A 288,358-nucleotide genomic window follows, 5' to 3' on the forward strand; every position below is an offset into this window, starting at 1 on the left:
TTTCTTTGAACATTCTAAACATTGTTATATAAATCTGAGTCTGAAAACTTCACTATCTTCCACTCCCAACAGATCTCTTTTTTTCTTGATTTTCAGCACATGGTTTCATTTTCCTGCAGGGTTAGTTTTGTGTGTACATGTGCTGGATGCTGAGCATGAAATAATTAAGAGATGAAGTGACAACTAGAATACTGTTTTCTTCTTCTTTGGGTGATGCACTTTTACTCCTTTAATTCAACTAGGGACATTATTTCATGTAGCCTAATTGGACTGAGAAATTTCAAACACATGACTCAGGCCCTGGAAGCACAGGTGTACATTTGGTTTTGGCTTATTCTTAGGGTAAAGACATTTTGGGATCAATCTTAAGGTCTAAATCTTGAAGACCAGTGTTTTTTCCACAAGCTCTCAGTGTCTCCTCAAATGCTTGCCTAGATACTCTGCACCTCCATTCCCAGTTCTGAAGAATCAGATGCTTGGGGGGAAAGCTTCCATTTCCTGACACATTTTCCTCAATGTCCCAACCCCAAATCTGTTTCCCAATTGTTTCCAATGGAATTTTTTGCTCTGAGGTTTTCAAGAGCATTTTTCATATTTTGTCCAATTTTTCTCTTTGTTTGAAATGGAGCACTTGTCTCCATCATCTATATAACCATTATTGGAAGGACATTTACCCAGGATCATTTTCTTTTTCTGGTATATTGGCTGCAACTTTCCTGAGTCTCTTGACCAGCCCTTATCCTTCCTAGTCCCTGCTCTATATTTCAGTGCCTCTGACATCTCTTTATCTTCAATACTCTCAGCTAGTGCATTTTGCTTTAGCACACTGATTTTAAGATTATATCTAATGTGATTCCAAGTGGTACCTTGAATTCCTGTCTTGATTCCCAACATTTCTTATATATATATATATATATATTTTTTTTTTTTTTTTTTTTTCTACAGAGAAATATAACTTTAGGAAAGAGTTGAGGACAATGGCAGTCTCCACTCGAGGTTCTGATACTCCTTCTGGGAGCAGGACATTGTGACCAGAGGTGATGGACAGGAGATTTGAAGACCCAGTATCCTCCACCTTCCAAGGAGAGGAGAGGAAGGCATGGCCGAGTATCTCAGATCAAGAGTCTTCCCTCTCCTGGAACCTGCAGTGGGTACAGGTGTAGAGGACAGTCCACCCTTCATCCGCTGGGCCATCTCTCTGGTGTGCTCCGCCATTCCTTCAGCACCACATCGAGGGTAGCGTCAGTCAACCATGGGCCGCTGGGACTGGGGTCCCTATCCCACCCCCACAAGCACGGCTGTTCCCAGTTTGTGGAACACAAAGGAGGGCTTTACCACCTTCCCTTCTTAGTCCCGCACGTTCATGGAGAAGCCACAGAGACTAGATGCCCGAATCCTGTACTGCAGAGGCAGGACCGGCCACAGTCCGGGCAGGAGTCTGGGTCCGAGTGGAGGCTGAGCAGGTCTCCCCGAGGTCCACGGCGGACGGGTGGGCCAAGGTGGGCAAGGGCCCCAAAGAAGAGAGGGGTCTCTTAAAACCAACCTCCCCATCAGGGGTCCTTCCGACCAAGTCTTGGACCGGGGCAAAATGGCCCGGCTCTCCGCTCTGCGCCTGCGCCCCCGCCGCAGCGCCAGCGCTTCCAGGGAGACAGGCCTCCCCAGGGGCTAGAGCGCCGCCTCCGCGCAAACGCAGTGCGGCCTGGAGCCTCAGCACACCCTTTCTGTTAGAAGGCAGCGTCTTTCTGACATGCAATTCATTCTCTTAAAGTCTTTCACCTTACTTCTCACGAAACGAAACAAAATCTGAAATCAGAGCCTGTAAGAGCATTTGTGTTTCATTTGCTCTGCAGCCTCTACAGCCTGGCCTCTTCCTTTTTCCTTCTTTCCACCTTGCTTTCATTTATTCGTGAAATAAATTCATTTATTACTTACGTTTATTACATGTTCTGCCTTTCTGCCTGAATAAAATTCTCTCTTGAGTACCTGCATTCTCATTTTCTCTAAGTCTCTACTCAAATATTTCTGTCTCAGAGAAACTTTCCTTGACTATTTTATCAATATTGGTATTTTGGGTTATTCTTCATTTTATTCTGCCTTATTTTATTTTATAGAACTTATCATTTCATGGTATTATAATTATGATAATGCATTTATGAGATTTATTTGTGACTGTGAGTGTGATTCATGAGTACTTTGGTGACTGTTTTAATTACTTTACCCAGAGTCCCTATACCTAAAATATAAGATTTTAGATTCTCAAAATCCTGTGCAGAAAAGCAATGGATTAAAACACTCTCATGTATTTATTTACTTTAATTTATAAATGACTAAATCAGCTCTTCTAAGAGGCCACTCAAATTAATTAAAACAATTGTTAATAGAGGCCCAAACTCAAACTTATTGTTTAATAAATTCTCTAAGCTCTCTAAGGACCAATGTAGTCTCTGGGATATATTACTTACAGTCCCATGTGCACATTTTCAGAAATAATCAACACTTGCTATCCAATAACCTTAATTTTGGAGGGCCCTGTTAACAATGAACTACCATTTCAACTATTACATATATCTGATGACAATGGAATGACCCATACTTAGTAGTGCATATTGATATAAATCATAGAAAACATGCCCACTACTTCCTCTGTAGTAATTCCAAAACAACTAAGAGCATGGTCTATACTTCTGACTGAAAAATCCATAAATATCATATTTCAAAATGAAGACCTATACTCTAGTAACACTCCCAAGATGTAAATATGTGAATGAAACACACTGATAGTCTTCACTTTACCAGTATCAATTTTTATTAGTCATCTACATTGATTTTCTATATGTCTATTAGAATTTTAAAAAAATTATTAGAGAAGTATATTTATAGAGGAATTATTCATAAAACACAGAGTTCCCATATATCACCCTACTATTATTAACACATTGCCTTACTGTGGTACATTTGTTCCTATTGACTTATAGTTGCACTATTAACTGTATTCCATAGTTTATATTAGGGTTCACTGTTTGTGTTGTACAGGGCTATATTTTTTATTTTTATTTTAACAATATATACAATGCAAAATTTCTCCTTTTAACCACATTCAAATATGTAATTCAGTCTTGTTAATTATATTCACAATACTTTGTTTCCATTTCCACCATTCATTACTGAAACTTTTCCATCAATCCAAACAGAAATTCAGAGTGTAATGATTAACTCCTCATTTCCTACCCTTACCAAAACCCTGGGAACTTATATTGTAATTTATGACTAAGAATTTGTTTATTCTATGTATTTCATATCAGAGATATAATACAATATTTGTCCAATACACATACATTTGACATCACTTGCCTTTATAATATCAGAATAAAAATGGTATTTTCTAATGGTGTGAAGTATAATGACACAACTTGGAAAGCCATAGCTTAATTTATCTTTTTTTTTTTTTTTTTTACCAAATTTCAGTTAATAAATTTGTACTTAAACTATATACAATGGTACAATAATAAAAAGAGTATTGGCTTCCAACCTGGGGAATTGTGCTACATTCTGTAATAAAGTGCAAGAATCCTAGAGTACATAGGCAGTGCCTAGGTAAAGAGGAGAGAACAATGTGCCAGACCCTTGATAATGATATTTGTTCTTATGAACCTTGTTCTTGACATTTAGCCTAGTATTATATATTGCCTAAGCGTTATCTCCTGAAAGCCTCCTTGTTGCTCAAATGGGACCACTCTAAGTCAAACTCAGCATATAAATGCAATACAGTCTTCCCAGCATACAGGAGTGGTATATGGAAAAATAGGATGGTATATGAAAAACTACAGCAAATGTAAACTATAGATGATAATTAATAGTACCATTTTAATAATTTTTAATCATTGGCAATAATGTAATTACCATTTAAAAGCTTATAATTATTAAAAAGTGCTATCATCAATTATAAAAAATGTTGCATACCAATCAAGAAGTTGGTAGTGGGTGGTGTATAGGTGGTGTATAGTATTTTATGCATGATGGATCTATAAACTCATAAAGTCTCTAGCAACAAAAAAGAAATAAAAATGATATTAAGAAAGCAATGTGTCAGCATACCGAAGAAACTGAAAGTATAAAAAGAAACAAATTATGGGCATGAATGCCACAATAGTAGAGATTATCCATGAACATGAAATATTCTTTAGCAATGGACTGTAGTTTTCTGTGTGCAAGTCTTTTACATTCTCAGGTATATTCCTGAATAATTGATTCTTAAGTTTGCTGTTGTAAATGGAATTTGTTTCTTGATTTCCTGCTCAGAGTGCTCTGTATTGCCTCAGTATTTTGGGGCACTCTGCTTAGGTGCATAAATATTTGATTGTTCTTTCTTCTTGGTATACTATCCCTTTTATTTATAATGACTTTCTTTGTCTCAGTTTTGCATTTAAAGTCATTTTTGTTTGATATTTACATAGTTACATCTGCCCATTTTGGTTACTGTTTGCATGTAAAATAGTTTCCCAGCCATTTACCTGCAACCTGTTTGTGTCCCTTTGCTAAGGTGAGTTTCTTCCTAATAGAATATGCATGGATCATATTTTCTTATCCATTCTGAAAATCTATGTCTTTTTTTTTTTTAAGATTTTTTTTTTTTTTTGCCCTTCACCTTGTCACGCCCTGTTTTTGCTGTCTGTGTTGTTTTCTCTTCTCAATTTCTCTCCTCTAAGATTCACTGGAATTCGATCCTGGAGACCTCTGATGGGGAGAGAGGCTCCCTGTCAATTGTGCCACCTCAGTTCCTGGTTTCTACTGCCCTTCACCTTGACTCTCCCCTTGTCCCTCTCTGGATGTGTCATAATCGGCTGTGTGACTCACTTGCATGGGGCACTGGCTCACTATGCAGGCACTTGCGTGGGCACTGACTTGCCATGCAGGCACGCTTTCTCTTCTTTTCACCAGGGGGCCCCAGGGATTGAACCCAGGTCCTCCCATATGGTAGGTGGAAGCTCTATCACTTGAGTCACATCTGCTTCCCAAACCTGTGTCTTTCGATTGGAGAGTTTATTCCATTAAAATTCAAGTTATTACTGTAAAGGCAATACTTATTTTAGTCATTTTTTACATGTCATATTTTATTTTTATTTCTTTCCTATCCTTTTAGTTATCTAACCAATCATCTTCCTTTCTACACTTTGCTCCAACCCTGTAGCTCTTGTTTCCTCCTTTTGACCTGCAGAAGTGCCTTCAGTATTTCTTCTCCCTCCCCTCAAGATGACTCTCTTGACTCTTTGCTCATGTTTTTGCTTGTTGTCTATTTTTTCTGGAAACTGAACCCAGGACCTCCCATGTGGGAGGCAGGAGCTCAACTGCTTGAGCCAAATCAGCTCCCCCACTTTAGTATTTCTTGAAGGGCATGACTCTCGTTGACAAATTCTCTGAAAAAAAGGAGGAAATATGCAATGTTGAACAACTAATCAAGGATGTCCAAAGAAAATACCCTTCATCAACTCAGTAAAATGAAGGAACAGATAAAGGATAACAAGAAGAGGCTTGGGGAACATAAAGAAGAAATTGTAAACATATGTAAAAAGATAACAGATCTCATAGTGATGAAAGACATAGTGCAAGAAGTTAAAAATACACTAGAGGGGGCGGCAGACTTTACCCAGTGGTTAGGGCATCCGCCTACCACACGGGAGGTCCGCGGTTCAAATTCTGGGCCTCTTTGACCCATGTGGAGCTGGCCCATGCGCAGTGCTGATGCACACAAGGACTGCCCTGCCACACAGGGGTGTCCCCCGCGTACAGGAGCCCCACGCGCAAGGAATGTGCCCCATAAGGAGAGCCGCCCAGCACAAAAGTGCAGCCTGCCCCAAAATGGTGCCACACACCCGGAGAACTGACACAACAAGATGACACAACAGGGAAATGGACTTGGCCCAGTGGTTGGGGCGTCCGTCTACCACATGGGAGGTCCATGGTTCAAACCCCAGGCCTCCTTGACCCGTGTGGAGCTCGCCCATGCGCAGTACTGATGCGCGCAAGGAGTGCCCTGCCATGCAGGGGTGTCCCCCGCATAGGGGAGCCCCACGCGCAAGGAGTGTGCCCCATAAAGAGAGCCGCCCAGCGTGAAAGAAAGTGCAGCCTGCCCAGGAATGGCACCGCCCACACTTCCCGTGCCGCTGACGACAACAGAAGCGGACAAAGAAACAAGACTCAGCAAATAGACACAGAGAACAGACAACCGGGGAAGGGGGGGAAATTAAATAAATAAATCTTTAAAAAAAAAAAAAAAGATGACACAACAAAAAGAAACACAGATTCCCATGCCGCTGACAACAACAGAAGCAGACAAAGAAGACGCAGCAAATAGACACAGAGAACAGACAACCAGGATGGGGTGTGGGAAGGGGAGAGAAATAAATAAATAAATAAATCTTAAAGAAAAAATACACTAGAGGGAAACGGATTTGGCTCAACTGATAGAGCGTCCACCTACCATATACAAGGTCCAGGGTTCAAACCTAGGGCCTCCTGGCCCATCTTGTGAGTGGCCAATGCACAGTGCTGCTGCACACAAGGAGTCCTGTGCCATGAAGGGGTATCCCCCATGTAGGGGAGCCACACACACAAGGAGTGCACCCCACAAGGAGAGCCGTTCCACATGAATAAAACCCAGCCTGTCCACAGAGAGCTGACACAGCAAGATGTGCAACATAAAGAGACATAGATTCCCAGTGCTGCTGACCATGCAAGCAGACACAGAAGAACACACAGCAAATGGACACAAGAGACCAGATGATGGTGGGGGGGGGGGGGGGGATGGAGAAGGAAATAAATAAAAACAATAAATAAATAAATATTTTAAAAAATACACTAGAAGCACATAACAGCAGATTTGAACAGGCAAAGAAAAGAATTAGTGACATCAAAAATAGGACATCTGGAATTGTGTAGATAGAAAAGACCAATAAAAAATGGAAAAAATTCAGCAGGGACTCAAGGAATTGAATGACAAAATGAAACCATAAAATGCATTATGGGCAGTCCAGAGGGAGAAGAGAAGGCAGAGTGGGGCAGGAGGACTGTTTGAGGAAACAGAAAGCACAGTATACTCTAAGCCCAATAAATCCTGGCAGACCTACTCTGAGACACATATTTATCAACTTGTCAAAAGATCAAGACAAACAATCATAAAAACACATGAGAAAAGAGATCCACCACATATAAGGGTAGCTCCATAAGATTAAGAGTTGATTTCTCATCTGAAACCAGGACTCAGATGACTTCACATCTGGAAGAATGGAGGCAAGAAGGTAATGGTATGACCACTGATTTTGTAAAAGACTGTCAAGTCCATTTAATTGGGAAAAAAATAGATTCATCAACAGATAGAAACAGGAGAATTGGCAATCCACGTGAAAAGAATGAAAGAGGGCCCCATCTCATACCATATAAAAAAGCAATATATAAATAACTAAATGTAAAAACCAGGACTATAAAACTCCTAGAAGAAAACAGAGCAGAGTAGCTGTGGGATCTTGCATTGAACAATGGTTTCTTGGCCTTTAAAGCCACAGCTCATGCAAGAAAAGGAAAAAGAAAAAAATGGGGCCTCCTGAAAATTAAAAACTTTTGTGTATCAAAAGACTTTGTTATGAAATTGAAAAAACAAACTCAATAGAGAGAATATTTGGAAACCACTTATCCATTAAGGTTTTAATATCAAGCATATATAAGGAAATCCTACAACTCAACACTAAAAAGACAAAAAAAATAACTAAAAATGGGCAAAGAGTTAAATAGACATTTCTCTGAAGAGGATATATATTTCACTAGAAAGCACATGAAAAAATGCTCAACCTCACTAGCTATTAGGGAAATGAAATTAAAAGCCCTAGTGAGATATCATCTCTCATCTCCTAGAATGGCTATTATGAAAATAAAAAGGGAAACTACAAGTTTTGGAGAACTTGTGGGGAAACAGAACACTCATTCGTTGTTGCTGGCAATGTAAAATGGTGTGGCCGCTGTGAAACAGGGTTGATAATTCCTCAGCATGGGAAATAGAGAATTACCATAGACCTGATAATCTCACTTCTAGGAATATACTCAGAAGAATTGAAAGTGGGAATTCAAACAGATATTTGCACAGTAATGTTCGTAGAGGCATTTTTCACAATTGTAGAATTTCCAAAAGATGGACGCAAACTCAGTGTCCATCAACAGATGAATGGATAAACAAAAAATGCTGTTAAGTACATATAATGGATTCTTTTTCAGCCAAATTAAGGAACGAAGTCCTAATGCATGCTAAACTTGCATGAATCTTGAGGACATTACGCTAACTGAAACAAGCCAGAAAGAAAAGGACAACTATTGTGTTATCTCTCTTGTTATGAATGAATTATAATCAGCAAACTCATAGAGTTAGAATGTAGTATATAGGTTATAAGGGGATAGATTGTGGTTAAAGAATGGGGGGTTGATGCTTAATCTTTAAAAAAATTTGTATTTATGTTTAAGTGTTTGGAAATGGATGGTGGTATTGGTAGCCCATTATCTTGAGAGTAATTAACAGCACCAAATTACATAGGTGAATATTGTTAAAAGGGAAAACCTTAGGTCATATATGTCACTAGAATATTACTTTAAAGATAAACCATAAGACTGTAACACAGTGAACCCTTTTATAGAGATGGATTATAATAAATAGCACAAGTATAAGACTTGTTCTTTCATGAATTATAGCAAAGATATTATGCTAATACAATATGTTAATAACAGGTAGAATATGGAGAAATTAATTGAATCTAATTCATACCATCTTTTAGTAAACAGTTAAGCCATACCCAAAGAAAAGCCTGAGTTTTACCCTTGGCTACTGAGAGGTATTATCTAGGCCCTTGGTATGTCATAGCAAATAGACGTATCCTTGCTGACGTGTGGACTTTGGTAAGAAAGGTGATAAAAATGTGATTTAGGTTAGTGGCTTGGGTTATACAGTATTAGCCTCCAGAGGGGTTGGTGAATATAAATTGAGATCAGTCATGCTTATGTGATGGAACCCCACAAACTATGGACCCCAAGGCTCACATGAACTTCCATTTGTTTGCAATATGTGTTCTCACACATTCATGCATGGAAATAACACTCTCTTCACTCCTTGGGGAGAGGATAACAGGAAGCTCTGTATCTGCTTCTTTTTCTCAACTCTGCCCTATGTGTGTCTTCCCTTGACTGACTTTAATCTGTGTCCTATTCCAGTTAATAGACTGTAACTGTGAATATAACAGCTCTCAGTGGGTTCTCAGAGTCCTTCTAGCAAGTCATGAAACCTTGACGGTGGTCCCGGGGACTCTCAAATTCGCAATTTATTTTTAAAAAATGAGATATCATATGGACTGTTCCCACTATGCAGTTGACTCACTTTCTCATAGTCCATCCCACTTCATTTGTAAGTTATGCCAATAGAAGATACACGACAATCTAGAATTATATTTCTGACTTCTAGGAAAATATGTTTTACTCTATCAACTTCTTTGTTGAGTCAATATTGTGAAAGTTACACTATTAAATCTTGAGCCCCAATTGGACTCAAACACCTACTGAGTGATGAAAATTCAGTAACTCAAAATAATAAGAGAAATTAAATAAAATGTATAACTTACATTCCAGATGTTATGTGTCATACTAATGTGTTAATTAAAATTTTGCAAGAAAAGGGATGAGAAGGGAAACTGATGCTTAACATATGTAGAACTTTTAACTAACTTGACTGTAAAAGTGTGGAAATGGATAAAGTTCATGGTAATATATTATAGTGACTAATGCAGCTAGATCATAAATGAGATTGTGGCTGAAAAGGGTAGTCTAGGGATGTAAATGTCAATTGAAAGAAAGCTAGAGAATAATCTGGTGAGTCGATAACATAGTGAATCCAGAGGTGGATGAGAATTGAGGTTAATAGTACAAACACAAGAATGTCCTTCCATCAACTAGAACAAATGTACAGCCCAATCGCAAGGTGGTAAGAATGTGAAGAAGCATGGGAATGTAACCTACCACTCATAGTTAACAGCAATACTGTAATATTCTTGCATCAATGCCAAAGATGTACTGTGATAATAATAGGGGTGTGTGGAGAAATATACTGAATGCATGCTATAGGCCATAGTTAGTGGTAATAGTACGATGATATTATCTTATAATCTGTAACAAGTGTTTTGCAAAAATGTAGTGTTGGTGGAGGGCGGTTGTATGGGAATTCCACACATGTGCATGACTGTTCTGTAAATTCACAATTCTAACAAAAACATATTTTAAAAAAATTTGTGCAAACTTACCCAATTCCCACACCTGTAAAGAAGGCATGGAGACTGAATTAGATAAGTATATTTTCTGGTGAATAAGTAAACAATCCAAACTACTAAAATAGTCTTTGAATATAACGTCAGACTTCCTTGCCAAAACCTAGACAATGCCAATTCAGAGCCTGTGTTATCCACCCACTCACTTCAATAGATCTCTGCTAAGGATGAATTGACAGCATAATTATGTCATGAATGGATATATTAAGAAACTATTTGTTATCAGACCTCCAGAATTAGAAATCATTTTTATGCCCTGGCTCGGCCATATTTCAGCTGGGAAACTTTTTTTATTCTTTTCTATGATTCTGGAAAGGCTGTATCTTGTATCCAACCAGGTAGGACCTGTTTTTTGTGCACATTCTGCAAGGAAAAGATGACATTCAGCACATTTGGTTGACTCAGGTGTTGAAACTAGCTTCCACTGAAAGGATAATGGGAGAGACTTCCTGAAAAATTGTACCCTGAAACTATTTGGGGACTGACTTAAGTTCCATTTATATGCCTCCTTCTCCTGCTCATAAGCTGTTTCTTTTCATAAGTGCCACTAAACTGCCCAAGTCTAAATTAATGTCTTTGATTTCAAGCTAATTTTCTTTTTTAAAAGCCATTTCCCAGTATCCTGTCCTGTGAGAGAGTGGTGAGGAGTAATGGAAAAGCTGGTATTAAGGAAAGAGAGGGAGGATCATGTTTGGGCTGTGTTTTGCTGACCTCCACCCACCCATCCCTCTTCTGTGTTTTGGGAGGTCTTCTCAGATGCTGTCAACAATTTCCTGCTAAAATGGCAGGGGAGAGATCAAATAGTTCATGCTTAATCCTCTCACCTTTATAAATGCACTTCTCTTTTGGAAATTACTGTCATAGTATTAAAACTCTTCATGCCACTTGCATTGAGTTTATTAAAATTCTAAAATATGTTCTCATTAAAATGATAACTTCATGAATTTTTGCAAATCAAGAACACTTGTGTAACTGGCACCCAGATTAAGAAATGTTCTAGAACCCCAGAGGTCCGCTCATGCCCCACTCTAGTCAACACCATATCAAATGATAAAGATTTTCCTGATGTCCATCAGAAAATATTATTTTCACATTTTCGTAATTCATATAAATGAAATTGTCTGTGTTACTTCTTTTTGTCTCTCCTATTACAGAATATTGGTGCTATTTATCTCTTTTATTATCATAACTATATTTAGTTTATGCTACTTCCTGTATTTTGTTTCACTGTGTGAACATTCCAAAATGTATTTGTCAATGTTAGGTTTGGTGATGCTCAGGTAGTTTCTTTTTTGTTTGTTTGCTTGTTTGTTTTAAATTGTGCACATATAAATGAGTATGGATCTTTTGGTAATGCATATCTAAATTTGCAGAATATAAATTGTTGGTGTGGGGGGATTGCTGGTTATAAACTGAAAATAAGTTCAGTCTTTATTGGAACTGCCCCCAAACTTCCAAGGAGCTTGCAAAAATGTCTCCAAACACTTTGCTTTGCAAGGTAGTCATTGGTTGTTGCTTTACATTTTAACCAAAAATTTTGATGATATAGGTCAGATAAACATTAGCCAGTTTTGTAAGTGGTAATGTCTCATAATGGACTTGTTTGCATTTCTCTGATGCTTGGATATATAGAGCATCCTCTTGTATATTTATTAGCCTAATGTACATCCCCTTTTGTGAATTATGTGTTCAAGCTTTTGAGTAATTTTTAGGTTGGTCACCTATCCTGTTCTCATTTTTTTGGTAGGAGACTTTATACATTCTTCCACATTATGGACTATGACTTCTCACCTTACTTTTTCTTTTTCTTATGAAGAAAAATAATTCTTAATCTTGATATAGTCCCATTTAATAATTTTTTAACTGCAAATTCTGTTTATTTTTTAAAAGAATGAACTATACGAAAGAAAAAGATGGGATCCCTGGGTGTGAAGTCAATTATGACACATTCTCCCCACACCGCAATGCTTCAGTGCTGAAGACCAAACAAAGCAACACAAAGCAATTCTTCAAGAACTCAGAGGGCTGGGCTCTAAGGATTGAAAAGAAGGACAAGGAGTCTTCCTTAGCTCATGACTACATATCCTAGTGATTTGGGAATTTATTTTGCAGTCAAAATAACCCCTGAGGGCTGCATATCAAGCTCAAATAATGACCTGGCCTAGTAGATGAATTGAGTGGAAATAACTGGGGGGGATAGTTTTTAAAAGAAGACCTCCAAACCCTGCCTGCCCATCCTTAAACTTGCCCTGTCAAGGCAAATCCTGCTGGACAAATTAGGTTGTCAGGCTTCTGGGCAGGTTTCAATGGCTAATTTATCTCTCAAATTGAGATGCACAACTGTACCTGATGGGAAGTTGTTCCCTACACCAAAAGCTCAAATCCTGAGCTTGGAATGTATATGCCAGGCACTCTTGTTTTGACCAACTTGACTTTTATGCTGTGAGCATGCTAAAAAGCATTGCACAGCAAATGGAGCACACTGAATCACACTGGCCAAGGAGGGTAGGCAAACACCAAGAAATGAAACAACTTGCTTAAAAATAATGTCTGACAACAGCCTTAAGACTAACACTGCAGGAAAAATACATAGTTTTGAGAATTCCAAGTCCTTCTACATTTTTCCCTTTTCCATTTACTTTGTTACTCAGAACAACATCTTTAATGGAAAGTTTATATATACAGCACAAGAACACAAGCTGTAAATGAACTAAACTGGTGACATTAACCAGTAAAGTAATTTGCAGTTGGTAATTATGTAAGGAAATTGAAATGGTACTTAATGCAGTTTTGATTTTTACCATGTTTAAGCCTTTTTAAAAACCAATTAATATTGATGCTATAGGAATATTTGAAGACAAACATACTTAATTTAAGGAATAAAGCACCTGAGTAGTTTAAGTATAGTTTTGTGAAGTAGCAGTCCAAAAATGAAGTAGCTATTTAACTTTTAGGGAAACTTTGATCATTGAAATTTTGTGTGCTTGCTTTACGTTATATCAACAAAATTCAGTCTATTTTTGCTTAAATGCTTTCTTTCCTTGATATTATTGGTATTGGATTTTAGATGGATTTCCTCCAAACAGATAGTTTTTGTGATAGAAAGTACCTTTAATTCTTATTAATGTCAGGAATAGTGCACAGAAATCTCTCTAAAGCAGGTTATTTTTTTACATTAAAATATTTTAGAATTTATGAATTCTGTTATTTTAATCCATAATTGTAAACGTTTTTCCTATTTAGTTCGTTTTTTAGTAAAAGATAATGCTCACACAAAAAAGAGTGAAAATTACACTACCCCATGCCACTTTGATTTCAAAGTCTTTTGGAAACTCAAGTGATTAAATTGGAATAAAAGAGTGGCATATTTCTCAGGTTTACAACTGCAATTTTTTCGTAACCAGTTGGAAAACAGCTCTCTCCCCTGCACCCATTTAAAAAGTATCTCCTGAAGTGCAAGATTGGAGTTGACTGGAGATCAATTTAAAGGATTTATAATCCAAAATAACTGCATGCTTGGCAAGGAGGCCTGACTCCCAGGTAACTGGCCTGAGAGGTCACAAACTTCCAGTTAAAATGGGAGTTCTTTAGTTTTTTTCTTCCAGCGGGCAAAAATGGGAAGGGGCGAATCTTTCAGTTAGGAAACTTTGTACCCGCCCTTTCTCTTGAGAATGCCATTCTCGGCCTGAAGATCTGTCTCTGCCGCGTTGACACCGAGACTTAAGGGAAGATGCCTAGTTTTAAACGCCATCTACAGTTTTACTTCCCACTCGACTTCCACACAGCAGAGTGTTAGGGTCTGAGGGGACGAAGGGAAAAGGGCTTTGGAGGTCTCTGCCAGCTGCGTCACCCGGGGAAACCGCGGCCCCGGGAGCCACAAATCCCCTCCGGCGAAGCTTCTCCAACGTGGAAGACGTTTCCAGACTCGCCTTATCTCCATCCCCGCAGGAGAGACGGCCTTCACTCTCCCCAACGAGAGGGGGCGTCCCGTCCCCCGCTTCCCGGGAAGGTTTCCAGCGAGCTAGGAGCGGGCTGGGCCGCAGGTGCCGAAAGCGGGGCCGAGGGGAGCGCGGGCTCCGGGGGTGCCGAGTGCCGGGGGTGCGCGGGCGCCCCGTGTACTGCGAACCCAGCCGTGGCTGGGGGTCTTCCTGCCCCTCCCCAGCGTCCCCTCGGCCTCCCCCTCTCTGTCCCCTCCCTCCCTCCCTCCCACTCGCTCTCTCTGTCCTTAGTTCCGACTCCGGGTGCGGAGTGACGCGAAGTCACAGAGACGCCCCGTAACTCCTCTGCACGCGGCGGGGGTCGTGGAAGCCGAGCGGGGCTGAGCTGCGCGGGGGCGAGCAGGGGGCGAGCGCGGGGGCGCCCGGGGACCACGAGGAGGGGGTCGGGAGGGAGGCCAAGGCCGAGGGCGAAGAGTCGGAACCCGAGAAAGAGCCTGAGCGAGCAAAGGAGGAGCGGGAGCTGGGCGGGGCGCTGAGGCAGGAGCCGTCCCGCAGCAGGCGCAGCCCGCCCCCTGGGGGAGGGAGGGCGAGAGGGAGGATGGGGGGGAAGACAAAAGCCTGCTTATTAATTTTTAATAATAAAGCTTAATTTGGCTTGTTTACAAAATTCTTACCATTCTGAAACACAAATTACGTTTTATCTTTTTTTAAAAATCTGTAGTTTTAATTAATTCCTCTATTTTTACCTATAACTTTTATACCTTCGATCTATTTGGAATTGATGTTGGTTTATTTTGTGAGACTGGAATCCTGATTTTTTTTTTTCATCATGGGTAACCTCTTCACAAATTACTATTTATTAAAAAGGCCATCATTTGACCCACTGCACCACATGTCTGCTTTTTTTGTCAGTCAGATGGTTGCATAATTTGGATATGCTTTCAAACTCCTTAACCTGTTATGCTAATTATTTCATTTACCCTTGAGCTACTAACATATTCTCTAAAAAATAGATCCCATAAGAGGTCTTCATACTTGGTGACTTAAGTCCTCCCACTTGGTTCTTCTTGGTTCTTGACTTTCACCCTCCTTGGGTCCTTGCTTATGAGCTTAGAATTTGTTTGTGAATTACTCACATTAATAAACCCTACAATCTTAAGAGGAATTATGTTTAATACTTGGAAAAATTCGGAGTTAATGGAATTTTAACAATTATATTCTATATGATATGTGCCACCATTTGTTAAGGTTTATTTCACTTCTTTCAAGAATGCTTTGTAGTTGCCAATGTAAGGGTTTTAAACATATTTTATAACTGTTATTTGATAGTTTCATTGGTGTTATAAATTGTACCTTCTTTAAATTTTATCTTTGTTTACAGAATATGGAGATGCAAATTATGTTATTGACCTTCCAGCCAATTTGTAATGAGTTATTAAATCTAATAGACTATAGATTACTTTGAAATTTCTAGACATACGATTATTTGGTAATAATGACAATTTTATGTCTTCCTTTTTATATGCCATTTATTACTTGTGTTAAGTTCTTGTGCAGTTGAACAAATTAAATAGCAATGATGGTAGCAGTCATTCCTATATAGGATATCAGGTGGAAAGTTTTCAAAATTCCAACATTGCTTATAATGTTGTTAACAAGTTCTATTATAGGTATTGAAGCAGGCTAGTAAGATAGGGAACTAATAAATTAATAGACTGACCCGGAACCTGGCAGAGAGTCCATGTGGACAATAATAACCCCCAAGATGGCTGCTGGAGGGCCCCCACCCCAGGATTCTGCTGTCCAGAACAAAGACTTCTCTTGGGTGCACAGAAAAGCCCAGGATGTTCCCTGGGGACTTTATCATTGGGTGCTCACTAAGGGATTGATGGGTGGGGTAATCAAGCAAAGCAGCCAACAGCTGGAACCCCTGCCTCCATTAGCAAAGGGGTGGAATAATTAATAGTTTATAAAGCAAACCACAGGGCTGAGCTCTCTCCTCCTGCTCTCTGCAATGCTCTCACCATTTTTCCTCTGCCATGTGGCCACGCAAGTAAACCTGGGGATTTATCATCTATAATGGGGAATTACAGCTTGTAAATCAGTCCTGTTTATCCCTTTTCACTCCCTTCCTCTCTATGTGGGACCCCTGCTCTGTTATTTTCTCCCATTCTCTTCCCTCCCCACCTGTATAAATTACTGACCTAACTCACCCTTCCTACTCTTGAAATTCATTTTCGCAGCATAGCCAAGAACCTGGATAAAATCTTTGTATTCCTTGTGAGTAACAGTATTCTTTGTGAGAAACCGAGTTTATTTCTAGGTTTTTAAAATGGTTTTTCATTGATTGGGCTGGATTTTGTCAAGTGCTTTTCCACATCTATTGAGGTAACAGGTTTTTCTCTTTCATTTCTGTTAATGTAGTGAGCTACACTGAATGCTTTTACAAAAGTAAAACATCATGTACATGATTGATTCTACTTTTTACGAAGTAGTATCCATTTAATATTTCTCTAGGTTCCAGTCACATTTTGTTGTGGTTTTTGCTTCCATGTCCATTTCAAAGAATGTTCCCTTAGTTTCCCTTCAGGGAGTTAGTTTTCTCTTTTACTATTCTATAGAGAATTCTGTCCAAATTGATAGGGAATACTCATGAAGCTGGAGTTCTGTAACTATCACATGTTATAGACATCTAGCTTCATTTAATTGTAATTTATAGATACACTGAACTTTTGAATATTTTGAAATTTGTAGGTGATTTCTTTAACCTCCAGCAAAAGTATTGTTGGAGAAAAACAGTGTTCACTGGGAAACCTTTAACAGGCATACTTTTCATAAATCTTCCAAGTGATTTTGAAAAAGTGACAATTACAACATTATTAGGTGCAGTGTTATATTTATGCCAAGTAGATAAAATACATATTTGCATACCTTTCACACCTTCCATATACTCAATTTTTGTGTGTTCCACATGCTACGAATGAAAGTAGGTTTAAGGTTTCTTGTAAGTATTGTGTATTTCTGGTCTTTTAGTTTTGACTTAATTTACGCTTTGTATATTTTGAAGCTATGATGCTGGCTATGAATGTATATGCCTATATAAAATACATCCTGAAAGAGCCTAAAACGATTGGCATTCCAACTGCAACAATATTCTTGAAAGCTAAATCTTGGTTTCTAAGGAACTTTACCCACAGAAAGATTACGGGATTCTTTGGAGAATCAGCTGATTCAGGCCTGAAGTAGGGAAAATAGAAGATAAACTTGGATATAAGCTAGCATTGATACTTTATTACATGAACTTTACCTTTTCAAACGCAGTAAGATAGATTTTTAAAAAATCTATAAATTTTATTTCAAAAAAGATGCAATTTCATTTTTATATACAACATAGAAACTATAGTAGTGGACAGGTCATCAAAATTAAGAAAGTACTGTTTATATTTTGAAAACAAACTTTTTAAAGTTGAGGTTTTCACAAACTGGAATAAATTATAAATATTTTTTTAAAAGTCACCAAATCTAGATCCGCATTTGTTCCCGGCGGCGGCGGAGGGGTGAGCCGCACCCGCAGCCTCCCCTCTTCAAGCCGCCTGGGGCTGCAGCGCTTCTGGGTTTCGTCCCAGCCCCGCAGCGCGACCCGCCGGAGGTGGGGGGTCCCTGGCTAGGCCCGGAGGCGCGGGGAGGGCGCCCGCACCCCTTCTCCTGCGCCGCGGGCGCCTCGCGGGAGGCGGGGGCCCGGGAAGGGCGCGCGGTGGGGAGGACGCGCGGCTGCAGCGAGTGCGGGTCTTGCCCCCGCGGAGCTCCTGCTCCTCCCGCGGCGGCCCCTCCGCCCGGCCCGGGCTGGGGGTGGGAGGCGGGAGAGCAGCAGCTGCAGCGCAGGCCAGGGCGCAGGGCCCGGCTCCCCCGCAGACTGGGGGAGCCCAGGAGTGAGCGGCTGGGCTGGAACCCGCCCTCGGTCCCGATCCCGCAGCGCCCGCAGCCGAGGCCGGATCGCGGCTCTGGGTTTGGGTCTCCCCCCGCCCCCACCTCCTGCCCGGCCCGCGCCTCTCCAGCCCCCAGGGCGGGGCTGCCCTCCGCCCCCCAAAGGGGCTGCTCAGCTTTGCGGGGCGCTGCTGACCTAGTCCCCTTGGCTCCCCGTTTCTATTATTTCCTGGGGTTTTATTCTGCCGGGAGGGCGGGGAGGGAGGCGGCTTTCTTCCTCTTACCCGCGGGCCCCGTTTCCCGCCCCAAGACGAGCTTGGGTGCCCCCTGGCAGGAAGCGGGGCGGGGTGCACCCGCGTGGCGGTGCAGGCGGTCCGGGTGCCCGGGTTTCTGGCCCCGCGGGAGCGGCCTGCGCCCCTGCCCCGCGCCCTGGCCCTTAGCCCCCTGCGGGCCTGCAGCTGCCCAGGGCACGCGCTTGAGGCGCCACCCTCGGGCGGGCCTGGGGTGGGGGCTGCAGGGACTAAGCCAGGGTGGCCTCGCCCCTGCAGCCAGGTCTGTGCGCTGCCTGCGCCCCTGGGGGGCAGCCCTGGGGCAGGACAAGGAGCCTTCAGAACAGGAGACCAGGAGCTGAATAGCGCCAAGGGGCTTGAAAAAATAAATCAACAGATCTGGTTGACCATAGCTGCGAAATACGTTTTTAAAAACTGCAAAGGTACATCTTCACAGAAATATAATGCCACATATACTGAACTCGATATGAATGTGTGTCATAAATATACTTAAACGCCATCAGCCAGATATCATACATAAATTAATGAATTCCGTACGTATAAATTGGGTTATTTGTGAAATATGCACAGGAAAATAGAAAAGACCGGGGAATTTTAATGTTGAGGATTGGGTTTATATTTTCCTGATGACCACAATGATATTGTCCAGATATACTCACAGTATTGATTTGATATCACACTATAATCAAAATAAGCACATTAAAATATATAATTTAATTAATGAAATCTAGATTTTCCTGTGTTCGTGTTTAAAATCTAGATTTTAAACTGTTTGGCATGTAGGAAATATTTAGAAAGGGCAAATGTAAAATTCAGGAATAAGATACATGAAAGATAATACAAAATAAAATAATCCCATTTCACTTGTTATCAAATATTTTTAATTCAAAATTTTATAGCAGTACTTAACATTTAAATTTGATAAAAATCGATTAAAACGATCATAAATAACTGATGATATTATCAGTAATTTGTCCTAATTTGTTTTTTTTCTGACTTTCTGTAGTTATCCTGACCAACACATTTCCAAAAGCAAGAAGATTTTATTAAGCAATTCTCAGTTCCGGAATATAGCATAATGATTGCTTCACATATCTTAAGTGCATAACTAATTTGGAATACATGAGCACCAGAATTCTAATTTTGTATTAGCATGCTTTCTGATAAGAACTCTTAAAACTCTCATAAACCTGTCAAATCTTAATCAACACTGAACATGACAAATAAAATTCCTTTTCCACACACATTCTACAAGTTTCTATACTATACCCGACTTTGTCCTACACTTTGCAGTTTCTCACTCTGCCACAACCAATCATTTTACTTTAGGAGAAAACTTCTCTTTTCCCTTAACAAAACACATCCTTCATAACCTACATATTTAAATTACCAAAAATATATTGGAAATTTCTTCAGACCAATAGCTTACGAAAAATACTCAAAAAAAAGTTTGTCGGAATAATAATTCAATTTGTATAAATATAGATTTACATTTTTCATCATAATAAAGAGCTCATAGATATAATGTTAGCTTATTTGATCAGTAAACCTACAAAAAATTGAGAACATACCCCCCCAAAAATGTACGCTTATATTGTACATGCCATTACAGAAGACATAGCTAATCTTTTTTTTTTTCCCACTAAGCTCATTAATCCCATTTGTGAAATGTTTATCTGAATTCTGTAGATTTATTTTATTTTTAAATTTTGGTATAATTTGCAAATATTCTTTTTTTCTTTGGAAATATTAGAAGTTTGGTTTACTTAATTTCTAAGACTATAAGATTAATTTATATATAAGCATTTATTTGTCTAATAGCAAATTAAAATTTTAGGGTGTTTTATAAGTTAATTTGGTATTACCATCCAGAGGAAGGAAAATCTCATATCTCAAACGTATAGACAAATGCAAATAGAGTTTAGAGCTTCAGTTTTAAATTTTCCAGCCATGAGTCAGAAATAAAAACATAGAAACAGAAAACAGAAACCTCATGAGCTTTTCTCGTTTACCTTTTATTAGGAATCCATTTATTTTAGTATGCCAAGGCTTCCTATACAATATACCAAAAGTTTCTTGGCATTTAAAATGAGGATCTACTAGGGTAAAAGCTTACAGTTCCGAAGCTGCTAAAATGTACAAATCCAGGTATCATGGATGTGGGCTATGGGTGGGAGGCTGTTCATCTCTTCGTAGATAACCTGAGCTGTCTGTATCCTGAGCAGAGTGTGGGGGACAGTGAGAGGCTGCAGTCGTGCCCTTGGTGACCGTGGCAAAGACTCCAGTCCTGGGAAGCAATTTAACAATGCAAACTCTATATACACACCAGTCAGTCCAGACAGACTCTGATAATAGTGATGCCGAAGCTTAAATAAACTTAAACTTGGCCTTGAATGGGGAAATATAATATAGCTTGTTCATGAATTCAAAATTATCTAATTCTGTGTCCAAGTGTGCCTAGAAATTCAATTAAGTACTAGAGACCCTTCAGACTTTGAATGTTCAGAAAGGATGTGTACTCGAGGTTGCATCCAGACGGAATGTGGACAATATGTTGATTCAAACCTATATGGTACTCACACAAACACTTAACCAACAAAGAAAGTAATTTTCTTTGATAAAAACACCATTTGACTCCCAACCCTGTATAAAAGGAACTTGAAAATCTTGTTCTGGGCTCGTGTTGTGAACAGAAGGCTCCTGAGTCTGGCCGGCAGTAAATAAATCTTCTTCCTTCCCAAATTATTGCTGAGTCCTGGCCTTTCTAATGTGCAAATAATTGAACCTCTCTTGACTTCTACAACATCATCACAGATGCTTTCTCATCAAGGGTCATCTGCTGGTCAATCCTGGGTTCCTGCCACATGGGAAAGCAACATTGTAGCTTTCCCTCAGTTTAGGCCTGCTCCACTGAGTCCAGCCTCTGGCATTTCTCTCAGCCCCCAGGGGTTTCTCTTGGCCTCTCTGTCAGCTGTAGCTGGTCCTGGAGTCCTCTTTCACATGACAGTGCAAAAATGGCATCCAAATTTTTCTGTGTTCTCTTTCCAGTTCTCTATTTATGTAAGACCCAGGCAAGAGGGTGGAGACCCAACCTGGGTCACACCTCACTAACTAGTGGAAGCAAAGGCCCTGAAGTGACCTAATCAAGTAACCTAATCAAAGGTTCCCATAATGCACTCAAATTCCCCCCAAGCTATCAGCACCATAGAGAAAGTGCCCTCTCAGGTTTTGCTCCCCATCTCCAGGCTGTAACATGGTAGACCCCTGGAAGGCATAAGGAAATGAGGGAATGATGAATGAGTTATTTAGCCATAACTTCATTTACTGATATAAATCCTGCCCAAGCAACCAATAGACAGGGGTTCAGGAGCACTGGGTTCTGGTCTGATCCCTGCCACTAACTTGCATCTCAGTTTCCCTAAACAAGAGCTAGGGCTACCACTGCCACCAATTCTCCTCGGTTGTACTCAGCAAGAGATAACTGAGCTTCTGCTTCATGCAGGCTCCTCTGCAACAATGCAGGATGGCCGTCAAGGCCTGGTCCTGCCCCAGCATGTGGCAGAGACCTCACTCAGAACCTTGCTGTAATCTTCCATCAGCATCTCCCCCAAATGGCTTCTAAGCTCTGCAAGAACAGGATCCAGTCCCATTCAGCTCTGAGTCCAAGAGCACAGCTGGTGCCTGGTGCACAGAAGGGCTAGGAGGGGCTTAAATGGATAAAACTTGAGTACCCTTGGAAATCCACAGGAAGGAGGGACAATAGGAAAAGAACTATCTGTGACTCAAGCTCATGAGTGTAGAAATGGGCCTGACAAGTTCTCTGTGAACTTGGGGAACACCGGAGTAGACTTCCTAGAAGAGGTGACATGAGAGCTGTGCTCAGTAGGATGCTCTGAACAACACTCCTTACCCCACATGGATGAAGGACAAGACAAAATTCCAGTGCTGGCAATCAGTGATTCTGGGTGTGTGAGGATCATATTAGGGTACACTCACCAAGGAGGAAGCTCATCTCAGTGCCAACAGCCTCACTGTTTTCCAGGGATCCAGACAAGTGCAGACATGTAGTGGATAAGGACAAGCATGATGACATTTCAAACAACTGTCTAAATCTCAGGAAGTGGAGAGCCAGGAGTAGCTGTTCTTCTGTGCCCCAAGCTCATGCCTCTTGCATCCAGGTTCAGACATGGCACTAGGGCTGTTGTGGAGGCCCTGGGTTCCTCCAGGATGCAGGCCTCCCTTGGATCACTACTCCTGAGCCTCAGAAGCCACTGTAGCCTTATTGTCAGCAATGGCTTTCCAGACACTCAGAGATAAAATCACCTGAAAGTCCATGCACCTTTTATTTCTCTCCCCTTCCCTCCAAACCCTGGTTGTCTGTTCTCTGTGTCTATTTGCTGGGTGTTCTTTGTCTGCTTCTGTTGTTGTCAGCAGCATGGGAATCTGTGTTTCTTTTTGTTGCATCATCTTGTTGTGTCAGCTCTCCCTGTGTGCGGCACCATTCCTGGGCAGGCTGCACTTTCTTTTGCGCTGGGTGGCTCTCCTTATGGGGTACACTCCTTGCGTGTGGGGCTCCCCTACACGGGGGACACCCCTGCATGGCAGGGCACTCCTTGCACGCATCAGCACTGCACATGGGCCAGCTCCACACGGGTCAAGGAGGCCCGGGGTTTGAACCGCAGACCTCCCGTGTGGTAGATGGATGCCCTAACCAGTGGGCCAAGTCCGCTGCCCAAGCATAGGTTTTAACAGTCCCTGGGTCCCTGCTCTTGGCCAGTTCTGTGTTTTTCAGTAATTGGGTTGCAAGAAGCAGTGGCCCAGGCAGACTAGTTCTCAGACAGTGGGACAAGGGGACTGGTTGCCTGGCAGTTCTCTCTTTCGCCCTCTCCCATGGTCCCCAGCTCACCTCCTCTCTCCTCACTCCCAGTCATAACCTTCTCCTCCCTATCTCTCTCTCTGGGCCTCAGCTCTGCTCTCTCTGTGTTGTCTGATTTTCTCAGCTTACTACTCAGTTCTGCTCCCTCATCACTTCAACTAGCAGGCCATGTTGACTTGACATGCCCTTCCTTTACATGTTTAAAATGTTACATTTAAACATTCTTACAGTGGAAGTGGTCATTGTTTCTTCCCACACCCCTTCAAAAGTCTCGGGGCATCTGTCGTGGACCCCAGCCCATACACCACTGAATCCATCTCCAACGCACATACAGCTGCTTTTTCTTCCACCTGCTCATGGAAAGCTCCTCTCCTATGTTACCTCTTTCCTTTCCTGGATATAGGGCTCTTCTGGGTCATTAAAAAAAACCACCCATCAACCCCAGGGGGCCTTGGTGGCTCCTAGACAAGGAGTAGGAAAAGGCTGTTCTGCTTTGGCCAGCAGAGGGGGCTCAAGGGCCATGTGGGCAGGCTCTTCCCGGACAGCCAAGGGGCTGTGATGAGGCCACCTGGAGTTCTGGAAGGCTGGAGGAGAGGAAGAGGCAGAGAAGGAGCTGCCTGGTGAGGGGCCTTTCAGCCCCAGGGCAGCCCAAAGGCTTGAGTGAGGGGGAGCTGGGAGGGGAAGGTTGGGGGTGAGAGTGAGATTTAGGATTGTTAGGGTCTGAGAGTGTCATTTTTCCATTGTTTTTCTGCATTCTGAGAGGCTTTTCTCTGCAGTCCCACAACTACAAGATTAGTTTTGAGGTAGTCGAGATGGGGGAGAGAGTGGGAGGGCACCTGAGGAGCGAGGCTGGCAGTTTGGTGGAGAGAAAGAAAACCAGTCTTGGTCGGGGTCGTGAGGCCTCTGCCATGAGGCAAGAACCCTTTAGGTGCCAGATCATGGGGAGGTCCTGGGGCCCAAAGAAAGGGCCAGGGTGGAGCCTGGGGGACTCAAGGCCATGGCAGGTTACCAGCCAGCACAGCAGCGCTTGAGCAGTGTAGCACCTGCACCTGCTGTTTTACAAGTTCCCACAGAGACGTTTTCTTACCTGTGGCAGACTCAGGACATCAAGCAGGTTGCATAGAAGCTCAGGGTAAGGAGAAGACACTCTCTGAGCTCCCCCCAAAAAACAAGAGGGGAGATGCCTTTCCCAGGGGGCACGGCAGGGTGGGGTGGGGGATAGGGACAGATTTGGACAAGGGGAAAGGCCACAGCCAGGGACACAACAACTCACCTGACCACCCCCAAATTCCTCTAATCTCTGAAAACCACTGAGCTTTCTAAGGCCATCAGTGAATGTGCAGGAGTTTGTCTATTTCACAAGCTGTCCCGGCCCCACTAAAGGCAAACAATACTATGGACTTCCAGTATCAACAACTTATTTTTGATTGAGCTATAATTAGCATGGTATAACTTCAGCCTGTGAAAGTGCCTTATTCAGTGCTTTTTAGTATATTCATAAGTTTGTAAAACAATAACCACTAGCTAATCCCAGAATATTTTCATTAATTCCAAATGAAATCCTGCACTCAGTAGCAGTCACATTCCCCCAAAGACCCTCCACACATCACTTACCAGCCACTAATCTATCTTCTGTCTGGATTTGCTGAGTGTGGACCCTTTGTATGAATGGAGTTCTGTAAGTGCCTCTAGTGTCCAGCTTCTCTCACGCAGCATAATGCTCTTCAGGTCCCTCACCTTCTAGCATATATCTGTACTTCATCATGTCTTATGACTGCTAACATCTCATTTTCTTTTTCCCTTCATCATTTGATGGGCATTTGTGTTGAGTTGCTTGTGCTTTTTAGCTATTATGATAATAAACTTGCCCCAGAGGTGGCCAGAAGGCCTTCCAGTTGGCTCCTGTCATGTGTTGACTCGACCCCTGTGGACTTTGGTGCCTTCCCTGCTCTCCACAATGCCATGGTCATTAGGTTCCTCTCACATTTCCTGGCCAAGACCTGGACTCACACATACCTCCTAGGTGCCCTCTTCTCTTTTCATGGAAAATAGGATTTTGGGACCAGAATCTGGGCATCAGCTACCAGATTTTCCTTACTTATAGGTCTGCTCAATAAAGAGAGCTAGAAACTCTGTTATTTACAGAGAACATGGATTAGTTCAGACATATATTTGCTAATTAAAATGTAAGGTTACAGTGTTTTCATTCCCTGATAAACCTTCTGAAGTGGCCCCAAAGCCCACAGCTGGGGCAGGCAGGAGGCTGGGGCAGGGTCCTGGGGCTTTGTATTGTCAGGGTTAAACCTTTACCTCCTGAACATTGGGGAAACCAGGGGAGGGCTCAGGACAGGGCCTGTCCCACCCAGAGAGGAAGCCATTGAGTACTTTACTTTGTGAGGAGGTGTGTCTCTTCAGGACTGTGGTCCTCAATTCTGGTGGCATTCCCTCCCCCTCAGACCCTCTCAACCCCTCCCCCTAGGAATTGTCCACACTCCAATGACCAAAGCAAAGCACAAATTTTGGACAATGGGTGCAGTCATCCCAGGGGACGTGAGCAGTGTCAGCACCTGCACCTGCTGTTTGACAAGTTCTAAGGGCTCAGCGCCGACTCCTCTTGAGGACCATCAGTAGCAACACAACAGAGTGTTAACTGGAGATCCCCAGATGGTGGACCTCCAACCACACCATCCAAGCCCTCACCTTGACCCACAGAAAAGACTGTGGGGTTTCTCTAGCTTACAATGGGTAAGTATTCTTCTCTTGGCATTCAGAGCCCATGGCTGATGTCTCAGGCCCCAGCCAGGCAGCAGAGGCCACCAGGTACCAATCACAGAGGCCAGGGTCTGCCAGGGATTTTCCAGGTTAAGAAATTGCACAATGAATGGCAAGGCAGTGGGAAGCACTAGTTCTGAGGAAGCAGCAGTGTTTATGAAAAAAGGCCCAGCTGGGGCTGAAAAGCTGCATCTTAATCCCCCCAGTCCCCTCAAAAGGAGAGAATTCTTGTATATCAGGGATAGGGATCCCAAAGCATGAAATCTAATGTAAAGATTTGACCACTGGGCATAGAGGGAAACTGAGGATGCAAAGTTCTGCCTGCCCTTGGACCATGTGCTAATCTTCCTCTGTCCTTTTCCTTTCCACATTGTTAGAATTGTTCTATTTTTTTCTGTATCTAGTGCTCATGTAAATCTAGAGTTTGCTCTTGAAAATGACAAGTTCTTATTTGGGGCTCAAACAAAGCCTTAGTCAAGAAGGAGAAAATGTTCTTCCTCCAAAGTGGTAGAAAGGCAGCCACTTCCCTGCCCAGGGTCAGAAATGGTCCTGGCAAATGGAAGTACCTCCAACTTCTGAATCCAGTAGTCCCCATGGGTGGGCTCTGCTCCTTCTAGGTGTATTGATACTGAAGTGCACTTTGCTCTGTGAAAGGGGATTTCTGTGTTTGCTTCAATAAGCCAGGGAAGGGTGGCTGGCTCTTTTTGCTTTTCCCTTCTAAAATAAACTGATGACTGCAAGATTTCTTATTTGAATGAACAATGCGAGAGGCTGCACCTCGTTCAATTAACACTGTAAATGAAAGAACCAGTCGCCAACTCTGAGGCTGTAGTTGAAACAAGATTTTAATAATAAAATATTCACATCTAACATTTACTATTTACAATAATAAACAGCCCAGACTGTCTGGTGGGGAGGGAGGCGACTGCCTGGCCTGCCCACTGTGGTTGGGGTCATAAGAACAGCTTGGCCAGGCAGACCTGGGCAGCGGAACCCTGAGGCTGACAGGTACCAGGGCCCAGTTAGATTTTCCCCTTTCAGAACTTGGGTCCCTTCAGCTTCTTCCCCAGAAAGGCTGAGATAGCGCTCTTCTTGAGCTTGGTGTCCATGGGTGAGGTCCGCTTCATAAGCATTAATTCATACTTGGGCGAGGGATGCATCGCGTAATACACTTTAGCGCTGTCTGGGATCTGCAGCACTGGAGAGTGGGGCAGAGGGGTGGTCAGCTGTGCTCTGAGGGACCACAGGATACCCCAACCCTTTGTGCCCCCAGGAGAGCAGGCCTCTGCCAGGGACCTGGATCCCCAACCCAACTCCAGGACCAAGAAGGAGCCTCTGAATGATGCCTGCCTGCAGGAAAGACTCTGCAGAGGCACAGCTGAAAATGAGGAACTCTTGTTTTTAAAGTGACTCTGACTCATCCCTGCAACCTCAGAATGGAGCTGATAAGATTTCATCTATTTCCCCACTCACTGCACCCCCTGCTGCCTTCACTACTCAGGACCTCAGAGCTGGATTGGATTTCTGGAACACAGTGCAGGGCCCCCAAATCCAGCACTACCCAGGACAAGACACTGGGGCCCAGGGAAGGGCAGCGCTGGCCCAGGCCTCCCGAGCAGAGTCCCTGAAGGCCTCCAGGACCACGCAGTGCCTGCCACCCAGCAAGGATTTACACTGATCCCATCTTCTCCTGTCTTCCTGGCCTAGAGCCAGCTAGACAGGAACACTGGGCTGAACTCCTGCTCCAGCCTCAGTGGTGCGGCTGCTCATCTCCTTTCTTACCCTCTCCAGGCCTTGGTCTTCCTGTTCTGTAGGACAAGTCGTTCTGCCTATTTCACACCCCACAGCTCCCATTTCCATTCAAAAGACAAGGGAGGATTTAGAACCAACTTCTAGGAGTTGTGGGAGTCATTTTAATATGGTTAGGTTAGTGGCTGGGAGAGGGGACCAGCTCACCGACAAGAATCCAGTTAACTTTATTGTGCACAGACACACCATGTGTGCAGACACTGGTTGATTTTCTCCCCCCTTTGGGAATGAGAAGCCACCCCAGGTGCTTAGGAAACCTATCTAAGGGTTCAGGGTCCAGGACACCTGGCTCTGGGTCTGTGTTGTGAAGATCTTTCATTTTTCCATTTTCTAAAGTAATGAGTCAGTTCCCGAGAGTCTCCAAAGGGGATCAAGGAGATTTGGTCCAGTTTTCCCTATCATAAAGGCATGGCCTGTAGCATGTTTGGTGCTTGTGTCCACCAGTCATGGTGCAGTCACGCCCTGCTGTCCAGAAGACTTCCTTCAAGTTGAGCCCCTCTGCTTGGCCATCTTTCTCTTGATCCAAGGTGAAAAGCATTTTCTCTGGGTACCTCAATGTTGTTAGCTTTCAACTGGGTTTCCCAATGCCTGGTCATGTCCAGGAAAAGGGACACAAGGGAGAAGGAGCAGGTAGGGAGAAGAGGCTGTGGGCACTGAGGGCTGCTCTGGGAAGCCTGGTTTGTGGGCAGGGTGCCTACCCGCACTGCTGTCAGGTACACTGGGGTGAGAGGGCCTTGGAACTTCAGGCTGGGGACATGGTGCTTCTTCCAACCACCGCCCTCTCCTTCTTGGTCCCTGACTTACTTTGATCCTCTGAAATGATTTGCACCAGCTTGTAATCCTCTGGGTTTTCCCCATCCATGTTGAGTTCTTCCATGGCCTTGTGGATCACAGCTGGAGCCATTTCCTGGTTGGACACCTGTGGTGGATCACAGGACAGGCACTCAGGGCATGGATCCTGGAGACAGTTCCCCCACAGTGCAGCTTCCAGAGACCCTATGGAGCCACCTCTGGTCAGGACTGGGTCTACGGGGCCTCACCATCTTCTCTTGCTCTTCTGGGGAGAACTCCATGGAATGAAGGGGTTCTTTCCATTCATCCAGAACCCCATCTCCTACAAGAACCTTCACCTTTGTCTTGTGGCTATTTCTCAGGGTGGGTCCAAACCCCTGCCCTGTAGGCTGAACCCTGTCCCCTGGGTCCTCAGTCTGCACAACTGCTACGGACTTCCAGGGCCCTGGGTACAAAGGATGACCGTGCAGTAAAGGGTGGGAAATGAGAAGTAAAATCTGGGCCTCACTCTATTTCCTCATGCCTCCCAATCACAGGAGGTGGCTTGCCCTCAAGGAGTGCCACTGCTCCAGCCCTGGCCCTCCAGGACACCCCCAGGGCAGAGCACACATCATCTAGTTCAAGCTCAGATATCAGAGAGGAGGAGGGGCTGATGACAACCCACAGCACACCAGAACTGCCCCAGGCTCCAGGATGCAGCTGTGATCAGCAAGTCCAGGCACAGTTACCTTGACCATGAGGGCCCAGCAATAGGCAGGGTTTAGGACAAGGATCAATCAAATGACAGCTTAGTAAAACCACACCTGCTCCTAGCCAAAAGAGAAGTACAACCTGGGGCAGGTGTGCAACATGGTAACTCAGCCAGCCTCTCCATTGCGGGCTGGGATGGCTCCAACTGCACATGCCATCCAGAATCTGACTCCTGCTCACATCTTTTGGCCACCATCCTGGGACAGACTCCATAATCCCTCCAGGGTCATGGCATCAGCCCCTCATTGGCCTGTGTCTCCACACACAGGTCCAACCTCCATTCTGAAGCCAAATGCCACCTGCTGTCCCTGTTCTGCTCTAATCCTCCAGTGTCTCCCATCTCCCCCATGAGAAAGTCAAGCTCCATTCAGCAGCTCACAGGGCCTGATGTCACCCAGCTCCCACAACCTCTCTGACCTCAACTCTTCCCCTTGACCCCTGCTCCTTCACCCTGGCCCCAGGCTGTTCCTCAGACTGGCCAAGTAAATGTCCCCCCATGGGTCTGGCAGGCTGTACCCTCCATCCTTCTCTTTGGGGCTGCCTTAGAGGGCCTTTGCTATGGCTTCCTCAGCATGTCAGACTCAGCCCCTATGTCCACTCTCTGAGCCCTGACTGCCATCAAACTCACACTCTTCCTGTCTCTTGAGGTAGCTGTCTAACCACTGACACCAACTGAGAAGTCTACTCCAGCATGGCAAAGAGGGAACATGCCATTTATTATGTGTCTACTGCCTGAACCAGTGATGGGCTCCAGGGGAGAGTTACACATCTGGCTCACCTTGATGCTTTTGTAATGCTGGCCATTGTCCTCCTCCAGGCTGACACGGACAATGCAGTAGTCAATCACATGCCACTTATAGCGTGGTTGTGGGTTGCGGCGCCTGGGGATGAACCATCTGACCCAGCGTTTGATGGAGGAGGAGGAAGAGGATGTTTTTCTGGATGCCGATGTGACAACAGAGTTCCGTGTTGATTCAGAGGTTGACTGTCCCAACTGTGCGTGACAGCAAGATTAGCAGAAGGCCTGGAGCCTTGGGGCTCCCTAGGACTGCTCTAGAATCTCTAGGAGGGTCTAGAAATTCTGTAGGAGTCAACAATTCTTGGCCTCTTTCTGGACCCAGACAAGGCCAAGCAGGCAAAGGAGAAGAGTGAGGACAAGGGCTGACATGGGAAGAGGTGGTCACTCACCTTCATTTCATGGTCATCTTGGGACTCTAGGACATGGTCCAGGTGGATATTCACCTTTGAGCTGGAGGAGCCAGCCTCGTGTGTGTGGGGTGAATCAGCTGCATCCCCACTGCTGAAGACAGGGCCACACTGGAGCTGGAAACTCGAGTAGGGGTTGCTATTGCCACTGGATTCAGTGTCGGGGGCCTGGCAGCTAGAAGGATAGGTCGGCTTACGTTGGGGGCCTCCCCTGGAATGCAACCAAGTTTGTCCCCTGCTACCACTGCACCTTGCTAAGGGGTCACTCCATTAATAGTAGACAGGGACTCTGATTCACTTGGAGATCATGCAGCATCACCCCATTTCACAGAAGAGGAAACTGGCCAGGGATGGGGCAACTCACCCAACTCACAGGCTTGGATGGGAGTAGAGCTGGGATCCCTAGGCTAAACTGTCAGGCTCCCCAAACCCACACTTAGCCTGAAGCTTCCATGAGTCCTGAGCCAGCCCATACTAGCCCACCCTTGATGGGGAACTCACTCTTCACTCCAAGGCTTGATGCCTTCCAGGTCGTGTTTGTCCTGAAAGTTCTTACTGGCCAACTGGGATGGGGGCTCCAGCTCACAAGACAGGTGGTAGCTGCAGGGCAGAATGGTGGCTGTAAGGTCCCAGGAGCCACACCTCAGGTCTCCCTCCCAGTGTCTGGACAGCAGTTGGCATTTGGGTACCCAGCTGTCCTCAGGCAACAGGTCCTATGCTGACCCAGGATCCTCCGCGGTGATCTCACAGCTATAGTGGCCTGATGCTGTCTTGGCCTCACCTCTCTTTCTTGCTGAGTTGCTTCATGTCTCCAAACCAGGCCCCAAATTTCTCACTGGGCATAAGGGAGTCATAGCAGCAGCCTGCCTGGAGCTGCTGGAGCTCAACAATCATCTGGTATTCCTAGGGCCAGAGGGAAGGAGCAGTCACTGCCGAGGCCTGGGTGGTCTTCCTGGGTGGGAGAGGGGCCAGCGGCTGTTTTGCTCCTGTGGCTTCCCCAATCCCTCCACTCCCTTCCAGTCTCTAACTGCCCTCAGAGCTGAGTTCACACAGCTGATCCTCCATGAAGTTGTCCTTCATCCAACTATATCCTTCGCCCTTGAGAAGGAGACCTTGGTCCTGTCTTTTCTCCTCAAAATCTCCCCATTACACTAAGAGGAAGCTGCATGCAGTTTGGGGGTGTCTTGCCCAGGAGGGTCTCTGTGTTCCATCCCACACCCCACCCCAGCCCACCCCAGCAGTGATGGCCACAGCTACTCACCTTCCTCCTTTTTTCAAAATTGACCATCCTTCCCTGGAAGACAGAGTTGCATCCATCATGAAGGGCCCCCATTCATTGCCATGCTCATCACCACACCTGAGCCCCTGTCTCTCTGCATCACTGCAGGGTTGAACATGAACAGGGCAGTCCAGACAAGGGATGGAACCAGGCAGACTCTGGGCACCAGGAGTGGAGACAGAGAGAACTTCTAGTCCCACGCTCTGATGACAGTGGAGAGATGGGCTCTTGGACCAGCCTCCTTTTACTTATCTGCAAGAAGGCCATGGCACTCCAGCCCCAGGGAGGCTGGGAGGGTTCAGGGGACCCTGTATGCCCACTGGTGAGAACTCAGGGCTCAGGGAATGGCCTCTCCTTCCAAGGCTCAGGGTCCCTTTCCCACCCTGCCCCTGCCCCCAGGCTCACTTACTTCTAAATACTCCTGCATTGCATTGTCCACCATCAAAAATTGGGTGAGAAATGTCCCCAGGCATGGGACAACGCCCTCGATGACACCCTGTGGCATTGGGTAGGGTGGGGATGAACACAGGCTCTGAGGTGTGCCCCAGACCATGTCCTAAACACTACTTAGTCTCAGACTTCTAGGACCACACAACGTTCCCTGGACAGTGTTGGACACTTAACTCACACCCCCTAATTTCACTTCCAGACTCCAAGGACCCCAAACTCCCTTGCAATCCCTTCCCAGCACAGGCTTTTCTTAAGTCCCCACCACCACCCAATCCCCACCACCACCCAATCCACTCTGTGTCAGGTCTTACAGGTCCTTATCCTGACTGGCTGCAACTAGTCCCCCAGGATTCCCACTGCTCACACTCCTAAAGGTTCCAGGGACATTGAAGGGAGGCTTTCCAGGTGTAGGGGTCCAGAGGGAAGGACTCGAGGAGAGACCCCATGCTGACTTTGAGGCCACCCCTCCCTGGCCATCCCAGCCTCATGCATGCTCACCATCTCTCCCTGCTGCTCCTTCTTCTGGGTTCTTTCGGGTTTCACCTCCAGGGTTGAAAACTTGGAGACCTCCTCCTGCCAGGATTGAGGACTAGGTCAGTGAGGCCCGCCATCCCTCAACTATTGTCCCTGGGGTCTTGGACACCCGAATCCAGTGGGAAAGTGGACATCTGCTGCCATCATATGCCTGATATCCCCTGCATGACCTTGTATAAGAGGACTGGCCTCCCTGGGCCTCTATCTCTGTTGTAAGGACAGAGACCTGAACGCCCTCAGCAGGAGTCCAGAGGGCTTAGAGTTGCATGCTAGCAGCAAGGATGCTCTGGCCATCATGCTTTACCCCTCAGAGTCTTGAGAATGCTCAACCACGTTCCTTTTCTCCCTTGAGCTTCACCACCTCACTGTGAGGGTGGCAACACTAAATGGTCATGCCTCATTTCCACATGAGGACAGAGAGCCCCATGCGGGTGTAAACTTGGACTGATTCACTCAGGGCATCAGAGGACACCATCTGTTCCCTAGACGGAGGCCACGTCTGAGCTGACCTCTTCCCACCACCAACCACCACTAACCAGTGTCTGGTTCTCCCAGCCTCTGAGTGTGAGTTTTGGTCTCATAACATCCCAGCCTTGGAGCTTGAGGATGGAATATCTCCAGAGGCTGAGTTGAGCAGCACCTACCTGCTCCAGCCAAGAGAAGTGGAGACCCCAAAGTCTACCTGAAGCCATACCAAAGGCATCCCTTCTCCAGAGGTCCACTCAGGACATTCTGTGTGCAGACAAGTCTGGCATCTACTCAGGAATGGGTCTCCATGGTTCCAGGTCTGATTATCCAGGTAGGGTGGATGCTGCCAGTAGTACTTAGCATTGAAATTTTGCTTCCTCTTTAATGTGGAAGCTTCTAGTTACGCTCAGGAAGGATGGCCATGGTTCCCAGTCTCCTAAATATTTCTCTTAGATCTCTGGCACACATGTCATTCATCATAAGGCAGTTATGAAACCCTCCCACTGAGATGGAGTCTTCTCATCCTGCCAGCTCATCATCTCCTCCTGGAACGTCCCAGCCACCTCCACTGAACAACAGCCTACTGCACTACAATGGCCTCTCACCAGCCCACAGAGCAGGCATATTCCTCTACATCTTCAGAATAGGCCAGACTGGATTTGTTCAAAGAAACTTTTAATGAAAAACTAACATCCCCACCACCTGAGCCCTGGCCCTCCAGCCTCCTCTTTACCTTGGTGATGAACTCACAGCTCTGTGAGAGGTTGTTCTCATTGGAGACAATCTCAGATAGCATCTGAAAGAGGTGGAAGCTGTCCCTGGGGGAGGGCAAGAAGGAAGCAGAAAGATAGGAGTGGGTAGGAGGCTTTAAAGGCTAATCCATTTTAGTTTAGCCAGCTGGGATTCAGACTGCCTGGGTGGGTGGTGCTGAACCTGGACAGCTCTGAGTGCCACAGGACATCATGGGACTTGGGAGCTGGGCTCGGAGGTGGGCACAATGGGACCCCCCATCCCATTTCATGAGCATCTGGTTCTGATATGTGTAAATGTCAATGGTAGAGGGTGGTGCTGACAAGCAAGCATTTAACATGCTCCCATTTGGTTCAACTGTGTAACCAGCAGAGGAAGCAACCAGTGCTGAGGTAGAACAGTTGATCTCCTCAACCTAGAGCCTCAACCCACCTGGCCATTGCCCAGGAGCCACTGCCTCCCAAGCCCCCTGAAGGGCAGTGTGCAGCCCCCACAAGGTCCCTGGTCCAATCTGGTGTCCCACAAGTGGCCTGCCCACCTGGAAACTTCCTCCCATGTCTTCTTAAGACGGTGAATTGATTGGCTTTCAAGAGCAGAGAGGATAGCACAGAGTGAGGAGAAGTTCTTGAGGATTTGGCACTCCTGGGAAGGGAGAAAGAATGAGCAGTGAGATGTGGTATGGGCGCCCCCCAGCTCCAGTTTCAGACCCTCAGCTGACATCTCCCCTCTAGAACGAGACAGACACACAGGGTGACCCTGAGGGCATGCCATGGACCTAGACAGGGACACCCACACTCAACCTGAGGGAGTAGCATGGGTGGGAGGTGAGGATATCATAGGGCTGTGCTACAGGCCAGAGAGGGCTTCGAAGACTAAGAGTCGGTAAGAGCATAGAGGGGGCTCCAGAACTACAGACAGGGTCCCCTGAGCATACCCTGGCCACCTCGATCCAGTGCTCCACCACCCTGGCCCTGTCCTGAGCCTTCATGCTCTGGTCTCCAAGGCAGGTTGTGATGACGCAGTTGGTCACATGGTTGAACTGGGTGATGACAGCACAGACGGTGGGTGCTACATGCTCCTGGCCCTTTCTATTGTGCTGGGACCAGGTGGCGCCCAGACAATGATAGGGCACCACTTTCTTGAAGAGCTCCTAGGGAGAGGAGATGTCAGCCAACCCCACACCCATGCACCTTAAATCCTGAAGGCCCTCAGGACCCAGGCCAGGATCCAGTGGTCTCAGCTGGATTTCAGCAGGATAAGGACACAGTGTGTCCTCTGTCCCTGAGGGGACCTAGCACTCAAGTGACCCAGGGCCCAAGCCTAGAGGGGAAAACAGAGCTGCACTTTAAAGTCCCTCTCACAAATTCCAGCATGGGCGGTGCCTCAAGCCTCCTCAGGCCCAGGTGGTACCATGGCTCCTCCTGGTAATGCCTCTTGGGCCAGCTAGCAGTCATGAGCATGGTCCCTGTGGGGGCCATAGGCTTTGGGTGCCTGCCAAAGATCCAGTGCATATCAGGGTCTTAGTATCAATGCTGTGGAGGCCCCCTGCACAGAGAGGCCACCCATGGAGCTGGTTGCACCTCTATGAGCTCCCTTCAATGCCCAATGGCCAAGACCCCCCTCCCCCAGGCTTTCTATTTCTTTGCTCCCATGTAATCTTCCCAGTCCATGTGTATGGCAGGTATGTTTAGTGTCTTCTATCTACTCTCTAGAGAGGAGAAGTGCAGGTTTGGGATTAATAAACTTGCTCAGGTTACAATGTTGGGAGTGGAACCAGGCTTTGGAACAAGCTCATACGATTCTGGTCAGGGTATGCTAAGGCTGGCGCAGCAGATCCTGGGAGGAAGATCCACCCAGATCCACCCTGCCATTCCTAGCTGCTCACCGCATCCATCATTGTCAATTGCTGTGCCACCAGTTCAGGAGGGAAAGCCAGGAGGTTAGCCTTCTCCTCACTCGGCAGGTTCTCTGAGGTCTCAGGACAGGAGCTGGAAGGTTCCGATGGTGTAACCTGCCCTGCTGCTGACTTTAGCTCTGGCAGTGGTTCTGGTGGTTCTGCCAGACATGCCTTCCCCTTGGCAGGTGGAACTGGTGAAGGTGAAGAAATAGGCTGTGCCTCCAGAATGGACACTGGTGCAGACGGTGTAGGTGGCACTGGAGGCAGTGGTGAGATTGCCTCCAGCTCAGGAAGTTGTGCTGCAGATGGTGATGTGACTTCCTCCAGTCTGGCAGCAGGGGCTCCATCTGGGGATGGAGCTGGCTCTACTTTCAGAGTGGTTATATGTGCTACTTCCATAGGCAGTGGTGGAGGTGGTGATGGAGCCAAATCAGCCTTTGGAATCTCCCCTGTGTCTGCTGCAGATGGTGGAATTGGTGCCATAGTTTGCTCTGGAGGCATCTGGAGCTCTGGAGCTGACAAATGAGCTGAAGAAGAGGTAGGTTCTGCCCTATGAATGACTCCAAGTATCTTTCAAATACAGAGAAGATCCCACAACCTCTAGGGGAATATCCAGCCCAAGAAACTGTGCCCAGACTGCAGTCTCCCAGGTGACTACTCTGAGGGTCTTCCTTGCTCCTGGCCCAAGAGCAATCTCTGGGAGGTCCTGCCTATGTGATCAAGGCCTGGCCCCCAGCCAACAAGCTCACACGCTACCACCCTGGGCCTCCTCACCCTTTGGGTCTGCCTCAGTGGGTTCAGGATGACTCATCTGTGACAGTAGAATCTCCGTGTAGTACTCCAGGGCAGAGTCAGGTAAATGCACCTGGGCATAGCCCACCAGCAGCTTGAGGCAGGGAGAGGCTGCCGGTTGTATGAAATCTTCAGGGTACTTGTCCAGCCAGGTACCCAGCAAGGATGAGAGGGTGCTGAGGGCAGGTGTGTGGGCAGTAGAGTCAGAAAGTGGCCTGTCTGCCACACTGCCCCTGGGACTCTCCCACTGGGACATAAAACCCATAAAGACAGGGAAGGGTTTTGACTGGTTTGGTATTAGTCTGGCACTGACATACAGTAGGAGCTTCATCAATACGTGAGTGAGGAGGGGACAGGGTCTGTCCTGTGCTGGGCCCTCCTGGCCCCCACCCAGTAACTTCTGGCCTAAGGAGCTGCCTCATCTTCTGCCATGTGTCATGTGTCTACTCTTCCCACTGACACTGCCCTTCCAAATGACAGGGGCACAGCTGGCCCTGCCATCCCTGCAGGAAGCAGACAGGACTGAGGTCCATGGCAGATTTAGAGCAGGCTGCTCACCACCTCCTGTCACGGGTCTGCATGAAATGGTGTTTTAGGGTCTTGGGGCTGTGGTGGAGAAGGGCCCTCTCAGGGACCAACAATGATCCCACAGGGTCCTCTGCAACCAGTGCCCCAGCACACCACCCACAGCTTCCTTTGACTCCTTTCCAGCTAGGAGGAAAGCCCTCTTGACACAGCCCTCCAGGGGGGTCATAGAATGAGTAGGGCCCAGTGTCCTGCCCAGCCCTTCCCTGCCACCAACCACCCAACTCCCCACACTGGTTTCAGGTGAGGAGAACCCCTCCCCCTTTCCCAAAGTGCACTCACTTTTTAATTTCAAGACAAATGGCATGCTCACCACTGCTACAGCATTTACATCCATATCTAGGAGAGACCATGAGCATGTCACAGCTAACTTACTGAGTCTCCTCCCTGCTTAAGATGACTCGTGTTACTGCCTGCAGCCCCAACTCAAATGGAACCCAGAAGAGCAAGGAAATCTGTCTGCTTTATTCACTGCATGAAGCTACATGCTTCAGAAAGTGTCTGCACCTAGTAGACACTTGATGTATACTTGGTAAAGGACTTAGTCCTAAGCAGCACCTTCTCAGACCTAGGGTGATTCTGGACCCCTCTGGTGGCCTACAATGGTCCCTGCTCTGACAACACCAAGGAAGGAGGCACTGAAAGTGTTTCAAACCTCCTTTAGAAATGAGAAAACTGGGGTGGGTAAGGGGGAGTGGCTGTGAGCTTCTTCACTGGGAAGAGGAAAGTCCTGCCTAAGAACAACACTGCCCCTCCAGCCTCCCTGTCCACTGAGCCAGGCTCAGGGAAGCACTTTCCATGGGTTCTCCCCGTTAGTCCTTACCATCAACCTTGAAGGCTTTTCCTTTAACTGCTCCCATTCCCAAAGAGGAAACTGAGGCCAGTGGGTGAAATGGCATTTCTGAGACACAAGCATGTTGGGGCAGAGCAGTCAAGTGGCCAGGGATGGGGCTGGCTCTCACCTGTGGAACAAGCAGTCCAGGACCTGCTTGGTGGTGGTGAAGACCCGGTATGTTCCGAGGAAGATGTTGACGTACATGAGGTCGCCCTCCTGGAAGGCGGGCACCAGGTGCTCCACCAGCTTCTCCCAATGGCCTGCCTTGACTGTGCGTACCACGGGGTTCTCCTCTCTCATGAGGGTCGAGTTGTTCTTCCTCTAGGGAGCACCAGAGGAGGCACATGGGGTCAGAGTGAGAACTGTGGACCCTTAGGTGGGGCTGGGGCTGTGGGCAGACCTGCTGTCCCCAAGCCCTGAGTGACTTGAGGCTGAGGGGTCATGGGAGTTTCTAGCAGAGAAAGGTCCTTGGCCTTGAAATTGAAGTTGAAGTGAGGAAATAACTGAAAGATGAGATCCTAGACCCAGCAAAGGGCAGATGCCTGGAGTGTCCCTGGGGGAGAAAGACCCCTGCAGGCCCGAGGATCTGAACAGATGCCTCAGGGATCAGCAGACCCACCTGGTCAGTAATTGACTTTCAGGACTCCGCTGCTCATAGGATCAGTCACAAGGCTATGCCATTTGCCACCTGACCCCAGATCAGGAAAATGAAAAGACCCAGTTCCAGGCAGGGTGCAGGGACACTCCTGCCTACACAGACAGCAGGTGGTAACTGAACTCCTCTACCCTTAGGGAAGTTTTCTGGCCCTTGTGCTTGAGAGTGATGTCTGTGTGTCCTCTGTGCAGCCATCCCTTTCCTGGGAGCCTCTGCCAGGGGCAGGAGGGCTCAGTGCCTTGGGGCACGTGGGAGGTGCTGACAGGGCCACAGGGAAGGACCATCAAGGTCCAGCAGCACCAAAGGCTAAATCACTGCTTGACGCTGCCTCCCTTCTGGAATACCGGGCAGCCAAGACCTGACCTGGGAAGGTGAAGGAGACAGATACCGGACATGGCAAGAACCCTTCTAAGTGAGAGGAGCCGTCAGGCTTGATGCACGTTTTAAAAGACAGTCATGATAACTGCTGCTGGGGACATGGGACCAGGGAGTGGAAACAGAAATACAGCAGCAAAAAGCACACATGTGTGAGATGAGCCCACCCCTCAGCCTACCCTGAAGGGAAACCCATGGGAAAGACTACTCTCTGCTGTTCCTTTAACCATTTGAAGTGACCTGCCCTCTGGTCTATGGAATGGCAGTGTGGTGGGTGATTGCTGGGGGCCCAGATTCCTCATGAAGTGGGGTATTGGGCTACTTAGGGGTTAAAGCCCTGGGAGAGAGAGCAAGGGAATGGCCAGGGTGGGAGACAGGCCCTGCAGTGCTCCCCCACTGTTTCAGGACCCCAATTGGCACCTGTTCCTACCTGGAACCAGCGCTGGCTCTTGCTTGGGCCATGAGAGGCCTGCATCTTCTGCAGAGAGACGCTGTAGATGAGGCCATCCTCCAGCTCCTCGCTGCCCACCTGCATAGAGCTCTGGGAAGACATTGCCCAAGAGCCGAGCCAAGGAAGTGAGCAAGTGGTCTGCCCTCTCCACAAGGGAAGATCTTGGGCTGGGACCAAGATCAGGTCCAGATGGGCATCTGCCTTCCCCTCCAGCCCCACTGGAGAGCAGATGACAGCTGAGCGCTCAGGGTTAACACTGGTCCACATGGGTGCCACCCCCAAGATGAGCCTTCCCACCCTTCCAGTCATGACCCGGCAGGTGACAGGGAAGCACCTACTGGGTTCCCACCCCTGACTTCCTGCTCCTTCCCAGGGTGGCCCAATGCTCATGACTCCCACTCGCTGGGATTTGGATGGGAAGTGGGGCTGCCCAGGCAGGAGCACAGTAGGGGCATGTGCTGAATTGGCTGGCCCTGGGCCACCCCACGTTACCTTTGGGGACCTCCTGGATGAAGACCAGAAGCCTTGTGGCTGAGGCCTGAGCCAGTTTCGAAAGCAATGGCTAAAGGACTCATTCCTGGTCTGGTTGAGGCTGGAGCCTCGTGAATTGGGAACGCAGCAGGAGAACATAGTTCCCTCTTGGGTGTCTCCTGCCAAGTGAGCTGGGAAGGGGCTTCCTATGGAATCTGGGTGCCTGGTTACCAGAGTTCCAAGTTCTGCTGTGACCTCTCACCCAGGAAGTGAGGTCACCGCCTTTGTTCTCCTTCCCTGGCCCCTCAACTTTAAGAACTCCACAAAAGTCCCTCTGCATGTCTGTCTGTCTATCCTCCTCACTTAGATCACCTTGTAACTGGACACACTTCTGCCAACATGTCCTTCCCCACAGCTACCTGGGAAGGCCTGTGTGCACCTGGGGTCCCAGATATGAGGAGACCCAGCTGAGTTCAGACCTGGCTACTCCTTCCTTTTGGTTTTGTGACCCCAGAATAACCACTGAGGTCTCCCCAGTCTCCTCACTGATGCAGTGGGACTCATTCTAGCATCTGCTTCCTGGGGACATTATCAAGTCTGTGGGGAGAACACTGCAAACCCCATAGTCTTGTTTCCCATGTATCTAATACACAGACAGACATGGAATAAAGAGGAAGGGGATGGACATAACAAGAATACAACTCAAAACAGGGCTGGGGAGGGCTGTGTGATCTTAGGAAACTCACCTTCACTCCTGGATTGCTGCCTCAGCCTGTACCACGATGTGGCTGTAGTGAGATGACATTCAGCCATTGTTGCTGGGCCAGAATCCTTCCAGAGGCTTCCCTTTATATTTACAGTCAGGTGCAAGTGCCTCCTCTCAACCTCTGTGGGGGCTGCCTGTGCCCTGGGTCCTGCCATCTCTGCTTTCAGGTATGAGCAGCCTCATATACTCCCCTTGCACTGAGTCCTGGCCGAGTGATTTGCTGCTAAACAAAATAAAATGGCTAAGTATCAGGATGCCCCTCCTATAACTTACACAAAAGGCTGTCTGTCTTCACTGCTCTCCCTGTGAGTGAACTCTCCCTCCCTTGGTCTCTCTCCCACTTAACATGAATCCTGCAGATCAGCACAGCAGGGCAGGGAAGCAGCTCCTCCCCCAGCTGAGCCTCAGTGGAGGCTCTGCCCCCAGCAGCTGCCTTCCCAGCCTCCTCTCTGGCCAAACTCCCTCTGCCTCCCACTCTCCCCTGCTGTGCTTTCTCCCAGGCACCCTCTTCCTACACCTGTGCAGGGCTGGCTCCCTCATGGCATTCTGGTCACAGTGTAAGTGTCACCTCAGTGTGTCCTTCCAGGCACTCCCACCTGGTGGTCCCATAGCCCTCCTCGCAGCACCCTGCTTAGCCTTCTCTATAGCACTTGCTCTTTTCATGCACTTCTGTTTGCTTTCATGCTTTTGTCCACCTCCTGCTGGGTGGGGGCCTCAGGGGTTCTTTTCATGCACAGCCAGGACCAAGCACAGATCTTGTTGTAGCGTGAGTGCTTGGTGCAGTTGCTGAATGAATACCTGAGATGACCTCTGGAGCCATTTACCAGCCTCTGCCAGCTCAGAATTTGAGGATGGATGCTAATGACAGGAGGTGCATGCTGTGTTTGAGGCAGGTGGATGGCCAGAAAGTCCTCTGGTTGACTCTCTCAGTCTCCAGGGTCTCAGCAGGCACAGTGGGCACAGCTGGTGATGAGGCTGCCTGACCCCTGCTGGCCAGCATTAGCACTGCAGCTCCTGGTGGGATATCCACAAAAGTGATCCCATACTTGTTTGACACTCCTCAAGGCAGTGGCTCTCCTGGGCCCCTGGAAGAGCAGTGGGTCATCACAGAAGGACCAGGCTGAATGGGCACTTCCCTGAGTCTGTGCTACCATTGTGGATCACACACTCTAAACACCCCAAAGTGCTGAGGAGACTGAGGCCTCTCTCCTTGTGTGTTTCTACTCCAGGGAGGTGCTCAGCCCATTTCCAGATGCCCAGAGCCCCTCTGACCACAGGCTTGTCTTTTCAAGGTGGTGCTGGGCTGTCCCCAGCCATGCATGGTTGTGGAAATTTGGGGATCCCTTGCCATCAGCTTGGCATCTTCCCTGTGTCCATATATGAGTCCGTGGGCAGGTGGTGAGAAGAGTGGGTGCTACTGCCCAGCAGCAGACCTGCCTCCAGCATCTTCCTCAGTTCCACCTGCTCACCCACCTGGTGTCCTCTCCTCCTCTGACCCCAGCCCCACAGTCCACACCTGGGGTGTCATGTGTGCCCTCCCTGACCTTGCTGCACATTGATGGGTGAGCAGGCAGCAGCAGCAGCATCAAGTCCTATGGCTCTAAGGGAGCAGGCCCAGCCTCCGACGTGGGCTCAAGTTCACTGCTCTGCCCCATTCCTCTTCCCGAGCAGGGCCCTGTCCCCTGGCCTGCTCACTGGGGGAGGGGACCTCCCTAGTCAAAGCTCTTTAGGAGCTTCTTTCAGCTCCCATTCTTTATCCCCCAACACATGCTCCTGATTGGAATCACTGGCTTCCTTTTGCCTTCAAGAAAACAGGGGCTGGATTCTGACACAGGACTGTGATGTGCTCCAGCTGTGGGTTTCAACCTCAGGCACTCTGACCCCAAGGTCTGTGCCTTACAGAAGAGCCTGAGGAGGTGGGTGAGTTTCAGGGAATAGCCCTGCAGGCAGAGGGCCCTGAAGTGGGCATGGCCTTGGCCTGTTTAAGGCATGCAGTGATCAGCCTGATGGTCTACAGCTCAGAGGTGGTGCTGGGTACACCTTCTAAATCTGTTTACTTTCCACTGCCTCAAAGTTTTGCAGTCACTCAACAAACCTTCACTGAGTGCCTCCTGGGTGCCTGGCACCAGGGAACAGGGTGTCAGGTACTGTCTGGGCTGTTGGAGCTGACACTGGGGGAGGGGCAGAGTTGGGCATAACAATATGGTAAATGCTGACACAGAGACAGGAGAAGGTGTTATGGGAACAAAGAAAGTCACCCGCTCCAGAAGGGACACATCAAGGCAGGCTTCCTGGAGGAGATGACAGCACAGCGAGGCACTGGGAATTGTGCAGGTGGCGGGAGAGGGGTGGTGGGGAGAGCAGCCAGACTGGTGGACAGCATGAGCACGGGGCTGGGCCAGGCCCACAGGCCGCGTGTCTTGCTTTGCCAAAGAGCTGCCAATGCAAAGTATCAGAAATGGGCTGGATTTTATTAGAGAATTTATTTGGGTGAAAAGCTTACAAGTCCATGAAAAGTCCATCTTGAGGCACCATATCAGGTGCTTTCTCACCAAAGTCAGCTGCCAAGAGGTGAAACATGAAGGCCCCTGATCTCTGCTGAGGTCTCTGCCTTTCTGCAGCTACAGGCAAACTTGGTATACAACTTGTCTCTTCCTGGACCTCCTCCCTCAGTCTCTCATGGTAGGATCAAATAATGCAAAGTACTTATCCTATGTCTGTGAATCTATCTCTCTGTTTCCATTCATATCAGACTCATGAAGGGGGCAGAGATGCAATCTGAGTCAGACCTCACTGAAATAGTCCAATCAAAAGCACTGAAGCAATCTTACCAAGTAATCTAATCTAAGGGCCCTTAGTAGAATTTAATGCAATCAAAAGGTGTCACACCCACAGGAGTAGATTAGTTTAAAAACATAATCTTCCTCTTTTTAGGATTCATAAAATCATTTCAAATGGTCACACTGTGGGTGTTGTTGAACTGTAATGTGAGGGGAGGGACACCTTGACAATTAAGGTTGGTTGTGAAGATTAAGATGCACTTGCCTATGGCAAGTGGGGTTGCAGGCATCTGTACATGTTCATTAAGGTAGTATCTCCCAAATGTTAAAACTTCACTGCCCACAAAATTCCCATCTTCTGACACCTGTATTTACAGAAACTTCAGACGTGATGCTCTTGGGGCAGGGCTGAGATGTCCCAGCTGGGATTCTGCCCCGAGAGCACTGGTGGGCTTAAATTACAGAACTGTTTTGGCTCACAGGTTTGGAGGCTAGAAGTCTAAATTCAAGGTGTAGGCAGTTCTTGTCTTCTCCTACAGTCTGTAATATTCTGCTTTGGTTTGTAGATGCATTTCTGTCTCCACCACATGACAATCCTTATTTCTCTCTCTCTGGTTTCTCCTGGTTTCTGACTTTTGTCTCTATGTCCAAGGTCCTTTGTCTATAAGGGCCTCAGTCATATGGATTAAGCCCACCCTAATTTAATCTGAATTCACCTAAATGGGATTTTTAAAGAGCCTACTCACAAATGAGTCCACACTTTAACTAATAATAGGACCTTCAAAAGGTCCTCTTATTTAATGGGGTCAACCATAGGTATGCTGATTCTTCTGTAGAGTACATGATTCAATCTCTGACAGACCCTCACACCAGGAAAATGCAGTCATACCAAATGGCTTATATTCTCACCAGGTGACCATGAAGCTTGCCCAAAGCTTTCATGGGGAGTGGATTTCAAAAGCACCTGTTCTGATTTCTCTGTCCCCGTGATGAAACCTCAGATTCCCAGGTCCTGCCCCACACAAGGCCTTGTGTCCTTCTGGCCCCATCATCTTCTCTATCCCAGCCAAAACAGATGGCAAGAAAGAGAAGTTGATGTGTGATTATGGTGATGATGGGGGGGGGGGATAATGACAAGGAGAGAGAGGTGTTCAAACCATTGGACAGGAGTGAGAAAGAGACAGATATGAAGACAGATATATCAGGGTTATGTGTAATAGGTATCTGGGCACAAGGCTGGAGCCTTCCCAACCAGGTGAGGATCATGCCCAGAACTAATGAAGAACTCAAGGCAAGCCAAGACCCCTTAGTATCAGCACAGTTGTCAGAATGGCCCTGGGACGACCCTCTGCGAGTAGCTGGGATCCTAGCAATGGGTGCAGCTGAGTCTGGCCCTGGCTGTGACTTTATGCTTCTTAGCTGCCTCCCACCAGGGGGCATGGAGACATTCCTTGAAAGAAGGATGCCCTGGCTTAGTGCATTCACAAACCCAATCCAGACAAGCAAAAACTTAAGGGAGTTGTTACTAGTGTACCTGTCTTACCAGAAATGTTAAAGGAATTCCTTCAGGCTTTCTCAAGGACCAGGCATGGTGACAAATATATGTTTGGTTTGGGATATGTTATTAATTTAGGAAAGTACATATAAAGGATTATTGGATTGCAAGAAATACAACCACTCAAATATACACATTAAAAAAGAATATAATGTAAGAGGGTAACCAAATGTAAGATTTCTGAGGGCAGGAGCCATACATTTCTTATTTAACAAAATACCTCTTGCACCTATCAAATCTCCTGACATAAAGTAGTTTCCCTACACTTGGCTCTTCTGCCTCTTCTATTTGAATCTATTGTTAGTGCAAGAGTTGATAGGTGCATGTCCAAGAGTCTTAAATCTTTAGGCTGTCCATGTGTCAGTTGGGCCCTGAATCTCAACAGAGTTGAAACACCTTCTCTCCAGTTCATTGGACTCACCCAGGACAGCTAACAAGGAGATGATGATGGACAACACACATTCTATGGAACAGAGAGAGCCTGAAACTGCAAGCAAGATAATCCCATCATCTGCCCATGGGATCTAAGCCCTCTCTCAATTAGAGGCAAAGTGGGCATTACTATCCCAGAATCCTCAGCATTTGGGGATGAAAAATGGACTACAGAAGACTTACCATTATTCTACTGTAGATTTATTGATAGATCTTCTATCACCGATGTGGAGGCAGTGGCCACTGGACGTTCTGAAGGGAGAGAGAAGTAAAAATAGGTGTAATATGGGGGCACTTTCACGACTCAGGGATTGCAATGACAGATGCAGACCATTATACATCTTGTCATAATTTACAAAATTGTGTAGGAGATAGTGTAAACTACAATGTAAACTATAATCCACACTTAGTGGCAATGCTCCAAAATGTGTTCATCAATTGAAACACATGTACAACACTAATGAAGGATGTTGTCAATGTGGGAAAACGTGGGAGGTATGGAGCAGGACATTTGTGTATCCCCTATAATTTTTATGTATCATTTATGTAATCTAGGTATCTTTAAAAAAATTCAAAGTATGTCCATAAAAAAGTAGGCTGGTAAACAATATTGGAAAAATAAATATTAAAGCTCATGTAATACAATGGAAGGAACTAGAATTAGGACTTTCCAGTCCTGAAAAATCATCAGGCATCCAACCTCTATGTTGTGGTCTCTCTGAAATCCAGCTATGCTTTACTTTGCTTTTCTATTCCTTCTTCTTCTTCTTTTTTTTTTTAAGATTTATTTATTTATTTATTTCGCTCCCCTTCCCCACCCACCCCAGTTGTCTGTTCTCTGTGACTATTTGCTGCATCTTCTTTGTCCGCTTCTGTAGTTGTTAGCGGCACGGGAATCTGTGTTTCGCTTGGTTGCATCATCTTGTTGTGTCTGCTCTCTGTGTGTGCGGCCCCATTCCTGGGCAGGCTGCACTTTCTTTCACGCTGGGCAGCTCTCCTTCCAGGGCACACTCATTGCGAGTGGGGCTCCCCTACGTGGGGGACACCCCTGAGTGGCAGGGCACTCCTTGCGTGCATCAGCACTGCACATGGGCCTGCTCCACACGGGCCAAGGAGGCCGGGGGTTTGAACCTCGGACCTCCCATGTGGTAGACGGATGCCCTAACCACTGGGCCAAGTCCACCGCCCTTTACTTTGTTTCTCTATGCATGTATTCCCCATTCTCCAGGTTCTCCCTATAGCCTGGCTTCCTGTACTACATCATCAGGTCCCAAACTCTGCATCAATATCACCATAAAATTGCATAACCGGCTGATAGGGGATTCCCAAGCAAGGGGATCCAATTGACCTAGCTGGATCAGGTGGTCACTTGGGTCAACTCAGCTCTGGCCTGGGGAATGAGATCACACAGTGTTCTTTTGTGCAGATACATTCTTCTAAGAAGGGAGTGTTGGCAGAGAAAATGTAACCAGCATTTCTGACATAAGGCTTTGAGCAAACATCCAGGTGTAGCTGAGAATACGAGACCTGCATTTTGAATAGAGGGGCAACAGATCTTGGTGTCATTAGCAGATATGTGGTGGTGGAAATTAGGATTAGATGAGACAACCTGGGGAAAGCAGAATTGTGAGAATATTTAGAAGTGATGGAAACTGGCCTTCAGGAAACTGAGAGGGAAACAGCCAATGAATTAGAGAAGGAATTGTCAGAGAGATATGAAAAAAAAAAAAAAAAAAACAGAAGAGAAGAGCCACAGATTTTAAGGAAGGAGGGAATTTTAAGAGATAGAGAAGAGATTCGTCTTATTTTTAAAAAAAAAACACTTGATAGTTCCAAAAGCTTGCAAGTTAAGTGAAAAGTTAGATATAGTGTTTATGGATGTCAGCTAGGCACTTGATAATATATTTCATGACATTATTTTGGGACAAAATTGAAAAATGAGGGCTGGATGTAGTTCAGATGGGAGGGTTATTAATTAGGTAAAAGAAGAATTCCAGAGGGACACAAGTTAATAGAATGATGTACACCACCAGAGAACCCACATTCTATGTTTGATTGTGACAGGAAAACTTTGCAAATACTGAAACTGAAGATGTACAACCCTTACCAAATTCAAATCCCTGATGATGGGGTAAGAACAGGAAATTTATACTTGCATTCATTTTTCCAGGAGATTTAAATGCTGTCCAGCACATTCTTTGTGCTGACTTCTGAGAACACTGACTTAAACATGTACTAGCCTCAGTGTCTGCATCTCTGAAATGAGATTTCCCACCCTAACATCTGTGTAAATGCTCATGTAAGAACATGTGATTCAGCAGAAAATTTGCCCAACATCTACCTGCTGTCCTCAGCCCCTGCTCAGGGATTTGAAAACTTTTGTGATACCCTTTCATCAAGAATCCTCACTCTGTGGTCATAGCGAAGCTATGTGGTAGCATTTAAAGGATGCTTACAATGTAAACCCATATTTGCATAAAATTAGTCAGGTAAATTGGCCAAATAAAACTTTAGGTCTCAAACCCTGAAATGCTCAGTGAGATGTTACATAGATCTATCATGGTCTCATTTCAAATTTATCCATATCTGTTTGCTTAACCCTTAAGTTCACCCTGAAATGTCTTATTTCAGTCTAACGTGGGAATAGAAGCCAGTGTGCTGTTGTAAGATCTAGACTGGTATTAAAAATAAGTGACAATGACCCTGCATCGCAGTCTTGGGTCAAGTGGATTTCTCACCATAGGATATGTTTAATGGGGCCTGAGTGGAAGCCTAAGGCAGTGCCATTAACATCTCATCTCCAGGAGGAGAAGCTGGCTTTCTGAGGGCACTTTGGGATAAAATCACAGTTAGGTCTGGCTTTCATATCAATAGCCCTGGGAATCTCAGGTCATTGAAAATCTTGGACGGGTGCCTCATTCCACAAACACTTATGGCGAATCTGTCCTGTAGCAAGCACTTTCCAAAAGGAGTTCATAGCCCAGTGGGAAAGGCAGAAGAGACAGTTTTAAAGTGATATACAAGCATAGTGATGGTTAGACACACAGCCCACTATGGAGCACAGAGGACAGTCACTCATTCTCCCCTCCATGAGGAGGGCTATAAGGGAAGGCTTTTGACAGTAGGTTACAGCAAGCTGATCCTGAAAGAATGGAGCTAGGAACATCTGCAGGTAGATAGAGCCAGGTGTCCCTGGGATGAAGAGCCAAGAAAGGGTTTTCCACGTAGTTATTATGAGATCAAGCACATGTACATACAGTGACTGCTGTGTGTGGAGACATGCAAGCAGAAAGGGAGTCAAAGCTCACAGGAGGTGAGGCCAGAGACACAGGCAGTGACCTACGTGGACTTTCTTCTCTTAGAGACGGAGAGTCTGGGAGGCTTATAAGCCCAGGAGTGCTCTCTGAGCCCCTTCAGGAAGGCAGCTTAAATGGAACTGAAGCCAGAGGCAGGAATAGCAGTGACAAGGATCCCTGATGAGCAAGAGGTGAGCAGGGCCAGTCTAGAAACATGATACCAAGGTGCAGAGGAGAGGAAATGTTTGAAAAATATTTAGATAAAATCATCTGAATTTGGTAATTTGTGGGGTGAAGGAGCAAGAGGAAACTGAGATGAATCTCTAGGTTTCTGGTTTGGATAATGAGATGGCTGTATTAGTCTGCCAAAAGGGTGCAGATGGCAAAGTACCAGAAACCCATTGGCTTTTACAGAGGGTGTTTACTTGGGGTAAACGCTTACAGTTACAAGGCCCCAAAGAGTCCAACTCAAGGTTGTTTCTCATGAAAGTCAGTTACCACATGTTGAAGCCAGATGGCAGGTGATTTTTGCTGGTCTCTCCTTCCTCTTAAGGCTCTGTAGTCCCAGCTTCTTCTGATCTCAGTGTAGGTAGGCATAGGGCTCATTTCTTTCTGGGTCTTCTTTTTTTCCTCTCTATTTATTTTTAAATGTTACATTAAAATATATGAGGTCCCCATATACCTCACACTCCCCTCGCCCCACTCCTCCCACATCAACAACCTCTCCCATCATTGTAGGACGTTCACTGAATTTGATGAATACACCCCAGAGCACTGCTGCACCACATGGATAATGGTTTACATTGTAGTTTACACTTTCCCTAGTCCACCCAGCGGGTCATGGCAGGACATACAATGTCCAGCTCCTGTCCCTGCAGTACCACCCACGACAGCTCCAAGTTCTGAATTCCCCCATATCACATCTCTTCTTCCCTCTTCCTACCATCAGCAGCCACCTTAGCTGCTTAGCTGCTCTGTTCTTTTCAGCTGCAAAGTATCAAGCAAATAACTGATCTCTCTCTAGGGCTTTAGACATTTAAACCTTCTTTCTGTCACATAGTAGGAATGAAAAAAACAGGTTGTCTCTTTCCATGTCTTTGGAGCTCTCTCTCTTCCTGTGTGTCTGAGTGAGCGTCCATTTACATGGACCCACAAAGTGCTGGGGGCCCCACCAGAGTCAAATCAAAAGCCCTAAGTTGTTTTAATGAAGTAAACTTAAAACCTTTGAATTCAATAAAATCAAAGGGTGTCATACCCAGAGGAACAGACCAGTTTACAGTTTCTCTTTTTGGGGGGATTCATAAATAATCTCAAACTGCCACAATGGTACTAACTTCAGAAGACATTATTGGAGGAAGAGCAGAAAGGGATTTTTCACAGGTGAGATGTGTCTGTGTGTGCATGTATATAATATGTCTGAAACTTGTGGGAAAGAGGTGCAGGATGGTGAATTAGACTTCAGAGATATCAGGATATAAAGCATAGCTGAAACATTGAGAGTTGTGATGAGTTTACAAAGGGGCCATGTATAGGGTGAGAAGAGGCAGGCAGAAGAAAAGGAGTCCTAAAAAGAGACAGAAAAGGAATAGTCAGGGACGTAGGTGAAGGATCAGAAGATGGTGGTGGTATTAAAACTACAAATGAGATGAAGGTGTCAAGAAGTGATTAACGAGTGTCAAATGGAGACGAGGGTAAGGGCTGGACAGTGTCCACAGGAGTCAGTGAGTATTGAAGGCAGCAAGAGCTGTTTCAAGAAAGAGGTAGGGCAGGTGCCAGATTGCAGTGGGGTGTAGACTGAATGACAAGTGAGCAAAAGGAGAAGGAAAGTGCAGATTACTCTACAATGAGATTGGATGGGAGCTAGACAGGGGTGGAGAGCCTAGAAGCTACATTCCAGCACAGAGACTGAATCTGTTTTATTCCCACAGTATCCTCAGCATCTAAATCAGTGTCTGTTCCTGTGAGCACTTAGGATGAGTTTTTTCCCAAGAGGGGCTTAGTCCCTCAGGTAAGTAGAACCTGCCACCATCCACCAACACTGCAGACATGCCCAGACTTGCCTAAATCCCAGGCAAACAAACACACAAAAGCCACTTGTCTTTTAGCTTGATTTCCTGCTAACCAGATTTACAAAAATATTTTGTGGGGATTAGTTCCACCACCTCAGCAAGGGCATGGTTAAATGATTTGTAAAAGCTCATCTGTTCTTGCTTCAGAGCAAAAATAGCTCTGTTCTTGCTCATCTCTGTACAAGCTATCGCTTTTCACTTGATGTTTAAAGACACTTCTTCTTGCCTTTCTGCCTTTCTGTGAGTCTAGAGACAAGCTTTCTTTTCCAAGACAAGACCTCCTTGAGAAATTTAACCTTAACCACAGCCATGAATTCAAAAATGCATAATATATATGCAAGAGAAATAAAGCACACAGGGCCCTCCCTGCAGATGAGTTTTGGTTTGTGAGTCTCTCATTCCTGCAGCAATACTTCATGTCATAAACCTGTGAATTCATGCATCAAGATGCACAGAACACCAGGATTGCTATTAAAAAAAGAGGTGAGTGATATGAAGTGGCAAAAAGAAACCACACAATGTATGCAATATTCATCTTGCTTGACTGAGAAAGAATCATGACCAAGGAAAAACAGAAACAGGAAAAGCCCCACTGCCCCCCCAAATGCACTGATCATTCTATTGCAGGCCTTATAATTTAACCCTACTGTGTTCAAATGGGCAAAGAAAATGCAGTTTCAGTATTTTCCACCTGTAATTTAAACTTTGGGGACAGTTTTGGTCTATCCAGTAAACACAGTCTAATTCAAGAATTCTAATGACCTCTTATTTATTTATTTATTTATTATTTATTTCTGCTCTCTGTGTCCATTCCTATGTGTTCTTCTGTGAACGCTTCTATCTTTATCAGCAGCACATTGTGTCATCTTGTTGTGTCAGCTCTCCGTGTGTGCAGCACCATTCTTGGGCAGGCTGTATTTTCTTTAGCGCTGGGCGGCTCTCCTTACGGGGCACACTCCTTGCATGTGCGGCTCCCCTACGCAGGGGACACCCCTGCGTGGCAGGGCATTCCTTGCGTGCATCAGCGCTGCATGTGGGCCAGTTCCACACGGGTCAAGGAGGCCTGGGGTTTGAACTGCAGACCTCCCATGCAGTAGGTAGATGCCCTATACACTGGGCCAAGTCTGCTTCCCTTAATGGCCTCTTTAGGTGACTTTTGGATACTGTTCATCTTTCACATTTTCCCCCCTTTCTTTTGCTTTCCTTTAAGAGGACACCTGGACTGTGGCTGTGATATGCAGTCTCTAGGTGGTGGTAGGGGAGAGGCAGAGCCCATGGGTCCGCACAGTGTTGTCTAGATCAGTGCTTCTAAAATTACATGTGATGTGATTGCCTGTGGATGTTGTGTAAATGCAGATTCTGATTCATTGGGTCAGGTTGTACCAAAGATCCTGCATATCTAGCGAAGTTCCAGGTGATGCTGACGCTGCTAGTCCTAGGACACACTGCACAGCAGCAAGACCAGATTCCTGCTGTTCTCTGTACAACATGCTTGGTGTGTTCCACTTCTAGACTGGAATGTCTGAAATATGACTTATCCATTAGATATTTTGGGCCACTTGCTGGCCCTTATTACTAACACTGAGGGTCACAGGCATCTTCTCTTGGTTACAAAGCCTTTTCTGATCCTCTCAGTGTAACTGAGGTCTGACCTTCTGATCCTCTCAATGTAACTGCATCTATGCACTAGGATGTATCTGGGATCCTTGTACACTATATAAAGCATGGGGAGCAGAGTGTAGCCTCACACTCACCTACCAAACTTCTGTTCACCACTTTCGTGCCATCTTCTTGTGCCATATTGGCAGGTCACATGTGGGACTTTTTCAACTAAATGTGGGAAGCCATCCACCTCTAATCACCACAATTTTATTCTATCTATTTATATATTTGTAAGCTCTCTTTCCCCCAATTCAGAGTGCAGCCTCAGGAAGGTGGAAACAGAATCATAATGTGTCTCCCTGCTGGTTCTACCTCTGTCTCACTTACTGCTGCAGCCCCCTGAACCAGAAGAGTAGGACTTCCCGTTTCCTTTCTGTCATGTCCTGAGTTATGCTTCTTTGAACATAATTGAGTTCCACAGAAGTTAAGAAACTCTTTTAATTAAAAAAAGACTGATTTTCAAGACTTGCTACAGATCTTAAGACTCAATGACCCTTTTTCTTAGGCAACTTGGACCATGAGCCTCACTGTACAGCCATGGATTTGGAAGGCTGCAAGGGAAGGTGATTTAGGGAGGAAATAAAATTACAGAACTTTGCTTCCTATATCAAAAACTTTATATCTAAGATGGCTACAGAGTAAGGAGCTCCAAGAGTCAGCTCATCCTACAGGGCCATTATTAAGCATCCATGGCTACCTAATGCACCTGTTGGGGGAACCAGGAGACCAGAAGAATATCTTGCAACATCCTTGAAAGAATGGAAGGAGGAGACTGCCCATCTGCAGTGAATATTTGTGAGTAGAACACTCCAAACAGTGGAGGCCAGTGACCATCCTTCACTCATGGAACTATTCTGTGGCTTGAGTTGGAAGCTCCATTTCTTAAAATCAGGGAGGAAGAGATGGTTTAGAAATGACTTCAGCTACTGATTAGAAAAATCAGTTGGCTGAGGTATAACCCTAAGAACAGCTAAAGCTTGAAGCTGTACAAATTGGAAAGAGGACTTTAGCCACCATTTTAACTTTGCCCCCAGCTTGAGGGGAAACAGGACTGATTAAAAATTACTGTGACAGTAGGAACTGGCTTCTTTTCCTCCAGATCAGACTGCAACCCTAGACTAGGCCTGCAACTCTGGTAGGGAGGATGTTGGGGGCATCTACACCAGCCTCTGTGGGCAACTGCAGGGGCTTTTGGCTGGCACAGACTAGATAGTCAGACATCTGGGGCTCCAGCCCTACTCCCAATAGGATAGGAGAGGAGCTGTATTTCCTCAGCCTCTCTGGGCAACTGCAGGTGCTTTCAGCCTGCACAGACTGGTATGTTGAGTGACTTTGATTCCATCCTGTCCCTCAAAGGATAAGAGGGGGCTGGTGGTTCCTCAGTCTCTTTGAGTAACTGCAGATACTTTTGGCCCACATGGACATTGTTTAGCACTGGGGGCTCCACCCTCTTCCCTCCCAATAAGATAGGAAGGGGCTGGTGTTTCCTCAGCCTCTCTGGGCAACTGCAGGCACATTTGGCCTGCAAAGACTGGACTTTGGAGGACCTGTAGCTCCATCCCCCAAATAGGGTAGGAAGGGAGCTTTGTTTCCTCAACCTTTGTGGGCAACTGCAAGTGCTTGTGGCAAACATGGATTCCTTTATTGGGCACCTTTGGTTCCATCTACAACCCCTTAAAAGGCAGAAGGGACATTATACCCTCAGCCTATCAGGGTGACTGCACGCACTTTGACCCACATGGATTAGATTGTTGGGCCCTCTGGAGGGTCCATCCCCACCCCTGGAAAGGGAGGAGGGCTGTAGGTGCTATGTCAGTCTACCTGGGCAACTGTGACCTGTTTTAGCTGGTACAACCTAGTTTCTTCCCACACCTCCACCTCCACCCTCACTTCAGGAAGAGGATGAAGGGGAATGAAACTTTATTAGTCTTTCCAGGCAACTGCAGACAGTCTTATGCTGCACTGCCTGGATCACTACACATGACTACTGCTCTGTCCATATCCCTGGTTGAGAAGAAAGGTGGGAGTAGGTCCTTTACTTCCTAGGACATAATGGGCAGCTTCAGCATCCACAGCTTACAGCATCCACAGCTTACAGCATCCTTGGTTCCTACTACAAAGCCAGCAAAATCCCTAAACTAAAGAGAGATACTGCACCCAAAATAAATACATCTAGTTAGCCAGATGCCAAGACAGCAACAAAAAGTTACAATCCATGCCAAGAAACAGGAAGATATGGCCCAGTCAAAGGAACATGATAAGCCTCCAGATAACACAAAGTAGTCGAGACAACTAATCACAGATTGTCAGAGTCAAAGACCCGAGGGTATCGGAATGAAAGACAAAGAAAGATTGGGTTCAGGGGATCTGACGGCATTGATTTCTCAAGCTCATCAGACAACTTTATTGAGTCGAGGGGCTAGTATTTATACCCCTAACATACGTTACATTCATCAGTAAATCAAGTTACCTATTACCCTTACCTCATTCTCTATTAACTAATGATTGATGAACACCAACAAACTTTACTGGAAATATTATTATAAAAATCAGTAAATACACTCATAAATCCTGTTACTCAGGTCGTTCTGTCCTAAATGTTCTTGTTCCGCCTGAAGGTGTACTTTACCCAGCCATGATTATGATCCGCATCGATAATTATAGGGGACAGCCTGACTGGCCAGTCCAGGAAGTGACTTACTTATCTGGAAACAAGATGCCTTTATTTCTCATAACAGATGTTCAAACAAATTTCCTTAATGAATTCAGTGAGATGTTTAAAGAGGTAAGGATATTAAGAAAACACTGAGTGTGAACAAAAAATAGAACTTGAAAGCACAGGTAGGAAAATAACAGATCTTATGGTAAGGAAAGGCACAATAAATGAAATAAAATATATACTGGAGACTTATAACAACAGATTAGAAGAGACAAAAGAAAGGATCAGTAAGCTTGAAGACATGGCATTTGAAAGTGAACATACAAAAGAACAGATAAAGAAAAGAATGGAAAAAAATGAACAGGTGTTAGGGAATAAAGGACAACAAGAGACATGCAGACATGTGTCATGGATGCCTTAGAAGGAGAAGAGAAGGAAAAAAGTGGAAAAGGAATATTTGAAGAAATAATGGTAGAAAATAGCCCAACCCTACAAACAATATAGATATCTGTGTCTAAGAAGTATCCTAAAAAATCTGAGACAAATACTGATTAGAATGTCAAATGCCAAACACAAAGGGAATTTTGAGAGCAAAAGAAAAAAGCAATGTGTCACATACAAGGGATACCCCATAAGATTAAGCTCTTATTTCTCATCAGAAACATGGGGGCAAGAAAGTGGTTTCATATATTTAAGATACAGTGAGAGAAAAACTGCCACCCATGAATGTTATATCTGGCATGACTGTCTTTCAAAAATGAGGGCAAATTTAGAAAATTCACAGATAAACAGAAAGTGAGAGAGTTTGTAACCAAGAGAGCAGCTCTGCGGAAAATACTAAAGGGTGTGCTACAACCTGAAAATAAGAGACATAAGAGAAAGGCTTGGAAGAGAGTCTAGAAATGAAGAATATATTAGTAAAAGTAACTAAAAGTGTAAAAAAAATAATGGTGAAAATAAAATATGACATATGAAACTCAAAGGTCAAAAAGGGTGAGGTAAGTACTGCCTTTACAGTAATAATATTGAATGTTAATGGATTAAACTCCCCAATTAAAAGACACAGACCAGTGGAATGGATAAGAAAATACAAGCTATCTATATGCTGTCTACAAGAGACTCACCTTAGACCCAAGGATACCAATAGATTAAAGTGAAAGGCTAGAAAATGATATTCCATGCAGGCACTAACTGAAAAAAAGGTGGAGCAGCTAAACGTATATCAAATGAAATAGACTTTAAAAACAATTTTTTAAAATTAGAGACAAGGAAGAGCATTGTATATTAACAAATCAGGCAACTCACCTGGAAGAAATAACAAACACAATATGTACCTAACCAGGTTGCCCCAAATCCAATGAGGCAAACACTGGCAAAACTGAAGGGAAAATACATGTCTCTACAATAAGAGTTGGAGACTTCAATATACCACTCTCAGCATTGAATAGAACATCTGGGCAGAGGATCAAAGAAAGATTGAATAATATCATAAATGGACTAAATCTAGTGGACATATACAGAACATTGTACCTCGAAATAGCAGTATATATGTTCTTCTCAAGTGCTTATGGATTTTTCTCCAGGATAGCCCATAAGTTGGGTCACAAGGAAGATCTCAACCAATGCAACTAGACTGAATTTAAAGAAAGCACTTACTCTGATCATAATGGAATAAAGTTGGAAATCAGCAAGAGGCAGAAAAAGGGAAACTTCTCAAATATATTGAGATTAAAAAATACACTTTGAAATAGTCAGTGGGTCATAGAAAAATTATAGGTATATCAATAAATATCTAGAGATGAATGAAGTCAAGAACACAAAATATCAAAACCTGTGGGATGCTGTGTATTAGTCAGTCAAATGGGTGCTGATAAAAATACCAGAAAATGGTTGGTTTTTATAAAGGGAATTTATTTGGAGTAGAAGCTTACAGATTCCAGGCCATAAAGCATAAGTTACTTCCCTCACCAAAGTCTATATGGAGCAAGATGGCTGCTGACGTCTGCGAGGGTTCAGGCTTCCTGAGTTCCTATGTTTCTGAGGCTTGCTTTACTCTGGCATCAAGGTTCCTTCCTTCCTGGGACTGGCTCCCAGGAAACTCTACGTGTTGACTTCCCAGGGCTCCAGCTTAAGTCCTCAGCATCAAAATCCAAAATCAAAACTCCAACATTAAAAACCCCACATCAAAAGCTCCAACTCTGTCCTTTGCCAGACCTTTAACTGTGAGTCCCCACCCACCAAGGGTGGAGACTGGGTGGGGACTCTACGCCCTAATCACAATTTAATCATGCCCAGGTACAGATCAGATTACAAACATAATCCAACATTTCTTTTTGGAAGTCATCAATTATATCAAACTGCTACATGCTATGAAGGCAGTGCTGAAAAGAAATTTATAGGTTTCAATGCTTTTACATTAAAAAAGAAGAAAGAGCTAAAAATCGGTGACCAAACTACACAGCGGTAGTTGTGCAGTTCTATTAGCTTGAGTAACTAGTAAAAGAACAGCAAACTATTTCTAAAGGAAGCAGAAGAAATGAAATAGCAAATATTAGAGAAGAAATAAATGAAATTAAGGACAACAACAACAACAAACAACAGAGAATTAACCAACCATAATTTGGTTCTTTGCAAAGATTAACAGAATCATCAAATATTTAGCTAGACTGACAAAGAAAAAAGAGAGAAGATGCAAATAATAAAATAAAAAAATGAAAATGGAGACATTCCTATTGAATCCAGAAAAATAAAAGAAGAGCATAGGGAAATGGATGTGGCTCAAGTAATTGGGTTCCCATCTAACATATAGTAGGTCCAGGGTTCAATACCCAGGGCTTCCTGACCTGCATGGCGAGTTGGCCTACGTGGAGTGCTGCCCCGTGCAATGACTGCTGCCCCACACAGGAGTGCCCCCCCGCACAAGGAGAGTCCCCCACACAAGGGGTGCCCTCCGTGCAAGAGGTGCCACCCCACACAGGAGTGTAGCCTGCCCAGGAGTGGTGACACCCACACAGAGAGCTGACGCAGCAAGATAATGCAACAGAGAAAAAAAGAGAGACACAGAGAAGAGACAATATGAGATGCAATGAACTAGGGAGCTGATGTGGCACAAGAGAGTGATCACTTCTCTCCCACTCTGGAAGGTCCCAGGATGGGTTCCCAGAGCTGCCTAATGAGAATAAAAGCAGACACAGAAGAACACACCATGAATGGACACAGAGAGCAGAAAATGGGGAAGGAGGGAAGAAAGAAATCTTAGAAAAAATGTAACTTAAAAAAAAGGGGATCATCAGAGGATACTATGAACAACTCTATGCCAACAAACCAGACAATGTAGGTGAAATGGAAAATTTCCTAGGAATGTATGAATAAGCTACACTGACAGTAGAAAGAATAGAAGATCTCAACAAAACAATCACAAGTAAAGAGATTGAAACACTCATCAAACAACTCCCCAAAATGGATAGCCCAGGACCAGATGGTTTCACAGGTGAGTTCTATTAAGCATTCAAAGAAGATTTAACCCCAGTCTTAAACTCTTCCAAAAAACTGAACAAGAAGGAAAGCTACCAAACACATTTGTGACGGCAATATGAACCTACTACCAAAGCCAGATAAATGTATTATGAAAAAAGAAAATTACAGACCAATTTCCCTAATGAATACGTATGTGAAAATCCTCAAAAACTTAGTTGCTAATCAAATGAAACAACACATTAAAAGAATTATTTATAATCAAGTGGGTTTTATACCAGGCATGAAAGGCTGGCTCAACACAAGAAAATGAATCAGCATATACACCATATTAATAAATCAAAGAAGAAAAATCACATAATTCTATTGATTGACACAGAAAAAGCATTTGACAAAATACAGCATCCTTTCTTGATAAAAATACTACAAAAGATAGGAATTGAAGGATACTTTGTTAACATAACAAATTGAAGGATACTTTGTTAACATATACTAACTGCTAATGTACTCAATGGTGAAAGACTGAAAGCTTTCCTTTTGAGATCAGGACAATACAAGGATGACCACTCTCACCATTGTTGTTCAATACAGTGCTAGACATTCTAGATGGAACAGTCAGGCAAGAAACAGAAATAAAAGGAATCCAAAATGGAAAGGAAGAAGTAAAATTTTGCTATTCACAGATGATATGATCCTATACCTAGAAAGTCCCCAAAATCTACAACAAAGCTGCTAGAGCTAATAAACTATTTCAGCAGATTGGCAGGATACTAGATTAAAATGCAAAAATCAGAGCTGTTTCTATACACTAGTAATGTGCAACCTGAGGAGGAAGTCAGAAAAAAATTCCACTTACAATAGTGACTTAAAGAATTAAATTTAGGAATAAACTTTACCAAGGATGTAAAGCATTTGTATTCAGAAAAATACCATGCATTGCTAAAGAAATTGTTAAGATGTCAATTCTACCCAAATTGATAAACAGATTCAATGCAATTCTGATAAAAATTCCATGAGCATTTTTTTAAAGAAATGGAAAACAAAATTATCAAATTTATTTGGAAGGGTAATGGTTCCCAAATAGAAACATCTTAAAAGGAAGAGAGATGGGAAGCAGATGTGACTCAAATGATTGGGCTCCCATTTACCATATGGGAGGTTCAGGGTTCGATTTCTAGGGTCTCCTGGTGAAGGTAAGCTGGACAGCATGGCCAGCTGGCCTGGTGGAGAGCTGGCAGAGCAAGAAGACACAACAAAAAAAGACATACAGAAGAGACAATAAGAGATGCAGCAGACCAGGGAGCTGAGGTTGTACAAGAGATTGAGTGCCTCTCTCCTGATCTGGAAGGTCCCAGGATCAGTTCTCACAGCCACCTAAAGAGAAGACAAGGAGACACAGAAGAACACACAGTGAATGGACACAGAAAGCAGACAGAAAGCACAAAAACAAGGGGGGTGAGAAATATAAAAAAGAAGGAAAAGCAAAGTTGGAGGACTCTCATTCCAGATTTTAAATCATATTACCTAGCTACTTTGCTAAAAATAGCATGGTGCTGGCATAAAGATAGATACATAGAGTAACAGAACTAAATTAATCATTCAGAAACAAACCCTGACATGTATGAGCAAGTGGTTTTTTACAAAGCTGTCAAAACCCTGCTGGGGAAGAATAGCCTATTCAACAAATGGTGCTGGGAGAACTAGATATCCCTATCCAAAAGAAAGAGGACCCCTATCTCACACCTTATACAAAAATTAACTCAAAATAGATCAAAGCCCTATATACAAAATTTAGAACCATAAAGTTTCCAGGAGAAAATGTAGGAAACACATCTTCAAGACCTGGTGGTAGGTGTACATTTCTTTTTAAAATTTAATTAATTTGTTTGTCTATTTATTTTAAAGAATATTTAGGTTTCATAAATGTTACATAAAAAACATAAGAGATTCCCATATGTCTTACTTCCTCCCTCTCTCACATTTCAACATCCTTCATTAGTGTGGTACATTTGTTGTAATTGATGAATGCATATTGAAGCACTGTCATTAACCATGAAATAGTTTACATATTTTAAACCCCGTCCCATGTAATTTTGTAAGTTATGGCAAAATATATAATGGCCTGTGTATCTATCCTTTCAATGTCATGCAGGACAATTCCAATGTCTAGAAAATGCCCCCATATTACACCTATTTTTCCCTCTCCCTCCCCTCAAAACTTCCAGTGGCCACTGCCTTCACATCAATGACACAAGCTCTTCCATTGCCATAGTTCCTCAGTGTGACAGAATTGGATTCATTTGTGGTCTCCCTACACATGGCTCTTCTGCCCCTTCTATTTGAACCTATACTTGAAAGGCATATGTCCAAGAGACTTAAATCTTTGGTCTGTCCATGTTCAGGTGGGCTCTGAATCTCAGCAAAAACACAACATCTTCTAGCCAGTGTATTGGACTCACCCAGAACAAATAACAAGTTGAGGATGATAGACAAGGCCCATCCCAAGGAACAGAGAGAGTCAGCAACTGTATGCAAGAGAGTTCCATCAATCTACCCCATGGTATCTAAGCCCCCTCTCAACTAGAGGAAGAGTGGGCATCACCATCCCCAAATACTCAAGATTGGGGGATGAACAATGGACTACAGCAGACTTAGTATTATTCCACTATAGACATTGTTATTTTAGTGGTGGTACATTCTTAAACCTTACACCTAAATCATGAGTAATGAAAGAAAACATGGATAAATGGGACTTCCTCAAACTGAAAAACTTTTGTGATTCAAAGGACTTCTTCAAGAAGGTGAAAAGGCAACCTACTCAATGGGAGAAAATATTTGGAAACCACGTATCCAAAAAGGGTTTGACTTCTAGTCTACATAAAGAGATCATAACAATAAAAGAGCAAGCAATACGGTTAAAAACTGGGCAAAAGATTTCAATAGACATTTCTCCAAAGAGGAAATACAAATGGCCAAAAAGCACAAGAAAATATGTTCAATGTCAATAGCTGTTATGGAAATGCAAATCAAAATGACAATGAATGAGGTATATCACACTACAGTAGAATGGCCATTAAATTCTTTAAAAAAAAAAACAGTAAACAATGAGTGCTGGAGAGTATGTAGAGAAATAGGAACCCTCCTGCACTGTTAGTGGGAATGTAAAATGATGCAGCTTCTGTGCAAGACAATTTGACATTTCCTCAGAAATGTCATATAGAAATATAGAAATTCCATATGATCCAGCAATTCCTCCACTAGGAATATATCCAGAGGAACTGAAAACTGACATAAATAGACATTTGCACACCAATGTACATTGAGGCATTATTTAGAATTGCCAAAATATGGAAACAACCCAAATGTCCATCAACTGATGAATGGATAAACAAAAATCGTATATACATACAATGAAATACCTATGCTGTAATAAGAAACTAAATTAGGATGCATATGATGGCATGGATGAATCTTGAAGACAATATGCTAAGTGAAATAAGCCAGATGCCAAAGGATTAATATTGCATGGTCTCACTAATATGAACTAAATACAAAGAAAAATGCACGGAGTTAAAACATAGAGTATAGGTTATTAAGTGATAAGAGGAGGGCTGAGAAATGGTACTGATGCTTAATGCATGTAGGAGTTTTAATTAATTTGACTGCCAATGTGTGGAAATGGATAGAGTTGATGGTAATACATTATAGTGACTAGAACTAATGCAGTTTGTGTATAAATGGGATTAAGGTTGAAAAGGGTAGTCTAGGGGTGTAAATGTCAATTGAAAGGAAGCTAGAAAATAATCTAGGGACTGATTAATAGTGAACCCAGAGGTGGATAAGAATTGTAACCACATTTACATGGTACAAATACAAGAATATCTTTCTATGAACTAGAATAAATGCATAGCACTATTGCAAGGATGTAAGAATGTGGAGAAGCCCGGGAAAAATGCAATTCATGTAACCTGTGGAGTATAGTTGCCAGCAGTACTGTAAAATTCTTGCATCAATGCCAAAGAAGTACTTTGTTAATGATAGGGAGTTATGGGAAAAATATACCAAATGTATGCTATAGACTATAGTTAGTGGCAATAGTCTGATACTATCTCATAATGTATAACAACGTTCCACAACAATGTAGTATGTTGGCGGAAGGGTGTGGTATAGGAATTCCACCCAGAAGCACAATAGTTTTATAAGTTCACAAGTTCCCTAATAAAAATATATTTTTAAAAAACCTACAGAAAGCATAGATGAAAACTAACAGCTATCAAGTAAAATTATAAAATAGCTTATCCCAAAAAAATATTTACAGAAACTTCCTATATAACCCACACTCAGTTTCCCCTAAAGTTAGCATCTTATATAACTACAGTACAATTATCTAAAGCAGGAACTAACCTTTGGTATACTATTATTAAGTAAAAAACCACACCTACACTACTACCACACCAACACTCTATCTCATCTTGTTAGTTCATGTCACCCATTTTTGCTCCGCCTTCCCTTCTGATTTAATTGTAATAGAGTTATTACCTTACCACACTCTCCGGCCTTTCTGCTGTAGAAATCTTGCCCTTTCTAGAGACCCAGGAAGTATAATGTTCATTAAGATTATAGCTTTAACAGTAGGGTGTGATAATTCCAGACACTTAGGAAAGTGTCTCAATAGCGGAAAATCTTCTGGAGTGAATTTCACTAAATATAGAAACCCCCCTATCCCCAGGCCAGGCCTGTGACCCTGAACTTAATAGCTCTATTTGTGCTTCATTGGTGGTGGTGAGGCTTTTGTTTTTGAAAGTTTCCCCACTAAAAAACTTCTGATTCTTCATCATCTCAGGCCTCTGACTAATGGAAGGTCAGGGTTACTCTGTTTAAGGTGTAAAATTTTTCCTCCTGTCTAGAATGCTCTTTCTTCACTTTTCTGCCTTGAAAGGCCCTACTGTGTCTTCCAACTGCAACACTGCCTACTGTATACAACATTTCCTCCCTCTTCCCCTCTACCCAGGAATAATGGAGCTTTTCTGGTTCTGTGCCATTGCTGTATCTTCTAAATACCTCTATTGTTACATCTTTCACTGTGAATCCTGAGTACGTGTCATCATATCTGGCTCCCCCGAGTTCTCTGTATCACTCACAGTATGCCACAGCCTCACCCAGAATAGGTGATAAACAAACATTTATTGACTGAGCAGATGAATGAATATGAATGGCATTAAAATAAGTAAAGTGTAGAGCCAAAAGTCCTGTAGCAGTTTGGCATTGTTTATGAATTCCAAAAACAGGTATTGGATTGTGTTTGTAAAATGGTCTGTTCCTCTGGCCGTATTAGATTTTCTTATCCTTAGAGGTTTCACCTTTACTTGATTAAATTATGATTAAGGTTTTGGATGTTATTGGACATTGAGTCCCTGCCCCCTTGGTTGGTGGGGACTCTCAGAGAAAATGACATGGCAGAGTAGAGAGCTGGAGTTTTTTTATGCTGGAGTCCCAGGAAGTAAATACAAAGAGAAGCAGACATGTGGGAAAGAGAGAAGGCTCCATTAGACACAGCTGAGGGCTTGTGGAGAGAGTAGAGCAGCTGAGCCTGGACTGGTTTTTAGGGTGAGTGTTAGTAAGAGAACTGTAACCAGACTGACCCCCCGAAACTAGACCAGGACAGAACTCCATTTCTGAAGTCTTCCTGTAAGTTCTGTTTGCATTTTTTAGGTGTTTTATGTGCTTGACATGGTGGCCGGTTTTTTTGCCTACTTTATTTCATTTACTCATCACAACTAGCTTTTGAGATAAGTACAGCTAGTGTGCCTGTTTCACAAATGAAGAACCGGGAGTCATAAGAGATAATACATTTCCCTGGATTACCTGTTTAGTAGTAGCAGAACTGGAACTCAAGCCTGCCTAGGCCACTTGAAACCAAAATCCACTCTTTTAAGGCAATGGAGTCCATCAAGATTAGATCAGTAGGGAAGAGGGAGGGAAAATTAATTAGGAATTAACCTTTATTGGATGTAGTAGGTATCTGTCAAGTGTTATGGCCACCCAGCATGTTTTTTTGTTTTTTTTGTTTTTTTTCTCTTCATTTTTTTTTTAATGTTACATTAAAAAAATATGAGATCCCCACATATCCCCCACCCCCCTCACCCCAAATCTCCCAGATCAAAACCGCTTTCATCATCATGGGACATTCAATGCATTTGGTGAATACATTTTGGAGCACAGCTGCACCACATGGATAATGGTTCACATTGTAGTTTCCACTCTCTCCCAGTCCACCCAGGGGGCCATGGCAGGACATCTATCCCACCTTTGGGTAATTTTCTTGGAAGAGGAAACCAGACACTTGCCATTGTGCAAAAAGGGAAAATGCCCCTCAAACCACTCAGCAGGGCTGTTGGGCAGTGCTCAGTGAGGAGCCCTCACAGAGGCAGTAGCTACAGCAGGCAGTGAGGCTCCTACTTTCCATTGCTTTCTAGGGTAGTGCACAGAGAACAATCAGGACCAAACAGCAGATTCCTGGAGAGAGACCTTGAACTTGGGCCACACAGCTTATAGGCAACATGATTAGGGTAGCACTGGCCCTTTCCATGGGATCATCAGGGGTCAGGGTCCCACAGTAATATGACATAGCAGCACGTTGGCCTCAACTTTCATGGTTTGGGGGAAACACCAGGACTTCCCCAGGATTGATGAGGGGCTGGGACCAAAGCTGCAGTGGCAGAAGTGTGATGTGGCAAGCTGCTGACTTGAACCCCTGCATCCCAATCATCCGTCATGACTGAGGAAGTGCCAGCCCTTCTATTATCATCAAGGTGTGGGTTCCAAGGCTCAAGACTGGCCAAGGTCAATTGCCTTGAGCATTGACTGTTACCAGATTCATCTGGTTTTGCAGGAGACCAACTGATTTTCTAGGAGGAGCCTACAGGGGGTCTGTGTGAGCCAAGTTTCCAAGGGGACAAGTTTCCCAGTGCCTGCTGTGATGCCTGTGCTTAGTGGTGGCTGCAGCAGGGTTGCTGCTGGGACAGACCCAAGAGGGAGTTTGGATACTACTTTTGTCCTTATGCCCCCAAGCTTATCTGGTCATCCAGGAAATTATCTGAGTTACCAAATAATGTGTTATAAACATATATTCTGCTTCAAGTAGTGAGGTAAGTTTTGCTGTTTGCAACTTAGGTCCAGAGTGATAGCTGATCATCTATTTTGTGGCAAGCTTTATCCTAGACCCTGTCTCATTCTTTATCTCACCAGATTCTCACCCCCCCCACACACACACACAATGCAGTACAATTTGCACTGCTGAAGAAAAATGTGATAAAGCTGTGGTAGGATGAGGCCAGCAAGATCGAGAGGAGCTGTCATGAAGGGTGCCCTTTGTCCAGCTACTGGGTCTGGGCTTCCCCCTACAAGCCAGTATTTCCCAGTGAGACAGGCATGCCCTGGTTCTATGTGAGATGTCTGCATGCACCTGGATGCAGACCTGCAGAGGCAGCCACTTCCAGCAGGTGGTGTCTCCAGCAAACACCTCTAGGAGCTTCTTTGCAATCCCACGTTGGCAGCAGGCCACACCAGGATTCTTAGTCTTCTCCAAGCTCTGACTGACCCTTTCACTAGTGTTCCAGGTACAATGGCTAGAGATTATTCTCTGACCCTCTGATTTTCTCCCCCGAGCCTTCCCTTCTCAACTCCCCACGGTCAAGTAAGCTCTATTTCTTTTTACACTAACCACATTATTTCCAATTTGTGAATGTCTCTTTCCCTGACTGAATTGTTATTGACACAACTGGTAAAGTAAAAACTGGATGGAAAATAACATGGTAAAATTAAATTTGGAGTTTGCATTTTGTTTAAAGCAGCCTAGAATAATGGGAAAACTTGGACTTCTGTATCTGAAAGACTTGGGTTCTAATTTCAGCTTTGCCTTTATAGCTGTGTGGCATTCTGTAAGCTACCTAACATCTCAGAGCATTGGTTATATCATTTTAAAATGGGGATAATAATACTTATCTCCAGGGTTTCCTATAAGTAAAACTGCTTTAAAATGCCAGGAACACTATGATGCAAGGTGTCGGTGGAGGGGTGATATATGGGAATTCTGCCCATTATGCATGATTGTTTGGTAAGCCACAACTTCTCTAATAAAAATATTTAATAAAAAAAGAAAGTGAGGAGAAAAATAAATATTAATTGAACTCTTACAAAGCGTCAGGCCCTGTGCTAAGCACTTTCATTTTCTAACTTGTTTATGCAACCCAACAACCTCACTATCAATACTGTTATCTTTATTTTACAAAGGAGCAACTTGGGAAAGAGAAGCCAAGAAAAACTACTTGCCAAAGCCGTACAGATAGTATGTGGCACAGCCAGTGTCTGAACCCAAGCATTTAGGCTCGAGGTCCATGTTGTTAACCACTTAACCACACCACCTCCCTCAATGGGCAGCTGTGCTACCACCAGATTTGTGTGTGCTTATTAAAACTTGTAGTTTTTTATCTATGTTATTTATTGCTCCATAACAAATTATTCCAAAACACAGCAGCATGAAGAAAAGCAGCATGACTATTTTAAAGTTACTATCTCAAAGTTTGCTGAATCCAAGAGTGGCTTAGCTGGATGACCCAGGACAAGAGCTTTCCTGAGGTTGCAGTCAACTGGTTGGCAAGGGCTACAGTCTTCCTGAGGATCAACAGGGGTCAAGAATTCCCTTCCAAATGCACCCATTTGGTTGTTGGCTGGGCTCACATCCTTGTCAAGGGGGCTTCTCCACAGGCTGCCTGAGAGTCCTCATGACACCACAACCTCCCACACAGCAAGTAATCCAGGGGAGAGTGCGCAAGCACCTAAGACATGAGCTGAAGGCTTTTTAACCTAATTTTCGAAGGTACATATCATCCCTTCTGCCATATACTGTTGGTCACACAGACCAAGGGCCCTGGTAAAACGTGGGAGAGGATTGTAGAGGTTGTGAAAGATCGACCCATCTTTGGCTGGTAGAGCCTGTTTAAATTAGCTCCTGAGTCATTTGGACACAACCCAGTAGTGATTGATAATTTCCTGCATTCTGAATGCATTCATCAATGCAATGATATGTCTGAGATTTGCTTTGAAATAATGGCAGAAAGAAAGGGTGTATAGATGAAATGTGAGTGGCCATGAGTTAATAATTTTTCAAGCTGAGTGACAGCCACGTGGAGGTTCATTATACTATTGTCTGATACATGGCTATATTGAAATCTTCCCAAATGAAAACTAAAGATTAAAAAACCCAACCTAGGATTTCCAAAAGAGGGTCTTGAAATCCTTAGTCTGGAATGCCTGGCTTTGATGGAAGAAGAGAATTTTTAATTCCCAATGCTTGTCTTGAGGACCAACAATGAGCCCAGAATTCTAAAGACGAAAGTTTTACTTTAAGTCAGAAGTAGTGAGCTTTCAAGATACAAGGGACATTCGCCTCAATTCAAGAAGGACAGAACCTTCTCTGCTCTGGGGTGAAGGCAGGAAAAGGGTGGTGGGTGAGGAGAGTGGAGAACCTCAGCTGAACAGCCTCAAGGCTCCACGTGTATACAAGGTCTAGGTAAGAGGGTCTGGGTAAGAGCGGCTTCCTTCAGTGATGGGTTTGTCTCTTTTCACACATTCTTTGTCTGGATTCCTGCCAACAATCCTCAACAAGCCTGACTCAGTTCACTGCTCTCCAGATAGTGTAGGAAAGAGAGTCCTGAGGCCAGAATTGGAAGCTTCTCTGTGACTCCAAAGGGCAGGGTGTCTTGACTCCCAGTTTCATCCCCCATGAAATGAAAGGTCAGCCTGCAAGACTGCTAAGGACCCTTTAGTATCCCAACCACCAAACCAGAGACTCCGGAAACCCTGGGCCCACAGCCTGCCTTGCCCGCCTCAGGGCCTTTTCTCTAGATGTCTATGCCTTTCCTTCCGAGCCTTGCCTGCCTCCTAAAGAAAGGGACTGATTGACTATTTGCAGATAACTGAGGAGGAGGTGCCCATCACAGAGGACCCCAAAGTTGGCAGCACCTTGGCGATTTCTCCTCTGCCCATGCTCGCCTCCTAATCCTGATCGCTGTCCTGAACCCCCCCTCCCCCCGTCCCCACTGTGACGACGGCCGTCATCGGCCTTGGCGCCCTGAGACGTGGAGCTGGAGGCGCAGGAGGTGAGCGCCAGGGCCGGTTCCGCGCAGAGGGAGAGGGAGGGTAGGGGCCGGGCAGTGCCGGACGCTGCGCGCTGGGACCGCCGCGGTCAGGCTCCTCCAAACCCCGCCCCGGCGGGCCAGAGCGGCGGCGAGTGGAGCCCGAGCCCGGGCCTCGGAGCAGGCGAGCCAGGGAGGGCGAAGACGGCGGCGCGGGGCTGGGACGGGCTGGGCAGCGCCGTGGGCGCGTCCTCGGGAGCAGCCGGTGAGTGCGGCCGCCTGCGCTTGGTGCGCGCAGCCACGGCTCCCTCCCGGGCCAGGCCAGGTGGCCTGGTGGTCTCTGTCCCCCGGCCCCTTTGCGTACACCCCTCCTGGCGCAGGCGCACAGGTGGCTCCTCCGTGGCTCTGCGCCCCCAGGCCTGTTTGGCGCGCAGCTGCCTCTCTCCGCTCTGGGCGGGTTTCCAGCCCCCGCCTCTCCCTCCAGCCAGCCTTCCTTTAGGCCGGTGGTGGGGGGCGCGGGGTCCTGCCTTCGGAGGAGACTCGCAGAGGTCACCCCCCTTTCCCACCACCCGCAGCGACCCGGGGAGACGCAGACCCAGCCTTTCCCAAGCCGCCTCCCAGATCCCGGCTCCGGCTCCCAAGTAGGGCGTCTGTCCTTTATTCTCCTTTAACCAACCAGGGAAAGTTGGGGGCCTACAGGGCAGATTAGGGCGCGGCTGGGGCACTTCCCCGGGGAGGCAGCCCCAGGGCGCGGGGGTGGGCGGGAGCTGGGCGGTCCCCGCAGCCGTGTGGGTCCTTCTGCCGCCGGGCGTGGTGAGGATCCGGGGCCGGGGAGGCGCTGGTTGTGGGTGCTCAGCGCGGCCTCTGCTGCGGCGGGGACATCAGGGGCGGGTCAGCTCTGAGCAGCAGCGCAGCCTGGCTTCTCCTGTGCTGATGCGCTTGCTCTGCTCTGCAAACCTGAGCTCCCCCAAATCTCAGTGTTTCACGGGCGGGTGTTTAATCAGATTATTCTACACCTGAGATGATCTCAGCGCGTGGCTCCAAAATGGAATTTTAAAAATCTGTGTTTTCAAAGAAAAACGATTTAAAAAGTAATCTGATTATCCGCTTCCCTGTCCCGACATTTTACCCATCTCCCTGTCAGTAGAGAATGAAAATTATTCTTTCCATACCTAATCTACTAGAGATTCAGTGTTGGGGGTATTTTTGATAGATTTTTTGGATAGAGGTATTGCTGCAGCTTGCATATTGATTTTGAAATGCACACTGGTGTCTCGAAATAGCCGACTAGTTAGAGCACCTTTCACTGCATTAGGAGTTAAATTTACTGATTCATCTATTTTTTATATGACTAAAATTTTGTAGTTTTTAAATCTTTAACTGAAAATAGTATCTAAATGTTTAAGGAACACAGTTTCTTCTGTCACCAGAGCATTCTTTTGTAAACTTAAATTTTGAAGAGCTGCTTTTCTGCATCTGATATGGGATCTTTGTATCTGCAGAAAATAAGCTCTATCTCCTCCAATACTCAACCTTTTCCACCTGTATTTAAATCTTTCATGAGTGATTAATGAAAGATTAGATCAGAAAAGTTTGCTTATAACTGGGATTTATGTAATTGGACTAAAAGAAAACAAATCGAATAATTGTCAGTTGGCAAATACATAGTACTGGGAGAAATAGGATAGTTTTAGCACTGGTAGATTATTTGTTGCATGATTTAAGGTGGGACGAACCCATATATTTTCCATCTATAAGATTTTTCTGCTCACACATAATGGTAGTCTATACGTAACATTGGTTTTACTGAAGTGTTTGAGTTTATACATACATGACCATAAATGCCTAGTATGTGCCACATCCTATTCTACATGATTAATATGTTTTAAGTCATTTCATCCTCCAGGCAATCCTGGGTGGGAGGTGCTATAACTGGCCCAATTCCTAGCAGAGGGAAATCTGGTTTCAGGCATTTGGTAAATAACTTTTTAAATACAGTTCTCAGATCATATTAATTCAATTATGAACCATTCCTTAAAGCAGCTCTGGCAGGATCTTCACTTGCTCACTTAATTGACTGTCGTGTCATTTCATATAATAATTTTAAAAATCATCAGTTCAGGGTGACATTCCTGTACTGTTACTTGTATCCATAATCATGCTATGCTTAATATTGTGCATTTCTTTATTTGGAAATTTAGGGTCACCCAATTTTAAAAGAAAGCAGGTTATATTTGTGACTATTTCTCCTGTCTGATTTTACCCAAAACGTGTTCATGTATTATTTTCCTTTTATCACCAAATAGTTACAATTTATTCTATTTAATCATTATACTTTCCTGGCATGCACTATTTAGAATGAGCTGTAAATCAGGGGAATGGAAAGTTCTATGTCATAGCTATGACCTGCTTGGGAGTCCTCGGAAATGCCAGAACACAGTCCTACATCTGTGGGTGGAATGGTGGGTAATGCTGCATGATTTCCTGCAGAAAACCTCCCCTTGCCAATTTCACGTTTGAACCACTGCTGTGAAAAGAATGTTTTTTAGCAATTCTAGTCTTATCATATGCCCAATTTCAGAATCTTGTAGAAGTCTGACTCCCCAAGACCAGGGCATAAGGTATCCTGAAGAGCGGTGAGCTCCTGGGGGTGGCCGTCTGGTTCTATGGTCCAGGGGTTGTCTCTGGCGTTTCACCCCACTTTCCCACAGAACTCAGTGTGTGAAAAGACCGCAGCTCAGGTGTGGCACTCGGCGGGGTCTTCACAGGGAGAGATGTGCTGTACAAGGATTTAGGGAAGGAAATGCTAATAATGTTTTCATGCAAAAGCAGTCTCATTGCCTTATTTGTCCAGCCATGGGGGATATGGGGGACAGGAGTTTGGGAAAGTGGATGGAACACAATTTAGGTATTCTTTCACAAATCACCAGAAGGTTCTTGTTTAAAGAAAAAAAAAAAGCATCAACTGTTGGGCTTTGGGCAGTGAAATATCTTTGGAACTACTTCACGGACAAGTTGGAAACCTTATTTGGTTCCATTATTGATGATGTATGTCATGGGGCCACTTTGAAGCATGAAAAATGTGACATGGATTTTTTTTTCTTAACATAGTAGTTTCTCATCCCCTATAACTGCTCTACCCTTTGTGTGGGTATTTATTATTATGTCTTTAAAGGACACCATTATTCTTTATGAAAGTTCTGCAGTGCCATGGCAGAGCTTTGACTCAGGGAGGAAAGGTTTTTTGTTTTTTTTTTAGTGAAGATACACTTTTTATTTTATTTTTTACACTTTTTTATTAAAGTTAATAGACCACAAAGAATGAGCCATTAAAAAACAGAAGCAAAAACCATAAAATACATAAGAGGTTCCCATATATCCTGCTCCCCACCTCCAACCCCATCATTTTTGTAAGTTGTAGTTTTTGAAGATATATACATCACAAAAAAATGTTACATTAAAAAATATAAGAGGTTCCCATATACCCCCTTACCCCACTCCTCCCACACCAACCTCCCCCACCATTGTGGCACTCTCATTGCAATCAGTGAACACATTCTGGAGCACTGGGGCACCACATCGATAATAGTTTACCCTGTAGTTCACACTCTACCCCAGTACATTCAGTAGGTTAAGGCAGGATATATAAAGTCCATAATCTGACCCTGCATTATCATTTAGGACAACCCAAAGTCCCACATCACATCTCTTCTTCCCTCTCCCTGTCCTCAACAACTACTGGGGTCACTTTCTCCTCCTCAATGCTACAATTTCTTCTATTACTAGTCACAATAGTTTATAGTAGAATATCAGTAAACCCACTCTAATCCATATTTTATTCCTCCATTCTGTGGTCCCTAGGATGGTGATGTCCACTCCACCTCTAGATCAAGAGGGGGCTTCGATTCCACATGGGATGATGGATGCAATTCCTCTGCTTGTAGTTGTTGGCACTCTTGATTCCCTAGTGTGGTGTTTGACCATCTTCACCTCCCTGTTAGCTGACCTGGGTAAGTCCAATGAACCAGAGTAGGAGTTGCCACTCTGCTGAAGCTCAGGGCCCAGCTGGCACATGGGCAGTCCAGAGATTCAAATCCCCTGAGTATGCACCATCCCTAGCACCACCCAGAGGTTCAGTAAAAGTGACAAGAGGTGTGTGTAGGAAGGTCACATCTGAGTCCAACTCCATCCCACTCAGGAGCACAAATTCCAAGGTAGGGCCCTCCAACATGGCACAGAACTCCAAGCCCATCTGCCATGACCATATACCCTGTGGACCTCCATAGTCTTCAGGAGAACCAGAACCCAGGGTTGTGTCTACTTTGGCTCTTTCTGGGGTCCTGCTGAGGTGTGCGTAAGCGTGACCCCTCTGATGACCTCCTGACTCTTTTTGGAATACTCTTAGCCATATAAACTCATTTGTCTTTGCCATTTCCCCCTTTTATTCCAAGTCAAAAAGCAGTTTTTAACACTTTATCCACTATGTAGGCTGAGATATTCTGCTGGTCTGAGTTGACCCTTTTATTCAAGGTCTCTTTCTAGTTGCACCACCAGTTAGTAACTGGTAGTAATCAGAGGACAGGGTTTTAATCCCAGGTCTATAATAAGCCCTGTGACCTCAGAGAAATAACTTAAACCTTCTGAGCCTCAGTTTCTTCATTTGGAAAATGAGACTAATACCTCCTTCATAAGGTTGGGGACATTTATTTAAATGTAGAAATGAATGTTAAGTGGCTAACAGTCCTTGGCAAATATGGGTTGTTCAATAAATGTTACTTCCCTTCCTTTTCTCTAATTAAATAAAAGGTCAATCAGAAAAAATTATTTCAAATTTGAGAATTTCAAAACATTCTTTGAAGACTGAATTCACTCCACTAACCCAGTGATTTAAGCAAGCCATTCTCCCCCTTAAAAGCACCTGTTTTTCACATTATAATATGTTTAAGCTTCAGTTCCGATATAGAGAGTATATGCAGGCCAAATATGGTTGTAAACTCCAAGGGAACATCCAAATGCCTCTGTTGCCCTGAAATTTTATTGTGTAGAATTTTGATTGACTAAGTAGGACACTGGCTGGGGTTTAGAAATAAATACTATGCCAAGCAGAGACTTTTGTTTTAAGGGTATTTTTACTCATAGATGAGTGGTGCTCTCTTCTTAAAACTTCTGCAGAGCTGTTTAGGAATAAGTAAGCGTCCTGTGGAACGTGAAGCAGTGGCGTTCAGCACACGCAGAAACTCCGTCTGACTCAGTGGAGTTGAGCTCTGCCTGGCCTCGCTGCTGGGGCCGATTGAGCTGTTCAAGTGCTAGGAGGTCGTTGGCCCCTACAGCAGTCGTCCATGGTGTGTAACTTCCTGTTAGAGCTGGCTCTGTAATCTGACAGCTGGTAGGTCCAGTTCAATGCAGGGAACGGTCTAAATAAGGATTCTTAAAGCTGAGAGCTGGACAGCCATGAGACAGTAATGCAGGTATGCCTTGTTTTATGCAGCCTGTGGGGTCTTGGAAAGTTGTTTATAAACAGAATTTTTTTGCAATTCAAAGTATGAATTGAAACACTATCATACCTCATAAAGTGAAGGATCTTCTTTTATAGATGTAAAGCATAGGTAATTTTGTAAGCATAAATATGTAGCCCCAAACTTGTTTAAGACACAGACTCCATTATAAGACTCAACCTTTGTTCCTTCTCAAAACCTCATATATACATTAGTAAAATTAAGTACAAACTTCAAGGAAGGCAAAATCATCCTTACAGTAAATAAAATGATGCTATTAATTGATAGTCATGGAAACTAATTTCCTTTTATTCTCAAAAGAAAGAAAATAGGCATTAAATTTCTTAACTGACTAGATGCCTGTGAATGTGTGGGGGTGTACCTAGGGATGGATACTCTATGGCAGTATTTTCCTTGTTTTGTTTTCATCTACTTATATTTTTTAGAAATCAGTTGCTGCTAATGCAGTTGTACAGAAAGTGAAGGAGGCATTTGAAGAGACCCAAAAGAGCTCAGCGGAGTTTAAGACACAAATTTCAGTAGCTCATTGCTACTCTGGTTTCCCCAACAAGAGGCACCCTAAACTTTATGAATTCTTCTGCCCCAAAAGAGTCAGGGATCACCTTATCTTAGGATTTTTCTTTCTTTCTCTCTTTTTTAAGGAGAGAGCTGCTCTCTGGCTGTTGGGAGGCAAGTGCTTTAATGATGTGCATTTGACTGTTCTTGTTTTCCATTCTTTTATCTTCAACCTTCTTTTGCTCTAGGTAAGTCTCTAGTGAATAGAATACCCACACTCCGCCTTATTTTCACTTGGTGTGTCTGTTCTTTGTGTGCTTGGAAACGGAACCCAGGACCTCCCATGTGGGAGGGAGGCATGAAATTGCTTAAACCACCTCTGCCCCCTGCTTTGTTGTATCTCTCGTTATTTTTTCCTCCTTATGTCTCTTGTTGTGTCATCTTGTGTCAGCTCACCAGGCCAGCCCACCACATCAGCTTGCTGTCTTGCTCATCTTCTTTAGAAGGCAAGGGGAGTTGAACCTGGGCCCTCCCATGTGATAGGCAACAGCTCAAGCACTTGAGCCACATGCACTTCCTTCTTCATTCCTTTCTTTTTTTTTTTTTCAATTTTTTTCTTCTTGATTTTCTTTTAAATGTTACATTCAAAAAATAAATACGAGGTCCCCCTCACCCCACTCCTCCCACATCAACAACCTCTTCCATCATTGTGGCACATTCACTGCACCAGGTGAATACATTTTGGAGCACTGCTGCACCACATGGACAGTGGTCTACATTGTAGTCTATACTCTCCCTCAGTCCAACCAGTGGGCCATGCCAGGACACACAATGTCCAGCATCTGTCCCTGCAGCACCACCCAGGACAACTCCAAGTCCTGAAAATGCCCCCACATTGTATCTCTTCTTCCCTCTCCCTACCATCAGCAGCTACCATGGCCACTTTCTCCACATCAGTGCTATAATTTCTTCCATTAATAATCACAATAGTTTCATAGAAGAACACCAGTAAATCCACTCTAATCCATACTCTATTGTTCCATCCTGTGGACCCTGGGATGGTTATGTCCAGTTTCCCACTACATCAAGAGGGGCCTTATATTCTGCATGGATGATGGATGCAATTCTCCTGCATGCAGTTGTAGGCACTCTTGGCTCCCTGGTGTGGTGGCTGACCTTCTTCACTTCTCTTAGCTGGCCAGGGTAAGTCCAATAAATGAGAGGGTAGGAGTTACAAGTCTGCTGAGGCTCAGGGACCGGCTGTCACATGGACAGTCCAGAGATTCAGGTCTCCTGAGTATACACCAACGCCAACTCAAACCACAAGTCCGGTGAAAGTAACAGAGAAGGCATGTGTACGAAGGTCATTTCTGAGTCCAACTCCATCACACTCAGGAACACAAACTCCAAAGTAGGGCCAACTGACATGACTTGGAACTCCAGAGTCATCTGCCATGACCACTGAACCTGTGGGTCTCCATAGCCCTCAAGAGAACCAGTACCTGGGTTTTTATATACTTTGGCTGTCTCTGATACCCTGCTGAGGCATGCGTAAGTGTTACTACTCTGATGACTTCCCAACTCTTTTTTGGAGACTCATAGCCATATAAACTCATTTGTCTTTTCCATTTCCCCCTTTTTTCCAAAGTCAAAAAGCAGTTTTTAACACTGATATTACATGTAGACTGAGATATTCTGCTGGTCTGAGTTGACCCTTTTATTCAAGGTCTTTTTCTAGGTATATCATCAGCTGGTGCTTGGTAGTAAGCCCTCGGTGGCAGGGAGGCTCATCCCTGGGAGTCACGTCCCACACTGGGGGGAACGTAATGCATTTACACGCTGAGTTTGGCTTAAAGAGTGGCCACATTTGAGCAACATGGAGGCTCTCAGGAGGTAACTCTTAGGCACCCTGCAGCTCTAGGCCTAGTTCATATTTCAAGCACACAGGCTCATAATTGTAACTATCAGTATCAAGGGCTCATTATTGGACCATCCATCTTTACTGTACTTGGGGCATTGTTGCTGTTCCATTGGGGAATGTCATAGAGACCCATTGGCTAGGAACTCAGCACTTCCTCAGTTGTTGTTTTTAACTGAATCCATGTAGGCAGAGCGGCAGAGACATTCAGCCTGGCTGTGTTGCGAGCGACTAGATGAGCACACTCTCTAGTCCACACGCTTTTGGGCACACCCAAAAGATGGCGCACCGGCACTGAGCCAAATGTCTCTAGCCCATCCTCACCCTCCTCCCGCAAGCCCTCCACCTATCAACTATACCCCATAAGCCAAACTGCTATATAAACAGTGCAACTTCCTGAATAAAGCAGACGTGCATCATGAACCTGTCTCCGGAGTGAGTGTATCTCTGTCGTCCTTACCCCAACGAGCTCTTTGTTCAACAGGTGGCGCCAAACAGGGACTCGATGTAGCCGATGCTTCTACTGTCTACCACTCAGGTAAGTGATCCTTGCTATGGGAAACCAGCCCTCCTCCGCTTGGACTCCGCAGGCGCGGGCTCTTTACGCTCTCTAGGCAAGCAGGCATATTAAAGTATCAGAAAAAGAACTTAACCAGTACTGAGATATAATAGTCCGCTTTAATCCCTGGCTCTCTACCACGTCTCTATGGGACCCTCAGACCTGGGCTAAACTGTTAAAGCACGTGTGCTCTGCAGAGGTTCATGAAAATAAAACGTTCCCTCTCAGCCTTATCCCTGCACTCCTAGCTATTCATACTTGCCTTAAGGGGGCTCCGGTAGACGAACCAGCCCATATCCCTGATATAATGTCTGCAGACTGCTCCCCGGCAGCGCCACCTTATACTTTAGCCCCTGCACAGTTATGGGGCTCGACTACACTGCCTGATACTAACGCCCTATACCCTCCTCTATCAGAATTTGTTGGGGCCACCAGCTCAAACACCAGTGCTACCAACACCCCAGCACCACCTGACGCTAAAACTGAGGCAAAGCCACCCAATAAAATGCTTGCTACCGAGGAACTTTCTTCCGCAGAGCTTCCCGCAGCGGCCGAAAAACTTTACACTGTCAGAGTCCCCGCCCCAAGGGAACTCTCCCCACGTCAGCACTTTCCACATCGCAACGATCCCTCCGCAAAACCCAGCCCCCCGGGGAAGCCTGGGCTATGGGCACGCCCTGCAACCCCTCAGTTCTCCTACCAACAATCCACGGTTAACTAACTACTCCCAGCTTTGCCGGCAAAGGGATACCCATTCTAACACAGGAGCAGAATCGTGGCCCCACTTATATCCTGTTAATATAAACCCCACTGCTGCCCGCCCGGCACAATGGAATCCCCATGAACACAAAACAATCACCACTTTATGCCATATACACAAATGTTATTAGAAAACCTCAGTGTAAACCTTAATTGCGCCACTGATTGGAAAAACCTAGCACGTGCTATACTACCCACTGGAGATTATATCCAATGGAAAGGACTCTATTACAATGAAGCTAAAATACTGGGAGAAAGAAATGTGGCAGCTGGAGTTAACATTCCAGCTGAATCCCTACAGGGAGAGGGCCAATTCGCATCCCCCACTGTTCAGGCCACAGGGCCCCTCCAACACTTTGACCAATGCCGGTTATGCGCTAAAAGGGCATTTCAAAAAATAAATCCAAAAGGAAAACCCATCCAAATGTCTAAACTTATACAAGGGGCTAATGAAGGCTTTGCAGATTTTTATGGCCCAGTTAAAGAAACAGTAAAGCGAAAAGTCGCTCGTGCTGCGGCAGCAGAAGCGCTTATAAAAGACCTTTTATGGGAGGGGGCCAACGGTGAATGTTGAAGAGCCATTGCTCCTTTGCACAACAGTACACCGGAAAACTGGGTACTAGCCTGTCATGATGTCGGCTATATCTCTGCCAATGTGTTGGCTGCCGTCTTAGCCCAACACCTCAAAATGTCCTCCAAAGTAAAACCCGGCAACTGTTTCCAATGCCACTCTCCAGGGTACTATGGGAGAGAATGCCCGCAAAAACAGTCACAAAAATCCTCTCTAGGCAAGCTAAATTCAATCTGTCCTAGGTGCCACAGGGGGCTCCATTGGAAACGCGACTGTAGATCTCGCACCAATGCCTATGGAGAAATCCTACCGCTTTAAACGAGAAGCGGGGCACCTCTCAGCCCGCCAATGAGAGAGGAAACTCCATTAAATCCAGGCGTATATTGGACAATCCCCACCACCCAAAACAAAGCGTGGTTAACACCGGATGTCAATGAGAAATCTATAATAGGTTAACTTGATATGGGAGCAGACATCTCCATCCTAAGTAGCAAAAATCTAGACCCAGAATGGCCCCTGCAAATTGGGCCCATTATTCAGGGAATAAATAGCCTAAAAACCTCTCATCAGGTCACAAAGCCCTTCACTTGAACAGACCCAGAGGGTACTACAGGACAATTCAACCCCCTGGTGTTAACACAACTCCCCAATACACTATGGGGCAAAAACATAATGCCTCAGCTCGGACCGTCCTAACAACCGACCAGTCCCCCCAGTCCTAAAGGCCACTGCTTCACCACTAATGACAATCATAAAACCCCTACCAGTCACCCTAAAATGGGATACTAAACAACCTACCTGGGTGAACCAGTGGCCCCTGCCTCATGAAAAACTCACTCAACTCAAAATCCTTGTCCAACAACAGCTAGACCTCGGGCACCTAGAGCCCACTACTAGCCCTCATAATACCCCTGTATTTGTTATACAAAAGAAAACAACGGGCAAATGGAGCTTTCTTCATGACTTAGGAGCCGTCAACTCTCATATGGAAAAGATGGGCTCACCACAACCGAGTCTCCCTCATCCCTCAGCTATACACGAAAAGAGTTATACTTTTATAATAAACATAAAAGATTGTTTCTTTTCCATCCCATTGCATGGACAAAATCGCCCATATTTCGCCTTCACAGTTCCGGCAATTAACCATGCTCTACCAGCTGAGCGGTACCAATAAAAAATCCTCCCCCAGGGCATGAAAAACAGTCCCACTGTATGTCAGAATTTCATAGGCAATGCCACGTTACCATTGCAAACTTACTGCCAAATCATCCACTACATAAATAACATTCTCATAGCACACCCTGATCAGAATCATCTAACAAACTGTTTTAAAGTGTTACTCCATAATCTAGAACAATTAAAACTACAAATCGCCCCTGAAAAGGTGCAAACTAAATCGCCCTTCAGCTTTCTAAGATATCAGATCAATACGGGCATCACGGGCATCAAGCCCTTGTCACCGTCTCTAACAATACTACAAAACTGCACGTTGAATGAGCTGCAGAAAATCTGCGGGGACATAAACTGGATCCAACCACATCTATCCTCTCATCACATAAATTAGACCCCCTCTTTTCCCTTTTAGAGGGAGACCCCAATCCCACGAATCATCGTGTCCTCACTTCTAAAGCTGAAAACATCATAAAATATATCAATTCCCAAATGCAAAATACAGAACTGGCCAAATTTAATCCTCATAAACCTCTCCTTGGCATAGTACAAGCAACCCAAGGAACACCCACTGGAGTTCTATGTCAAAACGAGCCCCTGTACTGGGTGCACCTCTCCTTCAATAGTCTCAGCAAAATCACACCCCAATTAACGGCCTTCTGCCTACTGGGGAGAAAATTACGACACACAGCAAAAAGCATCTACAGCCAGGAGCCAGAAAAACTAATCCTGCCTCTTACAGGAGAGCATATCACTCGCCTCCTCCAAAACAACCTCGAAATGCAGACGCTTGTAGCAGGATTTCCTGGGCAAATAGATAATCATCGGCCGCTCACAAACTTCTCTCCACCCTCGAGCAATTGCCGTGCAGTTTCCATGAGAACACTTACCCGCGGTCCAAGCCACTCCCAAATGAAACCCCTGTATTTACGGACACCAATAAGGCATTTCGTGTAATACTCATAAAACAACAAAAACAAATGGATTGGATTATAAAATGCCCCCATGATGGCTCAGTACAGTTCGGAGAACTATATGCACTCTTCCTTGCGCTATATCATTGTCAGAATATCCCTATAAATACCTTCTCCGGCAGTGCTTATGCGGTACAAACCCTACATAGCCTTCCACATGCAGTCTTCCGCTCAAGAAAAACCCAACTAGGTGACCTGTTAACCCAAACCAAGGCTATCCTTGAAAATAGAGCACAGCCATGGTACATACAACACATTAGAGCACATTAGTGGTTTGCCTGGCCCTCTAGCACAAGGGAACCAACAAGCAGACGAATCAATTCGCTCAATACTCACCGCACCTGCTATTGATCAAGCACGCACCTTACATGCCAAATTCCATATGTCTGCACACGCACTCAAGTGGCTTTTCTCCTCACTCTCGCATCAACAATGTAAACATCTGACTCGCACCTGCGCCCAATGCGGTCCCGTTACCACTAGGACTACTTCAACCCCAAGGAGTCAACCCAAGGGGATTACATCCTATCAGCTTATGGCAAATGGACGTCACCCACGTCCCCTCTTTTGGGACACCAAAATATGTTCATGTAATTATTGACACATATTCCGGATTTGTGTTTGCCACCGCTCTCTCTGATGAGTGTGCCCGTCATGCTAGTTCTGCCATACTGCAAGCCATTTTACAAATGGGAGTCCCGTGGGCCATAAAAACAGACAACGGGCCCTGTTATACCTCCCGATCCTCCCAATCCTTCTGTTCTGAATGGTGGGTCAAACACTGCAGGCATCCCACACAACCCACAGGGTCAAGCCATAGTTGAGTATGTTCATGCCACCCTGAAACAACATATAATAAAACAAAATGGGGAGGACCCTAGGGATATACCCAAAAACATCATAACAAAAGCCCTAATCACACTAAATTACTTTTCTTTCAATTCTGAAGGTCACTCTCGTGCCAACAAGCACTAGGGAGGCCGCTCTATACCCACACCAGTGCCCTTGGAGCGCTGGAAAGACCCCCTGACGCAACAATGGAACGGGCCCCATCCCCTACTAGTAAAGGGATGAGGGTCTGCTTGTGTCCTTCCAGAAAATGCAGACCAGCCCATCTGGGTGCCCAGCAGATTGATATGGCCTGCCGTGCCCTCAAAAAACGAGATAGCCGATCCTCCGCCACCGAAGATGACCCCCCAGACAGTCACTCAACTCGCAGGCGACATAAATAACTTGTCCCTGGAAGAATGGCGAGAAGGAGGTGGCCCTGTGAGATGACGCTGTCAACACCGTACTCCTGCCCATACCACGCGTAACATCACACGGGGAAACATCAAATCATTATGCACAGAAGCCCAACGTATGGCCCCTGCCCCTGCAACACCCGAAACCCTCTTCCTCCTCATTTGCTCGATCCTCACAGCAAACTCCGCTCGCGGAAAGCTGCTCTGCACCGCAGTACGACATCCACCTCTTCTTATGCCTGTGGACACGGATGCTCCACAGTTCCTCAACCTCACCCAACTATTAACATCCCAAATCTTATCGATTAACAACACCCGAGCCTCTGGAGTAGACACCTCTTTACTAGCTGCAATATGCATGTACTGTCCCTCCTATCGCCTCCCAACCTTCTGCTATGGCTTATAATAGGAATCTTAATTGTTGTCATATGTATTGTCTATTGATGTATCAACATAAACCTTCAAGCTTTATCCCAAAAAAATCGAAGAACTGAAATTAGTACAGTTGGCTCTAATTAATAACAGAGGGGGAGAGGTAGGTAGAGCGGCAGAGACATTCAGCCTGGCTGTGTTGCGAGCGACTAGATGAGCACACTCTCTAGTCCATACGCTTTTGGGCACACCCAAAAGATGGCGCACCAGCACTGAGCCAAATGTCTCCAGCCCTGCCTCACCCTCCTCCCATGAGCCCTCCACCTATCAACTATGCCCCGTAAGCCAAACCGCTATATAAACTCTGCAACTTCCTCAATAAAGCAGACGTGCATCATGAACCCATCTCTGGAGTGAGTCTGTCTCCGTCGTCCTTAACCCAACGAGCCCCTCGTTCAACAGTCTACATTTATAAATGCCTAAAGAATAAACTAGGAACTGAATAGCACAGAAAACTAAGAGGTGGGTGAGAATTGCGGTTGATGGTACAGATCCAAGTGTCCTTTGTCAGAAGGAGCAAATGCACATCACTATTTGATCATATACAATATGGTGGGAGAGGACAAACAAGGGAAAAGCACAGCTAGAGCAGCAGATGGACTGTGGTTAGCAGTAATAATGTAGTATTCTTGCATTTATGCCAAAGATGTACAGGTAATGGTGCAGTATGGAAAATATGTGCCATATGTACACTACGGATATGGTAACAAATGGATGATATTATCATATAATCTGTAACCAATATTCCACCACAGTGTGGTATGTTGATAGAGGGGATTTGTTTGGGAATTCTGCACATGTGCACAATTGTTTTGTAAATTTACAACTTCTGTCATAAAAATACATTAAAAAATAATAATAGGGTGGGTTGGGGGAAAACCTACCAAATATAAGAAAAGGACAATAATTAGTAGTAAAATTTCCTCGATATTCTTTCATAATCTATAAAAAGTCTCACAATAATGAAAGGTATTGATGGAGGGCCGATATATGAGATCCCGTATGATGATATGCATGTTTGCTTTGTAAGTTCACAATTTTTATTACACACTTGTTTATGTATGTTCATATATAAATGAGATAAAGACAACAAAATAAGGTCGGCTGGGGGAAAAATACTTTGGTTAGCAGAAATATTTTGATGTTGCCCTTTAATCATTACTGGAAAATGTTTAACAAGAATGCAAGGTATTGGTGGCAGGGTAGGTATAAGAGTCCTGTTGATGTTATTTATATTTGCTTTGTAAGCTCAAAACTATTAACATACACTTATTGTTTATGTATGTTTCTGTATGAGTGATATACTTCAATAAATTTTTTAAAAATTAAGGAAAAAAACTACCATTTCCATTAATTGCAACACCTACTCTCCAGTTCACTGGCCATATAGGATTGAAGCCTCCCCTCAATTAGAGGTCGAGTAGTCATCACCCATCCCAGAATCTTCAGGATTGGGGAATAAAATATGGAATTGAGGGGACTTACTTGTATTCTACTACAGACATACTGGTATTCAAGCAATGGAAGAAATTATATCATTTATGTGGAAAGAGTGGCCACTGGAGGAGCAGAAGGCAGGGAGAGGAAAAGGAGGTGTAAAATATGGGGCCATTGTTGGGACATGAAATAGTCCTGAATCACATTGCAACGACACATATAGGACATTAATACCCTGCCATAACCTACAGAATTGAGTGGGAGTGTAAACTAAATATAAACTATAAACCATGCTTAGTGGCAATGCTCCAAATGTGTTCATCAACTGCAGTGAATTTACCGTACTAATGAAAGAAGTTGTTAAATGTGGAGAAGGGTGGGAGGTGTGGGGAGTGGGGCATTTGGGTACCCCTTATATTTCTGTATAAAATTTTGTGTAATCTATTTATCTTCTAAAAAAATAAAAAATATATTTAAGAAAAAAGCAATTCTATTTACTACAGCACCTAAAAGGGAAAAAAATACCTGAGAATAAATTTAAACAAAGAGATGAATGACCTGTACAATGAAAACTACAAAACACTACTGAAAGAAATTAAAGAAGACCTAATAAATGGCAAGATATTACCTAAAGTGATCTATGGATTAAATGCAATACTTCTCAAAATCTCTACAGTCTTTTTTTTTTTTTGAGAAATGGAAAGAGTTCATCCTCAAATTCATATGGAATAGCAAGAGGCCCCAACTAGCAAAATCAATCTTTCAGAAGTCTCACAACTATATAACAAGCACATGCAACCAGGATATCATGCCATATCATACATGACATATAAAGAACTAGAAAAATCTGGTCTGTTCTCCAGGGGAAAAAAAAACAATCAGCAGATACAGCCCCAAAGGAACCACAGAAAGAATGATGAGACAAAGCAGTTAATAAAGTCTCTGCTCAATGAGAAAGGTAAATACTCTTCTTGGAGTGAAAAAAAAGATAGTTCAAAACAAAGAAACAAACAACAAAAAGATGTAAAAGGGAAACTTTATACCTAGATATAAAACATCTAAATTCAAGGACAAACCAACAAGATGGTGGCCAGAGGAAGGAGTTCCAAGAGTCAGTTCATGCTACAGGACAGTTAGTAATCACACTGAGCTATCGACTAAAGCACCTGTTTGGGGGCTCCAGGAGACCCAAAGAGCATCCTGCAACATCCCTGAAAGCATGGAAGGAGGACACTGCCCATCCTCATTTATAAGTAGAACACTCCATACCCCAGAGGCTGGCGCCCATCTTCCAGAGGCAGCACAAGACATCTTGGAGCTATTCCTCAGCTGCAATCAGAAGTTCCACTTCCCAAAAATGGCAGAGGAAGAGAAGACTGGGCACCAGCTTCAGATACTGATTAGTAAAGTAAATTAGGCAGTCTAAAGTATAATGTTTAGAATGGCTAAAATTTGAACCTATCCAAGTCAGAAAGAGGCTGGTACCCACTATTTTAACTCTGTCCCTGGCAAAAGGAGAAAATTCCAGTGATGGTAAGGTCAGGCTTCTTTCCATCCTCATCAGATTGTAGCTCTAGGCTAAGCCCCAGCCCCACCTCCAGCAGGGAGGAGGCTGTGGGACCCTGTACCAGTCTCTCCAGGAAAATACAGGCCATGCCTCAGAGGACTGCAATCATTCTACTCTGACTGCTTCAGGGGCTATTCTGGAATTGGAAGCTCCATTTCCCAAAAAACAGGGAAGGAAGGGATGCTTGGTCACCGATTGCAGCTAGTGATTAGTAAATATGGCTGGCTGAAATATAACCCTAAGAACAGGTAAAGTTTGAACCTGTCCAAGTCAGAAAGAGGCCAGTAGACACCATTTCGACTTTGCCCCCAGCATGAGGGGAAGCTGGGCTGGCTGAAAATCATAGTGATCGTAGGGACTGGCTTCTTGTACTGAGATCAGCCTGCAGCCCTAGCCTAGGCATCAGCCCCACCTCTACCAGGGAGGAAGCTGGCGGGCCCTGCACCAGCCTCTCTGGGTAACTGCAGGAACATTCGGCTGGCAGACTGAATACTGGGAAGACTACCAGGGCAACTACGGTCATTTTTGCACATGTACAGCATAGCATGTTGCCCACACCTGCAGCTCTATCCCTGCCAATGCAGGGGAGAAAGGGACTTTAAGCTTCCTCAGTCTCTCTAGGTGACTACAGTCTAGGTCTGCACACCCTGGATCATTCCACACAGCTGTGGCACTATCCATACCCTGCAAAGGAGAAAGAAGGGAGGAGATTCATCAGTCCTTGGGAAACAAGGGCAGCTTGAGTCTCCATTGTGTTCAACACCAACTATATCCTTGGCTCCTACTACACAACTGGCAAGGGAGAAAGGGCAAAAAAAAACTAAACTAAAGAGAGAAACTGCACCCAGAATAAATACACCTAATAAGCCAGATGGCAAGACACCAACAAAAACTGCAATCCATACAAAGAAACAGGAAGATATCGCCCAGATAAAGGAACAACGTAAGCCTCCTGATGACATAAAGGAGTTGAGACAACTAATCACAGATGTTCAAACAAATCACCTTAACAAATTCAATGAGATGACTAAAGAGATTAGGTATATTAAGATGACACTGATGCTCCTCGCCTGCCATACTTGAACCCCTCTATGGTAAAAAACTACTTCAAAAATGAAGCCTAATATATTCATTGCCTTGCCAATGGGCCTTACTATGGAATTTGTGTTCCTGAGTCGAATGGATTGGGACTCAGATGTGACCTTACATCACTTTTACTGAACCTGTGGTTGGCTGGGGTTGGTATATACTAAGGAACTTAAATCTCTGGACCGGGCATGTGCCAGCCTAGCCCTGGGCCTCAGCAGAGCTGCAAATCCTACTCTCCTGTTTGTTGGACTTACTACACAGGTCAGCTAGGAGGTAAAGATGGTTAACCACCACACCAGGGAGCCAAGAGTGCCTATAACTCCAAGCAGGAGAATCACACCCATCAACCATGTGGGATCTAAGCTCCTTCTCGATATAGAGGTGGAGTGGACATCACCAAACCAGGGTCCACAGCATGGAGGAATAAAATATGGATTACAGTGAATCTAGAGGTATTCTACTACAGAACTATTGTGACTACTAATGGTAGAAACTGGAGCACTGATCTGGAGAAAGTGGCCACGGTAGCTGCTGAGGGTAGGAAGAGGGAAGAGGAGATGAGATGTGGGGACATTTTCGGACTTGGAGTTATCCTAAATGATACTGCAGGGACAGATGCTGGACATTATGTATCTTACCATAAACCACTGAGTGGCCTGGGGAGAGTGTAAACTACAATGTAAACTATAATCTATGCAGTGTAGCAGTGCTCCAAAATGTATTCACCAAATGCAATGAATGTGTGACAATCATGAAAGAGGTTGTTGATGTGGGACTAGTGGGCAGATGGGGTGTAGAGTATGTGGGAACCTCTTATATTTTTTAATGTAACATTTTTTGTGATCTATGTATCTTTTGAAAAAAGAAGACAACTTAATAAAAAATTTAAAAAAGATGACACTGGAAGAGCACAAATTTGAAAGTACACACAGAAAAACTGGAGATCTTATGGGAATTAAAGGTGCAATAAATGAAATTTAAAAAATACTGGAGCTATATACAGCAGATTTGAGGAGGCAGAAAAAAGGACTGGTGAGCTTGAAGAAATAGCTTCTGAAAGCAAAAGTAAAAAAGAACAGTGGAAGAAAGAATGGAAAAAATTGAACAAGGTCTCAGGGAACTAAATGACAACAAAAGACGTGCAAACATATGTGTAGAAGATGTCCAAGAAGGAGAAAAGGGGAAAAGGGCAATAGGAATGTTTTAAGAAACAATGGTAGAAAATTTCACAACCCTATTAAAGGACTTGGATATCCATATCCAAGAAGCACAATGCACTCCCTTATGTATAATTTCAAAGAGTACAACTACGAGACACATTAATTATAATGTCAAATACCAAAGACAAAGAGAGAACAAATGCACAACATATAAGGGAAACCCAATAAGATTAAGAACAGAGTTCCCATGGAGGCAAGAGAGAGTGGTGAGTGTTACAGGTCTTCGAGAATTTGTTTAGTAGGTCTTCTGGCTCTTGCTGGAAGACCCTTACTTTCCCCATATTTTTTTTTTCTTTCCATCCCCTGCCCTGCTGTTATTGCTGTGTTCATTGCTGTGTGATCTTCTTTATCAATTTCTTTTTTGTCTTCTCATCTTTCTCCTTTAGGATTCACCGGGATTCCATCCTGGGGAACTCTAATGTGGAGAGAGGTTCCCTGTCAATTCTACTACCTCAGTTCCTGGTCTCTTGCTGTGCTTCACCTTGACTCTTCCCTTGTCTCTTTTTCAATGCATCATCATCTTGCTGCATGACTCACACAGGTGCTGACTCACTTTGTGGGCACTCAGCTCAACATGCAGGCACTGGCTCGCCATATGGCCCTCGTGGGCATTCAGTATGCCACCCAGGCACTCACGTGTGCACTTGGCTCACCAAGTGGGGACTCAGTTTGCCATGTGGACACTCAGCTCACCATGAGGGCACTCGGCTCACCATACATGCACTTGGCTCAGTGCAGACATATGGCTCACAGACAATGGCTTACCATACAGGCACACTTTCTCTTCTTCTTTTTCACCAGGGGACACTAGGAACCAAACCTGGGACTTCCCCTATGGTAGGCAGAGACCCTATCACATGAGTCACATGTGCTTCCCACATTCCCCATATTTAACAATAAAGTTAAGTTTCCCTTAATAAACTGGGTATTCTTAAAAAACATAAAAAGAAGACAACATTGGTATGATACATTTAAGATACTGTGAGGGAAAAATTTCGAGTTAAGAATCTTATATCCGGTAAGACTGTCTTTCAAAATTGAGGGTGAGTTTAGAATATTCACAGATAAACAGAAATTGAGTTTATAACCAGGAGACCAGCTTTGCAGGAAATATTAAAGGGTATGTTACAGCCTGAAAAGAAAAATCAGGAGAGAGAGTATAGAAATATAGAGTATGTAAGAAAAAGTAACCGAAAGTGTCAAAAGAGTGGTGAAAATAAAATATGACAGATAAAACACCAATATTAAGAATCAACTTAACAAACATTATACAGAACTTGTATTCAGAAAACCACAACTCATTGTTAAAAGAAATTTGAAAAGATGTAAATAATTGGAAGAACATGTCATGCTCACATATTATAAGACTAAATATCATTAAGATGTAAATTCTACTCAAATTGATATACAGATTCTATGCAATTCTGATAGAACTTCGAAAAGCATTTTAAAAATAATTGGAAAGAATGATTATCAAATTTATTTGGAAGGTTAAGGGGTCCTGAATACCAGGAACACCTTAAAGAAGAAAAGTGAAGTTGGAGGACTCTCACTTCTGGACTTTAAATCGTATTGCCAAGGTATACTGGTGAAAACACCATGGTACTGAAATAAAGACAGATACACAGTCCAATGGAAATGAAGTGATGGTTTCGCAAACCATCAGTTTTTATTCTATTAACAAATTTCTTTTTATTAAAGTTAATAGATGACATAGAATGTTACATTAAAAAAACATAAGAGGTGCCCATATAATGCAGTCCCCAACTTCCATCTCCATCATTTTTGTAATCTGTATTTTTCTGAAGATACATCACAAAAAAGGTTGTATTATTAAAAAACAGGTTCCCATATACCCCCCATCCCCCCACCCCACTCCTCCTACACTAACAACCTCCCCCCCCCCACCCATCATTGTGGCACACTCATCGTTATTTGGCGAACACATTTTGGAGCACTGCAGCACCACGTGGATAATAGTTTACCCTGTAGTTCACACTCCCCCCAGTACATTCAGTGGGTTAAGGCAGGATATATAATGTCCAGCATCTGACCCTGCAATATCACTTAAGAAAATCCCAAGTCCCAAAAATGCCCCCTCATCACATCTCTTCTTCCCTCTCCCTGCCTTCAGCAACTACTGTGGCCACATTCTTCACATCAATGATACAATTTCTTCTATTACTAGTCACAATAGTTTTATAGTACAATATCAGTAAGTCCACTCTAATCCATGTTTTATTCCTCCATTCTGTGGACCCTGGGGATGGTGATGTCCACTCTACCTCTATATAAAGAAGGGGCATAGATTCCTCATAACTGATGGATGCAATTCTCCTGCTTGCAGCTGTAGGCACTCTTTGTTACCTGGTGTGGTGGTTGACCATCTTCACCTCCCTGTTAGCTGACCTGGGTAAGTCCAATGAACCAGAGAGTAGGGATTGCCAACTCTGCTGAGGCTCAGGGCCCAGCTGGTATATGGGCAGTTCAGAGATTCAAGTCCCCTCAGTATACACCATCCATAATATGAACCACAGGTTCAGTAAAAGTGACAGAAGAGGCATGTGTAGACAGGTCATATCTGAGTCCAGCTCCATCACTCTCAGGAGCACAAATTCCAAAGTAGGGCCTATTGACATGACACAGAACTCAAAAATCCATCTGCCATGACCATATACTCTGTGGGTCTCCATAGCCTTCAGGAGAACCAGTACCTAGGGTTGTATCTCCTTAAGCTGTTTCTGGGGTCCTGCTGAAGCGTGCGTAAGCACGACCCCTCTGATGACCTTCTAACTCTTTTGTGAAGACTGTCATCCATGTATACTCATTTCTCTTTGCCATTTCCCCCTTTTATTCAAGGTAAAACAGCAGTTTTTAACACATGATCCTATATGTAGGCTGAGATATTCTGCTGATCTGAGTTGACCTTTTATTCAAGGTCTCTTTCTAGCTGCATCACCAGTTGGTGACTGGTAATAATCCATCGGCACCCGGGAGGCTCATCCCTGGGAGTCATGTCCCACGCTGGGGGGGAAGGTATTGCATTTACGTGCTGAGTTTAGTTTAGATATTGGCCACATTTGAGCAACATGGAGGCTCTCAAGAGGTTAACGCTTAGGCACCCTGCAGCTCTAGGCCTAGTTCACATTCCAGGCACACAGCCTCAAAAGCATAATCATCATTATCAAGGGCTCATCGTTAGACCATCCTTCCTTGTTGGTCTTTGCTGTTGCACTTGGGGGATTACTGGTGTTCCACTGGGGAATGTTACAGCACTTCCCTGAGTAGGAACTCTGTACTCCCTCAGTTGTCGTTTGTAACTGTAACTACTATAAAAACACCCAACATATATCAGAACATTTTTATGGCCCCTATATACATGCCCTGGAGAACACCCTCCCAACCATGCAACCCGCATGGATAACAACCCACACCAGTGCTCCTCCCCTCCCCATAGGTGAAACTCTCTCTGGTCGAAAACCTCTTCAACAATGAAGTCTAATATACTGCCAAATGCAATCAATAGGAAAATGAAATATAGTGATGGGTTTAAAGATTAGAAATACACATACTAATTTAGAAATATGAAGATAAAGAAAAAGTAAAGTGGTGTATTAATAAAAATAAAAAATATCATAAAGCTTTGTTTTTTAACTTTTTGGCTTTCATCACTGTAAGAGGTGTTGCTCTGTACGTACAGTGGCAAGGCACTTTCTTTCATTTCTTCCTCAGTGTCTACATTCATTCCTCTTTTTAAAACTTTTTTTCTAATTTTTAACCTTGTCTTCAAAAAAGTTTTAGATAACACATACACAATAGAGGGGACTCCCATATATTCAATATCAAACCCTTTCCCCCTTCCCCAGCAATGATCTTTTTACATATTCATGTTACATTTGCTGCAGCTGATATATTGATTTTGAAACATAGCTTTCAAACCTGGTTCCATTTTGGTTTACATTAGGGTTTACATTTCAGACTGTAAAATTTCTAAATTTTTAGTTTCCCTATGTTTACATTATGGTTTACACTTTAGTTTTTAGACTTGTATACATTTTTGGTGTACATTAATATGTCCTATTGTTGTAGAATTTGAGAGAAGTTCAATTATTTGAGTATAGAGAGGCCAGGACTCAGGAATGATTTTGAGAAGGAAAAATGGTTTATTGACAGCCGGCCAGACTCGGGAACTTTCTGTTTGAATCCCGAGCTCTGAACAAGATTTTCAAATGTCTTTTATACAGAGAGGAAAGGCCAAATGGTCCCTTTGTTTCAGTTCTCAATAGGCTTCAATTAGCATATATATCTTCCACATCTTAGGTAAGCTTTTAGCATGGACTCCAGATATTCTAGATAAGCTTTTAGCATATTAACTTTTTGCATTTCCCCTAAATACTTAAAAGTTTATAGCCCTTGCATTGTTAAACTGTTTCCTGGGACTGGAGCCTGTTGCCATTGTCCCTAAGGGCAGGACTGCAGCCTCTTACCATTCCACACCCACAGCCTTCAGCTTAGGTTATCTCTGAAGAGACAAAGAGCCTTCCACCCATAGCCCACATCACTATATTCATCGTTACATGATCTTGTGGAGCGCTTTCACTGCCCCCTAGTTACCCTTGCTTCCATCTATTCTATACCTCTCCCCCTTCCCCTCAGGGCCCATAGTGACAATCAATCTTCACTACTACAGGGACCAGATTTACAGATACTTGCAACAATGCTGAGGGCTTGAATACTAGACTTCTCAAACTATTGAGAGCCACTGATTCTCTCAAGGAACAGAAACAATTCTTCACATCAAGGGTCAAGAGATTTTTGACAAGCGGGTCAGATGTACCCAGTTCAGGGAGAACAATCCATTCAACAAATGGTGCTGGGAGAACTGGATATCCATAGCCAGAAGAAAGAAAAAGGACCCCTACCTAACACCTTATACAAAAATTAATTCAAAATAGAACCAAACCCTAAATATAAAAGCGAAAACCATAAAGCTTCTAGAAAAAAAATGTAGTAAAGTATCTTGAAGACTCAGTAGTAGGTAGTGGATGCTTCAAGGAGATAAGAGCGGGACTGACATGGACTACTGATATTTAATGTATGTAGAAGTTTTAGTTAACTGTACTATAAAAGGGTAGAAACATATATAGCTGATGGTAATACGTTAGAGTGATTAACACCTGTTATATAAATGGGAATGCAACTGAAAAGTGTAGTCTAGGGATGTAAAGGCAAATTGACAGAAAGCTAGGGAATAATCTAGGGACTAACACAGGTGGATGAGAATTTCGGTTGATGGCACAGAGGACAGAGTGTCCTTTGTGATCTAGAGGAGATAAACATCACTGTTGCAGGGGGGTGGGAATATGGAGAAGCATGAGAAAAATACAACTGAAATGACCTATGGGCTGTGGTTAACAATAATAGTGTAATATTAATGTTTATATGCCAAAGATGTACTGTGTTGATAATGTGCTAGTATGGAAAAAATGTGCCAAATATAAGCTATGAACCTGGTAATAACCGAATATTATTACATAATCTTTAACAAATGTGCCACCACACAGTGGCATGTTGATAGAGGGGTGTTGTATGGGAATTCTACACATGTGCATGATTGTTTCCTAAGTTTACAACTTCTGTCAAAAAAATATATTTTAAAAATAATAATAGGGTAGGGTGGAGGAAAAACACACCAAATGTAAGATAAGGACTATAGTTAGTAGTAAGATTTTGATGATATTCTTTCATATTTTGTTACAAATGAACACTGTTGGTGGTGGGCTGATGTATGGGACCCCTTTATGATGTTATGCATGTTTGCTTTGTTAAGTTCACAACTTTCACTACACACTTATTGTTTATGCATATTCACATATAAATCATATAAAAATAATGGTAGTAGGGTGGGCTTGGGGAAAAATATACGAAACATAAGGTATTTTGATTACTAGTAATATTCTGAGGATGCTCTTTAATGATTAAAAATGTCTGACAACATTGTAAGGCACTGGTGGTAGGGTGAGGTTGAGAGCCCTGTATGATGCTATGTATGTTCGTTTTCTAAGTTCACAACAATCCACAATTCAGAAGTTCCCTGGGTGGGATAAATAAGAGAATGGAGGTAACAGAGGAAAGAATCAGTGACATGGAACTTAGAGCAGTAACGTGATATAATGAAAAACATAGAGCGGGCAAAAAGGTTAAACTAAAGTTAACAGAACCTCAGAAACCTGTAGCACAGTAAATATTCATGCTAAATGCTGAAGGTAGATGACACAGAATGGTTCAGAGTAAATATGGGCTAAAACAGCCTGAACACTATCCCACCTTGTGATACACAAATCTGAGAAGCTCAGAAAACCACACCCTGACACATCATTAAAGATATCGGCTGATAATCAAAGATGAAAAATTCTGAAAGGACCCTAAGAAAAATGACACATTATAGGAGAATAACAATTTGAAGGCCTGTCATTTCTCCTCAGACCCGATAGAGTCCAGAAGAGAGTAAAACAGGATCTTTGAAGTGCTGAAATAAAATAATATCAACCCAGAATACTACATACATCAAAAACTGTCCAAGGATTCAAGGCAAAAAAGAAGATGGAGAGGACAGAGAAATCCAATTTCATCACTAGACAACTTGCTCTATAAAGATGCGAAAGGAACATCTTCAGGAACAGACACCATTAAATTTATTAATATATAAATGAATATTTGGCAGAAATTAGACCATTTTGGGGGTAGATGGCCATACCACATGTACAGAGAACGCATATGACAAGTATAACCAAGAGTAGGGGTTTAAATACTCTATACGACTGTGAGGAATCTACGTTTTACTTGAATTGTTAAAACATTAACTGATTAGTATGTGAGAAATTATCCCCAGAACACTGAAAACAATTCCAAACAAAGTCAAAAACAGGAGAACCAAAATAGCCTTTATCTAGGAGACACAATTAAGAAGCTAAAAGAGTGGCACACAGGGTTTTTATGTGAACAAAAATATTCATTTCTCTTGGCTAGAGCATGAGATTGGTTTTGTTTTTTTCTTTTCGTACTTTCAGTCACAGAACATATTTCGAAATCACACACTAAGTACTCAGAGGTTAAAGTTTACAAAAAAGAAAAAGAACATAAATAGCTACGGTTGACAATATGTTGCTAATTCTAGTGGTCTAGAGAGGAATCCTAACCAGTGACAAACAAATGATGTCCCTGAACTAGACACAACTTAAAGAGATTTTGGTTGTGGTCGTCACTGGCGTCTGGGTTTCTTGGAGGAACCTACCTATGACTTTCCATTTCATGGCCCCCTAGTTTGAATTACCAGGCATTCCTAATCCTAGGGGTGCAGTTCCCTGGGCAAGCTGTGCTCCTCACAAGGCCAAAGACCATTCAGGATAATGAGAAAAAGGGTTCCGATGGCTCTGGGACTGCAGAGTCTGCGTTAGGCCTTTGAGGGTCAGGGGAGGCCTGGCCTCCCTCCTGCCCAGACCTGGGCCTTAAGAGAAAACTCCCTGCCAAAGCACAGAAAGCAGCTCCACCCAGAACTCCTGGAACTCTGAACCATGCACACAGGAAATGCTGTCAGGAACTCAGAGAGCTCCATTCCAGGTCTGCTGCCCCTGAGAAGGGAAGAGATCCAGCCCTGTCTGTCTCCCAGCTGCTCTACAGATACACAAAGAATGTGAGCGAGGATGGGCATCTTCGGATCTCCTCGGCCTCCATGAAAACCCCGAGAAAGATCCAAATTAACCAGGCTTCCAGTCACGTCAGAGCAGAAAAAACTTAGCCCTACCCACATCTGACAGTTCCAGGCACCATTAATGCAAGATTCCTCTGCTGTCACACAGGTGAGGGGCCCACCTGAGGCTGCCATCACACACACACACACACACACAACACACACACACCAGTTAGGGTACTGAGTCACTGCTGAGGATCTAGACCCAGGAAAAGGAAGCAGTGCGCTGGATGAATCAACAGTTCCCCGGGTGGTAAGACTGAAGCACCCCAGAATGCAGCACCTCAGAGCCATTCCCTGGCCTGCTCCTGGACTGCTCCTCCACCAGCTGCCTCTGCATCCCCCACAATAATCCACAGCTGAGGAGATGTGGGAAGGACACCCCAGGCCCAGGGCTCATCCTGGGATCCACTGCAGTGGCCACCTCGGTGGGTCCTTTGCCTCAGAAGAAATGCTGCTCAGCAGACCCATCCTCTCCTCACTGTCCCAGCCCCACCTGACGTGCTGGCACACCCTCTCCCCTCAGCCTCTTTCACCTCGCTGAGCCCTGCTGCCACCCATCATCAGATACCAACCAGGCTGGGCTGTGTGCTAGGTCCTCTTCTGCCCTGGATCCCGGACCCACAGGAGGTGGACACTGTGAAAGAAGCCCAGAGCCTGCTCCTGCAGCTGCTGCCGAGGGTCCTCCTCCTTCATGGTAAAACCCATTTCGGGGAGACCCCTGAATGGGGAGAGAGGGGTCCCTCTGCATCCCCGAGTCTCTGTGATGGCTGCAGCTGATGCCTGATGCTGGTTCTGCCTTCCCCACAGCTCCCAGCACCTCCTCCCTCTGCAGGTATCCCATCATATTCAGAATGAGCTCAGCGATTCCGGTGTGTGTGGACTCTCCTGACTCCTTCTCATGGACACCCCTTCCACCACTGGGCCTGGGGACCCTCACTCCACGGGCCTTCCAGAGGCTGCTTCTGCAGCCACTTCCAGCCCCTCAACAAGCACACCTGCAGCCTTGACTTCCCATCTTCCTCTGACCTTCGGGTCACCTGATGAATACCACATCCCTCCCCGCTCCACTGCTCTGTGGGCCTCCTGCTGGCTGCAGTGCCAGCTTCTTCCCATCTGACCAGGCCCTTCAGGCACATCCAGCGGCAGCGCTGCCTCAGCCACAGACACCCCCAGCCTGCACACACGTGGGTTCTGCAGCCCGACCCCAAAGTGTAAACTCCCCTTTAACCCTGTAGCAGCGCCCCAGCTCCTATGTGGAGTCCCTGGTGGGCAGCTTCCTGGAAACCTCGGCTTTGACCATTCTTTCCAATTTGAAAACCTGGCAGCTCCCACCTCAACTCTGCTGAAGGCCAGGCACCCCTGCGCATCACCACTGCTAGCTTTGGTGGGTGGATACCTAGAGGTTTCATCTTGGGCAGCCATGCCAGGCTCCAGCTGGCCTCTGGGTCCACCCCACCGTGTTCTCCTCCAGCACAGGCAATGCCTCTGGCTTTGCAGCCACCACCAACGCGCCCTGTGCTGTGACAAATTTCAACCCCAGCACGAGGCAGCGATGCTCAACATACGGCAGCATCACCCCAGTCGTCTCCAGATCAGGGTTTTAGCAGCACATAAGAGCTTTGGGAGCCAAGTAGAGGTCACAGATCTGAGCTCCAACACTGATGCACTTAGTGTAAGAGGAGAAAGGAGTGGAGCCCCCACACCACGTATCACTTTGGGGTAAGCTTAGGCCTAAAGACCTGGGCCCTGGAGCCAAAGCACCCTATGGCCAACATAGGGGCCAGCACCCCGAAGAGTAACCCTGTGGATGAAGGCACTAATGCCCGACATGCTGCCCAACACCCAGGGGTCTGCCCCGGCACGGCCCCCTTATTTCCTGTGGAGGACCTGGCGCCTCTCAGAGACATACTGGATTTACATTCACGTCCATCCCAGCCTTTAATTTCATGAACCCACCAGGAGGAGCCTTGCCTTCAGGGTTCTGTCACCATGAGTCAGAGCTTTGCAGGAGACAGAACTGTTTGGGCCGTCAGCCCGTTCACTTCTCTCCAGGTGCGGCTCTACCATGACAAGTTTTAAGAGGCAAATGCTGGCCTGAGGCAGCGGAACCTCAAGAAGCAGCCTTGTCCACTTTCCTGCAGGCTGGACCAAGGGTTGTCAACCTTAAAAGTGTTATACAAATCAACGCCTGTTCTCTGCACTCCCAGAGCCAAATGGAGCCCCAAAGACAAAGGTTTCCATTTCCTCTGTGTTTCCTGCAGTTTTGTTCCAGAAGTTGGGGGTTGGGGCTGTCATCTGGCAGGATCCCAGCAGTCAGATTACTCAGACAGGAGAGGAAGCCTTGGCCCGTCCCCTCCAGACGTGGAGCCAGCAGAGCCCACTGCTGCCCACGGATGCCTCCTGCCCTTCCCATTTTTCTTGTCAGTCTTCCAGATGTTTTATAAATAAAACCTGGTTCTGGGAAGCGGACTTGGCCTAATGGATAGGGAATCCGCCTACTACATGGGAGGTCCATAGTTCAAACCCCGGGTTTCCTTGACCTGTGTGGAGCTGGCCCACGCGCAGTGCTGATGCACGCAAGGAGTGCCCTGCCATGCAGGGGTGTCCCCAGTGTAGGGGAGTCCCACGTGCAAGGAGTGCACCCCGTAAGGAGAGCTGCCCAGTGCAAAAGAAAGTTCAACCTGCCCAAGAATGTCGCCGCACACACGGAGAGCTGACACAGCAAGATGACGCAACAAAAAAAAGAAACACAGATTCCCGGTGCCGCTGATAAGGATAGAAGTGGTCACAGAAGCACACACAGCAAATGGAAACAGAGCAGACTACGTGGTGGGGGGGGAGGGCAGGGGAGAGAAATAAAATTTAAAAACCTGGTTCTTTTTCTTTTATGTAATTTATCTATCCTCTGTAAATCAAGTATAGAGAAGCCACTGATGTGTAGAATTGGAGACAGATGAAGCCAGACTTAACTCTTTAAAGTTCTGATGTCCCAGTTAATATGGTGGGGAAAGCAGCACAACAGATGAAACCTGAGTAGAAACCTGACCCAGAAATATTAAAAATGTGTTTTGACTTTAAGGGATGGGAATTCAAGATTGGGAAGGGACTTAGCTCAACAGATAGAACGCCTGCCTACCAGATGGGAGGTCCAGGATTCAAACCCAGGGCCTCCTGACCCGTGTGGAGCTGGCCCACGTGCAGTGCTGATGCACGCAAGGAGTGCCCTGCCACGCAGGTTGTCCCCCGTGTAGGGAAGCCCCATGGACAAGGAGTGTGGCCCTGCAAGGAGAGCTGCCCTGCATGAGAAAAGCACAGCCTGCCCAGGAGCAGAGCCACACACACGGAGAGCTAACACAGCAAGATGATTCAACACAAAGAGACACAGATTCCTGGTGCTGCTGACAAGAATGCAAGCGGACACAGAAGAACACACAGTGAATGGACACAGAGAGCAGACAACAAGGGTGGGAGGGAAGGGGAGAGAAATCAAATGTAAATCTTAAAAAAAAGAAAAAAGATATAGTGGATTCAGGGAAAGGACAGATGGGGTGCCCAGGGTAAAAGCGGCCTGGGGGAAGGTACTGGTAGATGGGGAGCCTGGGGTGAAGAGGGTGGGCCCAGGGAAGGGGAGTCTGACAGTGGAACGGGCTGGGTCATCGCTAGTACACACAATAAAACACACCTAATATATCTAGTGTTTGGAAACTGGTGATTATTTTTGCTTTTAACTAAGGTTTAGACAAATCACAGCTCACCTAGAGAGTGTGGGACTGACATCAAGGCCTTAGGACCAGAGTGAACAAGGGATGAAAAGTCACCTCCACTCTGTAAACAGTAAAATGCATAGGTCTAAGATATGACATATTTCTGGACAATTTACCTGAAAATACACATAGGACCCACTGAATCCATGACTCTCCTTTTGGAGGAATAAGAATGGAAGGAGGCTGCTTGAGGAGGCAGGCAAGCTAATGTTAGATTTTAATTATAAAACAAAGTCTAAAACTTAGGTATGTTTATTAATCACCATTTAACAGATGAGGGATAGGCACAAAGATCTCAAGTACTGTCCCCGAAGTGACCCAGCAAGTACATGTCAGGATCTAGGTACAGGGAAGTCTAACGTTAGGCTACACCCTGTGAATATGACTTCACAGGAGTCACAATTCCACCCTAGCTGGGCTGACCTCACAGTCCACGGCGAGTCTCAACTACATCCAAGTCCTGCAAATGTGATGGTCTGAAAGCACCTCCCCTGCCAGGAGAGGCATCGTACAGATGGTGGAAAGATTCAGGCACCAGGCACTGTCCTCCACTCTTTTCACTCTACTAAATGGTGAGTGAGTGAGGACTGTGTATGTGACCCTGTGCTAGGCCCAGGGCAGGGAGAGAGGAATGTAAACCTTATAGGAAGTCATTTACAATCCAGTGAGCAAGAGATAAAGAATCAGCAAATACAACGTGAGGGGTGAGTGGTAGGATAACAGAGCAGTAAGAAAGATGTTGGGAGTGGATGTGGTTCCAGCAGTTGAATGCCTGCTTCCCATACGGGATGTCCCAAGTTTCGTTCCTGGTGCCTCCTAAAAACAAACAAGCAAATGAATAAACCAACTCAGTGGTTCAGTGCGAGCTTCCCACAAACAAGGTCCCAGATTCAATGTCGAGCCCTGGTATCGCAAAATAATTTTTTTTTTACCTAAGTTAGAGGAGACAAGATTAGAGCTGGGGATCAAAGGAGGAGGAAGCAGCCAAGTGGTGAGGGGCTATTTCCACATCAAAGAAATAGCCAGTGACAAGTGGACAAGGAAGACGGTCACCAGCTAACCTCCAAGGGAGGGGGGCATGGCAAACAAACCCATTAGGAATGGGCAAAGTAGTTAAACAGACATTTCTTCAAAGAAGACATAAAAAGGCCAATAAGCATATGAAAAGATGCTCGTTCATTAGCCATTAGGGAAAGGCACATTAAAAGTATGATGAGTTATCACATCACACCCATTAAAATGGCTATTATTTTAAAAACTGGAAAATAGCAAGTGCTAGTGAGGATGTATATAAATAGCAAACCTTATACACTGGTGGCAGGAATATAAATAATGGATCCAAGTATGGAAAACAGTTGGGCAGTAACTCAAAAAGTTAAATTAGAATTAACATATGACCTGGCAATCCCAATTCTAGATATATATCCAAAACAAATGAAAGCAGTTTAAGACAAGTATTTGCATACCAATGTTAACGCACAAAAGACAAAAGATAACAGCAAATACCCACCAAGAGAGGAATGGATAAACAAAATGTGGTAAATACACACAACAGAATATTATCCAGCTTTAAGAAAGAATGAAGCCCAGATGCATGTGACAACATGGATGAACCTTGAGAATATTCAGTGAAATAAGCCAGACACTAAAGGACAAATAATCTCAGTATGATCTCACTGATATTAACTAATTATAATAATATAATAAGAAAACTCAAGAGATTTAGAATCTAGAATATAACTTACCAAGGGACAGAATGGGTGTAGCCAATGTAGAGTTGATGTTTGTATTGTGCACAATTTCTCTTTAGGGTGATTGTAAATATTTGGGAACGGATATGATGATGGTAGCACATTACTGGGAATGTAGTTAACTGTGCAGAATTATGTTTATGAGTGTGGTTGAGAGGAGGAGTTTAAGGTCATGTACATTACTAGAAAGGAAAGTTAGAAGCCAAAACATGGGACTGTTTAAGTGAACACTGTTGTGGATGATGGACTGGAGTTAATAGTACAAATACAAGACTATTCTTTCATGAATTATATCAAATGTATGACACTATTATATGTTTTTAATAATAGGATGCTATATCGAAAAAAAAACACCTAATGAAAACTATGGACTATAGGTATCAGTAATATCTTATTTTCCTTCATCAATCTTAACAAAGGTACCACACTAATGCAAAGTGTCAACAGAGAGATATATGGGAACACTGTATTTTTCACATGAATTTTCTATAAACATACAACTTCACTATTAAAAATTTTCAACAATTTAAGAAAGCAATAGGCTAAGTGAAAGAAACCAGACATAAAGTACTAACATATTCTACTATATCATTAATATAAAATGTCAGGATAAATAAATTTATAGAGATGGAGTAAGATTAGTTGTTGGCTAAGGCTGGGGTTGAGGGATGACAGGGATCGAGAGGTGACTGCTAAGGGGTATGGGGCTTTTCTTCTTTGAGTGAGAAAATGTTCTAAACCTGATTGTGGTGATGAGTGCACAGCTCTTTGATTATACTAAAAGTAACTGTGGACACTTTTCATAGATTGTATGGTATGTGAATATATCTCAATAAAACTGTTTTTAAAACTTGGTGCACACATTGTGGAGGGTCCTTGTAGTCCAGTATAAGAACTTCATATTTTACTGTAGCTGGGAATATATGGGGGTTCAGTAAAAAATAACAAGGGACAGGACCTGACTTAGGCTTTAACAGGATCATTCCGGCTACAGGATAAGAACGGACCACAGTGGAAAGCGGATCAAAATGCAGACCAGGTAGGCAGCTCTCACAGTAGTGCAGGCAAGATACATGGTGGATTAGACAAAGCAGTAGCTGTGTAAAAAACGGACCACACTAATGAAAGATGTTGTTCATGGGGTAAAGTGTGATAGGGGGAAGGGGTAGAGTATATGGGAATCCCCTATATTTCTGATGAAACATTTATGTCATCTAAAGCCACTTGAAAAACAAAAGTTTTTTTTTTTTAATTTTGACATAGAAGCAGAATCGGAGTGGTCAGAATAGGCAATAGAAATACTGGGGCATCATCGAAACTATCTGACATTTGAAAACATGGAGACAGAATCCTAAGAAGAGTGCACTGAATGAGAGATCCATAAAAAACAAAAATGACACATCGGTCTTCAACAAACTTTAAAATACTGATCTGCAAAAGATAAACTATAAAGGCAAACTACTGATGGGGAAAAATATTTGCAAACTTATGACAAAGAAAGAACACATATCTAGAAAATCTAGAGCTGATATCTGGAACAGATATTGAGAAAATTGGGAGTGGATGTGTTTCAAGCGAGAGTGCTTGTTTCCCATATGGGAGGTTCCAGCTTCAGTTCCAATACCTCTTTTTAAAACAACAACAACAACAGAGAACCAGCAAACAAACAAACAAAAAAAAACAACTCGAGCAAGCCAATTTGGCTCAGTGGTTGAATGCTGGCTTCCCACTTTTGAGATCCCAGGTTCAAACTCCAGACATGGTTCTAGGGAAAAAAAAAGAACTCCTATCTAGAATATATTAAAAGAATTTCCAAAAGTCAATCATAAAAACATTACTATTAGAAAGTGGGCAAAATACATGAACAAACATTTCACCACAGTAGATACACGGATAGGAAATAAGTACATGAAGAGATGCATGATATAATTAACTATCAGGGAAATGCAAATTACACCATTATGAGGTATAACTACATGTTATTAAGACAATGTAAAGTAAACAATACCAAATGCTGTTGCGAATGCAGAGAAGTTGAATTCCTCATATATTGCTCAAAAATGGTATAGTCACTCTGAAAACTAGTTAGCAGTTTCTTTAAAACTAAATATACACTTATCATACAGCCCAGTAAGTGCACTCCTGCACATTACTCACAAAAAAAGAAAACTAAGCCCAAATCAAGCATTAGTTTGTTCTTTGAAAAGATCAAACTGATAAACCTCTAGGCTAACCAAACATAAAATAGAGAAGATACAAATTATCAATACCAAGAATGGAAGAGGGGTCATCACTACTAGTTCCCCAGACACTGAAAGGATACTCAAACAAGACTATGAACAACCCTACGTCCAAGAGTCTGATAACTTACATGTAATGACCCAAAACTCCTTGAAAGATACAAATTATCAAAACTCATACAGGAACAAAAGTGTAATTAGAATAACTCTATGGTCATTAAATTTCTCAATCAATAATTAATGACATTTCAAAAAACAAAGGACATGAACATAAAACCAAAATTTTGTCCTATTGTCTGGGAATGTTCAGCTGCTAGGGGCCTCCTGGAAGGAAAATGCACACAACAGGACATACTTCAAATGCCTATAGTGACCCCTCCCCATAATCTATATTTATTATTATTTTGTATTTTGTGGAAAAGAAACACATGCTCATATTAATAAAAAACAAGTCAAATGTTGAAACAGGTACATTTTAAAGGTAAGCCTCCCTCTCTCCACTCTGTTCCCTCAGTTCTACCCCCTCCTAGACACCCACTTACAATTTCTCTCACCTCCTTGAATGAACAGGCCAGCCAGGTACAAGCATATATATCTGTGGTTAATTGTACATCCCGTTTTTGTGTGCATTTTTAAACTTTTACCTAAATTATTAAGTTATTCAGTCATTAAGTCAAATTTTCTTAAGTAAATTTCATTATACACCCAATAACATGACCATATAACATAAAGTCACATCAGGATACTCTTAGTGAGAGGGGGTGACATGAAAAGGTAGCACAACAGACATAAACCAGGACTGCCCTGGACAAGCAGGATCACACCACGTTAATTTACAAATTGGTGCTCTGGAGTCCCCTCAGGTCCACGGCAGACAAATGCACCACCTCCCACTCCAGCCGCTGGGACGTTCAGTGCAGTAAAGGACAAGAAACTCAGCAGAAGGATCGGCTCCCTCCCCAGTGCACAGGACTAACACCTCCCACAAACATCCCCAGGCTGCAGAGTTCAAGGTGGCCTGGCACCTGAGGAGCCACAGCCATCACCCAAGGCCTGGCCGCTGAAGCCTGGACACCACCTGCCAAGGCCTGCAGCCTGCAGCTGAGCATCATGGGAGGAGGGGAGAGGGGGCAGCTTCCAGGACCACCCACATGCAGGCCCACCCAGACCGCAGGGCCCAGCCAGGGCCTAGGGACTGGGATGGCCCCGCCCACCTCCTGGTCCAGGCACTCCAGGGTGCAGACACTGGACCATCTGTACCATTCCTCATCTTTTCAGAAAGGCTTTTTTTTGTTTTGTTTTGTTTTTACAAATTTTAACATTCTCCACTTAATTTGTTTTTAGCCCTTTCTACTCTTTTAACCTTCGCTTTCTACTTAAGCATCATCTTGTCGCCCTATTTCTTAGAGATTACATTTCACTTTTGAACTATTTTCCCATTGTTCTTATTATCTTATTCTCACTCACTTTGAGTTTTTTCAACTTATGTCTTATCATATATTGTTTCATTTTGTTAATGCCTTTTATCTTCTTTTCAGAAAGTACATTTCAGAACATCATGTAGTCATGATGAAGAGCTTTCACTCGTGGTAGGATATTCTTCACCTACTCCCTTTCTCCCTGTATTACATAGGTACTTCAAAGTAACATGCATTTTTTTCTGTTGGTATTCGTACACTTTTAAAAAATTGTGGATGAAAGTGAGATTCAAAACAGCTTTCTCAACAACACAGATTTCTCTTTCTAGATATTTCATGAAATTTTTGAAAGGATGAAAGCTTTCTTGCTGATATTTCTGGATTCTGTACTTCTATCATTCTTATAAATGGGCCCTCACTCTCATTACATCTATTGCACCCTTTGTTATCTATTTTTTTCTTTCTCCAACTGACTACTGAATATTCTTTTACATGTACTCCTCTCTTGAAGAGAACATTACCACATCACCAAAATCTAGTCATTTTCTAGAAAGGTCCATATATTTTCAAAATCAATTATCACTAAGTTGTTTCAATGAGTTATACTGGATTTCATTTCTAAATTATGTTCTTTTTGTATATTTATATGTACTGTATTCCTACAATCATTAGATTTTAGTTTCTTATATTTATTTTATGATGAAATTTTTTGTTTTTATACTTTGAGTCATTTGCCTACAGAGTTTTTTTCTATTTAATTTTATATCAATCTTTTCATACATACTTCGTGTTTGCAATGGCAGTTCATATTCAACAAATTTTTAAAAGATTTCCATTGCCTTAGATTCACTATCACATAGGTTCAGTGTCATTAATATCTAGAATAAAATATTTCCACCTTATGGCTTTATATCTATCATCAAGAACATACACCAACATCCTGCAAAATAATCTTTGTACTTTTCATGGACCTCAAGGATTCCGGTGAGTACTTGGTTCTTGCTCCAGTTAAAGTACTATTTTATAAATAACCTATAGAAATAAAAGTTCATTTAATAGGGTTTTCTGAATTTTTAAAGTTTAAGAACACAAACATTTCAGGCATACTATCATCTTATTATTAAAACTTGAACACGTGCATATTAGTAAGAAATATGTAATTCAAAACCACAAAAATGTAGGTCTTAGACAATTAGCTCATATTCCAGGATTTTAGAAATGCACTCACAGGCACCCCACATCCTGGGGGCTTTCTGCTGCTCTCTGAGTGGACGGTCATTGGGGGAACACATTCCACTCTGTTCACAGCTGCATCGACATAACCCACTGCTAACACACTCAAAAGCGGAAGACTGAAATGAAAGTCTTTCCCATTAGGTCAGGAACAAGATGTTAGCTCACTTTCATCACTGTTATTCAACATTATACTGGAAGTTATAGCCAGAGCAAATGGGCAAGAAAAAGAAATAGTCATCCAAATTGGAATGGAAGAAGTAAACTGTCCTAATACAGATGACATAGAGTTTTAAATACTCAATCCCAAAGAATCCACAACACTACTGGAACAAGTGAAGACATTAAGTAAACTTGAATTGTACTACACATACACTCAAAAGTCAGTTTTGTTTATACAGCCAAAAATAATATGAAATGGATTTTTTAAAGAAAATCCACTCATTTAGGCTCTAACAAATACAACACCTAAGAATGAATTTAATGAGAGGGTGAAGCAATTCAACAACTAGCAAACATAGGTGAATGAAACTTTAGAAGACCTAAACGTATGTCTAGACATCCACTGTTCATGGGTGGTAAGACTCAATATTATTCTAATACCAATACTACCCACAGGTATCTGTCGTGCTTATTCAGGGGGGCTTTGACTTTATCACTGTTTCCCATCTGTGTTTTAAAATCACCAAGCCGTGAACAAACACAACACAATATGGTCCAATCCTTACTGTATTTTCTTTTCTGCGATTGTAGTAGACCTTGAAAGTAAATGAAAATGGTAGCTATTCTAGGCTCATCAAAGTATGTAACAGGAAAAACAGATAAAATAGGGGGCTTCCTGTAAGCTGTAGGCTGGAGACCTAGCCTGGTCCCAGGTTCAAAGTAGAATGAGGATATGATGAAAGGTTTTCCATTTAGGAGTTCTGTCCTTCCTTCCACAGTCCCGAGGGATGGATCTGCTCAATTGGGGGTTACAGGTTAGGCTGAGTGGAGGCTTACGAGAATCGATGTGTGAGTCTCTGTGGGGTGACTGTGAGATTGTGTGTGAGCTTGTGGGGGGGGTGACTGTATGAATTTCCCCCAGGTGACAGGGACTGCTCAAGCTCTGGTGCTCCAAGGGGAGGGGCCTTAATGTGAACCCAGGCATGTGGCGCCAATGCTCTGCACTACAGACCTGCAGTTATCACTCAGTCATGGGACCATGAGAAACCACACAAGGAAGCGGATGTGGCTCATTAGACTGAGGTCCTGCCAACCTTACGGGAGATCCGTGGTTTGGTTCCCAGTGTCTCCTAAAGAACACAGTGAGATGGCACTATGGGCAGACACGGGAAGCTGACACAATAAGATGATGCAACAAGAGACACAACAAAGCAGAGAGAAGAGGTTTCCAGTGTCTCCTGAAGAAGACAGCAAGCTGGCACAGCAGGCAGCCACACCAAGCTGACAAAACAAGATGATGCAACAAGAGACACAAGGAAAAACAATGAGAGAAAAAACAAAACAGGGAAGAGAGGTGGTTTAAGTGATTAAGCACCTCCCTGTCATATTAGAGGTTCTTCTGCCTAAAAGAACAAAAGAAGACAGACACAGCAAGTGTAAACAATGAGGGGTAGGGAGAAATAAAGAAATATACATAAATCTTAAAACAAACAAACAACTAAAAGGGAACCAAAAAAACAACCAAAATAACAAAAAAAGAAGCCATGCAAGGGAGCTTCCATCATCTGTGTATGTGCTTACAATTACAGTCTACAGAGAGACCACACTGTCCATCTTTATAAGGTGGCCTACAAATCACAGGGCCTAGGGAAGCTAGCTGTGCAGATAACCTCAGACTCTGGCATAGTTTCTGATCTCCAATACTAAAGGAAAGGCCTTTTGACTCTGCGTTAGATCAAAATCCTGAGAGTTGTGAGACATCACATAGAATCATCTGTCAACCCTCATGTTGATGTCACAGCCAGACGCTCTGCCACGACACATAGGCACTGGGAAGAAAAGTTAGTGCACTGGATTATATCGTTACCACGGACCCTCCCGATGCTAAAATCCTGTGAGGTAGGGAGGAGGATGAGACTCAACTGGGCTCCTGTCTACCATATGGCAGGCCCTGGGTTTGCTTCCCAGGGCCTCCTTGAGAAGGCAAGCTGACCTGCACCTGCACAGAGCTGACAGCCTGTGTCCATGGAGAGCTGGCACAGGAAGATGATGCAACAAAGGAATACAAGCAGACACAGAAGAACGCGCAAGGAATGGACACAGGGAGCAGAGAGCAAGCAAGCAGCAAGGGGGAGAGGATAAATAAAAATAAATTTTTTAAAAAATCCTACGAGTCACATAGTAGGGTCTCTGACAAGTATGAACTCAGATTCCACTTGGTACTTAACCTGGTGTCCACAACCTTTGTTGTAATCCAACTAGAGAGCAACCTTAGAGGGAGTCAGCATTGACCCTCTGCGTCCCTCCATAATGACTGTCCCATTGTTAAGGGCCAGTAATTCAAGGAATAAACAAACATGATGGAGAAAAGGAATATTGGATGGAATATTGGAAGGAATACTAAGTGGTCATTGCTATATGTAAGACACCAATATGTTCATACCTATAATTATATTTATCACAAAGATTAGTGAATAAATGTGATAGAATGAATTGCCTAGAATTGAATTGATTTCACCAAAAAGGTTGCCTCTCATCAATCAGAAAGTCCTGCAGTATATTTGCTAAATGCAATGTCAGTTTATGCAGATCCATGGAGGCTGAATTCATTGGAGATGACACCGGTGAAGACTTCCAGGAAGATGGCAAACTAGGAAGACATGGGACTCTCTCCTCCTCCAGAAAAGTAGCTGGAGGACAGGCTGAAATGGACTGGAAAAAGATCTTCTAGGCATTGGGACAGCAGGTGAAGGCTGGACAGCACCCAGAACAGAGAGCAAAGGAGAGGAATCCTGACAGCAAAACCATGAGCTGAAAGCAGAGGCTGCTACTGCTGGCACCCTCCCCCCACACTGAAGACTTTAGAATACTCAGGCCTCTGAGCCAAATTTAGACAAAGAGGTCTCCAGAGATCCACTGCCCCTGGAAAGGAGAGGGAGAGGGACACAGCCTAAGGCTGATGCTTCTGACCCACAAATCTGGTCTGCTGTGTCTCCAACTAGCCTTTCCAGGCTCAATCTCCTTCTCTTACAGTTAGGACTGATTGTCAAAGACTGACCTCTGCAGGAAACAGGACAGAGAGGGACACAGCCTAAGGCTGATTCAGCTTTTGGCCAACAGATTTGGTCTGCTGCATCACATGAGCCCGGGCCAAGCCATTATTTGCCTGTAAAGGATTAAAGAGATCTGACCCTCTCAATCTTCTCTACTAAACAGAATGGCTGTTGAGGACACAGAGGGGAGTGGAATCATTTCCAACCCAGGAAAAAGGAGGGGGCTGCCAGAGAAGGCTGAAGAACTGTTTCTAAGAAAGTTTAAATTACAAGGCTCTTAATCTCCAGGCAAGAACCTCTACCCACACTGATCCAGTCTGTGTCACAGCAAGAACACTGCAACCAGGCACTGAACTGACAGGGCTGCAAAGAATGCCATCTCCTAGCAGAACTAGGTAGTACACATGAGAAAATTAAAAATAAGTTCGATTAGCTTTTGCTGGCCTTTATAGCTTCCCTCCCAATGCCCTAGGAACCAAGTCTACAACCCATTACTGGGTATTGCAGTTTGATATTATTGATGAATTCCAAAAAGAAATATTGGCTTATGTTTGTAAACTGGTCTTTTCCTCTGGGCATATTAAATTATATTTTATTCAGAGGTTTACATGATTAAATAATGATCAAGGTGTTTTGATTGGGTCACATCTTTAGGACGTTGCATCCCCGACTCCTTGGTGGGTGGGGACTCACAGAAAAAACAACATGACAGAAGAGATGGTTGGAGTTTTGAGCTGGAGCCCAGAAGTGAACACACAGGAGAACATCACCAGAGATTAGAGACAGCTCCTCAGACACAGCAGTAGCCCAAGAGAGGGGACAGAGCTGTTTGCCGGATCGTCTATAACCAACCTTGTAGAAAGAGAAAAGCCTAGAGATCTTCACATTCAAGAGCTCACCTTGTGGAGAAAACAGAGGAGCTGATCCTGGAGAGAAAGGAACCCTGGGAAGAGAGGAACCCAGGAAGTCTGAACCCTGTCAGACATCAGTATCCATCATGCTCCAACACATGGCATGGTGAGGGAAGTAAAGTATACCTCATGGCCTGGTATATAAGCAACTACCCCAAATAAATACCCTTTATAAAGGCTAACAGATTTCTGGTATTGTGCATCAGCACCACTTTGACTGACGAATATACTGGGTCCAGAACCCAGTTTTGAGCAACTAACAGCAAGAAACCTAACGATCCAGGTTGAATCAAGAATCAAAGAGCAGGAGTAACACACAGACTCCCAACACCAAATCCCAATAAAAGAGAAAGAAATTGAGCATCTGAGTAAACTGCATCGCAATCAGATGCTTAGCATCAGTGAACATTTACAAGCCATACTAAGAAGGAATATACCAAAGCCCCAAAAGAGATGCAGGATTTGAGAGAAGTAATTAACAAGATATACAAAGTCAAATTAATGAGATGAAAGACAATATGGCTAAAGAAATGACCGAGAACAAGGACTTACAGAATAAGCACAAAGAAAAATGTGAAACTAGAAAAAGAAAATTAACAGAGCTAATGGGAATGAAGGACACAATAGGTGAGATCAAAAACAAATTAAAGGGAAGCAGATGTGGCTCAATCGATAGCTTCCGCCTACTATATGGGAGGTCGAAGGTTGGATACCTAAGGCCTGCTGGCCCACGTGGAGTGCTACTGCGCTCAAGCAGTGCTGCCTGGCACAGTGGTGCCCCCCAAAGGAGTGTCTCCCCATGTAAGAAGAGCCACCCTGTGCAAAGGTACAGCCCCACCAGGAGTGGTGCCACCCACACGGAAAGCACACGTGGCAAGATGATGCAACAAAAAGAAACTCAGATTCCAAGAGCTGCCTAATGACACAGAAGCAGACAAAGAAGAACACACACCGAATGGACAGAATGCGCAGACAATGGGGGAGGGGGGAAATAAATCTTTAAAAAAAAAAACACATTAAAGTCATACAACAGCAAATCTGAAATGATAGAAGAAGTGATAAGGAAGACATAACAGCTGAAATTGAGAGAAAAAAAAAAGGAAAGAAATGAGCAAGAGCTCAGGGAGCGGAATGACAACACAAAAAGCAACAACATATATGTCATAAGAGTTCCAGAAGGAGATGAGAAGGGAAAAGGGGGAAAAAAAGAGTATTTGAGGAAATAATAAGTGAAAATGTCCTAGCTCTCATGAAATGAACCTACATGCCAAGAAGCCCACTAAACCGCAATCAGAATAAATCCAGGGAAGTGGACTTGGCCCAATAGACTGGGGTCTGCGAACCATATGGGAGGTCCGCGGTTCAAACCCCGGGCCTCCTTGACCCGTGTGGAGCTTGCCCATGTGCAGTGCTGATGCGCGCAAGGTGTGCCCTGCCACTCAGGGGTGTTGCCTGTGTAGGGGAGCCCCACGCCCAAGGAGTGCGCCCCAAAAGGAGAGCCACCCAGTGTGAAAGAAAGTGCAGCCTGCCCCAGAATGGTGCCGCACACATGGAGAGCTGACACAAGATGACGCAACAAAGAGAAATACATATTCCTGGTGCTGCTGCTAAGGATAGAAGCGACCACAGAAGAACACACAGCAAATGGACACAGAGAGCAGACAACTGGGGGGGAGTGGCAGGAAGGGGAGAGAAATAAATAAAAAATAAATCTTAAAAAAAAGAATAAATCCAAATAGACCTATTCCAAGACACATACTACTCAGAAGGTCAAACGTCAGAGATAAAGAGAAAATTCTGAGAGCAATAAGAGAAGAGAACCATCACTTACAAGGGACACCCAGTAAGACTGAGTGCACATTCTTCAAGAGAAACCATGGAGATAAGAAGACAGTAGTATGATACAATTTGGAGACTGAAAGAGAAGAACTGCCAGCCAAGAATTCTGCATCCAGCAAAACTGTCCTTCACATATGAAAGTGGGTAAAAAATATTCACAAGCAAAGAGAAACTAAGACAGTCCGTAATAAAGAATCTATCTTGAAAGATATATTAGAGGAAACTTTAGAATCTGAAAGAAAAAGACAGGAGAGAGAGGCTTGGAGGAGAGTAGAGATGCAAGAATAACAGAAAGGATAACCAAAGAGTAATACTAGACAAAACAGACTATAAATCCAAAGAAGTGAGAAGAGATACAGAAGGCCATTAAATATTAATAAAAAGGACAATCAACCAGGAAGATAAAACAGACATAAATATCTACGTACCTAACCAAGGTCCCTCAAAATACATGAAACAAATTCTGGGAAAAATGAAGGGAGAAATAGTCATCTCTACAATAATCACTGGAGACTTCAACACACCTCTCACATCATTAGACAGAAGATCAACAAGTAAATAGGGAACTGAAACAATATGCCCAATAAGTTAGACCTAACAGACATATGCAGAAAGCAGCATCCAAACTGGTGGGTTATACATTCTTTTCACTTGCCCATGGATCCTTTTCCAGGACAGACCACATGTTAGGGCATAATACAGCTCTTGATAAATATAAAAAGATTGAAATTACACAAAGCATCTTCTTAGATCATAGGGGAATGAAACTGAAAATCAATAACAGACATGAAAAAGGTAAACTGACAAATGTGTGGAGGCTAAACAACACACTCCTGAATAATCAGTGGGTCAAAGACAACATATGGGAAGCGGATGTGGCTCAACTAACAGAGGGTCCACCTACCATATAGGAGGTCCAAGGGTTCGATGCCCAGGGCCTCTTGGCTCACAGGGTGAGCTGGCCCACACATAGTGCTGCTGCGCACAAGGAGCGCTGGCCCACTAAGGGAGACACAGATCCCAGTGCAGCCTGATGAGAATATAAGTGCACACAGAAGAACACACAGCGAATAGACAGAGAATAGACAACAGGGGGAGCAGAGAAAGGAGACAGAAATAAATAAATCCTTAAAAATTAAAAAAAAAAAAAGAAATTGCAAGTGTAATCAGTAAATGTATTCAGACAAATAAACAAGATCACAACTTGTCAAAACTTATGGGATACAGCAAAGGCAGTCTTGAGAGGGACATTTATAGACCTAAAAGCCTATAGCAAAAAAGAAGAAAAAGCTAAACTCCAAGAATTGACTGAACAACAAGAGAAACTAGAAAAAGAACAGCAGAGCAATCCTCAAAGCAAACAGAAGAAATAATAAAGATTAGGCTAGAAATAAATGAAATTGAGAAGGAAAAAATAGAGAAAATCAAAGCCAAAAGCTGGTTCTTTGAGGGAAGCAGCTGTGGCTCAATCAGATAAGCTCCCGCCTACCATATGGGAGACCCTCAGATCGCGTCCCAGGGCCTCCTTGTGACGGTGGGCTCCCCTGCATGCTGTGGAGAGCCGACGGGCCCCCAAGTGCGGAGGAGAGCTACCCAGCCCACAGACACCACGGTGCACTGCCCGGCACAGAGATGCCACAGAGCCGAGATTCGGCAAGGTGACAACAAAAAAAAAGGGAGACTAGCAAAAACAGAGAAGAGAATGCAGCAAATGGACAGAAAGAGCAGACAGCAAGCCAGCAAGGGGGAAGTGAAAAATTAAAAAAATAAGAATTAAAAATTAAATTTTTTTTTAAAAGCTGATCATTTGAGAAGTTCAATAAAATACACAAACCCCCAGCAAGATTAACAAAGAAAAAAAAAAAGAACCTAATAAATACAATTTGAAATGAAAGGGGGGAAGTTATGACTGACCCCACAGAACTAAAAAGCATCATAAGAGGATATTCTGAGAAAATGTATGCCAACAAACAAAAAAACCTAAATGAAAGAAGCAATTTCCTAGAAATGCACAACCAACCAACATTGACACTATAAGAAATACAACAACTTAACAAACCAATCACATTTAAAGACACTGAATCTGTCTTCAAAAATCTCCCAACAGAGAAAATTCCAGGACCATATGGCTTCACAGGCGAATTCTACCACACAGTTCAAAAAGAATTAACAGCGATCCTGTTTAAAATCTTCCAAAAAAATCGAAGAGGTGGGAAAATAACCCACACTTTTAAGAAAGCCAACATCACCATAACACCAGAATCAAATGAAGACTCTGTAAGGAAAAGAAACTTACAGACCAATTTCTCTAATGAACATTGATGCAAAATTCCCAACAAAATACTTATAAATCAAATCCAGCAGCACACATCACAAGCAAAGGGGATTTATTCCTGGTAGGCAAAGCTGGTTCAACAGAAGAAAATCAATTGATGTAATACACCACATTAACAAACTGAAGGAAAAAAAACATGATCATCTCAATCAAGACAGAAAAAGCATCTGACCAAATCGAGCTTCCTTTCTTATAAAAACATTTCAAAAGCGATAAAGAGAAGGAAAATTCCTGAATATGATAAAAGAGGCACATATGAAAAACATAGAGCTAACATCTTACCCAGTGGGGAATGGATGAAAGTTTTCCTTCTAAGACCTGGACACAATTGTTATTCAACCTTTAATAGAAGCTCTAGGTACAGCAATTAGAGAAGAAAAACATTAAAGGCATCCAAGTAAGAAAAGAACTGAAACTCTATTTGTGGATGACATGCTCTAATACTTAGAAAATTCTGAAATGTCTACAACGAAGCTACTTGAACTAATAAATGAGTTCAGCAAAGTGGCAGGCAGCAAGATCAACACGGAGAGATCAGTAATGTTTTTGCACAGTAGCATTGCACAATCTGAGGAAGAAATCAGGGGAAAATTCCATTTACAAGAGCAACAAAAAGACTCATACCTACCAATCGATTTAACAAAAGAAGTACAGGACTTATATGGAGAAAATGACAGAACGATGCTAAAAGAAATTTTAAAAGACCTAAACAATTGGAAAGACATTCCATGTTCATGGACTGGAAGTCTACATAGCATAAAGATGTGAATCCTACCCAAACTGATCATATTATAGATTTCACTGCAATACCAATCCAAATTCCAACAGCCTACTTTACAGAAATGGAAAAGAAAATTAAGAAACCATTTGGAAGGGAAAGTGCACGTGAACAGCCAAAAGTATTCTTAAAAAAAAAGAGCAACATAGAAGGAATTTCACTGCCAGATCTTGAAACATACTACAAAGCTACAGTGGACAAATCACCATGATACTGCCATAAAGAGAGATACATCAATCAGTGGAATTGAATAGAGAGTACAGGAATAAATCCTTAGCTCTACAGTCAACTAGTTTTTGACAAGCCTACCAAGTCTGTGTTAATCAGACAAAAACAGACGCTTCAACAAATGCTGCTGGAAGAACAGGTTACCTATAACCAAAATAATTAAGGAGGACCCCTATCTCACTCTCTATACAAGAATCAACTCAAAATGGATCAAAGACCTAAATATAAAAGCAAGTACCATAAAACTACTAGAATAAAATGTAGGGAAACATAAGACCTTGTGGTACATGGTGGTTTCTTGGACTTTACATCCAAAGAACAAACAAATGAAAAATTAGGTAAGTGGGACCTCCTGAAAATTAAACACTTTTTCACCTCCCAGGACTTTGTCAAAAGGGTGAAAAGGTTGTCAATTCAACGGGAGAAAAACTTAGAAATCACATGTCTGATAAGGGTTTAATATATAAGATATAGAGAGAGATGTTACAACTCAACAATAAAAAGACAACTGTCCAGTTATAGAATGGGCAAAAGACATGAATAGACATTTGTCCAAAAATGCAAATGAAAAAAATATATGAAAAAATATTCAACATCATTAATGATTAGGGAAACACAAATCAAAACAAGATATCATCTCACAGCTATCAGAATGGTCACTATTAAAAAGTCAGAGAACTACAAGTGCTGGAGAGGATGTGGAAAGGTAGGAACACTTATTCACTGTCAGTAGGAATGCAGAATGGTACAGCCACTGTGGAGAACTGTTTGGCAGTTACTAAAGAAGGTGAATATAGATTTGCCATGTGATGCTGCAATACCACTACTGGATAAACACCCAGAAGAACTGAGAGCAGTGACATGAATAAACATCTGCACACCTACATCCATAGTGGTGCTATTCACAATTGCAAAGCTGGAAACAACCCAGGTGTCCGTCAGCCAGTAAATGGATAAACAAACGGTGATGTATTCACATGATGGAATCTCATGCAGTGCTAAGAAGAAATAAAGTCATAAACCATTTAACGTGAATGAACCTGGGGGACAGTATGGTGAAGCAAGCCAGACACAAAAGGACAAATACAGGAGGCTTGCATTACTATGACCTAAATATACTGTGTAACATAATGTATTATTCTATTATATAAAATGTAAATATAAATCAATTTATAAAGGGAAAAAAGTATTTGTGCAAAAATAGCTAGAAAGGGGATCTGTGGACAGTAGAAGAAGCACAGAGAGATCGAGAGGTGATGGATTTTCTTATTTGTTTTTTCATTTATTAGTATTGAGATAATAAAAATGCTCTGATGATGACTGAGGTGATCAAAGCATAACTACATGATTGTGCCAAATACCACTGATTGTGCACTGTGGATGAATTGCATGCCTTTTTAAAAAAAAAGGCAAACTGCACTTAAAAATGGGAAAAAATGCAAATACATTCTTACCAAAGAAGAAACGAATGATTCTTTTCATCACTAGAGAAACATACATTAAAATCTGCTTTATATACTAGAATGGTTAAAATCAAGAGACATAATACCAACTGTTAAAGAAGATGTGGAAAAACTGGAGCCCTCCTACATTTCTGGTGAGAATGAAAATGGTGCTGCCACTTTGGGAAACATTTTGTCAGATTCTTAAAAATATAAATTTACCATAATTCTTGCTAACTCCACTCTAAAAATCTATCTAAGACAAACAAAATTGTGTTTGTGAAATGATTCCTATGGCAAGTATATGACAGCCAAAACTAGAAAAGAAAATATGAATGTCTACTAACTGTTGCATGGATAAGAAAAGGTGGTACATAAAAAGATATGCATCTTTAAATATTTAATTTCAGGCAACCTCCCGTCTCCCCATGCTGCCATTGGAAGCAGCCCACTGGGCCTGTCCCCAACGAACCTGGAGGGTACACAGGCCTCTACAGGACTAACTTTAGTACTGATTATAGATGCAAGTAAAAGGCCAAAAGAGCCATGTATAGGGAAACCACAACTGAGTCCAACTCTGTCACTCTGGGGAACATACATTCCAAAGTAGGAACCACTGGCAGGGCACCAAACGCCTGAGCTATCTGCCCTCACTCAAGTGTCTGGATGCCTCCAGAACCCTCAGGAGCCCAGTTGTTTGGGGTAGTATCTACTTTGGCAGTCAAAGAGATCCTGCTGATACATACATAAGCGTTACCTCTGGGATGACCTCTGGATTCACCACACTCCGAAATCTCTTAGCCACATAAATTCATTTATCTTTATCTTTTCCCCATTTAGGTCAAGGTCTTTTTCCAGTTGCATTGCTAGCTGGTGCTTGGTAGTAATCCCTTCGTGCCAGGGAGTCTCATACCCTGGAGTCATGTCCCACACTGGGGGGAAGATAATGTATTTATATGCTGAGTTTGGCTTAGAGAGAAGCCACATTTGAGCAACAAGGAGGCTCCCAGGAGGCAATTCTTAGGCACCCTGTAATACCAGGCTAAGTTTTGATTTTGAGTGTAAAGGTTCATAAGCACAGTCATCAATATCAAGTGTCCATTAGTAGAACATCCTCCTTCACTAGTCACTGCCCCTGTACTTGGGGGATTCTGGCTGATGTCTTAGAGAATGTGGCAGAGCTCCCCAGGATGGGAATTTGATCTTCCTTCAGTTACTTTATGAATCTCCATCCACCACGGCAATGCCCCATGAACATAAATTTACATGCCTTATATGTATGCCCAGGTGAGCTTCCTCCCACGTTATCCCCTGTCACTGACATCCCACTCCAGTGATCCTCCCCTGCCACAGAAAGAGAACCACAAGTACTGCAGAGGACATGGAGGGATAGAACACTTATTCACTGCTGGTTGGAATGTAGAATGGTACAGCCACTGTGGAGGACCGATTGGTGGTTCCTAAAGAAGTTGAATATAAACTTCCCACATGACACTGCAATATCACTACTGGGTACATACCCAGAAAAACTGTAGCAGGGACACAGACATCTGCACACAGATGTTCATAGAAGCATCATTCACGATTGTGAAAAGTTGGGAACACCCCAGGTGTCCATCAACTGATGAACAGATAACACAAATTGAGGTATTCACATGATGGAGCATTATGCAGCAATAAGAAGGAAATGAAGTCGGAAAACATGTGACAACATGGATGAATCTAGAGGATATTATGTTGAGGGAAGCAAGCCAGACACAAAAGGACAAATACTATATGACTGGATTACTATGAAACTAATATATTGTAATGTATGACTGAAAAAAATTTATATGTATCCAATATATTTAATTTAGAAATGTGTATCTTCATTCAACAGTATTTTCTTTTTTAAGAAACTATTGCTTACATATTCAATTATTAAATGTACAAAATAAAGTATTAAAAAAAAAAGTGAGGTTACACTGAAGATTTGAGAATTGGAGCCTTAACATGTGATCTGTTACTCAAGAAAAGAGGTAACAAAAAAGAGATAAGAGTAACCAAAAGGTTATTTTTCAGCATTGCAAAAACCACGTGTGAAATATGAATATGGATAAAACTGCATATACAAGACGAGATCTATCTTTTGAAACTGAACAAATGTAATGTTAACACTACAAAATGTTAATATAACTATGCTAAGGGAAAGAAACCTGACACAAAGTACTATATATTACATGATTCCATTTACAGAAAATGTAAATATGTTTATAAGGATGAAGTTAGATTTCCAGTTATGGAGGGCTGGGGAAGGACTGCTAAGGGACGTGCGGTTTTTTTTAGAGTACTGAAAATGTTCTAAAAAATTTTATGGTGATGAAGGCACAACATTGTGATTATTCTAAAAGCCACTGATGATACACTTTGGATAGACTGTATGGTATGTGAATATATCTCAATAAAACTGCTTAACACATAAATAATTGTGTTAGAACAGCCAGAAAAAGAAGTGATTTCTAGCAGGGTAAACAGATACAGGGCTGAAGAACTGTCTTATTAGTTTATTTTTCTTATTATTGAAATAATGAAAATATTCTAATGATGACTGAGGTAATGAATGCACATCTATGTCATTATACCAAATACCATGGATGGTATACTTTGAAAGAACTGTATGCTTTATTAATATGTATCTATAAAACTGATGTTAACAATATATACATATATCATTAAATTATTTTGTTTAATAAAAAAAAAAGGACTGCTAATCCTCATCCAAAGATTTCATTGCTAAGGTTCTGGTATAAAACCTTCCCAGATTTCCCCACTGATGGCAGCATCATATTCTTCCTCATCATTCTTAGGGTCTGCTGAGTGACAGTGCATTGGGAGAACAGTGTGGTCATCTGCATGGAAGTGACAGGGCACCCAGCAGCCCTGCCTGGCTCCCCACCTTCCAGGGTGGCAACCCTGTGAAAACCACCTTCAGAATTTCTGAGGGAAGGGCAGGGGACAAAAGAGGGGGCTGGGGGTTGAGAAGGTCCAGCCCATCTCTCCTAAGAGCAGCAGCTCCACAGTCCTAAACTGCTTCCCTAAAATGGGACCAACTCCTCTAAGAGGCTGAGAACAGTATACACTGAGGCTTCCTCTGGAGCCCAGCTCCTTTAAGGCCAGCTGGGTGACTGCTCTTGGCAGACAAAGCAGGGCAAGAATGGTGTCCCCAAGTCACCCAGTCACCCCCTGCCAAGGAGAGGCTCCCTGGAGCTCCTGGAAATACTCAGCACACCCCTGGGCTCCCTCAGCAGCCTCGGGCAGGTGACCAGCAGGCACCCTTCCCCAGTCTGTGCAGAGGGTCCTAGCAGGCACCCAAATCCAGTGGCCCCCGCTGGCCAGCTGCCCTCCTCCAGCCCTAGCAAGCTACCACCTTAGCAAGAGTTCACCAACCATTTCCACCCAGCATGACTCCAAGAAATCAAACTTTTAAAAAAGCTGTAACCACTACCAAAAGGAAAAGAGTGTCCCTGGGACCATGGCTGAGGAAAGCCAAGGCTGAAGCTGTCCCAGGGCTTCTAGTGCAGCCCCAGCCAGGAGGGGACACAGCGGGAGTGGGTCCCTAGACCCAGACCTCACCTGCCCTGTGTAATCTCAGAGAGCAGAAAAGAGTAAAACAGGAAAGACAGATAATTAAGGCTCAAGTGACCCACCAGGGCTTTGACCCACAGAATGCAAAGCACCTAAGAGGAGGAGGGGCCCACACCTGCAGACCGATGGGGAAGGATACACACTTTCAATTACAAACTGTTGTGATCCCTGAAAACTCCCAGGCTGGACACAAACCTGCACCCAGAGGCCCCTCCTGGGAGGGGTCCCCATTCACTGGGCTCCCTGCAGGCACACACCGGGTGTCAGTCACGCTCCCCCTGGGCCTTCCCAGGAGCCCTTCCCCTGGGAGCGATCAATTCCCCTCAGCAGTAACCCCTTTAAGAGCCACTGCTGCAGGCCAGGCCCTGGCCTGACCTTTCCAGGTGGAGGAGAAGAAAGCCAAGCAGCCTCCACCTGGCTCCAAAGGAAAATTCAAAGTGTAGGGCCTGGGAAGGGGTCGCTGAAAGGGGAAGGACCCCAGGCACCTCCCCTGAGGGTCAGAAGGACTGAAGGACGGAAGGAGGGGCAAAGGAGTAGACAATGGGGGGACCCTGGGGAATGCAGGGAGGGAGGGGGGACTGTGGAGGGGGAGAAGGGACCATGGAGGGGAGGAGGGACCATAGGTGTGGAGAAGGGGTCATGGGGTGGCTGGAAGGGCTGTGGGGGGCAGGAGAGACCAAGGGGAGGCAGGAGGGAATGTGGGGGGACACACTTTGGCGGGGGGGGGGGGGGAGAGACCATGGGTGGGGGAATCATGGAGGAGGGAAACCACAAGAGAGGGAGAGGGACTTTGGAAGAGGAGAGGGGACACTGGGGGAGAAGAGGACCATGTAGGGGAGGGACTGTGGGGAGGCAGGGGTGAATGTGAGAGTGGAGAGAGCATGGGGGGCAGGGGGGGACGGGAGGGACCATGGTGGGGAGGGGTCGTGGGGGGGCAGTAGGGGCCGTGGGGTGGGTTTAAGAGGGAGCATGGGGGGGTAAGAGGGAGCATGGGGGGGAGAAGAGGGAGCATTGGGGGGAAGGAGGGAGCATGGAGGTGGAAGGAGGGGCCTTGAGGGGGAGGATCCATGGGGAGGCGAGAGGAACTGTGGGAATAAAGGGAGTGCAGCAGGGCAGGTGGGACCAGTGGGGGGACAAGAGGGACCTTGGGGGGTTGGAGATACTGTGGGGGTTGGTGGTGGGGAGTAGAGACCATGGGGTGGCAGGAGGGACCTTGGTGGGAGGGAATGTGGGCTGGAGGAGGGACTTTGGGGCTAGGAGGCACCATGGGGGGGAGGGAGGGGCCTAGGGAAGTGGGAGGAACTGTGGGGGTGGAAGAAGCCTGGCAGAACAGGGAGGATCTTGGTGGGGAGCAAGAGGGACTGGGGGGGGACAAAGGGATGTTGGAGAGGAACCTTGGGGGAGCAAAGGGACTGTGGGGGGCAGATGGGACAATGGGGGGGGACCATGAGGGGAAGGAGGGACCATGAGGCAAGAGGAGAGATGGTGGAGGAGCAGGAGGGACTGAGGGGAGGAGGAAAGGTAGGGGTGGAGGAGGAACTTGAAAGGGGCAGGAAAGACCTCGAGGGTGAGGAAAGACCTTGGTGGGAAGGGACCTTGGGGAGGTGGGAGTGACCATGAGGGTGGAGGCAGCCTGGAAGGCAGGAGGGAAGGGGGGGAGGGGCAGTGGGTGGTAAGGAGGGACCACTGGGAGGGGCAGACTGTGGGGAGGCAGGAGGGACCTCTGAGGGTGTAGGACCTTAGTGGCGAGGATAGGAGGAACAGTGGGGGCGACAGGAGGAACTGTGGGGGTGGAGGTAGCATGGCAGAGCAGGAGGGACCATCCAGGAACAGGAGACACTGTGGGGGGAAGAGGAGGGACCTTGGAGGGGACAGGAGAGACTTTGGGGGTGAGGAGGGACCATGGGGAAGGCAGGACGGTCTGAGGGGGGACGGGACCTTGGAGGTGGGGAAGGGACCCTGGAAGGGAGGAAGGACCTTGGGAGAACAGGAACTTTTTTTGGGGAAAAAGTACAGTGGGCGGGGGTTGTAGGAGGGGCCAGGGGAAGGGGGGGTTAGGAGGGTCCGTGGGGGGACAGGAAGGAGCACGGGGAGGAGCGGGCCGCCGTTGCCGGGGACGCGGGACCCTTATTCAGACACGGCGCCCCGCGACACAGGCCAGCCGGGCTGGGCCGGGACCCCCGACTGCACCCTGCGCCCCCCGTCTGCAGAAGCAGCGCCCCACCCGGCGCGGCCCGGCCTGGTCCCCAACAGGGTCTGAGGGTGCACTGCGCACAACTTTCCGGGACCCGTGCCCCGCAGGCGAGCCAGCAGGAACTTTAGGGGGCGCGGCACGGGCGCCTCCTGGACGCAGCAAGGGGAGGCTCGCTCGCCCGCTTTCCCGCGCCTCTGGGGTCCCCGCCCACCTGCGCCCCGCCCCGACGCCAAGTTGGGTCCACAAACTTACCGCTACCGTGGGTGGGAACACAGGGGGGGCCCTTAAGCGCCCCACACGCCGGCCTACACAGGTACCTCCTGCCCTCGGGGTACAGGGGGGCACCCCCGGAACACGCCAGTACTTCCTCACGCGCCCCCCAAACACCGCGAGCTCTTAGAGGAGCCGCAGGGACGCGGACTGGGCGGGACTTGAGGGGCGGAGCTTCTGCGCCTGCGCCTGCGCCTGGGCCAATGAGGTTCCGCCCCGCTCCGGGACTCCACGCCCCTAAAGGGGAGGGACCCTACCCTTGACGGACAGCGCCAGGCACCCAACCATGGTACAGCCGAACTTGCCCGCGGGACACCACCTGTGCAAAAATCACAACAGTTATGTACACCAATAATGACCAATCTGAGGAGGAAATGAAGGAAAAAACTATGATTTAAAATAGTAAATTTTAAAAATCACATACTTCGGAATAAGTTTAACTACAGCTGTAAATGACATACACAGAAAACTACACAACACTGTTCAAGGAAATCAAAGAAGACGTAAATAAATGGAAGAATATTCCCTGTTTATGGAAAGGAAGAATAAATATCATTAACATGGCTATCCTACCCAAACTAAACTACAGACTTCATGCAATCCCAATAAAAATCAAAACGGCATTTTTTACTGAATTGGGAAAACTACCTATGAAATGTATTTGGAAGGGCAAAAGGCCCAGAACAGTAAAAGACATATTGAAAAAGGAAAATCAAATCAGAGGACTCACATTATCTGACTTTAAAACATACTACAAAGCAACAGGGGTCAAAAACTGCATGGTATTCTCACAAGGATAGACAGACTGACCAATGGAATCACCTGGTATTCGACAAGGCCACCAAGCCTACTCACTGAGAGAGAACGACCTCTTCAAAAAATGGTGATTGGAAAATTGTATATCCATATGCAAAAGATTGAAAGAGCAACACCATCTCAAACCTTATTAAAAAATCAACTCTAGATGGATCAAAGTTCTAAACACAAAAGCCAAGACCATGAAGACCTTGGAGGACGATGTAAGGAAACATCTACAGGGACCTGTAACAGGAAATCCACTCATGAACTTCACATTCAAGGCAGGAGCAGAAAAAGGGAAGTCCTCAAAATTAAAACCTTTTGCACCTCAAAGAAGTTTGTCAAGAAAGTGAAAAGACAGCCTACCCAATAAAAGAAAATATTTGGTAACCATATATCTGATGGGAGCCTGATATCTAGCATATGAAAAGAATCCTTTATCTCAAAAGTAAGGAGACAAACAACGCATTCTAAAAAAGGACAAGAGATTTGAACTTCTCCAAAGAAGGAATACAAATGACTAAAGGGCATATGAAAAAATGCTCAACATCACTAACTATAAGGGATCAAAACTACAATGAGATACCATCTTAGACCCAATATACTGATGGCTATTAAAGGCCAGAGGACTACAAGTGTTGGAGAGGATGTGGAGGAATGGGAACCCTCATCCACTGACAGTGGGAATGTAGAATGGTCCATCCATTGTGGAGGAGAGACTGGCTGTTCCTCAAAAAACTAACTATAGATCTGTCATATGACCCAGCATTCCACTGCTGGGTATATAACCAGAAGAATTGAAAACAAGGATATCAACGGATACACGAACACCAATGTTTCACGGGAGCATTATTCACTATTGCCAAAAGATGGATTCAACCTAAATCCCCTCAACAAATGAGTGCATAAACAAAATATGCTATACACATACAAAGGAATGCTACACAGCTCCAAGAACGAATACAGTACAGAAACACGGGATAACATGGATTAATCTTGAGAACCTTATGTTGAGTGAAGCAAGGCAAGTATTAAAGGACAAATATTACATGACCTCTCTGATATGAGTTAAGCAAATCGAGCCGACTCAGAGAGCTAGAGTCTGGAAGATAGGTTGAGAGACCTAAGAGGCTTCAAACTGAGTTGTGAGGTCATCAGAGGGGTCATGCTTATGCACGTCTCAGCAGGATCTCAATAGATAACCAAAGATGATACTAGACAACCCCAGGTAGTAGTGCTCCTGAGGGCTACGAAGACACCCTGGTCCTACGGTCATCGCAGATAGCTCGAGAGATCAGTGCCTTAATGGTGGGCCCTAATTTGGAATTTGTACTCCTAAGTGTGAGGATGTTGGATTCAAATGTGACTTTCTACGCATGCCTCTTCTGAACCTGTTGTTGGTGCTGGGATTGCAGTATGCACAGGAGACTTAGATTTCTGGGCTGCCCATGTGCCAGCTGGGCCCTGAGCCTCTGTAGTGTTGCAGCACCTACACTCCAGTTCAATGGAATTACCCAGGTCAGTTGAAACGGAGGTGAGGATGGATAACCACCACACCAAGGAACCAAGAGAGCCTATAGCTGTGGTCATGAGAGTCACATCCACCAGCCATGTGGGAAAGAAGCTCCTTCTCAATCAAGAGAAGGACTTGGCATCGCCATCCCAAGGTCCTCAGGACAGAGGAATAAAATATGGACTAGAGTGGAACTGATATTCTACTACAGAATCATCGTGACTCTAGCAACGGAAACAATTATATCATTGACTGGACTCAGGTGCATTTTTGAGACTTGGAGATGTCCTGAATGACACTGCAGGGACAGATTCAGGACATTATGTATCCTGCCATAACACACTGAATGGACTGGAAAAGAGTGTAAACTACACTGTAAGTAACAGTCCATGCTGTGTGGCAGAGCTTCAAAATGTATCCATCAAATGTAATGCATGTACCACACTAATGAAAGAACCTCTTTATGTGGGAAAAGTGGGGGGAGTGGGAAGTGGGGCATCTGGGAACCTCCTATTTTTTTTTTTTTGAGAATAATGTATTTTTTTAATCCCCACCCCCCATGTCATTTTGTGTGCTGTCTGCTCTGTGTCCATTCACTGTGTGTACTTCTTTGTCGGTATTTGAAGTTGGGGGTTCCTTTGGCTTTGCCCAGGCTGCTTGGGACGAGGGGCTAGACGGACGCACAGCGGGCGCGAAGAATGCTGCGGAGACGGCAAGTGGTGGCAATGTGCAGTCTGCTTTATCCAGGAAGTGCTGGACAATATGTATTGTGGGGTGAGGGGACGGGGCAGGCAGGAGGCAGCGTGTGGGGCGTTGGTTGGTCGGTTGGAGCTGGTGGGAGTTAGGCGATGTGAAAGTTGGCGGCGGGGATTGGCTAGTGGTCTTGGATGGCATGGCCCCAGCGAGGGGGAAGAGGGGGAGGCAGTAGGTCGGGCTTGGCGGTGAGGCAGGAACGGTCGAGAGGGCGTGGCTCGCCCATACCTCGGCGAAGAGCAGGCGGCCCGTTCGCCAGACAGGGAGGGCGGGACTCGCCCATGCCCCTGCGGAGAGCAGGAAGCCCGTCCGTTCTACCGGTTCCCTTGGCCCACCGCAGCTCGCCTAGATAGCCTTCCCTCAGGTATTTAATTTTTTTTTTTAAATTATTTATTCCCCTTCCCTTGTGGCTTGTTTGCTGTCTCCTCTCTGTGCATTTGCTGCAAGTTCTTCTGTGTTTTGGTTTTTCGGGTTTTTTGCTTGTCTCCCTTTTTTTTGTGTCCCCTTGCTAAGTCAGCTCTCTGTGGCGCTTGGGGGCCAGTGGCACTCCGTGGCCATGCGGGCTGGGTGGCAGGCTGCGGCACCCGGACTGGCAGCACATCCCAGCTTGCCAGGCAAGCCTGCTTTCACAAGAAGGCCCTGGGATGCCAACAGGAGGCCCCCACATGGTAGACGGGAGCCCAACTGTTTAAGCAAGCCATAGCCGCTTCCCCCTCCTATATTTTTTAATGTAATGTTTTGTGTGATCTATGTGTCTTTGAAAAGTAAATAAAAAATATTTTTAAAAGTATTATCTAGGGAAACAGACTTGGCCCAGTGGTTAGGGCATCCGTCTACCACATGGGAGGTCCGCGGTTCAAACCCTGGGCCTCCTTGACCCGTGTGGAGCTGGCCATGCGCAGTGCTGATGCACGCAAGGAGTGCCCTGCCACGCAGGGGTGTCCCCCGCATAGGGGAGCCTCACGTGCAAGGAGTGCACCCATAAGGAGAGCCGCCCAGCGCGAAAGAAAGTGCAGCCTGCCCAGGAATGGCACCGCCCACACTTCCCGTGCCGCTGACGACAACAGAAGTGGACAAAGAAACAAGACAGCAGCAAATAGACACAGAACACACAACCGGGGGGGGGGGGGGGGGGGATTGGGGAATTAAATAAGTAAATAAATCTTTAAAAAAAAAACTGAAATGCATTAAAAAAAAGAAGTATTATCTAAGCAAATTACATTCAACCTGTATTAGTTTTCAAAGAACTGAAAGAAAGTTAAATAAACAAATAAATTACCTCTATAAAAACGATGATAGAATTACAGAAAAAAAATCCTTAAGAGTCTAAGAAGACGGTTACTTGTAATATATAATGTTAAAAAATTCCAACACTATATATTCAAGTTCTCCGTATTTAGAGACATTATGCATCAAATCTTAAGAATAAATACCTTCCTAGGTTAAAAAAAAAAAAAATGTAGAAGCCTATTGCTAACAGCCATGTCCTAAAAGAAATCTTCAAAAATTGTCAGGGAGAAGGAAAAAGATAAAGAGTGAGATAATTTCATCTTCAGAATGAAAGTTAGGGCATCAGTGCTGGAGTACATAAAATATTTTATTTTTCTAAGAACAAAAAATGTTAAAATAGTGACTCAGACTCTGACCATGTGAATCTAAAGGAACTTGAGCCAGAGAAGGCCAGCACCGTGGAGTTCTTCAAAGCTGTGGTGCAAACGCCAAGAGGCCTAAGGCTTAGAGTGGGAACTGCTTTCAGGTCCTGGTTCCGTCCTGGTGGGATTGCTGGTTCATATGGTAATTCTATACTTAGTTTTCTGAGGAACTGTCAGTCTTCCACAGCAACTACAACTATTTTTTTTTTACCACCACCAATGGATGAATATTCCTATTTATCCACATCCTCTCCAACCCTTATAACTGTCCATTTTTTCAGTAGTTGTCTTTTTAATGGGTATGAACTGGAATCAGATTGTAGTTCTGATTTGCATTTCCTTAATAGCTAATGATTTCTAGGATCTTTTCATGTACTTCTGGGATATTTATATATCTTCTTTGGAGAAATGTCTATCCAAGACTTTTGCCCTTTTTAAAATAGGTTGCTTGTCTTTTTATTCCAGATTTATAGGATTTCTTTAGATAATTTATTTATTTTTTTTAATTTTTTTATTTTTTATTGACTTTGTAATAATATTACATTAAAAATATATATGTGAGGTCCCATTCAACCCCGCCCCCCCACCCCCCCTCTCCCCCCCCCCCAACAACACTCGTTCCCATCATCATGACACATCCATTGGATTTGGTAAGTACATCTTTGGGCACCTCTGCACCTCATATACATTGGTTCACATCATGGCCCATACTCTCCTCTATTCCATCATGTAGGCCCTGTGAGGATTTACAATGTCCGGTGATTACCTCTGAAGCACCATCCAGGGCAGCTCCATGTCCCGAAGACGCCTCCACCTCTCATCTCTTCCTGCCTTTCCCCATACCCTTTGTCCATTATGTCCACTTTTCCCAATCCAATGCCACCTCTTCTATGTGGACACTGGATTGGTTGTGTCCATTGCACCTTTATGTCAAGAGGAGGCTCAGATTCCACCTGGATGCTGGATGCAATCCTCCCATTTTCAGTTGTAATCACTCTAGGCTCCATGGTGTGGTGGTTGTCCTTCTTCACCTCCATCTTAGCTGAGTGTGGTAAGTCCAATAAATCAGATTGTAGGTGCTGGAGTCTGTTGAGGCTCAGGATCTGGCTATCACATTGTCAGTCCAGAGATTCAAATCCCCTAAATATATCTTAAACCCCAACATTAACTGCACCTCCAGCACATTAGCATGAAAGTCTTATGAAGGGAGATCCCATCTGAGTCCAGATTCTTCACACATAAACACCATTTCCAAAGAGGGGCCATCTGCCCTGGTAGTTAACCCCATCGGCCATGACCATAACTCCCATGGGTCTCTTTAGCCCTCAAAGGAACCAATATCTGGGGGTTGTATCTGCTTTATCTGTCTCTCTGACTCTGCTCAGTTGTGCATGAGGGCAAACCTTCTGCCAGCCTCCAGACTCTTTTTTAGAAACTCGTAGCCATATAAACTCATTTCTCCTTTCCATTTCCCCCTTACTTTAGGTCAAACAGCATTTTAAAGTCATGGTATTTTATGTAGACATGGATATTCTGCTGATCCGCATTGAACCTTCCGTATAAGGTCATTTTCCAGTTGCATCATCAGTTGGTAGTTGATAGTGGTCCCTCGTTGCCAGGGAGGCTCATCCCCGGGTGTCATGTCCCACGCTGGGGGGAAGGCATTGCATTTACATGCTGAGTTTGGCTTCGAGACTGGCCACATTTGAGTAACATGAAGGCTGACAGAAGGAAATTCCCAGGCACAAAGTTGCTCTAGGCCTTGTTATTATTTTGGGTTTTAGATAATTTAGATATTAAACTCTTACTAGATATGTGATTTCCAAGTATTTTCTTACACTAATAAATTTTCTTTCTTACTTTCATGATAAGGCCTTTTGATGCACAGAAAATTTAGTTTTTATAAGGTCCCACTGAGCTCTTCCTTCTTTTGTTGCTTGTGCTTTAGGTGTCAAGTCTAAGAAAACATTGCCGAATATAGTGATCTGAAGATGCTTCTTTATGTTTTATTTTTCTTCTTGTTTTATAGTCCTGGTTCATATATTTAGGTTTTTTACGCATTTTGAGTTAATTTTTTGAATATGGGGTGAGAGACAGGTGTCCCCTTCTTTCCTTTGCCAATGAACAGCCATTTCTTCCAGAACAATTTGTTAAAGACCATTCTTTCCCAATTTATTAAAGACTATTCTTACCGCCATGCATCTATAGACATGAGGCTCTATTTCTGAACTCCAAATTTAGAAATTAGATGGTAGAAATTTAGAAAATTTCTTATTTAGAATATTAGAAATTTACAAGGTAGGAAATAGATATCCATGTTTGAAGGCTTTGATTCCACAAACCGCAGATGACCATGACACAAAAATCTCATCTAAGGTTTGTGGAAACAAGGTGATTTTAGCCTAAGAGTATTCATAGATTTCTGAATAAGGAAAGACTGGAGAATTAAGGATGAAGCATGAGTTCTGTGGTGGCAGAGGGTAGGGGCAGCATGAAAATCCAGAGACATATCCTCTAAGAATAAAAGGGGAGAAGACAGGGACCTATCTAGAGGAGCTGCTTTGGAGTTATACAGAACAGGAAGGTGCCCTGAGCCATCTAGGAAGGTACTAGAAAGATAAAGAAAACTGAGCTGCTTACCCCTGTGCTGGAAACAGCACATATACCCCACAGTCACAGCAAGTAACTGCATGGCCCCTGGCTTGCTGCTGCCAAGGGACAGGGAGGGGGAGTGTCCTGGGAGGAAGAGGGGTCTGGCACAGCCAGGTGGTTTCTTTGTGGTCACTTTGTCTAGCAACGGCACCTGTGAATCTCATAAGGGACCCGGACCTGACTGGGAGAAGGGAGGGGGGTTCCCCTCAGGCCGGCTGTAACACCCAGCTGCCCACCTGGGGCGAGAAAGTAATGACAGTGGAGAGGGGTTGGGCACAGGCACCTCATCAGCAGGACTCTAGCAAGCTACACAAGTCTAAACACACCTGGGAAAGGTGGCAGCTAGCTCTCTAAAGACGAGTTAACCTAAGGAGACAAGGCAGCTCAGTTGAGGAATTCCTGACTTGCATATAGGAAGCCCCAGGTTTGATTCCCAGGTCAGTCAAGAGCATGAGCCACCTGGGTGTCAGGCATCCAGCTTGTACTTTATGACAAGGAACATACAGACATTCTTTTTGTTTTAGGCTTTCTTGGATCTGTTATTTCCTTAAAAAACAAAAACAAAACTTTTTTCAATTTTAACTTTTTAAACTGTAACTGCAAAAACCCAGGCTATCACCCTTAGGGGCCCAAATGGAAGGTAGTGTTTCCTCCGTTGTTTTGTTGTTGCTGCTGTTTTCTTTCATTTTTATGTTTCCCCTTTCTTTGTCCCCTCTTTTTTCACTTTTACTCATTTTTGTCTATCTATGTTGTTTCTTTTCTTTCCTTCCTTTTTCTATCTTTTGTTTACCGTTGTTTTCATTCATCCCACCACTTTTTGTTTGGGCTTCAGTATTTCTCAATTTTTATTTCTCTTTTTTCTGTTCCTTTCCTTATATTTTTACTTCCTTTCTTTTTTTTTCCTTTTCTATTTTCTTTTCCTCTCTTTTCATCATCCCAGGCTTTTAATTCATTCTATATATTTTGCTCTATTTTATTTCCCATTTCATTTTTTATATTCCACTTTTTAAACCTTATTCTTCTGTACTTAAGATTTTTTACTCATATAAATTATTTTCCTAGGTCTTCTACAGCACCCCTTCTACCTTTTATTACTAGTACTACTACTATTTTTCTTTTTCTATTCTTATATCTTTCCTTTTCTCTGGTCATATTTTTTTTCAAAGAAACAGACAACATAAAACAAAACAGAATAAATGAAATGAAGAATCAAAATGAAACCTTACAAAGCACAAAAAGAACAAAATATAACCCTAGAGAAGAAAGAGAAGCTAACCTACTGAAGAAACCCATCAAGATGAACAGATGCCTAGAAAGCAATAAAAATGGTAAGTCATACTAAGAAACAAGACATGACCCAGTCTAATGGCAAACTAAAAAACAGGAGGAGATACAGAATATGGATGAGCAAACAAATATCATGAATCAACTTTATGAAGTGCAAGAAGAGATTAAGGATATTAAGAAAACATTGAAGGAACATACTAAAGAAATTGTAAACATACCTAAAAAGATACCATATACAAGGGTGGCAAATGGCACAATGCAGGAAATCAAAAATATACCAGTAGCACGTAACAGGAGATTTGAAAAGGCAGAGAAGAGAGACAGTGTTGTGGAAGACTGTACATCTGAAATCAGATAGTAGAACAAATAGATAAAAAGATTTTAAAACTCCAGGAGGGACTTAAGGATTTGAAAGGCAACACAAAATCCACAACATATCCATTACAGGCATCTCAGAGGGAGAAAAGAAGGGAGAGGGGACAGAAAGAGTGTTGGAGGAAATAATGGCTGACAATTTCCCAACTCTATTAAGGGACATAGATGTACATGTCCAGGAAGTGCAGCACATGCAAACATATAAATCCTAACACAAGACATGTACTTGTCAAACTGCCTAATGCTCAAGACAAAGAAAGAATATTAAAAGCAGCAAGAGAAAAGAGATCCATCACATACAAGGGAAGCTCGATAAGATTAGGTACTGATTTCTCATCTGACTCAACGCCCTAATCATAACTCAATCATGCCCACGTACAGATCAGATTGCAAACATAATCCAACATTTCTTTTTGGAATTCATCAATTATATGAAACTACTACATCATCTGAAGCCACAGAGGTAAGAAGGCAGTGGTATGACATGATTAAGGTGCTAAAATGAAAAAACTTCCAGCCAAGATTTCTCTATCCAGCAAAGGGGCATTCAAAAATGAGGGAGAATTCAATATATTAATAGATAAACAGAAACTAAGAGAGTTTGTCCATAATAAACCTGCCCTTCAAGAAATACTAACGGAGTTCTGCAGGATGAAAGGAAAAAACAGGAGAGAAAGAGGTAGAAGAGAGCGTAAGAATAACTGAAAAGATAAAAAGAGAAATAAACACATATGGTACAGATGCTGCCTACAAGAATTTCACCTTAGATCCAGGAACACAAGGAGACTAAAAGTGAATGGTTAGAAAACAATTTTACACAATCAGAAAAGGGCAAAGAATAGCCGTACTAATATCACATAAAATAGACTTTAAATTCAAAACTATTGTAAGGGAGAAAAAAGGACACATATATTAATAAAGGGAGAAATCACTCAAAAAGAAAGAATAATCATAAACATTTACACACCTAACCAGGGTGCCTCAAAATCCATGAGGTAAACACTGGAAAAACCACGTAGAGAAACAGATGGCTCTACAATTATTGTGGGGGACTTTAATACGCCGTTAACACCATTAGACAGAACATCTCAACAGAGAATCAATAAATATACAAAGGCCTTGAATAATACATTAGAGGATCTGGACCTGACAGACATACACAGAACATTACACCCAAATACGCTGGAATGTACATTCTTCCCAAGTGCACATGGATCAATCTCTAGGATAGACCCCGTGCTAGGCCACAGAACAACCCTCAATGAATTCCAAAAGACTGCAATTATACAAAATAATTAATCTGACAACAACGGAATGAAACTGGAAATCAGCGACAGGCACAGAAGCAGATTAGGCACAAAGATATGGAAGTTAAACAACACACTCAGACAATCAGTAGATCAAGGAGGAAATTCCAAAAGAAATCAATAACTACCTTGAAACAAATGAAAATTACAACAAAGTATCATACCCTATGGTATGCAGCAAAAGATGTACTGAGAATGAATTCACAGCCTTAAATGCCTATATTAAAAGAGAAGTGCTAAAATCAAAGACCTAACTAGGCACCTGGAGAAACTAGAAAAGAACAACAAACTAACCCCAAATGATGTAGAAAGAAGGAAATAACAAAGATTAGTGCAGAAATAAATGAAATAAAAAATAAGAAAACCCTAGAAAAAAAACACCAGAAACAATAAACAAAAGCAAAGCTGGTTCTTGATAATCTATAAAATTGACAAACCCTTAGCTATGCTAACAAAAAACGAAAAAAGATGCAAATACATAAAATAAGAATGAGGAAGGAGATATCACCACTGACGCCACAGAAATAAAGTGTATCATTAGAGGATACTCTGAAAACTTTTATGCCAACCAAAAGGATATTCAGAGGAAATGGGCAAATTCCTAGAAACAGACAGGCAGCCTACACTGATGAAAGAAGAAAGATGAACTGAACAGCCCAAGATGGAAATGACTTACGAACAGAAAACTACACAACACTATTAAAGGACATCAAAGAAGACTAATATCCAGCATATATAAAGGAATCCTACACCTCCTCAAAAAAAAAAAAAAAAAAAAAAATTACATGCCTCAGAGGAGTTTGTCAAGAAAGTGAAAAGGCAGCCTATACAATATGAGAAAATATTTGGTAACCATGTATCTGATAGAGGCCTAGTATCCAGCATATATAAAGGACTCTTATACCTCAAAAATAAAAAAATTAACAACCCGTTTTAAAAATGGGCAAGTGATTTGAACAGACACGTCTCTAAAGAAGAAATAGAAATGGCTAAAAAGCACTTGAAGAGATGCTCAACATCACTAACTATTAAGGAAATGCAAATCAAAAGTACAATGAGATATCATCTACACCCATTAGATGGGCAGTGATTAAAAAAAACAGTGGATTACAAATGTTGGAGAGGACGTGGAGGAATGGGAACTGTCATCCACTGCTGGTGGGTATGTGGAATGGTACAGCCACGGTGGAGGACATTTTGGCTGTTCCACAGGAAGCTAACTATAGAACAACCATATGATCCAACAATCCCACTGCTGGGTATATACCCAGAAGAACTGAAAGCAGGGACACAAACAGATATATGCCCACCAATGTTGAGAGTGGCATCATTCACTATTGCCAAATTTGGAAACAACCCAAAGTCCATCAACCAATGAATGGATAAACAAATTGTGGTATATACATACAATGGAATATTACTCAGTTGTAAGAAGGAATGCTGTAAGAACACATAGGATGATATGGGTGAATTTTGAAGACATTATGTTGCGTGAACTAAGCCAGGCACTGGAGGACAATTATTACATGACCTCAGTGTAATAAGTGAACTAAATAAATTTTACTTCAGTGAACTAAATAAATTGAGCAGACTCACAGAGCTAGAATCTGGAAGACAGGTTTACAAGAGAAAGGGAGAAGAAAGTTGTGAGCAAATGCCCATATGGGGAAAAAAATCTATGATAAAGTAGAAGTATGTAGCTGTTCACTGGATGGGCATGTCAGTGGTGAAGTGACACTACAGGGGTGGTCTGTGTGTGAGGTCGAGTAAGGAGGGTGGGTTGGACTATCCATGGAATAGGGGGAGCATTTGGGGAGGGGCCAGGTAACATCTGGGTATCTGAAGGTACCTGCTTGAAACTACAAAGTTCAGAATGTTGTTTTGGCCATAAGGTGGGGAGAGTTACTGGTTTAGGGTGTTCTGGAGAGTATTTGGGAGAAGGCACACCTGGGACAGGCTTCTAGGAAATAAGTGTTCGCCTTGTCACAGTGTGTTGTGTCAGTGGGTGGGACTCACATAATGAGCGGGAAAGTGATGGACTCCCCTCCTGAGGAGTACTGCTATGTTCTCAAACAGAGGGGAGGGAGACTCTTGAGAGCATAGGCAGTGCCTAATAGTGTAGGACAGGCCAGTATGTCAAGCTCTCAACACTGCTGCAAGTAACTATGACTCTTGTGCTTCAAGGAGTGAAGCTTGGTGTTGCCATGGGCACCTAGGGGCGGGGAAGGAGAACAGACTAGATGGAACATGGGGCATTTTGTGGGCAATGGAAGTGTTCTACACGATCTTTTTTCTTTTCCTTTTTATTTTTTGTGCTTTTATTCTTTTTCTCTACATGATCTTGCAATGATGTATACAGGCTATGTTAAATTTCATCAAACTTATGTAAGTGTATGGTCTACAATGTAAACCATAATATAAATCATTGACAAATGTTGCAATATTTGTACATCAATTGTAACAAATATACCATACACAAGTAAAATGTTATTAAAAGGGGAAAGGGTAATGGAGAAGAATGTTGGGTATATGGGAATCCACTATATTCTGTACATGACTTCTCTGTATCCTAAAGCTTCTTTGAAGATAAAATGCTTAATTCATACTTGTTAAACAACAGTGATAAACAGAGGCCCTTTTCTCAACAAGAAAGTTTCCCTGAGTAATTCATGAGCAAAACCACCAATGTACTAACAGTTATTTTGTGTCCTCTCAGTTACTGCTCGGGACACATTGCAGAAGCTTCTGACTGTCAGGCAAAAGAGGAAAACCATCCAATTCTTAGATAAGGATTACTTTCTTTGCTTGAAATACTTACGTTGCTTTCTTGTTTTGTGTTTTCAGTCAAGTTCAGATTTGAAAACACGTTGTAGATCATAGAATTTAGGTACCATCCTCTTGTGTGTGTAGTGTGTACGTGTGTGTGTGTGTGAGTGGAATCCCTTACTAGCTGATGTCTGGTTTCAAGGGCATTCAATGTCGATAGGACCAGACAGGAAAGCATATGGTATAAGGACTTTTAATGGGTGACATTTATCCTCTTTCAATTAAAAATTTTGTAATTGTCAACCAGATGGACTTGAAATAAAATTTCTCAAGGCCTCTTTTAGAGACTTCTTCTAATCTTGCTTTTGTGTTCTCTGATACGACCGCTGCTTTCCATCTGGTTTTCTGGAGCAAGGAAGAGAGCAAAAAAATGCATGGAAACTGAACCCACCAGGATACAAACCTCACAGCGTTTCTTTTCATTCATTACAGGTGGCCTCAAGTACAGAGGAAATTCTGTTATCTCCTGGCTGTGGAAAGAAATCTAGATGACTATGATGGGGTTTCCTTGTTGGCTTTAGAGTGGATATCACAGTGAAAACGTTTCACTTGTGGAGTGAGGATTATGGATGTGGTGAGAGAAACTGATTTTCAGGAAGAGATCTTTGATCACATTACTACAGTTCCTGGAATCAGCTGGATCCCCTTTGGGGGGTCTAGCTTACCATAAATTGGAGTTGCAGTTTGTCAATGTTTAAGTCTAAGTAGTATAATTACGCATGTATGTTGTGTATGTGTTACTGTGTATTTATCCTAAACATAGGTCTTATTTACACAGGACAACTGCCATTGTCGACTACGTCAAAATATAATCTTTCCACTGCAAAGTTTACATATAGGAACTCATTCAGTCCTCATCAGCCATATGTAGTAGGGTTGTTTACTATACATGCAACTCAGAAGGAGGATCCCAGGCGTAGAGACAAATGTTCCCAATCTCATCTGAAGAGTCTAACATACACCTGTCAAGTAACCTCAATGTTGATACAATAAGCTTTTCCTTAAACTGTGAAATGGGAGTAGAAGATATTGTACAAGGGAGATCTAGCATCTGTGCATATTGCTGAAATTTCCCAAGCCTACAGTTTCCAAATACTGCCCAAAATTATAAGGTAAGCTAAGTAGGCATATCACCTATTGCAAATTTCACATGCCTTCATATCGATCTGTTGGGTGTTTTATGTAAAAATAAAATGACAAGATTTTCTTGAACTCTGACTTTAATTCACATGTGTCCACTAGGCAACTTATAAATAAGGGGATCAGAAGTTTCAACTGTAAATAAAGAATTAATAATGTTCCTACCTTTGACTGTAAGGTGTCAACAGTTCTTTCAATCCTCAATGATTTTCCCAGCTTTTTGTCTCAAGGTTAAAAAGAGAAAATTTGTTTCTTAGTCAAAAAACCTACTGCCATGACACCCAGTCCATCAGCAGCATGAAAATCACTATCTGCCCAAGAAGAGGGAGCATGGGAAGATATCACCGAGGAACTGCCCTACCGATGGTAATATGGAAATGCAATCATGTCGATTCAAGAATAATGACTGCAGTTTATTCAGTCCCATATATAGGGAAAATCCATAAAATGCCTAAGCCATATTCTCTTTTTTAACATGTGAACATTTTAATTTACTAATTAAATCAGAAGTGCCACAATCACAGAATTAAGGATACATTTACAATACAAGATTGGTTCACATCTAATAGTGGCCAGTGTTTCAACCTAAAGTTTGGCCATTAGTTTAATTTTGAACATTACACGAAAAACATCCTTCCTATAGCAGTTTAAAATTGTTTATGAATTCCAAAAGGAGATATTGATCATGGTTGTAAACTGGTATATTCCTGTGGACATGATACCCCTCTGATTATATTAAATTTGAAGGTTTCACTTTCACTTTATTAAATCAAGAATAGGCAGATGTTCGCTCAGGGAGAACACAGAATAAAATGCAGAGAAGAAGAATACAGACATGAGCCTGATAGTTGGAGCTGAAGAGAAGAGAGCAGCTGAGAAGCCCTGTGAGCTCAGCCTCATGCCAGCCTACAGGTGAGATGGAGGAAGCTGGGATCATGGAGCCTTAAGGGAAGAAGGAAGGCTCAACCCTTGCAGACTTGCCCACCATCTTGTTTCAATGCGTGGTAAATGACTTCAGGTGACCAATTACTTCTTAGAGTACCTTGAGAGGGATCTTTAGGTAGGGCCTTCTGACTATATGCTTCTCCCCCAAATAAATACCTTTTATAAAAGCCAACAGATTCCTGGTACTTTGCATCAGCACCCCTTTGGCTAATACACCTGAAACAATGATGCTTCCACATTTTAAAAAAATTAACACCCTTTATTCAGAGCATTTTAGATTCACAAATGAATACGTTAGATACTTCTAAAGTTCCTGCATCTTCCCCTCCCATCTCTCCCCTCCTTGCTCAGCATACTACAGTAGTCGAATAGTTTGCACAATTAAAGGGCCAGCATCAATTCATCCCTATGAAGGCTCAGTATCTGTTGAAAAGCTCTGACGGCTATGACCAATGCACACTGTCCTGTACCGTGGAAAACAGCTGAGCAATCCCTCAAAAAGTGAAACACAGTAACCATATGACCAGCAATCCAACAAATCTACATACATACACACATACAAATAGATATGTATCTATGTATTGGAAAACGGGACTACACATACTTGCAAACCACTGTTCATAGCAGCATTATTCACAATAGCCAATGGTCACAACTATGCAAGTGTCCATCAACAGATGAACGGATACAAAAAGAAAAACTGCTACATCCATAAAACGGAATTCAGCCATAGAAAGCAATGGAAGTTCTGAGACATCCTAATACATGAATGACATCAACATGATTATATACTGAGTGAAATCAGATGACACAAAAGACAAAGAGTGTATGATTCTGCATAAGTGAAACATCTACAAAAAGAAAACAGGAAGGAAGGAGATTAAGGATTATCAATAGGAATTAGGGGAAAAGGACAATGAGATTAAGAGTTATAAAGAGTATCTGTTTCAGGTCATGAAGAAATTTTGGAGATCAATGGTGATGTTAAAGATTGTTAAGGTAATTAATGCCAATGAGTTAAGTACCAATAAAAATGGTTAAAATTTTCGTTATGCTCATGTCAACTTATGAAAGTTAACAAAATCTTATAAAATATATGGAACTGGCGAATCCGTAATGAACTGGATGTCATGGAGATACAGGAAATTTAGTTAGGCTTCAAAATGGGCAGAAGGGTAGGGGCTCTGTGTTTGACTCGGTGTGTAATTTAGAACCAATATTAGATGAACTACTTCACACTAATTTAAACTGCCTTTAGCACCAAAGCCAAGGACTCTACTTCTGGTAATTTTCCTGTTCTCATTAATCTCTCTTTCTTGCACAAAGGAAGTCTGAGTAGCATCATGTGTGCTTTCTACCCAACCAGCCCTGATCACTGTAGCCCCTTGTCCTAGGTAAAGTTCCCCAGGTAACGCATGAACTGCACCCAGTGTACTGACGGCTACTCTGTGTCCCTCCAGCTCCCTTGGAAGACCTGATGGAAGGGCTGCTAGGGACAGGGCAGATGAGGAGACTCCCTCTAATGCTGAGGTAAGGCCACCTGTTTTTGTCTAAGACAGAAATGTTTCTTTCTCACATTCCTTTTCACATTGAGTACAGATCTTACTATGTTATACCTATAGACATTTGCCGCTGTTTTGTGGAAGGAAGAACTGCAAGTAAGAATCCTATGAACAGATCCCGGACACAAGAGTGCTTTAAAAATGGCAGCATCTGGTTTTAAACCAAATAGAAATGTTGTGTTAATTATCTCAGCACCATTTTCCTTCCTTTAACTCAGACTTTTGTAATTGCCTATTTTGGTAAATAGACTTGAAAATCACTTGCTCCAGGAAGAGCTGGAGCCTTTCCCACAGGTGTCTCCCGAGCTTATTCATGGGGCCTTTGAATTTACCACTGCTTCCCATCTCTTTTTGAAAATCACCAAGACCTGAAAAAACACAACAAAACATGATCCTATCATCATTCTATTTTCTTTTCTGCATTGCAGGTGACCTTGAGAGCAAATGAAAATGGTAGGTATTCTGGCCTCATCAAAATATTGTGGGAAAAAGTGAGATGAAATAGGGGGCTTCCTACAAGCTGTAGGCTGTTGACCTAGCCTGATCCCAGCCTCACTGTAAAATGCGGATATGGGATATGATGAAAGGTTTTCTATTAAGGAGTTCTGTCCCTCCTTCCACAGTCCCCAGGGGTGGATCTGTTCATTTGGGGGTTACAGGTTAGGCTGTGTGGAGGCTTAAGGGAATCCATGTGTGAGTCTCTGTGCTGTGACTGTGAGACTGTATGAGCTTGTGGAGATGAATGTGCGCACTTCCCCCAGGTGAGATGGACTGCTCAAGCTCTGGTGCTCCAAGGGGAGGGGCTTTAATGTGAACCCAGGGTGTGGCTCATGAGATTGAGCTCCTGCCTATCATATGGAAAGTTCAGTTTGGTTCTTCGTGCATCCTAAAGAAGACAGTGAGCCTGCATGGCAACCTGACACCACCACACGATGCAACAAGAGACAAAAGAGGAAAAACAATGAGAGAAACAACAAAGGCAGTGAAGAGAGGCGGCTTAGGTGACTAGGCACCTACCTCTCACATCAGAGGTCCCAGGTTCAGTTCCCAGTGCCTCCTAAAGAAATGAAAGAAGATGGACAGAGACGGCAAGTGTAAACAATGCGGGAGTAGGGAGAAATAAAGAAATGAAAACAATTCTTTAAAAAAAACAACTACAACAACAATAAAAAAGAAACTATGGAGTTGTACCATCTGTGCACGTGCTTACAATTGAGTCTACAGAGAAACCAAACTGTCCATCTTTATAAGGTGGCCTCCAGATCACAGGGCCTAGGAAAGCTACCTGTGCGGATAACCTCAGACGCGGGCATAGTTCCTGGTGTTCAAAACTAAAGGAAAGCCCATATGACTCTTCATTAGATCAAAATTGTGAGAGTTATGAGGCATCACATAGAATGACCTGTCAACTCTCACAATGATGTCATAGCCAGGAGCTTGGACACAGAACACAGGCATTGGGAAGAAGAGTTAGTGCACCGCATTATATCATTACTTTGGACCCTCTAGATGCTCAAATTCTATGAGGGTCTTTGACAAATAAGAACTCAGATTCCACTTGGTTTTTAACCTGACGCCCAAAACCTTTGTTGAAATGCAATGAGAGAGCAACATTAGAGGGAGTCAGCCTTGACCCTCTGCATCCCTCCATAATGACGGTCCCACTGTTAAAGACTGAAGATGGAGAGCCAGTAATTCAATGAATAAACACACCTGGTGGAGAAAAGGAAGACTGATGGAAAAATACAGTATTATTAAATGATCATTTTTAAATGGTAAGATATCGATGTTTTCATATTTATAAGTATTATCTTATACCACAAAGATGAGTGAAGAAACATGACAGAATACATTGCCTAGAACTGAATTGATTCCACCAAAAAAAGGTTGCCTCTAATCAAGTAGAAATTCCTGTCGTATATTTGGTAAACGTAGTTTCAGTTTATGCAGATCCATGGAGGCTGAATTCATTGGAGATGTCAAAAGACACCTGTGAGGACTTCCAGGAAGATGGCAGACTAGGAAGACATGGAACTCTCTCCTCCTTCAGAAAAACAGCTGGAGAACAGACTGAAATGGACTGGAAAAAGACCTTCTAGGGTTTAGGACAGCAGGGTAAGGCTGAACACCACCCAGGACAGAGACGGACAAAGGAGGGGAATCGCGACAGCAAAACTGTGAGTTGAAAGCAGCAGCTCTTGCTGCTGGCACCCTCCCCCACACTAAGGACTTTAGAACACTCAAGCCTCTGACCAACTTTGGAAAAAGGGGTCTCCAGGGATCCACCACCCCCAGAAAGTGGAGGGAGAGGGACACAGCCTAAGGCGGACAGCTTTTGACCCACAAATTTAGTCTACTGTGCCCCATGAGCTCTACCAAGCTGGATGGGGTCATGTCATCGTTTCCCGTGGGAGCCAGCAAAGGACTAAAGAGATCATGACCCTCTCGATCTACTTCTCTACTAAGTGGGAATGATTGTTGAAGACAGAGTGGCATGGAATCACTTACTACCCAGGAAGAGGGAGCAGGCTGACAGAAGGCTGAAGTACAGTTTCTGAGAAAGTTTAAATTACAAGTCTCTTTATCTCTAGGCAAGAACCTCTACCACACAGATCCAGTCTGTCTCACAGCAAAAACACTCCAACCAGGCACTAAACTGAAAGGTCTGTCAAGGAGTGCCATCTGCTAGCAGAACTAGGTTGTACATATAAGAAAATTAAAAATAAGTAAGTTAGAGAGGCTTTTGCTGGCCTTTATACCCTCCCTCTCAAGGTCCTAGGAAGCAGGTCTGCAAACCATTACTGGGTATAGCAGTTGGACATTACTGATGAATTCCAAAAAGAAATATTGGATTATGCATGTAAACTTGTCATTTCCTCTGGGCAATTAGATTATATAGAATTCATAGATGTACATGATGAAATAATGATCAAAGATTTGGCCACATTAAGAATGTTGCATCCCTGCCCCTTGGTAGGTGGGACTCACAGAGAAAACAATATGACATAAAACATGGTTGGAGTTTTTGAGCTTGAGCCCAGGAGGTGAACACACAGGAGAACATCACCAGAGGAAGAGGGACAGCTCCTTAGACACAGGAGAAGCCCTGGTATGAGGACAGACCTGTTTGCCTGATAGTCTACAGGCAAAGCTTAGAGAGCCTCATAGTCTAGAGCTGACCTTGTGATGAAAACAGAAGAGCAGTTCCTGGAAATGAACCAAGAGAAGAGGAACCCAAGAAGCCTGAACCCTTGCAGACATCAGCAGTCACCTTGCTCTAACACATGGTAAGACTTTGGTGAGGGAAGTAACTTACACTTCATGGCCTGATAAATAAGCTTCTACCCAAAATAAATACCCTTTATAAAGGTCAACAGACTTCTGCTTTTTGCATCAGCACTCCTTTGGCAAAAACAGTGGGTCCAGAGCCCAGTTTTGAGCAACTAAGAGGGGCAAGCCTTATGATCCATGTTGAACAGCATGCAGTGACACACAGAATCCCGCCACCAAATCCCAAGAAAAGGGCAAGAAAATGAACATCTGAGTAACCTGCATCCTAATCAGATGCCTCTTATGAGCAAAAATTTACAAGCCAGACTAAGAAAATGGAAGACATGGCCCAGGAAAAGGAATATATCAAAGCCCCTAAAGAGACACAGGATTTGAGAGAACTGATTAACAAGATGCATGCACATTCTGAAATGAAATTAATGAGATGAAAAAAATCACAGCTAAAGAAATGAATGACACTAAGAAGATACTGAACAAGCACAAAGGAAAATTGGAAATCCGAAATAAAAAGTAACAGGAAAAAAAAAAAGTAACAGAGCTAATGGGAATGAAAGACACAATAGGTGAGGTTAAGAAAACACATTGAAGTCATAAAACAGCAAACTTGAAATGATAGAAGAATGAGTGATTCCGAAGACAGAAGAGCTAAAATTGGAGAGAGAAGAATGGAGAAAAATGAGCAGGAGCTCAAGGAGTGGAATGACAACACAAAAAGCAACAACATACATGTCATAAGAGTTCCAGAAGGTGAAAAGAAGGGAAGGGGGGGGTGATATTTGAGGAAATAATAGCTGAAAATCTCACAACTCTCATGAAAGAAATGAACCTACATTTCCAAGAAGCCAACCATATCCCAAACAGAATAAACGCAAGTAGACCTATTCCAAGACACATACTACTCATAAGGTCAAATGTCAGAGATAAAGAGAAAATTCTGAGAACAGTACATGGGAACCATCATTTACAAGGGATACCCAGTAAGACTTAGTACAGAAGCCTCATAAAAAAACCATGGAGAGAAGCGGACTTGGCCCAGTAGTTAGGGCATCCGCCTACCACATGGGAGGTCCGCGGTTCAAACTCTGGGCCTCCTTGACCCGTGTGCAGCTGGCCCAAGCGCAGTGCTGATGTGCTCAAGGAGTGCCATGCCACGCAGGGGTGTCCCCGTGTAGGGGAGCCCCACACACAAGGAGTGCACCCCATAAAGAGAGCCACCCAGCGCAAAAGTTCAGCCTGCCCAGGAATGGCGCTGCACACACAGAGAGCTGACACAACAAGATGACAAAACAAAAAGAAACACAGATTCCTGTGCCACTGACAACAACAGAAGCGGACAAAGAAGAACATGCAGCAAAAAGACACAGAGAACAGACAACTGGGGTGGGGGTGGGGAAAGGGAGAGAAATAAAATGAATAAATAAATCTTAAAAAAAAAAAAAAAAAAAGAAACCATGGAGGTGAGAAGACAGTAGTATGATACAATTGGGATAGTGAAAGAGAAAAACTACCAGCCAAGAATTCTGCATCCAGCAAAACTCTCCTTCAAATATAAAGGTGTGTATAAAATATTCACAAGCAAAGAGAAAATAAGACAGTTCTTAATAAAGAATCCATCTTGAAGGATATATTAAAGGAAGCCTTAGAAACTGAAAGAAAAAGAGAGGAGAGAGAGGCTCGGAAGAGAGAATGGAAGACTAGAAGAAAGGATAACCAAGAAAGTAAAAAGACCAAAATCTGATATGGCATATAATGACCAAAGAAGAAAATGGTGGAAATAAACAATGCATTTACAGTAATACCATTGAATGTGAATGGATTAAATTCACCAATCAAAAGATACAGGCTGACAGGATGTATTAAAGAAAAAGCATGAGCCATCATATGCTGCTTATCAGAGAAACACCTTAGACCCAGGTATACAAACTGTCTCAAAGTAAAAGCCTAGAAAAAGATACTCGATGCGAAAAGTAACCAAAAAAAAAGCAGGCGTAGCTATACTAATACTGGACAAAACATTATAAATGCAAAAAAGTCATAAGAGATGCAGAAGGACATTAAATATTAATAAAAGGGACTATCAACCAGGAAGATACAACAGACATAAATACCTATGCACCTAACCAGGGTCCCCCAAAATACATGAAACTAATTCTGGGAAAACTAAAGGGAGAAATAGGCATCTCTAATCATTAGAGACGTCAACACACCTCTCACATCATTAGATAGAATGAGACAAAAGATCAACAAGGAAATAGAGAATTTAAACAATATAATAAATGAGTTAGATCTAACAGACATATACAGAATGCAGCAGGCAAACTCAGTGGGTTATTAATTCTTTTCCCACGCACATTTATCCTTCCCCAGGATAAACCATAGGCTAGGGCACAATACAACTCTCAAGAAATAAAAATTGAAATTATAAAAAGGACCTTCTCAGATCATAAGGGAATGAAACTGAAAATCAAAAACAGACAGGATAAAGGTGAATTCGCAAATGTGTGGAGGCTGAACAACACACCCCTATATAATCAGTAGGTCGAAGAAATTGCAAGTGAAATTGGTAAATGTATTCAGGCAAATGAAAACTTATGGGATATGGCAAAGGCAGTCTTGAGAGGGAAATTTATAGACCAAAAAGCCTATATTAAAAAAGAAGAAAGCTAAACTCAAAGAATTTACTGAACAACAAGAGAAACTAGAAATAGAACAGCAAACTAATCCTCAAAAAGCAAGCAGAAAAAAATAATAAAGATTAGAGAAGAAATAAATGAAACTGAGAATTAAAAATACAGAGAAAATCAAAACCAAAAGCTGGTTCGAGAACATCAGTAAAATTCACAAACCCTTAGCAAGATTAAGAGAGAGAAAAAAAGGAAACAAATAAATAAAATTTGAAATGAAAGGGGGGAAGTTATGAATGACCCCACAGAACTGAAAAGGATCAAAACAGGATATTCTGAGAAACTGTATGCCAACAAACGAGACAACCTAGATGAAATGGGAAAATTCCTAGAAATGCACAACCAACCTACATTGACACTACAAGAAATACAAGAACGTAAACCAGTTACATTTAAAGACACCGATTCTGTCTTTGAAAATCTTCCAACAAAGAAAACTCCAGGACCGTGTGGCTTCACAGGTGAATTCTACCAAACACTTCAAAAGAATTCACATCAATCCTCTTTAAACTCTTACAAAAAGTTGAAGAGGAGGGAAAATAACCCAACACTTTTTAAGAAGCCAATATCACCATGATACCAAAGCCAAATAAGGACACTGCAAGGAAAAGAAAATGACAGACCAATCTCTCTAAGGAACATTGATGCAAAAATTCTCAACAAAGTATTTAGAAATCGAATCCAGCAGCATATCAAAAGACTTATATATCACAACCAAGTGGGATTTATTCCTGGTAGGCAAGGCTGGTTCAACATAAGAAAATCAATCAAAGTAATACACCACATTAACAAACTGAAGGAAGGAAAAAAAAACATATGATCATCCCAATCGAGGCAGCATTTGACAAAATCCAGCATCCTCTCTCATAAAAACATTTCAAAAAAGATGAAAAGAAGGAAAATTCCTTAATATGATAAAAGACACATATGAAAAACCCCACATCTAACATCATAACCACTGGGGAAAGGCTGAAAGCTTTCCTTTTAAGACCAGAAAGAAGACAAGGATGCCCGCTAGCACCATTGTTATTTAGCACTCTAATAGAAGCTCTAGGTAGAGCAATAAGAAAAGAAAAAAGAATCGAAAGAATTAAGAAAAGAGGAAGTAAAACTCTATTTGCGGATGACATGATCTTATATTTAGAAAATTCTGAAAGGTCTACAACAAAGCTACTAGAGCTAATAAATGAGTTCAGCAAAGTGGAAGGCAGCAAAATCAACATGTAGAAATCAGTAATGTTTTTATACACTAGTATTGCACAAATCTGAGGAGGAAATCTGGGGAAAATTTCATTTACAATAGCAACAAAAAAAACACAAATTCCTAGGAATCAATTTTAAAACAGAAGTACAGGACCTACATGGAGAAAATTACAAAACAGTGCTAAAAGAAATTTTAAAAGACCTAAACAATTGGAAAGACATTCCATGTTCATGGACTGGAAGACTGAATGTCAGGAAGATGTGAATCCTACCCTCACTGATTTATAGATTCACAGCAATACCAATCAAAATTAAAACAGTCAACTTTACAACAATAGAAAAGACAATTACAAAATCATTTTGAAGGGCAAGTACACATGAATAGACAAAAGTATTCTAAAAAAGAAGAGCGACATAGGAGGAATTTCACTGCCTGATGTCAAAACATATTACAAAGCTACAGTGGACAAATCACCATGATACTGCCATAAAGAGAGACACAACGATCAGTGGAATTGAACTAAGTACAGAAATAAACCCTCATCTCTATGGTCAACCAGTTTTTGACAAACCTACCAAGTCTGTGTTAATCAGATAAAAACAGACTCTTCAACAAATGCTGCTGGGAGAACAGGTTATCTATAACCAAAAGAATTAAGGAGGACCCCTATCTCACACTCCATACAACAATCAACTCAAAATGGATCAAAGACCTAAATATAAAAGCAAATACCATACAACTATTAGAAGAAAAAGTAGGGAAACATTTTAAAGACCTTGTGGTACATGGTAGTTTCTTGGACCTTACACCCAAAGCACAAACAACAAATGAAAAATTAGATAAATGGGACCTCCTCAAAATTTAAAATTTTTGCACCTCCCAGGACTTTGTCAAAAGGGTGAAAAGGCAGCTGACTCAATGGGAGAAGATACTTAGAAATCTACATGTTCCATAAGGGCTTAATATTCAGGATATAAAGAGAGATGTTACAACTCAATAAAAAGACAAATGACCCAATGGAAAAATGGGCAAAATGGAAGCGGCTGAGGCTCAATCAGTTGGGCTCCCATCTGCCATATGGGAAGCCCTGGGTTCACATCCCGGGGCCTCCTGGTGAAAGCAGGCTCGCCCACACTTTGTGCAGAGCCACCAGCCCGGGTGCTGCAGAGTGCCACCCGGCCCGCAATCGCTGCGAGCAGCAAATGGACACAAAGGGCTGACAGCAAGCAAGTCACAAGGTGAGAGGGAATAAATGAAATAAATACAGACACAGAAGAAAGCACAGCAAATGGACACAGAGAACAGACAGCATGCAAAAAGCCACAAAGGGGGGGGGGAAATAAAAAGTAAAAGGGCGAAAGTCATGAGTAGACATTTATCCAAAGAAGAAACACGAACGGCAAAAAACACATGAAGAAATATCCAACCCCAATAATGATTAGGGAAATGCAAATCAAAACGAGATAGAATTTCACAGCTATCAGAATGGCCACTATTAAAAAGTCAGAACTACAAGTGTTGGAGAGGAGGTGGAGAGACAGGAACACTTATTCACTATTGGTAGGACCACTATGGCACAGCCACTGTGGATAACTGCTTGGCAGTTCCTAAAGAAGTTGAATATAGATTTGCCATGTAACCCTGAAATACCACTATATTGGGTATATACCCAGAAGAACTGAGAGAAGTAACATGAATGGACATCTGCACAACTACATTCATAATGGCATTACTCACAATTGCCAAAAGCTGGAAACAACCCAAGTGTCCATAAGCCAATGAATGGATAAACAAACTGTGGTGTATTCACACAATAGAAAATCACGCAGCAGTAAAAAGAAATGAAGTCGTAAAGCATATGACAACATGGATTAACCTAGAGAACAGTATGTTGAGTGAAGCAAGCCAGACAAAAAGGGACAAATACAGGAATCTTGCTTTACTATGACCTAAATACAGTGTAACATAATGTATGATTCCACTTATATAAAATGTAAACCATGAATTAATTTTTAGAGGAAATAAAAAGTATTCAGAAATGAGATCTGTTGATGCCAGGGGAAGCATAGAGAGATCAAGAGGTGAGGAATTCTTGTTTGTTTTTCATTTCTTATTATTATTACTGAAATAATGAAAATACTCCAATGATAACTGAGGTGATCAGTGAACTATGTGATTGTGCCAAAAACCACTGACTGACCACTTTGGATGAATTATATGTTTTGTTTTTGTTTTTTTGTTTTTTTTTTTAAAAAAGGACAAACAGCTCCTAAAAATGGGAAAACATGTAAATACACATTTACCAAAGAAGAAACATTTGATTCTTTTCATCACTAGAAAAATACATGTCAAAATCTGCCATACAGGGCAGCGGCTGTGGCTCAATCAGTTGGGCTCCCGTCTCCCACCTACTATATGGGAGGTCCTGGGTTCCCATTCCAGGGCCTCTTTGTAAAGGTGAGCTGGCCCATGCGCCACGGAGAGCTGACAGCCCGTGCGCCATGGAGAGCTGACACAGAAAGGTGACGCAACAAAGGGAGACAAGCAGACAGAAAAAAAAAAAGTTCAGTGAACTGACACAGAGGTTAGCAAAAAAATAAAAAAACAAGCCACAAGACGGGGGAATAAACAAATCTTTAAGAAAAAAAATCTGCTATACATACTAGAATGGTTAAAACCAAGAAACATAATACCAACTGTTAACGAAGATGTGGCAAACCTGAAGCCCTAATTACATTTCTGGTGAGAATGCAAAATGTTGTTGCCCTTTGGGAAACATTTTGTCAATTTCTTAAAACTATAAGCTTACCATAATTCTTGCTAATTCCACTCCAAGAAATATATCCAAGACAAATGAAATTGTGTCCATGCAGTGATTCCTAGGGCAACTGCATAGCGGCCAAAACTGGAAAAATAATACGAATGTCTATTAGCTGGTGCATGGATAAAAGGTGGTACATCCATAAATACATATGCACCTTTAACTACCTAATTTCAGGCACCCTGAGCCTCCCTGGCATGGAGGGATTACTATCACTACCAGCTGCTGATTCAACTAGAGAAAGACCTTGAATAAAAGGGGTAAATGGTAAAGACAAGTGAGTTTACATGGCTAAGAGACTTCAAAATGAGTCAGGGGTTCATTAGCGGGGTCAAGGTTACACACATCTCAGCAGAATTCCAGGGACAGCCAAAGTAGATACAACCCCAGGTACTGGTGCTCCTGAGGGCTACAGAAACACACAGGTTCTACAGTCATGACAGCTGGCTCTAGAGTTCACTGCCTTGCCAACAGGCCTTACTTTGGAATTTGTGCTCCTCAGTGTGATGGAGTTGAACTCAGATGTGACCTCTCTACACATGCCTCTTCTGTCACTTTTACTGAACCTGCGGTTGGAGCTGAGCTTGGTGTATGCTCAGGAGACTTGAATCTCTGGGCTGTCCATGCACCAGCTGGGCCCTGAGCCTCAGTAGAGTTGCAATACCTACTCTCCGGTTCATTGGACTTACCCAGGTCAGCTGACAGGGAAATGAGAATGGTCAACAACCACAGCAGGGAACCAAGTGTGTCTACAACTGCAAGCAGGAGAATCGCATCCATTGGCCATGTGGGATCTAACCCCCTCTCGATTTAGAGGTGGAGTGGACATCACCATCCCAGGGTCCACAGGATGGAGGAATATATTAAGGATTAGAGTGGATTTGCTGGTATTCTACTATATAACTGTTGTGACTCTAGAAATGGAAGAAAATATATCACTGATACGGAGACGATGTCCATGGGAGTTGCTGATGGCAAGAGGGAGGAAAAGGTGTGATACGGGGCATTTACTGGGTGTATTCACCAAATGCAATGAATGTTTCTTACTGATGAAAGGGGATGTTGATGTGGGAGAAGTGGGGGTGGGGGGTGGGGAGTGGGGTATATGGGAACCTCTTATGTTTTTGAATGTAACATTTTGTGATCTATCTTTAAAGAAGCGAATAAAAATTATTTAAATATGGAAAACACTGCCTATATGACTGTTTTCTTTGAAATTGGATGAATTTATGTTAACACTAAAAAATAATATAATATCATTTGTTAAGTAAAAGAAACCTGACACTAAAGTACTACCTATTATATAGTTTCATTTACATAAAATGTAAATTAAATCAGTTTATAAAGATGAAGTTGGATCAGTGGTTATGTAGGGCTGGGGAAGGACTGCTAAGGAGCGTGGGGGTTTTCTCTTTAGAGTACTGAAAATGTCTTCAAATTTTTGTGGTGATGAATGCACAATACTGTGATTATACTAAAAGCCACGGATCATACACTTTGGAGAAATTATATGGTATGTAACCACTACCAAAAGGAAAAGAGTGTCCCTGGGACGATGGGGAGCTCAGAGGGAAGCCAAGGCTGAAGCTGTCCCAGGGCTTCTAGTGCAGCCACAGCCAGGAGGGGACACAGTGGGAGTGGGCGCCTAGAACCCAGACCTCACCTGCCCTGTGTGCTCCCAGAAAGCAGAACCCAGTAAAACACGGGAGGAAGTCAGAAAATGAAAGGCCCGAAAGGCCCAAGTGACCCACCAGGCTTTGACCCAAAGAATGCAAAGTGCCTACGATGAGGAGAGGCCCACACCTGCAGACCTGAGGCAGGATACACACTTTTAGTTGCAAACTGTCGTGGTCCCTAAAAAATTCCTGGGCTGGACACAAACCTGCACCCAGAGGCCCCTCCCGGGAGGGTTTCCCATTCACTGGGCTCCCTGCAGGCACACACCAGGTGTCAGTCACGCTCCCCCTGGGCCTTCCCAGGAGCCCTTCCCCTGGGAGCGATCAATTCCCCTCAGCAGTAACCCCTTTAAGAGCCACTGCTGCAGGCCAGGCCCTGAGCCTCACCTTTCCAGGTGGGAGGAGAAAGCCAAATTTGAAGTGCAGGGGCTTCGAAGGGGGCGCTGAAAGGGAAGCACCCCAGGGACCTCAGAGGATCAGGAGGGCAGAGGGCAGGGCAAAGGGGTGGACCATGGGGGGACCCAGGGGAATGTAGGGAGGGAGCGGGCACTGTGGAGAGGGAGAAGGGACCATGGAGGGGAGCAGGGACCACAGGGGTAAAGAAGGGGTTATGGGGGGGGGGGCAGAAAGGGCTGTGTTGGGCAGGAGAGACCAAGGGGAGGCAGGAGGGAAGTGGGGGAGGAGGTGGGGGACAGTGGGGCAGGAGGGGACAAGGAGGGACAGGAGAGACCATGGTGGCGAGGAGGGACTGTGAGATGACAGGAGGGGCAGTGGGGGGGAGGAACCCGGGGGACAGGAGGCGCTGCAGGGTGGGTGGAAGAGGGAGCATGGGGCAATAAGGAGGAACTGTGGGGGGAGGAGCCCTGGGGAGGCGGGAGGAACTGTGGGAGTGGAGGGAGAATGGCAGAGCAGGAGGTATAATGTGGGGAACAGGAGGGACCTTGGAGGAACAGGAGGAACCTTGGCAGGGAGAAGGTACTGGGGAGGGGGGCAGAAGGGTTTGTGGGGGAGAATAGAGACCATGCGGGGCAGAAAGGGCCATGGGAGAGAGGGACTATGGGGGTGGAGGAGGGACTTTAGGGGGGCAGGAGGGACCTCTGGGGTAAGGAGGGACCCAGGGGAGGCAGGAGGAACTGTGGGGGTTGGAGGTAGCATGGCAGAGCAGGAAGGACCTTGGGGGGAACAGGAGGTACTATGGGGGGGGGGGAACAAAAGGGATGCTGGAAAGGACCAGAAGAACCTTGGGGGGAAGGGACTGGGGGAGAGGAGGGACAAGGGGCAGAGGCTGTGGGGGGTGCAGGAGGGACTATGGAGAGGAAGGGGGGACAGTGGGGTGAAGGAACCACGGGGAGGAAGAAGGACCGAGGGGGAGGAGGGACCCTGGGGAAGCAGGAGGGACTGTGGGGGAAGAGGGAAGGTAAGGGGGAAGGAGGGCCTTTGTAAGAGCAGGAGAGACCTTGAGGGTGAGACCTGGGTGGGAGGGACCTTCCGGACGTGGGAGTGACCATGAGGGCAGGAGGGGCGGGGAGCCAGGAGGGACTGTGGGGAGTGAGGGACCGTGGGGATGGAAGAGGGACTTTGGGGGGGCACGAAGGACATTGTGGGGGTGGAAGTAGCATGCTGGAGCAGGAGGGACCATCCAGGAACAGGAGTGGGGGGGGCAGGAAGGGCCATGGGGGGGGCAGAAAAGATTGTGGGGGTGAGGGATCATGTGGGGGGGGGATGTAGGGGGAAAGGGCAGACTTTGGAGGGGCAGGGACCAAGGCGGGACAGAACGGCCTATGGGGGGAGAACCATGGGGCGGGGACAGTGGGAGGAGTGATCATGTGGAGGTGGGACAGTAAGAGAGGAGGAGGAACTTTGGCTGGGGAGAAGGAACCATTTGCAGGGAGGGACCTTAGGGAAGGGAGAGGTATTTTGTTGGGGCAGGAGGGACAGTGTGCGGGGAGAGGAAGCGTGGGGGGGCAGGGACCTTGCAGGGGGTGGGACTATGGGGGAGCAGGAGAGACTGTGTGGGAGTAGGAGGGGCCTTGGGGTTGGAAGAACTATGGGGGAGGGACTTTCCGGGGATGGGAGGGACTGTGGGGGGTGGGGAGGAAACCTGCGGCGGGAGGGGGGGGAGTGTAGGAGGGACCGTGTGGAGTAAGGGAGGATGCTGGGGGGGGGGGGGCAAGAGAACTGTGAGGGGGGAGGAAGGACCATGGGGGGGCAGAGGGGACAGGGGGGGAAAGATGGCCATGGTGGGGGAAAGGTGGGACTGTGGGAGGGAGGGGCGGGACCCTTATTCTGACACGGGGGTCCCACGCCGCAGGCCAGTCGGGCTGGGCCGGGACCCCCGACTGGAACCTGCGAGCCCTGCCCCGCGCCGCCCGCAGAAGCAGCGCCCCCACCCGGCGCGGCCCTGCCTGGTCCCCTACAGGCCCTGAGGGCGCGCAGGACCCGGGTGATGCGCACAAATTTCCGCCCCCCGCGCCCCCGCAGGCGAGTCGGCATGAACTTTAGGGGCGCAGCACAGGCATCCCTTCGACGCAGCAAGGGGAGGCTCGCTCACCCGCTTTTCCGCGCCTCTGGGGTCCCCGCCCGCCTGCGCCCCGCCCCGACGCTAAGTCGGGTCCCCAAACTTACCACTACCGCGGGCCGGGCATACAGGAGGGGTCCCTGGACGCGGGGCCGAGCGCTCCCGCAGCCCCCACGCCGGCATACACATGTCCCTCCTGCCCTCGGAGTCCCTAGCTGCACCCCCGAACAAGCCGGCAGGTCCTCGTGCGCTCCCCAAACACCGCGAGCTCTTAAAGGAGGAGCCGCGCGGCGGACTGGGCGGGACTTGAGGGGCCGGAGCTTCTGCGCCTGCGCGTAGGCCAATGAGGGCCCACCCCACTCAGGGTCTCCACGCCCCTAAGAGGGAGGGGCCCTACCCTTGACGGACAGCGCCAGGCACCCAATCACGTGCTCTCGGACTGGCTAGCGGAACACCACTTGTGCAAAATTCCAACACATGTACCAGTAAAGATCACTGAGGAGAAAATCAAGAAAAACATACCATTTATAGTAGTAACTTAAAAAATCACATAGCTAGGAATGAATTTAATGATGTAAATGACATACACAGGAAACTACACAACACTTTCAGGAAATCAAAGAAGACGGAAATAAATGGAAGAATACTCCTTGTTCATGCAAAGGAAGAATAATATCATTAAGATCTCTATCCTATCCAAACTAATCTACAGATTTAATGCAAACCCAATAAAAATCGACACAGCACTTTTTATTGAATTGGAAAAACTACCTATGAAATTTATTTGGAAGGGGAAGAGGCCCTGAACACACAAAGACATATTGAAAAAGGAAAATCAAATCAGAGGAATCACACTACCTGACTTTAAAATATACTACACAAAGCTACAAAACTGCATGGTATTGGCACAAGAATAGACATACTGAGCAATGGAACCGAACTGAGAGATCTGATACAGATCCTCACATATACAGTCACCTGATACTTGACAAGGCCACCAAGCCCACTCAACTGGGAGAGAACGGCCTCTTCAGCAAATGGTGCTTGGAGAACTGGATATCCATATGCAAAAGAATGAGAGAGGAACACCATTTCAAACCTTATAGAAAAATCAACTCAAGATGGATCAAAGGTCTAAATATAAAAGCCCAAGACCATAAAGACCTTGGAGGGTAATATAGGGAAGCATCGACAGGACCTTGTAATAGGAAATGGCTACATGAACTTCACATTAAAAGCGGGAAAAAGAAAAAAGAAAAAACAGGTGAAAGGGACCTCTTCAAAATAAAAACCTTTTGCACCTCAAAGGACTTCTGTCAACGAAGTGAAAAGACAGCCTACTCAATGAAAGAAAATATTCAGTAACCATATATCTGAAAGGAGCCTAATATCCAGCAAATATAAAGAAAAGTTATATCTCAAAAAATGAAGAGATTAACAAAACGATTTAAAAATGGGCAAGAGATTTGAACAAACACTTCTCCAAACAAGAAATATAAAAGACTAAAAAGCACCTGAAAAGATGCTGAACATTCACTATTAGAGAAATGCAACTACAATGAAATGCCATCTTACACACAATAGACTGGCGGCTATTAAAAAAACAGAGGACTACAAGTGTTGTAGAGGATGTGGAGGAATGGAAACCCTCTTCCACTGTTGGTGGGAATGCAGAATTGTCCAGTACCAGAAGAATTGAAAACAAGGGCATGAACAGATACATGCACACTAATGTTCGTAGTGGTATTATTCACTTCTGCCAAAAGTTGGAATAAACCCAAATGCCCTTCAACAGACAAATAGACAAACAAAATGTGGTATACACATACAATGGAATGCTATTCAGCTGTAAGAAGGAATACAGTACGAACACACGGGATAACATGGATGAATCTTGAGACCCTTATGTTGAGTGAAGGAAGCCAGGTATTAAAGGAGAAATATTACATGACCTCTCTGATGTCAATTAAGCAAATCCAGCCAACTCAGAGAGCAAGAGTCTGGAAGACAGGCTTACAGGAAATAGAAAGGTAGAAGTGGTTGTGAGCAAATACCCACAAAGGCAAAATCTAGATAAAGAGGAAGTGAGTACTTGGGCAATGAAGGGATATGAAGGGTGTTGGGATACTATCGAGTTGGGCAATGCAAGCTTGACAGGGTCTAGGGTGGGGAGGATGGGTCGGAAGTCCATGGAACCAGGGGGAATGTTGGGGGAGGGAACAGGTGAACACAGGAGATTAGCAGGTATGTGGCTGAAACTACTATGTTCAGAAAACCTTTTAGCAATATGACAATGAAGGGTTACTGGTTTAGGGGTTTGGAAGGGGAACATCTGAAAAAGGATGCACCTGGAGCAGGTTTCTAGGGCATGTGTGAGTGCTCATTTTGTCACAGTGTGTTATATCAATGGATGGAGAGCCACATAATGAGTAGGAAGGTGTTGTACCCCGATCCTGGGGAGGCTGATGTTTTCAGAGGGGATGGTGTCTCTCAAGAACAGGGGTGGCTCCTAACGGGGGAGGACAGGCTAGTATGTCAAGCCCTCAGCACTGTCACAAGTACCTATGAATCTTGTTCTTCAAGCACTGAAGCTTGGTTGTCACTGTGGGCCAGGAGGGGAGGAGAAGAGAGGAATAGAAGAGATGGAAGAGGGGCAGTTGGGGGGCAATGGAAGTGTTCTGCATGATCATTCAACGATGGATAAAGGCCATGTTGAATTTCACTAAAAACTTATAAAGAGTGTACATTCTAAAATGTAGCCCATAATGTAAACTACTGACCGTGCTTAGTAGCTACGTTTCACTATTTATACATCAGTTGTAGCAAATGGAACATCTACATGTAAAAATATCATTGGTGGGGATGGGAGAGAAGGGGGAGAATGTTGGGTATATGGCAGTCCCTTATATTCTGTATGTGACTTTAATGTAACCTAAAACTTCTTTGAAGATATAATGAAAAAAATATAAAAAAGAGGTAAGACACTGAGGAAGAAATGGAAGAGATAGCCTTGCCACTGTACATATAAGACAACACCTACTATTACAGTGATAAAAGGCAAAATGTCAAAAAATATTTTTTGCAATATTTTCCATTTTTTAATACCCCAAATTTTAAGCTTTTTTTAGTTCTAAATTAATAAGTATTTCCTTTCTAATGTTTAAACTAAGAATTACTATTTCATTTTCCTATTAATTGAATTTGGCCATATATTAGGCTTCATTTTGAAGAATTTTTGGATCACAGAGGGTTCAATTATGGCAGGGGAGGAGCACTGTTGTTGGGTGTCATTAATGGGGAATGTATGGGAGGCAGCTCACCTCGGCATGGATATAGGGGGTATAGATATGTTTGTATGTTCATTGAGTATTGACACAGTGGGTAGAGCTTCACACGACAAGTGAGGGAGTGCTGGGTTCCCATCTGGAGAGCTCTGACACATTCCCCAATGGAACTCCAACAATCCCCACAGGGCAAAGGCAATGACCAGTAGAGAAGGATGGTCCAATGATGGGACCTTGATACTGATGCCTATGCTTGTGGACCTCTTGTCACTGAAATTTCAACCTGGCCTAGTGCTGCAGGGTTCCTAAGACTTACCTTCTAAGAGCTCCCATGTTGCTCCAATATGACCACTCTCTGACCAAACAGCATATAAATGCATTACCTTCTCCTCAGCATAGGAAATGACTCCTGGGGATGAGGCTCCCTGGCACCGAGGGATTGCAACCAAGCATAGGTTGGTGATGTAACTGGAAAAAGACCTTGATTAAAAGGGGGAAATGGTAAAGACAAATGAGTTTATATGGCTAAGAGACTATAAAATGAGTTGAGAGGTCATCGGAGGGATTGTGCTTATGCATGTCTCAGCAGGGCTCATAGACAGCAAAAGATGATACTAGACAACCTGAGGTAGTGGTGCTCCTGAGGGCTATGAAGACACCCTGGTCCTATGGTCATGGCAGACAGCTCAAGAGATCAGTGCCTTAACAGTGGGCCCTAATTGGGAACTTGTCCTCCTAAGTGTGATGGAGTTGGACTCAGATGTGACTTTCTACACATGCCTTTTCTGTTCCTTTTATTGAACCTCTGCTTGGGGTTGGGAATGCTCTATGCTCAGGGGACTTGGATCTATGGGCTGTCCATGTGCCAACTGGGCCCTGAGCATCAGTGGTGTTGGAGGACCTACACTCCAGTTCATTGGAATTACCCAGGTCAGTTGAAATGGAGGTGAGGATGGACAACCACTACACCCAGGAACCAAGAGAGCATACAGCTGCAGGCATGAGAGTCACATCCACCAGCCATGTGGGAAAGAAGCCCCTTCTCAATCAAGAGGAGTTGGCATCGCCATCCCAGGGTCCTCAGGATAGAGGAATAAAATATGGACTAGAGTGGACTTAACTGGTATTCTATTATAGAATTATTGTGACTCTACCAGCAGGGAAAAGGAAAAGGAGGTGTGATATGGGGCATTTTTCAGACTTGGAGATGTCCTGAATGACACTGCAGGGACAGATGCAGGATGTTCTATATCCTGCCATAATCCACTGAATGCACTGGAAAAGAGTGTAAACTACAATGTAAACTATAATCCATGCTATGTAGCAGTGCTCGAAAATGTATTCATCAAATGCAATGTATGTGTTGTTGACGTGGGAGGAATGGGGGGGATGGAAAGTGGGGGTATATGGGAACCATATATTTTTTAATGTAACATTTTGTGTAATCTATGTATCTTTAAAAAAAAGAGAATAAAAATTTTTTAAAAAACACAACAACAGAAAGAAAAACAACCCAATTAAAAATGGGCAAAGGACTTGAATAGATAATTCTCCAGAGGATACACCAATGACCAATAAGGACATGAAAAGATATTCAAAGACATTATACATTAGGGAAACAAAAATGAAAATGAGTGATACTATGATAGCCAATATTAAAAAAATGAAAGGAAAATAACAAGTGCTAGGATGTGAATAAGTAAGAGTCCTCATACATTGCTGGTGGGAATGAAAAATTTTATAGCCACTCTGGAAACAGCATAGTGCTTCCTCAAAAACTTAAAAGGATTACCATATGACCTACAACCCTACCAAGGTATATTAGAATTGAAAACAGAGACCCAAACAATTATTTGTACACCAATATCCCTAGAAGCATTATTCACAACAGCCAAACAGTTGAAGCAACCCAAGTGTGTTCTATACATATAATAGAACGTTATTCAGTCTTTGAAAATAATCAAGTTCTAATACATGCTAATACATGAATGAACTTGAAAACATTATACTAAGTAAAATAAGGTAGACTCAAAATGACAAATATTGTATGATTCCACTTATATGAAATTTCTAGAATAAACAAATTCACAAAGACTTCTAAGCAGACTGAAGTTATTGGGTCAGGGGGAATGGCGTGCTATATAAGGAGTTCATGTATGGGTGATGAAAAAGCTTTAGTATTGGACAGTAGTGATGGAAACACAATGTGTAAATGCAATTAATCCCACTGAATTACATGCATAAAAATGGTTGAGGGAAGTGGATGTGGCTCAAGCAACTGGGTTCCCGTCTACCATATAGGAGGTCCAGGGTTCAATACTCAGGGCCTCCTGGTGAAGGCAAGCTCACCTATGTGGTGAGCTGGCCCATGTAGAGTGCTGGCCTGAGTGGAGTGCTGGTCGACACTGAGTGCTGCCCCATGCAGGAATGCTGGCCCATGTGGAGAGTGGTGCACTAAGATGATGCAACAAAAAGAGACACAGAGAAGAGACAATAAGAGGCGCAGCAGATCAGGGAGCTGAGGTGGAGCAAGAGAATGATTTTCTCTCTCCCACTTGGGAAGGTCCCAGGACCTGTTCCCAGAGCCGCCTAATGAGAATACAAGCAGATACAGAAGAACACACTGTGAATGGACACAGAGACCAGACAATGCAGGGGAGGGGAATAGAGAAATAAATGAAATAAAATAAATCTAAAAAAGGTGGTTGAAATGGCAAATTTTATGTTATTTAAATGTTACCTTAGTAATTCTTTAAAATCCTATATAATATATGAGAAATGCAATGTTGGCATAAACCGTCTTAGATGGAATAAAAAAGATACTGGCAATTTAGCTGGGTTTCAAAATGGGCAGGAGTAACAGGACTCTGTCATTGAATCATAGTGTAGCACAGCACCACAGCACTATTTGCTGACTGTTTTACACTAATACGAATTGTCTTTAACTACAAAGCTAGGAAGTCTATTTCTTATTTCTTTCCTGCTCCTCTCCTTGGTCTCTTTCTTCTACGATGGAAGGCTGAGTAGGACGTCAGTCCACGTTTGTTAACCAACAGCCTCCACACACTCTAGCCCCTTCCTGGCCCAAGTCAAGTCAAGTTCCCTGAGCAAGGTGACAGTTTCTTTGCCTCCCAGCTTATTGGCGGACATGTTAGAGGAGCTTCGGGCTAAAAGGGTAGATGAGGAGGCCATATCTAATGCCAAGATAAAGGCACCTGTTTTTCTCTAAGATAGATATGTTCCTTCCTTGGATTCACTCATTTTCAATTGAGTACAGACGTGAAAATATGACTATGTACACTACAGATGCTAGCTACCATTTTTGGGGAGGAGAAATTTTGGAGAGGGGACTCCTAATGAAACAGGCAGCCTCAGCTTATAAAATGTATGGTAAGGAGCCTTTTCCTCAGAAGCAATTTTTCTTTATTGAATAAGACTTTTATAATTACCACCAAATGGACAGAAACAGCTCTACACTTATTCTTCTGGTCTTTGACTTTACCACGATTTCTAAAATCACCAAAATCTGGTTTTCCAAAATCACCAAGATCTGAGCAAACACTATACAGAATGAACTCTCACAGCATTTTCTTCTATGTAAATGCAGGTGCCTCAAGAGCAAGCAAAATCAGTACATACTATGGAACCACTCAGTTTTGAGGGAAAAAAATGAGATGATCTCAAATCCAGAGCATCTGTGTTGCGCAGGATTGAATTCAGTCCACCAAAATGGCAGAACATATGGTAAATGCGTGGTCAGCATATGTGGATACATGGAGATTGAAATGATCTGAAAGATATCAAGAAAACACTGGCAATTTTGGAAATTTAGGTGAGATACAGAAAAAATGGGAGGCACCAAGGGACATTGTCATTGAATTTTAGTACCATTTGTAACCTGATTATTACAAGTTACTTTAGGTTGCCATTAACTACAAAACCAAGCACTCTGATTCACAATTCTTTCATCCTACTGTCTTTGCTATTCTTCTTATAGTAAGAAGGATGGCCCAGCAGTAGCTTATATTGTACTTGTTAAACCACACACTCTCTTGTCCAAGGCCAGAATACTCCCTGAGTAATTCATGGCTAAAACCCTAATGTGCTTGGAGATACTCTGTGTCCTCCTAGCTCCCAAGGAATAAATGATGGTGGAGCTTCCCAATGACTGAGAAGATGAGGCGGTACCATTTAATGCTGAGGTGGGGTCGCTATTCTTTTCTAAGATAAATTTTACCTTTTTTCCTTCTTTCTCTTTCCATTGACTTCAGATAAGAATATCTAATCATGTGTCTTATATTTAATATAAGCAATTTTGTAGGAGAGATAAATGTTGAGTGGGGTCATCTTCAAATTGACCTCTTTTTGCAAAGGGCATCCACAAAAGGCAACAGTAGATTATTAATTACATGGTAAGGATTGTTACCTCAGCAGCATTTGTTTCTCCACTGATTAAGAATTTTGCAATTGCAAAGCAAAATGGACTTGAGAGATTTATTTTCAAGCAAAGCATGTGCCCTTCCATAGATGTCCCTATACTTCCTTATTGGGCCTTTGACTTGACCACCGTTTCCCATCTATTCTTCTAAAGCACCAAGAAAACAAAGCACCTGAGCAAAAACTACACAGCATGATCTGACATGGAGTTTTCATTTCTGTAATTTGGCATGACTTAAGAACAAGCAAAAACAGTACATTTTCTGAAATCACTCACTTTTGAGGAAAATTCTGCATAAGAAAATCAGAGCATTCTTGCTGGCTTTGTCTGGAGAATGATTCCGGTTCCATCTCCTGGAAGAAACAATGATTCCAGTATGGTTAAAGAAGCCATTTTCCAGGTAATGAACTACAGTTCTTGTAAGCATCAGTGTTTCCCTAAGGTGGCATGGATTCTGTGTGCAGGGACTGGGGAGTGTCTGTTAGTCTGTGTGGTGTGCTTGTGAATGTGCGGGGCAGGGGAGGGGTGTGAGTGTGTGTCCTGGTGTGGGACAGGGGCATGAATATCCTTGAACTCACTTCTAGCCTCCACTCTTCACCCAAATCCAAAATTCCAGGGTTAGGAGTAAAACCTGAATTGGCTCCCATTTGACAGAGATTGCTGTCCAGCTGCCCCTCAGTACTTTCCAAGGCCTGGCAGGGTTTCTGGAGGACCTGGTGAAGGGGCTACTGACTGCCTTGTTTCACACACTGGCTCTCACAACACTGCTGACCTGGTCTCCTGGAATGAACCAGGTCCACCACAGCATCTCTGGACCACAGGGCTGAGGGCTCCCTGCTCTCTCAGAACCCACAGCTCCAGTGAGACAGTCTGCCCTGTCCCCCAAACTCTACTCATGCCCCTCCCTGTGAGCTTTCCTCAGGCCACTGGGTGTTTTCCTGCACTGGGTCACTGGGACACGCATAAATGTTTCCTTCCCTCCCTCCCCCAGCTGTCAACACTTTTCCAGAACAAGTGTGGTTCCAGAAATTATCCTGTACTAGGTTCAAGAGAAGAGATCTGGGAAGTAAAAAGAGCTGAAGAGAAAGAAGAGGCAATGTGGAGCAGGTCAAAAGAAAGGAAGGAAAACAAGTGCATACGAATCCACTGCTTTTCTAGCTCTCTTTATGGTACTTCAGGAAATTCAGCAAAACTGAGGGGGACACAAGGGTAGCTGCTATTAATATTTTATGTGAACATGCAAGTGGAGATAAGAACTAGCTGGTAAAAATAGCTGGTAAAAGTGAAGGATGTCCTGAGAACTTCTACCCAGGGGATAGAAACCCTTTCCATGCAAGCCCCTAGGGTGCTCGGTCATCCATCCAAGAGCTCCTCAATATAGAGACGAGGGCTTATAAGTGTCTATAGGGTCAACATGCACAGCTTCCTCCTCCCGTCATCTCTCTGCCTTCCCAGATTCCAGAACCTGTGTTTGCGTTGCAGGTCCTAGTACTGACAGCTACAAAAACCATGCATGAACTGAAGGTCTTTGCTGGAGCCTCAGAGGAGCTGGTGTTTGGAGACTGAAAGAAGGCATACAAGCAAAGAAATGCAGATGTCTCGTGACTCAACCCCTTACACCCTTTCTCTAACCAGCCAATTCAGTGAAAGTTTAGTTTTTAGTCTGATAGATTAAAGTGAGTTTTAGAAATAGGACCTACTAGTTGTTTTTCTTAATATTTATCAATAAAATAAACACATATACAGATAAGCACCCTAAAGAGAGTCAGAACTTCCGGAATTATCCTGAGTCAGTCTTCCTAGTGGCTTCCACCAAGGACACTCCCTCCCTCATAGAACCCTCATTTAGTCATAGTTAAAACACTTCCTTTACTGAACTCCGCTCACTCGCATGGAAGGGAACATTGGAACAATATTACACATGGCCCATGCTCTGATTATAAAACTTGGAACTTCCATGACTTTTATACTTGCAGGTCAATTTTTTTGATACAAAACTAATGACTCCATTTTCCTTCGACATGATGCATTGTTTCAAAATCCTTGATAAGATTCTGATATTCTGTTATTGCCACTTGCTTTTTCCTAAATGCACAAACGATTTCTCTTTTTCTTTAAAGCCCATTGATTTGACTAGAATATACATTGCCCTTATAATCATTCTCTTCCAGTGCTCAGTTTGCACTTTTCCTAAATGGCTTCAATGCATTCCTTCCACTTCCAGAAAAAAAGGATAACTTTTAAATTTCTTTGAGGTCTCTGCTTTGGTTTTGTCTTTAGATACACTCCAGTTATTTACATATTGGCTCTTCTGTACCTATCATTAACTTCTGACACTTTTCCTCAAATCTTTTCAATCTTTGTTAATTTCTCTTGAATATTTTTTTCTTTTTTCAACTTCTATTTCTTATAACGCATTATCAGTCACTGTGTTTCTTCTAGTCTTACATTATAGTTTGAAGTGATTTTTCCTTTTTTTTTTTCATATGCTTTCCTCATTCCTGTCCCTTCATTCTTTGAGTATTTCTTATCTGATGTCTTTTCACATCCAGCTTCATTTTCTGAATACCTTATACCTTGTTTTTGAAAAGGTAGAGCATAAAAGTACATCAAAATGGTGATTTTTCATTTCTTTGTGGTGCTGTTACTCTGCACTTACTCCATTTTTGCCTTCTGCCAACTGATATCAGTATTTTTTTTATTGGTTATTTTATATGATTTTTTTCCCCTTGAATTTGATGGTAACACTATGATTCAGAAGAGCGTTCCCAACCTCACAAAGTTGACTCTCCTGTTCTTTCTGTAAAATGCTCAAAAATATGGCCACTTAGTTCTGGGTATTTCCTGGTTCTGTACCTCTCCCAACCTTAAATATGGGTTTTTATTCACATTACCTCTATTTTACATGTCCTTTTCTTTTTTCATTCTGTATTTATTTTTACCCCTAAGTTTCTGTTATAAAAGGAAAAAAATGCCACCACCTTGACAAAATCTAGTCATTGCCTTTACATGCACATGTATTTTCAGAATAAATTAGCTTTAAAGGTACTTTCACTTATATATCTTAAAATGTAATTCATCTCTGAATTAAATTTTGTTTATAAGTATTTTATCTAAGAATTATTAACTTTTAGCTTCTATTGTTAGTGTTGAAATTGAGGGTAAGTTTGTGTCAACACAAGCAAGATTATTATGAATTTCTTATGTTAAATATAAACTAAAATATAATCCCAAAAAGAAAATATCTAAAAAATATACAGAGAAAGAAATAAGGATGGAATCAAACTGTTTTATGACAAAAGGTCAATTATACACAAAGGTAGGCAGCAATGGAGGAAAAGAGGGTTAAAAAGAAAAACAGGAAATGAATATTAAAATGGTTAAATAAATCCTGATGTTCAAAGTAATTGCGTGGAAATAAATAGATTAAAGGGGTACATACAAGCACTTAAATCTTTGGGCTGTCCATGTGCCAGCTGGGCTTTGAATGATCAGAGTTGCAACACCTACTCTACAGTTCATTGGACTCACCCAGTACAAATAACAAGGAGATGATGATGGACAATGCCCATCCCAAGGAACAGAGAGAGTCTGCAACTGCAAACAAGATAGTCCCATCCACCTGCTCTATGGGATCAAAGCCCCCTCTTAACAAGAGGTAGATTGGGAATCACCATCCCAGAATCCTCAGGATTGGGGAATGAACTATGGATTAAAGTAGACTTACTGGTATTCTACTATATAATTATTGTGATTCTAAGCAACTGAAGAACTTGTGTCACTGATGTTGAGGCAGTGGCCACTGGAGGTTCTGAGGGAAGGGAGAGGGGAAAATAGGTGTAATATGGGGGGGAGCATTCTTGGGACATGGAATTGCTCTGAATAACACTCCAATGACAGATACCGGCCATTATGTATCTTGCCATAACCTACAAAATTGTGCAGGAGGGAGCATAAACTACAATATGAACTACATTCCATTCTTAGAGGGAACACACCAAAGTATGTTCATCAATTGTAACAAATGCACCACACTAATGAAAGATGTTGTTAAAGTGAGAAAAGCTGCAAGATGTAGAGCAGGGCATATCGCAATTTGCTACATTTTTTATATATCACGTAACCTAAATATCTTTTAAAAAATAGATTACACTCACAAATTAAAAGACAGATATTGACAGAACATATTAAAAATTATTTGGAACACCTATGTTATTTTAAAGAGATTGACTTTAGATCCAAGAAACAAACAGTTTCAAGATGAATAAAAATATTACATATTAAGAGTAACTAGAAGAGAGCTGGGGTGGCTATACTACTATCAGAAAAAAATAACCTTGAAGTATGAAACTACAAAAAAAGAAAATGGAGGAAATTATATATTAATAAAAGGTTCAATCCACCAAGAAAGTAAAACAATCATCAACACATATGCACAGAGCCACAAAATACATGAAACACTGGCAAAACTGAAAGAAGAAATACTTGTACAATAATAGTTGAAGACTTCAAAACACCACTTTCAAGAATAAATCAATTATCAAGACAGAATATCAGGAGGGAAAATAAGGGTGTGAACAATAACACAAAAGAAAAAAAAATGGCACTAAAAAACATATACAGAATATCACTCAACAACAGTATACACATTCTTCTGAAGTGTCCATGGGTCCTTCTCCAGGCTAGACAATATGTTAGGGAAGAAGACAATAAAAATTAAAAGACTGAAGTCATACAAAGTTTCCCTCCTACCACAACTGAATGATATAAAAATAACAGAAGGAAAACTGGAATTGTACTATTAAGTGGAAAATATATGACCCATTTTAAATAAACAATAGGATAATTTTCTGAAATTCACCTACAAGGGAAATCAGAAAATTCTTAGAGGAAAAAAAAAAAAAAAGAAATATGCCAAGAACTATGGGAAGGAGCAAGGCACTGCTCATTAGGAAACTTATAGCTATAAATTGCTACATTAAGAAAGAATTATATCAAATCAATAACCTAACTTCATATCTCGAGGAAAGAAGACTAAGCCAAACTTAACATTACTAGAAATAATAAAGATTAGAGTGGAGATAAGTGAGATAAAGAATAGAAAAACAATTGAAAGGATCAATGAAACCAAAATTTGGTTCTTTGAAAAGATGGATAAAATTGACAAACCTTTATCCAGACAAACAAAGAGAAAGGAGAGAGAAGCAAATAATTACTTAAGGAATGAAAGTGAGAACACTACCACTGACCTGGCAGAAATGAAAAGGGTTATAAGAGAATACTGTGAACAATCACATGCGAACTAACTAGACAATCTAGAGGACATGAACAAATTCCTAGAAACATAAAAATAACCTACACTGACTCATGAAGAAATGAAAGAGCTTAACAGACCTATAAAAGCAAAAACCTCCCAAAAGGAAAAGCGTATTTCAGTACATAATGTAGATCACAATGATGAGCCTTCATTCATTTATTGTGAATTCCTTTGCATTTACTCCTTTACTCTTGAAAATAAAATAAGATGAATTTTGTTAGTTTTCATATGATTAAAAAATTTTTATACACAGAAGTGAGACTGAAAACAACTTTCCCAACAACACCGATCTGCTTCTCTCTTTACATTTTTCATGAAATATTTTAAGGTATGAAAACTTCCTTGCTGATATTTCTGGATTCTGTACTTCTACCACTCTTAAAACTGAGTCTTCACTCTCATTACCTCTGTTGAATCTTTTTTGTCTATTTTCTTACTCCATCTGACTACCAAATATTCCTGTTACATGTACTCCTCTATTGAAGAAAAACATTACCACATTTACCAAAATCTAATCATTCCCTATAAATGTCTATCGATTTTCAAAATCATTTATCCATGAATGTCTAAATGTTTTAAAAATCAATTATCTATAAGTTATTTGAATAACTTACAATGTATTTCATTTGTGAATTACCTTAATATTGTGTATTTATATGCATTGCATTCCTACTATCATTACATTTTAGTTTCTCATATTTTATAATACTAAAGAGTTATTAATTTTCTATTTAGTTTTATATCAATCGATTATTATACATATTTGGGGTTAGCAATCACAGTTCATATTCAGCAAATTCTTTAAAATTTCTCCTGCTTTAGATTCAATCACATAGGTTCAGAGTCATTTATATCTGAACTACAATATTAGCACTGTATGGCTTAATACCTATCATCAGGCACACACACCAACACCCCCCAAGGTAATCTTTGTATTTCCCATGGTCCCTGAGGATTGTGCTTAATACTTGCCCTTGCACCAGTAAAAGTACTATTTTTAAATAACCTCTAAAAAGAAAAATTTATTTAATAGGGTTTACTGAATTTTTAAAATTTAAGAACACATCAAAATATTTCAGGCATAGTCTACCATGATCTTATTATTAAAACCTGAATGTGTAGACATTAGTAAGAATTAAGTTCTTCAAAACCATAAAAATGGAGATACCCTACAATTAACTCACATTCCAGGATTTCAGAAATGCACTCACAGGAAGCCTATAACCTGGGGACTTTCTGCTGCTCATGAAGTGAATGGTCATTTCGGCTAATCATACTCAATAGTGAAATACTGAAAGTCTTTCCCATGAGATCACGAACAAGGTAAGTTAGCTCACTTTCATCACTGCTTTCAACATTGCACTAGAAGTTCTAGCCAAGCAATTGGGTAAGAAAAAGAAATAAAGTCATCCAAATTGGAATGAAAGAAGGAAAGCTATCCTTATACACAGCTGACATAATCTTTTAAACACATAATTCCAAAGAATCCACAACATAACTAATGCAACAATAAAGACTTTAAGCAAACTTGCATTGTATGAAATATACACACAAAAGTCTGTTTTGTTTATATAGTACAGCAAAAAAAAAAACTGAAATGGATTCTTTTCAAAGTATATTCAATTAGCTGCTAACAAATAAAATACCTAAGAATGAATTTAATGAAAGGATGAAACACTTGAACACTAATAAACATACCTGAATGTAACTGAAGAAGACATAAACGTATGGCAAGATATCCATTGTTCAAGGATGATAAGACTGTATTTTTCTAATATCAATACTACCCACAGCAGGTTGGCGCTGGAGATGGTGTATACTCAGGGGACTTGAATCTCTGAACTGGCTATGTGCCAGCTGGGCCCTGAGCCACAGCAGGGTTGCAACTCCTACTCTCTCGTTTATTGGACTTACCCAGGTCAGCTAACAGGGAGGGGAAGATGGTCAACCACCACACCAGGGAATCAAGAATGCCTACAACTGCAAGCAGGAGAACTGTATCCATCATCCATGTGGAATCTATGCCCCCTCTCGATACAGAGGGGGAATGGACATCACCATCCCAGGGTCCAGAGTATGGAGGAATAAAATATGGATTTACTGATATTCTTACTGATATTCTGCTATAAAACAATTGCGACCTAGTAATAGAAGAAATTGTAGCATTGAGGTGGAGAAAGTGGCCACGGTAGTTGCTGAGGGCATGGAGAAGGAAGAAGAGATGTGATGTGGGGGCAATTTTGGGAATTTGAGTTGTGCTAAATGATATCGCAGGGTCAGATGCTGGACTTTATATATCCTGCCATGGCCCACTGGGTGGACTGGGGGAGAGTGTAAACCACAATGTAAACCATTATCCATGTGGTGTAGCAGTTCTCCAAAATGTATTCACCAAATGAAATTAATGTCCCACAATGATGAAAAACGTTGTTGATGTGGGAGCAGTAGGGTGAGGCGGGTAGGGGGTATATGGGGACCTCATATTTTTGGAATGTAACATTTTTTAAAAATAGAGAAAAAAATATTTAAATCAGAAAAAAACTACAATGAGATATCATCTTACACCCATTAGACTGGCAGCAATTAAAAAAACAATGGATTACAAATATTGCAGAGGATGTGAAGGAATGGGAACTATCATCCACTGCAGGTGGGAATGTAGAATAGTGCGGCCATTGTGGAATACATTTTGGCTGTTCCACAGAAAGCTAACTATAGAACAAACATATGATCCAACAATCCCACTGCTGGGTATATATCCAGAAGATATGAAAGCAGGGACACAAACAGATATATGTACACCAATGTCGAGAGTGGCATTATTCACTATTGCCAAAAGTTGGAAACAACCCAAATGTCCATCAACCTACGAATGGATAAACAAATTGTGCTATATACATACAATGGAATATGACTCAGCTGTAAGAAGGAATCCAGTATGAACACACAGGATAACATGGATGAATTTTGAACACCTTACATTGCATTAAGCAGGCTAGGCACTGAAGGACAAATATTACATGACCTCAATGAGAGGAATTAAATAAATTGAGTGGACTCACAGATCTAAAATCGGGAAAACAGGTTTACAGGAGACAGGGAGAAGAAGGTTGTGAGCAAATGCCCATACAGGAAAAATCTATGATAAGGTGGAAGTATGTAGTTGTGCAGCGGATGGGCATGACAGTAGTAAAGTGATACATGGGGTTGGTCTGTGGGCAGGGTAGAGTGAAGAGGGTGGGTTGGACTACCCATGCAAAGGGAGTCATTTGAGGAGGGACCACATACGATCTGAGTATTTGGAGATACCTGCTTGAAACTACAGAGTTCAGAATGTTCTTTTGGCAATGTGGTAGGGGAGAGTTACTGGTTTAGGGTGTTGGTTGTTAGGGTGTTGGTTGTGGGGGACATTCGGGAGAATACACCCCTGGGGCAGACTTCCAGGGAGTGTGCAAGTGTTCACCTTGTCATAGTATGTTGTATCACTGGGTTGAGACCCAAATAGTGAGTGGGAAAGTGTTGGACTCCCATCCTGAGGAGTCCTGCTATGTTCTCCAAGAGAGGGGTGGGAGACTCTTGAGAGCAAAGGCAGTGCCAAATAGTGGAGGACATGTCAGTATGTCAAGCTCTAAATGTTGTTGCAAGCAACTATGAGTGAAGCTTGGTGGTTGCCATAGGTCCCGAGGGGTGGGGGAAGGAGGAATAGAATAGATGGAACACGGGGCATTTGGAGGGCAATGGAAGTGTCCATTATGATCTTTTTCTTTACCTTTCTATTTTTTTTTATTGTTTTTAATATTTTTCTCTACAGGATCTTACAATGATGGATACAGGCCATGTTAAATTTCATCAAAATTTATCTAAGTGTGTGGGCTAAAATATAAACCATAATGTAAATCATTGACAATGTTCAGTACGAATATTTCAATATTTGTACATCAATTGTAACAAATGTACCATTCACAAGTAAAATGTTATTAAAAGGGGAAAGGGGAATGGGGGACAATGTTGGGTATATGGGAATCCTCTCTATTCTGTACATGACTTTTCTGTAACCTAAAGCTTCTTTGAAGACAAAATGCTCAATTCATACTTGCTAAACAACAGTGATAAATAGAGCTCTTTGTGCAACAAGAAAGTTTCCCTGAGTAATTCATGAGCACAACCATGTACTGACAATTATTCTGTGTCCTCTCACCTCTCACCTCCACCTGGCGACTAATTGGAGGAGCTTCCTAATGCCAGGCAAAGGAGGAAGACCCATCCAATGCCAAGGAAAGATTGCCTTTCTTTGCTTGAAATAGTTCTGTTGCTTTCTTGGTTTTTGTGTTTTCAGTCAACTTCAGACTTGAAAATATCATGTAGATGACAGAATTTAGGTACCTTCCTCTTGTGTGTGTAGTGTGTGCATATGTGCGTGTGTGAGGAGAATCTCTTACTAGCTGATGCCTGGTTCCAAGGGTATTCAATGTTGATAGCACCAGATAGGAAAGTGCATGGTAGGACTTTTAATTGGTGATATTTATCCTCTTTTGATTAAGAATTTTGTAATTGTCAACCAGATGGACTTCAAATAAAATTCCTCAAGCCTCTTCTATAAATTACCAATCTTGCTTTTGTGTTCTTTGATATGACCACTGTTTTCCATCTGGTTTTCGGAAGCAAAAAAGAGAGAAAACAGAACCCACCATCATACAAACTCACAGCATTTCCTTTCCTTCACTACAGGTGGCCTCAAGTCAAGAGAAAAAGGTGTGTATTCTGGTATTTCTGGCTGAGGTAAGAAATCTAGTTGACTATGATGGGGTTTCCATGTTGGCTTTAAATTGGATAGCCCAATGATTCTGCATCCCACGTGGGAACAAGGATTATGGGTGTGGTGAGAGAAACTCATTTCCAGGAAAAGATCTTGGATCATGTTTCTACACATCCTGGAATCACCTGGGTTCCCATTGGGTGGTCTGGCTTAACATAAAGTAGAGTTGCAGTCTGTCAATGTGTAAGTCTGTGTAGTGTTATTGTGAATGTTTGTGTCTACATGGGCTGCTGTGCATTTATCCTAGACATAGTTCTTATTTACACAGGGCAATTCCCACTGTCAATGATGTCAAAAATATAATCTCATCTTAACCACTGCAAAGTTTACATATAGGACTCATTCAGTCCTTATCACAGCCATATATAGTGGGTTTACTTATAATACACACAACTCAGAAAGAGGATCCCAGGCATAGAGAAAAATGTTTCCAATCTCATATGGGAGAGCCTAATATGTACCCCATCAAGTAACCTCAATGTTGATACAACAAGCCTACCCTTAAACTGTGAAATGGGAATATTAGATACTATATAAGGGAGACCTAGCATCTGTGCATATTGCTGAAATTTCCAAGCCTACAGTTTCCAAATATTTCCAAAAATTATAACGTAAGCTAAGTCATATCACCTATTGCAACTTTCACATGCCTTCATATCTATCTGTTGGTTGTTTTAAGTAAACATAAAACCACAAGATTTTCTTGAAACCCAACTTTAATTCACATGGATCTACTAGGAAACTTATGAATAAGGGGATCAAAAGTTTGAACTGTAAAAAAAGTATTAGCAATATTCCTACCTTTTACTGTGAGTAAGCTGTCAACAGTTCTTTCAATTATGAATGATTTTCCCAGGTTTTTGTCTCAGGGTTAAAAACTGAAAATTTGTTTCTTAGTCAAAAAACCTACTGCCCATAACACCCAGACCATCAGTAGCATGAAACTCACTAACTGCTCAAGAAGAGGGAGCTCGGGAAGATCTCACCAAGCAACTGCCCTATGGACGCTGTAGCAGTTTGATATAATTGGTGAATTCCAAGATGAAATATTCAATTATGCTTATAATCTGATCTATACCTGGGCATGATTGAGTTATGATTAGGGCTTTAATTGGGCCATGTCATTACACTGTTGAGTCTCCACACCTTGGTGGGTGGGGACTCACAGATAAAAGGCATGGCAAAGGATAGAGTTGGAGCTTTTGATGCAAGCGTTTTCTTATGTTGGAGTTTGATGCTGAAGACGTTAAGCTGGAGACCCAGGACGTAAGCTCCCAGAGGAAAGAGAAGCCAGCCCCAGGAAGAAAGGAACCTTGAACCCAGAGAAAAGCAAGCCCCAGGAACGTAGAAACCCAGGAAGTCTGAACCCTCACAAACATCAGCAGCCATCTTGCTTCAAATAGACTTTGCTGAGGGAAGTAACTTATGCTTTACGGCGTAGTATCTGTAAACTCCTATCCCAAATATATACCCTTTATAAAAATTAACCAATTTCTGGTATTTTGCGTCGGCACCCCTTTGGCTGACTAATACAGATGGTAATGTGGAAATGCAATACACTGATTCAAGAATAATGACTATAGTTTATTCAGTCCCACATATAGGGAAAATCCATAAAATGCATAAGCCATATTGTTCTTTCACCTGTGAACATTTTAATTTACTAATTAAATCAGAGGTACCACAATCACAGAATTAAGGATGCATCTACAACTCAAGATTGGTTCACATCTAATAATGGATACAGTTTTAAATTAAAGTTTGGCCATTAGATTTTTTCTCTGTTTGTTTTTAAAGATTTATTTATTTATTTATTTCTCTCCCCTTCCTCCCCCCCCCCCCCCCCCACCCTGGTTGTCTGTTCTCTGTGTCTATTTGCTGCATCTTGTTTTCCGTTTCAGTTGTCAGCGGCACGGGAATCTGTCTCTTTTTGTTGCGTCATCTTGTGTCAGCTCTCCATGTGTGCAGCGCCATTCCTGGGCAGGCTGACCTTCCTTTCGCACTGGGTGGCTCTCCTTATGGGGTGCACTCCTTGCGCGTGGGGCTCCCTTATGCGGGGGACACCTCTGCGTGACAGGGTACTCCTTGCACGCATCAGCACTGCACGTGGGCCAGCTCCACATGGGTCAAGGAGGCCCGGGGTTTGAACCGCGGACCTCCCATGTGGTAGACGGATGCCCTAACCACTGGGCCAAGTCCGCCGCCCATTAGTTTATTTTTGAACATTAGATGAAATATATCACTCTTGTGGCAGTTTGATATTATTTATGAATTCCAAAAGAGATACTGATCATGGTTGTAAATTGGTCTGTTCCTCCTTTTTTTAAGATGTATTTTTTATTTCTCTTCCCTTCCCCCCACCCAACCTCCCTCATTCTCTCCTCTCTGTGTCCATTTGCTGTGCATTCTTTTGTGTCTGCTTGCATCCTTATCAGAGGCACCGGGAATCTCTGTCTCTTTTTGTTGCATCATCTCGCTGCATCAGCTCTTCATGTGTGTGGCGCCACTCCTGGGCGGGCTGCACTTTTTTTGCATGGGGCGGCTCTCCTTGCAGGATGCACTCCTTGCACGTGGGGCTCCCCTACGCAGGGGACACCCCTGCATACAACGGCATGCCTTGCACACATCAGCACAGAGCATGGGCCAGCTCACCACATGGGCAGGAGGCCTTGGGTTTGAATCCTGGACCTCCTCTATGGTAGGCAGATGCTCTGTCAGTTGAGCAAAATCCGCTTCCCAGATAGCCTTCTGACTGTATTAAATTCAAAGGTTTCACTTTTACTTTACTAAATCAAGATTAGGCAGATGCTCGCTCTGGGAGAACACAGAATAAAATGCAGAAAAGAAGAAGACAGAGATGAGCCTGATAGTTGGAACTGAAGAGAAGAGAGCAGCTGAGAAGCCCTGTGAGCTCAGCCTCATACCAGCCTACAGGTGAGATGGGAGGAAGCTGGGATCATGGAGCCTTAGGGGAAGGAGGGAGGCTCAACCCTTGCAGACGTGCCCACCATCTTGTTTCAACGCGTGACAAATGACTTTGAGTGGCAAAGTACTTCTAGAGTAACTTGAGAGGGACTCTTCAGGGCCTTCTGACTGTAAACTTCTACCCCAAATAAAGATCCTTTATAAAAGCCAACAGATTCCTGGCACTTTGCATCAGCACCCCTTTGACTAAAATACGCCCTGAAATAATGCTTCCATACTTTGAAAAAATTAACAGACTTTATGTAGAGCAGTTTTAGATTCACATAAAAATGAAAAGATAGTTCTAAAGTTCCTGCATCCTCCCCTCCTATCCTTCCTCTTCTTGCTCAGCATACTGCATTAATTGTTTAGTTAGAAGCACAGTTCAAGGGCCAGTATCAATACATCCCTATGAAGGTTCAATATCTGTTGAAAAGCTCTGCAGGCTTTGACCAAGGCATACTGTCCTGTACTGTGGAAAACAGTTGAGCAATCCCTAAAAAGTGAAATATAGAGTAACCATATAACCAGCATTTAACAAATCTATATACATACATATACACACATAGATATCTATCTCTGTATTGGAAAATGGGACCACACATACTTGCAATCCAATGTTCACAGTAGCATTATTCACAATAGCCAAGTGTCCATCAATAGATGAATGGATAAAAAAGGAAAAACTGCTACATCCATACAAGGGAATTCAGCCATAGCAAGCAATGGAAGTTCTGAGACATCCTACTGTATGGATGACATCCACATGGTTATACTCAGTGAAATTAGATGGCACAGAAGACAAAGAGTATATGATTCTGCATATGTGAAACATCTACAAAAAGAAACAGAAGAAGGAAGGCAATTAAGGATTATTAATAGGAATTTGGAGGAAAGGGCAATAAGATTAATATTTAATAAAGAGCTTCTGTTTCAGGTCATGAAGAAATTTTGGAGATTAATGGTGATATTAAAAAATAGTTCATGTAATTAAGGTGAATGAGTTAATTGTATCAGTAGAAAATGGCTAAAATGGGAATTTTCATTATGCTCATGTCAACCTATGAAATTTAACAATATCTTATAAAATACATGGGACAGGCAAATCAGTAACGAACTTGATGTCAAGGAGATTCAGGAAATTCAGTTGGGCTTCAAAATGGGCAGAAGAGTAGGGGCTCTGTGTTTGAGTCAGTGTGTAATGTAGAACCAATATTAGATGAACTATTTCACATTAATTTAGATTGCCTTTAAGCTCCAAAGCCAAGGACTCAACTTCTAATTTTCCTGTTCTCATTAGTCTCTCTTTCTTGCACAAAGGTTGTCTGAGTAGCATCACATGTGCTTTCTACCCAACCAACCCTGATCACTGTTGCCCCTCGTCCTAGTTAAAGTTCCCCAGGTAATGCATGAACTGCACCCAGTGTAGTGACGGCTCCTCTGTGTCCCTCCAGCTCCCATGGAAGACCTGATGGAGGGGCAGCTAGTGACAGCAGATAAGACTCCCTCTAATGCTGAGGTAAGGCCACCTGGTTTTGTCTAAGACAGAAATGTTTCTTTCTCACATTCCTTTTCACATTGAGTACAGATCTTGCTATATGTTATACCTATAGACATTAGCTGCTGTTTTGTGGAAGGAAGAACTGAAAGTAAGAATCCTATGAACAGATCCCTGACACAAGAGGGCTTTAAAAATGGCAGCATCTGGTGATAAACCAAATAGAAAGGTTGTGTTAATTATCAGAGCAACATTTTCCCTTATTTGACTAAGACTTTTGTAAATGCCTATTTTGGTAAATAGACTTGGAAATCGCATCCTCCAGGAAGAGCTGGAGCCTTTCCCACAGGTGTTTCCAAGCTTATTCATAGGGTCTTTGAATTTACCACTGTTTCCCATCTGTTTTTTAAAATCACGAAGGCCTGAAAACACACAACACAACATGATCCTGTCCTCACTGTATTTTCTTTTCTGCCATTGCAGGTGACCTTGAGAGCAAATGAAAATGGTAGGTATTCTGGGCTTATCGAAATAATGTGGGAAAAGGTGACATAAAATAGGGGGCTTCCTGCAAGATTTAGGCTGTCGACCTAGCCTGATCCCATCCTCGTTGTAAAATGGGGATACGGGATATGATGAAAGGTTTTCTATTAAGGACGTCTGTCCTTCCTAACAGTCCCCAGGAGTGGATCTGTTCCTTTTGGGAGTTACAGGTTAGGCTGTGTGGAGGCTTAAGGGAATCCATGTGTGGTCTCTGTGGTGTGACTGTGAGACTGTGTGTGAGCTTGTGGGGTGACTGTGTGCATTTCTCCCATGTGAGATGAATTGCTCAAGCTCTGGTGCTCCAAGGGGACTGGCCTTAATGTGAACCCAGGCATGTGGCTCCAATGCTCTGCACTACAGACCTGCAGTTATCACTCAGTCACGGGACTATTAGCAAACACCCAGGGAAGTGGAGGTGGCTCAAGGGACTGAGCTCCCACCTATGATATGGGAGGTTCATGGTTTGGTTCCCAGTGCCTCCTAAAAAAGACAGTGAGCTGGCTATTGGGCAGGCATGGCAAGCTGACACAACAAGATAATGCAACAAAAGACAGAAAAGGGAAAACATAATGAGAGACACAACAATGGCAAGGAATGGAGGTGGCTTAAGCAATTACATGCCTCCCAGCCACATCAGAGATCCCAGGTTCAGTTCCCAGTGCCTCCTAAGGAAACAACAGAAGACACATAGAGATGGCAAGTGTAAACAATGAGGGGGTGGGGAGAAATAAATGAATGAAAAGAAATCTTTTTAAAAAATCACCAAAAAGAACCAAAAAACCATTAAAACAACCACAGCAAAAAAAAGAAACCATGCAAGGGAGTTCTACCATCTGTGCATGTGCTTACAATTACCTGACTCTACAGAGAGACCAAACTCTCCATCCATGATCACAGGGCCTAGGGAAGCTAGCTGAGCAGATCACCTCAGACTCTAGCATAGTTCCTGATGTCCAAAACGAAAAGAAAACTCATAGGACTCTGGGTTACATCAAAATCCTGAGAGTTGTGAAGCATGACACAGAATGACCTGTCAACCCTCACGCTGATGTCACAGCCAGGAGCTTTGCCACAGCACATAGGTATTGGAAAGAAAAGTTAGTGCACTGGATTACATCATTGCCACCGATCCTCTAGATGCTAAAATCCTATGAGTCACACAGTAGGGTCTGTGACAAATAAGAATTTTGATTCCACTCAGCTCTTTTTTCTCTTTTTAAGATTTTATGTATTTTATTTATTTCTCTCCCCTTCCCCATCCAACCCAGTTGTCTGTTCTCTGTGTCTATTTGCTTTGTCTCTTCTTTTGTTAGCTTCTGTTGTTGTCAGCAAAACGGGAATCTGTTTCTTTTTGTTGCGTCATCTTGTGTCAGCTCTCCATGTGGGCGGCGCCATTCTTAGGCAGGCTGCACTTTCTTTCATGCTGGGCGGCTCTCCTTACGGGGTGCACTCTTTGTGCATGGGGCTCTCCTATGCGGGGGACACACCTACGTGGCACGGCACTCCTTGCGCACATCAGCACTGTGCATGGGTCAGCTCCACACGGGTCAAGGAGGCCCGGGGTTTGAACCACAGACCTTCCATGTGGTAGACGGATGCCCTAACCACTGGGCCAAGTCGGCTTCCCTCCACTCAGTTCTTAAGATAGTGTCCAAAACCTTGGTTGAAATACAACTAAAGAGCAACTTCAGAGGGAGTCAGCATTGACCCTCTGCATCCCTCCATAATGATTGTCCCACCGTTAATGGCCAGTAATTCAATGAACAAACACACATGGTGGAGAAAAGGAAGACTGAATGGAAAAATACACTATTATTAAGTGACCATTTTTAAATGGTAAGGTATCAATATTTTCATACCTGTAATTATTATATTTAATACAAACATTAGTGAATAAATGTGTTAGAATGGATTGCCTAGGATTGAACTGATTCCACCAAAAAAAAGGTTGCTTCCAATCAAGTAGAAATTCCTGTAGTATATATGGTAAATGCAGTGTCAATTTACGCAGATCCATGGAGAATGAATTCACTGATGATGTCAAGAAGATACTGACAGGAAGCAGATGTGCCTCAAGTGATAGGGCTTCTCCCTATCATATGGTAGAACCTGGGATCAATCCCCAAGGCCTCCTGGGAAAGGAGTGCCAGTGCTTGGAGCCAAGTGCCTGTGCATTAAGCCAGTACCTGCGTGGCAATTCAAGCACCCATGCAGCCAGCCAAGCCATGCCATCGTTTGCCTTGGAAGCCAGCAAAGGACTAAAGAGATCTGACCCTCTCAATCTACTTCTCTACTAAACAGGGATGACTGTTGAGGACACAGAGGGGAGTGGAATCATTTCCTACCCAGGAAAAGGGAGGGGGCTGCCAGAGAAGGCTGGAGAACTGTTTCTGAGGAAAAATCTCCAGGCAGGAACTTCTATCACACTGATCCAGTCTGTGTTACAGCAAGAACACTCCAGCCAGGCACTGAACTGACAGCGCTGCCAAAGAGTGCCATCTGCTAGCAGAACTAGGGAGAACACATGAGAAAATGAAAAATAAGTATGTTAGAGAGGCTTTTATTGGCCTTTATAGCTTCCCTCCCAAGGCCCTAGGAAGCAAGTCTGCAACCCATTACTGGGTGTAGCACTTGGATATTATTGATGAATTCCAAAAAAATATATTGGATTATGTTAGTAAACTGGTCTTTTTCTCTGGGCATATTAGATTATATTGGATTCAGAGGTTTACATGATTAAATAATGGTCAAGGCTTTGATTGGACCACATCAGTAGGATGTTGCATATCTGCCCCACTGGGGCGGGGACTCACAGAGAAAATGACATGGCAGAAAAGATGGCTGGAGGTTTTGAGCTGGAGCCCAGGAAATGAACACACAGGAGAACACCACCAAAGGAACAGAGATAGCCCCTTAGACACAGCAGGAGCCCCAAGGAGAGGACAGAGCTGTTTGCCTGATAGTCTACAGCTGACCTTGTGGAAAGAGGCAAAGCCTAGAGAGCCTCAGAGTCTACAGCTGACCTTCTGGGGAAAACAGAGGAGCTGATCCTGGAGAGAAATGAACCGTGGGAAGAGAGGATCCCAGGAGGCTGAACGCTGGCAGACATCAGCAGACATCTTGCTCCAACATGTTGGAAAAGACTTTGATGAGGAAAGTACTTTACAGTTTATGGCCTGGTAACTAAGCTTACACCCCAAATAAATATCCTTTATAAAGTCCAATACATGGCTGGTATTTTACATTAGCACCCCTTTGGATGATTAATACACTGTAATACACTGGGTCCAGACCCTCGTTTTGACAACTAACATGGACAACCCTAACGATCCAGGTTGAACCAAGAATCAAAGAGCAGGACTAACTCACAGCCTCCTGCCACTAAATCCCAAAACGAGAAAGAAATTGAACATTTGAGTAAATAAACTGCATCCTAACCAGATGCCTAGACATCAGCAAAACTTTTCAAGCCAGACTAAGAAAATGGAAGAATGGCCCAGGAAAAGGAATATATCAAAGCCCCAAACGAGATGCAGAATTTGAGATAACTGTTACCAAGATGTGTACAAATTTCTGAAATTAATGAGATGAAAGACAATATGGGTAAAGAAATGAATGAGATCAAGAAGATACTGAACAAGCACGGAGAAATATTTGAAATCCAGGGGAAAAAAGTAACAAGAGCCAATGTGGGCGGTGGACTTGGCCCAGTGGTTAGGGCATCTGTCTGCCACATGGGAGGTCTGCGGTTCAAACCCCAGGCCTCCTTGACCCGTGTGGTGTTGGCCCACGTGCAGTACTGATGCACACAAGGAGTGCCCTGCCACACAGGGGTGTCCCCTGAGTAGGGATGCCCCACGCGCAAGGAGTGTGCCCCATAGGGAGAGCCACCCAGCGTGAAAGAAAGTGCAGCCCGCCCATGAATGGGGCCGCACACACGGAGAGCTGACACAACAAGATGATGCAACAAAAAGAAACACAGATTCCCATGCTGCTGACAACAACAGAAGCAGACAAACAAGATGCAGCAAATAGACACAGAGGACAGACAATTGGGGGGGGAGGGGAGAGAAATAAAAATAAATATAAATCTTTAAAAAAAAGAGCTGATGTGAATGAAAGACATAATAGGTGAGATCGAAAACACATTAAAGGCACATGACAACAAACTTGAAATGACAGAAGAAAGAATAAGTGATGCTGAAGACAGAACAGCTGAAACTGAAGAGAGAGAAAAAGGAAAAAAATGAACATGAGATCAGGGAGTGGAATGACAACTCAAAAAGCATGTCATAAGAGTTCAAAAAGGAGAAGAGAAAGGAAAAGGGGGGAAAGGAATCTTTGAGGAAAAAATAGTTGAAAATTTCCCAACTCTCATGAAAGAAATGAACCTACACGTCCAAGAAGCCCATTGTACCCCAATCAGAAGAAATCCAAATAGACCTAGTCTATTCTACTCAGAAGGTCACAAAGGTCAGAGATAAAAAGAAAATTCTGAGAGCAGTAAGGGAGAAGGCAACCATCACTTACAAGGGACACCCAGTAAAACTTCATACAGATTCTTCATGAGAAACCATGGAGGTGAGAAGACAGTAGAATGACACAATTATGAGACTGAAAGAGAAAAACTGGCGACCAAGAATTCTGCATCCAGCAAAACTGTCCTTCACATAGGAATGTGGGTATAAAATATTCACAAGCAAAGAGAACCTAAGACAGTTCATAATAAAGAATCCATCTCAAAGGATATATTAAACGAAGCCTTAGAACCTGAAAGAAAAGACAGGAGAGAGAGGCTTGGAAGAGAGTAGAGAAGAAAGAATAGCAGAAAGGATAACAACAAGAGTAAAAAGACAGACTAAAATCTGACATGACATATGATAACCAAAGAAGAAAATGGTAGAAGTAAATAATGCATTTAAAGTAAAATCAGGGAAGCGGACTTGGCCCAGTGGATGGGGCATCCGTCTACCACATGAGAGGTCCACAGTTCAAACCCCAGGCCTCCCTGACCCGTGTGGAGCTGGTCCACACACAGTGCTGATGCGCACAAGGAGTGCCCTGCCATGCAGGGGTGTCCCCGCGTAGGGGTGTCCCCTGAGTAGGGATGCCCCACGCGCAAGGAGTGTGCCCCATAGGGAGAGCCGCCCAGCGGGAAAGAAAGTGTGGCCTGCCCAGGAATGGCGCCGCCCACACGGAGAGTTGGCGCAGCAAGATGACGCAACAAAAAGAAACACAGATTCCCATGCCGCTGACAACAACAGAAGTGGACAAAGAAGAACATGCAGCAAATGGACATAGAGAATAGAAAACTGGGGAGGGGAAGGGGAAAGGAAAAAAAAAATCTGTGCACCTAACCAAGGTCCCTCAAAATACATGAAACAAACTCTGGGAAAACTGAAGGGAGAAAAAGTTATCCCTATAATAATCATTGGAGACTTCAACATACCTCTCACATCATAAGGTAGAGCTAGACAGAAGATCAACAAGGAAATAGAGAACTTAAACAATAGGATAAGTTAGACCTAACAGACATATACAGAACACAGCATCCAAACTCAGTGGGTTATACATTCTTTTCACGTGCCCATGGATCCTCCTCTAGAATAGACCACATGTCAGGGCACAATACAGCTCTCAATAAATATAAGAAGATCGAAATTATGCAAAGCATCTTCTCCGATCATAAGGGAATGAAACTGAAAACCAACAACAGATAGGAAAAAGGTAAATTGGCAAATGTGTGGAGGCTAAACAACACACTCCTAAATAATCAGTGGGTCAAAGAAGAAATTACAAGTTAAATCAGTAAATGTATTCAAACAAATGAAAAGGAGATCACAACTTATCAAAACTGATGGGATACAGCCAAGGCACCTGTAGCAGTTTGATATGGTTGTTGTTACAGGCTTGCAATAGTTAACAAGCTGTAGCTCGGTTTCCCCTGATATGCACTGGGGAAAGGCTAACCCCATCCCCCATAAGCCTATGTGTCTAAGGCCACAGCACTACCCCACAGGATAAACAAAGACACCACATACAGACGGGAGTAAAGGGAAATGGAAACCTTCCCTACCTGCATATCAGAGGGAGATAAAATCCCTACAGATCAAAGAAACATCTGCTCCTGCAGCATGCCAAGAAACCATAAAACTCCCTAACCCACTATCTCCTAGTCACTATCAGGGAAAAGTTTCACCTCTAGGGCTTCCCATTAGTCCCTGCACCTCACTCGGACCCTCAACCCTCTCCCATCAACTATCATTTCCCCGCCTAGAAAAGTTCTGTATAAATTCAAGTGTCCCCCTTCCATGCTGGTGTGGGGACTGAAGTCTGTTCTTCAGAACCCCTCTGTTGGGAGAGCTTCCCGATAAATTCTTTCTCTGCCTATGGTCTTATCAGTCTCCGCGTCCCAGTAAACACCATTTTTCTCCAACATTGGGTGCCGAAAGCCCAGGACTGGGGTCATGTTGAGACCGAATGACTGGTGAGGAATCTCCCCTCTGCCATGACTGAACGCTCATCCAACACTGGACATCGAATCTCAGCTAGGTGAGTTAAGGATTTGTCCACTGGAGGATCCTGCTATCTCTCTCTCTCCTTTTCCACTGTCCAGGACAACCCAGTGGGAAAACCTAGTGCTAGGTCAGGATCCTCACCATTTCCTAAGGTCCACAGCAGGCAGTATGCCTGCATCCTTGTGGGAAGAAACCCCTTGGCTCTGGAGACGTCTGGCTCCAAGTGCGGTTCCTCGTTTCCTTGGAGATACCTGACTGATTCAGGGACGCCTGTCTCACTCAGTATCTCCCCTGTCCTACAGACCCTTAGTCTCATCCCAGCCACCTAAACTGGGGAATTCAATTTCGGCCCCCCCACAATCCACGCCTGTGGGCTGTCTCCTTTATAACCTTAAAACTCTGTACCCAGAAGGAGACATCAGACTTAAAAACTCATTTTCTATTCAACCTCTGTGTGGCCACAATACAAATTGGACAATGAAAGTCAATGGCCAAAAAAAACGGCACTTTCAATTTCCAAGTTCTCCTAGACTTAGAGAACTTTATCCAGTGCACTGGCAGATGGTCAGATATCCCTTACATTCGGTTATTCCTTTTTCTTCTTTTCCTTCTTCTGTCAATACTGTTCTTCCTACCAAATTCTTCTTTTATACCAGAAAACTCCTCAGAAATCTTCCTCATCACTTCCAACCACTAAAACTTCTGAAAACTCCAACTTTGATCCCTTAGATCACAAGCCCCCTACCACCTCCATATAATCTTCCAGGGTTATGTCTGGACTAACCCTGCACCCCTTCTTCCTACCCTCCCTTCGTCGATGCTGCCTTCTCCCCTCCTCTTAGGTGCTTGCAGAGAATATCTCCTCTTATTTTCATCGCAGCCCTCCACCTCCATCAGCACGCAGGCTCCTAACTCCACACAGACGCCAGCTCCTCTCTCATCCCTCTGGGAGCTGAAAGAATAGCCGGAATACACGCTCCTTTCTCATTCTCAGATTTAAGCCCTGATACAGAGCCCGTTAATATCTTTGTCTTGCAACCTCTACATCATTCTTTCCACCTGTGTATCCCCAGAAAAAAGGACGCATTTGATTTGCAGCCCAAACCCTTGCAAATACCCTAAACCAACAAAATGCTGCCAACAGCCCTGTCAGAGCCACAGCAGTCCCCCCAGAAAACCTAGCTGTACATCCTCCACCCTCCAGAGTTCCTGACACACACTCCACTCAAGGCAAGTACCAAAAAACCCACCAAGGCCACGCTTCAAAGGCAAAAAGCCTGGGCACTGAGCCAAGCAGCGCCCAAACCACAGCCTCCTCCAAGGCCGTTCCCACTGTGCAAGCAAGAAATCCACCGACAGTCTGACTGTCCCCAGGCCTCCCAAGGCAAAAGGGCATCAGTTACCCAGTCAAAACCAACCCCTGGCTTCACCCTCCCAGACCTTCTGGAACCAGCAACAGATGATTAAAGGTACCCTAGAAACTGTGCAGACCCCCACACCCATCTCCACAGCAGAACTACAGGTAACTCTGGCGGTAGCAGGTAAGCCAATTTCATTTCTTATTAATATGAAAACCACTTACTCTGCCCTTCCCAAAATCCCTAAACCCTTAACTTGCTCCTCAATCTCAATGGTGAAAGTCAATAGTTTCACAACCCATCTTTTATTGAATCCAGTAAAAAGTCACCTGTTCACCCACTCACTCCCTCCTCTGCTCCCCCCTTTTCCATCAAACTGTCACTCCTAAAATCTAAAATACTAAAGTTCCTACCATTGCTGCCCATCACAAACCAGTCACAGTTCAACTAAGAAATTCTACCCACACCCCATTCAAACCCCAATATTCTGTCCCTCGTGATACCCTGCAAAGTATCAAACCTACAATTACTCACCTCTTACAAATAAACCTCTAGATTACTCCTGAACTTTAAATCTAAATGCCCTCCTAAAAAAGGAATAAACCAAAATATTGCACATGCTAAATAACTATCTAGGAAAGCGGACTTGGCCTAATGGATAGGGCATCTGCCTAACACATGGGAGGTCCGCGGTTCAAACCCCGGGCCTCCTTGACCCGTGTGGAGCTGGCCCATGCGCAGTGCTGATGCGCGGAAGGAGTGCCGTGCCATGCAGGGGTGTCCCCCGCGTAGGGGAGCCCCACGCACAAGGAGTGTACCCCGTAAGGAGAGCCGCCCAGAGCGAAAGAAAGTGCAGCCTGCCCAGGAATGGCGCTGCACACATGGAGAGCTGACACAACAAGAAGATGCAACAACAACAAAAAAAGAAACACAGATTCCCGGTGCCGCTGATAAGGATAGAGATCACAGAAGAACATACAACAAATGGACAGAGAGAGCAGACAACTGCATTTATTGTGCTCAAATATTCCTAACTGTTGCTGATTACTAATAAACATGTTTACAAAAATAAGATTGCATATTACAAGCAACACTGATTCCAAAAAAATCTTGAAAGCAATAAAAATAGCCATACCAAAGGAGTAAAAATTATAAGTCAAATTAATGACCACTATGTTCCTGTCTGCATGCCATAACTCTTTTTGTGTTTGTCTGTTTGTTCACTGGCAGTATATATTTTAATACCTCTGGATGATAATGTTAATTCCTAAAAAAACTCTATTCAAATGGCCAAAAATTAAACAAGCACTTATATTAATATCCAGGTATAAGTAATGAAAATTCTAAGTCTTAACTGATAAAACTGCTACAAATCTCTTCATGAAAAATGGTTCTCACCTAAATTAAAAGGAAGTTTATTTTTCTTCACAGAATAAAATGTAAGGTATTAAAAGAAGTGAAAAGTTTGTAGGAATGCTGACTGAGATTTAATAAGTTTGTGCAAGAAAGTGTGTTTTGTCCTAAGATAAGATGGCTGATTTTCAAGAAATCAGAATGGAAGTACATAAGACAAAACTTGAATGCACAAGGCAAGTTGTAGAAGGTATTGTGGTAGCATTAAGTAAAATAATGTGTTCTGTAAAGGCAGAGTTTGTCTTGAAATGAAGTAACTATACTCTACGCAGTTATAAATAATTATAAAAAGTTTGTAAAAGCATTGCTAAAACTGAAATATTCAAATGGCTAATTACAAAAATCATTATTAAACAGAAACTAAATTGATGATTAAAAGCCACCTCAATCTGCATATTACAATGGTAATAGGGAAAAATAATTTTAATTCCATTAAAAATCTTAAGGTTTCATAAAATAATAAAAAAGGAGTTTTTTTCTGCACTGATAAAATAAAATACCTATTAATGTAATCATGATGATTAGATGTTCTAAAAAATTTACTTTAAAACAGTTTCCAAAATCATTTAGTAACTTATATAAGTAGGGTGTATAGAATGTATTTTATTGTTAAGGATCTTCAGAGCCTTAAATAGGCAAACAATTAAAACAAACTACAAAGTCCTGACTGTCTATCACATTCTTAAAAGCTGTTTAGTTAAATAAAACAAAAAAACTGTAACCTCTGTTGTAACTGATGAAGTACAATGTTTTCTTGTATTATTAAGGTACTGAAAATAATTCATCCCTCATTCAGCTCAGATATTAAAACCATTATATGTGTTAATCAGAAAAAGTTGTGCATGGAAATGAAAGCCCGCCCCTTCCTCAGCAGGCTGCTTTTAAAACAATCACAGAGGCTCACGCAGCAAGCGGGTGGATCTTAACCTACCCTGTGAACTGGATGTAGCCAGTACCAGTATTGGCTTTGGGTGGGGTTTGTGGCTAAGGCAACTTTCTAAACAAATACCACTTGAGTTTTAGTCACAATTATGAGAAGAAAACAAAGCACAAAACAAGAACAATGAACTGTTGTAAACTGCCCTCTGTGGAAAAGAAAAATCGGTGAAAAAACATCTGGAACACCTGCCAGCAGTAACAGGCAACTATCTACCATGTCCCTGCCCCCTCCTCTAACATCTCTTGAGACTGTTAAGGCAGATGCCCTCATGAAAGTCCAGAGCCATACCACTGAAACCCAAAGGCAGCAGAGTGAATCCACCAAAAAAAAACCAAATATCGTGGATACCAGACCTGGCAGTGCCTAGGGCAGCAGTTCCCATTGCCTGTCAGTTGCCAGCAGCTCATGAACATCACCCATGAGTGTCCATCGCGCTCACTCCAATGACTGTGACAATCACCTCACTGGATGAAACATACTGGCCAAGCACAGGCTCCAGCAGCACGATGGCAAGTGGATTACATCGGTCCCCTCCCTCTCTCAGAAGGCGCAAGATATGCTTTCAGCGCTGCAAACCCTGCAACAGGACTCCTGTAACCAGATCTTACAGCAATCAACTAAGTCTAACCTACAAGTTAAAGTGCCAGCTGCTCCAAGCCCAAAAGGGAAAGTAATAATTGTTGTTGTTGCCTATGCTTCAAACTATGTAAACTGGGGGAAATGTGGTCATTTTGATCACCGTACTGGTCTATACAGCTCTGCTGGCTGGGACTCTTAAATCCATAAAAAAAATCACTCAAAAACACTGTTATGAAACCACAGTTAATAATCTGGAGTCTTTTATTCCAACTAAAACTCTGTATGTATAAGCCCATCAAATCATGTAATTTCACTGTCAACCATTACTGTCACTAATGTTTAATGCTGAATGTATAATCTTATTATTCCTTCTCCTCAGACTCCTGGAGGCAATAATCTCACAGACCACCCAAATTTCCTAATTAATTCCTAACCTTTCCACAATTTTAACTCTCATACTCCTCCTATCAGCAGGTCCATACATCTTCCATGCAATAACTCAGTTTATCCAGACAGCCATCCAAGATGTCACCCATGATCATCTCCTCCGATTCATACCCCGAATCATACAGCCAACAACCCAGAAATAGGTAAATGGTGTCTTTCTGTTGTGTGAACAATATCAAGTCCTATGGGACCTGAAACAACAGCCCACTATACAAGATGGAAGGGAACGTCTTTTCTCCACCCCTTGACAGCAGGAAGTAGCCAGATCAAGCCGATACCCCAAATCCCCTCACCCTCCCATCCTGCCCAGTACCACATACCCCAAAACCGAGGTTCCCCTAAATATATATATATAAAGAGTTAGAAACGTTAGAGGCTTCCAATAATTAGCAAGCTATAGCTCAGTTTCCCCTGATATGCTCTGGGGAAAGGCTAACCCCATCCCCCATGTGCTTATGTGTCTAAGGGCATGGCATTTCCCCACAGGTTAAACGATGAAAGCAGAGACAGGAGTAAAGGGAAATGAAACCTTCTAAGCTTGCTTATCAGAGGGAGATAAAATCCCTACAGATCAAAGAAACATCTGCTCCTGCAGCATTCCAAGAAACCATAACTCCCTAACCCACTATCTCCTAGTCACTATCAGGGAAAAGATTCACCTCTAAGGCTTCCTGTTGATCCCTGCACTTCACTCCGACCCTCAACCCCCTCCCACCAACTACCATGTCCCCACCTGGAAAAGGTCTGTATAAATTCAAGTCCCCCCCTTCCAGGAGTGGGTTGAAGTCTCTCTTCAGAACTCCACCATGCTGGAGAACAGACTTCAGCCCCCCTCTGTTGGGAGAGCTTCCCAGTAAATTCTTTCTCTGCCTATGGTCATATCAGTCTCCATGTCCCAGTAAGCGCTGTTTTCTCCAACAGTTACGGATTCCAAAATAGATATTGGATTATATTTGTAATCTGGTCTGTACCTGGACATGATTAAGTTATGACTAGGGCTTTGATTTGGCCATGTCATTAGGCATGGCCCCACCCAGGGGGTAGGAACTCACAGATGAAAGGCATGGAAAAGGACAGACTTGGGGGTTTTTATTATTCGAGTTTTGATGGTAGAGATTGATGCTGAAGCTGGAGCCCCAGGTACAGAGACAGAGCCATTCATCTGATAGTCTAGAGCTGACCTTGTGGAGAGAGGCAAAGACTAGAGAGCCTCACAGTCTACAGCTGGCCTTGTGGAGAAAACAGAGGAGCTGAGCCCAGAGGAACCCAGGAAGCCTAAAGCCTCGCAAACATCAGCAGCCATCTTGCTCCAACACATAAAAATAGACTTTGCTGAGGGAAGTTACTTATGCGTTATGGCCTGGTATCTGTAAGCTCCTAACACAAATAAATACTCTTTACAAAAACCAACCGTTTCAGGTATTTTGCATCAGCACCCCTTTGGCTGACTAAAACAGCAATCTTGAGAGGGAAATTTATACTCCTAGAAGCCTATATTAAAAAAGAAAGAGCTAAACTCAAAGAATTAAATGAATAAAATGATTAACAAGAGAAACTAGGAAAGAACAGCAAACCAATCCTCAAAGCAAACAGAAGAAATAATAAAGATTAGATTTGAAATAAATGAAATTGAGAAAAATAAAATATAGAAAATCAAAACCAAAACCTGGTTCTTCGAGAAGATCAGTAAAATTCACAAACCCCTAGCAAGATTAACAAAGAAAAAAAAGAACCTAATAAATACAATTTCCAATGACAGGGGAAAGTTATGACTGACCCCACAGAACTAAAAAGGATCATAAAATGATATTCTGAGAAACTGTATGCCAAGAAACTAAACAACTTAGATGAAACGGGCAAATTCCTGGAAATGCACAACCTTCATTGACTACAAGAACACTACAATGGCACTACAAGAAGAAATACAAGAACTTAACAAACCAATCACATTTGAAGACACTGAAACTGTCTTCAAAAATCTCCGAACAAAGAAAACTCCAGGATCATTTGGCTTCACAGGTGAATTCTACCAAACAGTTCAAAAAGAATTAACACCAATCCTGTTTAAACTCTTCCCAAAAATTGAAGAAGAGGGAAAATAACCCAACACTTTTTAGGAAGACAACACCACCATAATACCAAAGCCAAATATGAACACTGTAGGGAAAATAAAATTACAGACAAATCTCTCTAATGAATACTGATGCAAAAATTCTCAGCAAAATAATTATAAATTAAATCCAGCAGCATATCAAAAGACTTATACTGGCGATGGACTTCGCCCAGCGGTTAGGGCGTCTGTCTACCATATGGGAGGTCCACGGTTCAAATCCCGGGCCTCCTTGACCCGTGTGGAGCTGGCCCATACACAGTGCTGATGCGCGCAAGGAGTGCCCTGCCATGCAGGGGTGTCCCCCATGTAGGGGAGCCCCACGCGCAAGGAGTGCTCCCTGTAAGGAGAGCCGCCCAGTGTGAAAGAAAGTACAGCCTGCCCAGGAATGTTGCCACACACACGGAGAGTTGACACAACAAGATGACGCAACCAAAAGAAACACAGATTCCCGTGCCACCGACAACAAAAGAAGCAGACAAAGAAGAAGACGCAGCAAACAGACAGAGAACAGACAACCGGGGTGGAGGGTGGGGGAAAGGAGAGAGAAATGAATAAATAAATAAATCTTAAAAAAAAAAAAAAGACATACACCACAACTAAGTGGATTTATTCCTGTTAGGGAAGGCTGGTTCAACATAAGAAAATCAATCAATGTAATGCACCATGTTAACAAACTGAGGGGAAAAAAAACATGATCACCTCAATCAAGGCAAAAAAAGCATTTGTCAAAATCCAGCATCTTTTCTTACAAAAACATTTCAAAAGAGATGAATAGAAGGCAAATTCCTGAATATGATTAAAAGGACAGATGAAAAACCCACAGCTAACACCTTACCCAGTGGGGAATGGTTGAAAGCTTTGCCTCTAAGACCAGAGTAAGACAAGGATGCCCACTAGCACCATTGTTATTCAACATTGTAACAAAAGCTCTAGGTAAAGCAATTAGAAATCAAAAAATAAATAAAGGCATCCAAATAAGAAAAGAAGTAGTAAAACTCTACTTGTGGATAACATGATCTTATATTTAGAAAATTCTGAAATGTCTACAACGAAGCTACTGGAGTGGCAGGCAACAAGATCGACATGAAGACATCAGTAATATTTTTCTACACTAGTATTGCACAATCTGAGGAGGAAACCAGGGGAAAATTCCATTTACAAATAGCAAGAAAAAGACTAAAATACATAGCAATCAATTTAACAAAAGAAGTACAGGACCTATATGGAGAATATTACCAAACAATACCAAAAATAAAGTTAAAATGACGTAAATCATTGGAAAGACGTTCCATGTTCATGGACTAGAAAACTAAACCTCATAAAGTTGTGAATCCTACCCAAACTGATTGGTAGATTCACTGCAATATCAATCCAAATTCCAACAGCCTACTTTAAAGAATCAAAAAAGACAATTACAAAATCATTTGGAAGGGAAAGTGCACGTGAACACCCAAAAGCGTTCTAAAATGAAGAGCGACATAGGAGGAATTTCACTGCCTGATCTTGAAAAATATTACAAAGCTACAGTGGACAAATCGGCATGATACTGCCATAGAGAGAGAGACATCATCAGTGGAAAAGAACTGAGAGTACAGGAATAAACCCTCACACATCTATGGTCAACTAGTTTTTGAAGAGCCTACGAAGTCTGTGTTAATAGGAGAAAAACACTCTTCAACAAATGCTGCTGGGAGAATAGGTTGTCTATAATTAAAAGAATTAAAGAGGACCCCTATCTCACTCTCTATACAAGAATCAACTCAAATTGGATCAAGGACCTAAATATAAAAGCAAAGACCATGAAACTACTAGAAGAAAATGTAGGGAAGCATCTTAAAGTCTTTGTGGTATGTGAAGTTTCTTAGACCTTAACATCCAAAGCACAAACAATAAAGAAAAATTAGATAAACGGGTCCTCTTCAAAATTAAACATTTTTGCACTTCCCAGGACTTTGTCAAAAGGGTGAAAAGACAGCTAATTCAATGGGAGAAAATACTTAGAAATTACATGTTCAATAAGGGTTTAATATACAGGATATACAGAGAGATGTTACAACTCAACAATAAAAAAACAAATGATCCAATTATAAAATGGCAAAAGACATGAATAGATATTTGTCCAAAGAAGAAATACAAATGGCAAAAAACACATGAAAAAATATGCAATGTCATTAATGATTAGGGAAATGCAAATCAAAACTAGATAGCATTTCACAGCTATAAGAATGGCCACTATTAAAAAGTCAGAGAACTACAAGTGTTGGAGAGGATGTGGAAAAATAGGAACACTTATTCACTGCTGGTAGGAATGCAGAATGGTACAGCCATGGTGAAGGACTATTTGGCAGTTCCTAAAGAAGTTGAATATAGATTTGTTACATGACCCTGCAACACCACTACTGGGTATACACCCAGAAATATGAGAACAGTGACATGAACAGACATCTGCACACCTACATTCATAATGGCGTTATTCACAATTGCCAAAACATGGAAACAACCTACGTGTCCATCAGCCAATGAATGGATAAACAAACTATGATGTATTCACATGATGGAATATTAGGCAGCGGTACAAAGAAATGAAGTCATAAACCATGTGACAACATGGATGACCCTAGAGGACAGTATGGTGAGTGAAGCAAGCCACACCCAAAGGACAAATACAGGAACCTTGCATTACTGTGGCCTACATGTATTATGTAACATAATGTAGGATTCCATTTATATGAAATGTAAATATAAATCAATTTATAGAGGAAAAAATGTATTTGTGCAAAAATAGCTATGGGATCTCTGGACAGTGGAAGCATAGAGAGATAGAGAAGTGATGGATTTCCTTATTTGATACTTCATTTATTATTATTATTACTGAAATAATGAAAATGCTCTAATGATGACTGAGGTGATCAAAGCCCAACTATGTGACAGTGCCGAATACCACTGATTGTGCACTGTGGGTGAACTGTATGCTTTAAAAAAAAAAAAAAAAAAAAGACAAACAGCACTTAAAAATGGGAAAATATGTGAATACACATTTGCAAAAGAACAAACGTTCCATTCTTTTAATCACAAGGGAAATATACATTAAAATCTGCTATATTTACTAGAATGGCTAAAATCAAGAGACATAATAGCAACTGTTAAAGAAGACGTGGAAAAACTGGAGCCCTCATACATTGCTGGTGAGAATGCAAAATGGTGCTGCCACTTTGGGAAACATTTAATCAGTTTCTTAAAAATATAAACTTACCATAATTCTTGCTAATTCCACTTCAAAAAAATCTATCCAAGACAAATGAAATCATATCCATGCAATGATTCCTAGGGCAAGAGCATGGTAGCCAAAACTGGAAAAAAAAAACAACCCACGAATCTCTATCAGCTGGTGCATGGATAACAAAAGGTGGTACATCCATAAATAGATCTGCACCTTCAACTATCTAATTTCAAGCACATACCCCCACTCCATGCTATCCTTGGAAGTAACCCCACAGGGCCTGTCCGCACCCTACCTGGAGGGTACGCAGGCCTCTACAGGACTAACTTTAGTACTGATTATAGACTCAAATAGAAGGACAGAAGAGCCATGTGTAGGGAAACCACAACTGATTCCAGTTCTGTCACTCTGGGGAACATAAATTCCAAAGTAGGGACCACTGGCAAAGCACCAAACTCCTGAGCTATCTGCCCTCACTCAAGTGTCTGGATGCCTCCAGAACCCTCAGGAGCCCAGCTATTTGGGGTAGAATCTACTTTGGCAGTCAAAGAGATCCTGCTGAGACATACATAAGCATTACTTCTGGGATGACCTCTGGACTCACCTCACTCGGAAGTACCTTAGCCATATAAACTCATTTGTCTTTATCTTTTCCCCATTTTGGTCAAGGTCTTTTTCCAGTTGCATTGCGGGTTGGTGCTTGGTAGTAATCCTTCGGTGCCAAGGAGTCTCATACCCTGGAGTCATGTCCCACACTGGGGGGAAGGTATAGTATTTATACTATATGTGGCTTAGAGAGAGGCCACATTTGAACAACAAGGAGGCTACCAGGAGGCAATTCTCAGGCACCCTGTAACACTAGGCTAAGTTTCAGTTTCGAGTGTAAAGGTTCATAAGCACAGTCATCAATATCAAGTGTCCATCAGTAGAACATCCTCCTTCACTAGTCACTGCTCCTGTACTCGGGAGATTCTTGCTGACCTTAGAAAAAGTGGCAGAGTTCCCCAGGATGGGAATTTGATATTCCTTCGGTTATTGTATGTATCTCCATCCACCGTGGCAATGCCCTATAAACACACATTTATGTGCCTTATATGTATGCCCAGGTGAGCTTCCTACATGTTATCCCATCACTGACACCTGGCCCAATGATCCTCCCCTGCCACAGACAGAGAACCAAAAGTGCTGGAGAAGACGTGGAGAGATAGGAACACTTATTCAATTGTTAGTGGGAATGTAGAATGATACAGCCACTGTGGAGGACTGTTTGGCAGTTCCCAAAGAAGTTGAATATAAACTTCCCACATGATGCTGCAATATCACTACTTGGGACATAGCCAGAAAATCTGTAGCAGGGACACAGACATCTATCTGCACACCAATGTTCATAGCAGCATTATTTGTGATTGCCAAAAGTTGGGAACCCAGATGTCCATCAACTGATGAATAGATAAACAAACTGTGGTGTATTCACGTGATGGAACGTTATGCAGCAAAGAAGTGAATTCAGAAAGCATGTGACAACATGGATGAATCTAAAGGACATTATGTTGAGGGAAGCAAGCCAGACACAAAAGGACTATATGACTGCGTTACTATGAACCAAATATATCGTGTAATATATTGTATGATTGAAAAAAAATTTATATGTATCCAATATATGTAATTTAGAAATGTATGTTTTTATTCATGTTTTCTTTTTTAAAACTATGATTTATATAGTCAATTATTAAATGTACAAAATAAAGTTAAAAAAAGAAAAAAGTGAGGTTACACTGAAGAGTTGAGAATTGGAGACTTAAAATGTGATTTGTTACTCAAGAAAAAGAGGTAACAAAAGAGATAATCTGTTCTATGAAACTGAACAAATGTATGTTCACACTACAAAATGTTAATATAATATCACTTATGCTAAGTGAAAGAAACCTGACACAAAGTACAACATATTGCATGATTCCATTTATAGAAAATGTAAATCAGTTTATAAAGATGAAGTTAGATTTGTGGTTATGTAGGGCTGGGGAAGGACTGCTAAGGGGCATGGGGTTTTTCTTTTTAGAGTACTGAAAATGTTTAAAATATTTTATGGTGATGGATGCACAACATTGTGATAATACTAAAATCCACTGGTTATACACTTTGGATAGACTGTATGGTACGTGAATATATCTCAATAAAACTGCTTAAAGCATAAATAATTGTGCTAGAAAAGCCAGAAATAGAAGCTATTTCCAGCAGGGAAAACAGATATAGAGGGGTGAAGAATTTTATTAGTTTATTTTTCTTATTATTGAAATAAAAAAAATATTCCGATGACTGAGGTAATGAATGCACATCTATGTGATTATACAAATGCCATGCACTGGACACTTTGAATGAATTGTATGCTTTATTAACATTTATCAATAAGACTGATTTGTTAAAAAATATAGGTGTATCAATAAAATTAATTTCTTTGAAAAATTAAAAAAAAAAAAAGACTGCTAATATAATCCTCATCCAAAAATGTCATTGCTAAGGTTTTGGTATAAAACTTTCCCGGATTTTTCCACTGAGAATAGCATTATATTCTTCCTGATCATACTTAGGATCTGCAGATCATACTTAGGATCTGCATTAGGAGAACAGTGTGGTCATCTGCATGGAAGTGACAGGGCACCCAGCAGCCCTGCCTGGCAACCCTCCTCCAGGGTGGCAACACTGTGAAAACCACCTGCAGAAGTTCAGGGGGAAGGGCAGGGGACAAAAGAAGGGCCTGGGGGTTGAGAAGGTCCAGCCCACCTGTCCTAAGAGCAGCTGCTCCACCGCCCTCAACTGCTCCCCTAGAACAGCCCTAAACTCTTCTAAGAGGCTGAGAACAGTAAACACAGAGGCTGCCTCTGCAGCCCGGCTCCTTTAAGGTCGGCTGGGTGACTGCTCTTGGCAGACAAAGCAGGGCAAGAATGGTGTCCCCAAGTCACCCAGGTCACTCCCTGCCAAGGAGAGGCTACCTGGAGCTCCTGGAAATACTCAGCACACCCCTGGGCTCCCTCAGCAGCCTCGGGCAGGTGGCCTGACCAACAGGCGCCCTTCCCCAGTCTGTGCAGAGGGTCCTAGCAGGCACCCAAATCCAGTGGCCCCCGCTGGCCAGCTGCCCTCCTCCAGCCCTAGCAAGCTACCACCTTAGCAAGAGTTCACCAACCATTTCCACCCAGCATTACTCCAAGAAATCAAACTCTTAAGAAAAGCTGTAACCACTACCAAAAGGAAAAGAGTGTCCCTGGGACCATGGCTGAGGAAAGCCAAGGCTGAAGCTGTCCCAGGGCTTCTAGTGCAGCCACAGCCAGGAGGGGACACAGAGGGAGTGGACCCCTAGAACCCAGACCTCACCTGCCCTGTGTAATCTCAGAAAGCAGAAAGGAGTGAAACAGGAAACACAGACAATTAAAGGCTCAAGTGACGCCTAAGAGGAGGAGGGGCCCACACCTGCAGACCACTAGGGAAGGATACACACTTTTAGCTGCAAACTGTTGAGATCCCTGCAAAACTCCCAGGCTGGACACAAACCTGCACCCAGAGGCCCCTCCCTGGAGGGGTCCCCATTGACTGTGCTCCCTGCAGGCACACACCGGGTGTCAGTCACGCTCCCCCTGGGCCTTCCCAGGAGCCCTTCCCCTGGGAGTGATCAATTCCCCCTCAGCAGTAACCCCTTTAAGAGCCAGCTGCTGCAGGCCAGGCCCTGAGCCTGACCTTTCCAGGTGGAAGGAGAAGAAAGCCAAGCAGCCTCTGCCTGGCTCCAGAGGAAAATTTGAAGTGTAGGGCCTGGGAAGGGGCCGCTGAGAGGGGAAGGACCCCAGGCACCTGGGAGGGTCAGGAGGGCAGAGGGAGGGGCAAAGGGGTGGTCCAAGGGGGGATCATGGGGAAAGCAGGGAGGGAAGGGGCACTGTGGAGGGGGAAAAGGGACCATGGAGGGGAGGAGGTACCACAGGGGTGGAGGAGGGGTCATGGGGTGGCAGGAAGGGCTGTGGGGGGCAGGAGAGACCAAGGGGAGGCAGTAGGAAAAATGGTGGGGGCAGGAGGAACTGTGGGGATGAGGAGGGACTGTGGGGGGGGGGAGGAGTGAGTGTGGAGGGAGGAGGGACCATGGGGGGAACAGGGGTAGGGGGATCATGAGAGGGAGGGACCAATGAGGAGGAGACAGAGAGCAGGGATATCATGGGGGGGGAGGGAGCTTCAAAGAGGAGGAGGGACTTTGGAAGGGCAAGAGGGACCGTTGGGGGACAGGAAGGGATATGGGGGGGAAGAGGGGCCATGGGGGGACAAGAGAGACAGTGGGAGAGAGGAAGGATGGTAGGGGGCAGGAGGGACCGTGGGGGAGGAGTGTGGGTGGGAAGGATCATGGGAAGGAGGGACCATAGAGGAGGATGGGCTTTGGGGGGGGGACCAGGACCATGGGCAAAGGTAATTGTGGAGGGAGGGACCTTTGGAGAGGAGGAGGGACTTTGGGAGGGCAGGAGGGACCCTGGGGAACCGAGGAGGGACTATGGGGGAGGAGGGAAGGAAGCTGTAGAGGAGGGACTTTGAAGGGGCAGGAAAGACCTTGAGGATGAGGAGGGACCTTGGTGAGGAGGGACCTTGGTGAGGAGGGACCTTGGTGAGGAGGGACCTTGGGGAAGTGCGAGTGACCATGAGGTTAAAGGGAGCATGGGTGGCAGGAGGGAACACGGCGGTGGGAGAGGAGGGGGGGGGAGAGGAGAGACCTAGGAGGGCAGGAGGGATCACGGGGGGTGTGGGGCAGGACAGACCATGGGGAGCCAGGAGGGGACCTTTGGGGTGAGGAGGGAGCTTGGAGGAGGCAGGAGGGTCCGTGGGGGGGAGAGACCATGGGGGTAGGGGGATCCTGGAGGATAGGAGGAACCTTGGGGGAACAGGAACCGTGGTGGAGAGGAGTGACAGTAGGTGGAGGAGCAGGAAGGGCCATGAGGAGGACAAGAGGGACCGTGGTGAGGGCAGGAGGACCGTGGGGGGAAACGGGGGACAGTGGGGGGGGAGATGACCATGGTGGGGGAAAGGACGGACTGAGGGAGGGAGGGGCGGGCCGCCCTTCCCGTGGGCCACGGGACCCTTCCGCGCCGCAGGCCAGTCGGGCTGGGCTGGGACCCCCGACTGCACCCTGTGCCCCCCGCCCCGTGCCGCCCGCGGAAGAAGCGCCCCCTACAGGCCCTGAGGGTGCGCAGGACCCGGGCGCCCCGTGCAACTTTCCGGGACCGGGAGCCGTGCACAACTTTCCACCCCCACCACCCCGCAGGCGAGCCAGCAGGCACTTTAGGGGCGCAGCACGGGTGCCCCCTCGACGCAGCAAGGGGAGGCTCACTCGCCCGCTTTTCCGCACGTCTGGGGGTCCCTGCCCACCTGCGCCCCGCCCCAACGCCAAGTTGGGTCCCCAAACTTACCGTTACCGTGGGGTGAGTCCACAGGTGGGGTCCCTGGGCGCGAGGCCGAGCGCTCCCGCAGTCCCACGCCGACCTACGTGTCTCTCCTACCCAGAACACACCAGCAGGTTCTCGCGAGCTCCCCAAACACCGCGAGCTCCCCAAACACCAGGAGCTCCCCAAACACCGCGAGCTCTTAGAGGAGCCCCCACGACGTGAACTGGGCGGCGCTTGAGGGCGGAGCTTCCACGCCAGCGCCTGGGCCAATGAGGTTCTGCCCGTTCAGGGTCTCCACGCCCCTAAGGAGGAAGGGCCCTACCCTTGATGGACAGCGGGGGGCACCCAATCGCGTGCTGTCCGACATGCTTGCAAAAATCAAACTCATATATCAATAATGATCCATCCGAGGAGGAAATCAAGAAAAAATCATAACATTTAAAATAGTAACTAAAAAAATCACATACATGGGAATGAATTTAACTAAAGATGTAAATGACTTATAAACAGAAAACTACATAACACTGTTAAAGGAAATCGAGACGTAAATAAATGGAAAAATATTCCCTGTTCATGGAAAGGAAGAATAAATACCATTGAGATGGCTATCCTACCCAAACAAATCTACAGACTTAATACAATCCCCAAAAAAATCAACACAGCATTTTTTAATAAACTGGAAAAACTACCTATGGGATTTATTTGGAAGGGCAAGAGGCACTGAACAGCCAAGGACATATTGAAAACAGAAAATCCAATCACAGGAATCACACTAGTTGACCATAAAACATACTAAAAAGCTACAGTGGTAAAAACTGGATGGTGTTGTCACAAGGATAGACATACTGACCAACAGAATTGAATTTAGAGTCCTGATACAGATCCTCACATATAGAGTCATCTCATTTTCGACAAGGACACCAAGCCCACTCAACTGGGAGAGAATGGCCTCTTCAACAAATAGGCATCCCAGAAGGAGAAATGAAGGGAAAGGGGACAGATGGAGTGTTGGAGGAAATAATAGCTGAAAACTTCCCAAACCTATTGAGGGAGATGGATGTACATGTCCAGAAAGCACAACACACTCCAAACAGCATAAATCCGGACATGCCTACCCCAAGACATATACTTGTCAAATTATCCAATGCTCTAGACAAAGAAAAATACGGAAGAAGCAAGAGAAAAGAGAACCATTACATACAAAGGAGGTTCCGTAAGATTAAATGTTGATTTCTCATCTGAAACCATGGAGGCAAGAAGGCAGTGGTATGATATAGTCAAGGTGCTAAAAGAAAAAAATTTCCGACGAAGGGGTGGGCGGGAGAGGGCGCAGCCTGCGGCTGCTCCGGCTGCTGCCTCTGCTGGTCTCGAAAACAGTTTTTTGAGAGCTAGAAATTCTTCAGGACCAGGCTGTTTCGGGATTTTGCAAGTCAGGAGGTGTCTGGAAGGTAATAGAGAAGGTAATAGAGAAAATTCATGTTAAAGATAAAATTGAGGCTCTCTTACACGGAGGTGGGGGTTCTGTGCGGGATGCTCCCTCCTGGGGTGGGCAGAGCTGCGGCACTGGCACTGCGGCTGCCATTCCTGGAGGCTCTGTGGTACTGAGGAATTCATAAGTCCTGAGCGGTCTATTGTGGGGCTAACAGGGCAGGAGGCCTTCGCAGACCGTTTTGGAGAGATAGACGGGAGTTTTATTGCGAGGTGGGGGATTTTTGATTGCGGACACAAATAATAGCGCTTCCTGCTAGAGCCCTGCCCCCAAGGCCAGCTGCCGATCTGCAGAGGCCTGAAATCGCTCACAGCAAAGAGACAGTCACCAGGAGGTTCTTTCGGGGGACAGCAGGGTGGGAGGTGGCTGGAAGCCGATTAGGGGAATTTTTTGCAAGGCGTGGGATTTTTTATTTTGGACACTGATACAGCACTTCTGGCTAGAGCCCCGCCCCCTAAGCTTAGCTGTGGATCTGCAGCATCCTTAAATTGGCTGCAATATAGAGGCACTCCCAACTGGCTGTTTCTGGGGCCTGCAGGGCGGGAGGTGTCCTGAAGTCGAATTGGTGATACAGCCACAGAAGAGACCCTAGTGAAAAGGGGAATTGCAGGTTGCAGAAACATAGCTCAGAGTTTAAGGCCGTGACCGCTCCCATAGGGCTAGCACCCAGCTGCAGGGATCCCTGAAGTCTGTGTTTCACTATGGTGCTCCCAGGCTCCGTGTTAACCGGATTTGAGGTTGCCAGGTCTGTGTCCCTTAAACCTTGGTAGCCCACACCCCAGAGACTCACACCTCTTGAGTCTGCAATATCACAGACTTCCCATCCCTGAATCCACCACGCCCTGAGGCCCATCTGAGGTCCTTGATTGTCCTAGCCCTCAATGTTTGCGTCTTTTTTTAAAATTTAAATTTAAATTTTTAATTTTTAATTTTTTATTGTCCTGATTGCTAATATTGTATTATTTCCTAGTCTTTTCTCCCATTGTATCCCCCAAGGTCTTTTTTTTTTTCCTTTTCATTTTTTTAGGGGTTTTTTGTTGCTGTTGTTGGTGTTCTATATCTTCTTTTCTTTTCCTTACTTGTTCCCCTCCCTTTTCTTTATCCACCCCTTTTTCTTTCTTTCTTTCTTTCTTTCTTTCCTCTCTCCTTTTTTTTCCTCTCTTTTCTCTTATCCCTCATTTTCTTATTATTTTATTTTATCTTAATTATACAATAGGTGCTGCAGGGAACACCTCACATTTGCTGGGTTTCCTCATCTTCTGTTGCCTCATTTATACGTGAATTGATTTTGGTTACCTACACTATCCCCTGTCCAATACATCTTGATATCCTCCATCATCTACTGTCTCTCCTATATTCCACCTCCCTTTCTTTGATCCCCAAATCGTCTAACTCTTAATTTCGAATACCTTTGTTTTGTTTTCTGTCTTTTATCCACTCTTGAAACTATGGCCTTTCTTTTCTCTTTCCCTCTCTCACGAAAACACTAGCCTATTAATTCATACCATATTCCTCCCATATTCAGTCGACTACCTCATTATAGGTACTCCACTTACTGTTATAACTCTACACAACTTACATGAATCTAATATCCATCCTCCCAAATCTCATACTGTTGCTCTGTTAACATTTATTACCAATACTACTTTAAACATTTTCCTTTCTTACACAATTGCCTTTCCTTGGCCCTAATACTTTCCTTCAAAGTGAACTCAGCCAGCAATTGAAGGGAAAGCTGTCCCAGCTGAAATTCAAGCCATGAGACTCGCCTTGGAAGGGACAGGACTATGAGTAAACTCTAGACCCTACAGGCCCTTGAGTAAACTCAGGGATAGCCCTCGAGAGCGCTGAGTCACTGGCCGAGAATAGTACGCATGCGCCAAGCTGCCTTCGTGCCTCCCCCTCCCAACCTAACCAAGTAATCATAAAGGCCACCTTATATGGACATGTCGCAGTCCCAACCAATCAAGTAATAATTCCACATTAGCCCTATATAATCCCTGCTCACCACCCCTTCCCTGGACAGTGCACATGCGCCAAGCAGCCATTTCATCTCCTTCTGCCATTTTGTCTAGTAAATCTATAGTTACCATATATAGACATATTGCTGTCCCAACCAATCAGATAATGTTTCTGCGTTCACCCTATATAACTTCTGTCCACTGCCCCCTCCCCGGACTCACTCACAGATCGCGCATAAGCCGGTGCACCCTGGCTCTCCTGCTTCTGCCAATAAAGCTGTCTACTTCTCCTGGCCAGTGGCTTGTGTGGGTTTGTAGTGCAGTCCCCCTTCGCTGACTAGCAGCCTTGGCCAGCAGTCTCTGGCGCATGGCAGGTGTGGTGCATCGACAACCCTCTACTCACAAGGGCGGCGCGAGGAAGGCTTTGCCTCCCACCCAAGCGGCAGGGAGCCACAGCCGCAAGCAATAAGAAATTAGAATAAGAAGAACAAAGTGACAAAGAGAAAATATAATACTTATGCAAAAACAACAGCAAATTAATCCCCAAGACTAGACAAAGAAGCTAAGGAACTGATTAAACCCGTCAAGATAAAATGATGACCAGACAGCAACAAAAATCTACAAACCAAACCAGTAATCAGGAAAACATGGCTGAATCCAATGAACAAACTAAAAACCAGGAAGGGGAGCAGAACTTCGCACAAGTAATTAAAGAACTCAGAACATATATCACAGACAAATTTAATGAAGTGAAGGAAGAGGTTAAAATATGAAGACAACACTTGGAGGGGAAATTGCAGACATATCCAAAAAGATAACAGATATGATGGGAATGAACACCACAGTTCAAGAAATCAAAAATACACTCGCAGCAAATATCAGCAGACTAGAAGAGGCAGAGCAGAAAATTAGCGATGTGGAAGACAGTACATCAGAAATCAAACAGATAGTAGAATTGATCAATAAAAACAAAGAAAAAATCCACCTAGGACTTAGGGACCTGAATGACAATGCAAAACGCACAAACATACATATTATAGGCATCCCAGAAGGAGAAGAGAAGGGAAAGGGATCAGAAGGAGTGTTGCAGGAAATAATGGCTGAAAACATCCCAAATCTACTGAAAGAGACAGATGTACATATCCAGGAAGCACAACGTACCCCAAATATCATAAACCCCAGCAGGCCCACCCAAAGACATATACTTGTCAAATTATCCAATGCTCAAGAAAGACAAAGAGAAAATTCTAAAAGCAGCAAGAGAAAAGAAAACCATCATATATAAGGGAAGCTCCATAAGATTAAGTGCTGATTTCTCATCTGAAACCATGGAGGCAAGAAAGCAGTGGTATGATATAGTCAAGGTACTAAAAGAAAAAAAAATTCCAACCAAGAATACTCTATCCAGCTAAACTAGCATTCAAAAATGATGGAGAGATAAAAATAATCACAGATAAACAGAAATTGAAAGAGTATGCCAACAAGAAACCTCCCCTTCAGGAAATTCTAAAGGGAGTTCTTCAGGAAGAAAGGAAAACCAGGACAGACAGAGTAGGAGGAGAGTGTAAGAGCAACAAAAAAGACAAAAAGAGAAGAAAAAACAATTAAACAAAATATGACAAACACAAGTCCAATCAAAATATGGATAACATAAATAATTCCTTGAAAGTAATAACACTGAATGTCAATGGATTAAACTCACCTATCAAAAGATTCAGACTGGGACATTGGATAAGGAAATATGACCCATCTATATGCTGTCTACAAGAGACATATCTTAGACCCAGAGATTCATGGAGGCTGAAAGTGAATGGTTGGAAAACAATCTTGCAAGCAAACAATAACCAAAAAAAGGCAGGAGTAGCTATATTAATATCAGACAAAATGGACTTTAAATGTCAAACAATTGTGAGAGACAAAGAAGGATACCACATTTAGTGAAAGGGACAATCTGTCAAGAAAATCGAGCAGGAGGAGGAGGCAAGATGGTCGCTGAGTGAACTTGCCTTGGCGGTCTGTCCCGGGAGGAGACGGCTGGGCGAGGCTGCAGGTTCTCCAGGGCGGGGCTTTTTTGGGATTTTTGCAGGGCAGAGGTGCCTGGACATCGATTGGGTGGAGGGGTAACAGAGAGGATTGGTCTGGTAGATATAATTTGGGTTCTATTCCCCGCAGGTGAGACCCGTGCACGGGCTCCTCCCTGTTGGGGGTGGGGGGAACCGTGGTCCTGCCCGGCGGCTCTGCTTTTGGATGGGTCTGAGGTGCTGAGGAGTTCGCGAGTTCTGGGCGAGCTGTTGGCGGGTTGATGTGGCGGGTCGCCTTTGCGGATCGATTTGGGAAGATAGACGGTGTTTTGTTGTGAAGCGGGAGAAACTTTGGATTGCGAATACAAACAATAGTGCTTCCGCCTGAAGCCCCGCCCCCAAAAGCCCGGCAGCCGAGCTCCAACCCAAATATGCTGTAGGCAATAAAGAGACGTAAATGGAAAATTGTTTTAGGCTGCGGTAAGGGAGGGGGACACATCTGGAAGCCAATTAGGGAATATTCTGCAAAGCTTGGGAATTCCGGTTTTGGAATCTGTTTTCGGCGTCACAGGCCGGGCTTCGGATCTGTACTAGTAAAGTGGCTGTGGTGTAGAGGCGCCCTCTAGTGGCAGTGTTTTGGAATCACAGGACGGGAGCTGTCCAAAAGCTGAAGTGAGATATACCAATATTAATGAGCCCAGCTAAGTAAGTGAATTGCAGGGTTCAGTCACAATATAGAGTTTGCGGATCTGACTTCCCCCATAGGGCTGGCACCCAGCTGTGGGGATCCCTGAGGGCTGTGTTACACTGCGGGGCTCCCAGACTTCCTGTTGACCAGATTGGAGGTTGCCAGGCCTGAATTCCCTAAACTCTGGTGGCCCACACCGCAGAGACTCACACCTTTTGAGTCCTCAATATCTCAGACTTTCCATCCCTGAATCCATCACGCACTGAGGTCCATCTGAGGTCCTTAAATGCCCTAGTCTTCAACATTGGCGTTTTTTTCTTTATCGTCTCATTTTGTTTTGTTTTTATTTTCATTTTGACTTATTATTTACTTTTTTCAATTCCCTGATTGCTAACACCACATTATCCCCTAGTCTTCTCTCACAGCATATCCCCCAAAGTCTTTTTTTACTCAGTTATTTAAGGTTTTTTTTTTTTTTTTTTTTTGTGGTAGGTGCTGTGTAGTGGGTGTTTTAATTCTGGTTTGTGTATATCTGTTTTTTTTTTTCTTTCCCCTACCTGTTCCCCACCCTTTGCCCATGCTCTTTTCATTTCTTCCTCTCGTCCCTTCCCCCCCTTTTTTTTCTTTTTTCTTTTTTTCTGTTGTCTCTCTCCCTCTTGTCCCTCATATTCTACTTAGTTTATTTTAACTCAATTATACAATAGGTGTGGCAGGAAACACCTCACATTCGCTGGGTTTTCTCATCCTCCAATGCCTCATTTCTGTGTGAACTGATTTAGGCTACCTACACTATCCTCTTTCCCCTACATCTTGATATCCACCACCGTCTACTGTCTCTCCTATATTCCACCTCCCACCTCCCTTTCTTCGATCCATGAAGGGTCTAAGTCTTAATTCCTAATACCTTTGTTTTGCTTTCTCTCTGTTATCCACTCTTGAAACTATTACTTTTCTTTGCTCTTTCCCTCTCTCACGAAAACAATAGCGTTTTAGCTCATACCATATTCCTCCCATATTCAATCATCTACCTCATAATAAGTGCTCTACCTACTGCTATAACTCTACACAATTTACATGAATCTAACCTCCATCCTCCCAGATCTCATATTCTTGCTTTGTTAACATATATCACCAATACTACTTTACACTTTTCCCTTGCTTACACAATTGCCTTTCCCCAACACTAATACTTTCCTTTAAAGTGAACTTAAGCAACAACAAGAAATTAGAATAAGAAGGAAAAAAGTAACAAAAAGAAGATATAACACCTATGCAAAAATAACAGATAATTAACCTCCAAGAGTAGACAAAGAAGCTAAGGAACTGATTAAATACGTCAAGATAAAGAGATGACCAGAAAGCAACAAAAATCTACAAACCAAACCAGTAATCAGGAAAACATGGCTGAATCCATTCAACAAACCAAAAATCATGAAAAGGAGTAAAACTTTGCACAAGGAATGAAAGATCTCAGAACATTTATCACCGACAAATTTGACGAAGTAATGAAAGAGGTTAACAACATGAAGACATCACTTGGAGGGGAAATTGCAGACATACGCAAAAACATAACAGATATGATGGGAATGAACACCACAGTTCAAGAAATCAAAAATACACTTGCAGCAAATATCAGCAGACTAGAAGAGACAGAGCAGAGAATTAGTGATGTGGAAGACAGTACATCAGAAATCAAACAGATAGTAGAAGGGGTCAATAAGAAGATAGAAAAAATCCAGTTAGGACTTAGGGACCTGAATGACAATGCAAAATGCTCAAACATACGTATTATAGGCATTCCAGAAGGTGAAGAGAAGGGAAAGGGTCAGAAGAGTGTTGCAGGAAATAATGGCTGAAACTTCCCAAATGTACTGAAAGAGACAGATGTGCATATCCAAGAAGCACAGCGCACACCACTAGTCATAAACCCCAACAGGCCCACCCCAAGACATATACTTGTCAAATTATCCAATGCTCAAGACAAAGAGAAAATCCTAAAAGCAGCAAGAGAAAAGAAAACCATCACATACAAGGGAAGCTCAATTAGATTAAGTGCTGATTTCTCATCTGAAACCATGGAGGCAAGAAGGCAGTGGTATGATATAGTCAAGGTACTAAAGGAAAAAAATTTCCAACCAAGAATACTCTATCCAGCTAAACTAGCATTCAAACATGATGGAGAGTTCAAAATATTCGCAGACAAACAGAAACTGAAAGAGTATACCAACAAGAAACCTCCCCTTCAAGAAATGCTAAAGGGAGTTCTGCAGGAAGAAAGGAAAAAACAGGAAAGGCAGAGTTGGAGGAGAGTATAAGAACAACAACAACAAAAAAAAGACAAAAAAAAGACAAAAAAAATATGACAAACACAAATCCAATCAAAATATGCCTAACACAAATAATTCCTTGAAAGTAATAACACTGAATGTCAATGGATTAAACTCACCTATCAAAAGATTCAGACTGGGACAATGGATAAGGAAATATGACCCATCCATATGCTGTCTACAAGAGACACATCTTAGCCCCAGAGATGCATGGAGATTGAAAGTGAATGGCTGGAAACCAATCATACAAGCTAACAATAACCAAAAAAAGGCAGGAGTAGCTATATTAATATCAGACAAAATAGACTTTAAATGTGAAACAATTGTGAGAGACAAAGAAGGATACTACATTTTAGTGAAAGGGAAACTCTGTCAAGAAGATCGAACAATCATAAATATTTATGCCCCTAACAAGGGTGCCTCTAAATACGTGAGGCAAACGCTGGAAAAACTAAGTGAAACAATAGATACATCCACAATTATAGTGGGGGATTTTAATACACCACTATCAACTCTGGACAGAACATCTCAAAAGAGAATCACCAAAGAAACAAAACATCTGAACAGTATATTAGAGGAACTGGATCTAATACACATATATAGATCGCTACACCCAAACACAGCAGGATATACATTCTTCTCAAGCGCACATGGATCATTCTCCAAGATAGATCATATGCTGGACCACAAAGAAAGGCTGAATGAATTCAGAAAGATTGGAATCATACAAAACAATATCTTTGACCACAGTGGAGTCAAGTTGGAAATTTGCAAGGGACAGAAGCCCAGATTTCACACCATGATTTGGAAATTAAACAGCACACTCTTAGAAAAACAGTGGGTCAAAGAGGAAATCTCAAAAGAAATCAATGACTACCTTGAGTCAAATGATAATGATAACACAACATACCAAAATTTATGGGATGCAGCAAAAGCAGTACTGAGAGGAAAATTTATAGCCATAAATTCATATATCAAAAAAGAAGAAAGAGCAAAAATTGAAGAACTAACTGCACATTTGAAAGAATTAGAAAAACAACAACAAAGTAACCCAATAGGAAGAAGAAGGAAGGCAATAACAAAGATAAGAGCAGAACTAAATGAAGTAGAAAATAAGAAAGCACTTGAAAAGATAAACAAGACCAAGAGCTGGTTTTTTGAGAAGATCAACAAAATTGACAAACCTTCAGTGAGACTAACAAAGAACAAAAGAGAGAAGATGCAAATACACAAAATAAGAAATGAGAAAGGCAATATCACCACTGACCCCACAGAAATAAAGACTATCATAAGAGGATACTTTGAAAAACTATATTCCAACAAAAATGACAATCTAGAGGAAATGGACAAATTCCTAGAAACACATAAGCAGCCCATATTAACAAAAGAAGAAATTGATGATCTTAACAAACCAATCACAAGCAGAGAGATAGAATCAGTTATTAAAAATCTCCCAACTAAGAAGAGCCCAGGGCCAGATGGCTTCACAGGTGAATTCTACAAAACATTCCGGAAAGAACTGACACCAATCCTGCTGAAACTATTCCAAAAAATTGAAACAGAAAGAACATTACCCAACTCCTCTATGATGCCAACATTACCCTAGTACCAAAGCCAAACAAAGACATCACAAGAAAGGAAAATTACAGACCAATTTCTCTAATGAACCTAGACACAAAAATACTTAACAAAATACTTGCTAATTGTATTCAACAACACATTAAACGAATTATACACCACGACCAAGTGGGATTCATCCCAGGTATGCAAGGATGGTTCAACATAAGAAAATCAATCAATGTAATACACCATATAAACAGATTGAAGGGAAAAAATCACATGATTATATCTATTGATGCAGAAAAAGCATTTCACAAAATACAGCACCCTTTCTTGATAAAAACACTCCAAAAGATTGGAATACAAGGAAATTTTTTGAACATGATAAAGAGTATATATGAAAAACCTAAAGCCAGTATTGTTTACAATGGAGAAATCCTAGACTCCTTCCCTCTAAACTCAGGAACAAGACAAGGATGCCCACTGTCTCTGCTCCTATTTAACATTGTCTTAGAAGTACTTGCTCGAGCACTGAGGCAAGAACCAGAAATAAAAGGCATTCAAATTGGAAAGGAAGAAGTGAAACTTTCATTATTTGCAGATGACATGATCCTATACATAGAAAACCCTGAGAGATCTACAACAAAGCTTCTAGAACTCATAAATGAGTTTAGTAAAGTCGCAGGTTATAAGATCAATGCGCAAAAATCAGTAGCATTTCTGTACACCGATAATGAGCAAGATCAGGAGGAAATCAAGAAACAAATACCATTCACAATAGTAAATAAAAAAATCAAATACTTAGGAATAAATTTAACTAAAGAGGTAAAGAACTTATACACCAAGAACTATACAAGATTGTTCAAGGAAATCAAAGAAGACCTAAATAAATGGAAGACTATTCCTTGTTCATGGATAGGAAGACTGAACATTATTAAGATGTCTATCCTACCAAAACTGATCTACACATTCAATGCAATCCCAATAAAAATCAACACAGCTTTCTTTAAGGAACTAGAAAAACTAACTATGAAATTTATTTGGAAAGGAAAGAGACCCCGAATAGCCAAAGAGATATTGGAAAAGAAAAACGAAATTGGAGGAATCACACTACCTGACTTCAAAACATACTACAAAGCTACAGTGGTGAAAACAGCATGGTATTGGCATAAGGAGAGACACATAGACCAATGGAATCGAATTGAAAGCTCTGATATAGAACCTCACATATACAGCCACATAATATTTGATAAAGCCACCAAACCCTCTCAACTGGGAGAGAGTGGCCTATTCAACAAATGGTGTCTGGAGAACTGGATAGCCATATGTAGAAGAATGAAAGAGGATTACCATCTCACACCTTATACAAAGATCAACTCAAGATGGATCAAAGACCTAAATATAAGAGCCAAGACCATAAAAACTTTAGAAAGCAGTGTAGGGAAACACCTACAGGACCTTGTAATAGGAAATGGATTTATGAATATCTCACCAAAAGCACGAGCAGCAAAAGAACTAATAGATAAATGGGACTTTCTCAAATTTAAAGCCTTCTGCACCTCAAAGGAGTTTGTCAAGAAAGTAAAAAGGGAGCCCACACAGTGGGAGAAAATATTTGGCAACCATATATCTGATAAGAATCTTATAACTTGCATATATAAAGAACTCCTATATCTTGAAAATAAAAAGATAAACAACCCATTTAAAAAATGGGAAAAAGACTTAAACAGACACTTCTACAAAGAAGAAATACAACTGGCAAAAAAGCACATGAAAAAATGTTCCAAATCTCTAGCTATCAGGGAAATGCAAATCAAAACCACAATGAGATACCATCTTACACCCATAAGATTGGCAGCTATGAAAAAAACAGAAGAATACAAGTGCTGGAGAGGATGTGAAGAAAGGGGAATGCTCATCCACTGCTGGTGGGAATGCAGAAGGATCCAACCATTCTGGAGGACAGTATGGCGGTTTCTCAAAAAACTAGCCATAGATTTGCCATATGACCCAGCAATACCACTGCTGGGTATATACCCAGCAGAACTGAAAACAAGGACACAAACCGATATATGTACACCAATGTTCATAGCAGCATTGTTCACTATCGCCAAAAGTTGGAATCAACCCAAATGCCCAGCAACAGATGAGTGGATCAATAAAATGTGGTATATACACACAATGGAATACTACTCGGCTGTAAGAACAAACACACTACAAACACATGTGATAACATGGATGAATCTTGAGAACCTTATGTTGAGTGAAGCAACCCAGACATTGAAGGACAAATACTACATGACCTCAATGATATGAAATAACCAAGCTGCACTAGATAGCAAGAGACTGAACGATAGGCTTACAGGAAATCAGCGGGTGGAGGAAGGATGTGAGTTGATGTCTGCAGGGGTGGACTTTAAGACGAGATGGTGGTAAGTATGAACACAAAGAGATAAAAGGGGGGCAAGGGGTTGCCTTTGGTTGGGGCTTTGCGGGTTTGAGGGTGGCTGGGGAGGGGCGGATGGGTAACATTGCCCAAAAGTGGGGGGAGGGAGGGGTAGCATATGAACACAGGAGAGGGTCAGGTGTTGGTGGAGAGTAAAATGCCAAGAAAATCATATTAAAATATAATAAAGAGGGTTACCTGTTTAGAATGCTCGGAGGGTAGGGTCTGATGCAGGACGGGCTCCTGGGGAATGTCTAAATGGTCATTCTGCCAGAGTGGGTGACACCATGGGGTAGAAACCCAAGTAGTGAGAGTGGGGGTGGACCCACAACCTGGGGAGGACTAATGCCATCAAATAGAGGGAACTGTATCCCTCGAGAGAAAGGGTGGCTCCCAGGGCATTGGGGCAGTTGAGCAAGTTAGGCCCTGAACACTATTCCATCTATCTCTGGAAGTGGCTCCTCGGGAAACGGAGGTTGGCTGTCACTATGGGCACCAAGTTGGAAAGGAAAATGGACATTAACTATGTGGAACCAAGGTAAATGGGGTTAAGAGAGGAGTTTCGTGAGAGTACACAAGGATGGATATAAAACATGTAATATTACACCATAACATATAGGAGATGACAGACTGATAATGTATACTGTAATGTAAAACATAGGATAACTAAGAATGTAAAAAACTGTGTATCCTAAAGTATGCACCACAATGTAAGCACAGATGTCACCTTGTTAGAAAGCTATTGTCTCAGACTCTGTACATCACGTTAAGTAAATATGATGTGAATAGGGTGTAAGAGTATCGATGTGGAAGGGAAAAGGTTTTGTGGTGGATGTATGGGAGTGCTGTATATTATATATATGCATAGCTGTGATCTAGGACTCCTGTGAAGAGAAGCTCAATAATTAGGGGGAAAAAAAAAAAAAGAAATGAAAAGAAAAAGATAGGATGTAGAATTTTTCCAAGTCAACACGTATTCTTTATCTAACCTTTAAACCCATCGCTACATGCCATTTCCTAGTAAGGGACCCTGACATTATATTGGGTTTCAAATTTCAGGGAGTTCTGGATCACAGAGTGGTTCAACAATGGCAATGGAGGGATACGGTATGGGATACCATTGACAGGGGATATATGGCTGACAGGGAGCTATACTGAACATATGTCCAGGGTGCATGGTAATGTTTGGATATACTCATAGTGGCAACAATTAAAAACCACAGCAGGGGGGGTACTGGGTTCCTGGCCAGTGGTGCTCTGTCGTGGTCCCTAGGGGAGCAGCGGCAGTCTCCCAGGTGCAGCGGCGGGGACCGGGGGGGAGTGGGGGTTCAACAGTGAGCCCCTGACGCTAATGACTATGCTTGGAGCTGATGGGCCTGAAATAAGAACAAGGCCTAGAGCAGCATTGTGCCTGGGAATTTCCTCCTGTCAGCCTTCATGTTACTCAAATGTGGACAGTCTCGAAGCCAAACTCGGCATGTTAATGCAATGCCTTCCCCCCAGCGTGGGACATGACACCCGGGGATGAGCCTCCCTGGCACCGAGGGACCACTATCAACTACCAACTGATGATGCAACTGGAAAATGACCTTATATGGAAGGTTCGATGCGGATCAGCAGAATATCCCTGTCTACATAAAATAACATGACTTTAAAATGCTGTTTGACCTAATGTAAGGGGGAAATGGAAAGGAGAAATGAGTTTATATGGCTATGAGTCTCTAAAAAAGAGTCTGGAGGCTGTCAGAAGGATTGCCCTTGTGCACAACTGAGCGAGGTCTGAGAGACAGATAGAGCAGATACAACCCCCAGGTATTGGTTCCTTTGAGGGCTAAAGAGACCCGTGGGAGTTATGGTCATGGCCGATGGGGTTAACTACCAGGTCAGAAGGCCCCTCTTTGGAAATGGTGTTTATGTGTGATGAATCTGGACTCAGGTGGGATCTCTCTTCATGGGACTTTCATGCTAATGTGCTGGAGGTGCAGTTGGTGTTGGGGTTTGGGATATATTTGGGGGATTTGAATCTCTGGACTGACAGTGTGATGGCCAGGTCCTGAGCCTCAGCAGACTCCAGCACCTACAGTCTGATTCATTGGACTCACCACACTCAGCTAAGATAGAGTTGAAGAGGGACAACCACCACACCATGGAGCCTAGAGTGATTACAACTGAAAGTGGGAGGATTGCATCCAGCATCCATGTGGAATCTGAGCCTCCTCTTGACATAGAGGTGCAATGGACACAACCAATCCAGTGTCCGCATAGAAAAGGTGGCATTGGATTGGGAAAAGTCGACATGGTGGCTGATGGGTATGGGGAAAGGCAGGAGGAGATGAGAAGTGGAGGCGTCTTTGGGACATGGAGCTGCCCTGGATGGTGCTTCAGGGGCAGTCACCGGACATTGTAAATCCTCACAGGGCCCACTGGATGGAATGGGGGAGAGTATGGGCCATGATGTGGACCATTGACCATGAGGTGCAGAGGTGCCCAGGGATGTGCTTACCAAGTGCAATGGATGTGTCATGATGATGGGAATGAGTGTTGTTGGGGGGGGAGAGGTGGGGTGGGGGTGGTGGGGTTGAATGGGACCTCATATATATATATATTTTTAATGTAATATTATTACAAAGTCAATAAAAAAAGAAAAAAATAATAATAATAATAAAAAAAAGAAAATCGAGCAATCATAAATATTTATGCTCCTAACAAGGGCGCCTCTAAATATGTGAGGCAAACACTGGAAAAACTAAGTGAAAGAATAGATGCATCTAAAATTATAGTGGGGGATTTTCATACACCACTATCAACTCTGGGCAGAACATCTCAAAAGAGAATCAATAAAGAAACAAAATATTTGAACAGTATATTAGAGGAGATGGATCTAATAGACATATACAGATCATTACACCCAAACACAGCAGGGTATACACTTTTCTCAAGTGCACATGGATCATTCTCCAAGATAGACCATATGCTAGGCCACAAAGAAAGGCTTAATGAATTCAGAAAGATCGAAATCATACAAAATAATATCTCTGACCACAGTGGAGTGAAGCTGGAAATCTGCAAGGGCCAGAGGCCCAGATTTCACACGAAGATATGGAAATTAAACAGAACACTCTTTGAAAAACTGTGGGTCAAAGAGGAAATCTCAAAAGACATCAATGACTACCTTGAAACAAATGATAATGATAACACAACATACCAAAATGTATGGGATACAGCAAAGGAGTACTGAGAGGGAAAATTATAGCCATAAATTCATACATCAAAAAAGAAGAAAGAGCTAAAATTGAAGACCTAACTGCACATTTGGAGGAATTAGAAAAAAAAAACCAAAGTAATCCCACAGGAAGAAGAAGGAAGGAAATAACAAAGATAAGAGCAGAACTAAATGAAATAGAAAATAAGAAAGCACTTGAAAAGATAAACAAGACCAAGAGCTGGTTTTTTGAGAAGATCAATAAAATTGACAAACCTTTAGTGAGATTAACAAAGAAAAAAGAGAGAAGATGCAAATACACAAAATAAGAAATGAAAAAGGAGATATCACCACTGAACTCACTGAAATAAAGGCTATCATAAGAGAATAGTTTGAAAAACTATATTCCAACAAAAACGACAATTCAGAGGAAATGGACAAATTCCTAGAAACACATAAACAGCCTATATTGACGAAAGAAGAAATTGAAGATCTCAACAAACCAGTCACAAGTAAAGAGATAAAAGCAGTCATTAAAAACCTCCCAACTAAGAAGAGCCCAAGGCCAGACAGCTTCACGGTGAATTCTACAAAACATTCCAGAAAGAACTAACACCAATCCTGCTGAAACTCTTCCAAAAACTCGAAACAGAAGGAACATTGCCTAACTCTTTCTATGATGCCAACATTACCCTAGTGCCAAACAAAGACACCACAAGAAAGAAAAATTACAGACCAATTTCTCCAATGAACCTAGACGCAAAAATACTTAACAAAATACTTGCTAATTGTATTCAACAACACATTAAACGAATTATACATCATGACCAAGTGGGATTCACTCCAGGTATGCAAGGATGTTTCAACATAAGAAAATCTATGAATGTAATACACCATATAAACAGTTTGAAGGAAAAAAATCACATGATTATATCTATAGACGCAGAAAAAGCATTTGACAAAATACAGCACCCTTTCTTGAGAAAAACACTCCAAAAGATAGGAATACAAGGAAATTTTTTGAACATAATAAAAAGTATATATGAAAAACCTAGAGCCAACATTGTTTACAATGGAGAAATCCTAAAATCCTTCCCTCTAAAGTCAGGAAAAAGACAAGGATGCCCATTGTCTCCCCTTCTATTTAACATTGTCTTAGAAGTACTTGCTCGAGCACTGAGGCAAGACCCAGATATAAAAGGCATTCAAATTGGAAAGGAAGAAGTCAAACTTTCATTATTTGCAGATGACATGATCCTATACATAGAAAACCCTGAGAGATCTACAACAAAGCTTCTAGAACTCATAAATGAGTTTAGTAAAGTTAGTAAAGTCACAGGTTATAAGATCAATGAGCAAAAATCAGTAGCATTTCTGTACACCGATAATGAGCAAGATCAGGAGGAAATCAAGAAACAAATACCATTTACAATAGTCAATAAAAAAATCAAATATTTAGGAATAAATTTAACTAAAGATGTAAAAAACTTATACACTGAGAACTATACAAGACTGTTCAAGGAAATCAAAGAAGACCTAAATAAATGGAAGAATATTCCTTGTTCATGGATAGGAAGACTGAATATTATTAAGATGTCTATCCTACCAAACTGATCTACACATTCAATGCAATCCCAATAAAAATCAACACAGCCTTCTTTAAGGAACTAGAAAAACTAACTATGAAATTGATTTGGAAAGGAAAGAGGCCCCAAATAGCCAAAGACATATTGAAAAAGAAAAAAGAAATTGGAGGAATCACACTACCTGACTTCAAAACATACTACAAAGCTACAGGAGTGAAAACAGCATGGTATTGGCATAAGGAGAGATACACAGACCAATGGAATCAAATCAAAAGTGCTGATATAGAACCTCATATATATAGCCATATAATATTCAATAAAGCCACCAAACCCTCTCAACAGGGAGAGAATGGCCTATTCAACAAATGGTTCCTGGAGAACTGGATATCCATATGTAGAAGAATGAAAGAGGATTACCATCTCACACCTTATACAAAGATCAACTCAAGATGGATCAAAGACCTAAATATAAGAGCCAAGACCATAAAGACCTTGGAAAGAAATGTAGGGAAACATCTACAAGACCTTGTAATAGGAAATGGCTTCATGAACTTCACACCAAAAGCACAAGCAGCAAAAGAACAAATAGATAAATAGGACTTCCTCAAAATTAAAGCCTTTTGCACCTCAAAGGAGTTTGTCAAGAAAGTAAAAAGGGAACCTACACAATGGGAGAAAATATTTGGCAACCATATATCTGATAAGAGACTTATAATTTGCATATATAAAGAACTCCTATACCTTGAAAATAAAAAGATAAAAACCCCATTCAAAAAATGGGAAAAAGATTTAAACAGACACTTCTCCAAAGAAGAAATACAAATGGCTAAAAAGCACATGAAAAAATGCTCCAAATCTCTAGCTATGAGGGAAATGCAAATCAAAACTACAATGAGATACCATCTTACTCCCATAAGATTGGCAGCTATGAAAAAAACAGAAGAATACAAATGCTGGAGAGGATGTGAAGAAATGGGAACACTCATCCACTGCTGGTGGGCATGCAGAAGGTTCCAACCATTCTGGAAGACAGTTTGGCAGTTTCTCGAAAAACTAACCATAGATTTGCCATATGACACAGCAATTCCACTGCTCGGTATATACCCAACAGAACTGAAGGCAGGGACACAAACCGATATATGCACACCAATGTTCATAGCAGCATTGTTCACTATCGCCAAAAGTTGGAATCCACCTAAATGCCCATCAACAGATGAGTGGATCAATAAAATGTGGTATATACATACAATGGAATACTACTCGGCTTTAAGAACAAATACACTACAAACACATGTGATAACATGGATGAATCTTGAGAACCTTATGTTGAGTGAAGAAACCCAGGTATTGAAAGACAAATACTACATGACCTCAATGATATGAAATAAGTAAACCAAGCTGCCTCAGAGAGCTAGAGACTGGGAGATAGGCTTACAGCAAATCGGGGGGTAGAGGAAGAATGTAAGCTGACATCTACATGGGTGAAATCTATAATAAGCTGGAGGTAAGTATGTGTACAAGGAAGGGATAAAATGGGGGCGTAGGGTTACCTTTGGGTGGGGCTTTGGGGGTTTGAGGGGGGCTAGGGATGGGCGGATGGGTAATATTGCCCAAGAAATTGGGGGGAGGGTGGGGCAACACACGAACATAGGAGACTGACAGGTGTTGGTTGAGAGTATAATGCTGAGAAAACCTTTTCAAAATATAATTAGGAAAGTTACCTGTTTAAGATACTCAAAGGGGATAACCTGATGCAGGACAGACTCCTAGGGAATATGTGAATGCTCATTTTGCCAGAGTGGGTTATACCATTGGGTAGAGACCCATATAATGAGAGTGAAGGTAGACCCACAACCTGGGGAGGACTAATGCCATCAAATAGAGGGAACTGTATCTCTCAAAAGAAATGGTAGCTCCCAGGGCATTAGGGCAGTTGAGAGGGTCAGGCACTTAGCACTGTTGCAAGTATCTCCTCAGGAAATGAAAATTGACTGCCACTGTGGGCCCCAAGGGGAGGGGGAAATAGATATTGAATAGATGGAACCAGAGTAAATGCGAGGGCAAGGAAAACAGACTGATAATGTAAACCATAATGTAAAACATAGGATAACTAAAAAATTTAGAAAACTGTATAGTCTAGAGTATAAACCACAATGTAAACACAAATGTTACCTTGTTTGAAAGCTATTGTCTCAATATCTGTACATCAGTTTCAGTAAATATGATACGAATAAGTTAAAAGTATCTCTGTGGAAGGGAAAAGATTTTATAATGGATATGTGTATATCTACTGTATATTGTATACATGAATTGTAGTGATCTAAGGCTCTTGTGAAGAGAAGCTCAATAATTAGGGAAAAAATAAAAGAAAAAGATATGATGCAGAATTTTCCCAAATCAATATATATTCTATATCTAACCTTTAAACTCATCGATATATTCCATTTTACTATTAAGGGAACCTGACATTATATTGGGCTTCACTCTTCAGGAAGTTTTGGATCACAGAGTGGTTCAACAATGGCAGCAGAGGAATACTGGTATGGGATGTTATTGACAGGGGACATATGGTTGACAGGGAGTTATACAGGGCATGTGTCCAGGGTGCATGGAAATGTTTGGATATACTCATAGTGGAAACAATTAAAAACAACAGCTGGGGGGGGACAGGGTTCCTGGCCAGGGTGGGGGGGGCTCTGTCGTGGTCCCTAGGGGAGCAGCAGCAGTCCCCCAAGTGCAATGTCAAGGACCAGGAAGGAATGAGGGTCCAACAGTGACCCCCTGATACTAATGACTATGCTTGTAAGCCTATACACCTGAAATAAGAACAACACCTAGAGCAGCACTGTGCTTAAGGGTTCCCTCCTGACAGTCTCCGTGTTACTCAAATGTGGCCAGTCTCAAAGCCAAACTCAGCATGTAAATGCACTGCCTTCCCCCTAGCATGGGACATAACACCTGGGGATGATCCTCCCTGGCACCAAGGGATCACTACCAAGTACCAGCTGATGACGTAACTAGAAAATGACCTTGAATTAAAGGTTCACCACGGACCAGCAGAATATCCCCGTCTACATATAATAACAGGAGTTAAAAATGCTGTTTGACTTAAAGTAAGGGGGAAATGGAAAGGACAAATGAGTTTATATGGCTATGAGTCTCTAAAAAAGAGTCTGGAGGTTGTCAGGATTGCCCTTATGCACACCTGAGCAGAGCCCCAGAGACAGATAAAGTAGATACAACCCCAGGTATTGGTTCTTTTGAGGGTTAAAGAGACCCACAGGTTCTATGGTCATGGCAGATGGAGTTCACTGCCATGTCAGTTGGCCCTTCTTTGGAGCTGGTGTTTCTGCGTGATGGAGCTGGACTCAGATGTGATCTCTTTTCACAAGCCTTTCATGCTACTTTACTGGAATTGTATTTGGTGCTGGGGTTTAAGATATATCTAGGGGATTTGAATCTCTGGACTGACAATATGATAGCCAGGCCCTGAGCCTCAACAGACCTCAGCTCCTACACTCTGATTTATTGGACTTATCCCACTCAGCTAACATGGAGTTAAGAATGTCAACCACCACACCATGGAGCCTAGAGTGCTTACAACTGAAAGCAGGAGAATTGCATCCAGTATCTATGTGGAATCTAAGCCCCCTCTTGACATAGATGTGGAATGTACACAACCAAGTAAAGGTCCACAGGAAGGAGGAATACAGTAAGGATCAGAGTGGACTTAATGATATTCTATTCATGAACTATTGTGGTTAATAATCGAGAAAATGTGGCATTGGTGTGGAAAAAGTGGCCATGGTGGCTGCTGGGTGCGGGGAATGGGAGGAAGAGATGAGATGTGGAGGCATTTTCGGGACTTGGAGTTGTCCTGAGTGGTGCTGCAAGGACAACTGCCGGACATTCTATGTCCTCCCATGGCCCACTGGATGGAACGTGGGAGAGTGTGGGCTATGGTGTGGACCATAGGCCATGGGGTGCAGGGATGCCCAGAGATGTACTCACCAGATGCAATGGATATGTCATGATGATGGGGGAGAGTGCTACTGTGGGGGGAGTGGTGGGGTGGGTGAGGTGGGGGTGAATGGGGACCTCATATTTTTTGAATATAATATATATTTTTTAAATGAATAAATAAAATTAAATTTAAAAGAAAATTCCAACCATGAATACTCTATTCAGCAAAGCTGGCATTCAAAAATGATGGAGAGGTGACAGGGCAAGATGGCATCTGAGTAAGTACACCATCATCATCTCTCCTACAAGATACCGGCTGTGTGGTGACAGAGTCCTAGCAGAAAAGGCTGTTTCAGGAATCGACAGGGAGGGAGGTGTCTGGACATCAATCTGGACAGACTGCAGCAGAATTGGTGTTTGCTCAAGGTAGAACTATGGATTTCTAATACTGAACGCAGAAGCTGTAGGAAGGTAAACCCCTCCCCCCTAGGGCTAAGAGCCCCGGAGTTCACTGAGAACTGCCAGTCATGGGGCAGAGTTTCCAAACCTGTGTCCCCCAAACACGTGAACCCCAAGCCTGTGTTCCCTGAACCCCCATGACCCACACTAAATACCCCAAGTCCACATTCTCCCAGGCCTCTGTTTCCTGAGCCCAGCAATCCTGGAAATCTGGCATTGCCCTACCCCTCTGGACGCGGACTAACTCTGGAAGTGGGAGAGTTTAGGTGGGAGGTGTAGAGGGGCCAAGGAGTGTAGGTTCAATTTTCTGGAAACGCCGCCCCCCCTCCTTTTTATTGAGTTTGGAGGAGATATTAGCTGACCTGGGGAGAGCCTAGGAATAGAAAAGAGGCAAATCTGGTGAGAGAGCCCAATTTACCTAAACGCTCTGGGATAGGAAACTTGGTCTGGGAGAAGGTGGAATCAGAAAATTAACCAGCTCCCTTGTAGCACACCTAAGGGAGAGGGACAGTAGGACGTGCTTTACAGGCTTCCAATAGTATGTTTAGGGTCCCTGGCAAGGGATGGGTGCTCTCTCAAGAAATTAAGAGTCATTATTTTCTCAGGTGAGTTGGTTCACCAGGGACCCATTTGAATTTCCTACAGGAGCCCTCACGCAGCCTTCCTGCTGCCTTGGAGAGAAGGAAGTGATGAAGGGAGAAAGGGGGAAGGTCATACTCCTAAGCAGTTTATTCAATTGCAAAGAGGATTCTTTTCCTGGGGCCTTATCTGGTCTTTCCTCTTGGTCTCTTTTCTTGTTTTTTCTTCCTTTTTATCCCCCTACCACCCATTTTTTTTTCCTTTTTTCTCCCCTCTCTCTGCTTTTTCTTCTTCTCTCTTTCTCCTTTTGTTTTTCCCTTTTTCCTTTTTTATATTAGTGTGCAGGCAACATTTCTTATTTGCTGTGCTTCCTCATCCTCAATTTTATCTTTTCTGTGTGGACTGATTGTGGCTACCAATGCTATCCCTTTTCCTTTACATCATTCTCTCCTCCATCATTTATTGTTTCTCTTACATTCTACCTCTCTCTGATTAACCCCCAATATTTCTGACTTTTTATCTCTAATACCTCTAATCTGTTTTCTATCATTTATTCACCCTCTATGTTATGGTTTTCTTTTTCCCTTTCTCCTGACAACACTGACCTTTTAATTCATAGTATATTGCTCCCCAAATTCAGTTTAATAGCTCATTATAGGTACTCCACTTTTTTACAGTTTTAACTATACACAACTTCCATGAGTTCTATACACATTCTCCTAGATCTCACATGGTTCTTCTGCTAACAATCACTATCAATACTACTATTATAATTTTCTTTTCTTTCTGCTTTTGCTTTCTCTGGACCTAATATTTTCCTTTGAGGGAACTTAGCCAACAACAAGGAAATAGAAAAAGAAGAAAAAAGTGACAAAGAGAAGACTTAACACACACACAAAAACAACTAATTAAACCCCAATGCTAGAATAAGAAGATAATCAACAGAATAAACCCAACAAGATAAAATGATGACCAGACAGCAACAAAAAACTACAGACCATACTTATAATCAGGAAAACAGGGCCCAATGCAATGAAGAAACTAAAAACCAGGAAGAGAAGTGGAACGCCAAACAAGTAATTAAAGCTCTCAAAACATGTATCATGGACCAATTCAATGAAGTGAAGAAAGAGTTTAAGCATATTAAGAAAACACTTGGAGAGCATACAGAAGAAATTATGATCATGCACACAAAGATCATGGAGATGATGGGGATCAATAGCACAATCCAAGAAATAAAAAATACACTCTCAGCAAATAATAGCAGATTTGAAGAGGCAGAGGAAAGAATTAGTGATGTGAAAGAGAGTACATCTGAAATCAAATAGATAATAGAATTAATTGATAAAAAGGTAGAAAAAATCCAGCAGGGATTTAGGGACCTGAATGACAATGCAAAACACACAAACATATGCATTCTAGGCATCCCAGAAGGAGAAATTAAGAGAAAGGGGACAGAAGGAGTGTTGGAGGAAATAATGGCTGAAAAATTCCCAAACCTATTGAGGGAGATGGATGTCCATGTCCAGGAAGCACAATGCACCCCAACAGCATAAATCCCAACAGGCCTACCCCAAGACATATACTTGTCAAATTATCCAATGTGCAAGACAAAGAGAAAATCCTAAAAGTAGCAAGAGAAAAGAGAACCATCACATAAAAGGGAGGCTCCGTAAGATTAAGTACTGATTTCTCATCTGAAACCATGGAGTCACCAAGGCAGTGGTATGACATAGTCAAGGTACTAAAAGAAAAGAATTTCCAACCAAGAATACTTTATCCAGCAAAGCTAGCATTCAAAAATGATGGAGAGTTCAAAGAATTCACAGATAAAGAGAATCTACGAGAATAGGCCAACAAGAAACCTGCCCTTCAAGAAATATTAAAGGGAGTTCTGCAGTAGGAAAGAAACAAACAGGACAGACAGAGTTGGAGGAGAGTGTAAGAACAACTAAAACTACAAAAAAAGAAAAAAAAATTCAAACAACATAAGACAAATCCAAATCCAAAGAAAATATGACTAATATAAGTAATTCCTTGAAAGTAATAACACTAAATGTCAATGGATTAAACTCACCTGTTAAGAGACACAGACTGGAAGATTGGATAAGGAAATATGACCCATCTATATGTTGTCTACAAGAAACTCCTCTTAGACCCAGGGATTCAGGGAGGTTGAAAGTGAATGGCTGGAAAACAATCTTACAAGCAAACAATAACCAAAAAAGGGCAGGAGTAGCTATATTAATATCAGACAAAATAGACTTTAAAGGCAAAACAATTGTGAGAGACAAAGATGGACACTACATATTAGTGAAAGGGATATTCTTTCAAGAAGAATGAACAATCATAAACATTTATGCTCCTAACAAGGGCACCTCCAAATACATGAGGCAAACACTGGAAAAACTAAGTGAAAGAATAGATGACTCAACAATTATAGTGAGGGACTTTAATACACTACTGTCAACTTTGGACAGAACATATCAAAAGAGAATCAATAAAGAAACAAAGACTTTGAACAATATATTAGAGAAGCTGGACCTAATAAACATATACAGTACATTACACCCAAATACACCCATGTGTATCCTGGATCATTCTCAAAGATCATTCTCAAAGATAGGCCATATGCTAGGCCACAAAGGAAGACTCAATGAATTCAGAAAAATAGAAATCATGCAGATAATTTCTCTGACTACAGTGGAGTGAAGCTGGAAATCTGCAAGGGCCAGAGGCCCAGATTTCACAACAAGATGTGGAAATTAAACAGCACACTCTTAGAAAAACAGTAGGTCAAGGAGGAAATCTCAAAAGAAATTAATAACTACCTTAAAACTAATGGAAATGATAAAACAACATACCAAAACTTATGGGATGCAGCAAAAGCAGTACTGAGAGGGAAATTTATAGCCATAAATTCATACATCACAAAAGAAGAAAGAGCTAAAATTGAAAACTAACTGCACACTTGGAGGAATTCATAAAAAAACAACAAAGCAACCAGGAAGAAAGAAAGAAAGAAAGAAAGAAAGAAAGAAAGAAAGAAAGAAAGAAAGAAAGAAAGAAAGAAAGAAAGAAAGAAAGAAAGAAAGAAAGAAAGAAAGAAAGAAAGAAAGAAAGAAGAAAGAAAGAAAGAAAGAAAGAAAGAAAGAAAGAAAGAAAGAAAGAAAGAAAGAAAGAAAGAACAAAGATAAGAGCAGAACTAAATAAAATAGAAAGTAAGAAAGCACTTGAAAAGATAAACAAACCAAGAGCTGGTTCATTGAGAAGATCAATAAAGTTGACAAACCCTTAGCTAGCCTAACAAAGAAAAAAATAGAGAAGATTCAAATACACAAAATAAGAAATGAGAAAGGAGATATCACCACTGACTCCACATAAATAAAGACTATCATAAGAGGATACTTTGAAAACCTATATTCCAACAAGAAGGACAATTTAGAGGAAATGGACAAATTCCTACAAACACATAAGCAGCCTACAATGATGAAAGAAGAAATCGATGATCTCAACAAACGAATCACAATAAAGAGATAGAATCAGTCATTAAAACACTCCCAACTAAGAAGAGCCCTGGGCCAGATGGCTTCACAGGTGAATTCTACAAAACATTCCAGAAAGAACTAACACCAATCTTGCTTAAACTCTTCCAAAATATCAAAAGAGGAGGAAAATTGCCTAACTCATTCTATGATGCCAACATTACCCTAATACCAAAGCCAAAGATAGGAAAATTACAGACCAATCTCTCTAATGAACCTATGTAAAAATCCTCAACAAAATACTTGCTAATCATATGCAACAACACATTAAACAAATTATACACCATGGCCAAGTGGTGTGGAAGGATGGTTCAACATAAGAAAATCAATTAATGTAATACACCACGTAAACAGATTGAAGGAAAAAAATCACGTGATGATATCTATAGATGCAGAAAAAGCATTTGACAAAATACAGCACCCTTTCTTGATAAAAAACACTGCAAAAGATAGGAATAGAAGGAAACTTTCTGAACATGATAAAGGTTATATATGAAAAACACACAGGTAACATCATTTACAATGGTGAAATCCTAAAATCTTTTCCTCTAAGATCAGGAACAAGACAAGGATGTCCACTATCACCCCTTCTATTTATCATTGTGATAGAAGTACTTACTCGAGCACTGAGGCAAGAACCAGACATTAAAAGGCATCCAAATTGGAAAGGAAGAAGTCAAAATTTCACTATTTGCAGACAACATGATCCTATACATAGAAAACCCTGAGAAGTCTACAAGAAAGCTTCTAGAACTTATAAATTACCTCAGTAAAGTAGCAGGTTATAAGATTAATGTGCAAAAATCAATAGCATTTCTGTACAATAATGATCAATACGTGGGGGAAATCAAGAAACAAATATGATTTAGAATAGTAAATTTAAAAAATCAAATACCTAGGAATAAATTTAACTAAAGATGTGAAAGACTTATACACAAAAAACTACACAACACTGTTCAAGGAAATCAAAGAAGACTGAAATACATGGAAGAATATTCCCTGTTCATGGATACAAAGACTAAATATTATTAAGACGTCTGTCCTACCAAAACTCATCTACACATTCAATGCAATCCCAATAAAAACCAACACAGCATTTTTTAATGAACTAGAAAAACTAACTATGAAATTTAACTGTGAAGGAAAGAGGCCCCGAATAGCCAAAGACATATTGAAAAAGAAAAATGAAATTGGAGGAACAACACTACCTGACTTCAAAACACACTACAAAACAACAGTACTATAAATGGCATAGTATGGCACAAGGATAGACACACTGACCAGTGGAACCAAATTGAGAATTCTGATATACATCCTCATATATACAGTCATATGGTATTTGACAAGGCCACCAAACACACTAGACTGGGAGAGAATGGCCTCGAAAACAAATGGTGCTTGGACAACTGGATATCCATGTGCAAAAGAATGAAAGAGGATTCACATTTCACACTGCACACAAAAATCAATGCAAGATGCATCAGAGACTTAAATATAAAAACCAAGACCATAAAGACCTTGGAAAACAATGTAGGGAAGCACCTACAGGACCTTGTAATAGGAAATGGCTTCATGAACTTCATACCCAATACACAAGCAGCAAAAAAACAGAACGCTACTAGCGTTGGAGAGGATGTGGAGGAATGGGAACACTCATCCAGTGCTGGTGGGAATGTAGGAGGATCCAGTCATTCTGGAGGAGAGTTTAGCAGTTTCTCAAAAATCTAACTAGATTTGCCATATGACCCAGCAATCCCACTGGATAAATAAAATGTGGTATATACATAAACGGAATACTACTCAGCTCTAAGAACGAATTCAATACAAACACATGTGATAACATGGATGAATCTTGAGGACCTTATGTTGAGTGAAGCAAGCCAGGCATTGAGGAACAAATACTACATGACCTCACTGATATGAAACAAGCAAACCAAGCTGTCTCAGAGAGCTAAAGACTGGATGATGGGCTTAAAGGAAGCTGGGGGAGAGGAAGGTTGTGAGCTGACACCTACATGGGTGAAATATATAAGCTGGTGGTAATTATTTGTACAGGGAAGGGATAAGATGGGGGCATAGGGATATCTCTGGGTGATGCTTTGCAGGCTGAGCAGGGCTAGGGTTGGGAGGATGGGTCAGATGGCTAAAGGAATTGGGCGGAGGGTTGTGGGGAACAGTTGAACATGGCAGATTGTCAGGTATGTGATTGAAACTATGATGTTGAGAAAACTCTTTAGAAAATATAAGGAAGGATTGCCTGTTTAAGGTGCATAAGGGGGGTGCATCTGGCATAGGGTCAGGCTTCTAGGTAGAGTGTGAGGACCCCTTTTGTCATATTGTATTATATCATTGGGTGGAGACCCATACAATGAGTGTGAAGGTGTACCCACAACCTGGGGGGGCCAGATGTTCTCAAACAGAGGGATTGTGACTCTCGAGAGAATTGGTGGCTCCCAATGGGTTAGGGCAGTCAAGTATGTCAAGCCATCAGCACTGTTGCATGTTTCTGTGAATATGGTCCTTCAATTTTGAACATTGATTGTCACTGTGGGCCCTGAGGGGAGGGGAGAGAGGTATAGAATAATGGAATCAGGGTAACTGGGGGGTAATGGAAGTGTTCCACAGGATCATGCAATGATGAATAGGACATGTTAAATTACACAAAAAATGTATAAAAGTCTATAGGTTAAAATGTAAACCATAATGTAAAACATAATGTAACTAAAAATTTAGAAAATTATAGTCTAAAACATAAACCATAATGTGAACCAAAACGGAACCATGTTTGAAAGCTATCCCTCAATATCTGTACATCAGCTGCAGCAAATATAACATGAACATGTAAAAAGATCATTGCTGGGGAAGGGGTAAAGGGTTTGATGCTGGCTATATGGGTGTCCCCTATATTGCATATCTGAATTACAGTGATCTAAAACTTCTGTGAGAAGACAAAATGAAAAATCAGAAGAAAGAAAAAGGATGTAGACACAGGAAGAAGGAAAGAAATTGTCTTGCCACTGTCCATATAGGGAAACACCTATTGCAGTGATGAAAGGCCAAATGCCAAAAACAAAGTTTTATAATATTTTTCATTTTTTAAATAACCCAATTTATTCTTACTTTATTTTAGTTTTCCTAAATTAGTATGTATTCTATTTCTAATCTTTAAACCCATCACTATTTTTCGTTTTCCTAATAGTTGAATTTGGCAATATATTAGGCTTCATTTTTGAAGAAGTTTTGGACCACAGAGAGGTTCAACTATGGCAGGGGAGGAACACTGGTGTGGGGTGTTATTGATGGGGGACACATGGTTAGAAAGGAGTTCTCTAGGGCATGTATATAGGGTACATAAAAATATTCAGATATATCTTGGGTATTTTCATATCAGTTACAGTTACAAATGACAACTGAGGGAGCTCTATCACGTTCCCCAATGGAACAGCAACAATCCCCCAAGTGCAAGGGCAAAGAACAGTGAAGAAGGATGGTCCAGTGATGAGCCCTTGATAGTGATGACTATGCTTATGCCCTGGGTGCCTGATGGGACTAGGCCTAGAGCTGCAGGTGCCTAAGAGTTATCTCTTGACCGTCTCCGTGTTGCTCAAACGTGGCCACTCTCTAAGCCAAACTCAGCATGTAAATGCATTATCTTCCCCCAGCATGGGACATTACTCCCGCAGGCAGCCACGGCTCCCTCCCTTGCCAGGCCAGGTGGCCTGGTGGTCGCAGTCCCTGGGCCCCTTTGCGTACACCCCCTCCTGGCGCAGGCGCACAGGTGGCTCCTCCGTGGCTCTGCGCCCCCAGGCCTGTTTGGCGCGCAGCTGCCTCTCTCCGCTCTGGGCGGGTTTCCAGCCCCCGCCTCTCCCTCCAGCCAGCCTTCCTTTAGGCCGCTGGTGGGGGCGCGGGGCAGGTCCTGCCGTCGGAGGAGACTCGCAGAGGTCACCGCCCCTTTCCCACCACCCGCAGCGACCCGGGGAGACGCAGACCCAGCCTTTCCCAAGCCGCCTCCCAGATCCCGGCTCCGGCTCCCGAGTAGGGCGTCTGTCCTTTATTTTCCTTTATCCAACCAGGGAAAGCTGGGGGCCTACAGGGCAGATTAGGGCGCAGCTGGGGGCACTTCCCCGGGGAGGCAGCCCCAGGGCGCGGGGGTGGGCGGGAGCTGGGCGGTCCCCGCAGCCGTGTGGGTCCTTCTGCCGCCGGGCGTGGTGAGGATCCGGGGCCGGGGAGGCGCTGGTTGTGGGTGCTCAGCGCGGCCTCTGCTGCGGCGGGGACATCAGGGGCGGGTCAGCTCTGAGCAGCAGCGCAGCCTGGCTTCTCCTGTGCTGATGCGCTTGCTCTGCTCTGCAAAGCTGAGCTCCCTCAATCTCAGTGTTTCCCGGGCGTGTGTTTAATCAGATTATTTTACACCTGAGATGATCTCAGCGCGTGGCTCCAAAATGGAATTTTAAAAATCTGTGTTTTCAAAGAAAAACGATTTAAAAAGTAATCTGATTATCCGCTTCCCTGTCCCGACATTTTACCCATCTCCCTGTGGGTAGAGAATGAAGATTCTCCGTTCCATATCTAATCTACTAGAGATCCAGTGTTGGAGCTATTTTTGATAGATTTTTTGGACAAAGTTATTGCTGCACCTTGCATATTGATTTTGAAATGCACATTGGTGTCTCGAAATAGCTGACTTGTTAGGGGACCTTTCACTGCATTAGGCGTTGAGTTAAATTTACTGATTCACCTATTTTTAATATGTCTAAAATTTTGTGGTTTTTTAATCTTTAACTGAAAATAATATCTAAATGTTTAAGAAACACAGTTTCTTCTGTCACCAGAGCATTCTTTTGTAAACTTAAATTTTTTTTTTAAAGATTTATTTATTTATTCAATTCCCCCCCTCCCCTCAGTTGTCTGTTCTCTGTGTCTTTTTGCTGCGTCTTGTTTCTTTGTCCGCTTCTGTTGTCATCAGCGGCAGGGGAAGTGTGGGTGGCACCATTCCTGGGCAGGCTGCACTTTCTTTCACGCTGGGCGGCTCTCCTTTAGGGGTGCACTCCTTGCGTGTGGGGCTCCCCTACGCGGAGACACCCCTGCGTGGGGCGGCACTCCTTGCGCATCAGCACTGCGCATGGGCCTGCTCCACACGGGTCAAGGAGGCCCGGGGTTTGAACCGCGGGCCTCCCATGTGGTAGACGGGCACCCTAACCACTGGGCCAAGTCCGTTTCCCTTTTGCAGTGTTTTTATCGAGAAAGGATACTGTATTTTGATAATGCTTTTTCTGCATCTATAGGTATGATCATGTGATTTTTTTTCCTTCAATCTGTTTGTGTGCTGTATTACATTAATTGATTTTCTTATGTTGAACCATCCTTGCACACCCAGAATGAATCCCACTTGGTCATGGTGTATAATTTATTTAATGTGTTGTTGACTATGATTAGCAAGTACTTTTTTGAGGATTTTCACAACTATGATCATGAGATAGATTGGTCCGTAATTTTCCTTTCTTGCAGTCTCTTTGTTTGGTTTTGATACTCGAGTAATGTTGGCATCATAGAATGAGTTAGGCAATGTTCCTTCTGTTTGAGATTTTTGGAAGAGTTTGAGGAAGATTGGTGTTAGTTCTTTCCCAAATGTTTGATAAAATTAGCCTGTGAAGCCTTCTGGCCCAGGGCTCTTCTTAGTTGGGAGGTTTTTAATGACTGATTCTATCACTTTACTTGTGATTGGTTTGTTGAGATCATCAATTTCTTCTTTCATCAATGTAGGCTGCTTATGTGTTTCTAGGAATTTGTCCATTTCCTCTAAATTGTCCTTCTTGTTGGAATATAGTTTTTCAAAGTATCCTCTTACAATAGTCTTTATTTCTCTGGGGTCAGTGGTGATATCTCCTTTCTCATTTCTTATTTTGAGTATTTACATCTTCTCTCTTTTTTTCTTTGTTAGTCTTGCTAAGGGTTTATCAATTTTATTGATCTTCTCAAAGAACCAGCTCTTGGTTTTATTTTTTATTTTTTCAAGTGCCTTCTTATTTTCTATTTCATTTAGTTCTGCTCCGATCTTTATTAAGTCTTTCTTTTGTCTTCCTTTGGGTTTAGTTTTTTTTTTTTTTTAATACTAATTTCTCCAAGTGTGCAGTAGTTCTTCAATTTTAGCTCCTTCTTTTTTGATGTCCGAATTTATGGCTATAAATTTCCCTCTCAGTACTGCTTTTGCAGCATCCCATAAGTTTGGATATGTTGTATCATCATTTTCATTTGTTTCAAGGTAGTTATTTATTTCTTTTGAGATTTCCTCCTTGACCCACTGTTTTTCTAAGAGGTATTGTTTAACTTCCCAATCTTGATGCCAAATCTGGGTTTCTGGCACTTGCAGATTTCCAGCTTCATTCTATTGTGGTCAGAGAAATTATTTTGTATGATTTCAATCTTTCTTGGGTTCACTGAGAATTTTTCTGGCCTAGCATGTGGTCTCTCTTTGAGAAAGATCCATGTGCACCTGAAAAAAATGTGTATCCTGCTCTATTTGGGTGTAATATTCTGTATATGTCTATTAGGTCCAGCTTTTCTAATATATTGTTCAAAGTCCTTGTTTCTTTACTGATTCTCTTTTGAGATATTCTGTCCAAAGTTGATAGTGGTGTATTAAAGTCCCCCACTATAATTGTAGAGGCAGCTATTCCTTCACTTAGTTTTTCCACTGTTTGCCTCACATATTTGAGGACACAGCATAAATGTTTATGATTATTCTTTCTTCTTGAAAGATTATCCATTTCACTAATATGTAGTGTCCATCTCTGTCTCTCACAATTGTTTTGAATTTAAAGTCTATTTTATCTGATATTAATATAGCTACTCCCGCCCTTTTTTGGTTATTGTTTGCTTGTAAGATTGTTTTCCAGCCATTCACTTTCAACCTTCTTGAATTCCTGGGTCTAAGATGTGTTTCTTGTAGACACCATATAGATGGTCATATTTCCTTATCCAATCTTCCAGTTTGAGTCTTGACAAGGGAGTATAATCCATTGACATTCAGTGTTATTAATTTCAAGGAATTACTTATATTAGCCATATTTTCTTTGGATTTGTGTTTGCCATATTTTTTTCCTGTTTTTGTCCTTTTAGTTGCTCTTACACTGTCCTCCAACTCTGTCTCTTTTGTTTTTTTCTTTCTTCCTGCAGAACTCCCTTTAGTATTTCTTGAAGGTCAGGGTTCTTGTTGGCATACTCTCTTAGTTTCTGTTTATCTCTGAATATTTTGAACTCTCCATCATTTGTGAATGCTAACTTTGCTGGATAGAGTATTCTTGGTTGACAATTTTTTTCTTTTAGTACCTTGACTATGTCATACCACTACCTTCTTGCCTCCATGGTTTCAGATGAGAAATCAGCACTTAATCTGATGGAGCCTCCTTTATATTTGATTTTTCTCTTTTCTCTTGCTGCTTTTAGTACTTTCTCTTTGTCTTGAGCATTGGATAATTTGACAAGTATATGTCTTGGGGTAGGCCTGTTGGTTTATGCTGATTGGGGTGCATTGTGCTTCCTGGACATGTACATCCATCTCCCTCAATAGGTTTGGGAAGTTTTCAGCCATTATTTCCTCCATCATCCCTTCTCTCCCCTTTCCCTTCTCTTCTCCTTCTGGGATGCCTATAATGCACATGTTTGTGTGTTTTGTATTGTCATTCAGGTCCCTAAGTCCCTGCTGGATTTTTTCTATTTTTATCGATAGTTCTACTATCTGTTAGTTTTCAGATGTACTGTCTTCCACATCACTAATTCTTTCCTCTGCCTCTTTGTGTCTGCTGTTATTTGCTGAGTGTATATTTTTGATTTCTTGAATTGTGCTGTTCATCACCATTCTATCCATTATCTTTTTGTGTATGATTACAATTTCTTCTGTATTCTCTCCAAGTGTTTTCTTCATATTCTTAATCTCTTCCTTCACTTTATCAAATATATGTGTAGAGAGCCTTAATTACTTGTTCGATGTTCTGCTTCTCTTCTTGGTTTTTAGTTCATTGAATTGGGGCATGTTTTCCTGATTATTTGTTTAATTTGTAGTTTTTTGTTGCTCTCTGGTTATCATTTATCTTGATGGGTTTAATCAGTTGCTTAGCTTCTTATGTAGTTTGGGGTTTAATTAGTTGTTTTTGCATGCGTGTTAAGTCTTATATTTGTCACTTTGTTCTTATTCTATTTCCTTGTCATTGGCTAAATGCACTTGAAGGAAAATATTAGGGCCAGAGAAAGAAAAGGAGTAAGAAAAGGAAATTAATAATAGTAGTATTGATAGTAAATATTAACTGAGGAACCATGTGAGATGTAGGACAATGGATATTAGACTCCCATAAGCTACACAGACATAGCAGTAAGAAAAGTAGAGTAAGTATGAGACAGTAAACTGAATATGGGGAGGATTATAGTGTGAATTAAAAGTCCAGTGTGTTCAGGAAAGAAGGAAAGAGAAAAGAAAGGACAATAATATAAAGAGTGAATATAAGACAGAAAACAGAACAAAGGATTAGAAATAAAAAGTCAGAAAAATAGGGGGGCAAAGAAAGAGGTGTAATGCAAGAGAAACAATAAATGATGGAGGATCGAAAGTTGTAGAGGGGATAATGTTGGTGGCCAAAATCAATACACAGAGAAAAGAGGAAATGGAGGATGAGGAAATACAGCAAATGTGAAGCACTCCCTGCAGCATCTAATATAAAAAAAATAAAAAAGAAGAGAAAGAAAGAAAAAAAGGGGGGGGGGCAAAGGAGGTGGAAGCAAGCAAGAAAAAGAAAGAGAAAGAAAAAAGAAAGAAAAAAGGCCTTGGGAGGTAAATAGGAAGGAAAAACAAGAAGACAAACCAACAAAATACCAGACAAAGTTTCAAGCAAGAATCCTCTTTGCAGTTAAATGAAACGCTTAGGAATCTGATGTTCCCCCTTTCTCCCTTCCTCATTTCTCTCTCTCCCAGGGCAGCAGGAAAGATACCTGAGAGATCCAGTAGGAGATTCAAGTGCATCCTTGTTGAACCAGCTCAGCACAGAAAACAATGACTCTTAATTTCCAGGGAGAGAGCACCCACACCTCTGCAGGAACCCCAAATATGCTTTTGAAAGCTTTGAAAGCACCTCCTACAGTCCCTTTCCCTTAGGTGTGCTACCAGAGGGCTAGTTGATTTTCTGACTCCACCTTCTCCCAGACAAATTTTCCTATCCCAGGGTATTTAGGTAAATTTTTCTTTCTCAGCAGATTCACCACTCCTTTCTTCCAAGGCTCTCCCAAGACAGTTGGTATGCTCCTCCAAGCACAAAATTTTTTTAAAAAGGTGAGGAGGTGACCAGAAAATTGAACCCACTCTTGCCTGCCCCTCTGCTGCACCTCCCACTGAATCCCTCCCACTCATGGAGTCAGTCCAAAACCGGAGGGCTAGGGCAATCCCGGACCTCTAGGAGCTCTGGACTCAGGAAAGGGAAGTCCAGGACACTGCAGATTCAGGGTGTGTAGGTGTGTGGACTGCAGGCTATGGGGGCTTAGGGGACACTGACCTGGGGACCATGCATCTGGGGATCACAGGGCCCGGGAATGCCTCCACACAACTGACAGTTCTCAGGGAACACTGTGGCAGCGAGCCCTAGGAGGAAGGGTCCCACCTCTCCACAGCTTCTGACCTCTGTGCTTGTATCCTGCAATTCTCCGTTTAGCAAGCACTACTTCTGTCACATTCTCTCCAAATCTAAGTCCATACACCTCCTGCCTTGCAAGCCCCCAAAACAACCCACTCTGGCCAGACTCCAACCCCACTTGGCCGCTTCTTTGCAGGAGAGGCTGTAAGGTGCACTCACTCAGATGCCATCTTGCCCCGCCTCCTCTTCAATCCTTTTTAATGCTGAGTAATATTCATTGTATATATATACCACATTTTATTTATCCATTCATTGGTTGGTGGGAACTTGGGTTGCTCCCATCTTTTGGCAATTGTGAAAAATGCCTCTGTAAACATCAGTTTGCAAATATTTGTTTGCTTTCCTGTTTTCAATTCTTTGCATATATACCCTGTGTGGGATTGCCAGGTCAATGTTAATTTTGTACCAAGCTTTCTGCAGAAATGCCAAACTGTCTTCCACAGTGCCTGCACCATTTTACCAGCATACATATGTCTTCTTATTTCTCCACATTCTTGCCAACATGTGTAATTTTCTCCTTTTTTAAATGTAGTAACCTTTCTAGTGAGTGTGAAACAGTATCTCATCGTTTTGACTTTAATTTCCCTAATACCTAATTATGTTGAGCATCTTTCCATGTGCTTTTTGGCCATTTGTGTATCATTGAAGAAATGTATATTCAAGCCATTTTTTGATTGGGTTGTTTGCCTTTTATTGGCTGAGTTGTAGGATTTGTTTATATTTTCTGGATGTTAAACCCTTATAGGGGAGTGGGTGTAGCTCTTTGGTTGAGGGTCTGCTTCCCATATACAAGGTCCCAAGTTTAATCCCTGGAACCTCCTAAAAATAACCAACTAACAAATAAATAAAGCCTCATAGGATATGTGGTTTCCAAATATTTCCACCCATTCAGTAGGTTGTCTTTTCACTTTCATGATAAAATGTTTTGATGCACAAAAGTTTTAAATTTTGATGTGTTCCCATTTATCTTTTTTCCCCCCTTTGGTGCTTGTGCTTTGAGTATAAAGTCTAAAAACCATTGTTTAACACAAGATCCTGAAGATGGTTCTAGGAGTTTTATAGTCCTGGTTCTTACATTTAGGCCTTTAATCTATTTTGAATTAATTTTTGTATATGGTGTGAGATAGGGATCTCTTTCATTCTTTTGCATATGGATATCCAGTTCTCCCAACACCAACTGTTTGAAGAGACTTCTTTCTCAATGGAGTGTACTTGGCTTCCTTGTCCAAAATCAATTGGCCATAGAGATAAGAACCTATTTCTGAACTCTCCACTTGATTCTTTTGGTTTATAAATCTATCCTTGTGTCAGTACCATACTCTTTTGACCCCTGCATTATTGTAATTAAGTTTCAAGGTCAGGAAATGTGTGTTTTCCAACTTTGCTCTTTTTCAATATGGTTTTGGCTATTTGGGGGCCTTATCCTTCCAAATAAAATTTGATAATTGGCCTCTCTTTTTCTACAAAGTAAACTTGGAATTTTGATTGGGATTGTATTGAATCTGTAAATCATTTTGGGTAGAATTGGTATCTTAATGCTATTTAGTCTTCCAATCCATGAGCATGGAATGATCTTTCATTTATTTAGATCTTCTTTGAATACTTTTAGCAATATTTTGTTGTTTTCTGCATAAAGTTCCCTTACATCCCTGCTTAATTTTCTTCCTAGATATTTGAGTCTTCTAGTTGCTATTGTAAATGGATTTTTTTTTCTTGATTTCCTCCTCAGCTTGCTTATTGCTAGTGTATAGACACACTGCTGACTTTTGAGTGTTGATCTTGTTCCCCAACACTTTATTGTACTCATTTATTACCTCTAGTAGCCTTATTGATATGTTGGGACTTTCTACATATAGGATCATGTCATCTGTAAAGAATGAAAGATTTACTTCTCCAATTTGGATGCTTTTTATCTATTTTTCTTGCCTAAATGTACTTGTTAGACCTTTCAGCACAATGCTGAGTAACAGTAGTGACAGTGGACATCCTTGTCTTGTTGCAGATCTGAGAGTGAAGGATTTTAGTCTTTCACCACTGGGAATGATGTTAGCAGTGGATTTTTCCTATATGCCCTTTGTCTTGCTGAGGAAGTTTCCTTCTATTCCTGTTTTACTAAGTGTTTTTATTAAGAAATGATGCTGGATTTTGTCATGAGTCTTTTCTACATCTATAAAAGAGATCACATGTTTTTATCTTTGTTCTGTTAATGTAGTTTATTACATTAATTGATTTTCTTTTGTTCACCCATACCAGTGATAAATCCCACTTGTCCATGGTGTATAATTCTTTCAATATGCTGTTTGATTTACTTTGATGATATTTTGTTGAGGATGTTTGCATCTACATTCATAAGGGAAGGTGGTCTGTAAATTTCTTTTCTTGTAGTATCTTTATCTGGCTTTGAAATTAGGGTGATGTTGGCCTCATAATATAAGTTAGGTTCCCTCCTTTTAAATTTTGTGGAAGAGTTTGAGCTTAATGGGCTTAAGAAGTAAGGGGGATTACTTCTTCTTGGAATGATTGGTAGAATTCCCCTGTGAAGCTGTCTGGTCCTGGGCTTTTCTTTGTTAGGAGGTTTGATGACTGACTCAGTCTCTTTATTTGTAATTGATCTTTTGAGATCTTTCTCCTAGAGTCAGTGTAGGTTGTTTGTGCATTTCTGGGTATTTGTCCATTTCATCTAAGTTGTCTAATTTGTTATACAGTTTTTCAAAATATCCTCTTATGATCCATTTTTATTTTATTTTATTTTATTTTTTTTTAAGATTTATTTATTTATTTCATTCCCCTCCCCTCCCCCCGGTTGTCTGTTCTCTGTGTCTATTCACTGCGTCTTGTTTCTTTGTCCGCTTCTGTTGTCGTCAGCGGCATGGGAAGTGTGGGCGGTGCCATTCCTGGGCAGGCTGCACTTTCCTTTGCACTGGGCAGCTCTCCCTACGGGGCACACTCCTTGCGCATGGGGCTCCCCTACGCGGGGGACACCCCTGCGTGGTGCAGCACTCCTTGTGCGCATCAGCACTGTGCATGGGCCAGCTCCACACGGGTCAAGGAGGCCCGGGGTTTGAACCGCGGACCTCCCATGTGGTAGACAGACACCCTAACCACTGGGCCAAGTCCGTTTCCCCCATTTTTATTTTTGTGACACCAATAGTAATGTCACCCCTTACTTCTCATTTTATTTATTTGCATCTTTTTTCCCTCATCATTCTATCTAAAGCTTTTTCAACTTTATTCATCTTTTCATAGAACCAACTTTTAGTTTTGTTAATGCTCTCTATTAGTTTTGTTTTTAAAATTTTCTTAGTGTTACAAATATATACATATATATATATTTTATTTATCCCCCCACTCCTTATGGCTTGTTTGCTGTCTGCTCTCTGTGTCCATTTGCTGCACGTTCTTCTGCTTGTCTGATTGTCTCCCTTTGTTGCGTCAGCTTGCTGTGCCAGCTCTCTACGGGCATGGGCCATCAGCTCCCCGTGGGTGTGGGCCATCAGCTCTCCGCAGATGCAGGCCAGCTTGCCTTCTCAAGGAGGCCCTGGGACATGAATCCTGGGTCTCCCATATGGTAGATGGAAGCCCATTCAGTTGAGCCACAGCCACTTCCCTCTCTATTAGTTTTTATATTGTCAATTTCATTTCTTTCTGGTCTAATCTTTGTTATTTCTATCCTTCTGTTTGGTTTTAGTTTGCTGTTCTTTTTCCGGTTCCTCCAGGTGGGCCATTAGGTTTTGATTTTAGCTTTCTTCTCTTTTAATGTTACCATTTAGGGTTATAATTTTCCCTCTGAGCACTGTCTTAATTATGTCCCATAAGTTTTGGTATGTTGTTTTCTTGTTTTTATTAGTCTCAAGGTATTTACTGATTTTCCTTATAATTTCTTCTTTGACCCACTGATTGTTTAAGTGTTAACTTCCATATATTTGTGGATTTTATGATTCTCTGCTGGTTCTTGATTTCCAGCTTCATTCCAGTATGATCAGAGAAGATGCTTTTTATAATTTCAGCTTTTTGAAATTATTGAGACTTGTTTTGTGACCCCAAAAGTGTTCTATATTAGAGAACAGTATTAAGTTTACAGAAAAATTGCATAGAAATTAGACTTCCCATATTCCCTTGCCTGCCCATACATGCATATACAGTTTCTCTGTTAGTAATATCTTGCTTAGTGTGGTAAATTTCTTATAATTAATAATCAATATTGATACATTTTTAGTAACTAACTCCATAGTTTTCATTAGGATTCCCTCCTTATACAGATTTATAAGTTTTGACAAATACTTAATATCATGTATCTACCAATGTGGTCTCCTACAGAATAGTTTCACTGCTCCCAAAATGCCCTATGCTCTCCATAGTCATCACTCCCATTGAACCCATTGCAACCACTGATCTTTTTACTACCTCTGTAGTCCTACCTTTTCCACAGTATGATATAGTTGGAGTCATACAGTTTGTACTCATTCAGACTTTCTTTTACATACCAATATGCATGTAAGTTTCCTCCATGTTTTATCATGTCTTGATTGTACATTTCTTTCTTATCACTGAATAATATTCCATTGTATGGATTTGCCAGAGGCTGTTTATCCATTCACCTGTGGAAGGGCACTGTGGTTGCTTCCAATTTTGGGCAATTATGAATAGAGCTTCTATAAACATTCATATGCAGGTTTTTGTTTGCATATAAATTTTCAATTTTTTTTCTTAAATTTTTAAATTTCTTTTTTGGATTGAATTCTTTTCTTAAATTTGTTTTTCCCTATTTCTATTTTTTATGCTTTCCCTAGAAAATTTTAATTTAACATTTATATTTAATTCAATATAATAAATGTTGACCATCCTAAGGATTTTAGAACATTTTAATTCAGACACCTTTCCCCCATTGTCTATGGTTTTAAGTTTAGGTTTTAATTTCTACGTTGATATTTTGTAACACCATTTTTTAAAAAAAGGTCTTTTAAACTGTTTTTCAAATATTCCAAGGTTTTCATTGTTCTGTATTTCTTCATTCTTTTAATTCTTTTTTAATTCCTTTAAATATGTTAAATATATTTTGTACTTCATATCTGATCATGTAATTATTAATATCCTTACAACTCTGGTTGTACCATTTATTGATTCTCAGTCATATGAATTTTTTTCCTTGTATATTTAGTAATTTTTTATTAAAACCTTTGAATGCATGTTCCCTGGAACTTTGCTTGTGGGATTTTATTAAGGCCTGGGTTTAAAGTACATTCCTCCAGAGAGGATTGTGTCTGCTTGTCAGGTGCCTGGGGGTACTACCAGCCCAGAGCCATTCCACCCTAAATGATGTGGGAATGAAGGTGGTTAGGAGTTCTTGTGGGAGACTCCTACATCCCTCCTTCCCTCCCTCCCTTCCTTCTCCCCTCTCTTCTTTCCTCCCTCCCTCCCTCTCTCCCTCTCTCCCATCCCTCTGTTTCCTTTTGCTAGGCAGAATGTTTTCCTTATCACCCCACTCACAGTGTCAGCCTTTCAGGATTTTCATCTTCCTGTGAGGACAGGAGTCTCTAAACTGACTCCCCTGTTCAGGCCTCAAGTCTCTAGCTTCTGAACACCTCATGTCTCAGCTACTGAGGAACGGCAAAGCAATGCAGACACCTCTGGACTGGAGCTTCCTTGATGTTCTGGTTTCTAAGAAATCCTTATCTTCACTAACATAGTTGGGGATTTAAAATATAATATCTAGCAATTTGGTGTGCAATATTCTCTGAATATGCTTAAACCATCATATTGCCAGAAATATATTTCAGGATTTGGCAAAAGATAATGCATATAATAGGGAATCTTAATTGTTTTCTCTCATAATGCTTAATACAAGCAGACAGTCATAGGAGTGTTCTTCAACAACAAAAATCCTACAAACAGCAATTTTTTTAGTCCACTCAAGTCTGAGGCAATTCTTTGAGGAAGTATGATAAAGGTCACTTTAGATTTAGATACACCTTTTAAATAATATTGTTCCTGCATACTGAAAGTAATATATGTTCATCTTATAGGATCATAAAAAACACAAATACATAAAAAAGAAAATTAAAATGGTCTATAATCCCTCCACTGCATTGTCCAAAGGTAACCATGCACATTTCTTCATATATTCTTGACAACTTTCTCTTGTTCTCTCTCACACATACACAGACACATATTTAAATAAATTGAGGTTATATTGAATATGTACAATATAAATGGTGCCTTGACATATAGGGAATACACAATTTTACTGTTTTGATTTTTTACCTTGACATAAGCATTTTTCCACATCACTAATGTTTTTCTAAGATGTTATTTACTGTCTAGTATTATAATACATAAAGCCATTTTCAGTCCAATGTTTTATTGCTGAAAATATGTTACAAGAAATAGTTTTACACATGAATCTTCTGATTTCTTAGAAGTAGGAATTATGGATTAAAGTTTATGAGCTTTGTAAACTTTCTGCCACATTTCTACATACTTGATACCATTGACTATAATGATTTTTGGTCTTTGCCAATGTCATAGGTGAAACATGGCATTTCATTGCTTTAGTTTGCATTTTGTTGATTCGTTGGGAAGTTGAGTTTCGAAAAATATGTTTATTGAGAATTAAAATTTTCTTTTATGGATTGCGAGTTTCCTGTGCATACTTAGTATCATTTTTAAAGTTTTCTGTGATGACTAAAGCAAAGATCTGCTACAAATAGATGCTGAGAATCAATAACTTTAGTTTTCCTCATAGTAACACACCTAAATAAATTCTAGAAGTTTTTCAGTTCTTTTTTTTTCTTTCAGTGGGTGGATTATTCTAGAAAAGTTTGCCTAGTGATGAGGAATTAGTAGACAAGACTCCCAGTCCATGCATTCTCTGGCCACTTGACCTTGGGGAAGTCTGCAACTCCCAAGGCCCCTATTTCCTCATCTGGCAGATGAGAGGCTTGACCTATGTGACCTAAAAGATTGATTTTAGCTCTCCATTTTTGTCATTGGAAGGCCTAATACTTTATTTGCTGAGTGCCCAGCAGTATCAAAGTAGCAATCTAATATTTTACCTTAAACAAAAGACCAAATTCTAACTGTCCATATTACCAAACTTCTCTTTTTCAAAACCAGTTTACATGTAGCATTTTCACTTAAATTATTTAATTAGCTGGACCAAGCTATAATTTTAGCTCAAGCATGCTGTGGGAAGTACTCTTCCAGGAAGACAGAACTACTCGTATGGAGAAAGTTATTTAACATTTACTACAGGACACTGGCTCTCCTTAGCACTTATGGCTCCTGGCATTGATAACCCTCCTTGACAGCTAAATGTGCACCTTGCATGGCTGGTATCTGCTGGGGATCAGCCCCTCTCCAGAGTCAAAAGGAGAGAGGGATCTGAAAACCTGGCACTTACTACATCAACCCTCTCAAATAGATATTATCAGACCTATCTACAGATCAGGAACCTGAGGATCAGAAAACATAAAAGGCTTGCCTAAGGTCCAAACTTAGTGGTGCATATGATCTTGAGTCTGATTTCAAAATGTATGCTAATTCTCTTATACCTTAGTGCTTCTCACAGGGCAGTGTGGAATAAAGCCAAAAGCAAGCCTCCAAATTCGCTTCACATTGCATCTTATGCCTTGTTAAGTCAGTGACTTTCAAATACTAGGAAATGCATTTTACATGTCAACCCAGTACACATGCATACAGATGTGTATGTATATATGCATATAAAAATTAAGTATGAGACACTTTAGATTTCTTATATTTCCTAATATATTAAAAACACTCTCAACCCTCTCAAATAATTTTATGGCCCACCAATGGGTTGCGGCCTGAGTTTTAAGAAATACCATGTTAAGAGCTTTGTTTTCCTCCTCCTTCCTCTTAGCAGGGCTACCCTGTTAAAGTTGTGCTAGATGTTTGCCGCACAAGGGCATCTGATTAAGGGGATGAATAGGGGCAGAAATCCAGATGTCCCTCAGTTGGAAAAGCTGATTGCCCTGATGTGGGACTGTGGTTGCCCAGAAGGAGGGAGCCTTTTCTTAGTTCAACACATGTGCCCTTTGGACTGGCATTAGCCTTGTGCCTTACCCCAACTTCTCCCTTTTATAGTTGACTATGGAGAGTTTCAGAACCATGGATCCACAGAAGCCTTTAAGTCCTTGTACATCCATGCTGATTTTCATGGTTGGGACTGTTTCAGTCATTAGAGCTGGATCCACACATGGCTGCTGCTTCTTCCTCATGCCCACACACTATGTGCAGGTGGGTGTCTTTGGCCCTCTGACCAGGGCAGGTTCTGCAGAGTCCTAAGTCATCAGCACCCACCAAACCACATGGTGCTTGCTGGCTCTGATGTAGCCTGACTCCAGGGTAAGGGAGGCATGGATGGCCGCTTGATGTTCTTGCTGAGCATAGCTTGTCCTTGCTTCCTGATGAGCTTGTCAACTGGTGGAAAAGAAATGTGGGTAAAGCACATAGTTTATGAAATCAGAGAGAAGCAGAATCTAGAGGAGAAACCTGAAACTGCACTTCAGTTAGGTTGATTTCCTTTTTGTGAAGGTTTGGACTTCTTAAACAAATCATACAGATCCAGTTCCTGAACTGGTAAAAACGGTTTTTTTAAAAGGGTCCAGGCACAAGCCATATTAATAGCCCCATTTAGAGCTTTAAAGGATGGGCTCAGAATAGTACACTAGCAGGGGCTAGGCCTGGAGAGGCAGTCTTCTTCAGTCTCACACACTGGCTGTGTAGCCCTGCACCAGGCCCTTTGCCCCAGGGTCTCCTCTTTGAAAGTGAAGTGCCAAGCTTATCTCCAAGGTCCCTGCCAGCTCTGACAACATTGTGCTTCTCTGTTCATGAGAAGGAAACTGGCATAGTTGACTGTAATTATGGATTGGCCAACAGAAGAAGAGGTCAATTTGTGAAGCCTTGACCTCTCACCTCATTTGGAATGCTTTTCCAAGTAAGAACCCTAATTAAAGGGGATTAGTTCCTTTGGAGGACTAATGAAGACTTATCTACGCCTCCACAGGATCTTCTTGGAAGGCGCCAAGTGAGCCACTGGTGTTCTGTAAATAATTGTTCTCTTTTATGGCCTGATGGGCATGAGTTGTGCTTGGTACCTGCAGGTAGAAATACAAGTTTCATCTTTGGCTGCCTTATTCCTCTTGCCTACAACCTGTCACCTGTTGCCTTAACTATTTAAGGGATTGTTCATAGGTTGTTCATATTTCCCTGCCACCTGAGAGCAATCAAAGATGTGTTGAACCATCCTCTCAGTTTAGGGCTGTGGTAGGTGCTGAGCATTGGTGCTTTCTAGGACCTTGTGACTTTGTTTTCTGAGAGGGGCTATTATTGAGTAAGAGTTAGAACAATGGACTTATTTAGGTCGGGGCAAGAGTGTGACTTTCTTAGCTGTGTGATCTTAGACAAGTTATTCAGCCTTGCTGGGCTTCTTTTTTTTTTTTTTTTAAATCATGGTAATATATATAAAACAAAAATTTATCCATTTTAACCATTTTTAGGCATAACCTTCATTGGTAGTAATTACAGTCTTACAGTCACCACCATCCATCCCAAGACTTTTTCATGGCCATACACAGAACCTCTGTACTTTGGGATTTTGTTTGCTTATCCATAAATTAAGAAAATAATAGAATTTCCCTCATATGGAGGTTGTGCATTTTAAATGAGATTGAATAGGAAAGTACTTAGCAGAGCGTGGTCCCTCCCTTCCTTCCCATAAAGCTGCTCTCCTCCTGGCCCCATTTGTGTGCAGTCCCTTGCCGCCTCCGAGTGTGTGTTTTCCTCCTGTCCTTTCAGGACCTTACCTCACTTCTTTGCTCCTCTAAGCCTTCATGAAGCCTTTGAATGAAGGGTTCCTTCAACTGATCCTAACAGCCACATCCCTGATGCTTGGACTTGTCCTTGCCTTCCCTTTGTTCTTCCAGAGGATTAGAGAGGAGCGGATTTCCTGTCTAGGAAACTGATTCTCACACAGCCATGACATTCCCTCAAGCTATCCTGTCCTGCCCTCTGAATGTGTTTACTCTTTTCTTGCATACATCATGAATATTTAATCTTAATTGTGCATGTATTCATCTGGTTATATATCTCCCTTATGTAGGTTTGCCAGCACCTGGCATGAAGCACTGCTCTTTGACCGGGTGACTCACCAGTATCCTCTGCAGGTCTCAGGGCCTGGCTCTGTGTCATGGGTAGAAGCACAAAGGGCACTTAATGCTTTGAGAATTTGAAAGTCATGGTGATGTGTGTTCATAATAAAGGTCTGGGCTGGAATCAATCATCAGATGTGGTGGGTTGTGTTTTAAAGTCAAGGGGCCAAGACAAATTCCTTCTTAAGATCCTGGAGTCATTAGGAATCCTCCAACCCTTCAGACTACAAGTGCAGGTATAAGGGCAGGTAAGCACCCTCAGTACTAAAAACCAGATTATTCCAACTATAGTACCTAAATAGTTCCCCTTTTTTCTAGTTTTATATAGGGTGTCTCTATTAACTTTTTAAAAAATAACAGCTTTTTTGAGATAGAGTTCACTTATCATAAAATTTACCCCTTCCAAGTATAAAATTCAGTGCTTTTTCATATATTAACAGACTTGTTCATCATCATCCTATAACATTTTCATCACCCAAAAAGAAATTCCATATCTATTAGTAGTCACACTCCATTCCTCCTTTCCCCTTCCTTGATAAAAATATTTCAAATATAGGAATAGAAACAAACTTCCTCAACATGATAAACGAAATATATGTAAAACCCATAGCTAACACCATATTCAATAGTGAAATGATAAAGGCTTTTCCTCTAAGATTTGGAACAAGACAAGGATGCCCACTGTCACAGCTTTTATTTATTGTTGAGTTAGAAGTACTTGCTTGAGCACTTAGGCAAGAAAAAGATATGAAAGGCATACAAGTTGGAAAGGAAGAAAAAAATGCACTATTCACAAATGACATGATTTTATACATAGAAAGCCCTGAGAAATATACAACAAAGCTTCTAGAACCAATAATTGAGTTCAGAAAGTGGCAGGATGTAGGATCAACATGCAACAATCAGTAGACTTTCTATAAAACAATAATGAGTGATCTGAGAGGAAAGCAAGAAAAAATCCATTTACAATGGCAACTAAAAGAATCAAATATATAGGAATAAACTTAAAGATACAAAGAACTTACACACAGAAAACTACATAGCATTGCTAAAGAAATCAAAGAAGACCTAACTAATTGGAAGGATAATACATGTTCATGGGTTCAAAGACAACATGATTAAGATGTCTTTCCTACCAAAACTGATTTACAGATTTAACACAATCACAATAAAAATTACAGCACCATTTGTTTACTGAATTGGAAAAGCTACCAATTAAATTTATTTGGAAGGGAATGGCTCCTAATAGCCAAAGACATATTGATAAAATAAAATGAAATTGGAGAATTATACTACATGTCTTTAAAACATACTACAAAGCTATAGTGGTCAAAACTGCATGGTATTTGCATAAGGCTAGACATACTGATTAATGGAACAGAAGTGAGAGTTCTGATATAGATACTCACATATATGGCTAACTGATATTTGACAAGGCCACCAAGCCCACTCAACTGGGAGAGAATGGCCTCATCAACAAACAGTGCTTGTGGGACTGGATATCCATATCCAAAAGAATGAGAGAGAGGATCACTACTCACTCCCTAAACCAAAATTAACTGAAGGTGCATCAAATATCTAAACAGAAGAACAAAGACCATCAACCTCCTAGAAGACAATGTAGAGAAGTATCTACAAGATATTTTAGTAGGAAATGGTTTCATATGCTTTACACCCAAAGCATGAACAATGAAAGAGAAAACAGATAAATGGGACCTCCTCAAAATTAAAAAGTTTTATGCTTCAAGGGAATTTTTCAAGAAGGTGAAAATACAGTCTACTCAATGGGAGAAAATATTTGGTAACTGTAAGCAGTTTGGCATTGTTTATGAATTCCAAAAGTAGATGTTGGATTGTGTTTGTAAACTGGACTGTTCCTCTGGGCATAGTAGATTGTATTAAATTCAGAGGTTTAAGTTGTACTTGATTAAATAATGATTAAGGCTTTGATTGGCCATATCAGTAGTACATTGTGTCCCAACCACCAAGGAAACAACACAGCAGAGGAGTTAGTTGGGGAGTTTATTGATGCTGGAACTCCAGGAAGTAAACACACAGGAGAAGAACACAGAGGAATAAAGATGACTCCATAGACATGGCAGAGGCCTCAGGAAGAGAGAGCCTGATAGTCTATAAATGACCTTGTAGAGAGAACAGAGCAGCTGAGCCTGGAGAGAAACAACCCCAGGAGAGAGAAGAATTACCCCAGCCTACAGCTGATGTTGGAAGAAGCTGGTACCACAGAGCCTTAAGAGGAAGAGGAAGGCTGGATCTTGCAGACATCAGCAACCATCTTGTTCCAATGTATGGCAGCAGACTTTGGTGAGGGAAGTAACTTACGCTTTATGGCCTGCTAACTGTAAGCTTCTTCCCCAAATAAATAACCTTTATAAAAATCAACAGATTTCTGGTATTTTACATCAGCACCCCTTTGGCCGACTTAATAGAGTAACCTTTCTGATAAGGACCTAATATTCAGTATATATAAAGAAATGTTACATCTCAAAAATAAAAAGACAACCCATTTTAAAAATGGGCAAAAAATTTGAATAGGCACTTCTCCAAAAAAGAAATATAATGGCTAGAAAGCACATGAAAAAATGTTCAACATTACTAGCATTAGGGAAATGCAAATCAAAATTGCAATGAGATAGACTGGCAACTATTAAAAAAACAAGAGTACCAGTGTTGGAGAGGATGTGGAGGAAAGGGAACACTCATCCACTGTTGGTGGGAATGTAGTATCGTGCAGCAGTTGTGGAGGGCAGTAAGGCTGTTCCTTAGGAAGCTTACTATAGAACTGCCATATGATCCACCAATCTCGCTACTGGGTATATACCCAGAAGAGTTGAAAGCAGGAACACGAACAGATAAATGCACACCAATGTTCACTGTGGCATTATTCACTATTGCCACAAGTTGCAAGGAACTTAAATGTCCATCAGAGCTGAATGGATAAGCAAGCTCTGATGTATTTCATACAAGGAATATTACTCAACTGTTAGAAGGAATGCAGTATTAATGCATGGGATACCATGAATGAATCTTAAAGACCTTATGTTGAGTGAAGTAATGCAATCACTGAAGGACAAATATTACATGACTTCGCTGATATGACTTAAGCATATTGAGCAGACTCACAGAGTTAGAGTCTGGAAGATAGTTTAACGAAGACAGAAAGGGATTAGAGGGTGATGAGTAGATGCCTATATGGGCAAAATCTATGATAAATTGGAATGACATGGTCTAGCAGTGGACAGGTGTGAGAGTAGTGCAGTGCTGTGATTGGGTTTGGTGGTGCTGGTCTGTGAGGGGCAGTAGGCTTGGGTATTGGTTGGAATATCCATGGAACTGGGGGGAAGGTTGGAAGAATGAGCAGGTGAATTTGGGGGATTTACAGGACCATGGTATGTTGGGAACATTCTTTTGGCAAATACAGGAGGGGAGGGTTAGTGCATTGGGTGTGTGGCATTGGGTGTGTGGGGATATACAGGATAGGGCATATCAGGGGCATGTTTCAATGGAATTTATGAGTTCATTTTGTCGTAGTGTATGACATCAGTGGATGGAGACCCACACCATAAACAAGATGGGAGTCATGCTATGTTCTCAATTAGAGGGACAAGAATCCCTTGAGAACATAGCCAGTGCCTAATAAAAGGGAACAGACCAATGTGAAAAGCCCTCAATATTATTGTGTAACTATGAATCTTATTCTTCAAAAATTGAAATGTTGCAGTTACCATAGGTTCTGAGGGGAGGGAGGGGGAAGAATAGAGTAGTGGAACATATGGCATTTTTAAGGAATTAGAATTGGTCTTCATGATCTTGCAAAAACAGAAGCCATTTTAAATTTCATCAGAATCTGTAAAGTGTATGGTTCAAAATGTATACCATAATGTAAACCCTTGACCATGGTTAGGAGCAAGGACTCAATATTTATACATCACTTGTAATAAATGTACCATCCACATGTAAAATGCTATTTATAGGGGAGAGTGGAAAAGTGGGAGGGTATTGGGTATATGGGAATCCCTTATATTTTCTACGTGACTTATCAGTAACCTAAAGCTTCTTTGAAGTTAAAGTGAGAAAAATAAGACACTGGGGGAACATACAGAAGAAATTGCCACTGTACCTACAAGATAACAAGTCTTACAGTGTTGAAAGACAATGTATAAAAGTTTTTTATTTAATTCACATTTTAAAATGTTTTCATTATTTTTTAAAATTATTGTTATTTTACTTTCCTATTAATTTGATTTGGTTTTTTTTTTTTACTTCCTTTTTGGAGCAGTTTAGGATCAGAGAAAGGTCACAAGAGTGGCAGGGGAGGATTACTGCTGTGGAGTGTTTATGATGGATGAATATGTGGGGAGCAGCACACCTGGGGTATGCCTCTAAGACATATATGTATGTTGAAGTATTCATGGGGCATGTCTCAGTGGGTGGAGACCCACACAATAAGCAAAGAAAATACTGACTTCCCATCCTGGGGATTCCTGCTACATTCTCTAATAGAATGGCAAGAATCCCACCAGGACATACCTGGTGAAGGAAGACAGGCCATTATGCTAGGTCCTTGATGTTGATGACAGTACTTATGATAGTTTTCTTGTGAAATTCGAAATTAGCCCAGTATTTTATGTTACCTAAGAGTTACCTCCTGAAAGCCTCCTTGTTGCTCAAATGTGGATTCTTTCTAAGTAAAACTCAGCATATACATGCACTACTGTCTCTTTGGTGTGGGACATGACTGTTGGGTATCAGCCTCCCTGGCACCAAGGGATTATTTCCAAGCACAACTAACCAGGCATTTGGAAAAGACCTTGACCAAAATGAGGAAATATTAAATATAAATGAGTTTTTATGGCTAAGAGATTTCAAAGTGAGTCTGGAGGTCATTCCGAAGGGTATACTTAATGCATGTCTCAGCAGCATCTCATTACTGCAGCAAACAGTGCCTCAAATAGTGGGGCCCCTGGTGGCTCTAGAGATAACTAGACATTATAAGCAAGGCAGACAAGCTCAAGAATTCAGCACCCTGTCAGTGGGCCTTACTTTGGAATTTTTGCTCCAGGGTGTAACTGAGTTACTCATTTATAGTTTCTCTATAAATGGCTCTTCTGCCCCTTTTATTTGAATGTATAATTACCATACACTTATTAAATATATGGCCCAGAGACTTAAACCTTTGGTCTTTTCATATGCTGGTTGAGTCATGAATCAGCAGAGTTCTAACATTTACTCTCCAGTTCATAAGAATCACCCAGGACAACTAGAAAGGAGATCATGATTGACAACACCCATCCCAAGGAATAGAGTATCTGCAACTGCAAGAAAGATAACTCCATCCACCCACCTCAGGTGATCTAAGTCGCCTCCTAATTAGAAACAAAGTGGGCATCAAGATTGGGGAATGAACAATAGATGAAAGTAGGCTTATTTTTCTACTGTAGAGTTATTATTATTGTAGCAATGGAAGAACTGTTATTGTTGGTATAAATGCAGTGGCTGCCAGAGGTTCTGAGGCGAGGAATCAGAAGAATAGTTGTAACCTCGGGGCACTTTTGGGACATAGGAATTGTCCTGCATTACATTGCAATGTGGATACAGATCATTATACATTTTGTCATAACTTATAAAATTGTGCAGGGCAAATTGTATACTATAATGTAAACTATAGTTCATTTCTAGTAGCAATGCTTCAATATGTGTCAATCAGGTCTAATAAATGTACCACTCTAATGAAGGATGTTGTTAATGTGGCAAAGTGTGGGAGGGGGAGAGGGTGGGACATATGGGAATCTGCTATATTTTTATGTAACATTTATGTAATCTAAAGCTTCTTTTAAAAAAAACACGACAGCTCCCTTATTTCCCTCAGTCTTTCCAAGTAAGTCCATTTATATGAGACCCAGCAAGGGGGTGGGGGCTCAACCTAAATCATACCTCATGGATATTGTACAATCAAAAGCCCTAAAGCAATCTTAGCAAGTAATCTAAACCCCCTTAGCTGAATTCAATACAATTGACAGATATGATATCCAGAAGAATAGATTAGTTTACAAACATCATCTTTCTTTTTTTTGGTCTTCATAAAATAATCTCAAATGCTACAATGAATACAAGACATTGTTAACTTTATTAGATAAAGGGCAAAATATGCCTCTATGTTTGCACAACCAACAGTAGGATATGTGTCCTAGCAGCCCTTCAGCCCCATCAATGCTTGATGCCATCAAATTTTTCAGAATGCATTCTCATATATCCTAGCTTACAAAAATCTGTTATGGGTTCCTGGGCTGCTGTTGCAAATACCATTAAATGGGTGGCTTATACAATGGTAATTTATTAGCTTATGAGTTTGAACCTAAAAGAAAGTCTGAATCAAGACATGTTCAAGATGATGCTTTCTCCTCAAACTCTGTGGCATTTTGCCCCTGGCTGCCAGTGATCCTTGGCTTCTCTGCCGTGTGGGAAGGCACATAGTAGCCTCTCCTTGTTCCTCCCTTCTCTTTCAGGCTTTGTTTAATGTCCAGCATCTTGCTTCCTGTGACTTTCTCTCTCTTCTGAATCTCATTCTGCTTATAAAAGACTCCAGTGAAAGGATTAAGACCCATCCTGATTGAGGTGGACCACATCTTAACTGATATAACATCATCAAAAGTTTCTACTTACAATGGATATTCACACCCACAGGAATGGACTAAATTTAAGAACATGTGTTTCTGGTGTACCTACAGCTTCAAACCACCACATACTACCCTGTGGACCCCCAAAACATATGTTCTTTCTTTATGTAAATACATTCATGCCCTTACAATATCCCCAAATCCTTAAGTCATTTCAGTAACAATACTAAGTAAAAAGTCTCATCAAAATCCGTGATTGGTGTGGTCTGTCCTGGATCACAATTCCTGTCTGGCTGTGAACCTATGAAAACTAAAGAACAAGTTATCTGCTTTCAATATACAAAGGAAGAGGCATAGGAAAAACATTCCCATTCCCAGAGGAGAAATTGGAAGGAAAATAATGGTCTCAACAATTCTGAAACCCTGAAGAGCATAATCTGTTAGATATAAAAGTCTTAGAGTTATCCATGGAACAGTGTTTTAACCTGTGGGCCCAATGGAGCATCAGTCCCACACTCCTTCAATATTCTTGTACAGTGGCCAGGCTCACCCCAAAGACTGGGGTGAATGGTCCCCCTTCTTCAAGCATTGAGGTGACTGCCAGGCTTGTCACAATCCTTGGGTAATAGCCTTTATTTTCTGAGAAAACTGGGTTGGCAAACATCCTCTCTGCAAACTCTGGAACACAGGCTCAACCCTCTCAGATCACTGAGGTGGTAGCCAGACTCTCCCCAGGTAATGTGTTCACCCCCTCTGTGGTAGCACCCTTCTTGAACAATGGTGCAGAAGGCACACCTGCTCTAAGGGCTGGCACAGACTTCCCTTTTCACACACGTGGGTTCACGCACTCTCTTGGCCTGAGAAGATGTCTTCAGTCCAGACATCAGCTTCAGTGATTCTGCCTTTAAAGTGATTTTTCCTTCAGTCTGCCCCTTTTCTGTCCATTTTAGTCCAGGCTATTAGTGATTCTATTCAATATCCTTCCTGAGCAACTGCATTTCCACTCCTGGCATGCAATGAGATGTTCAGTTAAACCCTTGCTGGAGCACTATTTTCTGGGGACTCACTTTTTGGGAGATCAGAATTTTCCAAACCATCAATTTCTGGCTTCCTTGTGCCCAGGAGTTCAGTTCTCAGCTTATCCTGTTACTCTTCCATTTGTTTATAAACTGCAAGGAGAAACTAGTCTGCATTTTCCAAACTTAGCTCCAAAATCTCCTCAGTTAAATATGCAACTTCATCATTCTCAAATTTTGCCTTCCACCCATAATCAGAACTTAATTTTGCCAAGTTCTTTGCCACTTTAAAAGAAAGAATGTGTTTCTTCCCAAATTTCCAATAACATTCATCATTTCTATCTTAGGTATAAATAGAAGTATTGTAATCTTCCATATATCTACCAACAGTCTCTTCAAAGCAATCTTTATATCAAATGGCTCAACAGTTTTTCCAGCCTCTACTCATGACCAATTCCAAAGCCATTTTCACTTTTTGTGTGTGTGTATTTTCAGCAACAGCACCCCCACTCTTCTCTTATAAAAATCTGTTTTAGTTTCCTAGGCTGCTCAAAGCAATATTTTGAAACAGGTTCAGCTTAAGGAATGAGAATTTATTGCTTATGGTTAGTGTCTGGGTAAATGTCCAAATCAAGGCATCATCAAAGTGTTGCTTTCTTCCTGAAGTCCAGCTGCTGGAGATCCTTGTTTCCTTTGCCACATGGTAAGGCACATGGTAGCAACTTCTCTTCTGGGTTTCATTCATTTTGGCTTCTTGCTTCTGTGCATTCTCTTGTTTTCTCTCTCTATGTTCATTCCATTTATGAAGGACTCCAGTAATAGCATTGAGAACCCTGCTAGGCCATGCCTTAACTGAAGAAACCTCATCAAATGGTTCTTCACCCACAGAAATGGATTAACTTTAAAAACACTATTTTCTGTGGTGCATGCAACAGTCCCAAACACCACAGTCTATGAGGCAAAACCATTCAGTCTTGATTTGTTTAAAATTAAAATGTTACCAAATATTTTTTTATTTTATTAACTTTGTAATAATATTACATAAAAAAAATATATATGAGGTCCCATTCAATCCCACCACCCCCACCCCACCGCTCCCCCCCCCCCCCAGCAACACTCGTTCCCATCATCATGACACATCCATTGCATTTGGTAAGTACATCTTTGGGCACCTCTGCACCTCATGGTCAGTGGTCCACATCATGGCCCATACTCTCCCCCATTCCATCCAGTGGGCCCTGTGAGGATTTACAATGTCCGGTGATTGCCCCTGAAGCACCATCCAGGGCAGCTCCATGTCCCAAAGACGCCTCCACCTCTCATCTCTTCCTGTATTTCCCCATACTCATCAGCCACCCTGTCGACTTTTCCCAATCCAATGCCACCTCTTCTATGTGGACACTGGATTGGTTGTGTCCATTGCACCTCTATGTCAAGAGGAGGCTCAGATTCCACATGGATGCTGGATGCAATCCTCCCACTTTCAGTTGTAATCACTCTAGGCTGCATGGTGTGGTGGTTGTCCTTCTTCAACTCCATCTTAGCTGAGTGTGGTAAGTCCAATAAATCAGATTGTAGGTGCTGGAGTCTGTTGAGGCTCAGGACCTGGCTATCACATTGTCAGTCCAGAGATTCAAATCCCCTAAATATATCTTAAACTCCAACACTAACTGCACCTCCAGCACATTAGCATGAAAGTCTTATGAAGAGAGATCCCATCTGAGTCCAGATTCATCACACATAAACACCATTTCGAAAGAGGGGCCCTCTGACCTGGTAGTTAACCCCATCGGCCATGACCATAACTCCCATGGGTCTCTTTAGCCCTCAAAGGAACCAATATCTGGGGGTTGTATCTGCTTTATCTGTCTCTCAGACTCTGCTCAGTTGTGCATAAGGGCAATCCTTCTGCCAGCCTCCAGACTCTTTTTTAGAGACTCGTAGCCATATAAACTCATTTCTCCTTTCCATTTCCCCCTTACATTAGGTCAAACAGCATTTTTTTTTTTTTTAAGATTTATTTATTTAATTTCCCCCCCTCCCCTGGTTGTCTGTTCTTGGTGTCTATTTGCTGCGTCTTGTTTCTTTGTCCGCTTCTGTTGTCGTCAGCGGCACGGGAAGTGTGGGCAGCGCCATTCCTGGGCAGGCTGCACTTTCTTTTCACGCTGGGTGGCTTTCCTCATGGGCCCACTCCTTGCACGTGGGGCTCCCCCACGCGGGGGACACCCTTGCGTGGCACGGCACTCCTTGCGCGCATCAGCACTGCGCATGGCCAGCTCCACACGGGTCAAGGAGGCCCGGGGTTTGAACCGCGGACCTCCCATATGGTAGACGGACGCCCTAACCACTGGGCCAAAGTCCGTTTCCCCAAACAGCATTTTAAAGTCATGTTATTTTATGTAGACAGGGATATTCTGCTGATCCGCATTGAACCTTCCGTATAAGGTCATTTTCCAGTTGCATCATCAGTTGGTAGTTGAGAGTGGTCCCTCAGTGCCAGGGAGGCTCATCCCTGGGTGTCATGTCCCATGCTGGGGGGAAGGCATTGCATTTACATGCTGAGTTTGGCTTCAAGATGGGCCACATTTGAGTAACATGAAGGCTGACAGGAGGAAATTCCCAGGCACAATGCTGCTCTAGGCCTTGTTCTTATTTTAGGCTTATCAGCTCACAAGCATAGTCATTAGCGTCAGGAGCTCCCTGTTGAACCCTCACTCCCTCCCGGTCCCCGCCGCTGCACCTGGGAGACTGTCGCTGCTCCCCTAGGGACCATGACAGAGCACCACTGGCCAGGAACCCAGTACCCCCCCTGCTGTGGTTTTTAATTGTTGCCGCTATGAGTATATCCAAACATTACCATGCACCCTGGACATATGTTCTGTACAGCTCCCTGTCTGTCATATATCACCTGTCAATGGTATCCTATGCCAGTATCCCTCCATTGCCATTGTTGAAACACTCTGTGATCCAGAACTCCCTGAAATTTGAAGCCCAATATAATGTCAGTGTCCCTTACTAGGGAATGGCATATAGCGATGGGTTTAAAGGTTAGATAAAGAATACGTGTTGAATGGAAAAAATTCTACATCCTTTTTCTTTTTTTTTTTTTTTTCCCCCCCTAATTATTGAGCTTCTCTTCACAGGAGCCCTAGACCACAGCAATGCATATATATAATATACAGCACTCCCATAAGTCCACCACAAAACCTTTTCCCTTCCACAGCGATACCCTTACACCCTATTCACATCATATTTACTTAACGTGATGTACAGCGTCTGAGACAATAGCTTTCTAACAAGGAGACATCTGTGCTTACATTGTGGTACATACTTTAGGATACACAGTTTTTTACATTCTTAGTTATCCTATGTTTTACATTATGGTTTACATTATCAGTCTGTCATCTCCTATATGTTATGGTGTAATATTACATGTTTTATATCCATCCCTGTGTACTCTCACGAAACTCCTCTCTTACCCCCCATTTACCTTGGTTACACACATTTAACGTCCATTTTCCCTTCCACCTTGGTGCCCACAGTGACAGCCAACCTCCGTTTCCCAAGGAGCCACTTCCAGAGATAGATAGAATAGTGTTCAGGGCCTAACTTGCTCGACTGCCCCAATGCCCTGGGAGCCATCCTTTCTCTCGAGGGATACAGTTCCCTCTATTTGATGGCATTAGTCCTCCCCAGGATGTGGGTCCACCCCCACTCTCACTACTTGGGTTTCTACCCCATGGTGTCACCCACTCTGGCAGAATGACCATTTAGACATTCCCCAGGAGCCCGTCCTGCATCAGACCCTCCCCTCCGAGCGTTCTAAACAGGTAACCCTCTTTATTATATTTTGATATGATTTTCTTGGCATTTTACTCTCCACCAACACCTGACCCTCTCCTGTGTTCATATGCTACCCCTCCCTCCCCCCACTTTTGGGCAATGTTACCCATCCGCCCCTCCCCAGCCACCCTCAAACCCGCAAAGCCCCAACCAGAGGCAACGCCTTGCCCCCCTTTTATCTCTTCTTTGTGTTCATACTTACCACCATCTCGTCTTAAATTCCACCCCTGCAGACATCGGCTCACATCCTTCCTCCACCCTCCGATTTCTTGTAAGCCTATCATTCAGTTTCTTGCTATCTAGGGCAGCTTGGTTATTTCATATCATTGAGGTCATGTAGTATTTGTCCTTCAATGTCTGGGTTGCTTCACTCAACATAAGGTTCTCAAGATTCATCCATGTTATCACATGTGTTTGTAGTGTGTTTGTTCTTACAGCCAAGTAGTATTCCATTGTGTGTATATACCACATTTTATTGATCCACTCATCTGTTGCTGGGCATTTGGGTTGATTCCAACTTTTGGCGATAGTGAACAATGCTGCTATGAACATTGGTGTACATATATCGGTTTGTGTCCTTGTTTTCAGTTCTGCTGGGTATATACCCAGCAGTGGTATTGCTGGGTCATATGGCAAATCTATGGCTAGTTTTTTGAGAAACTGCCATACTGTCCTCCAGAATGGTTGGATCCTTCTGCATTCCCACCAGCAGTGGATGAGCATTCCCCTTTCTTCACATCCTCTCCAGCACTTGTATTCTTCTGTTTTTTTCATAGCTGCCAATCTTATGGGTGTAAGATGGTATCTCATTGTGGTTTTGATTTGCATTTCCCTGATAGCTAGAGATTTGGAACATTTTTTCATGTGCTTTTTTGCCAGTTGTATTTCTTCTTTGTAGAAGTGTCTGTTTAAGTCTTTTTCCCATTTTTTAAATGGGTTGTTTATCTTTTTATTTTCAAGATATAGGAGTTCTTTATATATGCAAGTTATAAGTTTCTTATCAGATATATGGTTGCCAAATATTTTCTCCCACTGTGTGGGCTCCCTTTTTAATTTTTTGACAAACTCCTTTGAGGTGCAGAAGGCTTTAAATTTGAGGAAGTCCCATTTATCTATTAGTTCTTTTGCTGCTCGTGCTTTTGGTGTGATATTCATGAATTCATTTCCTATTACAAGGTCCGGTAGATGTTTCCCTACACTGCTTTCCAAGGTTTTTATGGTCTTGGCTCTTATATTTAGGTCTTTGATCCATCTTGAGTTGATCTTTGTATAAGGTGTAAGATGGTAATCCTCTTTCATTCTTCTACATATGGCTATCCAGTTCTCCAGACACCATTTGTTGAATAGGCCACTCTCTCCCAGTAGAGGGTTTGGTGGCTTTATCGAATATTATGTGGCTGTATATGTGAGGTTCTATATCAGAGCTTTCAATTCGATTCCATTGGTCTGTGTGGCTCTCCTTATGCCAATACCATGCTGTTTTCACCACCGTAGCTTTGTAGTATGTTTTGAAGTCAGGTAGTGTGATTCCTCCAATTTTGTTTTTCTTTTTCAGTATGTCTTTGGCTATTCGGGGTCTCTTTCCTTTCCAAATAAATTTCATAGTTAGTTTTTCAAGTTCCTTAAAGAAGGCTGTGTTGATTTTTATTGGGAATGCATTGAATGTGTAGATCAGTTTTGGTAGGATAGACATCTTAATAATGTTCAGTCTTCCTATCCATGAACAAGGAATAGTCTTCCATTTATTTAGGTCTTCTTTGATTTCCTTGAACAGTCTTGTATAGTTCTCGGTGTATAAGTTCTTTGTCTCTTTAGTTAAATTTATTCCTAAGTATTTGATTTTTTTATTTACTATTATGAATGGTATTTGTTTCTTGATTTCCTCCTGATCTTGCTCATTATTGGTGTATAGAAATGCTACTGATTTTTGTGCATTGATCTTATAACCTGCGACTTTACTAAACTCATTTATGAGTTCTAGAAGCTTTGTTGTAGATCTCTCAGGGTTTTCTATGTATAGGATCATGTCATCTGCAATAATGAAATTTTGACTTCTTCCTTTCCAATTTGAATGCCTTTTATTTCTGGTTATTGCCTCAGTGCTCGAGCAAGTACTTCTAAGACAATGTTAAATAGGATCGGAGACAGTGGGCATCCTTGTCTTGTTCCTGAGTTTAGGGGGAAGGAGTCTAGGATTTCTCCATTGTAAACAATGTTGGCTTTAGGTTTTTCATATATACTCTTTATCATGTTCAAAAAATTTCCTTGTATTCCAATCTTTTGGAGGGTTTTTATCAAGAAAGGGTGCTGTATTTTGTCAAATGCTTTTTCTGCATCAATAGATATAATCATGTGATTTTTTTCCTTCAATCTGTTTATATGGTGTATTACGTTGATTGATTTTCTTATGTTGAACCATCCTTGCATACCTGGGATGAATCCCACTTGGTCATGGTGTATAATTCATTTAATGTGTTGTTGAATACGATTAGCAAGTATTTTGTTAAGTATTTTTGCGTCTAGGTTCATTAGAGAAATTGGTCTGTAATTTTCCTTTTTTGTGATGTCTTTGTTTGGCTTTGGTACTAGGGTAATGTTGGCATCATAGAGGAGTTGGGTAATGTTCTTTCTGTTTCAATTTTTTGGAATAGTTTCAGCAGGATTGGTGTCAGTTCTTTCCGGAATGTTTTGTAGAATTCACCTGTGAAGCCATCTGGCCCTGGGCTCTTCTTAGTTGGGAGATTTTTAATAACTGATTCTATCTCTCTGCTTGTGATTGGTTTGTTAAGATCATCAATTTCTTCTTTTGTCAATATGGGCTGCTTATGTGTTTCTAGGAATTTGTCCATTTCCTCTAGATTGTCATTTTTGTTGGAATATAGTTTTTCAAAGTATCCTCTTATGATAGTCTTTATTTCTGTGGGGTCAGTGGTGATATTGCCTTTCTCATTTCTTATTTTGTGTATTTGCATCTTCTCTCTTTTGTTCTTTGTTAGTCTCACTGAAGGTTTGTCAATTTTGTTGATCTTCTCAAAAAACCAGCTCTTGGTCTTGTTTATCTTTTCAAGTGCTTTCTTATTTTCTATTTCATTTAGTTCTGCTCTTATCTTTGTTATTTCCTTCCTTTTTCTACCTGTTGGGTTACTTTGTTGTTGTTTTTCTAATTCCTTCAAATGTGTAGTTAGCTCTTCAATTTTTGCTCTTTCTTCTTTTTTGATATATGAATTTATGGATATAAATTTTCCTCTCAGTACTGCTTTTGCTGCATCCCATAAATTTTGGTATGTTGTGTTATCATTATCATTTGTTTCAAGGTAGTCATTGATTTCTTTTGAGATTTCCTCTTTGACCCACTGTTTTTCTAAGAGTGTGCTGTTTAATTTCCAAATCGTGGTGTGAAATCTGGGCTTCTGTCCCTTGCAAATTTCCAGCTTGACTCCACTGTGGTCAGAGATATTGTTTTGTATGATTCCAATCTTTCTGAATTCATTCAGTCTTTCTTTGTGGCCTAGCATATGATCTATCTTGGAGAATGATCCATGTGCACTTGAGAAAAATGTATATCCTGCCGTGTTTGGGTGTAGCGATCTATATATGTCTATTAGATCCAGCTCCTCTAATATACTGTTCAGATGTTTTGTTTCTTTGGTGATTCTCTTTTGAGATGTTCTGTCCAGAGTTGATAGTGGTGTATTAAAATCCCCCACTATAATTGTAGATGTATCTATTCTTTCACTTAGTTTTTCCAGCGTTTGCCTGACGTATTTAGAGGCACCCTTGTTAGGGGCATAGATATTTATGATTGTTCGATCTTCTTGACAGATTTTCCCTTTCACTAAAATGTAGTATCCTTCTTTGTCTCTCACAATTGTTTCACATTTAAAGTCTATTTTGTCTGATATTAATATAGCTACTCCTGCCTTTTTTTGGTTATTGTTAGCTTGTATGATTGTTTTCCAGTCATTCACTTTCAATCTCCATGCGTCTCTGGGTCTAAGATGTGTCTCTTGTAGACAGCATACGGATGAGTCATATTTCCATATCCAATGTCCCAGTCTGAATCTTTTGAGAGGTGAGTTTAATCCATTGACATTCAGTGTTATTACTTTCAAGGAATTATTTGTGTTAGCCATATTTTGATTGGATTTGTGTTTGTCATATTTTGTTTGTATTTTTTTTGTCTTTTTTGTTGTTGTTGTTGCTCTTATACTCTCCTCCAACTCTGCCTTTCCTGTTTTTTCCTTTCTTCCTGCAGAACTCCCTTTAGAATTTCTTGAAGGGGAGGTTTCTTGTTGGTATACTCTTTCAGTTTCTGTTTGTCTGCGAATATTTTGAACTCTCCATCATGTTTGAATGCTAGTTTAGCTGGATAGAGTATTCTTGGTTGGAAATTTTTTTCCTTTAGTACCTTGACTATATCATACCACTGTCTTCTTGCCTCCATGGTTTCAGAAGAGAAATCAGCACTTAATCTAATTGAGCTTCCCTTGTACGTGATGGTTTTCTTTTCTCTTGCTGCTTTTAGGATTTTCTCTTTGTCTTGAGCATTGGATAATTTGACCAGTATATGTCTTGTGGTGGGCCTGTTGGGGTTTATGATTAGTGGAGTGCGCTGTGCTTCTTGGATATGCACATCTGTCTCTTTCAGTAGATTTGGGAAGTTTTCAGCCATTATTTCCTGCAACACCCCTTCTGACCCCTTTCCCTTCCCTTCACCTTCTGGAATGCCTATAATACGTATGTTTGAGCATTTTGCATTTTCATTCAGGTCCCTAACTCCTAACTGGATTTTTCTATCTTCTTATTGACCCCTTCTACTATCTGTTTGATTTCTGATGTACTGTCTTCCACATCACTAATTCTCTGCTCTGTCTCTTCTAGTCTGCTGATATTTGCTGCAAGTGTATTTTTGATTTCTTGAACTGTGGTGTTCATTCCCATCATATCTGTTATGTTTTTGCGTATGTCTGCAATTTCCCCTCCAAGTGATGTCTTCATGTTGTTAACCTCTTTCATTACTTCGTCAAATTTGTCGGTGATAAATGTTCTGAGATCTTTCATTGCTTGTGCAAAGTTTTGCTCCTCTTCATGATTTTTGGTTTGTTGAATGGATTCAGCCATGTTTTCCTGATTACTGGTTTGGTTTGTAGATTTTTGTTGCTTTCTGGTCATCTCTTTATCTTGACGTATTTAATCAGTTCCTTAGCTTCTTTGTCTACTCTTGGAGGTTAATTATCTGTTATTTTTGCATAGGTGTTATATCTTCTTTTTGTTACTTTTTTCCTTCTTATTCTAATTTCTTGTTGTTGCTTAAGTTCACTTTAAAGGAAAGTATATTAGTGTTGGGGAAAGGCAATTGTGTGAGCAAGCGAAAAGTGTATAGTAGTATTGGTGATTTTTGTTAACAAAGCAAGAATATGAGATCTGGGAGGATGGAGGTGAGATTCATGTAAATTGTGTAGAGTTATAGCAGTAGGTAGAGTACTTATTATGAGGTAGATGATTGAATATGGGAGGAATGTGGTATGAGCTAAAAAGCTATTGTTTTCGTGAGAGAGGGAAAGAGAAAAGAAAGGTAATAGTTTCAAGTGTGGATAACAGACAGAAAACAAAACAAAGGTATTAGGAAATAAGACTTAGACCCTTCGTGGATCGAAGAAAGGGAGGTGGGAGGTGGAATATAGGAGAGACAGTAGAGGGTGGCGGATATCAAGATGTAGGGGAAAGAGGATAGTGTAGGTAGCCTAAATCAGTTCACACAGAAATGAGACAGTGGAGGATGAGAAATCCCAGCGAATGTGAGGTGTTTCCTGCTGCACCTATTGTATAATTGAGTTAAAATAAACTAAGTAGAATATGAGGGACAAGAGGGAAAGAGGCAACAGAAAAAAAAGAAAAAAGAAAAAAAGAGAAAAAAAGGGGGGAATGGATGAGAGGAAGAAAGGAAAAGAGGGTGGGCAATGGGTGGGGAACAGGTAGGGGAAAGAAAAAACAAACAAACAAAAAAAAAACAGATATACACGAACCAGAATTAAAACACCCACTACACAGCACCTACCACACACACACACAAAAAAAACTTAAATAACTGAGTAAAAAAAAGAGTTTGGGGGATACGCTGTGAGAGAAGACTCGGGGATAATGCGGTGTTAGCAATCAGGAAGTTGAAAAAAGTAAAGAATGTGTCAGAATGAAAATAAAAACAAAACAAAATGAAACGATAAAGAAAAAACGCCAACGTTGAAGACTAGGGCATTTAAGGACCTCAGATGGACCTCAGTGCGTGATGGATTCAGGGATGGAAAGTCTGAGATATTGAGGACTCAAGAGGTGTGAGTCTCTGCGGTGTGGGCCACCAGAATTTAGGGAATTCAGGCCTGGCAACCTCCAATCTGGTCAACAGGAAGCCTGGGAGCCCCGCAGTGTAACACAGCCCTCAGGGATCCCCACAGCTGGGTGCCAGCCCTATGGGGGAAGTCAGATCCGCAAACTCTATATTGTGACTGAACCCTGCAATTCACTTACTTAGCTGGGCTCATTAATATTAGTATCTTTCACTTCAGCTTTTGGACAGCTCCCGTCCTGTGATTCCAAACCACTGCCACTAGATGGCGCCTCTACCCCGCAGCCACTTTACTAGTACAGATCCGAAGCCCGGCCTGTGACGCCGAAAACAGATTCCAAAACCGAAATTCCCAGGCTTCGCAGAGTATTCCCTAATCGGCTTCCAGGTGTGTCCCCCTCCCTTGTCACAGCCTAAAACAATTTTCCAATTATGTCCCTTTTTTGCCTACAGCCTATTTGGGTTGGAGACCGGCTGCTGGGCTTTTGGGGGCAGGGCTTCAGGCGGAAGCTCTACTGTTTGTGCTCGCAATCCAAAGTTTCTCCCGCTTCACAAAAAAACACCGTCTATCTTCCCAAATCGATCCGCAAAGGCGACCTGTCGCATCAACCCGCCAATAGCTCGCCCAGAACTCACGAACTCCTTAGCAACTCAGAGCCATCTAAAAGCGAAGCTGCCGGGCAGGACCGCCACTCCCCACCCCCAATAGGGAGGAGCCCGTGCGCGGGTCTCACCTGCAGGCAATAGAACCCAAATTATATCTACTAGACCAATCCTCTCCGTTACCTTTCCACCCGATAGATGTCCCGGCACTTTTGCCCTGCAAAAATCCCAAAAAAGCCGCGCCTTGGAGAACCTGCAGCCGCGCCCAGCCGTCTCTTCCCGGGACAGACCACAAAGGCAAGTTCACTCGGCGACCATCTTGCCTCTCCCCCCCAAATATTTTTTTAAAAGTCTAATATCTGGACAAGAAAATTCCCATCTTTAGTTATTCTTAGCCCTTTGTTTGCTTTATGAATTTTATATATTGAATAAAGTTGCATTCATTCCATAGATAAATTTGGAGAGAACTAATATAGTATGTTTATTCTATTGAGATATCTTTTCCATTATTTCCCAACTACTCTACACTCCCCATGCTTTCTCAAAGTGTCTCATGTGACTGTTTACCAGTAAAATCTGAGAGTGATTTCCATCTCCATCTCTTTGTTCTCTTTATCCCATCCCATCAGCTTTATCTGCATCAAAACTGCTCCAAAACTGCACAAAATAAATATGTCCTAGTGAATGGGAACAAAGACCATCAAAATAGGGTGAAAGTTTCACCCTATTGAAACTAATGGTCACTTTGTAAGTGTTAATTGAGAAAGAAGGAAGGTTTCACATTTAAAGCTACTATTTTCAAGTCTCTGTATCACACAAGATTAAATTACCTTAAATAATGTCTTTTTATGTTCATTCCCAGTTAATTTTTAAGTTATATTTTTTAATGTTGCTGGTTTACAGAAATATAATTGACTTTCATATACTGATTTTTTAAAAAATTTATTTATTTCTCTCCCCTTCTCTGCCCCTCCACCCTGGTTGTCTGTTCTCTGTGTTTATTTGCTGCGTCTTCTTTGTCCGCTTCTGTTGTCAGCGGTATGGGAATCTGTGTTTCTTTTGGTTGCATCATCTTGCCGTGTCAGCTTTCCGTGTGTGCAGCACCACTCCTGGGTAGGCTGCACTTTCTTTCACGCTGGGTGGCTCTCCTTATGGGGCGCACTCCTTGCGTGTGGGGCTCCCCTACGCGAGGATACCCCTTCATGGCACGGCACTCCTTGTCCACATCAGCACTGTGCATGGGCCAGCTCCACACGGGTCAAGGAGGCCTGGGGTTTGAACCGCACCTCCCATGTGGTAGACGGATGCCCTCACCACTGGGCCAAGTCCGCCACCTCGTATACTGATTTTAGCATCTATCAAATTTATAAACTGTAGCTTTTTCATCCTAACATTTTATCTGTAGATTTTTTACCATTTACAGAGTGAAAGTACATACATTGGACTGACTTACGCAACCAATCCTTTTACATTTCATCTTTTTTCCTTATCTTACTCTGTAAGCCAGGTCTAGTAGAATATGCCAAGTATAAGTGGTATCCTATTATGGTTACTATTGTTGTATAACCAGTTACCCAAAGCCTTGGGGCTAAAACCACCATTTAGATTATGATTTTGTTGGTCATGAATTTAGTAAAGACTCAGCTGGGCAGATCTCACTTGGTCTAAGAGACAGAGCCCTCACAGATTCAAGGGAAGAGGATATAGATTCACCCTACATGTCAAGGTCACATTGTAAAATACCATCTCAGATGGAAGATACTGTTGTATTCATATTTGGAAAGAAGAATTTGACATATACTTTCATTTCATAATGTTAATGAATTGCTTCTAACCTCTAATAATTAGGATTAATATTCACTATAGGATTTTTGTAAATACCGATTTTAGATACAGGAAATTACCTTCTGTTACTAAATTATTACAGGTATTATCATAAACAGTTTTTGAGAGTTAGCACCCTAACTCTGGAGCCAAGCCTGACTCCTCCATGTATTAAGTTTGTGACCGTAGGCACAAAACTTCATACATGGAGACCTTAGGCAGTTCTCTGGGCCCCGTTTCTTTGCCTGCAAAATATAACCTGTCTCATAGTTCCTTTTAAAAATTACCTGGGTTAGTACTTTCCAAGTATTTAAAAGCACCTAATAAGTATGATTTAAGTATTTGTTAAAAGAGATGTTATTCATATATTAAGGTGATCATATGTGTTTCTCCTGTAATCTTTTAATATGTTGATATTTTCAAAAATCTAATAGTCATGGGCTACCAAAGTTTGATTTGTCATCTTTCTGATCTTAAATGCTGATGTTGTCCTGTGCTTTGTATCCATTCAACCCACTGATCCTACCATCTTTCTCTTTTCCTTGTCTTCTTTACCCAGATTACCTGTCATTGTTTTACTTTCCCAATTTTCCTTCTCCTCTATTGTTTGCTCCTTTTCAGACACTTCCCATCTTCTCTTTTTCTCTCTTACCATTTAATGTTGGAATATCACAGCTTTTATTTTATAGGTTTCACCTCTTCTGTGTGCACTGATTTGGGTGGGAGGGAGGGTGATATCATCCAGTTTCCTGGCAGTATATGCTGTCTATATGGCTATGACTCTTACATTTATGCTGCAATCAGATTCTGCCCAAAATTCCATACTCATATGTAACTGCCTATAGAGTATCTTCTCCTGTGTGTCTAAAAGACATCAAAAACTCAACATGTCCCAAACCAAACACCTAAGTTTAATAATCCCTCTAACCTACTCCTCCAACAGCCATGAACATCCTGACTGATAAGTTGAAAAATTTATTGTAATACTTATCATTCTCCTTTTTTCATATATCACATTCAATCTTTCAGCATATTCTGCTAGCTCTAACTCAAAATGTATCCAGATTTCTACCAGTTCTACCACCTTGAACACTGTCATGTCAAGACATGATATTGGCAACAATATCCTATCTGGACTCTGTTTCTAACTTCTTACCCTCTACAAAAGATTTATTATCAGCACAAATGGTTGGAGTTCTTTTAAAATTGAAGTAAGATACTATTATTTATCTGCTCAGGACCTTGAAATGTTAACCAACTTCATGCAGAGTAAATACTAAAATCCTTAAAATCTCCCACAAAGCCTACATGGCCCTTCCGTTACTTCTCTGACCTTATCCCCTAACACTTTCTTCCTGTCTAACTCCACTCTAGCTTTTTGGTCCTTGAACATGATAGGGAAGCATCCAATTCTCCCTGGGCTGCTTATTTTGATATCATCCACAATAGCCTCCTTACCCATATTCACATCTTTGCAAATGTTTAACCTTGTCAATGATACCTATCTTCACCATTGTGACAGTTTGTTCTTTATGAATCCCAAAGAGAGAAAGATTATTTCTTAAACTAACCTATTTCTGTGGGGGTGAAAGTCTTTGCATGAAATTCACTCAAGATCACCTAATGAGATTGCTGTTCCTGGGCTATGTCAGTGAGGCATGGATCATGCTGAATCTCCACCCTCTTGCGGGGTGTTATGGAGACAGAGAAAGAGAGACACAGAGGAAAGGGAAGCCATCATACGGATCCTGCTGTATGAGAGAGGGGACTGCAGGTAAACAGAGGCGGGGGGGCTGACAGAGGTCCCAGAGTCTGGAATCAGCAGGGCACAGAGGCACACAACTCACCCTGGGGAAAACCCTTCCACCCCCTCAGGCTCCAGCAGCACCCATAGGCAGCCTGTAAGCAGTGTATATTTAGATTGTGTTTTTCATCCAGCCTGCTAATCTCTGACTTTGGATTGTTTTTCTTCCATTCACATTTAATGTTATTACTAATGTAGTTGTGTTGCTATAACATGTCATTTCCGTATATTCCTACTTTACTGCTTTCTTTTGCATTCTGCAAATATTCTCTGTTATAATATTTTATCTTTTAATGGTATTTTCACTCTATTTTTTTCAGTTATTTTTCTTAGTGGTTGCTGTAGGGTTTGCCTTAAACACTTAACAGAATCAGCTTCAGATTTATATTGTCAATTCTAGTGAGATATAGAAACATTGCTCTGTGCATCTCAGTTCTCTCTTCCTCTTTTTTGCATTTTATTGTCATATATATCACATCAATAGGCTACAAAAGCACAGTTTTATAATTATTGTTATATATTATTTATTTTTATTTATTTTTACTTTATTTTTTGAAAACACATAGATCTCAAAAATTGTTACATTAAAAAAAATAAAGTTTCCATATGCTCCACATCCCACCCCCCAACTCCTCCAACACCAACAACCTCTTTCATCATTGTGGCACGTTAATTGCATTTGATGAATATATTTTGGAGCACTGGTGCACCACATGGATAATAGTTTACATTGTAGTTTGCACTCTACCCTACTATATTCAGTGGATTATGGCAGGATATGTAATGTCCTGCATCTATCCTGCAATATCATTTAGGACAACTTCAAATCCCAAAAATGCCACCACATCACATCTCTTCTTCCCTCTCCCTGCCCTCAGGAACTACCATGGCCACCATGCTACAATTTCTTTCATTACTGGTCACAAAAGTTCTATAGTAGAACACCATTTTTTTTCTTTTGTATTTTTTTGTCTTTATTTTTTTTAATGTTACATTAAAAAAATATGAGGTTCTCATATACCCCCCACCCACCTCACCCCACTCCTCCCATAACAACAACCTTCTCCATCATCATGGGACATTCATTGTGCTTGGTGAATACATCTCTGAGCAGTGCTGCATCACATGGTCAATGGTCCACATTATAGTTTACACTATCCCCCAGTCCATCCACTGGGCCATGGGAGGACATACAATGTCTGGTAACTGTCCTTGCAGTACCACCCAGGACAGCTCCAAGTCCTGAAAATGCCCCTTCATCACATCTCTTCTTTCCACTCCCTACCCTCAGCAGCTACTATGGCCACTTTCTCCACACCAATGGCACATTTTCTTTGATTACTAATCACAATAGTTCATGAATAGAATATCACTAAATCCACTCAAATCCATAGTCTATTCCTCCATCCTATGGACCCTGGAATGGTTGTGTCCACTCCACATCTATATCAAGAGGTGGCTTAGATCTCACATGGTTGACAGATGTGATTCAAGGCTTCTTGAAGAAATGTGCAATACCAAGCCTGGGGAAGGGGACATAAGATTCTTTAGAAAAATTTTCAGAAAATTCCTGAAAATGATAAATACTTCTCAATATATGTGCATGTGTTTGACTAAAAATAAATTTATTTTTCCTCAAAAAAAAAAAAAGAGAAAAATAATGGTATCCTATGACTCAGTACTTCTACTTCTGGAATTATAGAACACAGAAAGTGTTTGAAAACTGAAGAATTTTCAGAGGAGACTGTGCTCTTAATATGTAAAATATTGAAAAAATTTAAATGTTTATCCAGAATACAATTAATAAAAAATTGTGGATTATTCATGTTTAAAAACCATAGTGCAATAAAAAAGGAACAAACTGCATATAGATATAATTGCACAGATATATCTTAAAGACATCATTAAAGTAAAGGTTCCCAGAAACTTTAGAACCAATATACTATAATTGCACATATAAAATACAGAGCCAAAATATTAGCTATTTGGGGATGTACAGTTAGGTAGTAACAGCATAATAAGAAGATCCAAGATGGCAGAGGAGAGGTTGGCAGACTGGACTATTCCTCCAAAAACTGTAGGAAGATTTAGAATAAGTGGAACCAAGTGTCAAAGAGGACACTTATCATGAAACAAAATGAAATAAAACCCTAGACTAGAAAGAGAAGTTAACCAACTGAATAAGCCCATTAAGATAAACAGATGGATAGATACCAGCAAAAAATTACAAGCCATACTAAGAAACAGAAAGATAGGGCCCAGTATAATGAACAAATGAAAAAGCAGGAGAAGATGAAGAATGTGGAACAACTAATAAAGATGTCCAAATAAATATCATGAATAAACTTAATGAAGTGAGGAAGAGATAAAGGATATTAAGAAGAGACTGGAACATAGAGAAGAAATCATACACATTTTAAAAAGATAACAGATCTGATAGTGATTAAAGTCACAATGCAAGAAATTAAAAATACACTGAAAGCACATAGGAGATTTGAACAGGCAGAGGAAAGAATGAATGATGTTGAAGATAGAATATCTGATCGTACACAGATAGTAGAATAAATAGATTAAAAATACAGAAAAAATTAAGCAGGGACTCAGGAAATTGAATGACAACACAAAACACATAAACATACACTTTTAAGGCATCCCAGAGGGAGAGGAGATTGGAAAGGGGGCAGAAGGAGTGTTGGAGGAAATAGTGGTTCAAATTTTCTCAAGTCTTATGAGGCACATAGATATACATGTCCAGGAAGCACAGCCCACTCCAAATAGAATAAATACTGATGTACATGTCCAGAAAGCACAAGACACTGCAAACAGAATAAATACTAACAGGACTACCCTGAGATTCCTACTTAACAGATTGTCAAATGCTCAAGAAAAAGAATTCTTATAGCAGAAAGAGAAAGCAGATCCAGCACATATACAGGGAGCACAATGAGAGTAAGTGCTGGTCTCTCATCTGAAACCATGCAGGTAAGAAGGCAGTAGTATAACATAAAGTGCTAAAAGAAGAAAACTGTTGGCCAAGAATTCTGTATCCAGCAAAGCTGGCCTTCAAAAATGAGGGAGATTTCAATATATTCATTGTAGCAGTTTGATATTATTGATGAATTCCAAAAAGAAATATTGGATTATATCTGTAAACTGAACGTTTTTTTCTAGGCATATTAGATTATATTGCATTCAGAGGTTTACTTGATTACTTAAGTAATCAATTAACCTCTTGTGCCAGTAGGGCATTGACTCCCTGCTCCTTGGTGGGTGGGGACTCACAGATAAAAGGCTTGACACAGGACAGAGTTGAAGCTTTTTTATCCTGGGAGATTTTGACATTGAGGTTTTGATTTGGAGTTTGATGCTGGAGCCTTGAACTGAATCCTTGAGCTGAAGCCCCAGGAAGTAAACACACAGAGGAAAGAGAAGTAAACCCTGGGAAGAGAGGACCTGAACCAGAAAAACACAGAGGAATAGAGACATCTCCTTAGACACAGCAGAATCCCTGGGAGAGAGACTGAGCCATTTGCCTGATAGTCTACAGCTAACCCTGTGGAGAGAAACAAAGCCTAGAAAGCCTCAGAGTCTACAGCTGACCTTGTGGAGGAAACAGAGGACCTGAGCCCAGAGAGAAGCAAGACCTGGGAAGAGAGGAATCCCGGAAGCCTGAACCCTGGCAGACTTTGGCAACCATCTTGCTCCAATAAATGGAAGTAGACTATGGTGAGGGAAGTAACTTATGCTTTATGGCCTGGTATCTGTACACTTCTACCCCAAATAAATACCCTTTATAAAAGCCAACAGATTTCTCTATTTTGAATCAGCTCCCCTTTGGCTAATACATTCATAGATAAACAGAGATTGAGAAAGTTTGCCTACACGAGTCCTGCCCTGAAAGTAATAATAAAGGGAGTGCTGCAGATTGAAAGGAACAAAACAGGAGAGAGGGTTGAAGGAGAATGTAGAAAGGAATATTATTGGTAAAAGTAACTAAAATGATAAATAGCAAAATAAAAATAAAATAAGACATATATAAACCTAAAGATAAATGGCTAAATTAATTATTGCATTTACAGTAATAACACAATGTTAGTGAATTAAAATCTCCAATCGAAAGACTCAGATTGGTAGAATGGAAAAGTAAAATGATCCATCTATGTGCTGTCTACACAATCTCATGTTAGAGCCAGGGATGTAAGGAGGTTGCAAGTGAAAGGTTGGAAAATGATTTTTACACCCGAACCATAACCAAAAAGGGGCAGGAGTAGCTATATTAATATAAGACAAAATAGACTCTTAATGCAAAATTTTTGTAAGAGACAAAGAAGGACATGCATATTTATAAAAGGGGTAATCTGTCATGACAAAACAATCTTAAATATTTATGCACCTAACCAGGGCACCCCAAAATACACAAGGGAAACAATGGCAAACTAAGGAGAGAATTAGATGCTTCTACAATCATAGTAGGGAATTTTAATACATCATTATCTCCATTAGAGAGGACATCTCAACAGAGGCTTAATAAAGAAACAAAGACCTGAAATAATTCTTTAGAGAAACTACACCTAATAGACATATACAGAAATCACACTCAAACACAGCAGCATATACATTCTTCTTAAGTTCACGTTGGTCATTTCCAGGATAGACCACATGCTTGGTTACAAAAGAATTCCCAATTAATTTAGAAATATTGAAATTATACTCCCCCAAACTCTCTCATCACAATGGAATGAAGCTGGAAATTAATATGGGGCAGAGAACTAGAACATGGAAGTTAAACAACACATGGAAGTTAAACAATATTCTTAGGCAACCACTTGGTCAAGGAGGAAATTACAAAAGAAATATGTAACTCCCTTGAAATCTATATTGTGGACAAGGGTGCTGATGAAAAATACTAGAAATCAGTTGGTTTTTATAAAGAGTCCATTGCCATGTGTTGACACAAGAAGGTTGGTGATGTCTGCGAGGATTCCGTCTTCCTCCTCTTCCCAAGACTCCATGGTCCTAGCTTCTTCCAATCTCAGCCACAGGCTGGGACAAATCTTGTCTTTCTCCTGGGGCTTGTTTCTCTCTGGGTTCAGCTGCTCTCTTCTCTCCACAAAGACTAGTTGTAAACTGTCAAGTGAATGGCTCAGCTCTCTTCCTGGGGCCTCTGCCATGTCTAATGGAGACCTCTCTTTCCTCATGTATCTGCTTCTCTGTGTGCTTACTTCCTGGGCTCCAGGATCAAAACTCTAACTTTCTCCTCTGACATATTGTTTTCTCTGTGTGTCTCTGCTCACCAAATACATCCTACTGATGTGGTCCGATCAAAGTCCTAGTCATAGTTTAATCAAGTAAAAGTGAAACCTCTGAATTCAATACAATCTAAAGGTATCACTAGCCTAGAGGACAGACCAGTTTACAAACATAATCAGTATTTCTTTTGGAATTCTAGTAAATTTCCACAAAATGGATGAAAATGAAAATACAACATATCAATCTTATGGGATGCAGCAATACATTCCCCTCAGTGCTGAGAGGGGAATGTGTAGCCACAAATCCCAAAATTAAAAAAGAAGAAAGAACTAAAATCAAAGATCTAGCTGCTTACCTGGAAGACATAGAAAAAGAAAAAACAAACTAATCCCAAAGCATGCAGAAGGAAGGAAATAACAAAGAGTAGAGCAGAATTAAAGGAAATTGAAAACAAACAATAATTAGAAAAATTAACAAAACCAAAAGCTGTTTCTTTGAGATGATTAATAACATTGGCAAACCCTTAGCTAGACAAACAAAGAAAAAAGGACAGAAAATGAAAATAATTAAAATAAAAATGAGAGGATATTACCACATATCACATAGGAATAGAGCATCATAAAAAGATACTTTGAAAAAATTGGCTACCAACAAATGGATTACTTATATAAAATGGACAAATTTCTAGAAAGAAGAAAACTACATTGAAGAAAGAATTATAAAACCTCAGCACACCAGTCACAAGTAGTGAGACTGAATTAGTCATAAAAAAACTTCCATCCAAGTAAAGCTCAGGACCAGATGGCTTTGTGGGAGAATTCTACCAATCATTCTGGAAAGAACCAACATTTCTTAAATCCTTCCAAAAAAGAAAAGAAGAGGGAACATTGCTTAACTCATTTTATGATGTTAACATCACATTATACCAAAGCCATATAAAAGTGCCATGCAAAAAAATAAATCTAGAGAACAGTCTCTCTACTGAACTCAGATGTTAATATCCTCAGCAAACACCTGCTAATCATATTCAACAACAAATCAAGTGAACTATACACCATGATCAAGTGCGTTTTAATCTCAAGCATTCAAGGATAGATCAACATAAGAAAATCAATGTTATAACCTCATTAGCAGATTTAAAAAATAACATGATCATCTCTATAGATGCAGAAAAGCATTAAAAAAGATACAGCATCCTCCCTTGATGAGAGCACTTGAAGAGATACAAAAGAAGGAAACTTCCTCAACATGATAAAGGGTATACATCAATAACTCATAGCTAACATCATATCAATGGTGAAATGCTAAAGGCTTTCCCTATAAGATCTGGAACAAGACAAGGATGCTCACTGTCTCCACTTTTATTTAATATTTTATTATATGTACTTGTTCAACCACTTAGGAAAAAAAAGAAAGAAATAAAACGAGTTCAGATTGGAAAGGAAAAGGTAAAACTTTCACTATTTGCAGATAACATGGTCATCTATGTTGAAAGACCTGAAAAAATATATAAAAAAGTTTCTAGAGTTCATAAACAAGTTCAGTAATGTGGCAGGATATAAGATCAACTTGCAAAAATCAGCTGCATTTCTGTACACTAGTATCTGAGGGGGAAATCAAGAAAAAATTTCCATTTGCAATAGCAACTGAAAGCATCAAATACCTAGGCACAAATATAACCAAGGATGAAAAGGACTTGTACACAGAGAACTACACGACATTGCTAAAAGAATTCAAAGAAGACCTAAATAAATGAAAGAATATTCCATGTTCATGAAGTGGAAGACTGAATATCATTAGATGCCTATCCTAGGATAATTTATTTGCAGATTTAACACAAACCCAATAAAAATAATAACAGCTTATTTTACTGAACTGGAAAAGCCAATTATGAAATTTATTTGGAAAGGCAAGTGCCCCAAAGTGGCCAAAAACATATTGGAAAAGAAAACACTGGAGCAATCATGCTTCCTGACTTTAAAGCTTACTTACTTCAAAGCTAGAGTTATCAAAAGTGCATGGGGTGGCGGTGGACTTGGCCCAGTGGTTAGGGTGTCTGTCTACCACATGGGAGGTCCACAGTTCAAACACGGGCCTCCTTGACCCTTGTGGAGCTGGCCCACCCACAGTGCTGATGCACACAAGGAGTGCTGTGCCACACCTCTGGAGCTGGCCCACCTGCAGTGCTGTTGCGCGTAAGGAGTGCTGTGCCACCCCACGCAGGGGTGTCCCCACATAGGGGAGCCCCACGCGCAAGGAGTGCACCCCATAAGGAGAGCCACCCAGCGTGAAAGAATGTGCAGACTGCCTAAGAATGGCACTGTCCACATGGATAGTTGACACAAGAAGATGATGCAACAAAAAGAAATACAGATTCCTGTGCCGCTGACAACAACAGTAGCTGACAAAGAAGACGCAGCAAATAGACACAGAGAGCAGACAACTGGGGTGGGGGGGGGAAGGGGAGAGAAATAAATAAATAAATCTTTTAAAAAAAAGTGCATGGGGGAAGCAGACTTGGCCCAGTGGATACAGCATCTATCTACCACATGGGAGGTCTGCGGATCAAACCCTGGGCCTCCTTGATCCTTGTGCAGCTGGCCCACCTGCAGTGCTGATACGTGCAAGTAGTGCTGTGCCACCCAGGGGTGTCCCCACGTAGGGGAGCCCCACACACAAGGAGTGCACCCTGTAAGGAGAGCCATCCAGCATGAAAGAAAATTCAGCCAGCCCAGGAATGGCACCACACACACGGAGAGCTGACACAGCAAGATGATGCAACAAAAAGAAACACAGATTCCCATGCCACTGACAACAACAGAAGTGGACAAAGAAGAAGACACAGCAAATGGGCAAAGAGAGCAGCCAACAGGGTGGTTGGGAGGGAAGGGGAGAGAAATAAATAAAAAATAAATATATATTTTTTAAGAAGTGCATGGTATTGGCCCAAGAAGAGACAGAGGTTCCATTAGATACACTAATGGATCCAAATTGAGAGTAGTGATATAGACGTGCAAATATATGGCCAACTGCTATTTGGCAAGGCCACACCAAAGACACTTAACTGGGATACAACAGCCTCTGCAACAAATGTCGCTGAGAGAACTGGATAGCCATATCCAAAAGAATTAGAAAGGATCATCATCTCATGCCCTATACACAAATTAACTCTGAATGAATCAAGACATAAATGCAAGATTTCAGAACATAAAGCTCCTAGAAGATGATGTCGAGAAGTGTCTATGAGAGCTGGTAATAGGAAGTGGTTTCATGAACTTTACAAAGTGCAAGCAATGGAAAAAAAAAAGATAAATGGGACATCCTCAAAATGTAAAATGTTTGTGCTTTAAAGGAGTTTGTCAAAAAGCCTACACAAAAGCTGACATCTACATGGGTGAAATCTATGATAAGCTGGAGCTAAGTATGTGTACAAGGAAGGGATAAAACGGGGGCATAGGGTTACCTTAGGGTTGGGCTTTGTGGGCTTGAGGGGGCTAGGGATGGGCGGATGGGTAATATTGCCCAAGAAATTGGGGGGAGGGTGGGGCAACATACAAACATAGGAGATTGTCAGGTGTTGGTTGAGAGTATAATGCTGAGAAAACCTTTTCAAAATATAATTAGGAAAGTTCCCTGTTTAAGATACTTAAAGGGGATAATCTGATGTAAGACAGACTCCTAGGGTATATGTGAATGCTCATTTTGCCAGAGTGGGTTATATCATTGGGTAGAGATCCATATAATGAGAGTGAAGATATACCCACATCCTGGGGAGGACTAATGCCATCAAATAGAGGGAATTGTACCTCTGAAGAGAAATGGTGGCTCCCAGGGCATTAGGGCAGTTGAGCAAGTCAAGCCCTTAACTCTGTTGCAAGTATCTCTGAACATGGCTCCTCAAGAAATGAAGATTGACTGTCACTGTGGGCCCCAAGGGGAGGGGGAAATAGATATTGAATAGATGGAACCAACGTAACTGTGACGGCAATAGAAGTGTTTCACAAGAACACGCAAGGATGGATATAAAACATATAATATTACACCAAAAACATATAGGGGCTGACAGACTAATAATGTAAATCATAATGTAAAACATAGGATAACTAAAAATTTAGAAAATTTTATAGCCTAAAGTATAAACCACAATGTAAACACAAATGTTACCTTGTTTGAAAGCTATTGTCTCAATATCTGTACATCAGTTTCAGTAAATATGGTATGAATATGTTAAAAGATTATTGCTGTGAAAGGGAAAAGGTTTTATATGGATATGTGGGAGTACTGTATATTGTATATATGAATTACTGTGATCTATAGCTCTTGTGAAAAGAAACTTAAAAATTAAGAAAAAAGAAAAGAAAAAGATAGGATGTAGAATTTTTCCAAATCAATATGTATTCTATATCTAACCTTTAAACTCATTACTATATTCCATTTTACTATTAAGGGAACCTGGCATTATATTGGGCTTCACTTTTCAGGAAGTTTTGGATCACAGAGTGGTTCAACAATGGCAGCAGAGGAATACTGGTATGGGATGTTATTGACAGGGGACATATGGTTGACAGGGAGTTATACAGGGCATGTGTCCAGGGTGCATGGAAATGTTTGGACATATTCATAGTGGAAACAATTAAAAACAACAGCTGAGGGGTGCTGGGTTCCTGGCCAGGGGGGCTCTGTCATGGTCCCTAGGGGAGCAGCGGCAGTCCCCTGGGTGCAACAGCAAGGACCAGGAAGGAATGAGGATCCAACAGTGAGCCCCTGATGTTAATGACTATGCTTGTGAGCCTATACACCTGAAATAAGAACAAAACCTAGAGCAGCACTGTGCCTAAGAGTTCCCTCCTGACAGCCTCTGTGCTACTCAAATGTGGCCAGTCTCAAAGCCAAACTCAGCATGTAAATACACTGCCTTCCCCCTAGCATGGGACATGACACCCGGGGATGAGCCTCCCTGGTGCCGAGGGATCACTACCAAGTACCAGCTGATGACGTAACTAGAAAATGACCTTGAATATAAGGTTCAACGCAGACCAGCAGAATATCCCTGTCTACATATAATAACAGGAGTTAAAAATGCTTTTTGACCTAAATTAAGGGGGAAATGGAAAGGAGAAATGAGTTTATATGGCTATGAGTCTCTTAAAAGAGTCTGGAGGTTGTCAGAAGGATTGCCCTTATGCACACCTGAGCAGAGTCTTAGAGACAGATAAAGTAGATACAACCCCAGGTATTGGTTCTTCTGAGGGGTAAAGAGACCCGCAAGTTTTATGGTCATGGCAGATGGAGTTCACTGCCATGTCAGTTGGCCCTTCTTTGGAGTTGGTGTTTCTGCATGATGGAGCTGGACTCAGATGTGATCTCTTTTCACAAGCCTTCCCTGTTACTTTACTGGAATTGTAATTGGTGCTGGGGTTTAAGATATATCTAGGGGATCTGAATCTCTGGACTGACAGTGTGATGACCAGGCCCTGAGCCTCAACAGACTTCAGCTCCTACACTCTGGTTTATTGGACTTACCCCACTCAGCTAACATGGAGTTGAAGAATGTCAACCACCACACCATGGAGCCAAGAGTGCCTACAACTGAAAGCAGGAGGATTGCATCCAGTATCCATGTGGAATCTAAGCCCCCTCTTGAGACATAGATGTGGAATGGACACAACCAATCATAGGTCCACAGGAAGGAAGAATACAGTAAGGATTAGAGTGGACTTACTGATATTCCATTCATGAACTATTGTGGTTAGTAATTGAGAAAATGTGGCATTGGTGTGGAAAAAGTGGCCATGGTGGCTGCTGGGTGGAGAGAATGGGAGGAAGAAATGAGATGTGGAGGCATTTTTGGGACTTGGAGTTGTCATGGGTGGTACTGCAGGGACAATTACCGGACATTGTAGATCCTCCCATGGCCTACTGGATGGAACGTGGGAGAGTATGGGCTATGATGTGGACCACTGACCATGAGGTGCAGCGATGCCCAGAGATGTACTCACCAAATGCAATGGATGAGTCATGATGATGGGGGAGGGTGTTGCTGTGGGGGGAGTGGTGAGGTGGGGGCAGTAGGGGTGAATGGGGACCTCATATTTTTTAATGTTATATTTTAAAAAAATGAATTAATTAAAAAAGCCTACACAATGAGAGAAAATATGTGGGAGTGCCTTATCCAATGAGGGACCAATATCCAGCATATATAAAGAAATTCTACATCTCAAAAGTAAACAGACAAATAACCTATTTTAAAAATGGGCAAAAGACTTAAATATGTGCTTTTCCAAAGAGGAAATACAAATGTCTAAAAATAGCATGAAAAGATTCTCAACCTCACTAGCTTTAGGGAAATGCAAATCAAAATCAATGAATTATGTATGGTACATAAATATATTCAAATGTTCATGGGGCATTGTCACAATGGGTGGAGATTCACACAATAACTGAGAGAATATTGAATTCCCATACTGGGCAACTCTACCACATTTTCTAATGGAAAAACAACAATCCCCCAAGTTCAGGACAATGGCTATTGAAGAAGGATAGTCCATTGCTGGGCCCTTGATATTGACAATTATGCTTATGAGCCTTTGCTCTTGAAATTGCAACTTAACTTAGTGCTGTAGGATGCCTAAGAGTTACCTGAGAGCCTCCATGTTGCTCAAATGTGGCCTCTCTCTAAGCCAAAGTCAGCATATAAATGCATTACCTTCCCCCCAGTGTGGGGCATAATCCCCAGGGATGAACCTCTCTGGCATTGAGGGATTACTACCAAATACCAATGAGCAATTCAACTGGAAAAAGACCTTGAATAAAAGGGGGGAAAGGTAACGACGGATGAGTTTACATGGCTAAGAGCCTTCAGAGTGAGTTGGGAGGTCATCCTGGAGATAATGCTTATGCACGTCATAGCAGAATCTCATGCACTGCCAAAGTAGAGCCCCAAATAGTGGGGCTCCTGAGGGCTCAGAACACACCCAGGTCCTAAGGTCATGGCAGATAGCTCTGGAGTTTGGTGCTTCACCAATGGGCCCTTCTTTGGAGTTCTTGCTCCTGAGTGTGACAGAGTTGGATTCAGATGTGATTTCTCTCCATATTCCTCTTCTGTCCCTTCTATTGGAACCTATAGTTGATGCTGGCATTGGTAGGTGTATGTCCAAGAGACTTGAATCTTTGGGCTGTCCATGTGTCAGCTGGGCACTGGGCCTCAGTGGAGTTGAAATACCTACTCTCCAGTTCATTGGACTCATCCAGGACAACTAACAGAGGGGTGGATGGACAACCACCACACCAAGGAACCAAGAGAGTCTACAACTGCGAACAAGAGATTCCCATCCATCAGCCATATGGGATTAAGGCTCCCTCTCAATTAGAGGTGGAGAGGGAATCACCATCCTAGAATCATCAAGATTCAGTAATAAAACATGGACTAGAGTGGACTTACTGGTATTCTACTATACACTTATTGGTATTGGTATGCTGCCTATGGAAGAAATTATATTCTTGACTTGGAGACAGCAGCCACTGGAGGTGCTGAAGGCAGGGAGAGGGAAAAAGAGGTGATTATGGGGCATTTGGGGACTCGAAATTGCCCTGAATGACATTGCAATGACAGATACAGGCCATTATATATCTTTCCACAACATACAGAATTGAGTGGGAAAGTGTAAACTGTAAACTATAATCCATGATTTGTGACAATGCTCCAAAATGTGTTCATCAATTGCAATGAATATACCACACTAATGAAAGAAGCTGTTAATGTGGGGAAGGGTGGGAGGTGTGGGGAGTGGGGCTTATGGAAATCCCTTATATTTTTGTGTAACATTTTGTATAATCTAAGAATCTTTTTAAAAAATTAAAAATAATATTTAAAAAAATACAATGAGTTACCATCTTATACCTATTAGACTGGCAGCTGTTAAAAAAGCAGGAAGCATCACATGTTCAAGAGGATTTGTAGGAGAGGGAACATTCATCCAGCTGGGAATGTAGAATGGTGCAGCAGTTTTGAAGGACGTTTTGGTGGTTCCTCAGGAAGCTAAATATAGAATTGTTTTATGATCTGGCAATCCAACTACTAGGCATATACCCAGAAGAATTGAAAGCAGGGACACAACTAGATATATGCACACCAATGTTCCTAGTGGCATTATTCACTATTGCCAAAGACTGGAAGGAACCCAAGTGTGTCTATCAACAAGAATGGATAAGCAAAATGTGGTATATACATACAATGGACTATTACTGAGATGTAAGAAAGAGTGAAGTATTGACATATATGATAACATGGATTAATCACAAAGACCTTATGTTAAATGCAGTAAGCCAGCCACAAAAAGACAAATATTGCATGATGTCTCTGATATGACCTAAGCATATTGAGCCAACTCATAAATATAGTCTGGGAGACAGAGTACCAGGAGATAGAGAGTAGATAGTGGTAAGCTGATGCTCAATCTGGGTAGAACCTATGATAAGGTGGAAGGGTAAGGTTTGTCAGTGGATGGGGGTGATAGTGGTGCAGGGATGTGAGTGGGGTTGACGGTGCTGGTATGTGTGTGTGATCAGTGTTGGGGTGGTGATTTGGGCTCTCCATCCAATGGGGCAAGTACTAGAGGAAAGATCAGGTGAATTCTGAGGATATGCAGGTATAGTTTAAAGTACAGTTGTGAGAATATTCTTTTGGCAAATATGACAGGGAGATTCACTGGTGCAGGTTGTCAGTAGTGGAGGCATATGTGGGAAAGAGTACACCTGGGGCATACTTCTATGGAATATGAATGTATTCATCTTGTCATAGGTTGTTATCTCAGTGAATGGACACCCACACAATAAACAACACAATATTAAACTCCCAACCTGGGAGGGCCTGATAATGTCCTCAAATAGGCAAGACTCTCTTGAGTACATAGGCAGTGTTTAATAAAAGGAAACAGAAGACTATGCCATAGCCTCAATATTAATGCATGTGACTATGAACCTTATTCTTGTAATATTGAAATTTAGCCTAATAATTATAGTTGCCTAGGAGTTACCTCCTGGAAACATCCTTGATACTCAAATGTGGGCTCTCTCTAAGCCAAACTCAGCAAATAAATGTAATACCTTTCCCACAATAGAACATGACTCCCAAGCATGAGCCTCCCTGGCACCACTGGATTAATAGCAAGCACCAACCAGCAATGCATTAGGAAATGTCCTTGACCCAATGGGGGAAACATCAAATACAAAAGAGTTTTTAAGGCTGAGATTTCAAAATGAATTGGGTATTCATTCAAGGAGTTACAATTATACAAGTCTCAGGAGATCTCACTAAGCTGCTCCTGTGAAAAAAGCCTCAAATAAATGTGCTCCTAAGGGCTCTAGAACCATTTGGACACTATAGGCAAGGCACACAAGTCCTTGAAATCAGCATCCTGCTGGTGGGCCTTATTTTGGAATAGATGACCACCTATTTCCCCAATGTAGCAGAGATAGACTCATTTAAAATTTCCCTATACACGATTCTTCTACTCTTTTTATTTGAGCTTATAATTATCACTATACCTGTTAAATGTGTCTCAGAGATTTAAATCTCTGATGTGTTCATATGCCAGTTCTGAATCTCAGAAGAGTTTCTGCCAACAACTACTCTTCAGATCATTGGACTCACCCAGGACAATGACCAAAATGATGTTGGCCAACTACTATCCCCAAAAACAGAGTATTGACAACTGCAAGCAATACAGTTCTTTCTATCTGCTCCATAATATTTAAGCCCTATCTAAATCTGAGGCAGAATGAGCAGCACCATCCCCAAATCCCCAAGTCTGTGGAATGAAGAGTCATAAGAGGGCAATGCAACCATGGACAAAGTAAAGTTATTAATATTGTAGCAATGGAAGAACATGTAACATTGATATAAAGACAGTGGTTACCAGAGGCTCTAACAGTAGGGGAAGGAATAATATGAATGCCTATATTTTTTACTCAAATCATAGGGCATTTTAGGGCTTTAGAATTCAATGTAAACCACAGTGTAAACTTAATCTTGGTTAGTAGCAATGCTTCAATATTTATTCACCAATTGTAAGAAATTTACCACATTATTATAACATGTTATTAAAAGGGGGACATGTGTGAAGGGGAAGAAGGTGAGGTTGATGGGGACCCCTTGTATTTTTTATGTAACTTTTTTGTAATATAAAACCTCTTTAAAATAAAGTTGATTATATTTTTAAAACTTTAATGAGAAGCAGGATATTTCACTACAATAATTATATTAGGATAATTACTGTCACCCTGATGCAGGATGTAAGATGTGATTGTGAAGTGGAATGCAATGGTTTCCTGAGTGTTAATTATTTTCTATGTCTTTACCTAGGTTGCACTTACATATAGAATTAATTTTAGAACTATTTGTTATACTGTACATTTGTCTGTATTTTTTGATCTTTTCTGTATATTTTATTTCACCTCCAATAGAGATGTATAAATAGAGAACCTGATAATCCTTTAATAATCAATATCTTGAATAATTTACAATAATATTTTTACAGATAAAATCATGATAAAATCACTTAGAGGAATGTGCTACAAACCTTTAAAGAATATAGTAATTAAAATCTTAACAAAAATTCTTCCTGGGAACAAAAAAAGTAAAAATGTGCTAAATCATGTTTCATTTTTATGACTTTATTGAAGTAGAATTGGCATTCATTAAACTGCGCATATATAAAATACACAGTTGCAGAAGTGTTAATTTGCACCCATAAAATCATCAGAATATCAAGGTACTGAACATGGCCATCACCTGACAATTCAAACAACTTTGTACGTTTTTCCCTTTAACCCTTTCCCACTACCTGTAAGACATACATTGAACTTCTTTCTGCCACTATAAACTAGTTCACATTTTCTAGAGTTTTATATGTGAAATTATATAGTATGTACTACTTAATTATCTTTCACTCAATAATTATTTTGAGATTAGTCCATGTTCTTTTGTTTTAGTAGTTCATTCCTTTTCCTTGCTGAGTAGAACTCCAATGTATGAATGTACCAATGAAATATTTGATCTATTGATTTTATAATTTGGTTGTTCCTAGGTTTTGGTTACCTCAAATAAGTAGTTACAAGTCTCTAATTAATTTTATGAGGCAAATATAAAGAAAACTTTTAGATATAATATTCCAATATTGAGGCAAAAAAGGAGTTTCTTGGTCTGAGAAGTGATGAGAATGAGAATCATGGTAATAAGGAGGCTAAACATTTCAGAATCCTTGGTTGTACAACCAAAAATTGTGGACACAAAGCTAAGGGCTTGTACAATATAATTTCTATACTCTATCAACATGAAGAAAGGTGAGAGAACTCAAATTTCAAAGCTAATGATTTTCTTGCCATTAAACTCATGTACAAATTAACACAAATGCAATACTTTGCATTTGTCTTGCAGCTTTTTGATATTTTCCCTTTGGCTTCACCTCTCTAAAAATTAGTCATTGGAGAAGGATGTTTTCAGGAGAAGCAAAGTAGCTAATGAATGAGGTATTGAAATAGGGAAAAATGATTAAATCCTTATCCATTCTGTTATATATGAACTTTAAAATGTCAGCACCATTTCTAACCACAATCATTTCCAACCAAGACATGCACCTAGAGGACCTGGCTAACAAAGAATGTTTTTTCCTCAGACATTGTATAATCTGGATGCCCATGAATGTCACTTTGCATAGTCCACAGTTAAATAGCTACAGAAGGGAAATGAAGACAGATGAGATGTACCAGGATTTAATGCTCCAGATAATTGTCTCATTTTGCAAATCATAATAATTTAGAGTTGGAAAGGAAGTTAATGAGAATTGTTCAACTCTTAATTCGATTAATGTAAGATCTCAAGGCCTAAAAATTTTAAAAGATTTTCCCACAGTAACTATTTATTGGTTGCTATTCAACCTACTAGTAATTCTATATGTTTAATAGGAACTAATTTTCAAACAAACTTGTTGGTATTATACACTCCATTTGACAGATCATTAAGGTGTGCCTTGGAATATGGAATGTGCCCAATTTTGCACAAGAGTTAAATATCAGTGTCATTTCTAGAACCCAAAAGTTTTTCCCTCTTGTCAGTAATTAGAATATGACAATAAAATAATCTGATAGCCTTCTGCAACCATTCTATTTAAAATCTTTAGGAAAGCTGATAATTGTAAGTGTAGACAAATATATAAGTAAGGGGTACTTCTATACATTCATGGGATTTAACTTAAGGTTCCCACTCATTTGAAAAGCCATGGAAATTCTGCTTCCAGTTTCTTCTGGACAATATCTCCACTTGTTTAAAAGGTGACATAGTCAAAGAAATTAATGGCCACGGTGTCTGAAATGCCACAACAATAGGAACAATAAACCTGAAACATCAGAAAGGAAATTAAACTGCAGTTTAATCATAGACTCAAATGCTAAAAAGTAATATGTTATTTAGTTATACCTCCATATACTGACTTTGTTAAATCTAAGTAATACTGAATTTAAAAGTTTTAAAATTATACCTATTATATAATGCTATTTATATTAGTATCTAAATTAAGTCCTAAAATAGCACAATGCATCATGTGGATAAATACATCTAAAGACATACATAAAACACCCTTAGGAATGATACATAGCAACTTTAAGATAGTGTTTTCATCTGGCAAGGGATGATTGGAAGGGATTGTGAAGATTTTAGCTGAACATATAATGATTTATTTGTTAAAAAATCAAGACGTCATTTTTTTCTCCTTATGAATTTTCTTATGTCCAGCACCATAAATCCAAGTGTATTTTTATGGCATTAAAAAATAACAGAAAGTCAAAATATTCATAGATAAACAGAAACTATGAGAATGTGCCAATAAGGAACCTGCCCTTCAAGAAACACTAAAGGATGTTCTGCAGGTTGAAAGAAAAAACAAAACAAAACAGGAGAGACAGATTAGAGAAATATACTCTGTCTAATGTAAAAAAAAGAGAGAAATAAAAACAACATATGGCATACACAAATCTAAAGAAAACATGGATAATATAAGTAATTCCTAGACAACACTGAATGTTAATAGATTAAACTCACCTGTCAAGGGAAACATTGACAGAATGGATAAGGAAATATGACCCATTTATATGCTATCTACAAGAGATCTACCTTAGACCCAGGGATTCAAGGATGTTAAAAGTAAGTGTCTGTAAAATAATATTATAAGTAAACAATAACCAAAACAGTACAGGAGTAGCTATGCTAAGATCAGACAAAATACACTTTAAATACAAAACTATTGTGAGAGAAAAAGATGTACACTATATATTAGTTAATAGGGTAATCTATCAAGAAGGAAAAACAATCATAAATATTAATTGCCTAAACAGTTTGCCTCAAAATACATGAGGCAACAACTAGAAAAATTAAGTGGAGGACTAGATGCCTCAACAAATTTAGTGGCGGGCTTTAATACACCATTATCACCATTAGACAGAATATTTCAACAGAGAAGCAATAAAGAAGCAAATACTTTGAATAATATATTAGAGGATCTGGACCTAACAGACATATACAGAACACTACACTCAAATACAGCAGGATATTCTTCTCAAGTGCACATGGTTCATTCTCCAAGAGAGACCACATGCTAGGTCACAGAGAAAGAATAAACAAATTCAGAAAGATTGTAATCATACAAAATAGTATCTCTGACCACAGTGGAAAGAAACTGGAAATCTGCAAGGACCAGAGAACAAGATTAGGAACAAATATATGGAGTTTAAACAACACACCCTTAGACAACAGTGGGTCAAGAGGGAAATCTCAAAAGAAATTAGTAACTATCTTGTAACTAATGAAAATGACAACACAACCTATCAAAACTTATGGGATGCAGCAAAAGCTGTACTGAGAGAAATTTATAGCTATAAATTCATACATCAAAAAAGAAAAAAGAGCTAAAATTGAAAACCTAACTGCACACTTGTAGGAACTAGTAAAAAACAAAATGAAACAAAACACAAACTAACCCCAAAGGAAGAAGAAAGAAAGAAATAGCAAAGATCAGAGCAGAAGTAAATGAAATAGAAAATAAGAAAGCACTAGAAAAAATAAAGCAAAGAGCTGGTTCATTGAGAAGATCAATAAAATTGACAAACCCTTAGCGAGACTAACAAAGAAAAAAAGATAGAAGACACAAATACAAAAAATAAGAAATGAGAAAGGGGATATCAACACTGACCCCACAGAAATAAAAGTAACATAAAAGGATACTTTGAAAAACTATATGCCAACAAGAAGCACAGTTTAGAGGAAATCGACCAATGCCTAGAAACACATAAGCAACCTCCATTGATGAAAGAAGAAATTATTGATCAATGAACAAATCACAACTGAAAAGAATCAGTCATTTAAACCCCCCAACTGAGATCCCTGGGACAGATGGCTTCACAGGTGAATTCCACCAAACATTTCAGAAAGAACTAACACCAATCTTGATAGACTCTTCCAAAAAATCAAAATATTATGAACATTGCCTTTCTCATTCTATGATACCAACATTACTCTAATACCAAGACCAAACAAAGACAACACCACAAGAAAGGAAAATTACAGACCAACTTTCTAATGAAGCTAGATGCTAAAATCCTCAACAAAATACTTGCTAATCTTATTGTACAGTGCATCAAACAAATTATACCATGACCAAGTGGGTTTCATCCCCTGTATGCAAGGATGGTTCAACATAAAAAAAATGAATCAATGTTAATACACCACATAAACAGAGCAAAAGAAAAAATCACATGACCATATCTATTGATGCAGAAAGAGCATTTGACAAAATACAGCCCCCTGTCCTGATAAAACACTGCAAAAGATAGGACTAGAAGGAAACTTTATAAACATGATCAAGGGTATATATGAAAAACCCACAGCTAACATCATTTACAATGGTGAAATCCTAAAATATTTCTTTCTAAGATCAGGAACAAGACAAGGATGCCCACAATCACCCTTCCTATTTAACATTGTGCTATAAGTACTTGCTTGAGCACCGAGGCAAGAAACAGATATAAAAGGCATCCAAAAGGAAGAAGTCAAAATATCACTATTTGCAGACAACTTGATCCTATACATAAAAAGCCCTGAGAAATCTACAACAAGGCTTCTAAAACTTATGAACAAGTTAAGTAAAGTCACAGGTTATAAGATCGATGCACACAAAAAAGTAGCATTTCTATACACCAATAATGAGCAATCTGAGGAGGAAATCAAGGAAAAATATTTACAACAGTAAATTAAAAATGAAATACCTGGATGTACATTTAAAGATGTAACAGACTTATACACAGAAAATGCACAACACTGTTAAAGGAAATCAAAGAAGATTTAATAAACGGAAGAACATTCCCTGTTCATGGATGGAAAGATTAAATATCATCAAGAGTGTATATCGGGAAACGGACTTTGGCCCAGTGGTTAGGGCGTCCGTCTACCACATGGGAGGTCTGCGGTTCAAGCCCCGGGCCTCCTTGACCCGTGTGGAGCTGGCCCACGTGCAGTGCTGATGCGCGCAAGGAGTGCCGTGCTACACAGGGGTGTCCCCAGCATAGGGGAGCCTCACGCCCAAGGAGTGCACCCATAAGGAGAGCCGCCCAGCGCGAAGGAGGGAGCAGCCTGCCGAGGAATGGTGCCGCCCACACTTCCCGTGCGGCTGACGACAACAGAAGCGGACAAAGAAACAAGACGCAGCAAAAAGACACAGAAAACAGACAACAGGGGGAGGGGAGGGGAATTAAATAAATAAAAATAAATCTTTAAAAAAAAAAAGAGTGTATATCTACACAAACTGATCTGCAGATTTAATGCAATCCCAATACAAAGCAACAGAGCATTTTTAATGAACTGGAAAAACTATGAAACTTATTTGGAAAGGAAAGGGACCCTGAATAGCCACAGACATACTGAAAAATAAAATGAAATTGGAGGAATCACACTACCTGACTTGAAAACATACTACAAAGCTATAGTGGCCAAAGCAGCATGGTATTGACACAGGGATAGACATATTGACCAATGGAACCGAACCGAGAATTCTGATATAGATCCTCACATACTCAGTCATCTGATATTAAACAAGGCCACCAAATCCACTCAACTTGAAGAGACAGTCTCTTCACAATTGGTGCTTGGAGAAAAGAATATCCACATGCAAAAGAATGAGAGAGGAATAGCATCTTGCATCTTATAAAAAACCAACTCAAGATGGATCAAAGATCAAAATATAAGAGCCAATACCATAAAGTCCTTGGAAGACAGTGTAGAGGAGCATGTACAGGACCTTGTGAGAGAAAATGGCTTCGTGAACTTCAAACCCAAAGCACAAGCTGTGAAAGAAAAAAATAGATAAATGGGACTTCTTCAAAATTAAAGCCTTTGGCACCTAAAAGGATTTTATCCAGAAAGTGAAAAGACAGGCTATCCAA

At 42.3% G+C, this 288,358-nt stretch overlaps 1 protein-coding gene, 1 long non-coding RNA gene and 1 other non-coding gene across 13 annotated transcripts; 2 read left to right on the forward strand and 1 right to left on the reverse strand.

Moving 5' to 3' along the window:
- Positions 1-26,976: 26,976 nt before the first annotated feature.
- Positions 26,977-154,352, reverse strand: LOC111759351 (ral guanine nucleotide dissociation stimulator-like). Of its 11 annotated transcripts, none has more exons than XM_058285086.2 (21): positions 154,135-154,352; positions 149,822-149,917; positions 45,965-46,033; positions 40,995-41,237; positions 39,757-39,867; positions 38,424-38,617; positions 37,744-37,800; positions 36,859-37,052; positions 36,073-36,611; positions 35,122-35,337; positions 34,726-34,829; positions 34,171-34,255; positions 32,934-33,008; positions 32,395-32,481; positions 31,968-32,000; positions 31,488-31,609; positions 31,208-31,306; positions 30,689-30,881; positions 30,279-30,494; positions 28,763-28,877; positions 26,977-27,347 (listed from the first exon to the last, which is right to left on the reverse strand). In XM_058285086.2, exons 5-21 carry the CDS (start codon positions 39,859-39,861, stop codon positions 27,187-27,189), a joined length of 2,595 nt encoding a protein of 864 aa, XP_058141069.1. In that variant the 5' UTR covers positions 39,862-39,867; positions 40,995-41,237; positions 45,965-46,033; positions 149,822-149,917; positions 154,135-154,352; the 3' UTR covers positions 26,977-27,186. The 11 variants fall into 11 exon arrangements, 9 of the variants coding, with proteins under 9 accessions (XP_058141069.1, XP_058141070.1, XP_071067046.1 ...); XM_058285087.1 differs by having other exon boundaries at positions 39,757-39,855; positions 154,135-154,349; XM_071210945.1 differs by having other exon boundaries at positions 40,995-41,234; positions 154,135-154,335.
- Positions 72,939-77,429, forward strand: LOC131275263 (uncharacterized). The gene is made up of 2 exons (XR_009182709.2): positions 72,939-75,336; positions 77,196-77,429. It is a non-coding gene; the product is annotated as an uncharacterized lncRNA (long non-coding RNA).
- Positions 88,237-88,298, forward strand: LOC111760110 (U7 small nuclear RNA). Its single transcript, XR_002793900.1, has one exon. It is a non-coding gene; the product is annotated as a U7 small nuclear RNA (small nuclear RNA).
- Positions 154,353-288,358: the final 134,006 nt, after the last annotated feature.

The sequence above is a fragment of the Dasypus novemcinctus genome, chromosome 22 (assembly GCF_030445035.2).
Source record: "Dasypus novemcinctus isolate mDasNov1 chromosome 22, mDasNov1.1.hap2, whole genome shotgun sequence".
NCBI classification, from domain to species: Eukaryota; Metazoa; Chordata; class Mammalia; order Cingulata; family Dasypodidae; genus Dasypus; species Dasypus novemcinctus.

Excerpts from the sequence above, each read along its gene's own strand:
- LOC111759351 (XM_071210943.1), bottom strand. The coding sequence starts at position 40,407 with ATGTTCTCCTGCTGCGTTCCCAATTCACGAGGCTCCAGCCTCAACCAG. Across the intron at positions 37,053-37,743 it reads ATTTGTCTTGAAATTAAAAA|CACCCTCTCATCCTTGCTGG; the intron begins GTGAGTGCACTT and ends ACCTGCCCTCAG. Across the intron at positions 33,009-34,170 it reads GCTGTGAGTTCATCACCAAG|GAGGAGGTCTCCAAGTTTTC; the intron begins GTAAAGAGGAGG and ends CAATCCTGGCAG.